The sequence below is a fragment of the Drosophila hydei genome, unplaced genomic scaffold (assembly GCF_003285905.1).
Source record: "Drosophila hydei strain 15085-1641.00,03,60 unplaced genomic scaffold, DhydRS2 tig00000290-arrow-arrow-pilon, whole genome shotgun sequence".
NCBI lineage: Eukaryota > Metazoa > Arthropoda > Insecta > Diptera > Drosophilidae > Drosophila > Drosophila hydei.
Window position 1 is genome coordinate 1491403 of NW_022045704.1, and position 223952 is coordinate 1715354.

At 37.6% G+C, this 223952-nt stretch overlaps 2 protein-coding genes across 4 annotated transcripts; both read left to right on the plus strand.

Moving 5' to 3' along the window:
* The first annotated feature begins 47598 nt into the window (after positions 1-47598).
* On the plus strand, positions 47599-197507 carry LOC111593236 (lachesin). Of its 2 annotated transcripts, XM_030223802.1 has the most exons (13): positions 47599-47644; positions 82057-82119; positions 107310-107942; positions 152614-152727; positions 161628-161828; positions 169998-170138; positions 170431-170562; positions 170922-171019; positions 182362-182591; positions 185268-185633; positions 186775-186833; positions 195869-195913; positions 196657-197507. In XM_030223802.1, the coding sequence occupies exons 3-13, from the start codon at positions 107810-107812 to the stop codon at positions 196773-196775; spliced, it is 1638 nt and encodes a 545-aa protein (XP_030079662.1). In that variant the 5' UTR covers positions 47599-47644; positions 82057-82119; positions 107310-107809; the 3' UTR covers positions 196776-197507. The 2 variants fall into 2 exon arrangements, with proteins under 2 accessions (XP_030079662.1, XP_030079661.1); XM_030223801.1 differs by lacking the exon at positions 195869-195913.
* LOC111594969 lies at positions 56083-57756 on the plus strand. 2 transcript variants are annotated; one of them, XM_023308469.2, is made up of 5 exons: positions 56083-56792; positions 56902-57081; positions 57145-57338; positions 57406-57460; positions 57521-57756. In XM_023308469.2, exons 1-4 carry the CDS (start codon positions 56751-56753, stop codon positions 57419-57421), a joined length of 432 nt encoding a protein of 143 aa, XP_023164237.1. In that variant the 5' UTR covers positions 56083-56750; the 3' UTR covers positions 57422-57460; positions 57521-57756. The 2 variants fall into 2 exon arrangements, with proteins under 2 accessions (XP_023164237.1, XP_023164238.1); XM_023308470.2 differs by lacking the exons at positions 57406-57460; positions 57521-57756 and having other exon boundaries at positions 56902-57085; positions 57145-57225.
* Positions 197508-223952: the final 26445 nt, after the last annotated feature.

Consider the following 223952-nt stretch of genomic DNA (forward strand, 5'->3'; position numbering starts at 1 on the left):
TGAGTTGATCATTCTGCTGATGCTCACTGTACACTGAGTGCCAATAATATATATACACCTCTTAAAAGTTGGAACAGCTGCTCAGCATAAAAATCATATAAATTTTATTAGCTCGAAAATGTCCATATTTGCATGAACTGAGGTGTTTGTAATACATTTATTCAGTTAGAGTGAATTTACAGCATTAATCAAACTCACTTAATTTTAAATACATTTTTATGTATCAAGATTGTAGTGGCTTTAAATTTAAATTGTTTTTAGATCAGTATTAAATTATTTTTATTTATTTTTTTTTTTTTGTTTATTTAAAATAGTTAAAATTAAGATTTTTTTGATTTGGCATCTGCTTAAAAATGAGCTAAGAACTGCAGCAAAAAATATATAAGAAATTTTAGTTGTAAAACTAGATATCAATTTTGAGATAAATCCACAAGGCTTATAGCAGTATATTAGATATTTAAACAATTTCTGCTTAATATCTAATCTTAATATTCTTCGACTTACGATTGATTTTGCAACCAGCTTTTCTAGGCATATCTCGGCAAGTATAAGAGCAGTTCTCGAGCATCAATGTAAACTAAATTACTTTTTGAATAAACATTTATCTGTCACATAAATTAGATTAGATTAGATTAGAAAAGCTCTTGAAACTTTTCAAGTTCATTTGATATACGTTTTACTGTAGAATATTATATAATATATGATCTTTCGTTCGTTTGTTCTAATGCCAAAAGCTCTTGAAAGTTCAATTGATTAAGCTAGAGTATTTAAATGTTAATGTACTATATATACATATATATATACATATACCTAAATGTCAACATTAAGCTAATTAGCTCTAGTACTACAACTAGTCTATGCCATAGCCCAAGTTGACCTTGTTTCCAAAAGTAATTATTGTGTATATTAAAAACAGTCAAGAAACCCTTTATATATATTTTTTTTCTTTTTCGTTTTCGTATTTTCCAGCGTATATTTTAGCGCCTATTAAAATGCTGGCCATGTTTATTGGCAATTTAACGCACATTTAATTTTTGGCTCATTTTTTTTTTGTTAAACTTTTCATTTTGCATGCAATTAAGTGTTGTCTTCCCTTCTTTTTAGGGGGCGGGGCGTGTCCTTTGTTGTATGCAAATCACGTGCTGTTGTTCAAGGGTTCTGTAGCTGGTTCCATTTACGAGTTTGTTAAATGAGCCGCACAGCACAAGTTGCAAGTCGACTGTCGGCAGTCGACAGTCGACAGTCGACAGTCGGCGGTTGCCTCATGAGGCAAGTTTAATAATGTGACAGGCTTAGCGCCATATGTCAGGGCCAGCAAAAAGTTTTCGAACCGCTTTGGCAAATATTTCAAAAAAATATGTAAGAGTTAATTACAATTGGCTGACTGAGAGATACCCTGTAACGGAAATAATAAAATACTGAGAGGGGAAGGAGACAGAGAGAGAGACGCAGGGAAGAGAGAAAGAGAGGCAGAGAAACAGAGAGAGTGAGAAAGAGCAAAACAGAGAGAAATTAAGCGAGAGAATCACAGGAGAAAGAAGGAAAGAGTGAGAGAGAGCGAGAGGAGAGGCAGCGATAGAGCGAGAAAGGAACAGGAAGATATCCCTAAAGCTATGAAAAGAGAGATGAAGAGAGTAAGAGTGTGAGAGAGAAAAACAGAGAGAATGAAACAGATAGAGATGGCAAGAGATGGGTATTAAAAGAATGAAGAAATAAAAATAGTGAGAGCAGATCAAAAGAAAGAAAGAATAGAAGATGTATAAAAGAGACAGAGAAAGAGAGAGAGCTAGAGAGTCGTAGAGGTTGAGCTTATGAAAGACAGAGATCAAGATAGAAAGGCAAAGAGAAGTTCCTCCAGCATTAGAGATAGATAGGTAGGGACACTGACAAAGAGAGAGATATAGACAGATTAATTTACTATTTTATATACTATATAAGTTCCGTTATGTACACATTACCCATAGCGCTGCCACCCGCCTTTGCTCATCCATTGCGTGCAGGGTATTAAAAATTAAATTATGAGTGGGCACCGCACTGGACACAAAAAGTGTAAACAAATTTGGCCAAGCGGAAACCGAGACAAGCACGCACACACAGGCTCCGGGTGTGTGTGTGCGTGGGTGTTTGAGTGTTTGCCAACAAATACATGTGAAATAACATGTACGCATGTCCAGCGCCTTGGCGCGGTCAGCTGAGACTGGACGAGCGCTTCGTCGCATTTGATATAATTTAATATAAATATATATATATATATATATATATATATATATATATGTGTGTATGTGTGTTTTCACTTTCTTCTTCTTCTTTAGCTAAATACCTTGGGGAAATTAAAAAAGAAATCATTAGGCAAACACAATGCTAAGTTTTGACATGAAAGATGACGCCACAGCCAGAGAAGCATTTTGTGAAGCATTTCAATTAACATTCCGGGCACTCAATTAGCAGGTGCATGAAGTGCAAGCCACATTGACATCCTCATAGTTAAAATTTAATTAAAACACTAAAAATTAGAAGCGACTTAGAGTGTGAAAGGGGGGGGGAGATAGAGTGAATAACCGGAGATAGAGCATCGAACCCTGGAGCAACAGTTATTTGGGGATTAGTACTGGATGCTGGGAAAGTGCATGTCTGCAGAAAATCGAATCAGCCAAGATGGGTGTGGGTGGTACAGGAGGGCGTGGCTGTGCCAAAAATGTGCAACAAAAGCGTAAGACGTAGTGCAGCATTTGATGATGAAACGACGTGTTAATTAAGGTCATAATAATTCAACCTAAATTGAAAACTTGCCCCGGCTGCTGCCAGCCTCTCCCTCCCGCTCTCACTCTGCGTGTCGGTGCTTGTGTGTGTGCCATGCCCAGTGGCAGTGCTGACTGCTACCTGCAGCAGTTGGCCCAGCTTTCAGTTAAGCTGATTGCAACAAATTATTTTGCACCTTGGCTGAACTTTGCTTGCGCTGGCGTTGATAAACGAATTTTGTTTAGTTTACTTTGCTTATTTTAATGCTGAGCAGGGGCCACACTTCGCATGGCAGCCACACAGTCAGCCTTCCTCTCGTCTGATGTGGTCCAGCGGCAACAGCAGCAGCAGTAGCATCCGCATCATCATCTCTGCCGCCCTGTCTTGCTGTCCATCTGGGGCTTTGTTCCATTTGGGTTTTGCATATTCGTGGCTCGTAGACTAAGCGTATCTTACAATTTGCAGCTGTTGTCTTTAAGGCCAGCAGACAGAGAGAGAGAGAGAGAGAGAGAGTGAGAACGTGAGTGCGCTCTATCTCTTTCTAATTAAGCTATTGTGCTTCTAAGCTTTGCTTACATAATTATGCTATAGGGTGCATTTTCTTTATACTTAATTGGTTCGACTTATTTATTTCTCTAAGCAGTGCATAAGACACAGTTTTATTGACAGCTAAAAAGTCAAGTGGTTCGAACTACGCACTATTTTCCTTTTATTTTATTGTGGATTTTAAATAAATCTTAATCAACTTTAAGTGTTTAAAAATAAAAGAAGATATTTAAATAGATATTTAATAATATTTAATAATAATAATAATAATAATAATATTATTTAATATTAACATCTGTAAAATTTCAGCTATATATTTTTTATTTATTTTTTTTTAATCTATATTTTATCTATTATAATTTTAATAAAATGTAATTATTAGAATTGAATTACAATATAATTATTAAAGGTTTTTGTGCTAAATATGATTATTTTCCTTTATTTTTATTTTTTATTTTAATATTGGAAACTTATAAGAAAATGTTTTTTTTTTTTATTTTTAGGCTCGTATTTTGTAAAATCACAAATAAAAATTAAATTTTTGTATTGTAAAAATTAAATTTTTGTATATATATTGTAAAATCACAAATAAAAATTAAATTTTTTTTTAGATTTTTATATATATTTTTTTTAATTAATCACATATTTCTGTAATTGAATAAGCATATATAATTATTATTATAAGTAATATTTTTATATGATTTTATTTTAGTAAAATGCGAGTAATTTTTTTGGTAAATTATGATTTATAAATTTTTATATTAAAGTTACATTCTTATGGTATACTCCATAGGACGATTTATAAAACATTTTATTATATATTTGTTATTTCTTTTATAGAAATAGGCTATGAAAATACTTCTTTGATAATATTTAATGTATTTTTAATATTGTTAATGTTGTAGAAACAATTTTTTTTACCTATTTTAAGCGCTAATAAAATATTTTTGTTCAAAATATTTTATATTTCTTTTTATTTATTTTGAAATATATTTTAGTATAGCTTTATTTTTATTTTTACTTAGTTTTTCAAAATTTAATTATGATCATTATACTAAGCTGATCGTATAACTATATCCACATATATAGAAGATATAAAATATATCTTTAACTTCATAACTCTAACTCTTTAATAATGATAGAGATTTACTGCATACCTCAGGCAGTTCAGTTCCTCAACTAATTATTAAAATTTATATTTATTATTATAATTATATTTACTATATTATTATTATTAATTTATAATTATAATTATTATAATTATATATATTATATTATTATATCCAAAACAGTGTGAAGTTATCACGCTGTATTTATAAAAGAAAAACTTACAAGTCCTATAAAGAGATTAGAGTATTGGAGTATCTGCTTGAGATCGCATTTAAATAGAGCTTTCTTTGCGTTAATCCACATTTTTTTTATGGTGGGCTGTCAGTTGGTTCGCTAGTTGAAACTTGGTTAAAGTGGCAAATTGTGTTGACCATTAAATGTTATTAGTTAGCAAAAGCGCAATTTGGTGTAGTGCTTAAAAACTTGCATAATATTATTATCCTTGACTCATTTGCATAAGAATTGGCTTAGATGGTCATTGCTCAAAATAGACGAAGAGAGAGATAGAGGGTGAGTGAGTGAGAGTGAGGGAGACGGATAGATTTGATGAAGTTCTTTTAAAAACTTCATTTCACATAGCTCACACATAATTATAGAGCCTTCTCTCCCCCTCTCACCCTGTATACATTTACCTGGTATTCTAATTCAAACGTTACACAGACAGAGATAGAGAGATGTGGGGAGGGTGAGTGGCCGCATTATCCTTGGCTGCCGCAGGTTAGTTTCCTTGCCACATGCGAAAATGCGCTACATGAAAACTTTTTACTAATTTACATTCATTACACACATTTGCAATAAAACTAGCAGCCCAACTCGACTCAATACTGACACACACACACACACACACACACATGGAAACTGAAGTGCTACATACAACTACATTGACATTTTACATGCTTCATTAGCGTGTAAGCGCGGTAATAATGAAATTTCCTTATGGCTGCATTTGCCAACTTCATATGTGGGCGGCGTTGAATTCGGTTTTTCGGGTTCTGCTTCTGGTTCTGGTTCGGGTTCGGTTCGGGCTTTGGTTTCGGTTTCGCAGCTCTTGAGGTCTTTGCTGATATTGCTGCATAGTTTTTGCGCCACTTGCAAAACTTGAGGCGTTGTTTCACCTACCTAACCACAATTTATGTTGCTTGTGGCAAAGCAAATACTTAAATCGCAGCAGAGTGATTAACGAGCAGATACCCTGTATGTTGGCAAAGCACTGACGCTGTCTTGTGTTAGTTCTTAAATAAAAGAGTATTATGTAATTTGAGTAGATATTCTGACATGCATAGTTTGAAGATTCATAATATTTGCGTATAACTACAAATCGATATTTATCGATAATCATAATATAAATCAAGAAGTAATTGACTTTGAGATGATTATACTATGTGCTGCCACATAAAAATATGTTTTCTGCTTATTTATATTTATACTAGAAATTTAGAAGTTATCGTTATCGTTTTAACAAATCGTGAAATAATATCGCTAATTATTTTTGATTTTAAATATTATATATAATTAATGCTTATTACACATATGTTAATGTATGTGATTAGACATATGTCACAAATGCTACAAAATTGAGTGAGAATCGATATTTATCGATTAGAGAAAATATGATATTTGATTATTCTAACAACTTTGTCGATATACACCAAAAATCGAGGCTTTAAATCGATAATTGGGTGTTAGATAAATATGGAATTGTACTATCGATATTTGTCAGCGACGATCAATCGATAGACAAGTGACAAACAAGACAACATTGACTCGATTATACCTCTGAGCTGTTCTGCTGTGCCTTGCCAAACCCTCGCATTAGTTCATAATGCGCGCAGTTGTCAAACACTTTTAATGGGTACAGGGTATAAGAACAACAAATTCGAAGTGCTACAACTGCCACAGCAGCTGCTGCTGCTGCTTCTGTTGCTGCTCGATTCAAGGTGCATCTGGTTGGAATTTCCGCCAGGAGCTGATTGGAACTGATCAACTTCAAAGGCGGCGCTGACAATCGAAACGCGCGACATGACAATCAAATGGGGGCAAACAAAGCGATATACACACACACACTAACGCACTAACATACACACACACACACACACAGTCAGTCAAAAAAATGAGCAGCGGAAATGATGGCGCAGCTAGCGGAAACGAAGCGAAGCAGGCAACAAGCAAAAAGGAAGATGGCGAAAGGCGGCTTCAGTTGTCGCCTGCTGTGCTAGAAGAAATTAAAATTGCATTACGAAACGAGGCGAAGGCGGATCTGCAGTCTGTCTATATACATAACTCTATACATACATACATATATATATATATATATATATATATCTGTATATGTGTGTGCGATGCTTCTGCTTGTATTTGTGGCATAAATATTTCAATATTTTGTGCAAATTTTGAAGCTGCTTAGCAAGGCAGCCCCATGCTGATGGCATGCTGTCGTCCAGCCAGGAAATAGTTTAATTAAAATACCTTAGCATAGCCATTAAGAACATTACATTTAACGTAGCTGGTATTCAGAATGGGGCATAACGGCTTGCCCAGCTGCCTATGTTGACCATTTTCATTGTTTCCACATGCAAATTTTTTTGTTGCTTTTTTCCTGCGAAACAATAGAAGCGCATTACAGAGCACGTGAGTGCGTTATGAATTGGGAGAGTTGAGCCAGGCAATACCCTGTAAGCTGCACGCAGCTGACTTCTTAATTGTGCTCTAGTTTTTGCAGGTGTTCAAATGGATAGACATAGGTAGAGTCGTATAGAGGGACAGATGGGTAAGTGTAGATTCAGAAGGAGAGGCGGATGGACGAAAACACAGGCGAGATAGAAGGACGGATGGATGGACAGCCGGCGACACAGACGGACGGACGGACGGATTCAGTATACGGACACAGGGAGGGACGCACAGACGGCTGGAGAGACAGATGAACGGACAGGCCGACTTATTGACAGACAGACAGACGGAGAGGCAAATATTCGGAAGAGACAGGCAGCTAAATAAACAGATAGATTGAGATGCTAACGTAGGGGCGGATAGGGAGGCAGACGGTGGGAGAGAAATGGCTATCCGGAGGAACAGAGGGAGGGAGGGACAGGATAGGTAAAAGACGGACGTATAGAAATATATATATATATATATATACAAAGGACAAATTATCAGACTAATATAAGCAGAAGTCGATGGGCAAGCAGACAGACAGATAGACGTACATAATGAGAGAGAGAGAGAGAGAGATAAAGCGACGAAAGAATATGCCAACTGATCTGAATAAATTTGTCTATATGAAGCTTGGCATCACACACAATTGTGTGTATGTATACAACCAATATACCCGCTTAACCCATTTACGAAGGGGTTCTGGGTAGCAAAGAAGCTCTCGCAAATGGCAGCAAAAGTTAAAGAGCGACTCAGCGTTGAGCCTTTAAAAGGAGGCCACATAACAACAACAACAAAAAAAGCTACAACAACAGCAACAACAACAACAAAAGCTACAACAACAGCAACAACAACAACAAAAGCTACAACAACAACATGTCCACATAAAACATGCAAATATCCGAAGCACGCCCCATGGATGATGTTGTTAAGCGTTCGTCCTTTGCCAAATAAAAGAAAATCAAAAAAAAAAAAAAAATAAATAAATAAAGCAAAAAAAAAAATAACAACAAGCACATAAAAAGTAAATGCAAATAACCGTTCGCTATTTCAAATACAAAACAATAGAAAAAAGTCGCAATTCATCTTTGAAGTGCCGAACTTTTAATATACTATAAAATAAAATATATTTTCCAATATAAAATTCGATTGATTCGATTGATAATCATAGTGAATTCGATTTGATAAATGATATAATGATAAATATGGTGCCATATGATATTACAGTTGAAAAATTTTGATATTTAAATTCTGAGTTTTTACATTCCAATATAATATACTCGAAGATAGACTCCATATAGCAAACATCAGCTCGTCTGTGGTATAAATCGATACTTATCGATAAGTTTAGTTATGTGTACTACTCTGATATGCCGTTTCATTTTCTGATAATACAAATGGCATTTGTTTCTCAGAGAACTCTTTATAATAAACTGAAAGATCAAGATTACTGATCGATAATTAACGATTGTTGTACTCATATGGAATACGTGTTGCTATCATCGATTCTATTAACCAAACTGTCTTCTTTTTATTATTAAAAAGATTCATTTTAAAGTTAACAGATAAAGTGGTAGCGCTTTTATATAACGATATTTATCGATAGTTTTAGACTATATGGTAAACAAGGAGATTATCGATTTTTTTATCACAAATCTTTCAGATGGTATGTATCGCAGAACAGTTGAAAGATTAAGAAACATAGATGTCATACATCGATAATTATCGATAATTATCTTTGTTACATTTCCATTTGCTTTTTGAATGTTTCCATATTTAAATTTTTAATGATCAATTCAGCTATAAATTTAATCAATACTTATCGACTCCACTTTCTTATTGATCGATATGTATCGCTTATGCTACTTATGAAGTATTGATATCTTAGATTTAAATAATACAAATATTATTTTGTAATCTAATTCAGCTCCCTGATAAATAGATAATTATTGAATATTGCTTGGATCGATAATTATCGATTACATGTTGCTTTTGGTACTTACGATATTGCACCTTGCACACCAAATTGAAAATACCCGCAGCAAGGGTATTAAAAAACACAAAACCAAAGGAGACAAACAGAGAGAAAGCAAAAAAGAAAAAAAAAAACAAAACAAGTTGAACAATAAGATTAACATGAAAACAATCATGACAATCAGTAACCGCAAATGTCAAATTAAATTATCAATAAATTTACACGAAGACAACAGAGGAACACACGCCACGCCCCCTACGCTTCCACACGGCACCAACCCACCGCTCAACAACTGTCCGCACGGACGCAAATTTGTCGCTTGGCGGTGATGGCAACAAGCAATATCAAGTATACGAACCGTGAGTCCACGAATGGGGCATGGCGTCTGCAGCACATAATGAAATCATTTGCAAAATGAAAACAACAACAAGCATCAGAACCAGCAGCAGCAGCATCCATACACACAAACACACACACATATATACAGCAACACACATACTTAAAATGTTTTTGCTCCACTTGAGGACATTGTCCATCAGTGAAACTTTGCACACCATTGAATTGAAGAAGAAAGAAGAATGGAAGACAGCCACAGAGCAAGGCAAGTGAGAGCGAGAGAGACAGAGGGAGAGTGGTCGCTAGCGAAGGGCACACTTGCAAATCATAAAACAACAGAGGCGAAGAAAATGTTTTTTAAATCTTCATAAATATTCATTATGAGCGTGAAAGAGAGAGATAGAGGGAGGGCGAGCAGGAGTGGTAAAGAGGCTGAGTAAATAGTTTGAGGGCAGCTGCGAATATTCCAATGGACTGTGGACACTCTCTCTCTCTCTCTTTCTCTCTGTGTGTGTGGGCAGCCGCTAAATTTAATTTTACAGATGGCTCTCTACATGAAGTTGCCAGCAAAACAAAATAACAATAAAGTGGCCCGCAACAAAAACAAACGAAAAAAGAAATGGATAAAAAAACATGCAAATACTTGGTCATAAAGAGACCGAGACAGAGACAGAGAGGGAGAGAGAGGGATATGGCCTTGAAGCTGTGGCCGCTGTCACCATGTTCAATGATCTGCTTCGACTATATGCGCGCACTAAGAGAAAATTACCCTTAATTTGAGGGGTAGCTTAAGCGTGCAAACGCATGCTCTTAAGCTGGGAAATTTAAGCAGCAGGGGTTCAGTTAAAAGTAACGGTAACTGCAGTAACCATACTGGTAAATTGTTAAGAAAGAGGGGAAAGTTGTGCTATTTCGTTGAAATTTTATGAATTTTATTTTTAGTTTTTATGACTATATAAATACTTAAATATAAGCATAATTCATAAAGACATTGCAGATTAACATACATACCTATTATTATAATATAAGTAACCAAATGAAATTTAAACAATTTAACAAGTAAATTAAAAAAATTAATTAATTTACAAGAATATTTACTATTATGATTTTAATTTTAATTATACCCCACAAATATTTTATATAATTTTTAATAGATTTACGTTGCCTATGCCATGCCCCTATGAACATATTCCACACGTTCCACATACAAATATCCCCAGGCTCAAAGGGATATTCTCTCTTCGCGTTACGCACTCGTTTCCAACGGAATGCCAAACGAAAAGAGCAAACGAAATGGCAGCAGCATCGTAATGGCAATTACATTGGGTTAGTCTCACAGACTTCGCGGTTCGTGTTAACAAACCTCGCCAACTCTCACCCACCCCGCACTCAAACGGTATCAGGCACACTGAGCTTCGTGTGTTTGCGCTTCGTGTTAACTGTTGAATCAACGAGTGGTTGCCGAAGCCATTTGGTCCGTTCGTACGCAACAACGATGCGACCCAACGCAGTCTTCAACCAAACGCGCAACGAGACGGTACGCTGCAACGCCACTTTCAATTGTAACGGCACAATTTACAATTCATTTTCGCAAGCAAAAGCAACAACAAATTTGTACGTACTAAAAAAACCGAGCAGTTTTATGTGAACAAGTGAGACACACAGTGAAGTTATCTTTGAGTGTGCCACATTTTGTGGGCAGAGATTAAATATTGTAATTAATCAAAAATTCAAATAAGCAAACGTTTTGTGCGTGAATGCCACTTGCTGCTTTGGCCCCATTTTCGTTCATTTCGGCTGACTCGCAAAAATCTGCCTCTCGCGCTGCCTCTCACAGCTGCTCTCGGCAATCAGCTACGTCGCCAGCTTACGGCATCAGCGCCTCCAGCTTCAGCTACAGCTACAGCAACCCGGCTCCAACTAAGGCGAGCTCAGGAATTTGTGACATATAAATTGTTGGTGAAAACAATTGCAACAAAAATATACTAGAAAGGAATTTAAAAAAATTAAAAAAATTAAAAAATTTTTTGCAAATACAACAAAATTTTGTGTATTCGTGTGTGTGCGTGCGTGCTATGTGTGTTTGCAAGTACTTTGCTAAGGTTTAGTGTTTTTTAGCTTGGCGCCAAAGCAAAGCTATTTCCATAAATATTATATAAATATATAAAGCGGAAGTTTGCAACAGTTGAAAACTTTGCTTAAAGCAACAATAACAAACAAATAAACAAAAACAAAAACAACGCGCGTGTGCGTGTGTGCGTGCTTTAGTATAGGTAAGTGTGCCAGTCAGTCACCTGTTGAAGGGTTTCTCACTCGATGTATTTGCTGAAAAAATGAAAGAATTTTACACTTTTCTGTATTTGGTATACGTTTCATTTATATTAAGGCTTGTCACATTTAAAAGTTTATGTTGTGACATGGTTCGCAGTTTGAACCAGTGCATTCTGTTTGTGAATCTGTTCTTTTTTAATATTCTTAAGAACAAGTTTGAAAGCTTAGCTAACTTTAAATAAAAACGATAAAATTTTTAACATATTTTTGAAAAATTTTAAAAATTATTCAAAAAATTTTAAATACTTAAAAAAAAAAGATTCTAAAAATTTTTAAATTGGTTTCAGTTTTAATAAATGATTGCTTTCACTTAACAATGTATATATTTTATGATGCTTATGTATGAAGTCATAAATAAATTTGAATACTAATTATATTTTTATTATTATTTATTATTTACTTACTTTGTTTATACAGCGTGGTTTTATTAAGTTTTTTTATTGAGTAAAATAAATATCTTTATATAAATTCTCAGCATTAAGCTATTATTTTCTCTTTTGTTCGTTTTGTTTTGATTGTTAACTTTTTATAACATTTAAATATTTAATATCTTTTTATTAGTATTCTTTGATATTTTTTATTTTTATATTTCTATTGATTTATATTCATATGTATTTATATATATATATATAAACCCAAATAAAAAGTCACATCAAAAAATGTCAAATTGTTCTGGGAAAAAAAATTCAATTTTCTTGAGAAATTCTAGCTTAAATAGGAGGTCCGTCTGTGCACCACCTAAGCCAACTGACTTTGTGAGGTTTTCGCTATGAATTCGCTTGAAATTAAATTGTATTGTAATTGCCTTTAAAAATTTTACTTTATATAAAAATAATATGTTTATATATATTTAATCAAAAAAATATTATATTAAAAATATTGATGAAATTAATTACAGTAGATGCTAATAATATATATTAATAAAATCTGAACGACATTACATTAGTTACTTTTATTAATTTAGCTATATTTTTGTTATACCTTATTTAAATTTAAAATTGAAAAGGACTTTTAATTTATTTTATAGAAATATACATAAAAATTAGACCAATTTTATATATTTCATTTTTTTATATTTAAAACAATAAAAAAGTGTTTGCTATAAAAAGCAGTTTTAGTATAAAATGCAGTTTTTGTATTTCTATTTTCAATTAAATTGAAGTTTTATATGCATAAAAAATCAAAATCTAAAGATATTTTTAAACAATATTTTTCTATATATACTTAAGCTTGGACTATAGAGTAAGAAAGCAAAACTTCTAGTTAAATTTCAAATTTGTATATGTAAATAAGATGCGTAAATTGATCAATTAGGTCATTCGATTGTCGGTGCATTTAACACTCGATTGTTTTTTTTTTTGCTTGAATTCACTTCGCATTTTCATTATATTTTTTTATATTGTTTTTTTTTATCCATGAATGAATTGCTTTCGTTCAGCTGCGCAATTAATATGAATTAAGACTCACAGATTTTTAAAATCATTTCAGCTCAGTTTTTTATGCATTGTTATATATATATATTACTTATTTTTTTGCTCAGCAATTAATTATAAATATATATGAATTTTCCGCATCATTTTAACATTTTTTTTGTTGCCAATTTATTGAACAGATTTTCCGGTAAATAAAAAAACATTTTATTATTTATTTACATATATACATCTATATGTATATATATATATATATTATATTTTAATAGTTATATAAAGAGTGTTAAGCCAACAAATCCGCATAAATGTTCTCTGTGTTTAAGTATTTCATTCTAGCCCGCATTCGCCCGGGCTCAATGTCAACAGACATATGAATATTGGAAAAACATTTTTGAATTTTCAAAGTGCTTCAAATTGTAATTAAATTCATTTGACATTCTTGCTTTTTTTGTTAATACTCGCTCGGGTAGTCAATGGAGTTTATAGACTTTTGTGAAAGTCGAAATATATATTATTATAGCTAGAGTCTGACAATTTGATAACATTCGAGTTGTCATAATGTTCATGTTCATGGCCCAACATCAGCTTCTAACTCTAGAACTCTCGATAATAGATTCTCTAGCACCATAAAAAATGCTTTTATTTATACCAGATAAAGTACTTAGTGATTTGTGAAGCTTCTTGGGAACATTTTAACACTTGAAAGCTTCAATGGCAGACAAACTGACGGACAGCAGGCCAGATATTGCGTGAGCCCAATAAACTCTTTTCGGCTCATGCAAGTAAATACAGCGAAAAGTTGAGCTGAAAGTGAAAAATTTCCATTTCCTAATGAACGAGTATTATGCAGTCGATAAGCGATGACTGAAACATTCTTATTTGATTTTAATGATTGCACTTTTATGATGTATTAAATTTTATTGGCCGCAGGCCACGAGCAATCAATCAAAAACACAAATATGCAAAATAAAGTGAAACTTTTGTAATAATGTAAAGCTTTATTAAGCTGGAATTTGCCACAATGGATAAACTTAAAGAGATTTTGCTTCTGCTGGAATTTATGTTGATCTGCTTAGGTTTTGTGGAGCTGTAAGAAATCAATATAAACTTTCAATATTCAGGATTATTTTATTTAAAACAATCGCTTAAGCAAGTACAATTCAAATTTTATTTAAATGAGCAAGGAACGGTGTTGTAGTCGGCAGTGCTCGACTAGGATATGTCCTAAATAGCTTTCATTGCTTAGTTTTGTATAAGTTTAGTTTACGATAAGTACTTGATTATGATGCTAATTGCTCTTATCTTTAATTTAAATTATTTTTAATTTTTGCAAATTCCATTTGCCAGTTCAATTTCATCAACTCAATTGGGAAACTGTTTAAGATTTAGCATTCCGAATAATTAAAGCAACTTCTCCATAGCCTGCTTAATGAGTCTCATTTATTTGCATCAATTGTTGTTTCATATAATAATTGAGTTGCACATGACCAATTGCAGTAGCCGAGCTGATGAGTCCAAGGTTGGCCTTTGGAGTCTTCAATTAATTTGTGCTTGGGAAAACATTTCATTCGGTTCAAGTTTCCGCTTTGTTTTCTTCTCCTCTAGCACACTTTCATTCTTATTTCTTTTTCATTATCGTTCAAAATTGCTTCTTCTTAAATAGTAAATAAAAGTATAGCGGAAAAAAAGTAAAAAAAATGCAGGAAGTGCAACAAATTTTGAAGGTAATAAAAGGTGAAGCAAAGCAAGAAATTAATATCAAAGAGAATGAAGCATAAAAAAGACGTTAAAGGATGGCAATTTAAAACAATAGATTTATGGATATACAGCGAAGCATGAAAGCAATATGTAAAAGTATAGATTATAAGATCTCTAAAGATTAAAGTATGAAAAGAGAAAACTATGCAAAGTCAAAAAATAAGCTTTGGGTTGGTGAATTAAGTTAGTGCAAGTTACAAATGAACTATTTAAATGCAAGCAAAATGCTTACATGCATAAGACTACGATAAATATATTACAAAAATATAAAGCAAATCCAAATTTTAGATGTAGATACAAAATACAAATTAAACTCAAGTTATTTATTCAATTTTGTTGTATTTAAATTCACTTCAGCGCATAGTAATCTTTAATATTATTTAATATTAATTAATATAATATTGTTATATTTAAAATTCATTTTTAATCTCATCAGTTGCTGCTTTATTTGTTAACTAAATTTTCAGTCGAAATCTATTTGCATTTTCTTAACTCATATAATTTATGTACAAATAAAATCATTTAAATTATAATCTTCTTTTGAAGCTTTACAGTACTTTAAATACCAAAAAATATGAACAGATATCTTAAAGGTTTTTAATTTGTTTAAGCTTTAGGGCGTATAATAAAAAAATGGGAAATAAATCTGTTTGCGAGTAATAATATACACGTAAATCAAAGACAGAAATGCGCAGTCCGAAAATGATCATGGCTTGCTGTCTCTCTCTCCCACTCTCGCTCTCTCTCTCTCTCTTACTGTCTGCTTGTGATATTATAAATGCTTATGCAGCCTTTAATTTCCGCTGAACTGCTGCGGTCGCATTCGCTTTTAAATGAAAGTCAAAGCACAATAAATAAATATTGCCGACGTGGGCGTGGCATGTTTATACTCATGCACATACACGCACACATACACACACATGTATATATAAATATATAAGTATATGTAGTTTGCCATCATTTATATTTTATTGAACCAAATAGCTCTTGGCCAACAGAGCGGAGCCTTCATTAGTTGGCCAAAAGTCAATATCAGCTCGACATACACTTTAATGTACTAGTATGTGTGTTTATGTGTGTGTGTGTGTGTGTGTGTGGGCGTATGCGACTGCGGCTAATTGTTTTAAAGCATTCAAACATGAATTTTGCTAATTAAACATGCCCACAAATAATTTGGTTGCAAAATAATGACAAAATGTAAATAATTGCAGCCAAATGGCAACTGTGGCCGGCGACCAATTGGCCAACAAATAACCCAAAATACGAGGCAAGCACACACACACACACACAGCCAGAGCACTTGCTTTGCCTATTACAATCAATGATAATTGTACAATTAATGACATCTATGTGAAATGAACGGCCAAGAGTTACCCTGTAACAGTTAAATTGTATAAAAGTTATAGACATAGATACAGATATAGATGTAGAAATAGATATAGATATAGATAAAGATATATAGATACATTTGCTATATCAATAAAGATAAGTATTTAAGTGAGAGCTAAAGAATAAGGATGCCCAGGAGTAGTAGTATCCAAAAATACTAGAATACTAGAATACTAGAATACTAGAATACTAGAATACTAGAATACTAGAATACTAGAATACTAGAATACTAGAATACTAGAATACTAGAATACTAGAATACTAGAATACTAGAATACTAGAATACTAGAATACTAGAATACTAGAATACTAGAATACTAGAATACTAGAATACTAGAATACTAGAATACTAGAATACTAGAATACTAGAATACTAGAATACTAGAATACTAGAATACTAGAATACTAGAATACTAGAATACTAGAATACTAGAATACTAGAATACTAGAATACTAGAATACTAGAATACTAGAATACTAGAATACTAGAATACTAGAATACTAGAATACTAGAATACTAGAATACTAGAATACTAGAATACTAGAATACTAGAATACTAGAATACTAGAATACTAGAATACTAGAATACTAGAATACTAGAATACTAGAATACTAGAATACTAGAATACTAGAATACTAGAATACTAGAATACTAGAATACTAGAATACTAGAATACTAGAATAGAATACTAGAATACTAGAATACTAGAATACTAGAATACTAGAATACTAGAATACTAGAATACTAGAATACTAGAATACTAGAATACTAGAATACTAGAATACTAGAATACTAGAATACTAGAATACTAGAATACTAGAATACTAGAATACTAGAATACTAGAATACTAGAATACTAGAATACTAGAATACTAGAATACTAGAATACTAGAATACTAGAATACTAGAATACTAGAATACTAGAATACTAGAATACTAGAATACTAGAATACTAGAATACTAGAATACTAGAATACTAGAATACTAGAATACTAGAATACTAGAATACTAGAATACTAGAATACTAGAATACTAGAATACTAGAATACTAGAATACTAGAATACTAGAATACTAGAATACTAGAATACTAGAATACTAGAATACTAGAATACTAGAATACTAGAATACTAGAATACTAGAATACTAGAATACTAGAATACTAGAATACTAGAATACTAGAATACTAGAATACTAGAATACTAGAATACTGGAATACTAGAATACTAGAATACTAGAATACTAGAATACTAGAATACTAGAATACTAGAATACTAGAATACTAGAATACTAGAATACTAGAATACTAGAATACTAGAATACTAGAATACTAGAATACTAGAATACTAGAATACTAGGTATTTAGGCATATCTTCAATCTAACTAATATTTTTATTTATATATTTTTGACATAAAACAAGCCATTAATCCATGAAAATTTATAAATGTATATAATTTACCTATATAATATAATAACCGTCTATCAATCACTTAAGCCAACTGGAGCTCTTTCTTTTTAAACCATTTTTCCATGTGTCAAATATATAAATGGGAATTCTCTAAGTTAATTAACGATTTATACAGCCTAACAAAATATATGACAGTTGTGATATTTAGGGAATATATGTTTTATAGATCTTTTACTAAGGTCATACTTTTATTTATTTAATTTAGACTTAATTTTTAAATAGCTCAAATAGCCTATAGCTGAATATTATCAATAATTTTTTGTAAAACAAAATTAAAACATATGTAATTTTCACATTAAAAAAAATTAAATATTTTTTTAATTTAATAAAAAATTGTTATGCAACTCTTAGCTATTCAAATAGCAAACCATAAGATTCAATTCGAAATATCAAATATTTTTTATTATTATCCTAAGACAAAGACAATTAAGACTCAGCTGTCCCAGGCTTAGACTCATTGACTTAAAAGTCCACCTAATCACAGGGTATTTAGCGTTAGTCATATATTAACCTGATTTACGCAAATTGTTGGACCAACTTTTTGGCCATTGGCAATTGTGAAAATTGGTGCATTATGTGAAATGCGTTGCCAGGCAATTAATAAGCGATTGGCATAACAAAGGCCGAGTGGACGCAATGGTTAATTGCGATTTAACATTCGGCGTTAATAATAAATAATTCATCAAACACGTAATGCGAGCTAGCCGAATACGTAACGGCGGCAACAGTGGCAGCTGGCGCGTTTTCCATAAAGTCCATTTAAGCCATTTTATTTGACTAACTGTGAGTGCGAGTGGGAGTGTGAGTGTGAGTGTACTTTTGTAAGTGACTGTTGGCCAATGCCATTGCCATAGCAATTCATTTAGACGCGTGCACTTTTCACTTCCGCAGCTCATTTTCATTTCAGCCCAACTCTGTCTCCCTCCCTCTCTCTCTCTGTCTCTGTCTCCCTCTGTCTTTCCAACTACTTGGCAGTTTCTTATCGGCGCTTTTCTTTTCGGCTATTGACTAATTAAAAAACCAGCAAGAACCCCGTTGGCTAGATGGCATAATAAGCAACTGCTGCTTCAGTTTTTCTTTATTTTCATTTTTTTTGCTACAGTTTCATATATATATATATATGTATATATATATAAAGGAAAACATAGCAAAAGCCAGAGAGCCGGACCGCCGGAGAGCTCAAGTAGATTTCTACTCGTATTTTCCAAATGACCCAATAAATTTGCACTCATTATGACGCTGAGCCACGAACGTTTTGTTTGCGGCCAGCTGAATAAAGCAAGGAGGACCTGCTCCAGCAGCAAGAAAGTAAAATAAATGTTTCTCAAATCGTAGCACAAATAAAAACCTAAGCAGCTCCCTTCTCTTACCTTCATCCTGTATTCTGTATCCGGCTCCTGCTCCTGCTCTACTAACTGCCAGGTAATTGCGCTAAGCGCCATTGAGAGCTGGCCAGCGCATAATGAGCGTGAAAATACTTATGTAGTGCAAATATGAAAACCTCCTACAGAAAAAACCTGAGGAAAAACACAGTGCAGAAAGAAAAAGCAAACGAAAAGAAAATGGAAAAAGGAAAAATATGAAATCTTGATTTGCGCCCCGTTGGCTTTCTTTAACTAAATATAGTTACACGACTTCAGCTGAATTCGCATTACAATTTTCTAATGAGCACGAGCATTGTTGATTCAGCAATTGATGCCATATTTCTGAGAACCACTTTCGATTATGTATGTGCTTTAGGTCTTGAATATGTATAACAGAATATAATGCAGGACAAAAGAGATCAAAGATTTGGTATAACTAAATAGATCTATTACTCAGCTTAAGCTTTGCTTCACTCTCGAACTCAATCGCTAAAAAATGTTTATACAATTTATTTTCAGCTCATTGCTTCAAAATATATTACAAAAATAAGTAAATTGAATTATAGCCCAGAAGCTTTTTTCGGCATAATTGTAAAAAAATATTTGAAGGAAATCGTTCAGGCTTTGTGGCCATATTTGTATTGTACATGAAAAGAAATGCTGCGTCTCTTGAGTCGACTCAAGAATCTACCCAATTTATGCTTAAGATATTAAGTGCAGTTCGCCCAAATCAAGAGGCCTTGACAGAAAGAAACGAGAGCCGAATGGCCATGGCAATGTCGGCTGAATGGGCCAAATCGAGTAGGCCATCTGCTTCCTGCACGACATTTGTAGCATATGACAGAGCGTTATGGCACAGGCAATATATGTCTCTTATTATTACTATATATTTTTATTAATTATTATTGTTATTATTATGGCTAGCTTTTTCTGTGCCTAACTCTTAGTGCTACAAATTTATTTATTTATTTTTGTTTTTTATAGGAACACACACAATAGTCGATTCTATAGAGCTTCTATATGCTAAGAGTGTTTTATTTAGAAAATAAAATAGGAATATAAAATAAAATATATACAATTTATTAATTTTATTTATTTTGTGAAATCAAATATTATCACCTATCGTGTTGCATTTTTGGTGCTTGAAATACCCATAAGGTCATTGCTTTAACTAGTGTATTGGACTGCATTAAAAGTTCTCCTCTTTCATGGGTTGCCTTCCAACCTGAAACCTGCCTTAGCCTTTAAGGTGCAGCTCTGCTATGTGCTTTAGCTGAGCACTGTCATCCATGCTACTGCAACGAGCTCCCACTTATTGGCAAACTTTTGTTGTAAGTCACAGATTTTTTTGCAAATATCGTTGCTATTGGATTCGCTTTACTATAGTGTATAAATATATATATATATATATATATATATATTTCTATATATATAAACCATAGTGCATAGTTACACTTTGACTTCTTGAGCTTGACACTGCCAAATTTAATATATCTCACTGGGTTATATTTTTTATTTATTTTATTTTTATTTATTTATTTATTTCGCTATAGCTTTTCAAATTAGTTCAAATTATATCTACTTCAATAGCTGTGCCCTCACTTTTGGCATACTTAAGCTGTTTTTGGCAGTGCTTCATATATGTTTATGGCATATTTTATATTCCTTGTGCCAGTCAAATTTGCTACTATCTATGCTGTGGCTCGAGTCCCATTCGTGGCACACTGAAGTGAATGCAAATCTAACCAACATTTTCAGTTCCGAAATCTATGCTTAGCCGTTTAATTATGCCTAATTAGGCGTACCAGTTGCAGTTGCACACGCACACACAGAGATAGCACGTACGTGCTGCTCTCCTCTACCTCTTCCGCTCTCTTTCACACTCCCTCCCCCTCTCGCGCTCTCTGTCTCTCTATTTGCATTTGCCTTTCTCATTCAAGTGCCGCACATTTTGAATAATTAATTTGTGCCCTGCTAATTTACACGCTGTTTCCACTGGCTTTCTGGTTAGAGTTTCGGCCGAGAGGCTTTCACTGGCAATTGGATCTATTGCAGTTGCAGCTGCTGCTGCTGCTGTTGCTTCTTTAGCCACGCCTCCTCTCAACCTACCTATGCCCACGCCTCTGCCAGCTGCGCCTACTGCGCCCTGCAGTTTCCTTTAGCTGCATGTTATTTGATTATTTTGTCGTTGCAATTCTCGCTCTGCGTATCTGTATGAGTGCGTGTGTGCGTGTGTGCTTGTGGTATGGTCTGGCATATTTATGACACTCGTAATTAAATTTAATTGTTGCACTTTTGGAACACGAGCGCTTCGTTAGGCTGTGGCTGCGGCTGGGGTGCTAAAACCTCAGTCAACCCAGCTCTCTGCCTCACAGCCTCCTCTGCTGCATAAACTGTTGTTGCTGTTAATACTCTGTAAAAGACAAAGTACTTGATTTTACTTTATAAAATGAAAAAGAAAATATATTATGATTATTTTTTCAATTTTGATGAAAGTTTACAGTCTTGGAAGAGTTTATTAATCAGTAGATTATAATTAAGATTTTATAGATTATAGATTGTAAAGATATATGTATATATAGTGATTTATAAGATATATTTAATATTATTTAAATCATTGTTAGACATACATTTACACAATTTACAGCGTATCTCCTAGCCTTAGTCTTAGTTTGGTTTTTGTCATATTGCTTTTAATACCCTGTAAGTGGCAACTGCACAATCAGCTGCAGCATAATTCAGCTTTAAAGTTAGTTAAAAATATTGTTTTATTTATTTTATTTTACAGCAAGCTTTTATTTAATTTTATAAAATTATGCTAATAGAAAATATATATAATTAGATTAATATTTACTGCTTTATAAAATGTTCATAAATGTAAATATTTTATTAGTATTTAACTATTTGCAGAGCATCCACTACTCGCCATTAGTGCCAGTTGGTTTATACCTTTTTAGTTAGCTTTTCATCGTTTTTGTCGCCATTCATATGTATGGCTTACTTCACTGGCTGGTTGCGTGCTGCTCTTGATATGATAAGCCTTTTGCTTTAGCCAAATACCCTGTAGCACTCGCCCGTGCCCACACGCAGAGCCCCTTTAATTGCGTTGCTAAACGCTAAATCAGAGCCTCACGTGTACCACGTAATTAGCTTAAGTTGTAAGCTCCTGTTATAGAATTTCATTCGTCTCATTACGATGGTGTCCATGGCTAATGACCACACATACATACACAATAACACTCACACACACACGTATCATTCGCTCTCTCTCTTTGTGTGTAAATATTTAGTTTAGGTTTCACGTGTCGAGAGCTATTTGCAGCCTTTTTATTAACTCTCAGAGAAGTTTTTATAAATAAATATATATTTTAGCATATTGTCAGATTAAATATCAAATATTTGTCTGCATTAAATGTTTGTTCAGCTGTTCACATAAAAGTTTTATATTTAAATCGCGTTTATTTCAAATGTGCAAAATCAAACTCAAATCTCTCATTAGTTTAAGCTTCATTATGAGTTTGAATTTAAATTAGGATAATAGTTAGCTTATTTAATAAAATATATATGTTGAATATAGAACATAATATCTATTATTAATAATTAGTAAATTGGGATAAACACCTCAACCTCAAAGTCTGTTGATGTATTAAACGAAAATTCTCGCTTGATTTAATGTCTATAAATGTCGATAATTTAATAAAAATACACACTATATAATACGTAAGTTGTCCTAAACAAAAGTATGACTTTGTATAGTGCCCAATGACTAATTCAGTAAAGCTATCTTAACTTATACGCATTTTTGCATTTGCATGCCTTGAATATCGAATTGGATTGATAACCTAGATCCCAACTTATTCGAAACACAATTTCTCTATATGAGTCTTTATCTCTTTTTTTATTCTTCAGTCTCTCGCTCTCTCTCAGTATCGCCTTGTCTCCATATATCTCTATTTATTACTTTCTATCTCATTCTTTCCTACTTTCCTTCTCTCTCCATTTTATTCTCTAAATTTCTTAATTTTTCTGGAGAAACTTTCTCTGACTCTATCTCTCGCTCTCTCTGTCTCTCTCTCTCTCTCTGTTATTCTCAAGCTCTCTCCATACCTTTTTGTTTCTAACTATGTCTAAGTCTAACCCTTTATTTTTCTTTTACCCTTTATTTTTCTTTTTATTACTTTCTTTCTCTGATTCTGATTTTTCCCTCCGTCTCCCTCTCTCTCTGACAGCGTTGGTAGAAGAAAAAAAAAACATAAATCGATTTGTTGTGAAAATATATCAAAATATTAAAACGCTGCAGCGACTAATTAGATATTTGTATTTGCTGAAAACTATTTTGCAAATTAATTTTGTGCTTTTCCGCATGAGAGCTTGTCAAAAGGCAAAATAAATACGAGCAAATTTATGAATAATTTTATTGGATTTGCATATGAATTATTGAGCGAATGATATGGCTCTTTAAATATTCAATGAAACTGGCTATTAGTTAGCAGTATTTGAATGCATATTGAGAAATGCTGTTTCAATTTCACATTTGATATAGCTGTGTATAAATTTATACATATTTGGTTATATATCATTTAAAACGCTCAATTATTTTTGTTCATTTGTCAGCGGAGCTGGTTATTTGCTTAGGCTCGGCAATTGTGGCCGGCACTTAAAATGGGTTTATTAATTTCAATAAATTTATATCAAATATACGAATTTATGGCATTTAATATTTAATAATGTAAACAAAAAAATAATGAAATGAAACCAAAAGCAACAAATTAATGTGGCAACACTTTCACCTGTTTCACCTGCTGCCAAAATCAACCAAAAATTACGGAAAAAGTGAAATGAAAAGTGAGAGCAAGTGGCAGCACGGCGTCTTTTGATGGCGTATCCTTGACTTTTCTTACTTTTTCACTTCATGTTTTAAAGACAGACTTGGTAATGAAAAAGGCGTCCTTTGTGCGCGCTCTCTCTCTCACTAATGGGTCAAAATGAGCGCGGGCGTTGCGCCCAAAATGTTTGTCATGCCATCGTATCACGGTATACCAAGGTACTGGCTGCCTTTGTTGCTATTCGCATACCCTGTAGTCCTGCAAACTGGGTCAATGTAATACCATAAACTATTATAATGTATACGAAATTCCTTGCTCTTTTATGGCACAAATTTGTAGTTGTTGCTGCTGGCTTTGAGTGGGGCTTTAGAGCTAGAGACAATGACTTCTCTTTGGAGTCATTTAGCTTGAATTGCTGTATGTAACTAAATAATGTATATATATAGTTTGCAACTATAGCAGCATGCCTTGTGTTAGTATTTCTTACCTGGAAACTTCTCTATATAAACTTGATTTTGAATTCAGTTTATTCTTTGCAAGATTTGCTTTTAGATTTTGTTTTCGTTGTTTCATCTTAATCAGTATCAACTACTTTTGCTTAGTTTTCACAGAACAGTCTCCAGCTATTTTTGGTTCAAACGTCGGTTCATAAAAGTAGTGCTGGTTCGATTAACAGCTATATTTGTATATTCGTTTCAGAGAAACTTACAGTATTTGACAAAAATTTGCGCTATTTTTATTCAAAATATTTTCTTAGAATTTATACCTTAAAAAGAATATCTAAAAAATATTCTGAGAAATTATTTTATAGTAAACAATGAGTTTCGATTTTTTTAAATTTAATTTTAAAATTTTTTTGCAAACAAATTTATATAAAATTTTTTTATAAAATGAATTTTATATGTTATTTTCTTACAGTTTACATTGGAAGCAAATACAAAAATAATTAAGTTATAAATTGAGATGCTTAAATATAATTTTTTTTTATTGAGATATTTTATATATTTTAAAATTAATAATTTTTAAATTTTTTTTATTAAATTAAATTGTATTTAATTAAATGTACAGGGTACCTGTTAGTCCTGAATACATTTCATAAATTGCGTTTATTTTTTAGCTTTTGTTGTTATTGTTGTTGGCGGTGTTGCTGCCTTCTATTTTGCGTCGACAAACTTTTTGAGTAAATGTCTTTGTCAGCAGGTGTAGTCCATGCAGGTGGCAGTTGCTAGCACCCACACAGCCACAGCTCTCTCGCACTCTCTGTCAGTCGCCTCCCACGCTGTTTGCTGCTTGCCTGCCTTCCGGTTTTTTATATACATTTTTTTTTGCCAGTTTGCTGTCCTTGCTTGCCTTTTTGCAGTTTCATTACCCTGAAAAGAGATTTTTATTTAAAGTTGTTTGTGAACAAAAAAAAAAACAGAATAAAAAATAAAGAAATGCCATGTAGCATTTATGCGGTCTTTTGCTTTGTTGTTGTTGTTGTTGTTGTTGTTGCGGCTGGTTTTAATGCTAAAAGTTTTACGCCCCTTTGGCTGGATGACCTGGGCGAGCGCAAACACTCGAATTATTTAAGTAGGCTCTCTTTACTCTATATATACATAATTTCTTTTTGTTGTTTGCCGAATTATTCCATGCATTCGTAAAATACGCTGTTTAGACACATTTTGTGTGCCTGCCAGGACATTGATGTCCTTTGTCTTTGCCCGAAAGCTCACTTTTCTGCCGACACAGCGCAAAATTTAGCACTCAATTACGACGCGCAGATAACTTGAAGTGGGGCCAAGGCCAAAAAGCCAACACCGAACAGCGCACACCAAACAGCTGAAACATTAATGAAATGAGCCTCATTAAAATGCAACGAAATGTCACTTATCTCAAATTGAAATTGAGGCACAAAACAATCTCAAAACGCACTGCCAGTTGCCAATTATAGCTCTGCCCCGATGCGACGCGGCGTAAATACACTGATAGACATCACTGTATATAGCTGCAACAACAACGTGTTATATTAGAGTGCAAGCTTGTTAACGGCCACAGATAGCTCAAACAAAGATCTGACGCCCATCAGTTCGTGTGTGTATACATACATCAAATATATATATATATATAAATATAAATATATATATACATATGTATGTGGGTCAGCTGTGCTTGCATTATGTAACTAAGGCAGGCCTTGGTGCGGGTGTTCTGTAGGTGAGTTTTTGGCGCTTGGAGCTGTGTTCGTGTCGTGTTCCCTTAACACGAGTTGTTCGTGTTATGAAAGCAAACTGCTCCACATAGATGGGAATCAGTGCAGTTGGAGGTGCTACTATATAGGCCTTAAAGTTAAGTTTTTCTTTGCAAATAACCGAGACAAGCCCATGACTTAACAGAATGTTGTCAGGCGCTTAACGACTTGACAATTCGATTAACACCAATGAAATCTGCGCTGCCTAATTGATTAATGATGCAACACATCTTACTCACATCTGATATAACGCGACTTAACACAATTTAATTCTACTAATGGTAGCTTAAGACTTTTTTCTTGTAAATGAGATAATGGCTACAAAATATCTACGAGGAAAGACGATGAATGCATGAATGCATAGGTAAGGCTTTATCACGGCTTAAGACGTTGTTGTAAGAAGCTAACGTAACATAACAGTGTCTAGACACGACTTAACAGGACTTAACACGACTTCTAACGCCTTTAAAAGATTTAGCATCTAACTTGATATGATTAAACGTGCTTTATTATGATCTTTTGCCTGTAGAAGTAGCTAAGCTAATTACATTTTGAAAGCCTTTTGTGCTCTAACACGATTAACAAGACTTTACAGGCCTTAACAAGTCTAGACTCTACTAACATAATGTCTTAGAACAAGTTATGACGATTTATAACGAGCTGACACGAGTTAACATCGTTTAGCATTAGATTTAATAGACATTTAGAGCACGTAATATAAAATAACTTAACATAGCACATTACACATACTCAGCACGACTCCTTCATGCCAAGACACGATGCAACACGAGTTAGCTTTAATTTGAGTTAAACTAAATGTTTTCGAACACGTTAAGCACGACTTTATTTATGAGTAAACACGACTAGGCACGACTTTATATAGATCATCCTCAGTTCAAGCTTATAGATTATTGAACATGACTTAACGCGACCTAGACGAAGTGAACAAAACACGACTAAGCACAGCTGAATAGGAATAGGAAAAGCTAACACGACTTGACATATGAAGAAGCACGACTCAGCACGACTTTATATAGCTTGGCATAACTCAATTCAAGCTAATATAAGATGAATATAATTTAAGCAAACTAAACACGAAAAAAGCTTAAGTTAAACTAAATATAAATATAAATTTTAAAATAATATTAAATATACCTAAAGCATTTATACATATAAACACGTGTCGTGTTGCTAATTAGAAAGCGTGCACGTTTCGTGCCTGCTGCTGACACATGGCCATCTTTAAATATGGCTGGGCAAGTAAAGCCATATTAAATGGCCAGCATGCAAGCAGAGGGCCAAGCGATACAAGTAATGGCAATGGGAATACTTCTGGTGCCGAAAAAGCAGAGCTGAAGCTGGAGGAATGAGTATTGGGAGCAGAAGTAGCACTGAGAAGCAGCAGGCACTTCAGGCTGACTGCCTGGCTGCCTGCCTTGGCATCAACTTTTGGTTAACTGCAAAACATAAGCCGGTCACAGCACAGCATTCATGAAAAGCGATAAAAATGGGTCCGGGCATTGTGCGTTGTGCTGCTGTAGCCTTCAGTGCCATATTGTCCAGAGTCGCATCCTGTTGCCACCTAGCACCGCCTGCACCCACCCTCCAGCTGGTCCTTTTGTCTGGCTGCTGCTGCTACTGCTACTGCTACTGCTACTGCTGTGTACGCAAAGTGAGGAAAAATTGTGGGAAATTACATTTCGAGCTATGCGTCTAGGCTTAAGGCTGGAGCAGCGTAGTGGAGTGGGTGCTGTGCTGAAATCCAGACTTAGCCTTTTAGCATTCATATTAAAACGAAAGTGGAGCCATATTGCGTATACGTACAAAGTACGTACAATGTGGCGTATACGCAATGCCATTCAAAGGCTGCGTGTGTGTGTGCCCCGCCGCGTCTCGTCTCTGGCAAACAATTCGCCTCCACTTCTTTTTTTGTTAGTATGCCATTGCCAGCACTTGGGCAGATTTAAGGATTAACGTGCACGGCCCAATAACGAGCGCCAACAACAACAACAACAACTACAGCAACAACAACAAATGCCATAAGTCCTGGCTACTTTTTGATTTGGCTGGACCATTGCTTGAAGCTTGTGTTTCGCTGCGGGAGCGTTCGGGCAGGGGCTTGCCAGTTAATTCCTTTTTGAGTAATACGCGTGTCCTTGCTCGAGACAGGACAAAATTGCATTCGCTGCGTCATTTCCTTTTATTTTTATACGCTTCTCCCATCGCCCATTAAATCTACGCTCACTCCCTGCCCCAGGGCTTAGCGGTCATGTTTATTAAAAGCCATAACTTGCTGCGCGACCCACAAATTAATTAGATGCCCGGATATGCAAAGACTTTATAGATATATACATATAATATTACACGTATTCTGAATTCACAAAAGAGATGTCGCATTGTCAATCGAGCATGCAAACATTGTAGCTAAACGGGGCGTGGTTAGCTTTCATTTTTTTTCCTCTCGGGTTACTTGTTTGAAGCATTAACAAACAAGCCGCAAAATAGACGAGCAAAAAAATGGAAAAATGAGAAAATTAGCCAAAGGCGAGCGGGCATTGGGCTCTGTGTGTAAACTGCGCAACGCTTGTCTTTTAATCGATTGTATGAAAGCGCACGCTAATGTCCAGCAAGCACAGGTAACAGGCAGTGCGGGTTCTTAGCTGGCAGAGCGCTCAACTACTAGATGCTCTGTGGCTGGAATCTAGTGGAATATTCGTTAGCTGCGTACACAGCTAAGAGTAATCAATGAGAAATTGCGACTATCGATCTTTATTGATATCTTTTCAGTCAAGCAATATCGATAATTTTTAACAAACTTGAACTGTCAATGGGATACTACACGATAGATTTCAGCATGTGTTATGCGTTGGATAATGGTAAATAGTTATCGATAGTTATCGATTCTTGCGAGAATTAATGATAACTGTCCATTGGGTATTTCATTTAAGCCAGTTTTTGCAGTTTGATAATGATTCTATCATAAATCTCAAATAACAGCTTGCAAGAGGTAGATTTTGATTCTTATCGAAAAAATGATCGATTATACAAAATGTATTCCGATCCAATTTGCAGTATCAGCTATGCAGAAAGCATGCAACACCAAGACTTTAAATAGATTTTAAGCTAAATTTTGTAAAACGATACAAGTTATCGATAAATTGATAAATGATAGGTGAGAGCTTCCCATGCCATTCAGTCAAATCTGACGCCTATGGCAAAATCGAAATCGAAATGGAACTTTATGACTTTTGTCTATTGCATAGCTCCGCTCCGCTTCAGTATACCCCATTCTTAGGCAATTTCAATGAGTGTAGGGTACAAACAATGCGCTCTCATTCGGTCGCTTGCCCTGTTGTTGTTTGCGTGTTTCGTAGGTGTTGGCGTTTATGTGGCTTTGTCAATGCCACTGCCGCCGCAGCATGTAATGCCGCACAGATCCCCGGGCACTTAAGGGCACTTTAGACGTGTGCTAAACACACACACACACACACGCACACCCAGGCGTAGACAAGCGCTGGCAAAGACAGGCCTTGGTCAGCTCTGACGGGTCCGCTGCTCCATACGGCATGCTTATCTGTGCGGTTCACGTTGTTGCTGTTGGTGTTAGGGGCGTAACTAAATAATGCGCTTAATAGTGCAGCCCACCTACAGCAGCAACAACAACGAGAACAATGACAACAACATTTCGAGCGCGTTTTTGCCATTTACTGTGCTTTGTCTTGGCCATTAGGCAAAAAGGCAGCAGCAGCAGCGGCAGCAGCAGCAGCAGCAGTCACATGTTGCCACGGCTGTTGGACATGGCCTGGCCAACACGTTGCTCGATTAGCATATCAATACAAACACACACACGAGCGTGTGTCACTTCATTATGCTGCGCATCGTGCGACACATTGCGCATACGCCATGTTGCATGCCAGCGTCAAGTGCTGTGCGTAACTTAATGAAATGAGCGGATTGAATAGTTTGCCTTTGTCTGCTCAATACACACAACAGCAAATAAGCACACACACACACACACACACGCACACTTGGGTTTTTATTATATTAGAAGTTGCTTTTGCATTTTATGCCATTGTTATGCGCGCCATCAAGCAGCACATGCCGCCATTTGCAGCGGCAAAATATCAAATTACAGCGATGTGCGAGAGTTTGTGTGTGCGTGTGTGTGTGTGTGTGTATGTGTGTGTGGCACACTTTTATTGCTCCACTTGCTGCGGCACACCTTGTCTGCTTGTATCTCTCTCCCACTTCCTATCTCTCTCTCTTTCTCTTTCTCTGTGTGTAAACTACTTAATGGTGTGTAAATTTGCCACGCGCTTGGCGTTCGGTTTCAATTTTGCGGCTAAGAGAAAAAAATTAAAATTTTTATTGTTGTTGTTGTTGTTCGCCTTATTTTTTGCAGCTACAATTTCATTTGCAAACAATGCAAAACGCTCCACAGAGCGTATACGTAATGGCTGTGCGCAATTATACAGAAAACAAGGAGCGCACACAAATTTAATAAACCAAAAACCCTATATACAGGCGGCAGTCAAACACCAGCAACAACAACAACAACGAAAACAAAACAACAGTTAACAACTGTCTGCTGCAGCTGCTTTGCTCCGCAGCGAGATGGTATTTCGTTGGGCGGAGAGGGAGAGAGGGAGGGAGCTCGGTCGGCTGTTTAGTTGGTTAGTTCAATGTGAAGTGAATGAGTATTTTTAGCTTTGGCAGCATGCTTCATTACACTGATCAACACAATTGCTGTGCGCCAATCAAATATTGACTATTTAAGCACATGAAATACAGACGCAATTGTAGAACAACCTTTTGGCCTCAAGCATTGGGCAGGAATGTCGTTGCTCAGTTAGTTCTCTGTCGTTCGAGCTGACATTTTGTGAAGGGGAACATGAAATTACAGTATAAGTAAACTGATGTATACAAAACTATTATGTATTTTACAGTCAGAAAAAATATCAATCTTAAGGCAAAGATAAAAGCTAAAGTATTATAAAAATATACTATAAAAAAATTAAATATGCAAAATATTTTACAACAAATATTTAAAAAAAAAAAATAAAATAATATAGAAAAATAAGAAAAATATTTTAAAAACAATTTCACTTAAAAATATTATTTAAAAAATATAATATATAAATATATACATTATATAAACGAAAATATAAAATATTATATAAACAGTAATTTATAAAAAATATTATATAATTTATTATATGTACGCTTTCAATGATATCCATCAATATGTAATTTTTTTTTTAATTAATTGAAGATTTCAGTTTTAGGTTTCATTCTCGTCTCATCTCATTCTCTGGATTTTACAAAATATTTTCGCACACTCAATTTGAGGCAGAACTTGTTAAACAGTGTTTTAAGCTCACTCTCGATTGTATAAATGGAAATTTGGTTAAATTGGTAAATGGACGAAATTGAATTCTGTGCTCTGCATAACTTGGCCTAACTGGAGCCAACTATGTTGCATCTATCTGCCAGGGGCTAGAAAACAATGCGAGAGATGCTCGAATCCGCAACTGAGGCCAAATCAATGTCGTAACTGAAACCCCTAATCGAAATGATATCTCAAAATAGGGTGGCAAATAAATTTGACATTTGCCGAGTGGGGGCGAAGTGCGGACACCTTTTTTTGGGCTAGGCGTCACATAAACAATGCAATGCTGCCAGTTAGCCGAGTTAGCAGCTGAGTGACAGTCAAGCCTGTTGGCAAAATTGTTACCAGAGTAACAAGAATTTACGATGCGAGCACACACACTCACCGAGATAATAAAATTGCACCTGCAACTGCATCTGGTTGCAGCACATCCAATTGCAATGGATTAAGATTGGCTAGAGGCGGCGGTGTATGGCAAGAGGAAAATTGAATGCCGAATGTTGACTGTCGACTGCCGACTGCCGACTACAGCATGGCTGTACAGCTGGCTTCTTGTATTGACTATAAATTTTCACTTACAACTGCGAAATCTTGGCATTGTCAATATACTGGCGCACTCGACGTATACGTAATATATATAAATATATGCACATGTGTGCGTGCGTATGTGCCTCCGTGTGTACAAATAAAAGGCGAAAGGGGTTAAGAGCCAACGGAGCATTGCCTGCCGGGGCCACATTTTAAATGCCAACATAAATTTCAGCCTGTGTGTATGGACCATCTCTCACTCTCTCTCTCGCTTTCTCTTCCTTTTCTCTTCTCTTGCGCTCTGTGTGTGTGCCAGCACACTGCAGACAATCGTTTATAATCAGAAAACCAGAAAATTTCATGTAGCTGACTGGCCTCAAAAAAAAAAAGTAATACAGTTGCTAGCTAGAAGTGCTCGCTTGGGCGATGCCCTGTGTCCAGCATCCAGCTGCTAGAAATGCAAATATTAGAGAAATTAGTTATGCCTTTAAGACCATATATCAGGTTGCATGCATATTACTCATAGACATCTAATAGGTTTAGAATAGTACGCCTTAAAAGTGCACTTATGAAGAAGTGATGAGATGAAGTGCACTAATTATTAATAAAGATTATATATAATAATCGTTTATAAACGAATATTCTAAAAAGATGTAATTAATACGTGTGCTTACTATATTGGAGTCTATATACCAAATTTTGTTGCTTCCAACTCTGAAAGTCTTTGAGTAATGCTTGAAAAACGAATATTTAAGATCGATTTTTATCGATTAAGTTGGTTTTCTTTGCTTGTTTGACAAGTTCTGTATATTTTCGAGCAGAATATGCGTAGGCTGATCAAGTATATACCTCTCTTATATACCCCTTTCTTTGTCCGAAATGTTTGGCTCTTTGTGTTATAGCATTATTCGTCGTATATCCATTTGCAAAGGATTCTTGGTATAGAAAGTAGCCAAGGCTTTACATGTAGCTTACACCCAATGCTGCTCATTCGCTCTATGCTTTCTCCCTTTCTCTTTTTCATTCTCTTTATCTCTCTCTTCTTCGTTTTTTTGTGTGTTTCAACTGAAAATCTTTGAACTATGAAAAATTGATATTAGCTAAAAATACTTTTAGTCCTTGAGCTCATGCTATGTGTGTGTGTGTGTGTGTGGCATATGTACCTACGCCCGTCTCGCCCCCACGCCTGCTTCCTTTTGTGTCCTGTTCGTCCCTGTTCCGTTCTGTTTGTCCGGTGCTTGGGCGCCGCAGTTGGAGTGTGTGCACAATGATTAGGACTGAATGCCTCTGACCATAGTGACATCGCACACATTGTACAATTTACTTGGACTGTGATTCTCCTTATATATTTTTTTCTCTATTTTATTTTTGTGTTCTGTTGCTGTTGTTGCTGGCGTCCGCCTGGGGACTGTTTCATTGGTTGTGTCCTTTTGGGCATATTCCATGCTTTGCTTTGGCTGCCTTTTATTTAATAAAGCAATTTACGCTTGACTAACATAAGTTATTGTCCAAACGCACTTATTTTTTCCAAAACAGAGCCCCCAACTGGCCAGCACAGATAATTTGTGGTGTTTGCTGGTGCACAACCATCCAGCCATCCAACCACTCCCAGCCACTCATAGCCAATTGTGTGGCTAGTTGTACGGACGTCCATATGTGTTTGCTTTGCCCACTTGTTACAAATTGTTGAAATTAATTTACATAATAAAAAATGAATTAGCTGGCAGCAGTCGTAGTTCCTCCACTCGGCCGCATCGTGATAAAGTCATCGCACTCTGCCAGCCATTTCTCATGTGGGGCAGCTTATAAGCTGTCACACTGACCATGATTAATTGAGATAAATTGAAGGCCAGTTGACACATTCGATGTCACATGCTTATCCAAGTAGGTTAAACAAATATTTACTTACGGATATATGGCAGGCATATGTTAATTCCCTAAAAGGCTAACGGGTTTACCTTGTTGAATTTGAACGGAATTCGCTGAGTCCTTTTACTGGCAGGAATGTGCAGATGGATACAGAGAGTCAGTTCAAGATAATTTCGCTTACTTCAACTGGAGATCAGCTTCTGTTTTCTCATATTCTAATAAGAAATTTATTGAACAGAAAAGATATTTATGGAACATGGCTTTTATTGTATTTCTCCATCTCAGTCTCAGTCTCTCTCTATCTCTCTCTCTCTTTTACTCTCTCAATTATTCTATCTTTAGTTCACTCTTTGCTTCACTCACCCTCTTACTCAGTTTCTCTTCTTCATTTTCACATTCGGTCTATCCTCTCTGAATCTCTTTCACGCTCTGAATTTCTTTCACTTTCCCATTCTTTTTGGATCCCTTACACTCTTTGCTTTTTTGTCTCTTTATTCCCTTCTCTTCTCTTTCTTATTAACACTATTTCTTCTTCTTTCTTCTGTATCTCTGTTATTCACTCTCAACTTTCTTCGTTCTTCAGCTTTCCTGCTGACTATTTCTCCCCTCACTTTTTCTTCTTTTCTGTCCCAAAGTCTTTCTCGTTCTCTCCTGATCTTTCACCTCTCTCTATCTTTCTCTGCTGTCTGCTTTTCTCTTTACTTCTTCTGCCTGTCTCTCTATCTCTCTCTCCCTCTTGCTCTCTCTCACTATCTTTCTCATCTCTCATTCTTTCTCCCTTACTCTCGTCAATTTCTTCTCCTCTCTGCTTCTACAATCTCCACTCTCACTGTTTGTTATTTCTTTCATTTTCACTTTCGCTTAATATTCGTAAATGTTTCACTGGCAATTTGAAGTTTTCTTAGCAAAAACGTGCTCAATGTTCCACTCTTTTAGCTTCGCATTGCTGATAGTGTTTAAAAATCACGGCCGAGCCAATCATGCCAATTAGTTTCGTGCCTCGAACTCGTCGATGGCATAGTTAGGGGCCACGCTATCAGCCGGAGCTGCCAAACTGCTCAGGATTCGGATGTCCCGGTGTCGGCTGTGCCACCAACAGCAGAGGCAGCCCCAGCCCAGCCCGTGCCTTAGCTGCACTGCCTGCACTGTCAGCACCGCAGGCAACGCTTGCACCTCTCTGCATTACAAATGAACGTTGCAAGCAATTTTTTTGCTCGCTTAGCGCTGCGGCACATTTTCTGTGCCCTTTGCGGCAAGCGGTTTTTTTTTAGTTTTTCTACCATTCGCTGTTTTTACTTTTTTTTCGAGCTGAAGCACACATCCGCAACAGTAACGCCTGCGGCTCTACACGGCTGAGCTGCTGTCTGCTGATGTACCTCTTCCTGATGCTCAACTCTTCCTGCCGCTGCGCGCCCCATGCGCCTGTTTTATGCGTTTTGCCAAACTGTCAATCAATAGAATTGTGTGTGTGTGTGTGTGCGGTTTTTTTTGCTGGCGATGCGTGGCACAGGTATACGCGCGGGGCGTGGCGCATGTGGGCGGATGTGGTTTGGATGGGAGAGTGGGCGTGGCCACGTGCAACGTCAAAGTTAACGTGCATCACGTGGCGTGCGCCTAAAGTGCTGCAATGTTATTTTTCGCTTTGTGACTGCGGTTTGGCGTGGTAACATTTGCATGGCGCAACGGAAAAACTAGCTGAAAAAAGAAATGGAAGTGATTTGCTAGGGCAATGCTCGACTAGCAAATGCCCTGACCTAGGATAAGCTTATATAAATATAGAAGGTAATGAGTGAAGGTTGTTCTATAGCAACTGTCCGGCCAAAGTATACCCTGCGTGGCGCAATTCTTTGTATTCCTATATTACATCAACAATAACTCATTAAAGATATAGATGCGTATTACAAAACATACCTCGGCTCACATCTGTTATACCCTGCAGCTAATCATTAACTGTTTACAGGGTATTCTGAGCCAAAAAGGTAGCAAACTGCGTTGCCAACAAGTGTCGTTGATGCATGGTTACGTCGGTTGGCTCTACATTGAAGTCGGCGCAAAATATTTTGGCAATAATTTAAAACGTTGCGCTTTCGCTCCGACGCAACCTTCCAAATGGGCCCAATTGTGGTCAACAGCCGACGAAAAGCCAGGCAACGTGAAAATGTTGCCTCTGTTGTCGCCTTTCCTTTTCCTTTACATTTCGTCTTTGTGCGTTTCTTTTGCTCGTTAGCGCAGAGCCCAGAAACATTCCAAAAAGGCAACAGAAGCGAAAAAAAATACCTCAAGTGGATGCGTTTTGCATGTGCCTCCGATTTAGCTTGTGTCCTGCGCTTCATTGTCGTCCTTGACGTGGTCTGAGCTGGAGTAGGTGTACAGGGAAGCGGGGGTAGACGAAATCAATACATCTATCCTCGACTTGGATAGCAGGCGACTGCCGGAAGTTGACTGTCTGCTTGCTTAGGCATGCGATGCACAGACATCCATGTGTGTCCGTGTGTGTGTGTGCGTGTGTGTGTGAAAGTCATGATTATGTCTAATAGATGTCCAAGTCAATCGATGTTCAAACACTTGACACTCAAGCTCTTGCCTCTGGACGTGCCAAAGTCAAGCGATTTTTTCTTCTCACTTATATCGCACAGCTTGTGCCCAAATTGCATTTTGAGTAGCTTTAAAGCAGGTCGAACTAAACGAACCTTATCAATTTGCTGGAAAATTCTTTATGTACTCGCCCAACAAATGGGTGCGACAATATTTCGACTTAATTATATATATTTAGCAAATTGTATAAATTAATGAGCTGAAACAGTTTTGCCAAAAAGAGCGAACCACAAAAAAACGAACTAAAAAACGCCATTTGCGACAATCAAAATGATTAAGTGCCTCCGATACGGAGCAAAAATAAAAATAAAACAAAAACATAACAAAACATAAAATAAAGCAGAGCAGAATAGTTATTTTCTTTCGCTTGTAGAAGCTTTAATACCCTTGAGAAGAGATTGAGAGAATGTTTGTAGTATCTTAAGTCCATCTATTTAAAATATAGTATATTTTCATATATTTATTTATTTATATAGTAAATATTTATTTATTTATATATTTATTTATTTATATATTTATTTATTTATATATTTATTTATTTATATATTTATATATTTATATATTTATATATTTATATATTTATATATTTATATATTTATATATTTATATATTTATATATTTACATATTATTTACATATATATTTCACATTTTTTACTTGAAATTAATTTTATTCGATGAAAACATTATTTAAAATTTGATATTCTTTTTAGCTTAAAATAGCTTACATTAAATTTTAAAATAGTAACATATTTCATAAAATAAAAAGTAATATTTATAATTTAAGTATAAATAAATATATAATAAAATAATATATTACTATAAGCATATACTAAATAAGTATTAAAATTAAAATTAAATAAATATAAATCATAAAAATAATTTGGTAAAGAAATTAATCAATTATTAAACTGAACTCTTTAAAAAATGTTCCAAACTTGAGTAGTATATAAAAAAGGGGAAGAAATACGAAGGCAAAGTTAAATATAAAGATAAAGATAATTGGAAAAACAAATAGTTTCCATAGCAGTTATATATTGGTTCATGGCTTGATCTAGAAGTCATATGAATATTCAACGATCTCAGTAAAACGCGAAACTAGTTACTTTTAAGACTGAGAAACTGTATCTTTCGACCGTGCTATCGATACATGTCACTTATTTATATCAAAACCTATCACACTTGAGTAAAAATTTGCAATACCCTATGCAAGGGTAGATATAGACAGCGACGGGTAGCGCGAGTGAGAGAGATGGCAAACATTGCGTATACGCAACGTGGCGTGGCCTTGCGCAATAAACACACAAAATGCTGGACGCGGCTGGCTAAGAAATATGACCGTTGCGACGCTTAAAACAATTTAAACTGAACAAGTGTGTGTGTGTGTAAGCAGATTTTTTGGTGTTCATCTTAAAAATACGTTTTAACTGTTCGCCCGTCGTGCCACGCCCACCGCCCGACCGCCCCACCGACTCGACTTGCCTGCAGCAACAATAACAATAACGCCCCGGGGAGTGATTAAAATATAATAAATTTAAGTTGAAAAACGAAGAAAGGCAGCGGGCACAGACCGTAAGAGATTAAGTGCTACCCACAGCATAAAACCGCACATGCAAACGCCGCCCAGCCAACCAACCACCCAAGCCACCCAAACAGTGAACCACCTAACCGACCAGCCACATGGTGCGGCTCTGCTTTGGTCTGGTCCGGCTGTGGCCCAAAAAGTGTGAACATAATTTAACATGCTGCCGCTTGGCTCAAGCTTTTTAGACAGCGTTCAAGTGCTTTGGCCAAATGGGTGAGACAGAGAGAGGGAGAGGCCGTGAGAAAGATAGAGAGAGAGCATATGAGTGTTTTTTATTTTTAAGTCGAATCCGAATTTGATTTGCGGCTTTTTAATTTATAAACTGCTTTCGCTGTGTAGGCGGCACATCAACATGTCCCGTTAGACAGTCAGGCAAAGCTTGAGTCGCAGCTGTCGGAGTTGCTTTGCCGTTGAATGCCAAATCAAGCAGCTGCTCCACCTTCAATTTGCATACTCGCTTTGGCGCGTGCAAAAAGCAGGTATATTAGCTTGCGCTGAAAGACTTGAATGTATTTGGCTAAAATAGTGGGACAGTGAAAGTCTTACAAAAATTAGCTTTAGAACAATTATAAGCTAGAACATGATATTATTTCTCATATAATAAATTTCATATATATTCCTAACTTTTTAATGAGTATGACACAGTCAGCACTACCCGATAGACTCGTTTTTTTTTGACTTTCCTGTATTTTTATTTTTGTTTTTTCTTCTTTTTTTTTTTAACTGTTTTTTTTGTGGCAGGTTTGAGCCTCGGCCTTTAAGTTGGGCTGCTCGAGCTTTTTTCTTGGCTGAGCTCGGAGTTTTCTTTACTTTGGTTTATCTGTATCTATGCGCAGCTCATACGTGTGGGTGGGCGTGTGCTCGGTTTATCAACGGCATGGCATAAATCTTTTATCTACCAGTCACAGCTGGGGTCTCCAGGAGTTTGCTGTATTCCTTGCCTAATGAATACGCAGACAGTTGGTAATGAAGCAACCAGTCGATGTGTCGGGGCCATAGAAACCCATACGTATTTATGGCTCGGCATATGAATACATAAGATACACACACACACATGCCTGCACGTACAGAGCGAAACTGCATAACTGTTTGGCTTATGTGTATGCATAAGCGACAGATTGAATAATTACACCCACGGGAGGGAGACATTGTACTTGCCAGAAAAGATTGCAATGAACAAGGCCAAATGAGGTTCGACTGAGGCATGAGCATAATCTAAATATAAATGGGATGTAATGGGTAAGAACATTATTTCTGATGAAGGTCTGAAGGTGATATAAGCATGATTTAAGTTCACATGTGTTAAGATAATAACGCTGTAGAAGTTGGTAGACGAGCAAAGGGTTTATTTTATTCATAGTATGCGCATGGATCTATCAAATCTTTTACTCATTAAACTTAGCTCGTAGGCCCACAATGATTTTTTGATATTAATCAATCAATAAGCTTCAATCTTGCATCTTTGATCTCTTCATGAAATCGTTATTTGAAATTGAAATTGAAGCCAAATATTTGGCATGCATTATTCATCAACTTAAGTTCATTATTCACTCATCAATCACAAATACATTAAGCAATTTTAGCATCATTATCATTGCAAATTTGTTTATTGAATTTTAGATTTAAGTATTTGAGATAATATTGATGAGCTTAGAAAACATCAATTATATATACCTAAAATACCTTCAGGCATTGATTTATTACTGCCTCAGTCAACAGTTAATCAATCTGTTCTAACAGCAATGCAATTATAAATTGTTTGGTGTTTTCATAAATAATACTTGATGATTAATGATTGACAATTCGTGATTGATAATTGATGAATTATGATTAAAGCTGATCATAAGAGCTGATCATTAAACCTAAAAATTAATACTCTAACCTATCAACTCTACCAACGATATCCACATGTATTGACTTATCAATCCATCAATCACTTAGCTTTCAATCAGTACTAAGAGTACTTTCTTCTTTATTAGATTCATATGATTGATAAATAATTAATAATAATTAATGATTGATAATTGATGTTTGATGACTGCTTTAATATAAGAGCGGACTCAATACAAACGTCTAAATAATTTAAAAAATAAAGAGTTTGATCCAATGACTGGCAAAGTTAAGAGCTCTTGCCAAACTTTGAACTTAATTAAGAACTATGCGGCTTGAAAAGTTGCGGCTTATGCAAGCAACTCAATTTCAATTGTTTGGGGTAGGTAAATTGATTTTGATCCGTTCTCTTTTTTTCGGCTCTGAAGCGTTGCACTTAATGCGACCAGAAGGTAGTCCAAAAAAGAAGCAGAAGAAGAAGACGAAGTCCCACTTGGTTCGAATGCTTATGGCGGGGCTAACGTTGCCGACGGGTGGGATTTGAAGGGCTGAACCAGGGCAAATGGTAAATAACGATAAATAGGAAAAAGTTGGTTTGAAAATTGCTTGGCCAAAGGCAAAGTCAATGATGTTTGGACCACTTCACTGCAGTACTGCCAGCAGCAACAACAACAACAACAACAACAGCAACAATGAGCACAAGAGTCAAGTCTCGTGGCAGTTGCGTGCTTAAAGCGTAAAATTGTTTGTTATAAAATTCAATTGCTTCTGTGTTAGTTGTTGCTGTTGTAGTTGGCTTAATGCGCCAGTGCAATGGTCTAGAAAGCAAAAAAAATAGGAAGAAAAGCAGGAGCAGCAGTAAGTAAAGGCAAAAAATCGGGAAAATGCCAAGAAAGTTTAGCTTCAAAGTTGAGTAGGTTCTTTTGTCTTACGCCGAGATTGTGCACTGCAACGAGCTGTGCTATCAGTTTCGTGAGTTGCTTAGCTGAAGGGGCAACACCACCCGGGCACCACATTGCACCACTACATGCAAATTAGCATGGGGCATGTTGAACTCGAACTGACATGATTTAAGCTCGACATGAAAGGATATAGCTTAAATACATTCATAGAAAACAGAATTGAGAAAGGAAACTAATAATGAAGATGAGGATTAGTAAGATGATGAGTGATGAATAATCAATGATAATGATGTATATTAATAATGATGAATGCTGAAAAATGAATTATGAATGATGGAAAAGGTATGCTGATGTATGATGAATTGGAAGATGAAGAAGAAAATGATGAATGATGAAAAATGAATTATGAAAGATGAAAAATATATGGTGATGTATGATGAACTGGAAGGGGAAGAAGAAAATGATAATGATGAATGTAGAATTATGAATTATGTAGTATGAATTATGTAGATGTAGATGATAAGGATGAATGATGATAGAAGTGTTGTAAATTATGAATGACGAATGATGAATGATAAATGTTGTAATGATGAATCGATAGATGAAAACGATAAAGATGAATGTTGGATGATGTATCGTTATATGAGGATCATAATGAATGATGAATCAATGAGTGACAATGATAATGATAATAATACATGATGAATGATGAACGAAAACTTGTTAGATGATAATGATACTGATAAATGATGAATCGATATATGACGATGATAATGATCATGATGAACAATGACTTATGAATGATACATCGAAAGATAATTATGATAATGATGAATGATAAATCAATATATTAGAATAGTAGTAATTATAATGAATGATGGATCGATAGATGAAGATGAAATTCATAATGATGACTGATGAATCGATAGATTGGGGTGATAATGACAATCGATATATTACGATAATAATGACTAATGCCAAAAATCTATTATTGATATAAGTATGAGAGTGACAATTATATATAATTACAATAATAAATGGAAATATATATGTTTATATAATTATTTATTATATAAGTATTAGAAGTAATTGAAAATTAATACAGATCATTTCACTTTGCTTACAATTCCTATTTCATAATCAAGCAATCCAATACGCTTTCAGTCTTCAGCGACGCCTTCTGATAGGCACACCGCTGTGCTCCAGCTTCGAAGGCGTTGAGATGTGCTCCCATATATAAGCAGCTGCGTATGTGTTGGAGTATATGTGAACACGAATTCGCTAGTTAGTGAGAATACGAATGGTATGCATTACCTGGCCATTATTTTATATAAGCAGCGAGTGCCGTAACGTGGCCCAGTTGTCAGGTGAACTCGTTTTGCGTGTTATGAAGCGCCATCTATTCCATCTTTATCATCCGTTGTCCTGGCAGCGAGCAGCAGGCGTCGAGGAATGTGCGTATGGGCGGATAGGCAACCTGTTGCCGGGCCACATTTATAGATCGTGCTTGACGTCGTTTGACAACAAATTGCGCATATCAAATTTACGAAAATGTCTGTGTGAAGGCTTGACAAACTAATAGAATTTGTTGCCTGACTGCCTGACTGCCTGTCGCTGTGTCTCGCGGATGTGTTGCGCGCAAAGTGTTTGGTAATGGCCACCCACTCCTGCCTTGTGCCTCAGCAAATTGTAGGCGTTGTCAAAGGACTCCATGCCAAACTCAACTTGCTAAGTTAGCTGCCAGCTGGGCTCTAATGCCGCAATTTCGCGCTTCATACGCGGTTTGCGTGTCACACACTCAGCCTAATACGCATGGCAACCCATCAAAGTGTCTGTGTGTGAGTGCGTGCGTAAGTGTGTGTAAGCATGTGCCTGCATCGTGTAAGTGTGTGTGCGTGTGTCCGTTTATTTGTCTGTCTGGCAGTCTACACTTAGAGAAACAAAACACTGTCATTGGGTCCATTATAAACGTGTGTTTGAGCGCCTTCTAGATGGCATTTTGTACGCATAGAAAAATCTTATATAAATTTTATAAGTCTTTATGAAAATATTGAAAGCTTAAGAGATTAAGATTTTCTTTGATATAAAGTAAAAATAAACTAAAAAGTTTTCCCAATAAATGCTTCTAATATTCCGTTGATGAGCTTAGAAAACAAAGTTGACTTTGTAGCTTAATCATTTTTTTTTGCAGTTTTAAAGCGCTAAGACGGGTTAAAAGGAGTTTGTTTTTATGTGAAATCTAAAAGCTCAATTTGAGATTAAGTTATTTAGCTCAAATACCTGTTAAATTCAAATGTTAAAGCTTCAAATTCAGCTAAAAAATATTTATTAACAGGCCAGCTCAACTTTATTTGTTAACTAAGCCAATACACAGCACAGTTCTGTCTCTGCTCGACTTGGCTGCTATACATTTTCGCTCAGTGTACTTGGCATAAACAAGACAATGCCCAAAAATTTGCATATTTGTTGCTTTATAGCGTCTATATTAATGATTTTTATAGTATAATAATGCGTTATCACGCCGTAGTTTATTCACTCATGAGCTTAGATATGGCTAATTCATTTGTTTTACTCCCTCCCACGCTCTCCATCATGCTCTCTTTCCAATTTGTCACTGCTGTCGTCTCTTTCGAGGCCAGACTGTGTCATTTGCATACGTATTTTGAATTTTGATTGAGTCGTTGCACATAATTTATGGACATGGCTGCAGAGTCCAGTGAAGCATTTTGTTTTCTGGCTTTTTTGGTATTTTGTTATAGATTTTCATTAGAGTTGGCATTAATAAACATTTTGTGCGCCCTGATTTATTGTGCTGCATTATGCAAATTAGTGTCGCGCATAAATTCCTAAAATTATTATCCCGTCTGCTTCCCTAATTAAATGACACAACATACCAAACAAATTAAAGCCAACTGAAGCAAACAAAAAAATTGGGAAATAAAAGTAAAAATTTTGCTTTTTCGTGGCATTTTTTGGCCATAAACAGAATTAATAACCTGCCACTAATTTGTTAGCCAAATGAGTTTGTCAGCAAAAAGGAATTTGTAACAACAAAAAGAAGAAAACAAAACAAATAAAAAATGAAAAATAATCAATAGATTTACATAATTTTATTACGCCACAAATTTGTGAATTTTACACAGTTTTTGTTTCATTTCATTTTAGTTCTTTTGTAATTAGAACGAAAAATATTTTTGTGGTCGCAATTGTTACAGCTTTTATATAACTCTTAATTTGCCTAAAGTTCAATAGACTTAAAGTCTGTTCTGATAAAGGTTTCGAATATGATATGGATATATAATCTGAATGCTATTTACATTTGAAATAGAAATTACTATTTCCTATTCGATTTTTATTAATATTCGATTTTATTCATTTCTCTGTCAACCCAGTAATATATGTAGTTTCCACAAGGTTTTTTTTTAGATCATATAACTCTCTCATAGTAAATAGTTGAACAAGTATTGATCCCATATGCGTGTCTTCCACGCCTACTTCTGCCAAAACCATTATACTCTAATGTCCCACTTTAAATGTCTTCACTGTGTAAAAACACATTTGATTCACACATACATATATAAAGTATATATGTATAGCATAAATATTCATAAATATTCTGCGTGTATATAGTTAGATTTGTCTGTTCGCTTTTCCTTCTACTTTTAACTCAATTTACAAGAAGTGTAAATTCTCACTCAAAAAGGGCTCTGGAGTCTGTTTGAGTTGCCGTTTGAGTGACTTTCAGGTATAAAAGGGCGCAGCAGCAGCTGTGGACGATCAGTCAAGCTCATGACCTGGACTAGGTCAGTCATCGTGTTGTGCAGTGCAAATGGTGAATAAATTTAAATATTTTTTTGTTAAATTGTTTAAGTTTAAATAATAATAACTATAGTATTTGTTTAAATATATATGTATTTTTAAGTTTTTTTGTATGTAGATATATTTTTTAGTTTTTCTTGATTTTGTTAAATTAATATTTAAAATGCTAAAAATATATCATTTTTAGTATTTCGGTTACTATTAATTATTATTAATAAACACTTATTGTTATTAAAATAATGATGTTTGTCATAATGATCATTGGCAGCAATGATCTTTAAGAATAATGATTGTTTATGTACATGATTATTATGGTAATTAGCATTAACGATATGATCATTAGCATTATTACTTGATCATAATGATTTTCCTAATGCTAATTAAGAAAGGTTTCTCTTTAAAAATGTTAATTACTATTTTTATATATATGTATATATGTATTTATATATATTTAAAATATTTAAAAATAATAATATATATATATAATATAATGTACACGTTATATAGCTACACAGCCATTGCCACTGAGATGCTGATCAGCTGCTTTAAACTCTTTAAGAATTGGCTCTTCACTCTAACGTATGCCTTTTTTTTTGACATGTCTCTGTCTACATACCACAATTTGGTAATTTAAATGTTTTAATTGTGAGAAATTTGTTTCTAGTCTGCTAGAGGCTTTAAAATGTACCCGACTCTTTTTTTCACTTTTGTTCAAGTCTATTTTCGTATTACATTCAGCCTCAACACGTCAATATTGAATAGAAAAGTTTGTAATTAGTCAAATCACATGAATTGAAGGCTTGCCATTGCCTGACAGCTTAGCCAAGCTAATTGGTATCATTCTTAGCCCCGATTTAGGCCGAGGGTTTGTGAGTGAGTGAAAGAATGTTTTGCGTGCGGCAAAGCGGCTCCAATTAGGTTAAACAACTGCATTAGACAAAAAGACAGACAACGAGAGTTAGGGATAGGGAGGGATAGTGTATACCAAGCCTATTGAAACTGAATTTTCTTTTATGTTCATAATTGCTCTCAACGAAGCCATTTCGTCTATGGAGCTAACATTTGATAATTTGCATTCAGCATTTAGTGGCGCAGGTCGACAGAATTTTCATTTAATTTTGGGCATACTGAAAACATTTGGGACAGCAAAAAGAAGATTATATTTGAATGATATTAAGCTGTGGGTAAGTGTGTAAGAGGGTAGCTGAAAATATCTACTTTAAAATGGAGGTGTCTCGTTGCCTGAGTTTTTCGTGATGCATAATATATGCTGATCAAATAAGCTTGAAGCTTATGGCAGAGTAAGCTAAACATCTGTTAGTTTCAGTTAGTATATTCATGTAAGAGAATATGTGCTTATTGGGCTTTCAAAACAATCTTTAAGTCTGCTGTCTTCTTTATGCCAACGTTTTTCTTAACATCTTAAATCTCTGCTTCAAATTCTGTTAAACAACTTTTATGTATATCAGCTTAGTTCAACGTTTATTATACAATTTGCAGACAGGATATTTTCTAGTTGTAGCGCAGCCAGAACATCCTCTTCACTTCAGTTTGATTTACACTTTATTTACCTATTTAGCCGAGCATGATTATTACATAGCACTTTGTGCTTTTAATCAAAATCTGAGCGCCGCGATGATAAATGTTTTGCCTGTCTGCCCAGCCCAACTGCTCCGGCTACCACTCCGGCAACGCCACTGGCCCTGCTCCGGCTTGGGCGCAAATATTCATAATTCAATGTTTAAACCGCAATTCATGTTCGTCTTTTCTATATACATTCTCTGCTATTTTTTTTACGTTTTTGGTTGAGTTTGGTAACTGCTGACAGTTTTGCTTTTTGGCGCTTGCTGCTATTCATATTAAAATTGGTTGCAGCAGCGGCTGCGGGCTGCAGCAGCTTACCTGGGGTAAACCTGAAAAACGCTTTTGCATTTTCATAAATTTTTCGGCTTTGCCCACTGAAATCGACCCACACACAAACACGGAGCTTGCCCCCATTTTGTCGGACTACATAATTTAGCCTCTGTTGTACTCGAGCCGTGCCTTGAGTTTTATTTTATACACAGACTCATGACCCGTGCCCCATGCGCCATGCCACTGGCCACAGCCGTGCGCTGTTCGTGCAATAAAATTGAAATTAATTTTTAGTGATTGCGGATGCGGTTCAATCTTCCTGCCACGCCCATTCCCCCCCGTTAACCGAACGCATAATTTTTGAACCGTTTGGTCATTGGCGTGGGCGTCGGCGGCGGCGGCGGTTTGACACCGCATATGGTTAAGACCACAATTGAATTGTAAATTCTTACGGCCAGCATATGGTTAAAAATACTCGAATTTGCATGCATTGAGAGAAAAAAGTTGATATTTTATAGTGAAAACTTTGGATAAGCGTGAACAATCTATGATTTAGGAAAGAACTATTTGAGCAAATGTTTGCTTTTATATGTATAATTATTGTTGTTTATTTATTATATTCAATTATGACAAATTTTTTTATTATTATTATATTTAATTTTGTTAAAATTTTTTCAAATATTATTATCAACGTATTATATTTTGCAACATTTTTCTTATTATAATTAAGTCAGCATATTTATTTTTTTTATTATATTTTAAATATTTTTATTTATTTATTATTAATTATGTTAGAAAAAATATTAAATATTCTTAAAAAATATAAGAAAAGGCAGAAAAAATATTTATAGAAAGAAAAAAATTTTTAACTTATGAACCAAAAATTAAAATTCAAGTTCTTAATACATTTTCATTCCAGCAATTTTGTTCTCACTTTCCACGTTTTTTCGTGTATGAATTAAGAAAATTTTTCTGAGTGTAGGCAAGCATGTTAATAGCTTTTAATTAAAGATATTCAGAGATGCAATTAATGATGAATTATTAATTTGTTTTGTTCTCTGTTCTTTTTAGGCTGCAGCACATCAAATGCTCTTCAGGTGGATGCCACTTGATTAAAGGACAGGTAATTAAATTATATCTTAATAGTCATTGTCATCGATCGGGGCCAAAAGTCGACACACATCATACATATGTCATACGTGTATAAAACATTTATATCATCTGAGAGCAGTATTAATTACAATTCTGTGTCATGAAGTGGTTGATTAAAGTGACAGCTGACACTGAAGGATATTCGTAAATGCAAATCTGTGTGTGTCCTCAAGTGTCCTTCGGCATGTCGACATCCTTTTCAGCTCACATATCGCTCATCCTTTCGATGACAGCTTACAAGAAAATATCATTTAGAGCACTGATTGACTGATTAATTGACTTTAGTGGAAATTGCCCGAAATGTAGTGAATCATATAAATATTTTATTGAGTTGAGTTTTTGATTTGATGACGTAATTGAGAGTGTGTAATTGGCTAACTGTGCAATTGATTGCGCGAATAAGTTAACGTTGTACTAGAAAATTAGTTAGAGTAGATACAACCATATGTGAAATATACATATAAATATATGAAATAAACTTATGTAATAACAAGTAAATTTGGTTAAGGCATTTCAGGACTTGTGAGAGTTTAAAAATCATAGAAAATTTAATTAAACGAACTTAAATATAGTTTCAATGTAGTTTCTTTTATACAAAGTCTGTATAATATTTCGCTCAAAATGAATCTCTCTAAACACCCTCTTAACTAACTTTAAAGCTATAGGGTAGCTTCACTTCAAGTCACTTGAATTAAAATTAGAAATTTGGCCAAAATATCAATTCTCCTCAAACTCAGCTTTTGGCTATCGTTATCGTAATCGTTATCTTCATCCCGCTGCTAATCGTTATCGTCCATCAGCTTAGCCTCAATCATTTGGCAATTAACTCAATTAGTTAGCCACAAAAGTTGGCCACAAACGTCTTTTTTTGGCGAAAGTCGGCCAAAGTGTTCTGGTCTAAGCCATGTTTACGTTGAGGCCAATGGAGGCAATGCCATTGCCAATGGATAGGTGCTGCCTGCCTGACAAAGGGTTACTTTTCAACCAGATCAAATAAAATTTGAACAAAAGTGTCCTTTGGACAGTGCCGGACTTGGGCAGAGGGGACGCATTTAATTAGTCGCAGCTGCTGTTGCCTGGCAATGCTTGAACTTTGACCAAAGGCAAATCAAATCAAATGAAACTAAGACGAAGCCAGCGCTTGGCTGCTCTTGTCATCTCGGCTAATTGAAACGTTTATAATAAAACTTTATTGTCAGCCTTCTGTCGGTTGAGTTCGGTTTGTCTTTTGTTTCTGTTTGCTATGAAAGATGTTCTTCTTCTTCTACTTCAATCGCCCTTTATTTTAGTTAAATTTTAAGCATTTTGTCACGTACATTGATTTTGCATTGTTGACAATTGAAAAAATAAAATAAAATTGACTAAGGCAAATATTTGATTAGCCAAATGCACTTGATTCAATCTCAATATTTAATATTTCGAGTGCCTTGACACTCATTTAATATAAATTTACGTGTGCTCCAATCTATTAGAACAATCCAGTCATCAATCAATATTAACAATAATTTGTCAAAGCAATCAATAAGTAATTAAAATGAGTTCCAAGTGCAGCCTGTAAACAATAAAGTAATTGTCTTACAGATGCTTAAGAGATATGAGTAGCGTGACTTTATTGATTAAGAAAGTGCTTGAACAAGACATGCAAACAGCTTTTATTATTCGTATGTTTATCCTTATATTGGCTAATGAGATATCTGCATCTACATTGAATACAAATAAATATTTATTCACCTATATAAGGGTACGTTGGTGTTAGCAAAATATTTTACATTAGTGAACACATCAGCTAGCTTAGAGCCATAACAGCTTTATTTAAGTTGAATTTTAAGTTTATAATGACCCTGTGTATTATGAGAAATCGAAAATATAAAAGTTATTTACTATCATGCTAGTCAAAATACTTAGAGAAATGGAGGCCAATCTTAATTAACTTAGCAATTGTGGTTTCGAAAAATAAACTCTAAAAGTTTGTTATTTTCCTTGAAAATGAACTTCTCATACATAATATTATTTATATTGAAACAACAATATATGTTTTGTATAATTATAAATAGGGTTTTTTATATAATAGTATAAATATTTACGAAAAGGCCTTCTTAAATAAAAAATATATTTTTATAGGCAATGAACTAAAATTAATTTAAATAATGTTTTTTAAATTTTAAAATAATTTTTTTACTTTCGTAGAAAGTGCCTTAAATGAAGAATAACTATTTTGTAAGAAAATTTACAATTTCTTTATTTTTATTAATTATATAAAGCTAATGAAAAACATTTCTACTTTGAAAATATTATCTGTTGAATTAATTCTTAAGAAACTTATAGCAAGCTATAAAAATATATATATAAAATATATTTTTATGAATTTTTATGCATAATAATATGAATTATATTTATTTTGAATTTATATTTACATATAAATGATTTTTTTAGGAAAGCAATAAAAAATTAAAAATAACAATTTAAAATGTATAATATATTTAATAATATTTTTGTAAAATTATTTTCTTATTAAAAACTTTAATGCCTATCATATATATATATTTATTAATATTTTTAAGTATTTTTATTATATATTTATTAATATTTGTATGCCAAATAACAAAGTCTATAGAATAAATTTAAATATTTTTGTAAAATTATTTTCTTATTAAAAACTTTAATGCCTATCATATATATATATATTTATTAATATTTTTAAGTATTTTTATTATGTATTTATTAATATTTGTATATTTGACATACAAAATCTATAGTATATATTTAAATCATATATATAATTTTTCCATAGATATATATTGCTTTATAACTCTTTCCAAATCACATCAAAATTCTTAATGTTAACATTCTTTTAATTGTTTGCGGCAAATCGCCATTTGTCAGCTTTTCATGGCTTTTGCTATTCACTTGTTTCTACTTGCTACTTCCTGCTTCCTCCTTGCTCCCTCCTGCATGCACACTGCCTACACAATAAATGCAGTTGTATTTATTCTCTTACCTCATTTTATACATATTTTTTACTCATGTTTTTTCGCTTTTGCTCTCAACTGTTTTTCTTCGTGTTGCCTTTTGTAGTTTTTCACTTGATTTACTCGACTGCTGCAATGTTTTTATTAGTTGTAAAATATTTGCAGGATTCGCTGCCTTACAGGATTCTTCTCTGTTGCTTTTTGCCATTTTGCTGCTGTTGTTGTTGTTGCTGTTTGCTTTGTTTCCATTTACTCTGTCACACCGCCTCCTTTTGCCTGCTGCCGCTGCGCTGTTTCCATTTCATTGGCAATTTTCATTTGCTCGTTTGGCGCGCAATTAGCTCTTAAATATATTTTTACGCTCTGCCAGTCGGGTATGACGCTTTAGTCATCAATTTGGCAAACGAGCCTGTTTGGCCTTAGCATTACATATATATAAATATATATATGCTTGATCAAGCAGCAATTAGATATTTTTCCCCAACAGCATATTTATTCTTCGTCATCTTAAAGATAACAGATCTTTGTTATTTTTCCTTTGTGTATTTGTTTAATGTGTCTTATTTATTCTTTCGGGGCAGTTGGTTCCTCCGGTTTATTTGTTATTTGCGTCTGTTCCTGCTTTGCTAATTAAGCACAACATTTTCCCATTAATCAAATTACATTTTGCACACTGTTTGTGGCCGTTTAGCAAGAAGCTCGCTTAAACGCTCTATGTACTTAGAGAGATATACTCTGTTCCTGTTGCATATCCCTCATAATTTTTACTGTCTCCTGCTCTGCTCCTCCTAACAGCTTTTTTTTTTGGGCACTTAATTAAAAGATTACTTCTGGAAACTTTGGGTCTGAGAACTTAACGTCAACAGCTAACAGCTAACAGAGCGCTGAGCGCACTGTTTGCCCAAAAACTTAAAACAAATAAGAGGAAATTGCAAAAGTAAACACATTTAGACACAAACACACACAAACAAGCACACACACAAACACACCCGCACACTTGTTAAAAAGTGTTTGTATAGACAATTTTGAAAAAAAGTAAAAATAAAATAGATGAAAAATGTGAAACTTTAATTTAGCTGTACTTGTACTCCATTTCAACAAGGTTGCACTTTAAAGCTGACACTAAGCCCCCCACAAGACTCGGCCATACTACTATTCTACACTCTGCTACATAGTTGAGCATTCCATATAGTACGTGTTACGCATACGTTTCAACTTTTGCCCACTTGACAAATAGCTGCAGCAGCAGCAGAAAAAAATGGAGGCAAAAAGTTGCATCATCGGAAAGTTGCATAGGTAGAGTTGTAGCCGATGCCCCGATGCCCCGCTGCCCATGCCACACATAACATACTTTATTATATATGTTTGAGCTTTTTGCGAGGGTAGCCTATTATGCTATTGAAATAGCTCTTTGAAGTCTGGTTGCCTTCAGGTTCTATATTTGTGAGTATTTGCGTGGGAAGCTTCTAATATTTTCAAAAGTCTATTTGACTTGATTCTGGTTTTTGTTGACATATTTAAGAAGGTAGCTTCTAGTGTTTTTCCTATTTAGTTATTTGTTTAATATTTTATTGACTTGAGTTTGCTCTTATTTTGATTAAACTATTGTAGTTTTTCTTGTTTTTCTTAGCAACTTTTCTGAAAAACAGAACATATCGCTGGTTATTCTTAAGAAAGTGACTTTGTCAAGAGTTAATACTTTTCATGATCTATTATCATTATTAGAATTCTGCTATAAACTCTCCTGCTTGATTTTACAATTAAATTTATATCATGACTGCGATATACTTTAAATAAATTTCTTTACAAAATTTATTATAAATTTCGCTTGAGTTATACGAGTGAAACGTTTAGCCTTTGGCAACCCTCGCATCATGTGCTAATTTTCCGCTCATATGAAAATGCTTTCAAATGTCACCTTCTGTTAATTCTATTTTTAAGCTTCCTGCAGAGTATTTTTTTTGCCATGTCTGGCGGCGTTGGCAAACAAATTTGCAAAGTTTAATTTCACGTTAATAATGTTATTTGTTGCTTGTAATTTTTATTTTTATTTTTTTATTATTAATTTCTTTTGCTCTATGCGACAAAGTTAGAAGGCGGTCGTTGCACCTACACATATATGTATATATTTATAAAGTATATATTTATTTTTATTAAAAATTGTTTTATTTTTGTTTATTTTTTTTTTAAAAGTTGTTTGACGCGTTTGACGGTATTTGTTGCTCTGTAGACGCGAAACTTTTTGTGATCAAAGGCTCGCACACACACGTGTGTTTTTTTCATTACCAAGTTGTGTGTCTCTCTGTGTGTATGTGTGTGTGTATGTGCGTGTGTGTTCTAGAGATTTAATTGGTTTTGTGAAAAAGTTCAACAAGCCATGCTAATTAGTTGCATGTAGCTTTGGCTTCACTCAGCGCTGCTGCTGCTGCCTTTGATTGTGCAGCAAAGCTGATACGCAGCTGCTCACAGGTTTAAATATATATTCGTTTATGGAGTTTTATTTTTGTAAATTAATTACTTAATCCTTAGCAACTTTTTAATCATATAAACAATTGAACTAAATTTCAGCAAAACAAAATAAATAAAAGCAAATGCGTTTTGGAATTGTTTTTTGTTTGACAAAAGTTATTTGGCTTGTTGATTGCACACCAGAAACAAAAAAATGCCCTGTTTATTTGCTGAGCTATAGAGTATATTGGTTTTGCAGAATATTGAATATATCTGGCTATCGAAATGCTATGAGTTGAGCCACAGTTTACAAGCTTGCTTGCTGTTAGATGAGTAAGAAAATTTTAATAATTTCAGGGTATCAGCAGTGTGGTTTCTGAGTTCTATTATCAATTAAGCCTCACATAAAATTAATATCAAATATTTGGGTTTATAAATCGCGCAAGTTTATCAACTTGCAGCTCAAGCTAAAGCCTTAAATCGTTTTGCCCAACAAACATTTCAAGCAGAGTATGCTCTAGTCTGTTATACCCAACTACTCTGGCTTCACTTCGTTTACTTATTTACGACTTTGACTTTGTATAAAGTAAGCGCAGCGTGTGACTGAAATAAATGCCAGGGAAATCACATGCAAATGCTGCTATTTGGCAGCTCTTACTATTGAGGGCGTGTGTGCGTACGTATGTGTGCTTGAGCTAGAGGGGGCATGGTCTTTGTGCATATCTGTTGGCAGCTATTGTGTATTACATATATTGTGTTTAATGTGCAAAAAATTGGGCCCAAGTTCCAGCTGAAACTGCAAAATAATTAAATTCCAGCTGCAAAGTTTATGCCAAGGCAAATGTCTTAGTAATTTCTTGACTGTATTCGACTGTGTGTGTGTGTGTGTGTGGTGGGTGGGTTGGGTGTATGTGTGTGTGTATGCTATAGAAAGTTATGCCCTTAGCTTATTGCTGCTGTTCCCGCTGTGCATTTTGTTGTTGTTTTTTGTTTGCTTTCATCTGTTGTTGTTTGCTTTCTTACGGCCTGTCAGTGGCTCAGCGGCTCAGCGGCTCAGCGGCTCAGTGGTGCAGTGGTGCAGTGCTGGGAATTATATCGTTTGCCTTGTAGTTTGTTGTTGTCATTGGCTTTGTTGCACTTTTCTTGCACATACCGGAAGGAAATGAGCAAAAATGACAAAGTTAACGGATGCGCACAAAACACAGTGCACACAGAAACCAAACACACACACACACTCACACACACACATAGACATGTAGAAAGTGAGCGCAGCTAGCATGATGTCCTGCGTGTATGGCCAATGCCCTGGCGCAGGATATGTGTGCGGAAAGCACAAAATTTTACATGTATTTGATTTATGTGCGCTCTCAACTCTCAAGCAACACCAATGTAAGCTGTCATTGTGTGTGCGGCGGTCATGAAGTTCCAATACAAATACACACACACACACGCACACAAACACACACAGAGACACACATTGTTGTTCGTGCATATTTCAGCACTTTTACAGAGCAAATGTCCTGGCAAGTAAGCAAATCATAGCCTACATTTCCGTTGTTGTTTTAACAAGGCAAATGCGTCTACTTTCCTTTTTGCCAAGCGCTTGCACTGGGGCATGATCGATTTGTCATCGAATATGATACGATAAGAGGTGGAGCTATTACTGAGATATATATGGGCTTTATTGATGAGGTGTGCTTATATAGAGAGTATATACTTTGCCAATCACATTTTATAGATGGCTGCTCAAGTTGAAATATCGCTTTGAGCCTGATCGAATTACTATATCATCTAGCCAGATATTTTAAATCATGATCTTTATTCTTTTTTTCTTTGATTAACGTTAATCACTTCATCAAATCTTGTCTCAACTTGTCTCTAATCAATCGTTCCGAATAAATATATTTTTAAAAGCGTATTCACGCTTCGACGAGTTATAACTTGACGTATTTTCTTGGTATTTTTCTTCAGTTTTTCTAGTTCTTTTTAGTTGCAGTCTCTTTTATTCCACTTTGGATGCGCCTGGGATTGCACATACTTTTCCTTGAGCTCTCCAGGCGTATATACATAAGCCTGTAAAAGTTGCTGCTTCAAAATTTGCCCATAAATTTGCACAAGTCTCTTACAATATACTGGCGCACTAGTTTCGACTGCCCTGCGGCGCAATCTGCAATTGTCGTGGCTTTAAATTTTCTAGGCCACTGTAGAATATTTTGTTTTTAAATAAAAATCGATACGAAATTGGCTACTTAATGAGCCAAGTGTCGGGCTGTCATCGAAGCGTACCAAAACTAAAGACACATTCTATATATATATTGAATGACAGAGATGGAGAAAGAGAGAAAGAGAGAGAGAGGTGCAGGTGTAGCAACAGCAGCTAGTGGGGATGGGCCTCGGGTGGGCGTTATGGGGTAGAATTGGTCTTGTAGTTGAGTCAAGTTATGTTTTGGCCACTTTGCCTTTCATTGTTATACATTGAGAGCATAGGCATAAGGGGTATAATGGTCTTGGATAAGGTGTAGGTAACATGCAATGCCAGTATGGCTATTACGCTATTGTCTAGTTAACTCGAAAACTATGAATGAAAAATATATCAAATTTAGGAATTATCCTCTTTTTGCTGGCTCAACCCGTTAAGCTCATATCAATAAAATCCACACAAAGATCTGATTTTTCGAAAATTTCTGGAGAACTATGTAGTATAATTCTCTTATATATCATGTAAATCAGATATTATTTTATATTCTAAATATGTTAATTAATTTGTCAAATATTTTTAAAATATTTTTGCTTTTGAGCATAGCTCGAGAACTCTAAGACTTACAGTTTATTCGGTATAAAATACACTAAGACCTAGTTACAGTTTTCTTAATCTTTTAATAATTCTCGATATTAGCTTAAAGATCGTTGTAAATAAATTTCCGAAAAGATGCTTAATATTGCTCGAGAACTATTTGAGTTAGAGACATGAAATTTATTGTCTTAGTTGTTTTATAGCACTTTCAGTTAAAAAATAAGTCATTTCATAACAAAACTTTCATGTTAAAAATATTGAAATTGTAATGCTTAAAGCGGCAGTTTTGTCGCTTGGCACAGGGCATCTTCTAGTCCCATATGCCCAGCTAGAACACTTTTCATTGGTTTGTTTTGGCTTCGTTTTGAAATTTCATTTATCAGGGCCATAAAACGTTACTTACCACGGCACCTCCCACCTGACCCGTCTGCTAACTGGACCCCATTGCCATCCCGTGTCAACAGGCAATTATTATAAAAGCCTGAGGGCTGAGTGCGCAGGACTGGGCTCGGCCGGGTCTCGGGACCAGGTATGGTCCGCGTCTACAATTACGAGTATGCTAAATGCCAGGCGACTGAAAAATGTGGCTTTAAATTGCATGAAATCATCGCATCGCATTCCGCAACTAATGAAATTAGCGATACGACTTGCCCCCAGCCAAACGGGGTCAGTCCTGGGGCAATGGCAGCGTCAGCAATGGAACCCTTTTCTTTTCGTTTCGTTTCGTTCGTTTGGTTTTGTTTGTGTTTCTATTTTTGATAATATTTTTAACCAGGATCAGAAGGGGACTTGTCCTTGTCGACGCTAGTGTTTTAGGCGGTAGCAACTGATTTGCTTATTTTGTCAACGATTACAAAATTCTCAGTATGTTTCGTATCACAAATTGGGTATTAACAATCATCTCGGCGGTAAGTTTGGCAGCACTAGCAAAACTATAACCGAGAATCGAAAAAAGCCAACTTCATTAATTGAAGCAAAGCATACAGCTGCATGATAATCTATCCATCAATCAAACAGGTTTTCGAAGTGATTGCAATCGGTTTTATTGTCGAACTGTTTAACTCGCATTGTGTTCGGGGAGGCGAGTACGGCGTATCGATATGGTTCTACATCTTTTTTTTACCGGTTATTACCGTCCATACGATATTCTTGGCGATATATCGAATATTTTGTGGCACTGTCGGCCTGGATCCAATTGTGCGTGAGTATTGCTGAATATTTAATTCACATCCTTTAAAGGCAATATTGTGTTCCTTACAGTCAATTATATTCAACCTAACTAGCGGGATTATATTAGTTATTGCCACAATCATTGTGCTCGTCGCCATGGTGAGTCATTGTGGCAATGAATATGCCAAGTTTTTCTATTTGGCAGCGGTCTTTGGATTACTGTCGGGCCTCATGCATTTATGTAACGGTATTATGTGTCTAGTATATCTGCCTAAGTCCGAGTTGTACGTATACCAAACGATATCCAAAATACAATTTGCACTCGCACTTCAATCACGTTCTTCTCCTCAGTTATTTGACATGGTAATGAACAGAAATTTAACTAACTTGCGCCGAGTAAAGTAATGTAAATATTCCAGATTATACGTTTTTTGTCACTTCACTAGATTAGAATAACCTTTTGTAGTTTTTTTTATTGTACATGAAAGAATGTTTTTCATTGACTACAAATGCAATAGGGAGACAAATATATACGGATATATGAATGCTTGATTATTAAAAAAGTGCTCTGGTTCCGAGGCATGACTTGAATATACCCGGAATTTTGCGCATTCCACGAAATTTGTATGCCAGTATTGGATGATCAGTATGTATTTGATGATGTATGAGATTTCCACACGTTGGGCCTGAATATGGAACTCAATTGAATGTGTGTATCAAAGTCTAAGAATACTAATCGAAATTAGTTTATTTGCTTTCTTGACTTCTGATAAATCTAAATTAATAAATCAATTTTATGTGTATGAGTAAGAGTATAAAAGAATATATATTTAAAATATATATATAGATCTTTTTTATTGCTGAAATCGACGGAGAGAGAGAGAGACGGGTAGATAGCTAGATGGATAAAAACAGAGACAGACGAGCAGACGAGCAGACGCACAGACAAGAGGCAGATACGCAAATCTATCTTAACTTAGCTCAACAATCTGATCAAGAATATGTACAGCATGTTCCCATTTTCCCATTATATATAGAACTTATCTGCATGTTAAATTTAACATGCATATTAAATTTATTTGTAATGTTCTTTTCCCTCCTTTCACCATCTGACAATAATGAAAAGAAAAGTGCTTACAATGAGGTTTTCAATGCTCATGTTAAACTTTGCCAGCAACTTGCTTTTGATGCTGCCAAGTCAAAGAATAACTTTGCTTTCATTTGATACTTGCTTCACTTAAACTGATTAAACTAGAGTTGAGCGATTTGATTAAATTTCGTTAGTTTATGTTTTTTGTTTTCATTTATTTTATTCATGAGCGAACAGAAATACATTTTCTAGTTTCTATTGGTTCGGCTTAGCCGGCAGCTTATCAATTTCACTTGAACCCTTTCGCTGTTCCACTTTATTGAACTGTTGGGAAAGCGGGCCAAGCCCAACTATTTGTGCGGGCCGCTCCGTTGTTGTTATTCTTATTGTTGTTTGTTATTATTATTGCTCGAGCGTCTAGCCAGGGGCAATAATCAATATTTTGTATTTTGGCGACCTTTGCGTGTTGCCTAATCGCTCGAATGCCAAAAAAAGAAGTAAAAATGGGAGCCCACAAAATATTGTCGACAGCTCAGCTGAATGGAACCGAACTTAACTAAGCTCAAGTGTTGTGGAAAGCTCTAATCGTGTATTATTTACTCAGCTGCCAATCAATAAATTGCTTTTCGACAATCATCATTGAGTGAAGCGGGACTTACGAACTTAACCCCGTGTGCGTCATAATTGTTTGGCATTTTCATTAAATTGTCAGTGGGCATTAGAGCTGCAGCAGCGAGGTAGGTACAGTGGGGCTAGGTAATTTGAAATTCAAGCAATATATTCTAGATAAAATAAATTTGATTTAGAAAGGGTCTCAAAAAGAAAGATAGAAACGGGAGTAAGTATATTCTAGCTGTATGACCATAGTTACTGACTTGCCAACTTCTGAGAATTTGGCTAAAAAACACTTGAATATTCCATTATTTGTCTATATGTTGGTAGGCCCCATTTGTCTCGCCTACAGTGACCGTGTTGAAAAAGCCGAGTGGAACGTTGGTAACCATATATACCATAGACTATTGAATCTATACTATACTATATAAACATATATAAACGATAGTATATTTATGGCAGACTACAAGATTAATTTGATGAGCTTTAAAATAGACGGAGCGAGAAGCAGCCAGATGTACACGGCACAAAATCACTTTGGGAACGAATCTTATAACTTTAAATGAAGAAGAAAACAAAATTTATATATTTTTATGCATATATATTTAAATAAAAAAAATAATTAAAATAAATTGATTTTTATATTTGAAATTTAAGTTCTTTATATCTTAATCAAACCAGACTAAATCATTTATTTATAGACCTATTTTAATGCGACTTATTGATTCGTTCATTATAATTTAATTTCATGGGTAATTCAATTAAGTAACTTTCTGTTACTTAATTATTGTTCACAGCAAGTGTGCGGAATTGATATACGCATTAGATATGCATTCTTCTTCTAGTTGTCAGGCTCGGAAAAGACAGCCGTTCAATCAAATGCGCAAGATTGACAATCATGCGATTCAATTCTAAATGGCTTTGCATATTCATAAGCATAAAGGACTTGCTAAAGAGCGCAGCTCAGAATAGCTGACAATCAAACAGACAATCGACTGACTTACTGACTCACTGATTCACTGACTGATTGACTGATTGACTGACTGACTGACAGTCGTATATAGACAGACAGACAGCGCTGGTTGCTAATGTATGCAATCTGATGCGAGCGCCTGAAATGAATGCGAATGAGTTCATGTAAATCTGTTGCTGTTGCTGCTGCTGCTGCTGCAGCTGCAGCTGCAATTGTTGCTGCTGTCAGTCAATTGCCGTTGCTGATGATGAATGCAAACAGACAGCACATATACTTTTCCTAGGCCAGTTCAACTAGTGCCAGTATTTTAGATTTTAGTTTCTGTTTTTCTCCCGCTCTCTCTCTCTCTCTATTTGCCTCTTTGGCTTTTCTACATTTCTCAATTTGATGACTTGACATGCGATGCCAACAAAGCGCATAAATATTAAATTGAGGCGCTCACCCAACGCTGCTCAATATCTACAGAAACAGCTGAATAGAGCTGTGTGCTTAGCGTGACATGAAAATATCGCATCCTGCTTTCGAGCAGAGTTCAAATTTATAATATTTGTATAATTTCATTATGACCTTTGATTCTTGACATATACTTAAGCAGTTTTTTTTTGGTATCTTCTGCAATCTTTTTTTTTTTATTTAATATATATATTTATTTAAAAAAAAATTGTATATAATAATAATTAATATTTTAATTTTTTGTTTAATATTTATTTTTTAATATTGTTTTTTATATAACACTTTTTTTTATTTTTATATTTTTGTAATTTTGTGCAATTTATTTTTTAGTTTTAATTTTTTTAATTTATAATTTTATTTACTATAATTTATATTTTTTTTATTTTTTATATTATATTATATTTAATACAAACCTTAGCTCTATTGTGAACGTTTAAGCATTTAACAATACTAAAATTATGTTTATTTTTCTTTTTTATCAAACTTAAACACGCGCTCCTCTCTAGGAATGTTGTTAATGAGAAAGTTGCTTGTGTGTGTGGGCAGTTTTTTGGACACTTAATTAAATACTTGTACGCTTGATTAACTGGACGATTTCTGATTTGGGCACTTGGTCTAATTAGTGCCAGTGCCATGTCATAAATTTGATAGCAGGCAGTTGCCACAAGGCAGGCAGCAAGCAGAAAGCTGAAAGCTGAAAGCTGAAAGCTGAAAGCAGAAAGCAACATGCGTCATTTGTCAAAATGTGTGCACTGCATGCAAATGGCAATAGCAGCAGCAGCAGCAGCAGCAGCAGCAGCAGCAGCAGCAGCAGCGGCAGCAGCAGCAGCAACTGCCATAGCAACAGCAATGCCAGTAAACAAATGTAAAAATATTTGGCACTTAAAGTGCTGCCAGACAAATACGACAAACGTTGAAGAGTCATTTACAAGAAGTGCAACAGCAATTGCAACAACAACAACAACAACAACGACAACAGCAGCAGCAACTGTTGTTAAGGGGTCTTGGCAAAGTCAAGTGAAAGGACAAAAAAAATGGCATATAATGCTCGCAAACAGAGCAGACAGCGTACGTCAGCGGTGCAAACAAAGCGCACGATGATCACAATGTGGATGCTGATGATACTGCGAGGGCGTTGGAGCTGTGGGAGTGGCAGCAGTGAAAGAGATAAATACAGACGGCGGAGGCGGTGGCGACGACTGCAGCTGCCTGTCAGTCAGTCAGAGTCAAAGTCAGTGGGAGAGAGAGCGAGGCACAGTGAGTGCAGTCAGTTGGACAACAGAGAAGCTGAGTAGAAGCGCGTTGGCGTTGACGACAATTGCACAATTCATAATAGGCAACATGACACTAACACACACACACACACACGCACGCACTTAGCGAGTGTTAACTATTTATGGTGTGTGTGTGTGCGAAGACTGCTGCATACTTAACGCAGGCCGGAGCATCCTGCTGCTACTCTTTGACTAACTGTCTGCCTGCCTGTCTGTCACTCACACAAAGTTCACTTTGTTTATTTTCCAACACTGGCTCTAATGTGCATTTGCTGCTGCTGCTGCTGCTGTTGCTGATTGCAAATTGCATGCAACAAAATGAAAGAGCAGCTGCCCAGCTGCTTGCAACGCCTTTGCCTGTTTGGTCGAGGATAATAAGCATTATGCACAGTCTGTGCCATCAGTTTGCGGCCAACGTTCAGTGTCAAATTAGTTTGGCGCTTTTGACCCACTGCCCCACAGCAAACTTTAGTTCAGTTCCTTTGACCCTTTTTGGTTGTTTTTTTTTTTGGTTAACTTTGATGCCAAAGCATTTGATTAAAATGCCAAGTTTTTGCCCTAAAATAGGGATTTAGCTTTAAGAGTATGCTATTTGATAGTATACCCTGTAAAAAATTACAATAAAATATTTAACGAATGCTTTTAAATTTTTGCTTTAAGAATTTTAACAAATTTTTGACTCAGTTGAAAGTTTCTCTTTTTATGTTGAAGCATGTTTTCTATAACTAGAAGCTATACCCTGTAACTTCATTGCAAGTATGCCTGCAGTTAACTGTAGACTAACAGAGTTGTAGAGACTAGAAATTGCCCTTTTTTACTTCAGAATGCTATGGGCAACTAGAACACAAACAAATATCTATATAAAATATACACGTATTAATAAATATAGTATAGATTAAATATTTGAACTAAAGCATGCCATAGGCCTATTATGCTCACCTTGCTAATGCCCAACAGGGTATTCAAATGTCAAGAAGTTGTCAACTTTCGATTGAAATAACTTAACATAACATTTGAAAGACTTTCGCTTTGATGTGTGCATTAATAACTTTTAAGCTAAGCAAAATCAATGAGAAAGAAAAAAAGAGCAACAAAAACAAAAACAAGAAGAAGATAAAGCAATATAACAAATAAAGCAAAGGGCACAAAGCAAGCGGCCAAGTGTGACTAATGCACAAAAGTGACTCAAGGAGTTAATATAAGCAGCAAGCAAGCTGCGTGTGTGTGTGTGTGTGAGTGTGTGTGTGTACCCTGTCTGTGTGTGTTTGCCTGTCAATACACATAAAGTAATTTAGGCGCGTCGTCAGCCCCCACCCTCACCCTCGCCCTGGGCCCCTAAAATTATGCTGTACAAAATAATTAAAATAGCGGCATTGCGTATACGCCGCGTGCTTTAATGGCTGAAAATTAGTGCAGTAAACTAAACACGAAATTGGTAACTCGAAAGAGCCAACAATTGCCAAGGCAGGGGCGGAGTTGTAGTTGTGTTTACTTTTCGGCTGTAGTTCTACAAGTGACCAGCCGCTGTTCGGCATTAAAAAAGGCAATAAAAACGCTCGTAAAAGCCATACAGAAAAAGCATTAAAACAGACGATGAGCAGCAACAGCAACAACAACAACTCAAATATTAGCTTAAATGCAATGGACATTAAATTACTTGTGCCAACAACAATAAAGTAGAACGAATAAAACAGATTTTCTGCTAGTAAAGCTATAAAAAAAATCGAATCGACTGGCCGTAGCTGGATTTTAACTGGATCACAGGAACTCGGCACAACGACAATTTCCACCTAAGCCAAATTGAAGCAGAATGAGTTTTTAATTTGATTTAAGCAAAAGGAAATTTCTTGTTGGACGCCTCTTAAACAAAATGTCAAGCTAACATTTTCAACTGCGTTCTGCAATATGAGCTCAGCTGATGCTGATGCTGAAAATAAGACAAACAAAAAATGGATATTTGAACCGTCGAGTGGCAGTCACGAAAAAGTTCTCTCTCACACACACACACACACGCACACACACATAGAGAGTTCAGTTTTCAGTTTTCAGTTTTGGTTCGTTCGCTGTTTGAGTTCTTGAGCTTATCAGCTGAATGCCGAATGCCAAAGCCAAAACGTTGCCCAAAAACAAAAAAAAAACGACCAAATATGAAATTCAATTTTAGCCCAGAGTAAATTTTCAAAATGACGAGCAGCACAAGAGCTGGATGAAAGGTAATGACTGTGGCATACGCTGTAAAATTAAATTTAGTTTTAACAGCTTTAACTTATATGCTTTAAAATCAGAGTTCGAATCACAAGTTATATATATTATATTATTTTGCTACTCTAAGGTTAAGACTCTAACTTAACTATCTATAAACAAATTGTAATTAGAGCAAACCTTTAACGATTAAATTTCATCTCACTTGCCCTGACATCAAAGTGGCATTCGAACCTTGATCACTAACTAAACTTTTTTAATTTCCATATTACAAATGCCTCAAGCATCCTGTGTCAGGTGTCACGTCGTATATGCCCCATTTGCTTATCGAAGAGGAGTGCATTATAAAGGACTGATGCGACGACAGGCAAAATGAGCTCTGAAGCTAATAAGAGGGGTAGCAGCGTTTTTTAGAGGGTGCTGAATTGGGGTTGTGGACTACAGACTTTTGTTGTTGTTTATTTTTTCGGCAACAGCATCGCGTGAGTCGCTGCTTGTTTATGCCACAAGTGCCACTTATTGTGGCTTGGTTCGTCAAGCCGAAGAAGAAGTTTTCGTGCCTGGTCTATGGTCTATCATCCTGTATATCCTGAGTATCCTTGTGTCTCCCTGTGTATGCGTAAAAAGTTTAGTTTACAAAATGTTGTTGCTGCCGTTGCTGGAAAATGAGGCGGCGTCAGTCGTGACGTTAATGTTGTTCGTGATGTGGCGCAGAATGGCGCGTGTTGAAGATAATGATAATGGCAACAAGGCTGATGACAATGATGATGATGATGATGATGTTGCCGCTGAGTTTGAGACGTGTGCGTGGACAGTCTGAAGTTTGTTTTGTGGCCCAACATGAAATATGAGTGGGTCGCTTAATTAAATTTAAGTTCATTTATAAAACAGGTTTCGAGACATAACAAAATATTTAATGTCTCCCAGTTAGGGATGGCCACGTGATGTATGCGATAAATATCGTATGTGGTTTATGATATGAAATTGCTTTTAAAAATAGTTTAAATTTCTTTAACGAATTTGGCTGAATTTAGCTATGCTTACACTTTCAGCGTTGCCACATAGTCAAAAATCTTAATTTTTTATTTTTTATATTCTCTTTTTATAATATTGTATCGTATTTAGTGCTGCTTGAGATGTCATTTACCTATATTTTGTTGTTTCCTTTAAAACATTCTCTTAAGCGTTGCCACCTAGGCACATAACTACGCCCCTTTGTTCATTGTGCAGTTTATAAGCGAATTGTTAGACGAACTCTGTGTCTCAATGCATCAAATTTTCACTTTTTGTTTCTCTTTACCAATCAATCTGCTTTTCTTTCCTTTTTCACATTTCCACAGAGGTTACCACCTCGGCAAGCAGCTCTCTATGTCTCTCAAAATTTCTCAGTGCAATCTAGTTCCTAACTTGTATCTCTCTTTATCTATCTCTACAAGCCTTTTACCTTCCCACACCACATTTCCAGTAGCATCGCCACCTAGGCAAAGACCTGAACTCCACATATAGGCACATTCACTTTCTGCATTATATGCTCTAGAATATTTTTCATTCTCTCAAGATTATCTTACTTTTAAATTCTGTTTTCCCTCGTTACCTAACGTCCATCTCTTCTTCTTGCTGAAAGACCATCTTTTAAGCGTTGCCACTTTGTCAATGTGGCCCACTCGCTTATGCTCGCTCTCATGTGCTCCACTCTAATGGAAGCAGCGCTGCCACTGGCCCACACTTTTAATTCTGTGTGCGGCTTGTGCCTGAAACTTGTTGCAGGCTCGTAACCTAGTCAGAGCCCATTGGTCGCACATGTGTTGTAAAGTGTCCTTTGTTGGGCTGAAGTCTTGTCGTGCAGTCAACAAGGATATGCGGGCGCCAGGATGCTCTGCGCCTGATTGCAGCCGATAAAGTTTTGTAATTGTTTCATTTCCGGGATTTAAATTGCAAATATGAGTCGCAACTAAATTATGCCAAATGGGCGAACGTCCCATAAACACACACACCCACCCACACACACAGCGTACCTACAAGAAGTTGGGTTATGCATCCTTTTTTGTGTGCGACACAGTAGATTTAACCTAATTAAGAATGTTCAGCAGGACACAATGTTTCGAATACAAATGAAATGCCAGGGCGTGGCCAGGGCGAGGGTGACAGTGGCGGCAGCAACAGCAGCATCCTGACTGTCAGCTAGCACAAAATGAATGAGCTGCCAAGCAAATCTGCTGTCATGTTTTTGTTGCTGCAAAGCAAACGGTTCACAGGACTCGCTCGCTGCGGGGTTACACGAGCTCCCAGTTGTGTTGCCGCTGCTGCTGGCAAGACGAATGTTACTTCTATTTAAACAAGCACACGCACACACACACACACACCTACAGATGGTTAAATACACTTCAAGAAAAGTTAAGCTATGTCAATTAAGAATATGATTCGCATATATGCTGACGCTCAAATTATGAAACTTTTTATATTTAAATATTTAACAAAATTTTAATTTGTAAATTTTGTTTTTAATTTTAAAGAGATTGTTGATAGATTAAAATGGTTGTAAATGCAAGATTTTGTTATTTAAGTGTTTTAAACATTTATTTTTAATGAACTAACGCACTTGTTAGTTAGAGCCAAAAAAGATGTTTGAAATATGCATTTCAAGCTTAAAGAGAAATTTTCCTACATACTTAAAACGTTTTATAATCACAATATTAAAATATATATATTGTACTAAATTTTCCAGAATAAATAATAATAAATAAAATAATATAAAGCTTATATAATTAATTATTAAATGCTTTTAGGCAGAGTAAAAATGAATTTATCAAATATTTAATTAAATGCTATATTAAAAAAATGTAAAATTTTTCCAGGAAATTTCTTGCATATAGATAATTTGTATATATAACTATCATAGATACATAATAATATATAGACGTATTTACTAGCATATGTAAATCTTAAATACATATATAAAATAAATTATGAAATATATAATATAATAAAATGAATGAAACTAAAATAAATAAATAAAATATATATTTTATATACAAATTTAAAAGCCAAAGTCAAAATGATCCCCAAAAACTTTATATTTTTTAATATATAAATTTCTGTTTAAAATTTTCAACAAGATATTTTATTTTCTAGTTGAAATAAGTATTTCTTGTGAAGCTCAGGCAATTTTCTGCTTAATAAAAGGGATGTATTCTTTGTTCTTTTCACTCTGCCTCAAACTTCGAGGTTATTTGTTCATTCTAAGAAAAAGAGCTTAGCTGAAATTCCATTATTAGGTTAAGGCTGCTTCCAAGTATTTTCGCTGAGTGTAGATACGACAGCAAGCTGCTGCCTTTTCGGGTTTCAAAGTCACAAAGATTGTCAACGTTTTCATTTTAATTCAAACAAATGTTACTAATGTTTTTCATTGTTGTTGTTGTTGTTGTTGTAGCTGCTGCTTGTTGAATATTTTATCGTTTGACTTGGCGCCTGGGCAACATTTGGCAGCGTAATTTGCACCGAAAATCCTTTTTCATCATTTGCCTCGTGTAGCAGGTACAGTTGTTGCTCATTAAAATTATGGAAAATGACTGTAGATAGTGGGAAATTCATGCGAATGCAATTTATTTGTAATATTGTAATGTTGTTGATGCAATTGCCACCGTATTTTCTTTCGCTTTTGTTTTTGTATTGCGCGAGTTCATTCATTAACCGAAAGACAACAACTGCGTCCACTCTAAATATTATCTTTATTGTTTTTGCTATTTAAATGTTTTGTTTTTGTTTTTCTTATTACCTTTTTTTGCTGTTGTCGCACCTGTGCAAAAGTTTTACTTTTCCACAATTGTTGTCTCATTTCCATTTATTTTCCACCTGCTTCTTTTTTTTTGAGATTATTTTGCATTTTATTTTCCTCACAATATTTGCTTAAACAGCGCAGACAATTTGCACACTATTGTCGCCGTTTATTGGGTATGCTGGCCCCACATCGCCCCCTTCGACACACAGATAAAAGTATCTTCTATCTGCAGCTGTATGAATTTAAATGGTTTTACGACACCGTCGAGTGCGAATTGTGCTCGTCTTGTGGCCCGATAACCCACTCGAATATGGCTCGCATTGTATTGTTCTGTTCTGTTGCGTCCAATGGAAAATTAAGGCAGGGCTGCAAAGAAACACTTTAAGTATTTAACAAAAATTCTCAAAAAATTGCAAAAGATGAGCAAAGAAATTTGTATGAAGAAAAAAAATAAGTTAAATGAATATGAATATGTGAGAAGTTTTTATGCATTGATATAAGTTAAAGATATCTTTGATTATATTATTTCTCCATTTAATTGTGCTTTGCCAAATATACATATCTAGATGCCATTAGGCAACATGTCTGATATGTATTCATAAAGAAAGCATAGAGTGATAGGAATAGCAGCTCTCAGCAGTGTTCCGAGTATCTACTAGTCAGGCACTCCCGACTAGAACACACTAACTTGGTTTCCAGATACAACCATAGAGTGATAGGAATAGCAGCTCTTAGCAGTGCTCCTGGTATCCACTAGTGAGGCACTCTCGCTTAGACTACTTTAACTTGCTCAGGTAAGAAGCATAGAGTGATGGGAATAGCAGCTCCAAGAAGCATTCCAGGTAGCCCCTCGTCGGCACGGCTCAGTTATAATATATTTTCAAATGTCTTTGAAGTTTTCGTAAGTCTTTAAGTCTTGCTTTAATTGCTCATTTAAGAATAATTATTACTCAATGTATTTATAGCTCTGTGAGCTACGTAGCAGCTTTTCTTATTTTATTTTAAGCACATTCTATATTTATTTCTTTGAAAATTGTATAAAACGATGTGCTGATTGCCTTAGCCCCTTGGCGCTACAATCTCTGCCACATGAGTGCCTGCTCCATGTATATATATATTTATATATATATATATATCGTTAGATATATAGCAGAACAAAACTCAGCCTGCGGCTCAATGGAATCCAATTAGCTTTTTGTGCGCTTATCAACGCGTTTACAGTTGCAAAGGGCTTGGGAAGCGGCTCGAACAACAAGCTGAATTGCCGAAATGCTAGCTGACATTTGATTGTCTTGCTGCAAAAGCGATTTATTCCCATTGTTTATACTTTTTTCATTTTACTTCTTGCCAACTGTCCAACACGTGATGAACTGGGCTAAAAAAAAAACGAAGTTCGTGTCGAGTTCGAGAGGCCACTCGAAATGTAAACGTGTCTGTCAGAGCTCAATGGCAAAACACAAAAAAAAAAAGCAAAATTGGAAAGGGAAAAACTTGTGGTATCATGCTCCGTTTACAGACGAGTGTGTTTACTGTGTGTTTTTTGTTATGTTCATTGTTTATATGCTGGCATATCAGTGTGACCGTATCTGTAACTGCATGCGACTGACTGACTGCGTGGCTGGCAGGCTGCGCGTGTGGCCAGCTCAGTCAGCATCCTGCATCCTGTTGCATATCTCTTTCGCTTCGTTTATTTAATTTTGCGCATATTTTTTGTACGCACGCCCAGTTTTTTATGCTCCACGGCTTGTTGTGCTTTGCAATCCGCTTTCCACGTTGTTATTGCTGTTGCTGTTTGTGGGGCAACTGCGAAAAGCTTCGAACAATTTGATTAACCAGCCGAGCAGCTGGCACCAGCGAAATGCTTGAAAATTATTTGAAAGCAAATTTTAATTAATGCGACCGCTACGCCTCAGTCGTGGCCAACAGACAGCGCGAACATTTGGTCAGAGGACCGCGAACACGCTGTAAATCCCTTTATCAAATTAATGAGCTCATTAAAATTCGTTTAGCAATTACAGTTTTAACAATTTCCGCCCGAGTCCAGCCAAAACATGCTGAGCCAGCAGCGCCTGGCGCCGCGCACACAGGTGTTTGACGACTTGTGCGCGACTTCAGCTGCGGTTAAGGCTGCCACCAGCACGTGCCACTGCCACCTGCCAGCCGGGTGTCGTCTCTATGTAATATTCATAAAAATCATAACAGAATAAAAAAGCAAGAGCGGGCAGAGAGAAATGCAAAGCTTAGCGAAGGCACTCGCTCTTGCTGGATTGCCGGGCTTGTTAATAGCAAAATCGTGTGGCCGGGAAATAAGTGCGCATATAAAAGGCGCCGAAAGAGAAATGCTTTAAAAGTAATAATAATTGCGTTTAGGCTCGTTTGGCCCAAGCATTCGCTCCTGCCCTCCGTCCTGCTCAATCGTGGGTGAAACAATAAAAAAAGAAAATATATATATGTAAGGAAAGGGGCCAAAACCCAAATAGCAATCTTATAATTTATGATGGCATCCATTAAAGGAGCCCAAATGGAAACTTCTGCCATTCGAAGGAAAGTATTGAAAGCTCGACGCGTACACCTCACATTTGATGTGGAGTGCAATAAAAATGTTATTATTTCATTTTATTTATTGCGCTTTTACCGAAATTTATGATGTGCGCACATTTTGTTACATTTTTAAATGTAATGGCCGTCAATGCCGTTGGCAATGCCTTCCTTGGCTGCGCTTCCATTTTAATTTTCATAAAACACAATGAAACTGATTAATATGTGTCCAAAAAATGCGCTTTGTCATAAGCTTTTGATGAGGGTATATTGATTTAGTAGCAACTCTGAGCAGAGACAGCGCGAGCAGAGGAAACATATGACATTCCATTATTTTGTGGCGTCTGCTTGAATATATCAAGGCAAACCTAAATTCTCAATACCAATTTCCATATTAAAGCCTCTTTAATCATAAGCAAAATTTGGAATTAGTGTAAAGTGCAAAAGTTACAGAGAGAGTCAGTCAATCAATCTGTAAGACAGTGAGTCAGCTTTAAAGCCGTTCAATCAGTCAGCCAATCAATCAAAAACTCATTCACTGACTTATGTAATGTTGCCTTTTGCTTATAAGCCAAAATCAAGTTTAAATTATAACTCAAACGTAAGTCTTAAGAATGCCTTATGTTAAAATTAAAAGCAATTTTAAAAGCACGCTTCAGTCAGTCAATCAGGCAGCTTATCTATCATTCAGTCATTCAATCATTGTTGCTGTCAGCTAAGCTTAAGCCAGAGACAAGCTAACTTTCAGTTTTATATGAATGAGTTTGCAAATCAGGCACTTCAGGCCAGTCAGTTCGTCAATCTGTCAATCAATCAATCAGTCAATCGTAAAATTGGTTTTCTTAAGGCAAGCTTCAGAGTCTTACGCTACATTTCTCATATACGCTATATAAAAGTCAATCATTCCACTATTCTATCATTCTATAGCTCTGTCAATCAGTCAATCAAGCCAGATTTATTTTATTTTTTAGATATTGAAAGCTAGAACTAATTATAAATAAAATATGTGTTGATAAAATATTTAGCATCAATCATTTTCTTTCAAGTCTTCAATCATATCTCAGTCCGAAATTATCTTTATGAAATGTTTGATGCTATTTAAAGTGAAGTTATTGCTGCAGATCAGCTGACTAGGACTGCTTGCTGGCATGGCATTGAGTCGCAGGTTGTTTTTGAACACACACAATCACGTATATAACACAATCAAGCACACACACACACACAGATGCGCCCACGCACACAAGCAAACACAGCTGAGGCTGTGTAGAAGCCATAACTGACAAATTTATATTTTATTTGACATCCGGCTTAATGTCGAAATATTTCGCTTTACACTTTATAAGGAGCAGCTTCATTGTGTATATGTGTCTATGTGTGTGTGTGTGTGTGTGTGTAAGGATATGCTTTTCATTGTGCTGCTCGCCTTTTGGCTTGAATGCTATTGATTTCTTTTGCCATTGTCCTTTGGCTGCCTTTAGATTCCTTTTTCAGGTCTTTAACTGCGTGCGCGCGTTCGCTCGGCTTTCCTTTTGTATTATTTTGCCATTTATTGTACATTATGCAGGCGACTAATATTGACATTATCTGCCGCTTCCCTGCTTCAGACATGGCGTAAATCCTTTTTAACGTTCACTCGCCGAATCGTTAAATCTGGCCCGAATGTCGTTGCGTGTCTTCATATTCAAATTGCTGGAAGCAAAAGCGCAGCAAATACTTTCTTAGATTTTTGTGTTCGATTTCGGCGATACCCTGTATTTGCATGGCATGGAGCAGAGGTGGCGCCTGTCGCCGTTCTCATCATTTGACCGGCTGCAATTTATGTTATTTGCGTCCCTGCGCTGACATATGGCCAGGTGTTTTGTATGCTCATTTTTCTAGCCAAGGCCCCAACTGTTTGACCTGGCCCATACATCAGTCGCCAGCTGGACGAGCTCTCTTAGCATATGCGTACCTCTCTCTCTCTCTTTCGCGATGGGTGTGTGTGTGTGTCTACGCAGATTACAGTCTGGACATGGCGTTGATGTCAAAAATACTGCGTTATTTGTTTAGCTGCCCGCCGGCTCAGCTTAGACCCAACAACACTGTGAGAAATAAGCATAGAATATTGCAATTAAATTAGAATGAAGACTGGGTTTGGTCAAAGATAAAATTTGTAGGAATATGAAACCAATTCTGTTGTTTATAATTTAAGTTTCTACAGATTAAACTTTAAATAGATGTTTCGAATATATTTTAAAATTTTAGTTATTTAAAATATTTTAAGACAAAATCTTTTCTAAAGAAAATTTTTAAAATTTCCCAAAAAAAAAAACAAGAATTTTTTTTAATTTTTACAGCTAAAAACGGATTGATATATTTTATTTAATAAAGTGTATTTTCAGTACTTGTAAGAATAATTTTTTTTTAAATTTTGTATTAAAATATTTTTGAATCTTAATACTTATTTTAAAGGAAAAATATATTTAGCAAAGCCAAACTTTCGCACTGAAAACAGCAATTGAAGTCGATTTAAATATTTTCGAAGTTAACATTATTTTCTCCAAGTGTAACATTTGGCTTTCGGGTTGTTGTTAACTGGATTCTGTATGCTGTTTGTTGGGACTCATCCTGTTTGGATGACTATGCATTTCATTTGATATGACGGCGCACACACACGCACACACACTCGCTTACAATGATGTATGAGAGTGGCCCAAAAGGTGACTTTCATTTTATTTGCCGCTGCAGTTTGCCATGTGTCAGACTTATCTATGCAGAAAATTGAATGCCATATATAGAGGTGCGATATCCTGTAGTGTGCACAGTGCCTCCATTGTCAGCATAGGCAATAATAATGCGTTGTCACGTGCCTCTGCCCTGGCCCAGCTGCCCACGCTTCGACTACGCCCCTGTTCCGTGACTCACAAATTGATTGTATAGATTTGATATTAAGGATTAGAAATCAAGACAGCTGCGCATCTTTATTCGTCCCTTCATTCACTTTTGTGTGGGCGTGCAGCAAGGGGCGTGGCAGGATGTGTGCGTGAGTTATGCCTTAAATATTGCCGAGCTAAAGTCAGAAATTGTCTTCGCGCAATTTTCTTGGCCTTAAAGACTCTGCACTTAGGCTCCATCATGCAATTCAATTGGTACAGATAGAGTATATATTGAATAGCTGGAAAGAGTATATATATACTATATATATTTGTATATATAGTAAATATTTTCTTGGCTTTATTTTTGTTTTATGTCGTGTCTCTTGAACCCTTTACAAGCAAACGGGCCGCACGACAAGCGTTGCAAAAAGGCAATTTTCGTAGTTGCATCTTCCATATTAGACAACTCACACACACATAGACATATATGTGTGTATATATATACTCACATTCAACCGCTTCGATGTTGAACAAAATTGAATTTTTAAAAATTGTCCTAGCTCAGGAGGCAGCCGGAAATATGAAAGCTCCTGCAGTGGGGCGCCCAACCTCTTTGCAGTACGGCAATACGCTCCACTACGTTCTGCTGCAATATAAACACATTCACTTACACACACACACACATCGACACATTTACAGTTTCTTTGGCTAGAGCACATCATCAACAACATCTTCGTTTCGGCACTGTACAAAATCGATGCACATTGCGAGTGTCCTTGCCGCATACCCTGCAAAGCGCAGTAACTCAGGAATTTTTCGCTGCCTGAATGTGTCTATTGCTTACAGCTCGTTTGTAATTAAAGTTTACAGTTTAAGTCTGTAACATTTTGCATTTAATTAACAACGAAACTTTAAACTTTGTGCGAAATATCTTGCCAAAGTTTTAGTTTAAGAATCTGTTAACTTGTTGAGAAGCAAACTAATTGAAGTATTGGCAATCGTGCAGGATAGCTTAATAATTTGAATAAAGTAAAAACTATCTGTACAGTGGGAAGTAGTGAATCCATTAATCATTTTACTAATTCAGATTAGTGCTGCAGCCAGTTCTCTATGTAGCTCAATCAACTTGTAGTTGCAGCAAAATATATTTTGAAATTTAACTATTTTATAGCTAAATTATCATGACTTTTATTTGAAATAACTCAAGAACTGTAAGAGATTTAAATTTTCAATTTGTTCTATAGCTTTAGCTATAGTTAAAATATATTATTACATTTTTCCTTTTTTAGAAAACTTCAGTGAAATTTTAAAGAAAATCATATTCAACTCCATACTCCTTCGACTTACAGGATATCTACCAGAGCAGCGTAGCCTTAAACTTGTTTTGCTTCAGCTTGATTTTCTATCTTTTGTTGGGTTTAGTTGCACTTCATTGCTTTTGCAGTAAGCACAGTGGCTGACATATGTATATACATATATATAAACATATGTATTTGTGTGCATGTGTGAGTGTGCGTGTGTGTGTGAATTTTGTTTAATTCGTTGTCAGAAATACGCGGCCATTGTCTGGCTGTCTCTGTCTGTCTGACTGCTTCGCACGCCCCTCTCTCTATGCGTCTCTCTCCCTATCTCTTTCTCGCTCTAGCCGCTTCATTTTCGCACAGTCTATGTCTCTCTCTGTCTCCGTAGCTGTTGCATTAGACTTCGCTTCTAATATCTGTTGCAATTTGTTAACCGAGTATATTTTGCAATATTCTCTTTTCTTTTTAAATATATTGTTTTCGTAAGGGCGAACAAAATTTTTTTTCAATTTATTTTCATGTTTTACGCTGTTTTTGTTGCATATTTCATTTTGCGCCTTTTAGTTATTGCCATTGTTGCCGCTGCTGCTGTTACAATTGTTTTTGGCACTCTGTAAAATATGCAACATATTTTGCATGCTGATTTTGTTTGCTTTTTGCGTGGAAAAGCGGCAACAAAAGCGCTAATAAAAAATAAATTGCACATGCGGGCGAGCATAGCACAAATACACACACACATAAACACACACACACCCATCAAGCACAACAAAGCAGCTGGAAAAGAGAAATAAATAAAAAATGCAATAACAGTTGCTGACACTGTTTTAAGCATGCGGCATTTAAGAGTGTTTTTTGCTAGATATTAAAAATATATCTATATATGACACTGTTACTCAAAAACAATCTCTACATCTAGCTATTATAATCTGCCACATAGATATTTCAAATTGGATAAACTAAAACTCTGCAGTCAAATATTTCAGCTTAAAGCATGAAATATTTACCAACAAATTAGTGGATTGTGGTGTATCACATACGATTTAGAGAACACGGGATACGAGGTTAGGTATACGACATACAATTTACGATATACGATATACAATAGACAAGAGACGATCTACTATATACGATATACGATATACGATATACGATATACGATATACGATATACGATATACGATATACGATATACGATATACGATATACGATATACGATATACGATATACGATATACGATATACGATATACGATATACGTTATACGTTATACGTTATACGTTATACGATATACGATATACGATATACGATATACGATATACGATATACGATATACGATATACGATATACGTTATACGTTATACGATATACGATGTACAATATACGATATACGATATACGATATACGATATACGATATACGATATAGGATATAGAATATACGATATACGATATACGATAAATGATATACAATATACGATATACGATATATGATATACGGTATACGACACACGATATACGATATACGATATATGATATACGATGTGCGATAAACGTTACACTATAAACGATATACAATATACAATAAACAATAAATAATAGACGATATACGATATACGATATACAATATATGATATACGATATACGATATAAGATATACAATATATGATATACATACCGTACACCCATAAGACACTGGGTAGCAAACCAATATACTCTTTTCACCTTATCGATAAGTATATATAATGAAAATTCTTTTGTTTTTCTATATCATAAATTTCGAACTTTCGCAACTGAGGATGACTAAGGTGAAGTTACTTGAGTGGAAAATGACTGGAGAAAAGTTTTTCTCCTTCATTGAATTCTCACGAATTTCTCTGATTTGGTAGAGGAATTCAACAAAGAGAAATGTGAGATTCTCTGTCAGGTTCAGCAAATATGTGGACTTCACAGCTATTTATAATGAAATATAATTTGTGTTTGTCAGTTTTTAAAGTACAAACGACTGGAGAGTAAAGAAAAACTATTATGAAGGGGAGCTACGAGTATGTCGAAGTTACATATTTTAATTAAAATCTTTTGCGAAACTAAAGCTAGCAGCATTTAAGCTTTAGCTAAGGTTTTCTTTGGCAGCATTAACTCAATTATGCAATAGGTTCCGTTTCATTAAATCTGCTTTGCCGCACATGCAACGGACACCGCAATACCCACACATACACACACATATGCTCACATACGGCCCCAGGCCAAGGCACTTAATCGCTTAAAGTTGTTCAACAAAAGCAGCAGGCAAAGCTCAACTCGAGCCTGGTAGCCGCCGGGCAACAACAACTGCTTGTTAAGTGCTAGTCGGCCTCTAAGTGCACACACATATGCATATATATATAAATATATACATATATATATATATGTGTGTGTGTGTGTGTAAATGCAAATGGGCGTAAAATTTTAATTGAGCTTGTGCCCTCAAAAGTAGGCAATGCTTTTTGTTGTTGTTTTGTACTTTGCTGCAGCAGCAGCAACAACCTTGAAATTGCTGTTGCCGCAGACTCAAAAGCAAGCGAGCAGCAGCAGCAAAAAAAGTGCAAATCAATCAATTTGTGGTTGCACACACACACACACACAGGCAAAGATCTGCATATAGAGTGTGACTGTTATTGTCACACTTTATTGTTGTTATTCCTGATGCTGCTCTTATTGCTGCCGCTGCCGCCGCCGCTGCTGCTGCAATTACTTCAGCTAGTGCGCATCACTTATTTATATTCAATTTGTTGTTTTCGCTTAGAACACTCACATTTGGCATTCATAAACAGAAGAGTGCCCGCTAGAGCTGGAAATGAATCAATGATTCAATGAATGAATGAATAGCAGAATGAATGGCTGGCATTGAGTGTACGCTCTCGCTGTTGTCGCCAGGCAATTAATTGCCGCAGTTCAACAAAAAAATATTTACATCAGCCATAAAAAAGGAGGCAGCATCGACAGAGTTGTTCAGTTTCTGCATGAAGAGCTGTCGCCTTTTACAATATTTTACATATTTGTAAGCTCGTGTGTGTGTGTGAGTGAGTGTCCTTTGTCCTTGTTGCTGCCAAAGCCTTGTCAGCTTCACGCGTGAGCAGCTACTTGTGTGTTGGCAAGATATTGCAACAGCAGCTACCTCGCTCTCTCTCTCTCTCTCTCTCTCTCTTTTTCTCTCTCTTTTTCTCTCTCTTTTGCATAATCGCTGCGAAATTGCATTTTGCGGTTAAAGCGTCGCTTGATATGCAATCATAGCAGCATATATTTATAATATATTATATATATATTATATATATAAATATATATGCATGTGACTTGCTTTGGTGTTAAAATACAAAAGCTCTCTTTCATCAGAGCTTATGTACTTTGATAGATATTCAACTTTAAAATGAGTTTTATAGCCAGCTTCTCGAACGATTATAGTTAAAGCAGCTCATTTGATTGATAAACACAGCAGGCATATTGAGAAGAATGAGTTATGAGAAGTGCTCAGCTCTGTCAGCCCAAAGGGGCAATAAATAGAATTCGCAAGTCTCTGTCAAGCGCGAACTAAATTTGGTTTGCTCAGAACCTTCAAGCAAAACGTTAGCAAATTAAATTAAACTAAATTATATTTGAAAGAAATTTATAAATTTTTAAAATATTTAAACAACGTTGGCTATTAGCGGATGGGTCGCTAAACAGAAATCTTATAAAAAAATCATGAATTTGCAACTAAAAATACTTTTCATTGTATCTGATCAGCTGTCGCACCTGGTTCACCTTGCTCAAGTTTCTTCTACACTTCAGACAAAAACAAAAGACTTATAAATTATTTACGTTCTATAAGACACTGTAATCTTATATATATATATATGTATACAGATATATATATATATAAGCAAAGTTAGAAATGGAAAGAAGCTCAGATGAGTTAAAAAGTTTTGCTCAAACAACAAACGAAGTAAAAATAGAAATAAAATAATAAATGTGAATGTATCTACTGCCATATAATATACATAAACATATTTCTGTATCTATATGTTTTCAAAAATACTTGTGCTTATATATTTAACTGGAAAATCTCAAATTCCTGCGCCTAATCACAGCTCTGTGGGGTCTGAAACCAAAGGCGATCGGCGTGGCTTGATTGCAGTTACCTTGGGCATATATCCGTGTGCCTTGTGCTGGAGTCTGCTGTTGGTTGCTGCTACTGCTGCTGCTATCTTAAGACCTGTCTCGGCATTGCATTCAATTTGGTTCTGGTATTAAGTTTTCAAGCTGCAGCTTGAAACTTGATAAATAAATTACTTGCCAGCCTGACAGACAGACGGGCAGACGGGCAAACGGGCAGATGGTGGCGGTAGCAGGCAGGAGGCTTCACTGTGCTCACTGGCGGACAGTCGAAACGGACGGCAGCAGCAGCCTTCGCACTTGCACTTTACACTATTCTTAGAATTATTGCAGTCAATTGAAGCTCTGGACGAGCTGTGCAAGGACGAGCTGAGATGGCTCGAAGTAGTAGAAAAACTAGTCGAAGGCTGAGTAGGTTGGGGGGTAGACTAGGTTAGCTGCTGGATAAAAATTGCTATTTGTAGTTTTCATACACTCAAAAAAAGGTTGCTGCACTATTTGATGTAGAGTGACGCCTAAGAGATGTTTGGAGTTAATTTGAAATGTTTTTCATTGGAGAAATAAATTGTTAAAGAATTAGTTTTTGTTCGAAAAGTTTTATTTAATGAGATTTGTTAGTGAAAATTAAATGTTATAATGGGAGTTTTATATAAAGATAAAAAGCGTCAGTTGGATACAAGCTCTGAATTTTAAATTCGCTTGTTGAGTTTAGATAGGGTTAGCTGCTTGAAAAGTAAGGATGATTCTTGCTATTACAAATTACAATAATTATATAAAAATTATTTCATAATACCATCTAGAGTTAGCGCATCAAATCTTCGTCTATTGAAAGTTGACTTTCCTTCCATTCCATTTTCTCTTTTTGCAATTTGCCTCGGGGCTGTGGAAAATATTTGTATTTCTTAGCAAGCGGCGTAAATATCGAGTCGAGTTGAGTTCAAGTCCGAAAGTCGTTTGTGCAAATGGAAGCATGGTTGAGGTAGGCAACGGATTCAGTATCCATTTGATACGGTTCTTGGACCTCCAGCTCTGCGTGTGTGTGTGGGTATGTGTGTGGGCTGTGAATTGAGCCGCTTTTGGAGGGTTTAAGTACAGGTCGCTGGCATTAGCATGGCGCCGCGTTCAACCGATTGCCTGACTTTGACTAATGCCCGGCCCAGGCTCAGTCCCAGAGCCCGGCCATGTTCGTGCAACAGTTTTATTGATTTTGTGCTTGAAATTGATTTGGTGCCATAATTCAAGGCGGACGCGTTTTGGGCTAAAATGTGCGAACTGACTTTCAATCAATTTAACGCATAATTCCTGATGGATTTAATCGTAATTGATGATTGATTACGGCTACACAACTTTTGCGCGCGGCTCTCTTGAGAATCACGAAACAACTTAGTGACTGTGTGTGTGTGAACGAGTGTATATGCCTGTGCGTGTGTGTATGTGTGGGTGTGCGCTTCTCCCCCTTGCAGCAATTTGTGGCGCGCACACTTTTGGCCGGCATTTAGCCGTAATATTGTGTAATTTATATTCGCTTAGCTTAATCGAACTTAACTCTGAGCAACGCTGTTACCTGGCAGTTGCCTGATACGCCACGCCACGCCTATACCCCCGCCTGTCGCCGGCCTCTCTTTCATTATGGCGGCGACATAAATCAATGTCGGATTCGCGGTAGCCGAGCGGCTCTGTCGAATTTATATCTATCTATCTGCATTCACTGCTCAGATTGTGGACAGCGGTTGACATCAAAGCTGCACTCGATTTTAATTAAATGTATGACATGCCACGCCCCCCGTCCCCCCTCTCACAGCTTTGCTTGTAGCCGCTTTTCAATTGCTATGCAATTCCTTAATGCTTCCTCCTTTTTATTTTCATTTTTTTGTCGCTTAGATTCGTTGTGCCCGCCATGTAAATAAAATGCAAAGCTCTGCCATTTGCGCTGAATGCAAAAAGCATTTTATGTAACTTACCAAGTAATTTCGGCCTTTGAAGCGAGCTTCTTTTTTTTTTTGATAAAGTGAAGTCCATTAGGATTTTGGTGCAAGTTGTCAGGGATATGCATATTTGAATATTGATGAAATTATCTTAAAATTCATAAAATTTTTAGTGCATTTTTATTTGAATGAATGAAATATGGTGAAGAACTGTTGGGAAATGTGTGATATTTTTATATAATTAGAAACGATTAAAATTAAAGAAAAATTAATATAAATATTCAAAATACTAAAAAATTTCGAAAAATTTTAAAATATGTTTTCACATTATTTATTATATATAATTTATTAAACCTATTTTAAATTATATTTATGCTTATATTTACTTCTATTTTAATTTTAATTTTAATTTATTCCTTTTATTGCATTAATAATTTATCTATATTCTGTTATGTTTGTGTCTTTCATAAATTCATTATTTATTTATTTAGTGTACATCTACTTTATTTGGTAATAAATTTATAATTGTTTTATATTTAATAAAATTATTCTTTGCTTAATTATTTTAATTTCTTTAATTAAATATTGATAAAAATAATTAAAATTTTTTAATTTGTATTTGCATTTAATGTTTGTTTGAATTTTGAATATTCATTATGCAGAATATTTTTAGGGAGTGTATTAAGCTGGCGTCCTGCTATCTTAAATACTTTCTGTTGGCTCTTGTGTTTGTTTGTTTACTCTTTTTTTAGCTTCCTTTATAATTTTAAGCTTTTTTCCGGAACAGTTTTTATGCGCATTTTTCTACAGACTCTGCTGAAATCAATGTGAGCTGCGTTGAGTCGCTAGCCTTAACTACCCCCAGAAACAAACCCCAAACCAAGCCATTTGTACCCTTGCTCTTACTCTGCTGCCCAGCTGCTGTCTGTGATTTCGCAAAGTGCGGTGATGTCCTGTTCGTTCCGTTTGGTGCAAGAACATTTTATTTAAACACATGTTCGTAAATAAATACACGCACACATACATCCTTATATTTATATATGTGTGTATATATGGCTGGTGTCAGGTAAACCGAAACGCTTTAAATCTCCTTGTCCAAGCTACCTGCCCTAGTCTCTTTGGCTTGCTATTTGCCTGTGCCAGCCTGCGCAGATAGCTTACATTTGGCATAAAAAGGACTCGCAACGTATATATATTTATACAAACAAAAAAATAAAAGAAAACACCAACAACAACAACAGCAACAGCAAACAGCATGTTAAAAACAGTTTTATGCACTGCCAGTACGAAACTGAAATAAAATAAATGTGCTAGCTGTCCGTCTGTCCGTCTGTTCGTTCAGCTGTCTGTCTGTCCAACTGGTTGGTCGCTTGGTTTGCTTGGCTGAATGGCCCACGCCTCAATGCCTGGCCATGTCGTTGCTAGTTTGCCCAAAAAATGACTGAGTCAGAGAGAGAGAATCTGCTTTAAAAAGTGATTTTAACACGCGCGTACACATCAAAATAAACGGACAGAAAAGCGTCGACACTTTCACAAGAGAGAGAAAGAGAGATAGACAGAAGGAGAGAGAGTATTATAGAGCTCCTAACTCGTAGCGGAGATCGTAAAGTACGCACAAAGCAGAGCAGAGCAAAACAATTTTTATGCCTCGATAGAAAAGCGTTTGGCTGTCAGCTTTTACCTTTCAGTTCGATATATGTACAGCTTTTCAATTTAGGAATACACTGCCAGAAATAACAGTTGAGAAATTCTCAGAAAATGGAGAAATTCACAGAAAAAAAATTGATTTAAATATGGTTCCTAGAACAAACCGAATTGGCTAAAGAAAATACATTCGCATTCCTTTAATTACATACAATTTAATTTTTTCATTTCAGCCTTAATTTGTTCACCTATTTCTACACTGAAAAAGAAGTTACATGCAGTATATATTTTATTGAGTAAGTGTTATTTAAAAGGCAAAATCATTTCTGTTAGTAAAAAATTAATGTTATAAATTGAAAATTTAATGCTATTGGTAAAAAAAGACAAAAAATGAATATTTTTTTATCACATTATATTTTTTTTATTTTATTAACAATAGCTTGCAACAAAATGTTATAAATAAAATAATTAATTTTTTGTTTTTTTTTTATAAATATGCTTAATTTATTTATTTATTTGTAATTAATTAAGTTATATATTTATTAATTATAATTATAGCAAAAAATTTTAATGCACTTAATTACATTTTATTTTTAATTGATTCACTTATTTATTTTTTATTGCCAATTTACCTTTTTTATTATTTATGGTTATTATTTATTATTTACATTTAATTTTAAGTAATTTTACTTAAATACTTATTTATCAATAATATATTTGTTTTCTTTTTATTTCATTTATTTTTTCATTTATTTTATATTTTTTTTTTTCCAGTTTTTACATGAGAAATCGAGGCACCTGAATCCACTACTATACTAATATACTGGTAAAAGATTAAAAACGCCCGACATATACCTAAATATAAGAAGTAAATTATAGAATTTAATCGATTTAATAGAAACGGAAAAACTCCTGATTATTTAGAATGACATTGATGGCAATGCGTCTCTCGCCCTTATAGGATTCCATGTTAATAAACGAACTTATTTATATTTTATCGTTTGAAATATTTGGCTTAAGCTTAACGAATCAGTTTTGTGTATCTCATTTCATACTACATAAAATGTATACTCTAGCACTCTATGACCTTTCTTACAGTGTAACAGCTATGGTTCTGCAGGCTTTACAATTTTCAGCTTTGGAAAAACGTTTGAGTTAATGAATTGAAGCTGTTTGTCCTGGCTTAGCCATACCCTTTAGCACATTTTTTGCTCTCGAGTTTATCTTTATGTTAGCTAACTGCCTGCAATTGAAGTTGATTGCATTTTTTTTATTGATTAATTGATTGATGGAGTTCAAGTGTGCATAGGCATGTGCTGTGTGTGTGTGGGTTCGGGCGTTGCTGCAGGCCAAAATGTTAAAAACTAATCAAAATGCAGCGCAACTTAATTGAAAGCGGCAGCAGAGGCAAATATTGCTGTGGTTAGGCCTACAAAAATACTAAAAAAAGAAGAGAAAAGTAAACGCGTTTCGATGCGCGCTACCTGTGGGAATTTTAGCAATTACGCTAAAAGCAATTGAGAAAATAAAATAAAGTCGAGGAAACAGGCCACCAACCGCAAAAAAAAAGGAAGCACTGAGTCAGACTGTCTTCGCTTTCACACAAAGAGCTGCCGGAACAGTCAGCCAAATATACACACACACAAACACGGATACTTAACCAAACAAAGGGTATTTTTTCCGCGTAAGTCCCCAAAGAAATATATATGCATTTAGTACAAGCCGTAAGAGCTTTGAGGTTAGTCATGAAATGCCATTTTGTGGCTTTCACTTTGTTACAATTTGGTGGATTATATTGCAAATAATATATCTGGCTGTTTACAGGGTATTATAATGGGCTAAATCAAATGGAATCTTTAAATCGAAAGAAAGTCAGCGTGAATAAAGCTATTTACAGGGTATTTTCATAATATTTAAATTTTATTATTATTATTACTAATGCTTGCAACACATTTTACAGTTTCCTTAGCTGTCCATGTTTTAGCCTGCAATAAAATATATATATTGAGTATAGAATATCTCCTAGCCGTTGAGAATCTATTTTTTTTTGTTTTCTTTTAAAAATATAATATATTGTATGCAACAAAAAGCTTTAACATCAACTAATATTAAAGTAATGGACATAAATCTGTTTAGTCGAGTTTAGAAAAATGTTCGATAAGCTTACTATAAGTGCGGGATTAATATATTGTGCCTAGGGTATCTCAAAGTCGTTCAATCCCATTTTTATTGTGCTTATTCTGAGTTCAACTTTAAGTTTTGTTCTAATAAAGGTAGTTTACTCAACATAAAAAATAATGGGTACCTCTGAGTCGTTCATATGGTGCAACATAACATGAATATATATTTATTTATATATATTATATTTGATATAGTATGTAATATTTAGATCAGTTTCATTAAACTTATCAAATTTATCTATAGGGTATCTCATAGTTGTGCATTTGGGTATTATTCTCGATTTTTTCACATTTTTTATCGGGCCTTGCTGACTGTTCTACAATCAACTTAAACTTAGATTACACGAGCGCCGACGCTAAGCTCTGAAAAATGTGTGCCAGAGCCGCGCAAAGGTGCTAGCCGCAGCCTCCATGCCACGCCCCTTAACCGCAGAGCATTCGAAAGGCGTTGCTTGGGCAGTGGGTGGTTGGGTGATGGTGTTCTCTTTGCTATTAGTATTTAAAATGGGATTTACCTGGGGTTTTCACGCCTCGCACTCTCAGCACTTAGCACACTTTTAATTTGATTTAATGTGTCTACGCGTCGCGGATCACCATCTACTATTTGGCATCTCACTCGCACACCTCTCGCCGCATCTCTTTCCGCTCATGTCTCTGTGTCTGCCTGGATTGTTGCGTAAATGTAACAAACGTGTTAGTTGGGTTTCCTTCTGTTCCTCTCATTTTTGTTTCCATTTGCGTGAATTAAATTCTGCAGCGCTCAAAAGTAGGCAACACTTTTCCCTGGCGACAACTTGTGGCTGGAACTGGAAAGTCGTTTTAGTTTTTTCGTTTTTAAGTGTAACCCAACTGTGGTCTTCCTGCTTACTTGGCCAAGAATTTTAAATAATTTCTTGTCAACTAATACTCTGTGTTGTAAAGGAGCGGGTATGCTGATACCGCGCTGCCCGAAGTAACTCTGTGTACATAAATAATGGATGGAAGCATATATTATTTATGTACGAATTTAGAATATATATGTATAAAGAATAAAGCTTTTCTGATACAGAAGTTTGACATTTTTACAGGTTATTTAATAATCAAGCATATATGTAAGTCTAAACTTATTTGAAATAAAATATTTATAATATAAAAGAAAATTTTAATGATATTGAAATTGTATGCAGGGTATCTGCTAGTCCGGCACATGCATAATAAATTCTTGTTACAAAAACTTGAACACTAGTCGCTAGTCAAGCAAATATATGAGACCTAGTTAATATTATCCGATTTGCTTTATAATCAATCATAGTTAATATCATGTTGAGTTGGTAATGACTTTATTAAACTGTTTACAGAGTATCTATAAGTTGAGCATTTCATGTTCACGATGCTTACTTATTAGCTGTTGCTGCTGCCTTGGCTTGTATTTAATGCTAATTTTATTCAGACTCTATTTGGGGTCCTTGCCTGCTTTGCTGCCGCGCCTCGCCTGGCGAACGGGCCAGATCAAAGCTGAGGCAAAATTTGAGCCGGCGGCAGATGCTTTGAACTTGCGCCTTCTTGTCTGGGTCTTGTCTTTGCTCTGGGCTTAACCGCAATTAAAACAGATTTCTTGTTGATGTTGATGTTGTCTTTCGTAAATTTGTGTAAATCAATTGTATGCGTAGTTTAAGCAATTAATTTATCCGCATTTAAATTGGATTCCCGTTACGATGCTCAGACATTTGTGACTTTCTACAGGTGAATAAGTTGCCAGAAATTGATTAAGTCTTTCAATCAAGTGCTAAGGAAAGAAAGAAAAAATAAGAGAACTTTTCTAGTTATTAACTAAGGTGAAAGCTGAGAACAGCACTTAGTTATTTGATGAAGTTTTCTGTAGAGAAACTTAGATAATAAGAGAGATAAGAGATAAAATATATTTTGGCCATATTTTATTTATAGAAAATAATCAAAAATGCTTAAGTCAAGCGTAACCAACTGCAGAATACCCGTTCACAACAGCACTAACTTTCCATGTTTAGGCACAAGTTAGAAGAAGAAGAAGTCCTCTTTTATTCTGGCTAAATTGGGTATCTATATGACCCCAGTTTTCAAACCTCTCTATACTTACCAATATACCCTTTTCCCATAGTAAATCAGAAATTTCAATTTGGCTTTGATTTATATTATTTGCTTGACCTTTATGCGTCATGTTTATATTTATATATCCTGTTATACATATTTAATGCATTCTATTGGCATATTTAAGGACATCTATTATAATATATAAAATTTATGAGCCAGCCAACACGCTGGCAGCTCATTTGATATTGGTAACTCGGGGAATTCGAGCTGAGCTGTGTAAGTGTTGGCTGTTAAATAATAAAAATTGAATTAATAATGAAATGTCAACATATAATTACTGGATATTGATAGAAGTTATGAAGGGAACAATTATTGTGATAGACATGAAACGTGTTATACCCTGAACAACTTGGAAAAAAGGAATGCAATTTATTTTGGTTATGATTTTTGAAAAAGGCATTGAAGGCCCTATAAGCAGCCCAAGCGCAGCAGCTGCGTAAGGTGTATTTCCTAGTCGGGCATAGCCGATCATATCACTTAAGGCTAGAGCTCTTTAGTCTAATTACCATATAGCAGAAATTTCATTTCTCGACTTCATTCAATTTTAATAATAATCATATATCATTGAAACGACTTGATGATATAGTATTTAATCGATTCGGAGGCACATTGCGCTCATGAATTTCTAGCTTCGAAATTTGTTCAGCTTCTCATTAGCTAGGGAGCACATGTTGTCGCTGCTCCAATAAGTAGGCAATTGTTCTACACACTCGTAAATGCAGCATGATTAATATGCTTGCGCAGCAACTACTACAGTGTGTCCTTGTGTGTGTGTGCGTGTGTGTGTGCACCCTATGCAGACATTGCGAGTCTGTCTGCTAGTTAATTTATAGACTTATCAACACTTAATCACCGGAAAAATGGCCTGGCGCCTGTGTGTAAAATTGCAGAGAGAGTATTACAAGCCATATACCAAAGGCCAGTGCCACGCATGTTGATTACAGTGACAGAGATGGGTAGCGTAGCGCGTGCGTGCGTGCGAGAGAGAGAGGGGCAAGGCGTGTGTGTTTGCCAGAGGCTTAATAGTTGTTAGTTAGTTGTGCGTGTGGCTTTGCAACTTCTTTTGCTGCTTGTGTCTTTTCTCTGCTGTGCTGCGACGTAACATATTTGCCGTAATTTATACTTTATAGCCTACCAAGATATGAAAAGTCACACAGTAAATATACACACGCACACCCACTCACTCACACACACACACACACACACACATGCAGTCGTATTATAGCTGGGCTATATTTTTTCCAGCGAACGTTCAACATGTTGACTTTTATGCCATTTGCTGCGGTTACGAAGCTAACTGTGGTCAGACATGTTGTTGTTGCTGCTGCTGCTGCTGCTGCTGTTGATATTTATGCGTGCGTATAAATAACATGGCCTCTGCATGCGGGTTTATATTATTAGATTTACGTTGATGCTGCCCTATAAACATGCTGCCACATGTCGAAATATTTAAATAACCAGCCACAAAGAGTTGACTGGATAATTGAAGTCGACGCTCGGACGCATCGCCTACGACCTTCAATCATGATTGCCATCAAGCAGCAAAACACAAAAAGTTCACAGCACGCGCCCGTCATAAAGTGGGCAACAGTGGCCCCAGCTCTAACAATTGTCCGGGACAATTGCTGCCGATTTGCTAGCCGCATCAATTTCGTTTTGCCTTTGCCCTCTATCCATGGCCAGCTATGTACGTATACGTATATAGACACATATATTTAGACACCACAGTCCATGTCTGCCAATTGCACGCGCGCTCAATCTGTGGCAGATGTACGAGCATCAGAATTGTATTTGATGATTCCAAACACACACACACACACGCACATCAAGACTTTCGCTGTGCCTATCTGTTTGCCTTTCTTTCTTTGCCTAATGATTGCAACAACGTGACGCATGAGCATTTGTATACCCTGTATATAGATGGGTAGAATCAAGAGGTTGTAACTTAACTCGCTGAACAAAAGATCAAATATATAAAATTGTATATGCTGAAGATCGAGGTTCCAGCTAGTCGCTCAATCAATCAGATATGAAATCAATCTGTTAATTAGTGAGTCAGACAACCACTCAATCAGCTATTTAGTTAGTCAATCAATTAGTCTGTCAGTCAGTCAGTCAGTTATTAAATCAATCAATCAATCATTCAGTCAATCAGTCAATTAATCTATCAATCAGACAGATAACTAGTCAGTCAATCAGTGAGTCAGTCAGTCGATTCGTCCATCAATCAACCAATCAATCAGTAATTTAGTTAGTCAATCAGTCAATCAGTCTGCTAGTCAGTCAGTCTGTCAATTAGTGCTTTGGTCAGTCAGTCAATCACTGAATCAGTCATTCAATCACTCATTCAATCAGTCATTCAATCAGTCATTCAATCAGTCAGTCAATCACATAAATAGTTAAAGCTTATAAATTGATCAGCTTATCATTTAGTCAGTCCAGCAGTCAGTTTGTCAGTCAATCAATCAGTCAGGCACTCCTCAAATCAAGTCTAGTTTGCTTTCAGGTCAGTCAAGCAAGACTCTCAATAAGCAGCAGAAATATATAAATATATAAGGATGTTTGACAGGGTATGCCCAAGTCTAGTCAACTCATAAATTTGGCGAGCGATTTGTTCTGCTCTTGGCTTCTTTTTTTGGATAGACCCGAAATTGTTTTTGGGTATTGCATTTGTGCTGATCTTTATTGTTGGCCGTTTGGCAAACATGTGCATTGCGCCGATGTGTGTATCTGTGTGTGTGCGTGGGTGTGCGCATTTTTGTGCGCTATGGCAGCTTGATGAAGTATTGTTTATGAATCATAAACTGATTTGCTTAGCCGTAAAGGCGCGTCTGGCACTTGCCAATTGTGTTGACGTGTTTTGCATGCAAGTCGACGCGTTCGGTTATTGAATTTTGGACCGTCGACTCGTCGGTCGCCTTATTGAATTTTCGGTCCACCGACAACGGCACGCAACATTTTGACGCCAACTAATTTGTGCGCTAATTGCTTTAAGCCCCCCAAAACAAAGCCAAATAACCGAGGCTGAATAGAAAAAACCAAAATAAATATAAATACAAATAGCCCACGCATGAGGCAGTTCTGCGGGCTTCGCGGCTCTCGCCAGCGCCATTAAAAATTGATTTATTTTTAATTATCTGTGACGTGCCGCAAAATAATAAATATACGTGGAAATTTATTGCAACGTCAACGAGCGACAACCAGAAATGGGCCCAAGCACTCGTGTCCAGGCGCAAAAATTCCTCTTGATTGCGTGCGTGGGCGCCCCTATGTGCTGCCTGTTTAGTAACTAGCAATACACTCGAAAAAATAATTGCATAGAAAATCACTATCACTATTTCGTGTCTAACGTAAGTAAAAAAGGGTTTAGTTAAATCATTTTTGTTTAAGATTTGTTAAGCTTTTGATGGGCCTCTTTAAGAAAACTGATTTAATTTATTTTAAACGGGGACTTGCATTAAAATGTATATAGCTTACTTTTATTACTACATTGCTTGAAATAAGAATTTATATATATCGCAAAATTATTATGAATTTTGGTGCAGAACAAAAAAAATGTTCTCTTATTTTATTATATGTATTTTTTTTTATGATGATCTTCAACATATTCTTAAGAGTTTTTGATCGAGCAGTTTTTAAGTTTTAGTCATATTGGAAACTATGTGTCGGCTCATTCAACTCATTTTGCTATTAAAAATGTAGAAATTTAGAATTTTTTAGAATTGATATTTTATAAATTTTGCATTAAAAAAATATAAAGTAATTTTTTGTAGAGGTTTTTTTTGTCAAAGGATTATGAGTGAAGTTCACAAATGACTTTTTCGCACAGTGTATGAGTATGTATGCTCTTATGCTCAAACAAAAAGGCATAAACATATATAATATAAATATATATATACATAGTTTATATATATAGTATATATATATAGTATATCTGTATATATATATATATGTATGCACACATTGTGCCTGCATGTAGCGCCTCATGCAAAATATTTAGAATGAAACCCATAACCATATACACTTAGGCACACACACACTTGCAGACACACACCCATACACACTGGCACACTCGCTTACATTTTGGCGGCATATTTAACAAATGCTTTTGGTAATTTTAAGGGGTCTATAACATAATTTTGTTGTCAGTGCAGTTGTTTGGGGCTGGCTTGTTGGTTGGTTGTTTCAGCTGTCGCTGGCAGCCGCCAAAAGTGGTGCAGTGAAATGCATTCGAAAATTATAATATTATGGTTGTTGTCACGTCGGCCTGTTGCCTGACTCTATCACGGCCCATCGGCACGTAATTTTACTAATTTATTAACTAACTAAACCAAACAATGCGAGCGCACACGAGCACAAATATTTGATCAGCTCTAGTAAAGTATACAAATCAGATCAAAATGTGCCCAAAAAATTAGTTTGTGGATGTGTGTGTGTGTATAGGTGTGTGTGTGCTCCATAAAATGCTTTCCTTCTAATTATGTTGAAAAAGCCATTGGTAAATATTAACTAAAATTTTGTGGAAATGTAATTTCTAACTTGACATGCTGCACTCACACACTACACACACATACACACACACTGTTGCTACACCTGCTCTTAATTTTTTTTCTGGTGTGGCTGGACGCATTTAATGAATTTTTCATGTCCCCGTCATTTGGATCCGGAACTGTTTTCGGCTGCAGTTTTAAATAATTGAATTCCCAACTTTGCTCACCGCATTTCCATTCAAATCAATTTTTGATTTGCCCGATATAAATATAATTTTTTTTGAACGTTTTTATTCCATTTGATGAATGCCATTGCTGAGTAGTAGCGCAAAAATTGCTGAAATGTTTGTGTAGCATTTAATTTTTGCTTTTGATTTCGCTCGAAATATGTGGAATAATAATTTATTTACATGCTTTTCCCAGCATGCGGCTAAATGGCGTCGTAATTGATACGCTAAACTGCATAACGCTGATTATTTCATTTATTTGGATGCAAAAAAGCATTTCAGACAACCTGATAGCAAGTTGAATCCGAATGATGAGCTACAAAATACGCTGTAACAAAAGTTAACCAACATGAATCAATGAGTTTTGGTATAAATGTAGAGCCAAGCTGTGTGGGTGCATGGTGATTGATAGACTAGAATATACTCTGTAAAAGCTGTAAGTGCACATAAATCAATTGTTAGTATAGATAAATGAAGAAACTCTGAGATGTTAAGAGTAGTTGAATAGGGCAAATGGAAATTGATCGAACTGATGTACTTGAAGATACCCTGTATTTTATTGTATTGTATTAAAAAGTAGCTTGTTGCTGGACATTGCCTCGTGGCTTTCAAAGTTTTTTTGAACATATAACTACCCCATTTGAAGACTCCAAATGCTTACAGGGTATTTGCATTTGTATGCTAAATAATTTGTGCATTCAAAGCAAATTGCATTCTATAGGTATATAGGTATTATGCTACATATATCCATTCATTCACTTTTATGAACAATTCAATTAATTATTAACAATATGCGCTAATTTTTGATGGATTTATTTGATTTTATTATTAAATTTGTATTTTTTTATTTACGAGCGAAAAGTTGAATTGCGCCTGAAAACTTCGCCAATGGAATTTAAATTCTTGTATTTCTGTTTTTGTACCTTTTTGAAAAATTTATGAATTTATGTTCGCACAAAAGAACGAGGGGAAAAATGGTAATTAGAATTCATGACACGTGCTATGAAATATCACACATACGCAGCGTGTTAAATAGCGAGCATAAGGCTGGCACAAACTCACAGCTAGCTAAATGTGTGCCAGGTTGATTTACGATTTCCAGATCGCATGTATATACGTATGTGTGTATATATGCAGCTGGTAATTTATGACAATGTGCAAGCCGCAAAAACTTGGTTGCTGCAATCAAAGCTAAGGCCATAGCCAAAGCCAAAGCCAAAGAAAATCCCATATAAGTGTCAGGAATCTAACGATAGATGCCTCGAGCAGCGGTAGTTGCATTAGTTCTGCAGCAGCTCTCAAGATGCCAGCAGCAGCAGCAGTTGCTGTTGCATTAGCAATTGTTGCTGCTAAACAAGCCGCAGCTCCAATGAGCCAGCGAGCAAAGAGTGTCGCAGTTTCCCCTGCTGTTGTTGTGTTGAAAAATTTATGCAACTTTTTTCAGTCACCCTCTCTGCCACTGTGTGTGTGTGTGTGTGTTGGTTGTGCTTTGGCTTTTAATGGCGTGAAGTCAACGGCGCGTAAAACAGTCATGAGGCATCTTAATAAATTACTTTGGGGATTTTGGTGCACAATTTTTAATATTGCTGCAAACGGAACACGGCAAAACGAGCCACGCCAATGTTTACAGCCCAGACGACGTCATGGCTGCTGATGTAAAGCCATACACACAAAGAGTGTAACTAAGAGAGAGCGAGACAGAGATAGTTAGATAGATAGAGAGAAAATATGCATATAGTGCATTGGTTGCCGTTGCAGGTCGCGGGCGCACGACAGTTGCTTGACATTTCGAATTTAATGAAATTTATGCAATTTTTCTTATTTGCCAAATGCACTTCAGTCGACGTCGACGTTGGCGTCAGCAGCGATGCGGCAAAGTGCAAAGCAATGCATCAAACGGGTGGCACTTGCTTTATATCTATGTTTGTGTGTGTGTGCGTGTGTGTGTCTATCTGAGTGCTTAAATGTAGACAGACAGGACAGCTATATATAAATGTATATATAAGTTAACTTATAACACTTAGTTAGCTTATAACACTTAATGTTAGGTATTATTCAACACTTATTATCGGGTGCTAGACAAGTTAAGGAACAGCCCTGGCAAGGGCAACTCTACTTACGCCGGTGAGGCTATGATTTGTAAAAATATAGATCAGTCTCGTGTTTTAACTCGTACTGATAGGACATGCTAAAAATTGGTGTCATATAAGTAAAACTAAAAATAGTGAATATAATAAGAAAAACCAATAAAATTAACTGTTTCGATTATTCAAAAAAGAACAATTAAAAGCAGGGTTAAAAAGCGTTCTTCCAGTAAACCGCTTAAATAAATATTCACTCCGTCATTTGCTCGTTAAATGGCTTATTTCATTGTCTGAGCCCGAGGCCAGCAATAAGAGGCACAGTCGCCTCTCAACCTAACTTTCAGTCACCACAGGACTGGAAAACATATAATTGGCGCCCAACTAGTGGTCGGACTCCACAACCAACAACAATTAAGACAGCAGCGCGGGAGCTGCAATTGACAGATCTTATAAAGGGATTTTTTTTTTTGTTTTGTGTTAGTTGAATCTTGTAAGTGGATACTCTAGCCAAAATTTTTCTTCAAACACAAAAAGTGTTAAAATTTATTTTATAAAAAAATACCTAGGACTAGCGAGTATTTTATATTGCAATTGCATGTAAAAAAAAAAAAAAAAAAAAATTAATGATCAGAACCAAGTGAGAGTGACTACTTTGGGAATTTTAGTGGCAGCAATTGATCATTCAGATCGTCAATAAAATTACATTGTGTTACTTTCTGTGTGTCTGAAGTTGTGCATGCAGTTCTCGTAGTTCAGAGCTGTGACGTAATTCGACCCATCTTCTGACGGTCCGTTTTATTTTTCGCGACCACTGACCTGCGCATGTCTCGGTTCAACCAATAGAGAAACCCTCGCAGGCAGTCTAGCGACTCAGATTCCGACTGTGCAGTTCTCCCACCATCAGGTAGAATGGATGTAGATCAGCTTACGGAAGTAATAAGGACGGCTATCAGCAAAGCTTTAGCCGAACAGGCTGCTGTAAACCAGCAGAGGGAGCATGCATGGACTCAAAAAATTAATGAGTTAGCTGAACAAATAGCAGATGCATCCCCATTAGTTAGAAGTTCTTTTTTGAAAATGCTGAAGACCAGACAAAAGGCCTTTGCAGACCCAGACGAGACGTTGCCGTATAACACATCAGTCGTGGCTACCATTAGGACCATAGATGAGCAACCGATCTATACCAAGCTTTACCCATATCCAATGGGAGCGGCTGATTTCGTTAATAAAGAAATCAAAGATCTACTAAAGAATGATATAATTCAAAAGTCCGTCTCTCCCTACAATAACCCAATATGGGTAGTAGACAAGAAGGGCACTGATGAAGCGGGCAATAGGAAAATGAGGTTGGTAATGGACTTTCGTAAACTTAACGAAAAAACCGTGCCGGACAAATACCCTATGCCAAATATATCAATGATATTGGGGAATTTGGGGAGAGCCAAATTCTTTTCAACATTAGACCTCAAGTCTGGTTATCACCAGATCATACTCGCTGAACGCGACCGTGAAAAAACCTCTTTCTCTGTAAACGGGGGGAAATACGAGTTCAAAAGACTCCCCTTTGGATTAAAGAATGCAGCAAGCATCTTTCAAAGAACCATCGACGACATACTGCGAGAGCAGATTGGCAAATTTTGCTATGTTGATGTCAATGACGTAATCATCTTTTCAGAAGATGAGGAATCCCACATTAAACACGTGGATAGGGTCCTAAAAAGCTTACACAAAGCAAACATGAGGGTCTCCGTCAAAAAGTCACGTTTTTTTAAGAAAAGCGTGAACTTTCTTGGTTTCGTAGTCACCAGCACTGGCACCACGACGGATCCTGAAAAGGTTAGGGCAATACAGGAGTATCCAGAACCAAAAACGCTGTTCGAGGTTAGATCATTTCTAGGCCTCGCAAGTTATTACAGATGTTTCATTAGGGACTTCGCCGCAATAGCAAGACCCATCTCGAATATCCTGAAGGGTGAAAATGGAACAGTCAGTAAGCATAGGTCCAGAAATATAAAGGTTCAATTCTCTGAAGTGCAGCAGAGGGCATTTCAGAAGTTGCGCGATATTTTGTCATCCGAGAATGTAATGCTCAGGTACCCCGATTTTAAGAAGCCATTCGATCTAACGACCGACGCTTCGGCTCACGGCATAGGTGCAGTTTTGTCTCAAGAGGGTCGTCCTATAACAATGATTTCAAGAACATTGAAGGACAGTGAGGTTAACTATGCAACCAATGAGAGAGAGTTATTGGCCATTGTATGGTCACTTGCCAAATTAAGGCACTATTTGTATGGGGTGAAAGACATTAATATCTTCACTGACCATCAACCCTTGACCTTCGCAGTTTCGGAATCTAATCCAAATGCGAAAATCAAAAGGTGGAAAGCGCGCATTGACGAGTCTAATGCACGTATCTTCTATAAACCTGGCAAGGACAATCTGGTTGCGGATGCCTTGTCAAGACAGCAGCTCAACGCTATAAATGAGCAAGAAATTGAGTCCTGCGCAGCAACGATCCACAGTGAGGTATCTCTCACCAACACCATTGAGACGACAGACAAACCCTTGAACTGTTTTCAAAACCAGATAGTGCTAGAAGAGGCGCGTTTCCCCTTAAAACGAAGTTTTATTCTTTTTGGAAATAAGAAACGCTACTTGATCAGCTATACATGCGTCGAATCGCTGCTAGACGAGCTCGAAGATGTAGTCTCACCCAAATGCGTAAATGCTCTCCACTGTAATTTACACACGCTTGCAATGATACAAGATGCATTGGTGCGAAGATACCCAGCCACAAAGTTCTGGCATTGCAAAAATCGCGTAGTGGACATATTTGCGGTTGGAGAAAGAAGGGAAATCCTCACAGTCGAGCATAATAGGGCCCATAGGTCTGCACAGGAAAATGTTAAGCAGGTACTCTCGGAGTACTACTTTCCACGGATGGCAAAAATTGCCAAGGAAATAGTACAAAACTGCAAAACATGTGCTAGGGCTAAGTATGATAGACACCCCAAAAAGCAAGAGCCACAAGAAAAGATAGAAGAAAAGATCAGAAACGCTCAGACGACGCTCAGAGCTAGGGAGAACGCAAAGCGGCAGAATAGAGTCTTCGATGTTGGTGACAAGGTTTTGGTCAAGTCCAACCGACGGCTCGGAAACAAACTCACACCTTTATGTGTCGAGAAGGCCGTGGAAGCAGACCTGGGGACCGAGGTCCTCATTAAAGGAAGGGTGGTCCACAAGGACAACCTAAGATAACTCCCTTGTTTTTTTTATTACACCTTTTATTATAAGCCGCTAGGCAATTTAGAATAAGTTAGATATAGTTTTTCAATTTACCTTTAGCCACTTGGCATAATTTTTATAAAACATTTTGGTGGCGGGTACACCCGATGCCGGTCATTTAGAGTAGATTAGGTCCACTGAAATGCGACTAATGAATGCCAACAGTAGACGGATAGAAGTAAACACTGAGGTTCAAGACCAGCTTAACCAGTTAACATTTGCTGTCAATGGAGTTCTCGGGATAGCCAAAACTCACAAATTGATTTATTTATTTGAAACACTGAAACACTGTCCAGAAACAGAATGCGGACGATCGAGTTGCAAAGTTTAATGCTTGCTATTACTCTCGCGAAGGCTCATTGTTAGCCCAAACATTTTGGACTCCTCAGATTTAAAATCAATTTGGCTAGAGGAATCCATCAACACTATACATTTTATAACCAAATTCCCAAAAATTAAAAAAGCCTGCAGAAAAATTACGATTTATCCTGTCGTCCACAAGAACCAGCAACAGCTCTATTCGCCCCATAGTTGGATGCTAAGCCAGAACCACAGCATGCAAATCTACAAGCGGAATCGTTGAGGAAACCCCCTTGTTCACGGCACCACCACCAACAGTAGAAGCTCATCAGCCAGCAACAACTAACGAACTCTTCGCGGCGGCAGAGCCAAGCGACTCTTCATCCATACTAGAACCAAGTTGCTCCAACCGCTGCCCATCTCTGTCGACACCTGCCACGGCTGCCGGCTCATCCTCATCCTCATCGGCAGCGGCGTCACGTCAACTGCAGCTGCCGGCATTGTCGGCAGTTGCCGCACGGCAACAGCAGCTACTGCTGAACGGCTCTCTGAAGAGCAAGACGAAGACATTTCCTGCGTATCGAGCATCGGTGCGCAGCGAGAGCGACGACAAGGAGTACAGGGCGGCTAGCAGCAGCAGCAACACGATACCGACGACGGGCAAAAGTCGGCCAAGATCAGCGGCAAGAACTGTAACAATCTGCTGCACAACGCCGGCAATAAGCTAAGCGTGAGCAGCAACTCCTTCGGCCTATACGCAGCATCTGGCATCATCGCCCAAGAGCCCTGTCTCCAGCAACGGCCATCTGAACAAATACTGCCTGACGGACTTGACGCGCCGCAAGGCCGAATTCAATCGCCAGCTGAGCGCGCCGACAGACTACACACATCACTCGTCCAGTAACGGCTCATAGCATCGCTGGAGTGGTGGGACACAGTCATCACGGCCATCACGGGCACGTGCACGGCCAGTCATCGACGGCGCCAGCCACACTCAAGTCGCTGCAGCTGCACAACTTTGGTGTGCATCATCCGATGCCAAGGCCCACGTCCACGTTGTGCACCAACAGCTTCAACAGACGCCACATACGTAGGCGCAAGAGCAAGCTTAGTAAGCGCCTGCTGAACGGCGATAGCGAAGAATCAGTACGCTGCTCATACTGCTCCGTATTGAATGTGAATGAGAACGACTTGCGGATTTCATTCGAGAACACCTGCACCGACTCGCTGGTCACCGCTGCTAATATGCGACCAAGGAACCGAAATGGTGCACTTTGATGATGTGTCGTTGTACGGCACTCCGAAAGAGGAGCCATATGCTGTGCTTTAATCTGCATTGGCCTCACTCTTTGGTGGATCATCGACGCAAAGAAGTCCGCGAAGCACTTGCGAGGAGTCGTCGCTGGAATTGGGTCGGTCGAGGACGACCTTACACTTGAGGGGGGGGTAGTTAACTTATAACACTTAGTTAGCTTATAACACTTAATGTTAGGTATTATTCAACACTTATTATCGGGTGCTAGACAAGTTAAGGAACAGCCCTGGCAAGGGCAACTCTACTTACGCCGGTGAGGCTATGATTTGTAAAAATATAGATCAGTCTCGTGTTTTAACTCGTACTGATAGGACATGCTAAAAATTGGTGTCATATAAGTAAAACTAAAAATAGTGAATATAATAAGAAAAACCAATAAAATTAACTGTTTCGATTATTCAAAAAAGAACAATTAAAAGCAGGGTTAAAAAGCGTTCTTCCAGTAAACCGCTTAAATAAATATTCACTCCGTCATTTGCTCGTTAAATGGCTTATTTCATTGTCTGAGCCCGAGGCCAGCAATAAGAGGCACAGTCGCCTCTCAACCTAACTTTCAGTCACCACAGGACTGGAAAACATATAATTTATATATATATATATATGACAACCATAAAATTCCATGCATAAAAGTCAAGCAAGCGACAGCTAATCAGCAACAAAAGCAGAGAGAGAGGGTGAGCAAAGCCTTTTTATCCTGAGGCTAGAGTAGGTGTTGCCATCAATTGTTATTTATTTTGTTAACCAATTATAGTAGTTTAAACAAATGTGTATATATTCAAATAAGACAAGACAACACATGAAAATGTCTGTCGAAATTTGAGATGCTCGCTCAATAAGTGAATTAGGTATATGTGTTTGGTATCGAAATTCAGTTGAAATTAAGGCGATGAATGAGCTCGAACTAGACATTTGTTTTCCTACTGACAAATTAGAAGCGTGGCTGTTGGCTAGAATCGATAACTCTGAAAGAAAGTTAGCTTGAAATACAAATTCTTTATTAAAATATACAATAAATATTTTGGTATGCTGAGGGAGTATTTTATACTAATCCCAAGAAAGTTGTTCAGTCAAAAATTAGATTTTCTCTTTAAGCTTCACTAAAATGAAGTTGAATGTTAGGCGAGTATTCTAGCAGCTAGTTAAGCTCTACTGTTCAGTTTTTATATAACTCTATTCCAAAAATTGCTGTTACATTTTTAGTATTATTATTCAGCGAGTATTATGGCAGTCGACCACACCCGACTGTGCCATTCTTTTGTGCTAAGTTTTCGTTTTCTTATTAGAGTGAAAAGCTAAAATTGTAATAAATTCAGATAGCAAAGGTCGAATTTACTTTGTAGTTAATCCAAAAAAAACTATGCAAAATATTTGTAAATAAACACGAAAAGCAACGAAAGAAATTTCAGCTTCTCTTTCAATATTGCATTTTCTTACAGATTGAATTTAAAGCTGTTGCATGAAATATATGAAAATCTAAAAGAAAAGGAAATAATTTATTTTTTGCAATATTTGACAATAAAAATGGGAAGGCAGGGCACAATGGCTTTGTATGATTATATGTATTAGGTAGAAGGAGGCGTGGCAGGCAACATAAATTTTAGACATATATTTATTATTGATAAGAGTAAAGAGGCAAGTCTATGTAGGTGTTCGCCTCTGCGCCTGTTCGGCTTGAGGTATAAAAGCTGAGGAGCTAAAATTTTAAATACATATATTACTGTCGTTTCCGATAACTCATATCATTTTCTTATTATCGATTATAAACGCTGCTTGGATTGGGTTTTCCATTTGCAACTTGTATATACAAATGCGAAATACTTTAAATTTGCTGCGTAAAGATAAGGATTATTTAAGATTTTTCTGCCACCATTTCGTACATATTTTTTCACTCTTCTTGAAAGTTTATTTAACAAGTTTGTTGAGTGTTTGTTTGAGCCAAAAAAAAAAAAATAAGACAAACTTTTGCGACTGTTTGATAGAGTCTGTGCAGAGAAACGGCCGACACTAGACAGGCTGAAAACAAAAAGTAGCAAATATTAACTAAACATAATTCGAGACACAAAGTGAGAAAGAAAGAGAGAGAGATAGACCAGTAGCAATTTCGCTCTTTCTCTCACTCATTCGTTCTCTCACTGTGCCTTGCCTTGCCGAAGCCAGGCGCTCGACTAATTCACGACTAATGATGATTATTTCTAGTCTATTCCCATTAGGAGCTACTCCTTTGTTTTTGAGCATGCCACGCCCTCAATCGACCATCACAGCTAGGGACAACATTACATTTTCATTGTTGGCCAGCCAAGCGAAATGGCGCTGACTTTGGCTGTGACTCGCTAGCTTTGGCTGTGGCTGAGTTCGACTTTGCTCTTAGCTGCTGGTTTTCAATATTTCCGTCTATAAAATGTCGTCCAGTTGTCGTTTGGCCATCGACACATGGAAAAGAAATGCAGCTCAGTTTGGCGCAAGTGAAAGGCCAGAAACAAGCCACGAGTACAACGATGTTTTGGACGCTACTGATGCAAGCTTCCCAGCCAAATTAATCGTGACCAATAAATTAATTTTAATGACTGCACACGCACACACAGGCACAGGGGACACTCGTACACTTTATCTCTGAATACACTGAGAAAAAAAGTTGACAACACTTTCGTAAGCTTGCTTAAAGAAAGTCTAAAAAATCTTTAAAAAATCCTGAATTTATTTCGCGCTTAGCTCAGCTTTCAAGCTGAAGTGTCTCAGGATTTTCTCTCAGTGCATGACTAGGTAAGCTTTGTAAGGCGTGCACTTTGCGCTGCGTCAGCGAGTGTCCTTTTTTGTCTTTTCTCCTGTCGTCAGTCCTTTTTGGAGCAGAGGCGTGGCACTTGCCATAAGTAATTGACAAAAATCTTAATTAGTGCTTGGCATGTCCATTGAATGGCTTCCCGTTAGTTGTTGAGCTTAATTAGCTGGCGTCGTGGCAGCTGCTGTTTGAGTTTAATCAAATTAAAAATGCCCAAAAGCTTCCTCTCATGGCTTTCTTTTCCTCTTCTCTGCTCGAAATAAATTGTACAAAAATTCAAGGACATTATGCACTTAAATTAAATCAAACAGGACAATTAAGCTGACTCGCTCTCTCTCTCTCTCTCTCACTCACTCACTCTCTACACATAGCTCTCTCTCTCTCTTTGTGCCTGCCTATAGATGAGTGTCAGTGTCAACTTAATCAATTGTGCTCGATGCAAGCAACTATGTTGTGTGTGTGTGTGAGTGTGTAGAGGTGTCTATGTGTGTGTGTGTGTGCTTGCATAGAAAACAAACTGCTTGCTATGGAATTTTCCACTCGGCACTTGCCAACTGCCACTTAAAGCTATAAACTGTGAAGTGCTCTTCCGGCTGCAGTCAGCTACGTCTGAGGCAGCTGCCCCATTGAGTGTCCTTGAAATTGACTACAGCTGCTATTCCTACCTCTGCCTCTTCTCCTCTCTCTCTCTCTGTGTGTGGGTGTGTGTCCACAGCGTTTATCCACTTCAGCCAGCTGCTGCTGCCTGCCTGCTATTTCTTTGCAGCTTGTGAATAATTCAACTCAAACCAAACTATGGACATTTATTGGTTTATCTTAAATTCAATGCAATATGCATAGATTTTAATTAGTTGCACTCAACAGACCCGAAACAGCAGCTTTTAATCATTAAATTAAACTGCGTTCATTGTTCCATGAAAAGCAGAATTTTAAACACTTTCACGTGCATCAAGAAATTTCCCTAAAGCTTTGTTAGAGAGAGATTTTTCAATGAGATTTATAAATTGAAATAAATAATTAGTTTAGCGTTGGAGTAGGAGTACTTCAAATGCATAGTAAAAGTGCTATAAGTACTGTCGATAAATACCGAAGCTTACGCTGTGGTTGAGTTAAGATCTTAAGATTTCGATTTGAAGATTTGTGAAGTTGTGTAAAAATTCTTAAAAGCTTGTGTACTTTAGGCTAATCTTTTAATCAAATTTGATAGCTGCGGCTTAGAAAAGAAATTAAAATAAATAAATAAAAAATAATTAAAATTCGCTATCGATTTATATCGATTGCATGAAAATTGACAAATAAACCGATAATTGTAAATTTCAAAAGGGGAAAGATTTCTGCGACAATTAAAGAGAAGTCAGAAAGCAATTGCAAGTCATTTTCAATTCTCAAGCTCTCATACTTTTCGAGCATACAGACGGATGGCTAGATAAGCAGAAAGCCGTATATGAGTAAAGCTACGCCTTCCACTGCCTGTTATAGATATTTGAACGGAAACATTCTTAACTCAACTTCAATTTTCAATAGCAGCAGAGTTTAAAAACAGAAAATCTAGCTAACTTATAGAGTTTCTTAATAGTAGTTACTTCATACAGTTTCAAATTTATCGATTATTCCATATGACAGAAATACAAACAAAAAATAATATTAAGAACTACATTTTAGACAATTTTCGATCAGTTAATTAAATATATATTTTATATTATATTTATATTTTATATTATATATATTTTTTATATTATATTTATATTTTATATTATTTTTATATTTTATATTATATTTGTATTTTATATTATTTTTATATATTCTACATTTACATTCGCCTTTTGGCAATATGTAGATACCTTCGCTTAGAAACTAAACGTGCCACGACTAGTCTCAACTCAACATTGCGTTTGTTAAATGAATCCTGTTGAGCCATTTCGTAGCATATCCTTGCGGCCTTTAAGTTCGCTGTTGTCAAAGTGTCAAAGTGTAAGCCTGCCGGGAGCAAAGGGCTTAAATTAAATTAATTGGCGAACACTTGTAAAGTAAATTAAAATTGCCCGACTGATTGACCGACTCAGTGACGAGCGGACGCACTGACGGATGGACGGACTGTGCTGCTGTTGGCGTCATTAAAGAGATTACAAAAGGTCAAAGGGTTAGCTGCGATTGCTCATAATAGCTGTGCCCCGGCGCCTGCGGCCTGACCAAAAGTATTTCCCTTTCCATTAATGCTCATATACTGGTTCACCAGTCGAAAGCGAGTATATTCGTTTGACTATTTCTGTATGTGTCTATATGAATGCAGACTGAATAAAACTGTAGACTTGAAATTTAGCTAAGTTTCTTACTTTCTACAAATGGCGACATTTATCCTTTGTTACACTTATACGCCTACTCCTGAGGCGTGGCAAATTGACAAAAATAGGGCCGTGGGGCCGCATCAAGCTTATAAATATCGCTTCTTGAATTTTCATCTTCGCAGTTTTTGAGCGAGTATTAAGCAGTCGAGTCGCACTGCAACATTCTTACTTTTTTCTGAGTATGTGTGTGTGATTGTTCTCAAGTGTGTGTGTGTGTGTGTGTGTGTGTCTGCGCTATACAAACAGCACACGCCCAGTTGACATTTGCTTGTCAAACTAATTAAATTTTTGCTGGCCAGCAGCAAAGAGCCAAATTGGCGCCTCAAATTGGTAATTACCAAGGGCCGAAGTGCAACTCAAACACGTAAAAGAAAACGAGCAACGCAGCAACTGCAACAGCATCAACTGCTGCTGCTGCTGCTGCTGCAATTAGCTGAACAGTCGCACTGACAATCAACCAAAAGGCAAGCGACTGACGACGCGTGCATGTGTCCTTTGTGTCCTTTGGCTATAGACAGAGTAGCGGGAGCTGCGAGAGGCAGTGGTGGTGGCGAGGGAGGGGCGAGGAGTGCTGCCTAATTACTTGTAAGTTTGGCGAATTTGTGGCAAGGCGCTTCTGCTGCAGTCAAACCAAATTCAATTTGATCCCACACTATGGTCGGTCAGTTGCCGTGGCACACCCACTTGCATGTCTGCCGGATGCTGACATCGTTCGCGCACATGCACATCCGTATCCGGTTTCCGGTAGCGACAACGATAACGACGCCTCCTTGATTGCCAGCGCGTAATTATTTTTTAAGCACTTTGTCTCCCAGCAAAATTAGACTTAACAGAGCCAATTCCATTTCTCCGTTTTTTTTCGGGGCGTTCCATTTTCATTTTCAGTTTTTTTTTTTCTTTGAATACCCTGTGTAGGGCGGAATGGTGAGAGGGTAGCATACTCAAGTTATTCAGATATTGGTACACATCTGTTTAAGCTGAATTGTTGTGTGAGTGCTCTTAGATTTGGTTTTGAATAAACTCAGTCTATGCTTAGAACATGTGCCCTGGTACTGCCTGATTTGAGAAGAAAATTTATATATATAAATATATATATACATATAATGTATATATAAATATTAATATATATAAATATATATGTAAATTTTAATATATATATTCAAATTTTTAAGTCTTAATTTAAATCTAGCTTTGGCTGTCTTTTTGTCTTATTATATATCTACGATAATTTTAAAGGTAATAAAATATTGTCAAAACTATTTAGAGTTTTTCTAAATATTTTAAAAATATTTTAAAAAAATTTGGAAGCCTTAAAAATTTAATTAAAAAAATTGTTATTGTATTTTATTTAATATCAGAGTGACGAAAACTCAATAATATTAAATGTTAGTATAGTAATATCAAAATTACTGCGAGATTTTATAAAATATGTTTCATATGTGTTTATATTATATTTAATATATGCATTTAATATATAGTATTAAAGTTTTGAATCTAAAGATGTCTAAATTGATTTGCTAGATCTAGAAATCTTAAGATTATTTTGCTTTCAGAACTATCTAATCTATATATCTTCAAAAAAAGATTGATGAGAGTTTCAGAACAGCTAAGAGTCATGAAAATTAGACTTAATTTTTATAGGTTGAGTCTCCCTCTAAAAATGCTATATTGGAAGGAATAAATATTAATAATGCCGAAAAATATAAGCGAAAGAGGAGACTTAGAAAAAACTAAGTGAAATCATTTAAATAAATATTTTAACTTTTTACAAAGTGAAGCAATCAGAGACTACTAAAAAAATTGGTCTAGGACCAAATCAGTTCAATGATAATGCTTTATTAATATATTTATTTTAATTCAATTGATAATATATATAGCTTGAGGTTATTTTCAAGTTTTTAGTAGAGCCTCGCATAACATATTGAATAGACATTCTCTGACCATGCCTGCCATAGCTATGTCTTAAGTCCAGCTAACTATATTCATGGCTGCGCATGAGATTTTACTACAGGGTATCTGCTAGTTCAGTGGGTCGCATTATGCTCGCTACTGACTGCTTATGCTGTGTGTGGGAACTTGTGGACTCTGTTGAAATTTGACTAGCAGTTAGCCAATGCTTAGTCGTGGGTCACACTCAGCACACACACACACACACACACACAGACACTCGCCTGTTGTTGTTGTTTCTCTTGGTTTTCACTTTTCTTCTTGCTTTTGTTTGGTTTTTCTTTCTTTCATTCGTTCTTTCATTCTTTTTTCGGCTGCTTTGTCCAATTAGTAACAGTTTGGGTTACGATTTCATTTCTTTTATTGTGGCTCGTTATCCTTTTTATTTTGGCCCGCTCCGCCTGTTGGCAGTGCGCAAATTTGATATCCTTGTTATGGCAAATTGTTGTATGTACTCGTACAATTATTTTCGCTGCTTGACGACGCGACGGCCTCGCTGTGGCATTGCGTGCTCTCTTCTGCCCCATCCTCTCGCCCGCTCCCCCCCTCTCTTTCTCTCTCTCTCTCTCTCGCTTTCTGTATGAAATTTTTCGCTCTCTTCTTCGCTCGGTGTATCTGTCCCTGTCGGCAATCGAATTGTATTTATGTTTATTTATGCTGTTGGGTAAAAGCCGTCAGTGCACTCGACGCTGCTTTGCTGCATGGATCTGTATCCTTGGCGTCCTCGTTCATTGTCCCGGCCTGGTTCAATATTGTCGCCCCTTCGATTATTTATGATGCTCGCTTGCAGCCGCTCGTGCCGCACGTCCCAACGGGCCTGTGGCCAAGTTTTAGTAGTCATCGTTTGCCCAGTAATAAATTTATGCTTTTTTATTTCCTCCTGTCATAATTTTACCCTCAAATACACACACACACACACACACACACACACATGCGCTTATATAAAGTGCTTGGGCATTTTTCTTCGCCTCGTGCAGCATTTTCTTCTCAGTTGATTGTTGGGTTCTCTCTCCTGCTAAGCTCCGAGTCCTGTCTAAAAATTTTTCCAATTGATAAATTATTTTATGGCAAATACACAAATTTTCCCATACGCATGGCCAACACACATGCGTGTGTGTGGCTTTTGCTTGTTGTTGTGGTTTGGTTTTCGATTTTCCTTTTGGTTTAGCCGTGCGCTGCCCGCGTCCCTTTGCTCTTTGCTCCTTGCTTATTTCCCTGCTCATAAAAAACTCTGCATGGGTTTATGTGAGCGCGCGTGTGTGTGTGTGTGTGCGTGTGTGTGTGTGCATAAGTAATATTCCTGTGTATTCTTGCATATTTCCGTCTATATCCTTTAGGCCTGCCTTGTCATTGGCACGGCCGTCGTCGCCCACTTTTCGCACAGCTCAAACACATAAAATCAATCATATTTGCTGGGCATATTTGCACCTCTCTCTCTCTACCCTTCTCTAACAATCTTTATATATATATATATCTCTCTCTCTCTCTTCACGCTTTGTCTTTTGTTTGCTTGTGCCCCAATTTGTTGCTTCGCTTCAGTTGGCTTTGCTTTCAGTTGGTGCTGCTACCTCTGAGATTTATGTTTGCTTATTATAGGGTATCCAGACAGCCGTATATGCCCAGTGTAGGTAGCTGCTAACAAATTCGCAACAATTTGTTAAGCATTTAAGTTTGTTTCGGACTGCGTTGCCCTTAAAAATATGCAACATTAATTTTAATAGAATTGTTTATGGGGCGGGCATATGGAAGAGTGGGCGTGGCGGGGCTATAGCAAATGATGCGCAGTTAGTTTATGTTTTCTGTTCCCTCTCCCTCTCGCACTCGCTGGCTGTTTTGTGTGTGTCATGCCATGTCATATTAAATGTAGATGCTGCGCCGGAAAAAAGTGGAAAAAGCGGCGAAAAACGAAGGAAAATGCAGAGCAAATACCGTTGGAAAAGCCGCGCCAAATCAAAGCCAACAATATTTTTCAGGATTATTTCAGTTGGCTTGCTGTTGAGTGCACAGAGCGAAAGAGAGATAGTCTAAGTGGGAGCGAGACAGAGGCTTTGGTGACACAGACAACAGCAGAAAAAATTTAGTTTCCAAAAAATGTCTGTTAATTTGGCAGCGTGCGCTGGGTTTTTGCCAGCGTTTAGATTTTTTTGCACGCTTCAGTTTGTACAAGAACCGAAATGATAAACTGGTATAAACTGCAGTGGCGCCCCTCGCACACTTGTCCCTTCGCATAGATATGCAAAATGCAGCGAATGCACATAAATTTCAGGGTTTTGCTCGACGCTTATTTGCATAGGAATTATGTATTTGGGCACAACGACTTAGCAGCATTAAACAACACACACGCACACACATGCAGATGCACACGGCTGTGGGCATATTGTGGTTCTATATATATAGTATATATAAATTGTTTTTTGTTTCTATTTTGCAGCTATAAATTTTGGAAAACGGGCAACAGGAAAATGCATTGCAGCAGAACAAGCAATTAAAACAGTGAACGCAACTGAAACGTAAGCTCAGGCTGAGGCAGAGACTGAGCAGCAGAAGGAGACAGAGACAGAGACGGAGATAGAGACAGCGACAGAGACAGAGATTGAGTGCACTGGGCAAGTGTCGACTGCTTGGACTGTCCCTGAACGCTGTGTGCTAAAAACCTATTTTGAATAATTAAAATTGTGTAAGTGTTGCTGCTGCTGTTGCAACTTTGGCAACAACATCAACAACAACAACAACAATGATATAATTAATTCAATGCACCTGAATACGGCAGCTTACAAACGAAACTCTTTCAAATCCAATTGAGTGCAACAGCCGCAAGAGCAGCAACCAACAACCACAAACAAAACAGCAACCAGAAGACGAAGAAGAAGAAGAAGAGGAATATCAACAACAACAACAACAACAGCAACAGCAACTTGAGACAGCTATAAAATGGCAGCAATTAGCCAATGCAAAGACAAGCGAAGACATATCCGCAACAGGACACATCTGAGCGATGTCCTGCGCCGCACTCTGCCCATTGGCATCATCGTCGCGCTGCTGCTAACACAGCACTGGGAGAGCGGTAAGTAGCTTGTTGTGGCCTGGTTGCGGTCGTAGTCCGCAAGTAGCCCAGTCCAGCTCAGATTGTAATGCAATCTGCCCGCTGCTCTCTGGGAGCAGCTGTCAACGAGCCCCGGCAAAGCCGCGCGCACAGCTTGCAGCCGCGGGCGTGAGGCGTGACAGGTTCGAGTTGGGAATTCAATTTGTGAAAGGTGAAGCTGAGTACTGTAGCTTAGAAATCTGCATATCTATTTGAACTGATTGATGACTGACTGATTGACTCACTGATTGATGATCATAGGTCGAAGTGGAGCTAAGTTTTGGGAGAGATGAATTATTTATTCAATGCGAGCGTAAGGAAATAAATAGATGACTAACTGATTGATTGATTGACCGATTGATTGATTGATAAGACGTAAATATATGAAATACCTTGAAGAAAATGAAACAAAGCAAATATTCATATAAAAACTGATTGACTCATTGATTGACTGAAGATCGAGCAACAGATTAAGAAAGCAAAGTAAAAATTCATGTAAAGACTGATTGACTGATTGATGGACTGATGATCGCGCAACAAGATGTGTGAAATACCAAAAACAGATAAAGAAACCAAAGCTAATATTCATGTAGACTGATTGACTGATTGATGCTCTGAGTTAAGTTTTTGAGAGTTAACGCAAATAATACAAATATTTATATGAATGATTGACTGACTGATTGAGTAAAGGAAGTGTCAAATATTAAAGAAAGCTATGCGAAATTCAGGAATTATATAGTTTAATATATATGATGCAAAAGAAAGGATATATTCGCCTATAAACTAAGGATTTAACTGACTGTTTGAGTCCATCAATCAATGCCCAGTTCAAACTAGAATTCAATTTGTGAGAGGTGATCGAAAAGAATGCATTTAATTCATCACCTGACAGGCTAAAGCTCCAGGCAAATACTTAGTTAGACGACTAACTGGCTGTTGGTTTGAGGCAAAGCAAATTAAAATCAATAATTTAATTTATATTATTTAATTGGTTGTTAGTTCGTTGTTAAAGCCTGCACCCATTGGAAATCATAATTACAGGTAAAATAGTATAATCTGTCCAACAGACAGAGGAAGGCATGACAGACCCCATGAGGTACGGATATGCTTGAACAGAACTATCAGCTGAGTCCAACAAGCAACGCTGTGCAGGGCACGAGGTGTTTCCAAGTCGGACACTCCCGATGCAAGAACTTTTATAAATTCTATTATGTAACACATAAACTGTAACAGATTTTAAACTGCGTAAAGCCTGATTTAAATCAGATAATAATTGATATTCGATCTATTATTAAAATTTCTCTTTGAATATTTGCGATGGCATCAAATCCAGTTGCCCTGAATTTACAAAGCGTAAATAAAAGCAAAATTTATTAGTAAATTATTGGGCAAAAACTTTTGAATGAAATATAGATTTCGGTTTTTATTTATTCAATTTAAATATAATTGAAGAGAAAGTTTTATTTTGTAAAAGTTTTGTACTACAAAATCTTTTCATAAAGCACAGAAAAATATGAAATTTATTGTCAAAAAACTGGGAGAATATAAGAAAAATGCAATTAAATTATATTGTTTTCTATAACTTGATTGAAAAGGCTTCACTTGGTCGAGCTGTAGAGCTGCAGAGACTGCTTTGGAGTCAATCAACAAAGAGTTGCATTGAAATGGGCAAGAACTGCTAAGCTGCTGCGGTTCGATTGGCAGAACTCGACAAATTGTGGTTGGGCAATATCCTTGTTGAATTAATGTCAGTCGAGCAGATAAATATTTCAAAGGGCGAAACTTAAGCAATTAATTTCGCTAATTGCTTTTCTTCGCAACGTTTTTGTTTCGAGTTGCGGACGGGCGCTTGGACTTGGACAACGAGGCAACGAGGCAACGAGGCAACGAGTCTGCCAGGCAGCGAGGCAGCGAGGCGACTGGCTGCATTGAGTTTTGCATTCAAATGCATTTCAAGGACTCAACTTTGGCGCCGCACAAAACTCAATCTGACATTTATGCGAATGTCCACGGTATCAAATAAGAGTAATGACATTGCCTGCTGCCTGCGAACGACCCCAATGCGAGCCAAAGGACAAGAATCACATCGCAACGAAAGGCAAGGCAAGGAAGCAGCGTCTTGGGACGCTCACACAGACAGTGCAATGTCCTTTGGCTACTCAAACATTCCAGTGGCTATTAGTATTCATATCTTGACTGAACTTAACTGAAAGCTTAAACTGCTGCCAGTCGGGGCGCAATCGGGCGACCGGGACGCAGGGAGCCGGTTTTAAGACCTCTCGCTCTGTGAGCGTTTTGCATGCATTTTCATTTCGTGCTGGAATTGCTGAAAAAGATGCAATTAAATTTTAGGACAAGGGGTGTCAAGCTGCGCATAGAATATTCGAGTGCAGCTACTATCTCTCTCTCTCTTTGTCTATCTTTCGCTCTTCCTTTCTCCTTCGCCTTGTGGTTGCAGCTGCTGTCAGTGGCAAGAACGCATTATTAATTTATTTTTCCAACTTGCAAGATGAATAAGCAAAGAGCAAAAATGTACCACGACTGACTACGCTTTCCTCTCGACTTCAGTCGACCAAAAATTTTCTATTTAAATGTCGCTGCGCTTGCCTTAAGAGTGCCGCCCATTCCGACGCCACCCTGGGAGCAGTCAAATCATTTTGCATGCAATTGCGATTTTGGCCAAGTTAACAAACGTTGACGTGCTTCGACGTCAGTTCGCAACGCTGCCTCAATCTGCTGTCCATCAGGTTGGGCTTCGATCGTGTTGCTGCCAGCAAGAAAATAAAATCCAAAAGTGAATAATGAACCGCAAATAACTTTACTTTGTGCTGCCAAGTTTGCACAGCACCACCCAGCACCACTCATCAGCCAGGAGCCAGTTGCCGTCATTCGCCATTTGGATTGCATCCGTTTCTAACCAAATCCAACATGCCGCCATTCACGCTGTTGTTTCAATTGCTGCGGGACGTTTGTCTGCGCTATCAGCCAGCAGCAACAGCAACTCGCAGCAGCAACTCGCAACAGCAACTCGCAACGGCAACTGCTACTGCTGCAGAAGTTGTGTCAGTGTCGGTAACAATTATTTCGGTTTGTAGTTAGTTGAGCTGAGTTAAATTTGGTTTGGTTTTGGTTAGGTTTCCTCCTCTTCCTTTTTTATTCTTGGTGTCGTTTACTCTAGCCGCGGGTTGACTCATTTTCTTAGACAGCTTGTAACAAGTTGTGGCAGTGCATTGGGAATACATATGCTCAGCTTAATGCAATGATAAGCAGCAACTTTATTGCTTAGCTTGCGAATGTAATGATGTAGCTTAGAAATAATTTTTCAGCAATTTCAATTCAGAGAAAATCATTAACAATTTAATAAATTTATTTTTAATATTTATTATATAAAAATATCTCTACTTGAAACAAGAGATTTTATACTGATTTGGCTGGCATAGCAAATAGCGCTTGAAACTGAAATTCTTATATGAAGAGCTGTTTTATCTATAAAGAAATTGAGCAAAATGTATTAATATATATAGGAATTAAATATTTGTAAACACGTAAATATATAAATAAATAATGATATAGAAATAATATATCCTCTAATTACACTTTGCTGAACTTTAAGTTTTCTGGCATAGAGCTAAGTTTTGTCTAAAGAAACTTTTTTATTCTTAAGAAGTAAGAATTTGACTAGTTAAATCTCAGCGTGTTGCCACTGAAAAATATATCTGCTGCTAAAAATACAATTAGATATCTCGGCTTAAACTTCCATTGGTTAATTAAAAAAGTACTAAAAAGATTTTCTATATAAATGTCTTCTATAGCCAACGGCTCTTAGCGAGTTATGTTGCGTAAAGAAATATGATTGAAGTCTCAACGATATGGCATGAAGAGCTTAAATAGGTTTTTAAAACTGTCATCAAGTTCTAAGGGCATAGAAATAGTGGCTTCTATGGGCCAATGATGTGCCTTGAGTAGCTTAAGCTCAAGCAACTCCGAAACATCTGCCTTCAAGTGCCATCGACATAGGTAAGCTCAATTCTCTACAAACGCTCAAAAGCTGGGAATATAGCTTTTAACTAAAGTGTATTTCAGCTTTCGCATTTATGAATTGTACCAATTTTAGCTGAACTCTTTAGCTTTCTGCTGTGGCTTTAAAAATTTGCATTTGCGGCTGCTACCCGCCCAGCCACACCCAAACAACCCCAGCCCCAACCTCACACAGAGCCAACAATTCAAGCTTATCATTTTGGCCTGCTGATGAAGTGCAAATCGTTTTATGAATGCCAACTGATAGTGGAAGCTGCAAAGCGCATGTATTTCATTTCATTTGGAATATTTGTCTCAAAAAATCACACGCTGTGGTTTATCTACCGTACCCATGAAGTGGGGTTGGGAGGTGGGATTGGGCTTGGGATTCGGGCTTAGTGGTTCAAACCCCCAACTAATCAAATTGACATAGGTTTACCTGCGAGCTAACTTGCTCAAACTTTGCCACAAACTTTCGATTTTCGTAAACTTTGCGTTGCTGTCCCAGATAAGAGTTCAATGTAACTGAAATTTATTAACTCTTCGCAAGCACATGCAAATAAATCAGCAACAAAACAAAAAATCTATATGTGTATATATATATATATATATATGTAGATGTGAATATAGATAAAAAATGATAAACTCGAAACTTTGCGCAGGGCGTTCCTGAGTTGGGACTGCGATAAGCCAAGTCAAGCATTTAAGTTACGCCCACAATAAACCTCAAAGAGGATATTGACATATGACTAAAATGCCAGCAAATGTAAATGCAAAAAGCTCTCGAACACATGAGGTGTGGGGTGGGGTGTGGCGTGGCGGGGCGGGGTAACCTCCACTCCTTGTCACACTCTTTAATTTACAGGGTATTGCGAGTAGTTGTAGACATATCATATCACAGCTAACTCAGTTTTTAGTGAGAATTTACTAATTAATATGTTCTTTAATTATTACAGGGTATTTTTGAAAATATGCAGCTTTTCATGCCTAGTTGAGTGCTTGACTTATTTAAACATATTTCCAGGGTATCTTCTGGTCTATAACACACTAAGTTTTGTTTGTTTATTCACTGTCTTCAAATCATGTTCAGCCTAAAACACTTTAAATATGTTAAAAACAGTTCTTAAAGTATTTACAGGGTATTCTCAGGTCTAATATAGATGAGGAAGTATCTGTAAAATAGAAAAACTACTCGTAAAACAGTTTAACTTTTCCATCTCTCAATTGACCCAGCTAAATGCCTCTATGTTGCCTTATCAGTACTTACAGGGTATCTTGTAGTCTAGTTAAAATGTTAATAAACTGCAACTTAACATAAAAGAAGACTTCATGTAGTAAATATGCAAAATTTTTAATTGCTACTGTAAAAATTTGTAAAAAACACTGCCTACAGGGTATTTTGAAGTCGATCAACTTTACATATAGCAGAATTTAAAGCTTTCCAACTATTTGCTGACTTTCGTAGCAAATGTAATGCTTTGATCGAGCTCAAACTAAGCTTAGCTTATGTTTGGCTTATTTGCAGGGTATCTTTGAGCTTATCATTGGTTCAGCTAATGCCGTCACTTGTTGTAGGTGCGGCTGTGTCAAGTATTTGCACTTGCGCTAAGCAAAATTTACGCGCATTTGTTTGTACGACTCCAGAGAATTGCTTGACGGCGTTTCGCGTTCAAGTGAAAATCGATGAGGTGTGTGTACGAGTGTTGCACATGTGTGTGTGTGTGCGTGTGCGTGAAGTGTGCGTTACGCTGTTGGCATTGTTGTTTGGCCACAATGTTTTCTTTTTTCCGCTTCGCATGGCTTTTTATTGCTTTTCTCTGGCATTTTTTTGCTGCTGCTGCCGGTTGCTGGTGTCATGAGCAAACGAGCAGCATTTGAGCAAATAAACTAGACCTGCCAACACACACACACACACACACGCGCACACACACACAAACACACACGGGTGCACAACAATGGATATAGGAAAATCTTAAGCCCTTGGCATCCTGCGGTTTGCCTTCAACGTTGCCATCAAAACTCTCAACATCGTTGGCAGTGCCATGCTCAGCGTCAACAACTCAACGACATCAACTCCTGATGCTCCACTTCCACAACTACCTAATACCTACTAGCTGCTGCTGCGGCTGCTGGAGGGACTACTAGGCGACTTCTAGGACTTCAATCATTATGGGCTGCCGTCTGCCACTTCACAGAGAAAACTCTGCACACAAAAATCTTCAACTTTATCTCGTCAATAACTTGAAGAGCGGCCCTTCAGACCCAGAGGCAACAGAGGCAACGGCTTGTGAGCTGCTGCTGTCACGCCTCCCGCCTCCCGCCTCCGCCCCCGCAGCTTATCTATCGCTTATTGATAAAAAATTTGCCATGGTATTTTGTGTTTTGGCACGTGCTGCGGTTGCATGTGATGATTATTTTATTGACAATTAAAAGATGAGCATAAAATAAAGCCACACGCAAATCTACTGTGCGAGGACTTCGGAGGGGCGCAGACAATTCGACACGCTGTAAGAAGTAAAATTTTTATTGCTATGAATGTAAAGACTTGACATTAACTCGGCAGCTCTGACTGCCTCTCTGACTCTCTGACTGTCTAACTCGATGCCTGCTTCCTGAATTCTGTCAGCAATTCAAGTTTATAGCCGCACTTGGCACCAGACAATGCTGTGGCTCATATACCCACTCCACTCTCTCTCTCTCTCTTTCTTTCTCTTTGCTTATTGGCCTTGCACTGGCACAGTAAAATAGGGGAAAGAAGTAAGCTCATGCGTTATTTGCAACTTGATGAAAGCTGCTTTGCGGCTGCCTGGCAACGCCAGACTCGTGCTAAGTAGTCCTTTTTGGTGCTTGGTGCTGACCACAGCTTTGATGTGTCCACTCTAGTTGCTTGCCCAGCCTCCTGCCTGCAGCCAATTCTCTTTCATCCCTTTCTTCCATGTCAGTGGCAAATCCATTCAGCCTTAATGACGAGCCATGTCCATCAAGTTCGTTGATTAGATTGATGGACACTTCAATTCATAGAGCACCGTTTCGTTTCTTTGTGTGCCCAGTCAGTTCCCATTGATCATTTGATGAGTATAAAAACTTCATTTTGATCGATAACAATCGTTGCCAGATTGATCGACAATTTTGATTATTCTGAAGATTTTGTCCAACTGTTTGCCAGCGCCTTTCCTTTCCTTTTTCACTTTTCTTTTACATTTTGAAATCATTTTAAATCATACGACTAAACTTTACTCAAGAATCTATGTTACCTTTTGCCTAGATTTTTTTATAATACATTTTATATTTCGGGCGCCAACCCAAGTTATTTTCTTTAAAAATTGTATTTTCTTTCTCAAGATTTTGTTGTTCAAAGTGACAAACATTAAGCTTATTAAGCAACCTAACTACATCATATTGTTCCCAAAGGAACAATCCGCCAAAAAAGAAAGTTTTTGTATGCAAAACTTTTTCTGTTTTTATTTTTTTGTGCAACAATCGGGGCAAACTTTTAGTTTGTGAATAAAAATGTTGCAAAAAAAGTATTAGATACTCAAAAGCTAACTTTGAGCTGTCGCTACAAATGTTCTGCTTCATTCATCGATAAACTGTCAAACAGACGGATTGACAGTTAGACATAGAACATGGCATATATCTGCGTTACACTTGCTTTAAGGGTATTTTTATTTTATTTATTTATTCATTAAAGGGTTTCTATCTACACTTATGTGAATAGAACCCTATAGTGCCCTAAGCCTTTTTTCGGCTTGACTTTATATATTGTATTATATATAATAATATATTTTGCAATTTTTTGTTTAATATTTTATATAAATGAATGAAGAGCTCTAATCGATAGTACTCGACTGGGATATACCCTGCATCTAACTTCCTGTTGCTGAACTTAAAGAGTGTAAGTTAGTCAAAGCACATGCAAGAAGTTTCCAAAATTTGAAGCGTTCTGTAGTTTGATATTCCTTAGGAGAAAATTATAGTTGATGACTCTTTTTAGCTTAGATGTAGGCAGAGGAAAGGCAGCTCTCAGGCAGCATATGTATGTGTAGTTATCCAGCTATATCTTTTCGTCTCTCCAGATTACATTAAGCATAGCATATCTACATTTCAGATAACATATATAGTATAAATTTTGCCATATCCGCGCATCTATTCCCCCCCCCCCTGAGCACAGAACTGCATTAGAAAACTCCAAATAAATATTTTTATTTTTATGTGTTTACTTTAAGCTCTTCTCAAATGAAATCTGCAAATTTCAGATAGCAGTTATATTTCATACAGAATATTCTCTTACTTTGAGCAATTGTGAGTTTCAGCTTTTGCTACTTCCATCTGTTATCTAGATTTATCCGCCTCATTTGAAGAGCTCACTCTAGCAGAAATGCATGTAAAACGCTGCGTAAGCTTAACATTTCTTTTCGCTTTGCTTACACAAATCATAGATAGAGTAAATGGAATTGGGCTTAGTTCAATGCGCCGTTGATTGCATAATTTAGGGCCACAAAACGGGCAAATTGTGTTAGTCCGATTAACGTGGGCTAAGGGCTAAGGGCTACGGCAATGCTCTGGCTGTTAACTGGGCTAATTGAATTTGCAGTCATCAGTCAGTCAGCAGCTGCAGCCGAATGCAAAAGAGAAGCCACCATATTTAGTTTTCGTGCACAAAAGGCTGCACAAACAAGTTTGGTAATAAAATAAAGTGACTCTCAGACCCATTTAGATGTCTGGCTGACAGACACACAGACAGACAGACAGACTGCACTTCATTAGAATTTTTGTGCGTCGAGGCACTTTCATTTTGTTTGTGAGTAGGGGCAGGGGAGGGGTGGTGGGTGGGGCTCCATTCTGAAAAAGCCATTTCATTAGGAGCCGTTGCTTTTGGCTTACGGCTGCTCGGCTTTCGGGTTTCGGCTTCAATGCGGCCCTAACTAAGTAACTCAAATGACTCTTAATGCCTGGCCAAAGGCATCGTAATTTTCATTTGCAGCGTATTAGCATTGGGATTTGTCAGCTCTTCACTGCCTCAAGTGCGTCCGTCCACAAGCTCAGTCTCAAATTGACAACAGCAACAGCAACAGCACCGGAAGACAGCAAACTGGAAACAACAACTGCAGCAATTTTGCGGCTAATTTTTATGCATTGCGTGAGTTCAAAAATGATTGCAAATTGGGGTAGATTAGTGTGAAGTAGGCGCATGTAACATGGCAGCCGAAGTAAAGGCATGGAAGGAATTGATAGAAAAATTTAGTTGGAAAATCATTAAAAAGATTTTGATTGAAATGAATAATGTGAAGTTGAATTTTTGGTAAGACTCTAGATATATATATATGGAACGAAATATATATATGGAACCACAATTAAATATCAATTTATATTTATAGTGGACTGCTAGAGTTGACTTGGACACAGCTTGAAGTCACAAATTTCATAGATATTAGCATTAGGAATATAATAAAAATTGAATTTATCCTAACAACAGCTCTCCTTGCCTCTTCTTCTCCTCTCTTCTTCTTTCTCCGTCTCCCTCCCTGCCTTGCTTCAGACTACATCAAATACTTTTATAAGCTTGCCCATAAAAAATTTCGCCTAGTTTCCGTGAGAATTTTGTCACGTGCTTAAAATCCAAATCTACGCTTAGATATAAAAAGATTATTAAATATATAAAAAATTATAGCTAATTTAAAAGCATGAAACTATTAGAATATTATATTTAATGCTTGAAAGATTTATTTAAGGACTAAGCAAAAATATAGAAACTTTGAAAACTTGCAGTTTTTGAGCTGGAAAAGTAATTGAGTTCACATAAAGTATAGCAATCACATGATAGCTAGGGTATCTTTCTGTCAGCCTGTACTTTGCCTGCTGTCTTTATGCCTTTTTTGCTAGCATTTTGCAGTGAGCTCTCCGTTTCGTACATAAAATATGAAAATTTCTCACACAAAAGACTTTGTTTAGTGCAGGTCGAGCTGCGGCTGCCAGAGCCACTTACCGATGGGACGCACTGCATCTGTGCTGGGGCTGGTGCTGGTGCTAGGATTGAATGTGGGTTGTAGATGTGGGCGATATGCCGGCATGTTGCCAAAGGATGTTAAAATATTTTTGCAGCTTTATCTTTGGACAAGGTGAGATGAGCTCGGTGAGTCCGGTGAGTCAGAGCTGTGCGGGCGAAGGGCGAACGGATTGGGTTTTGTCGTAAAGCAGCCTCGGGACTTAACTGACATTGAGAGCTGGTCGGCGGGTGAAGCTGGGGCGAAGCCGGTCTCGGGCCCACTGGGCAGCCAAATAGATTACCTTCATTTTTGCAACCTGGACTCGAGAGTGCAGCCCCTGGGATGTGGCCATTTTGCGGGCAACCCCAAAGTTTGCAGTTGAAAGCAGCCGAAGGGAGACAATGCACACAGATACCATAGCTACTTGATCAGCCAGAGCTCGGTTTGTGCCCCCAGGCAGCAGGCAGCAGGCAGACATACAGCACACAAAATGCTGCAAATTAATTTTACCGCATGTGGCATTGTTTTCCTTTTTATTTTGTCGAGTGGCAGCAGCAGCAAACAGAACGTAAATCAAGGCACAAATTGTTCAGCTGCTTATCGGCGTTTAATCTCTTTATGATAAAATGTTTATTCGGGCCGCCTGTTTGTGGCTGCAATATAAATTGCCAATAGCCAAGTATTGCGTGCCCACTAACACTTGCCACATGCCAGAAGCCCCGCGTGCCGCTTGCCGCTTGCCGCTTGCCACTTGCCACTTGCCACTCAGAGGTTGTCGCTTTGCCATATGAAAGATAAATTCTCGCCGATAACAACTTTTCTGTTTCTTTTTTTTTGGCTCAGGCCCTGAAAAGCGGATTGAGTGTACAGGCTAATTTAAGTTCAACGCCAGCTGTCGCACAATGGGCGAGGTAACGGCGGGTGGGTGGTGGGCGTGGCCAGCAGCCAATGAAGTCGCTGGCTCACAGCTGCTGCTGTTAAGGCGCGGCGACTTTATTATTATTATCCTCGGCGCAAAAGTGCCAATGGACCAAGGACCATGGAACACGCACCGAAAGAGAGACAGAGAGAGAGAGAGACAGAGAGTGTGTGGGAGGGCAGCTTCAACATTTGTCCAGCTGCTTCATTTCATATTCAGCAGTTGCCGATTTTTTTTCTTGCGCCGTGAAACTCCATGAAAAAGCGAGAAATCATTTAAGTATTCTTTTCATATTTATGGATAGATTTGTTTGCAGATTTGTAAACTGTTGGGCAGTTCCTGAGCTGAAAGAAGTCTAAAAGCACACGAAATAATGAGGATTTATTTACATCAAGCACTTAATGCGCTGGCTTAAGGCTAAGCGGGCTTTGAACCATGAATTTGTCTTTTTGCTAGATGAAGCATTGATTGGGCTCAATGTAGATACAGAAATTTACACTAAGCAGCAAAGATTGCTCTTGTGATTCAGACAAATTTCTGTACAGCCTGTAATTTGCTTTTAAAATCGAGGGTATATAAGACAAGCTTCAAACCTTGTTCAATTATATTAGATATATTTAATTATAGGGTAAAATATAGGGTATCTGCGAGTTGATCATTTTACATTTAAAGTCTACGGATTTTATTAGACTAGCAATTAATAATTCTTGTAAACCTGTTATTTTTTCATTGCCAAAATAATTTTTATTTCTAAAATACAGGGTATGCACTACTCGATCAGTTTAAATTTAAAGTCTTTTTGAGGAATTCAAACTAAATAAATTTTATTTGCGAAACATATCTTAGTTCTACCTAAAGCGTATTTTTTAGATATACCGGGTATCTTTTAGTTGTTCAGTTTTAATTTCCGCTTCTTCGATTAATTATCGGTTTTTCAAGAATTCGTCCCAAACAAAAGCCAAGTTCAAACTTTTCTGTTCACTTATGTTGCTACCTCTGCCTCCTGCCACGCCCCAATCGCCTGCTGCCTCCTGCTACTCAACGGACGGGCTCATCAGTAGCTCATCAACGCAGGCGTCTAAAATTGCTGCCTTTTTCTTTCTGCCGTCTCATATTTTGCGCGTTTCGTTTTATTTTTTGTTTTTATCATATTTCTTGCATGAATTTTGTCACCATAAATGACTTTAAAAATGCCTAACAAAGTTTTTAAATTACTTCTTGAGTGGGCAAAAGCGTCGAAAATGAAATTACTTACAAAAGGGATTTTGAGCTGCGTCCAACCCCAAGCTCGACTCGACTCGTCTTGACTCGCCGCGACTTGCCGCGACTCGACTGCAGCTGTTGTCAGCGCCTGGAAGTTTCACCCTCGGCTTATTAACATTGAAAGCTCATTATTAGTTTTTTCCGGGCGCCTGGCGCTGCCTTCCTGCTAACTTGTCTTTAACTCGTTCACAAAAGTTTCGCTCAAAAATTTTCCATTGCATTAAGACGATGCGCAGGTGTCCATTTTCCGAGTTGTCCTAATGAAGTGAAGAGCGTGTCGCCTGTTGCAAGTTTAATGAGACATCTTGGGGCAGTTCGCGGTCAGCTCGAGCTCGGGGGCCATTCTGCAGCTGGCGATGTATTTGAATTGAAAAAGTAGCTAGAAATATAATATTTTATATATACCAAGACCATGTTGAGATAGCCAATAGATAAGCTGCTCAGTTTTATCATTATAGAACTGAGAAGCTCATCTATTAGCTTACCCAATAAGCTCTTGACGCTCGCATCAACTGACTTTCTTAATTGATGCATATTCTCATATTCTCAACAATATTTAAGACATCTGTACACAAAATAAACTATTTTTGAGTAATATTTATTGGCTTCAAATATGTGCAAACACACAAAAAAAAGCTAAAGCTAGCTTGAGATGCCTAAACAAATATTCGACTATGTACAAAGGTTTCCGAGCCAACATGGAAATACTATAGAAGGCTTCTACTTAATTATGGAAGTTTATAGCTTCATAGTTCCAGTTAATAGCTAAGCTTATGAATTGTTAAACAATTGAACAATTGCTACGGTTTCTAAAACAAATAATCAAATTTTTATTCTTTCAAAACTAATTAATTATTTATCTAATATTTTCTATGCTGCCTATATGAACAACAAAACAAAGATTTATCAGTGGAACAATGAAATTCAACAATGTATTCATTGATTAAATAATAAATAAAATTTTGACCATTGTGCGAACATTTAATTTAATTCCATTTAACGATTCAACGATATAATTTTATTAATAAGTCTTACAATCTTGCTTGATTAGCTTAGTTTAATTTCATGAATCGTAAAACAAAGGTGTGATAACACCATCTAAGCCACTGATACTGTTTACTGTTTATTTAGTATAAAAGTTTAAATACTTTTAACATAACTTAGGCTTCATAGTTTCGTGCAATGAAATTTAAAATTTTTTAATTAATTAATTTATTATTGAAAAACTAAATTAGTGTATATATATTTTTTTAATTATTATTAAGAGTATGAATTTATGGCTTCAAAAATTGTTTCGTCATGGCTTAAAATCTATTAAAAATATTTTTAAAAAAATTTAATTTCATTACAAATCCCTCAGCCTTACTTAGTTAACTACAAGTTGATGTCAAATCTGTTAAGCAATGTTTCTTCAAGCAAAGCCAAAGTTCCCAGCTGCAGCCTGACAGCCGTAGGCTTTGGATGTAGGTTGACAGATATCGTGATTTATTTATTTATGCTATGTGCTGGCTGTCTGTCGCGCGCTAAGCCCTCGAGCACCCTCTCACCTCTCAAGCCGTGTTTGGCTAAACAATTTGTTGCAGCAAATATTGGCCAAGTGTCACAGCGTGCAGCATTTGGTGACAATTGCAGTTGGTTCGAGTGGTTGGGTCAGCCTGCCATATGCCATATGAGCGCACACTTAATGATATTGACATTAAGTGCCGTTGCTGCAGCAGCAACCCCTAAGCCGAAATCTACCCTCTGTGTGTAGGTGAACCCTGAGCCGTGAGCTGTGAGCCATGATATGTTACGCATTGATTGTAAACTCGGCTAAACGTTGTTGTTGTAGCTATAGCAGTTCTGTAAGCAGCCTCGCACTCGTTGGGCCTAATGAACCATAACGCTTTATCGCCGTTTTGCCGTTGCCCAAGTACCCTAGCCTATGTCTGTCTAAGTGTGCGATTGGGATTTAATTTGATTGCTTCAATGCCTGCCAAAGTGAGTGTGTGTGTGTGTGTGCGAGTGTGGCATTAGCTTGTGATTTACTGTATTATTTAGTCTTACTTTGTTTTACCGCTTATTACTTTACGTCGCGTTCTATCTCTCTCTCTCTTGGTGTGTGTGTGCTTAGTCATCGTACACCTCCCTCCTCCTGAGTCAGCCCGCCGCACTTACTCGGGCGTTGACATAAAGGCAAACTCATGCGAAATCCTTTCTGCATTGATTGATAAAGTGCCTTATGCGAGGATTAAGGCGACATTGATTTACTATGCTTTGAGGATTTACTTTTACTTTGCTGCTTTTCTAATTTTTTCCCCATATTTATTTTGTGTTGTGCGTGTCTTGTGCAGCTGCAGTTGATACTGCTGCCGTGCCAAACTAATTGCTGGTTCAAAGTTCACAGCATGAGCTCCTCGAATTGGGGTAACTCTTGGAGAGTGCAACTTAGAGCTTCGTGTGGTAGAGGTTAGCTAAGGTCATGTATGCAGGAATTCAGCAACAGAAAATCAGTTTTGGCATTTCACATTTTGATAAAGTTTCTTGATAAAAATCAAATATTTTAATTTGTAATACAAACTTTAAACTTTATTGATCTTACTTGAAATACGTATAAATGTTATCAAAATGTCAAAAATTAAAAAATAGATTTTATATTAAATAGATTAAGTCTTCTTGAAATGATCGTAGTTTATTCTAAGACTGCATTTCTGATACTTTTTTCAGCTTCATAATTCTTATCATCATCTCTCAAACTGTATTCAAATATTTTAGATAAAATTTCAACTATTACTATGATTGATCGATAGATCCTCTCAAATGAATCAAACTGTTTAACAATTTGATATGACAATATATAGCCAGATCTATACTTAGAGCCGAATCATTAGCTCATCTCACTGCCATTGATTTTGTGCAAGGACGCGCGTTCAGCTCTAATTGTCAGCTATTCGAAGTTCAGAGAGTTTCGTGGCTTCTGAGAAGTGTTTAAAAAGTGAGTGGAAAAGCAACCTTCAGGGTCGAAAGGTGTTGAATAACATTCGAAAACTTTGTTGTTCAGGTTGAGAACAAAAAGATGAAAAAAGTGTTGCCAGCATTTCGTGTAGCCAATTGTGTAACCAACTTTGGTTTGGTTTGGTTTGTTGTTGACCTTGTTGTGCTTGGCTGGGCTGCTGCTGCTGCTGTTGTTGGTGTAGCTCTGGTTTATGTCAATTAACGCCCAAGTTGTAAACAAATTCTGCCGAGTTGCCGCCGCGTTGCGCACTGCACTCATAAATTGCACTTAGTCAAAGTTTCCCTTCGCTAGGCAAACTGGAAATGCTATTAGCGGGCGTTGGCTCTAAACAGGCAGCTGCTGTTTACTTAACGCACTGTGATTAATTGGCCAAGGGGAATCGTTCAAGAGTTCATAATAAAGAGGCAACTCTGTCTCTTGAACAATGAATTATGAAGATGCAATCAGCGCTTGAGCAGGGCTTAGCAGAATGGCGTCGGGTAGATGTGCTCTAAGGCACTTTGGCCACAATTCTATGCGCTTGCCAATATCCTGTGCCAATGGCATCAGGCAAAAAAGCTTTGACACGATTTCAACTTTTGCAGCGGATTTTAAAATCGTTAAGAGCGACTCCAAATAAGAGGGGGGCAGCTAGATTATGTTGCAAATAATACTTATGAACTTATTATCTTGTTTGTGTAGCCAGCTCCGCCCCTGCACCTCTCTCTCTTTCTCTATCTGCCTACCTCTCTGACCTCTGCGCAGCTGCTGCTTAGCATGCACAGCACGCGGCATGTGGCACGGGGCAACTTTCCATGCACTGGGAATAGAAATTTAGTAGCACAACTTGGCGCAATGTTTTGGCTCGATATTGGTCTTGGCTTTGGCTCTCAATTTTGTTGCCCCTGCTGTTGTTGCTGGTTGTTGCCACATGCCACTTGCCGCCTGCCGCTTGCCGGTTGCCAACTTCAATGTTGATTCTGTGTGGCATAAACTCTGTAAATAAATTTCAACAAAATTGTGTAACAATACGCCAAAACAGGCCTCAGGGGTAAATGCGACCGTTTTATATTCCTTTCTCTACACTTTCTTTTTTTTGCCAATGGACCCAAGCAGCTGAAAAACAAATAGTACTCGCAACTTGACATGGTCATAACAATACCAAAGCGTAGGGGAATATTTATGTGCAGAGAGTATCGCAGCGTGAAATACCCTAGCGAACTGGCATCCAGAAGCTGCAGAGTGGCTGATTTTGGTGGAGACATGTTTGAAAAATATAAAATAAATGCAATGAAACATAAAATGAAAATTAAAAACATTAATATATGTGCCGACTCTTCTGAAAATATATAAAATTAAATTTAAATAATAAAAAATATTAAAAAAAATATTATAGGTGACATATAAAAAATTTTATTTTGAATAAAAAAAATTATATATCGAATGGTGTTTTTATATTTAAGGAATATAATTCTAAATAAATGTATTTCATTTTTTATATGTGGGACATACAAATTAAAATAAATATTATAATAAATAACATACATAACGTATACAAACATAATATAATATAAAATATAACATACTAAATAACATTCATATAAATTGATAGCGAAATATATGAACTAAATATAGAATATATAAAATAAAATATATTTATTAAAAATATAAAACAAAATAAATTAACTGAAAATAGAATAAATAATAATAAAATGAGATATTCATTAAACATATTTTTAACTAATTTTCTATATATCTTTTTATATAAATATATATATAAAATATATAGTGTATAAAAATATATATATATATTATGAACTAAAATCATATAATTATATATATATATATATATGTATATAAATGTGCAGATTTTTCTAGTAATTTTTAAAATAAATATTTAAAATCTCAAATATAAATAAAAATATATGAATATATATTTTACATAAGTGTATATATGAATTAATAAAATTATACAAAACATGCTTGCTATAAGAGAGTTAAATAAATGGGCATGTATAACTGTGTGTATGTATTTAAGACCATAAGCATTTGTGACTATGAAGGTCTGATATATGAGTCAAATTACCATATGAATTGAATGATTTGTCGATGGAAATTGAACTGAAAATGCTAAACTTAGACTAGCTGGGGAAGGCTTCAACTATAGTCATGGTCCAAAGCCTTGTCTTGATATTCTTTGATCTTAACCATATATAATCCAACTTTCGGCCCAAAATTAAGAGTTGAATATTGTGACTCTATGACCGACTAAACTCTATTTACTCTTACATACCTGTTGGGTATTTCAGAGTTGGCCTTTATGACATATTTGAAATACCTTTTGCCAGGGTATGACAAACCACCAATTGCAAAAGAAAATGGGGAAACCGGAAAGTTGAGCTGGGCAAATATTTGAGCAAAAAAAAAAAGAAAGTTGAAGCGGTCTTCAGCTTTAAAGACATTTGCTGATGGTTTGCTGAGGCCCCGCAGGCCGCTTGCTAAAGAAATTATAAAAGAGCCGCTGGTAATTGTGCGTTGAAAGATCTGAAACGCTGCAGACCCCTCTCTCTACCTCCCTTCTCTACACGGTCTTTGTAGCCTTTACCTAATCCAATAAGCCAACAACAGTTTTCTTAAGTAATTTGCTACCCCTTTTTGAAGCCAGTTCGTTGCCTGCTGTTGCTCAGCTTTGTTATGGCGTTTAGTCTGGCAAATGGCAAACAATGTTGCCCCACTGGCAGCATGAGCGGCAGGTGCACGAGGAGGAGGAGGTCTACTAAATGGGCGTGGCTCGCAGCAAAATGCTCGGGATAGTTGCGTCAAGTATTTTGTAGCTTTTGTTTGTAGCTTTTGTTTAGCCTGGCGGCGGCGGCGTCGGCGCTGCCTTTATCCTGCCTGTCCATTGTCTCTCACTCTCTCTGTGTGTGTGCCATGCCACGCCCCTCACTTAACCGCAACTCGTACGCCCACACGACGCGTTTGTGCGTTTAATTTTGAAGTGAATCAATCAAACGTCTGCTGCAATATCAAAACATTTTTTAATTAAGCCAACCAAGAGGGAGAGCAGCAACTACACGAAGTTTTTACGCCATTAGCAAAATAATTTTCTTAATTTTCATTTACTTATTCTTTGTTTTTATTTTGCTGTTTTCAATTTCAAATAGGAAAAGCACATAAAAGTTAAGTGTTTCAGCCAGGACTACAAATTGTTTTCAGTTATCTCAAGGACTCCAGGGTGCTGGGCGGGAAGGCGTTCGGCTCGGCACTGGCTCGACTTTGGCTTTTATTATTGCTTTTTTATTGCGTATTAATTTTGCGTGCTTAATTTGCCAGCTCTCTCTGGCTCTGTCTGTGTGGGTGTGTGTGTGCGTGTGTCTGGCCGGTGGGCGATTGGGGGGTGTGGCCATGCCCCATTTGCCGCATGGCATGGCAAGTTGCTGGTTTCCGGCGCGAAGGGTTTTTGCGCTTGTAATTGACGCTGTTGTTGCTGCCGCCGTCGTCGCCACCGTCGCTGCTGCTGCTCATTTTAATGGCAAGAAATTGAATTTTAATTAGTAACGAGGAATCTGTTACGCATCAGTTTGTATTTAATTTAATTTCTTAATTAAAATGCGCGGGCATGTCGGCATAAAATCCAACGACTGGCCAAGCCCAGCCCAGCCCAGCCAAGCCAAGCCAACCAAACCAAACAGCTTGCTTCTTTTAACATCATCAAAGGCGCAGAAGGCAGCGAAAAAAACACAACAAAAATCGTGGAAAATATGAAATGAAAATTAACAGAAAAAATAACAACAATTAACAGAGTCAAATGAACGGCTGAATAGCCTGGGCTGTGCATACATATTTATGTATATATAATATAAAAAATATTTTTTATACATTTTTTTTAATCTAAGCATCTTTCAGTTGAGCTGCCTATGCATATCAAAACAATTTAATGCATAGCAAGTAAATAGATTTCTTTTAAGACATACAGATTAGCATAAGGCCAGATTCAAAAGTTGAAATCTTAGTTTAAGTTCTAGACAAACAAATAATTTAAATAAATAGAACAAAATTGTAAACTAAAATCGAATTATATTTAGAGCAATTTCTACCTCTGCTCATCAGATATGTTCTGCAAATAATTGCAATCTAGCAGTTTCCACTTTTAAAGCCAGCAACTTTTTGCAGCTAATTTTTTAATAATAATAGTAATATATCAGCTTGCGATAAAAGCTTAAAAAACGTTGTAAATATTTATTGGCAATATTTTTATTATCTATAATTTGAATAAACTGTATTGGTGATTAGCATTGAAAATGACAAGATAAATTAGGCTGCTCGTATAGTCGATTTTTTAGAAGAATTTTAATGAGAGAATTTCCATTTAGAAATTCTATAAAAAATTAATAAAATATAAAGAAAATATTATAATTTCTTAAATTATATTTTATAATAATGTATATGTGTTTATATCTTATGTAATGAGGCTTAAAGCACAGTTGAGCTGCATTTAGTTCTTGATTTAGTTCTGCTTTCATTTTAGTTTGGCACAAAGTCAAATTTCGATTGTATTGTTGCCTCTGAAAAGGTAAGATCATGCGAGATGTTTGCTAAGAAAACTTCCATTTCTCCTTCAAATATAAGCTATAACACCTTCATACTCAGCACCTGACTATTATAAGTCTCCAACTCATCATCAGTTCACATAATTTTAATCGGGTCTGCCCTGATTAAATAAAATTCCGCTTATAATTTTCGTGGTATTTCGTTTTTTGTCTGGCTGCCCTAAGCTTGTAGCAGCTGTGCCATGACCTTTGACTTTCTGACCATGCGACAGCTCAAGTTGTTGTTGTTGATTGAATTGTCGCAAGTATAAATGAGGATAAGCAGCACACGTGTCGGCACTCGAATGATGCTCTACAAGCAACAACATGATGAGGTGAAGTTGCCTAACATTTCGGTTGCTCTGGTTGCGCTGCGGTTCAAACTTGTCGCTTGGCAACAATTTTTGGTCTTTAAGTTTTTTTGGGGAGCCCGGAGGTTGGGGTAGCGATTTCTTTTATGGCAGAGAGCAAAAGTGCAGCCATATCACAGTCAGGCTCGAGTATCTGTGCCAGCGAGTCCTTGGCGCATCCTGTGCACAGCAGCTGGGGCCACGGGTAGAAGCAGCGACATGCATAATACAAGTGCCTTAGTGTCTGGCTACAGCACATTTCTTTATGCGCTGCACATAAATTGCATTATTTATACAACGTTTATGTGGCAGCCCTCAACCCCCAATACCCAGCCCTTAGCCAGCCTCCGCTCCACACCCTCAGCCAACTGTCTGTGACAGCTGAACACACATTTTTGGCCAATTCAGCGGTTGAATTTTTCAGAAAAACTTAGCGCAAGTTGTCTACGCAAATGCAGTTTAATTAAGTCGGCTAGTCGAAATCGGGTTTACTTAACTTTACTCAACGTGTCTGTGTGTGTGTGTGTCACGGCTGTTGCACTGTGGAAAACTTAAACTGTTTTGTGGGGCAAAAGCATGGCACCTTGAAAGTGAGCTTCACAGTTGATCAAACTGAGGCAGCATTGCTGACATGAGCTGAGTTAACAGCTGTAAACCTGAACTGTAAACTTTCTTATGTTAATGGAACTGCAGCTGTATATCTTACAGCTGTCATAACTTAATCAAAGTGCTGTAAAATATAGACTCAAAGCTAACAGCTGTTAAGCTTTCTTATGTTTTCCCAAGTTGTGTAAGCTTCAGCCATAAATTCTAGCAGATGCCTTTGGATATTATATTAACTTCAGCTGTTACATTAATGAGTTTTAAAGAAGTAAAGCTAACATAAGTTAAGTTAATCGAATAGCTGTTAAGTGTAGCTTTAAAGCTAACATCCGATGTAAAGCCAACAAATTTACAGCTGGAATATATTAAATTCATGCTGACAGATGTAAAGCTAACAGCTGTTAAGCTTATAAATATTCCTATAACTTGTGTTTAGCTGTTAATTTTGTCTTTGGATATTCACTTTAACTGTTAATTTCTGTTAACTTCAGCTGTTACGTAAATTGTTATCAGCTTTCAAATTATACACATGCTGTTAGACTTACATCTAAAAGCTTGCCTGAATCTCCTTGCTGTTAAGTTAACATATGTTAAGCAAACAGATGTTAAGTTAAAGCAAATCTTTAGTTTTACCTACAAAGCAAGTTGTGTCCAAGATCTCAAACAAAACTTCCACTTTCCACTTAAGCATTGAATAAGTGTCGCTGAAAGTGTTGTGAACGCTCCACAGTGACGCGCTGTAGAGTAGGCCAGACTAATTTTTTGGGTCGAGCCTGTGATGCCGCAGCGTGCTGCAGTTACAGTTTTGTGACGCCAACTTTGTTTGCCAAACTTTTTATTGGCACATATCCTGCAGCCCTGCTGCTGCTGCTGCTGCTGCTGCTGCTGGTGTTGCCTGTTTGTGTTGCCTGTTGGCTGGTGCCGTGTTTAGAGGCAACAAACTAGGCTAAAATTAAAATGTGCATTGTTTTGCGCCCAGAGTTTGGAAAACAGCATTTGCATATTTTGAGTGAGTGTGTGTGTGTGTGTGGTGTGTGTGTGTGTGTGTGCTTGTTTAAAGCCTTTTGAGCACTTTATGCAACCACTTGCTGTCAACGAGCCAGCCCTGAGCTAGTGGCTGCTCCTGCTGGCATCCTCTGCACGCATCAAAGGTCAGAGAGACGGATCGATATGCCAGCGACGCGTCGCTGCTGGCCCAGCTTTTGTGGCAATTTGTGCGCACATTAGTCGCGTTCTGTGTGCTGTGCTCGAAATTATACTCTTGAGCATCATTTAACAGAGAAAACAATAAATTAAATTATCCGGACCTACAACAAATTTGGCCTTTCCTTTGGCCACGACGCGTCGACGTCGACGTCGGCTTTGGCTTTGGCTTTGGCCTTCTTGCTTTCCGGCTTTTTGGCCTGGCCGTTAAACTCATAAGTAAGATCTACACACTTGATAAGCGTTTGAACTTCACATCCGAGTCGAATTTCTAAAACACTAACTCACAAATAGACACGTACACGCACACACAGACAGCCTGAGAAAGTGGGGCAGAGAGTGGGGTGAGGTAGAGAGTGGCACACGTACACACATCCGGCAGCATATCCGCTTTATTTGGGCTGGCAACGTATTCCAATTCATTTGTTTTCGATGTGCCTTTTAACCCACACACACACCCGCACACACACTCACTCACTTGGCCAGCCACTTGGCATGTGTAGGACTTCGCCTCGCTCCTTCTGGTATCAAAAATTTATAACATCGATTATTTCCTTTTCCACACTAAATACTAATAAATTAAATTGTTTTTTATTTCTCAATAAATTTTTATTATTCTGCTACTTTTATACATCATTTGGCATTTGCTATCGCACTAGGTGTCGATTTAATGGGCTCTGCCCCCAGCTGCCTACCTCCCACTCTCACTTGGTGTTTCTGTCTCTATCTGCCTCGCTCTATTCATCTCTATTTCTCCTTCTGCTCCGCTTCGCTCACACACTTCAGCTCTACGCTGCTCTTTCAGCTTTGGGTCAATTTTTGATTTCCGCTTTCGAATTGCTCAACGCACACGCATCCGTTTCCGCTAGCCTGTATACCTCTCGCCCTCTTGCCCCCCCTCTCTCTCTCTCTCTCTCTCTTTCTCTGTGTGTGTGTGTATCTGTGCGCTGCCATTTTGATTTGTTTTTCGTGCTTCATTTGATTCGAGTTCGAGTTTTGGTGTAGTTTGAGTTAGTCGTTTAATGAGTTGACGCTTTGAATATGAAAAGTTTTTGCTTTTGCCTCGATTTATAGCAGCCGATCGTCTCCCTCGCACACACACCCTCTACCTTCTGGCGGCTATGTGCCCCGCAGTTTTAGTGTGATTGCTAATTTGTAATTTACGCAGTCGACCCACGGGCGCTTTTTCCGGTTTTACTACTCCGAACGCATTGCCAGTGCTTTTTCAGCCAGCTGCCGTTGTTGTTGCTGGCAAATGGCCGTAAGTGATTCATTTTGCTGCTTGGCCACTATTTAGACGCTCGTTGAGCGTTGTTTCTTCTGCTTCTTCCACTTCTTCCACTTCTTTTTTTTGCTTTGGGTGGCCCTTTCGCACGTAGGTCATCAGCAAATAATAAACATAAACAGTTTATTGTCGGGCACTGCTAATAAAAGCGAAAAGCGCCTCATAAAATTACGCACTCAAGTGCAAAGCATAAAATACACATTCTTTTAGCCGCCACGCCCCCAATACCCGCGCCCTGAGCTGCACAGGTCGCCAGCCGAGCTGAAATCGGCGTTATAGTTTGACCGTTGCTCAACTTTGAATTGCTGACCAATTGACACCAGTTTGGCTGCAATTGCAGGGTATATACCTTCGGCTCCATCGGGCGATTAGCATAAATTGTTGTGCCAGCGAGTCGCTGGGCTTTTATATGCGCTTGGTGACAACATTTTACGCTATTTACACAGCGAAGTGTGCATTAAATTGACGCTTATGCACAACTTGTCAGGCGGCCTCTGGCCACGCCTCTGGCGGCGGACCTGGCTTAAAAAGTCGTAAACATGCACAACTAACAGATTTATTTATATGCGGCATAAAAATGCACAGCAGCAGCACCAGCTACAACAACAATAGCAACAATATCAACAAAAGGCAACGAAACGCGCGCGTATAATAAAATTGGCTGTGAAAGTGTTTCCAGGACACAAGGATAAAAACGTAATCCGCGCTCTGCTACCCAAATGACTAAGAGGAACGAACGAGCAGTTGCCGAGCAGCAGCAACAGCAGCAGCCGTGGCAGGAGGTGAAGCTGTAGCTGGAGCAGGAGCAGCAGCAGCAGGAGTAGCAGTAGCTGCTGCCGTTTGAGGGTTTGGCAAGACATGTGCAGCCAATACAACATGGAACAAGCATGAAAAGAAAATAAACTGTTTGCTATGCCGAACCTTAAATACTCTTGCAGCTATATTTAGCAGATATAAGATTTTATTTTTATATTAATTCAGCTTTGAGCTAATTCAAGCTAAGGCAGGAAGAGACAATTTTACTGCAGCTGCATTGACTATTAATCCAGCTCTTTTTAGGGATATGCAAACAGACACCAATCCACACTAATCCCTCATAAGTCACAGCTGCAGCATTTTCGCAAGACGTGTCGAAACCTTTTCAAGACGAAGTTAGCTTGTTAGGGATCTCTAAAATACGTAACAACTTTGTTGGTTACATAATGTAGCACATATTTATATTAGCTCAGCGTTAAGTGTATAAAGTTTGCGTTCGTTGTCGTTTGCTGTCAAAATCTTAAACTGACTTAAAAAGCATAAAAGCCAGCGACAACGAACGATGTGAAACCGCTTGGCAGCAGTTTAAAGCCAGCTAAAAATTGCCAGCAACACACACACAAACACTCACACACATACATACAGCTTACACCCCTAGCTGCTTAGCTTAATGGTGACAAGTGTCAAAACAGCGTTCCCCACTCCAAAAGGCCCTTCCCTCTCTACCCCCGATAGCAGCAACCCTTGTTTTCAATTCTCATGCGACGAGAGCAGCGCTGACTTTCCCCTAGTTGGCAGCCTTGTTGGCACATTGGGTAAATCGCTTCAAATCGCACATTTCAATCTTTTTAACGAACTTTATCGATATTCCCAAATAGGCGTCCGCCACGCAATATGCTAATGAGACAATGTCCTGGAACAGCTCGAGCCCCAAATTCCTATCCCTGCACTCCGTATCGTGTTATTGTTAATGGCTTTTTGCATGTGCTGAAATACAAGTACCGCAAATATATATAAATACATATGTATATATACCATATATAGCATACTATATATATTTGTATGATAGATCATCTCGGCGCGCGCATAAACTATGAAATATCATGAAATTTATATGTCGCATGTTGATTTTCCATGTTGCTCCTGTAAACACGCACACATGTCCTTGCGCAACTAAATTTTTTTACTAGCACAAATTTACGGCTCTGCCAGCCAAACAATTCGCTAAATGAAATTTCCAAAAAAACAAAATAAAAAATCAAAAAAGAAGCTGAAAAAATACTAATAAAATACCAGCTGAAAAACAGAATAAGAAAATAATACGTAAACCACATGCTGCATGCATTCATAAACAAACAAAAGAAATTGTTGTCGTGTATTGAGTATGCGAGACTTTTGATATCCTGTAAAGAGAGTGAACATTAATTTATTTAAATATTTATAAATATATTATAACATTTATTAAGATTATTATTATTAATTTAAATATTTGTTTTTCATATTTTTGGGACTTACAAAAAGTGCACAAAATTTAGTTGTTCATAAAAATAGTAGTGGCTATTAAAAAAGCCAGATAAACTTCACATAAACTACATATATTATGTTTAACATTTATTTTTTGTTCTAATATTTAGCTCTCTATTATTTTTTATCGCGGTTGACAGGTGCATGGCAGAGAATTCTAGCACCGCTTCAATGGAATTTGTATGAGTTGTAAATAGTTAACATAACAGTTATCAAAATACAGTTTAGACTTTATGCAGCATACAGAAATATGTGTAAGGGGCAGCAGCAGGCGTGGCCTACCCATGCTTCGCAAGCGGATCTTTCCTTGCCTGACTCTAGGCAGACGCTGTTGACAGTTATATTATAGCTAAAAGATTTAAATATAGAATTTTTTTCTCTTTTTTTATATGTATTTCAAGATTTTACATTTCCCTATACTTTATACTACTATATAACTTATTATAATTATCTTCAGTCTCTCATAGTACCGTCTCTTCTTGCTTTTTAGCTCTTAAAACATTTTCATAAGGTCACTCTCATAAATCTAATTTTGCTAACATTTATCTGCCTGTTTATTTAAAGCGAAACTATTTTTATATATTCAACTAAATAAACATGTTTTTTTTAAATTTATTTTCAACATGTGTATCACAGTAGACATTTTTTATTATTTTCCCACCCACTAACTTACACATAGCCTCCTTCCTCTATTAATGGCATACCCAATTGGTGCTAATTTGATGCCTGCAGGGTATTCATATTCCGCCAGCTGTTGTTGTAATTTATGCATACATACATTTTTTTATTTTATAAATTATTCTTTGGGGCTCGCTAGAAATTGAAGCGAAATGATTTTCGCGGAGAATGGAAGCCCCATCATATAAAAAAGAAAAAGAAAATACTCTATATATCTATATATATGACACATAATATTTGCTTTTAAAACGATTCTGTTGCGGCAAATGAAAATATTGAAACTTCATGGCTAAAATAGCACATGCCGCAAATTGATTGAACGGCGGTTGGGCAGTGGGGCAGGCAGTGTGAGGCATATGGCCGTTGCAGTATTCCATTAGCTGCAGCTGCAAGGTAGAGCACAGCCTGCCATCCATTAAGCTGATGCTGGCCATCATCTTGGCCATAATACTAAGCGTCATTACCATTGACGCCGAGCCAAGCGTATCCATATCCATATACGATTCAGAGCAGCCCCATGAGGCCGGGCCGCCTTTGGGCGCTGCGCTCTCGTCATTCGTTTTGGCGAACAACTAATGAGACTTTGCTGTTACGGCGCGTGCACACACAGAGACGCTTTTAGGTTTGGGGGCGTGGCGTAAGTTTCGTTGTAATTGCCACATGTGGTAATGGCCGTAATTGGTTTTCCTTTTTGAGATTTAGTGACTTTCGCATTGGCTGCTGTTGCACATGCCACGAGCAGTTGCTCAAAATCTTGGACAACGACTTGAATGTCATTTTACAGCAAACAGCAAATACGTTTTAGGCATTAGCTAACAGGCAAACAGGCAAGCAGGCGCTAACAAGCGCCAAAGTCGCAAATTCTAACACGTGACTTCGTGTCATTTACAGCATTTAACATGGCACCGCCAGTGTTGTACAATGCCAGCAGCCATTGAACCTCTGAAACAAAAAACTCACAAAAAATGTATATATATAGACGGGGACAGAGACGGAGACGGAGACGGAGACGGAGACAGAGAGATGTAATGTGAAGCAGCTTAACAGCTTAACAGCTTAAACAGCTTTAATTAGACAAAAAAGTGAGCAAGTTTAAGCAGTGCAAACAATAATTTTAATTAATTAGATTATGTAATATAATAATTTTTATTCATTGCGCATCAGGCGTGTTCTATATCATTAAGAGGATTAGCTAACATTTAATATGCCGACAGTTTATGCAATATATTTCAATTGTCAACTAGCTGCACACACACACAGACTACTAATTCGCTCGTGACGCCTTCGAGCGGAAGCGGAAGTGGAAGTATTTGCATGCGCCCTAAAAAGTATGCAACAAAAAGTGACGCGAAAAAAAACGAAATAAAACCACAAACGTTAACCGCTTTTTGCCCAAATTGTTGAAGCGGCATTTTGTTGTGTTGTTTTGTCGCTTTCACAAAAATTTAAATTTGAAAATGTTGCTTATTGAGCGTCAGGATTATATTAATTGGCCAGCAGCAGCAGCGGCAGAAAATATATATATCGTAACTGCATAACAAAGGCACAACTTTTTAGTTGGCAAATTAGATTATTATCAAAGCGTAGAGCTGGCTAAAACTTTAGTGCCAAAAATATGTTGAAAATTTGCGCAAATTTGTGCGTCCTTGTCGCCGTCACCGTCGTCGTTGCCTAATAAAATCCTTGAGCATTAATTTCATTTTCAATTTTGCCTTCTATTTTTTTGGCCAGCCAAAGTCAAGTGCACGACTACGTGCTTTCATAAAAGTATTTTTCGTCTTGACTCTTAAAGCAATACAGAGCCACACGACGAGTGGGCAGATATGTTTATATATACATAAATATTCTAAAGGGAATTTCCATGAACTCAAGCCGAAATTTTGAATACTTTGACAATTAAATGCAAATTTAATTTAAATTAAAAATTATAAAAATTAAATTTTAAAATATTAAAAAATGTATAAAAATATAATTCAAATAATTCAGCATATCAGAAAAATTGTAAAATATGTATTTCTTATATGTTAAATTTACTATTAAATAATAATATTAAATAATAATAATAAACTTTTACTTTGTCTCAGAGCACTTAAAGTGAATGTAAAAATCATATTATATTTAAATTAAATATTATTAAATCTAGTTAAAAAGTTATTTAAAAAATATTGGAATTCATTGAGTTATTCAGGTATTTAATGAAATAATCAATTTTAAAATTTTTATTTCTTTTATATTATTATTATTTTATTATTAGTTGCGCTAAGAAGTGAACCTCAATGTGAACATTTTTGGCATTAATAACTGGTACAAATTTTGGCAAATTTGCGCTGCTTTTGATCCTTTGCCACATTTCAAATTAAATTATGTCTTTTACTTTAGTTTGGCAAACTATCTGCAAAACTGATGGAAGCTATAAGAATTCAGTATGTAACTTTAATTGGCTGCATCTGCAGCCTTGACAAACGTTCCACTCAAACTGTGAGGCCTTCGCTAGCTAGAGTATAGCCGCAACTTGGTGAATAATTTGCTGTGGCACACAAAAAGCTTCAGGCGTTTGGCGAAACAGAGGCATGCATAGATAATACATACATATGTATGCAATCTACCCAACCATAGACACATGTGTCTGTGTGAGTGGGTGTAGATAAAAGCGTTGTTGTCGTTGCTTTGGTCGATGCTAGCTGTACGTCTGGTTGGGTTTTTGGTTATGGGGTTTGCTGTGTGTCTGTGCGGGGCGAAGCATGAAAGCAAATTGAAAATTTAACCTCAGGTTAAAAGCGTTAGCGACAGTTGAGTTAAACAGCATTAAGGCCGTGTTAAGCTGTCTGTGACACACACACATGCAAACACACATACATGTGGCACAGAGTGTCACGCCCACATTGAATAACAAACGCCCACATGCGATTTGGTTTTTCCCGCTCGCCCCGCAGCTATGTTTTTTGTTTAGCTTTATGCTAGGCTCAGCCAGCCACCAGCTTAAATGTTAAAATCGTGTAGTTCATTATACAAAAAATACAAAAGACAAAGAGACAAGGAGACGAAGAGACAGGCAACGTGGGTGCTGCTGCGAGGACATGAGACAAAATGCGCTATAAATTTTGAACAGCCATCAAGATGATTACTTCCTGCCATGTAGCGCAAACATAAAAATAAGTTGCAGCTCCGAAAAGACGCACGCAAAATAAACAGCAACAAAAGCAGCAGCAGCAACAACAACAACAACAACAACAGCAATCACTACGAAGTATGGCTGTAAAAGTGGCTCATATCCTGCACGCATCCGGCAGCCCAGAACGCATATGAGTCGAAGAGACTCCAACTGAAATTATCACATAAATCAGGCAACAACAACAACAGCAACAAAGGCAACGGCAACATCGAGCGGCAACAGGCAAAAGCTAAAGAAAAACAATGAGCTGTCAGGGCCAGAGCCATGGACAGAGCGTGGAGTATGCCTCTGTGTGTGTGTGTGTGTGGGCGGCAAGGCCAAAAACTTACAAAAGAACAGCATTAAAAGTTTTACAATCGCGTAATGAGAATCTGCTTTAAAAACTTGCGACAGCGACAGACGCCAGCACCAACAACAGCAGCAGCAAAGCAATAGCAAAGACTTCAGCAAAACTAAAACAACAAGAACTTAGAGTAGGGAATGAACTACGCGCAGATACTCTGAGCAGTCGCCCAGCCATGTTTTAGGATTACGAGCTGCTTTGTATAAAGACGCCCATACCAATACGAATCAATCATTCACGTGCATACATTAGGAACTAAAGAGACTGAGAGTGTGGTGTATGGAACGGAAAATAGGCGCGTGCTAGGAAAAGCTAATGAATTTGAAAGGAGAAGTGGCTAGAGCTCAATGAAATGTAAGCCATTAGAAATCTATGCCTAATTTGAGAGATTTATACCATGGTGATTGGTGATTGAAAAAAACTATAATATCGACTAAATTGGGAAATCGATTATGAACATCGATAATATCGATAAATATTGATAAATATGAAATTATGATAATACTTTGGTAGACTCTATACATCAAATTGTGAAGTTTTTTGTGTAATCGATTAAGAAAATCGATAACAAATATTGATAAATTTATTATAATGCTCCGGTAGATTATATCATTTTGTGACATCTTTGTCTATAAGTGTTTTCCAGTCCAAGAACAACGGTAAATATATACATAGAAACACTATAGCTAACTAAAGGGAAGATAATCTCATTAATACTTGCAGTCCTTAGGCCATTGACTTGCATCTGCACAACGGCATAGCTTTCCGCTATTAATACAGGGTATTCAAATTTTGCAGAACTTTATTATCTGAGAGCTGCAACTAAATGGACGCCAACAAATATATATATATAAATATATATAATACATACACGCTGTAGGTTGCAATTAAGTTTGTCGTGCCGCCTTGCTGGCACCTGCCACACGGCAGCCACGCCCAGCGGGCCGGCTTGGCTGCGCCTGCTTAGATGCGATAATTGAATGCAAAATATTTGATATTATTTTGCAGGCTTATGCAAATACAGACTGCTTAAGCCTGTCCCAGTTTCCAGCTAAAAGATAATGAAAAGTGCAGACGGCTCTCCTAATGTATTTGCATACATTTGCCTAGGGGCACAGCACAAGAAAGTTGCACAGCTTTTAGCAGTTAAACAGTTGATAAAAAGTATTTGTAAGTAGCTAAAGCTGAGCAAAAGGCAGTAGCCAGTAACCAGTGGCAGGTCTGCCGGCAACAGTCCTAAAAACAAAACTGAAGCATCAATAAAAATCACACTCTTCTCGTGCAGATCGGGCTATAAATTCAAAGTGCCAATTCGATGCTGCTTTAATCCCAGGAACATACTCGTAATGTCTGCCTGATGACGACGTGATTTCATGCAAAGCATGTACCCAATGTCCCATCAAGCCCAAGAGCTGTAAACAATTGCCTGGGTCATCTACATTCGCACGCAGAGCTGGCTGAAAAAAGGGCCAACAGCAGCCAAATATCAGGTCAAACTGTTTATAGTTCAGCTAGCTTAACTGATAGATACCTCTTTAAAAGCATTTCAATGACTAAATATTTTCGATTCCGGATCAAGTTTGATTAGTTGCATTAAAGTCTCATTTGCTTAACTAATATAAGCTTAAAGATATTTTACAATTCATGGTATTATTTTCATAAGTAGCTAGTTCAAGTAGTTAGTTTAGAGAGTTTATTTTGTAATATTAACTAGGAAATTGCTGGAGTTTTCCATATTTTAAAAGTTATTATTCTCTTTAGTTGCTCCGGTCAGCTGGCAGCTATATTTTTTTTAATTTTAGTATAGCTATTTGCATATATAAATGTATGTAATTTTAACATCCATATTTGCTTTCATTTTATATCAATAAAAATTCAGAACAAAAGCTCTGTTTGCTTGTTGGCTTAAAATCTTTGATGAGTATTTGATTAACGGTTCTGAGCTGCGAAAGTTTTTTAGAATAAAAAATCTTTTATATTTAGAAACTTTTATGACTGCTCCCAAACTAAGCAACTTTTTTGAATACATAAATGAATGCCAAAAAATATATAATGTAAAAGAAAGTTTGAAAGAAACTTGGCTTATACCAAAAAATAATTGAAAACTTTCAAATATGATCAATAAATGATGTTTGCTCATACAAATTTGTTGAATAAAAATATTATAGGTCTGAAAGTATTACCAAACTAGTATTGCTAGTTTGTTGATCTGTACTATACCAACAACTATATGCCTCAGGCTCTGATCTAATCGAGTCAAGTTTCTTGCGCTTACTCAGTTCTCTGTCAGCTTCACCCTTTACAAACTTTAGAACACCCTTTGCTCGGCCATAAAACAGGGCATTAAAAAGAGAAAGAGAAGAGGAAGAAATGGCTAGGCCTAAAGCTGAAACAAAAAATGTGGCTCAATAAAATCAAACAGCAAACGTGATGCGAACATTGCTGAGTGTTGCCTTTGCTGAGGGCGGCCCGACATAAAGTCAAGATATAGCTCGCAAGGGGCGGAATCAATTGTGTGTTGACATTTTTATCAGTTGTGTGTTCTTGGCCCAGTGTGGGGGTTCCGTTACACGCATTGGCATGTCGATGTCGTAAGCTAAAATTTTAATAGAAAGAAATCAGTGCCGAGGCGGTCATCACAGCAAGTTGACCCTTTTTTTTTGAGAATCTGGGTTCAAGGTGTGTCGTCCCAAAAATTAAATATGTAAACAGCGACTGTTGCAGCCGTGGCCGTGCGTGTCGTGTGCCGGCATGTTAATGTGCGGCACACGCGGCGTATGCTTACTTTTTTTGTTTATTTTCTGGCGCGTGCCTTAAAGCTCGCTTTTCACATTGCATTTAATTAAGCAGTCAACGAGCCTGCTGACATTAATTTCAGCCAGCGACTGTCTGTCAAAGTGTGTGCGTGGGGCTTCTGCTGGCGTTTACTTATGCCATGCACTGTGAACACTATCAATTAAAATCGACCAATAAACCGAGGCAAAGTCAAATACCTGAGCCAGCGTATTGCCATGGCAACTATAATGAGATGCGTGAGTGTATGTTTGTGTGTGTGTGTATGAGTTAAGGGTATTAGTGTCAAAGGCAAAGGCAAAGGCTGTGAAAGGTCTTTCGCAAGCATTTTCAGCGAGCTCTTGCTGCTGCTGTGGCTGCGGCTGAGTTAAGCTTAGTCGATTGTTGCCGCGGCTGTGGCTGCCGTTAACTTAATAGTAAACAATTACACACACACACAGGCACAGGCAGACACGCCCGCACACACATGCAGGCAGAGCTAGTGACAGAGAGTGGAAAATGCGACAGCCGCAGGGTTTTGCGGCTTCCGTCGCAGACATTACCATTTCCACTCTACTGTATATGCGTGTGTGTTACTGTATATGTGTGTGTGTGTGTGTATTTGTTGTCCTTGTAACACTTAAAATTTAACACCAAGGCTGTTTGTTTGCTTATCTCATTTTGCATCTCATCTCATCGCCCACAGCTGAGTTGAGCAAAACGCAAAAACATTTTTAGTTTCACACACACATGATCTGCCTTCCTCCCGCTCTCTCTCTCTCTCTCTCCCTCTTTCGCCAGTTCTTTCCTTTTTCTATGCCCTGTCGCATTACAAGGTTAATTTCAGCTTAATGTCAGCAGGTGCCTCAGTTATGTGGGCACTTGTATAGCCGTCTAGGCATTACACTTTCAGAATGTGTTTTTTCATTCAGCTTCTCTCCCTTTTTTTCTCTCTCTCTCTCTGTTTCTCTGCATTTTTTATGCCTTTGCCATTTTTTCTCTAGAGTGAGCATTCGTTTAAGCATTTAATTGTTTGTCCCACTACCATGCAAAATGCAACGTAGCACCCATGTCCTGTGCGAGCGTCCTTCAAGTGAAAGACTTGAATATCGATTTAAATTTTGTTTTCGCTATTTACCCATATCCTTTGATAATGTATGGAAGGAATTCCGTATATTGCGCTGAAAAAGTCTTAATTGAACATTTCCATTGTGGGTACTGAGGTTATATGATGACAACATAAGTTTTTAATTCAAAATGATATTAATATTTATAGAAAAACCTAAGAATATAAAATTAAAAAGATATTAACAAATGACAAATATTATTTACAAAATATTATTTATATAACATAAAACAAATAATTTCGAAAGTAAATACATTTAAAAAACTGACAAAAAAGTATTTCAAAGCTAAAAAAAATTATTTTAAAGAAAATAAAAAATTTGGAAAGGCTAAAAATATAAAATAAGTCATTTTGAAAAAAAAATATATTAAATAATTTAAAAAAATTAAATAAATAATGTTAAAAGTTAAGCAAAATAATTTTAATTATTTATTAAAATAATTTTGAAATCTAATGAAATTAGCTCTCAAAGTCTCTTGGCTATCAAAATGTGTTTGAAGCAATTGATTTGCATTAATTGAACTTAGCAAAACTGTAAACGAGCCAACTTTTCACTCATTGATTTAATTACTTAATTGGCATTTATTTAGATTTTTGGTCGCCTGCTGATAAATAACTAAAAAGCAGTTTTCGACAAACGATCTTTGCCTTTGCTGCAATTCATAATTGAATTGTGTTTCTGGCTAAAGCCAAAGCAAACGGACATATTTCATATTAATTTTGTATGGCGCTGCAAGTGATATCAATGCAATTTGTAATTATAATAAACAACTAATTGACAACAGAAGATAGCAATGCGAACTATTCAATTATGCGCGTGTGTGTGTGTGTTTGTGGCATGCGGCTCGAATGTTGTGCAACATGTAAAACATTTTGTGTGCAGTTTCGATTTTGTTAATCGGATTTATTTGCCTTTTGTGCCTGATTCCAACAACAACATTTCACACTTGATGCATGCAACTTTTAGAGACATATGTGAGCGAGAGAGGGAGAGAGAGAGAGAGAGAGCGGCGTGCGTGCGTGGCCTCATATGTAGGTTAGACGCAGCCGCAAGAGGCATTCAACTGCACACAAAGCCGCCTAATTAACATGCCACATAACGCACTGCTGCTGGCATTGCCTTTATCTGTACTCCATTTCACAGTTCTCCCTTCTTCATTCGGCCCCTCTCGAAAAACGACACTTGCGTGTGTGTATCTGTCATTCGTAAGGCTTGGCTGGCTGGCCTTTGGCCCCCAGTCAAACATGTTTTGGACACTGCAGACATTCCGCTCGAAAACTGGGCCAACCAACCGTTCGCCTTCCGCTCCGCCCCTCTTTTTTTTGTGCAGCTACCTCAGGACTGCTTGGAAATTTGCATGCACGCATTTTCCGGTTCGCAGTGGGAACTGCGCCGGAAAATTGTGTGCCAGGGAGTCCGAGTTGCAGCATTTATGCAGCGGCTGCCAACCAGTTTTTTCTACATTTTTTCTACAACATTTATTTTGCAATGCCCTAGACGAAAGCACGAATAGAGAGAGAGAGCGTGCGAGAGAGAGTGAGAGCGAGAGGAGAGAGTGGAAAATGTAAGGAAATTTTGCTTGGCCTCGCAAATTAGTTTGTAGCTGAATTTTTTAACCTGATTTTCCGTTTGACACTCGGAGCTGGCGCAAATAACATTTGACGCTAGCAAAAAAAAAGAAGAAAAATTTCATTTCAAACGCACAAATATTTTATTCACACACAGGAAGAGAGTGGGAGAGAGGGAATCAGAGACAGTGCTGTAAAGAGCAGAATTTTATTTTTATTTATTTATTTAAAATTTTTTTCTGGCTGTTTGTGCTGCGTCGTCTGCCTTTGCATAAATTATTAAGGGGATTTTTATCATTTTGTTAGACGAATTCAATTTCGCTTTTTTTATCGCATGCAATTTACATGCTGCTGTCCATTCTGACATCATGATTGATGCCGCATGCTGGCGACACTCAATTATCGTCAATCACTGGACAGCATTTTGTTGTAGCTCACGCTCTTGCACGGCCACCCCTCCTACCTCTCTCTCTTCTGCTGCTTCTTTGCCTTTGCCTCTGCTGACTTGCATAAATTGCTGTCACAAATATCAAACGTGCGCGCATTACTCATACGCACCGTCACACGTAGCCTAGCCAAAAAGTTGAGCGCTTAATAATGCAGCGAAACTAAATAACCCCAAGTCCAAAACATATTTTGCTCACTTTTTATGACTCAATTGCTCAAAAACATTATAAATAAAAGATGTCATCTGTAGTTGAGCGTGTGACGACTGCGCTATACTCTGCCTGAGCAGCGGCTAGTGGTTAATAAAATTTTTGTTTTATTTTTAGTTGACTTGTTGTTTGTAAGAAACTTTCACAGAATGCATGATTGAGCGTGTGAAATAGAGAATGAGAGACATTTAAAGAGAGAGAGAGAGAATTTTACTTCAAAGAAACTATAAACTGGCTAGAGTATAAATCTGGCCTAACTTTTCAGACCTTTGAGTACTCTGCACTATCTGTCAAGAGAACACATATAGAGTTATCTTCATCTTCACATCTTTCTTATGCAGAGTATCAAAAAAGAAAACAGAAGAGTGTCATCTACTCTTCTCTTCTCTATTTTGCTGTCTACAGCTTTAAAGGAAAGAGTTAAGCCAGCTACTGTTCCTTCATTTGTTGGCGAATATATTCCTCTATTCACCCACCCAGCTGACTTCTAAAGGTGATAAAGCCCATCTTCAGTCATTGCTTTGCCAACACAAAATCTTCTATGCTCCACTTGTCAATATAGTCTCACAATAAGAAGTGTAAGCAGCCAAAGTTCTGTGCCAATATACTTCACTTTTCACTTACCGTATAGAGCATCAAGTAAGTTTGAAAGGCCAAAATGCGCCACTGCCAATTTTTGGGCCCGCCTTTTGTTTGGCCTGCGCCTCTTAACGTGTTTGTTTTGCTTTTATCGGCAAATTGAAATCATTGCCGTCATTTGGTAGCCATTACATATGATATATGCGCTAATCTGATATGCAGACTCACACAGCCATGTATGCCCGAGTGTATAAAAATGTCACCAGAAAGCAGCAGCAACAATCAAAATACAAAAATACAAAAAGAAAGTACAATTTATACACAAGGCGCTGCACAAAAGGCTGGCAAAAAGGAAACTAAAAACGCTGCCTAAAAGCACTTGAGGCACACACACCACACACAGTGCAAAAAGGCACACTCGAGCGGTTGCCGCGCCGTGTTGTATGCAACACATACGCTAAGTAGCTGGCGGGTGGCTTGGCGGCTGGCCTGGCTGATGGCGGGCGCCGTGGCGCGTGATCCCGTGCAAAAAGGTTGCCAGGCAATTGAGTGTGAAAAATGTTGGTAGGCGTGCGCGGGTGAGGCAGGAAGTCGCGTTCGCGTTCATAAGTATCGCGCCTAAAGTCAGCCGACATAACCTTTGGCTAATGCACGAGCAGGCAGTCAAACGGTGTGGCCACACGGGCTGCCTGCCTGCCTGGGTGGGTGGGTGGTTGGTTGGCTTTGAGTGGTGCTGCGAACAGTTGTCCTGATGGCATATGAGTCGGGTCAAAGGGCAGAGCAAAAGGCGACGACAAGTCAATAAATATGCTACTCTAAGATATTCATGTGCTCTGGCAGCTCTCTCTGTGGGCAGCGAGGTGTGGGCGTGGCCTTGGGACAGTTGTCCAAAAAAAAATACAAAAACAGCAAAACATAAATTCACATGGCGACAGTTAAAGGCCACTCCCGGCGACAGGCAGGCAGGTTCATGGCCATTGATTTGTTTGGCACGTTCCTAGGCGAAAACAACAAAGCGAATTGAGAAAGAAATCTTGCGTCTCACTTATTGGGGGCTGACTGTACGTAATACGCTTTTGATTTGCACCAAATTCCATTTTTCACAATTTAATGCGCATCTCGCTACGTGTTGTCGACGCTTGGAGTCCACGCTGTAGCTGAAACGTGCTTGTTGCCCAGGCACAAGCTGCCACACAGGACGCACACGCACACACACACACACACAGTCGTACATCTATCATTACATTTGTCACGTGAGGGACAACGTGATTTCATTTTCCTGTCGCCATAAAGGTGACACATTGCATACGTGTGTGTGTGTGTGTGTGTGTGGGTGTGTGTGCCTGGACATTTCCTCGTTTACTATATGTGTGTGTGACGCTTGTTTGGCCTGCTCATCAGTGCGTATGCGTAACATGTTAAACGCTAGTCACGCAACAAACAAAAGAAATGAACAAAATAAATTCCCATTTTCAATGGGTTCAGCTTATAAATAGACTTACATATGTTGGCATATTAAATTATAAATATACAAATTTGTTACTTTGTAAATTATGTATAAATATAGAATTTTTGATTAATTACGCAACACAATTTTATTGGGCAGCAAGAATATAATTATTTTAGCTTAAAATAATTTTGCTAGAGCTAATCATGTCTCATAATTGAAGACAGCACGTCGAAAATCTTGAAAAAAGTTTAAATTCAATGAAAATCTTATGCTCTGTAATAGATAAGAGTCTTCCAAAAATATGTTCACATTTGAGGAATTCCGTAATTGAAATATTTTCATTATTTTATATACATAAAATCCAAGTCCTATGCCTCCTTTGAGAATCTGAAGTATGCTTTATCATCAGCCATTCGCACTTTACACTCGTGTTTCAGTTAGCCGCTTGCTGCAGCTAAGAAGCAACATTTCTAAAGCTTCGAGTTATGTTTGTTAGATAAGGCTTCCAATAATCTTATCGAATTCTATATGCAGCTTTTCTTTATGTCAAGCACTCAGGCTTAAACATGCTTAAGCAAAGCTTAAAGAAAAGTTTTTTGAATGAAATATAAACTAAAACTCAGGTTTGCGTCTAATGCATCTTGAAAAACATTTTTCAGAGTATACAAAAAATGTTCACGCAAAAAAACTTTGGAAACAAATCCAAAGGCAAGAATACTGAAAGATATTTAGAAGCTTCAGTTTTCTTCTAACACTTGCAAGTGAACTTACTTTCAAGATAACAAATTGGCTAACTAATAATAAATGCATGCTCTTAGTTTCTTTGGCTTTGGCTGGGCATTTATCAGGCGTCAATCTGTCAGTCGCACAGTCAATCAAACTGCGTATCAATTAGTCAGTCAGTCGGGCAGAACTTGAAGCTCGACTCTTTCGCTGCTCAAGCAAAAACCTGCAAATTCTTTTTTCTTCTTCGATTTTCACTTGTGCGGATTTTCGCCATTTTCCACATTTTGCAGGCGCGGGCAGCAGCAAAAACCGCGGCCAAAAACGCAGCTTGCAAACAAATTTCCGACAGCTGCTGGGCAACAATTTTCGACATAACTTTAGATTTTATGGGCCACATGTGGGCCTCGTGCTACACAATTCAGTTTACTATCAATTTAGGTTTGTTGCTTTTCTTGTTGTTGCTGGGCGAGCGTTAAAATTAGCGATTCGCCGGTTAGAAGCAGCAAGCACTGCCGGCTAGCGGCTGGCCCTAGCCCAGTGCTTGCCACGTTCCAGCTGACTTTAGTTAGCGGACGAAATCACCTTTGAGTTGGCCATTGTTGTTGCTTTTGTTATTGCAGTTACATTGGCATTGTCTACGGCTTGGCAAGTTGCAAGTTGCAAGTTGCGAGTTGCAAGTTGCGAGTCTGAAGCACTACTACACCTCATGAATATTTCACTAGCAATCACATTGTTTTTCCCGCTAACTTTTAAGATTGTTTTAGCATGTGGCGGAAATGGGCGTGTGGGCGTATGGGCGTATGAGCGTGGCAAAGTTGTCGGTTTTGCGGCCGGCGCTGCAGCTGCCACACGTAAACTTGCAGCCAGCAACTTTTGGCTTTCACTCAATTTCGCTGGCCGGAAAAAGCAAATTTGAAAGCAGGCGAACAGCTGTGTGTGTGCGAGTGAGAGAGAGACACTATGTGTGTGTGTGTGTGTGTGTGTAAACTATAGGTAATCCTTGATTCCGCTGCATTTGGTGGCTCATTTTGCTGTCGTTCAGCACGCTTCCATTGCCTGCTTTAGTTTCGACTGCCCAAGTTATGGGAGATTTATGCAGCCAACTAGTCAAGAACTATGCAATGAGAGTGAGTGAGAGAAGCCGAGAGAGTGAGAGAGAGTGAGAGAGAGAGAGCGCGAGATAAGTGGCCACTCAAAGGAAATTACGTGTTGGTTTTGAAAGTGGCATGAGATAAACTTACAGCTGCGCTCAGCCCCTCTCCCTCGCTCTGCCTCTCTTTGCATCGCTCACTCTCTCAATTTTCTTTATTTGCTTTTTTCATAGCATGCTTTTTCGGGCCGTTACTTGAGGTCGCCTCGAGCGCGTCTTTTGCAAATGTGCGTGCATTAAAGTTTGCCATGCATTTAGTTAGCTCTGCTTCTTCTGCTCAACTCCTTTTTTCTCTCTGTCTCTCTCTCCCTCTGAACTCTGTGCGGTGTTTAATGAAATTTTTTCTGCTGTTGCCTTGCAGCGCCTCAAAGCAAGCACAAAAAAAATATTAAGAGAGCTTCACTTGCATTGCGCTGTGAGGCGAATGTTCAGCCAGCTGAGCTTCACTGTAGTTGTTTGCTCTGCTCGTTTTATGGCGCTGGCAGGTGGCAACGACGAGCCGAAGTTGCAGCTGCAACTGCAATTGCAACCATTTTCATATTTTATGTACTTTGCGTGCTTAAAAATGTTTCAATTTTCCTACAATTCACTCGTGGCCAAAAAACGCTCCTCTGCCATCCAAATTGCTATTTCAGTCGAAGGTCAGAAAAACAAAAAAACGTAAAAACTTGTTTGATAATTTTCTACTCAAATTGAATATTTGCAAATGTGTGTATTAGTATTCGTGTGTCTCTCTCTCTCTTTGTGTGAGAGTGTGTGTGTGTGTGTGTGTGTAAGTGAGCCAAACTTTTCTTATTCTCTGCGAATAACTTTAATGGAAAAACTTTGAATATCAAACCGCAAAAAACCTTGCCCAGGTCCAGTCCGAGTTGCTGCCAGGCACTCGAATTGAAAATTAAAATTGAATAGTTGCTTCAAACAGTGACACAGACACACACACACACACACACATAGCCTTGCGGCTGCTCTACAAAGGGCAAAACAGTTTGGAATTATAAAATCAACTTAATCTGTGAATTTTCTATATATATTTATATATATATATATAAATATATATATATATAAATATATATATTTATATATTCTACAATTTCTTTACATCTTTTATCCTATCAGAAAAACAGGCTAATGCGAACGTGACTCAGCTTCAAGAGTGAAGATAATTCTGGCTTAAGTAGAGGCTATTTAGATGCATATACGTATTATAGCAATTGAAAAGACCTGAGCTGTATTTCAGAATAAATTCCAGCTTAAAAAATATATTTTGATACGAGCCAACAAGTTAAGGGACCACATAAAAAAGGATAACTAAGGAGAAAGGATATCTCCTGACTTAATAACCAAATTTAAAATATTTGCAAAGTATAAAAGCTCTGAAATAACAACTGAAAACATGCACAATTCACTTCAGAGTTAAGCTGAATTTAATTAGAAGTCAGTGGGATGGATGGGTTCAAGAATTTGCCCACACACAATTGGGAATAAAAAATATTAAATTCCACTCAACTGCTTATATTTTCGCTTCTCTCCTTCATATCGGTTAGCTCATTTGAATGTTATATGGTTATAGGTAAGTCTGAGTAATAATTTTGTAAGAGCAGCATTGGAAGCTGAAGTTGTAAGAGCGGGAATATCTCCCTACCTGTGCTCGCTCTCCCTATAAACTCAAGGCGGTTGTTTGGATATTTATAAATCACTATTTTAGAGGTAGAAAGCGGCAAATTGCTTTTATATCTTTACGAGATCTGTGCGATGGCATTCATAATATAATTTGCGCTCATCTAAATTGGTTTGATAATTTCAGACTTTATCTATGATCGAATGCATAGTTTTTGCTTCGATTTTCAACAATTTCATCATAAAGTTCTCTCACTCTCGTGTTTTGTTTTTCATAAATTGAATCTTAAAGTCTAAAAAATATATTTTATATAAGCTTCAAGCAAATTGAGCATGAAGTTCAGTTTGCTTTGTTCCAAGTTAGTTGAAGAACTTTAAATAGAATTTCCAACAAAATCAAACAATTTAGCGTAATGACTGCTTTGGCTACTTTGAATAGATCAATATACTTATATATGTATTCCAGTTAGGGTGCAGCTGCCTTTTGCTTAACTGACTCTATTATGCGAAAAGAATAGAAAGAGCGAAGCAGAAGTCCTTGTGCAGCTGTGTCCAATTAGCGAGTCGCTGTTGTCGCTGGACACGTTCCCCTGTTGCTGCGGAGATCCGTGGCTTGTTTCGGTGCCCAAGTGACAGAAAGTCATTTGGGTTATTAGCAGGCTGGCTGGGTGTCCGGAAACCCTTCTAAGACGAAACTTCAAAAGGAAAATGCCATAAGAAATAAGTTTCTACTGCTGACATTATTTCGTTATTATCCGCATCAAGGATTCGATTGACAGCAGACAGCAGAGCAGCAGGCACAGACACGGGCACAGGCACGTGCTGCCGACGCCTTTATCCTTGCGAAAATATTGCCGGAATACACAGCAGCGACGGGACAACGACTGACAACAGCCCCACCGAGCCGCTGCAGATACAAAAGAAATTATATTTGCTTCTGGAAGTGGGGCGCGGGGCGTGGGGCAAAGCGAACGAAAACAAAACATACACAAAAAATAGGCAAAAAATATGAAGGTGGGGCAAGTGGGGCACGACTGGGCGAAATCAAATAAAATGCCGGAAACATGGCATCGAGGGCCCAAGTGCTGCCAACTCATGTCAGGGGCCCAATACCATTGAGCCTTGGCGACTTTTGCTTACCTATTTGTTCACTCTCGCTGCTCGTTGCTCGTTTGCTTCTTCGGCTGCTTTTTTCTTGCTTGCTTTGTGTGGGCACGCACTCGGTCAATGTATAGAGAGTGTTCACAGTATTCACGAATGTTTTCGCAGCAGATAAATACAGCATTTGACACTTCATTATTGTGCCCGCAGCGTAATCGAATCAATTCCAGCGCCAGCGCCAGCCCCTCGCCCACGCCTTGTCCTGATGTCAAAAGTGCTTGGCCATTCGTCGTCCTTGATGCCTGGGTTCGTGGCCCAAGGCTCAAGCCAGCTTGGCCTGTTGACACATTCGCTTAAACGTATTAAATTGTTTGCCAACGCTTTTGTTGCCGCTGCTGCTGCTGCTGCTCCTGGCCGGGCCAAGCAAAGTCCAGCATTTTGTTTATACGCATTATTGTTGTCCTCGCTGCTGTCTGCTACTCGAGAACCTGATGCCGCCTGATGGTTGATGGCTTTTCTTCCTCTTTTTTTTCTGTTTGTGCATTTGTTTGCGTGCGGAAGTGCGACCAGTTCGCTTTTTTGTACTTTTTTATTTATTTATTTTGTTCGTTTTTATTCTTTTTTTTATATATTTTTTTGCACTGTCACACTTAAAGTAATCGATTACGGCATGGGGCCTGTAACCGGATATGTACGCTTCCGTTTGACATTTGACGCCACAAACGTTGCAAGCGCCACATAATTGTCACGCCAGCGGCCGGCTGCCCTTCTCGTTGTTAGTAATTGTGGCCTAATTACAAAATGAAATGACAGCGCAGGTAAGCAGGCATGAGGCGACGGACAGCAAGGACTATGCAATGAGTGGGAAGTTAGCGCTGCTCAGCAACTTTTTGTTTATTAAACTGATTAGCTTGATATTTGTGCCTGCTAAAGCAGCTTGTAATGGAAGCCATCTTTAAGGCAGAAGAGGAAGAAACTTTTTAAGTTTTGCTTCAATTAAGTTTGAAGCAAATCCTTTATTTATTTATAAGATTTTTCATCGTGAAAAGCTTAACTATAACTACCTCAGCCAGTCGGCTAAAGTTTTATTCATAATAATCAAAAGGCAGAAACTCTTAAGCTGTAGAGTCAGAAATGAATTGATGTATTGAAAAATTGTAAAAAAAATTAGCTGAGACTTATAATTCAGTAAGAAATAAAAAACAAATAAATTAAGAAATTTAAAGAATCGTTGAACCATTAAAAAAATATAAAGATTTAACAAATAGAGTAATAAAAATATGTCACCAATACAAAACTGGGTGCTGCTGCTATTTCAATTTTTTTCAATTTTAAAAATTATTTGAGCAAATAAATAATAGCACTAACATGCTTGGTGGTGCTATTATTTTTTCTGCAATTATACAACAATAAGATAAGTACAAGAACAATCAAACTGAACGTGAATATCTGAACAAATGTAGTGCGTTTGGTATTATTATGTATAGTATATATCATATAATTATATTTTCTTTATGGCAAACTATTCAGAAGTTCGCTCAAAAACTAATAATCATTGGCGCCTCAGAGTTTTGCATATTTTATGAATCACGAACGAAAGTAGGCAAAACTTTATATATATCTAGTTATATGTGTGAGTATGTCTGGGTGTATGTGTATTTAATCCCATAAAACTAAGCAATTGAATTAATGCAAATTCCGATGGAGAGCACGATGACAAAGTTTTAATATTTAAGTGCATTTTAACACTTTGCAAAGCTCAAGTATTTCACACACACATGTGCACATGTGCACACATGCTCATGCACATGCATATTGACATTTAAAATTGATTGGCAAATCAACAGCAAAAGCACTAAATTATTTCTTAAGCTGTATGTGTGTGTGTGTGTGCCAGGACGTGCATAAGGATATGCGAGCTCTCATCCAGCAGCTCGTCCGTCAGCTGTCTGAAAGCAATTTGACAACTTTCATTAGCCTGGGCATAATAAAATGCACTTTATGAACTTTGCGACATTTGACAAATTTTCTACAAAATGGCCTAAACCAATTAGCCACACAAGCACAGACACACACGACGATGGCATCTACTGCGTGACGTGCGTTCGTTAGGCTAATAATATTTACTGTAATTTAGTTGATATCTTAGACCGAAGTATGCACACATATAAACACTTACATACATAGATATATAAATATATACATATGATATTTAATATTTGAATTGTTTTCGTCCTTTTGCAGCCAGCGCCCAGGGTCTGATGGCCAAGCATGAGCCGATGTTCATATCACGTTCCGAGACATTCAAATTCATTGCCGGAGATATAATAGTTTTGCCCTGCGAGGTGGCCAATACGGGTGAGTATACGAACGTGTGTGAGTGTTAGTGTGAGTGCGAGTGTGTGTGTGTGAGTATTCTTAACTCAGTTGTCATTCAAATGTTGTGGTCTGCAGATGCAGGACATATGTGCATAATTAACCCTACACCATGTGATGCCTGCCAGTTGACCGCAACTATGCATTAATCCAAGGCACCAGCACCACAAAGGATGAGCACTTGACGAGCGTCTGTCCCAAGATTCAGCCATTGGGTGTGGCCAAACACGTTTTTGTTTTCGGTTTACGGTTTCAGTTTCGGTTTCGGTTTCAGTTTCGGTTTCAGTTTCGGTTTCAGACCCATTCAAATGGTGATGGTCGCACCGCTGGCATGTGCCATGTACGTTTTTCAATTTAAATGCGGTCGTGTGTGCGAGATTATTTGTACATAACAAGGATTTAGCGTAAGCAGCAGCGGTCACTCCAAGTGTGAGTAGACAACTGCCCGACACATCTATTCATTCACATATACATGCTCACATTCAGTAAGGTTAAGGCCGGGAGCTGTTCGTCGTCGTCCTCGGCCTCATACTTCGCCTCCGCTGGTCAAGTTTGTATACAAAATGCTACATAAAAAACTTGGACCCAAACACTTGGCATACATTATACGTATGTGAGGACTTATGTAGGCAACTGTCATGGTCTCTACCGAGATATCTACACTCAGCGAAATTGAGAGCGTCATGCACATAGATAAATGCTTAGATTGAGGTGAATACTTTAGAGTGAAACATTTCCTTGTGAAGAAACTGTTTGATAATCACAGCTCCTTGGTCATTATCATTATCATTGTCATTATTTATTTTTCATTATTCATTGTTCAATAGTCATCATTCTATAGTCATTATTCATTATTCATTATTCATTATTCATTACTCATTATCCTCATTCTTTATTCATTATTCATTATTCATTATTCATTATTCATTATTCATTATTCATTATTCATTATTCATTATTCATTATTCATTATTCATTATTCATATTCATTATTCATTATTCATTATTCATTATTCATTATTAATTATTCATTATTCATTATTCATTATTCATTATTCATTATTCATTATTCATTATTCATTATTCATTATTCATTATTCATTATTCATATTCATTATTCATTATTCATTATTCATTATTCATTATTCATTATTCATTATTCATTATTCATTATTCATTATTCATTATTCATTATTCATTATTCATTATTCATTATTCATTATTCATTATTATTCATTATTCATTATTCATTATTCATTATTCATTATTCATTATTCATTATTCATTATTCATTATTCATTATTCATTATTCATTATTCATTATTCATTATTCATTATTCATTATTCATTATTCATTATTCATTATTCATTATTCATTATTCATTATTCATTATTCATTATTCATTATTCATTATTCATTATTCATTATTCATTATTCATTATTCATTATTCATTATTCATTATTCATTATTCATTATTCATTATTCATTATTCATTATTCATTATTCATTATTCATTATTCATTATTCATTATTCATTATTCATTATTCATTATTCATTATTCATTATTCATTATTCATTATTCATTATTCATTATTCATTATTCATTATTCATTATTCATTATTCATTATTCATTATTCATTATTCATTATTCATTATTCATTATTCATTATTCATTATTCATTATTCATTATTCATTATTCATTATTCATTATTCATTATTCATTATTCATTATTCATTATTCATTATTCATTATTCATTATTCATTATTCATTATTCATTATTCATTATTCATTATTCATTATTCATTATTCATTATTCATTATTCATTATTCATTATTCATTATTCATTATTCATTATTCATTATTCATTATTCATTATTCATTATTCATTATTCATTATTCATTATTCATTATTCATTATTCATTATTCATTATTCATTATTCATTATTCATTGCTCCATTCATTATACATTATTTATTGTTTAATTTGAATTCTTCATTCTCATTACTAAAACTATCCATGGAACAACCTCAACTATGGATAATATTTTCAAGTTTCTTCAAGTGTATATCTTATATATAAATATATCTCCATCTGAGAGTGTGTGTGAGTGAGTTGTTGTGGTCATATCAACCGTTTATTAGAACCAGCATACAGAACAAAGGAACATGGCATTTTCTTTTGGCATTTCTCATGCACTTCATTGCCCCAACGAACCAAAATGAAGAAGTAGTAGAAAACAGAGAAAAACTAAAAGAAGCGGAAGCAAGACAATCACAATAACAACAAAACCAGCAACAAGAGCAACGACTTGGACGATACATAGAGCAGTCTTGCCGAGCAGAGTCTTATAGCCACAAGCATTTGGGGTAATAATAAAAAGGAAGCTAAAGGAAAGCTTAAAAAGAAAAAACGATGGCCCAAGCAGCCCAAGCAAAATAAAGGAAAATTATAGATCCAATGCGTCCAGAGTTTTTCTCTTTCCTTCCCGTTTGCTGGGCGCAGAGTCTATGCTAATAAAGTGCTCCTCCCATACGACAGTTTAATTAGAAACATTTCTCAGCCGTGGCAGGCTTTGGCGTGGCTCAGCTTTAGGATCCCAAATGCAATAATCAAAATCAAAGCTCGTGACGTCTTTGGGCCGTGTTCATAATGCGCACTTTATGGATATTTGGAAAAATATGTTAAGACCGGCAGATGGCAGCTGGCTTGTTCGTTTCTTCTCCTCTTTTTATTTTTATGTGTTAGCCATAAAGTTAAAAATGTAATTGATAGAATTTTTAAAACGCCACACTTAACAAAAGGCAATGAATGAATCCACCGTGAAGCCCGTTGCCAGGCGCACAAATTTAAAATTTATGCACATTTTCATTTTATTTTATGACGAACGCCCATAAAATTCGAAAGAAAATCACATGAAAATGAGCCCAAATGATGAGCTTGTCTCTCACTTACTCTGCTCTCCCTCTCTCTCTCTCTCTCGCTCTGTGTGGCATTGCTCATTTGCATATTATATGAAAATTCCTTTAAATACTTATTGCGGTGCTTCGCACTTTTACAAAAGTAATCTTATGTCTTGGCAAATAAGAAATATAAGCACATCTTAACACACTCAAAAACGAACACACACACGCACACACAGATGTACACACGCTCACACACATATGTTGAGCACTCGAGTGCGCGCCAGAGTTTGTCTAAATCAACATTGAAGCATTTCATCATTATCATTTTATTATGTTATTTGAATTTTTTGTTCCCCTTTTGGCATATGTGCAAGGCTCTACAACGCCAGCTCCTGTAACCTCAGTGCTCTGCCCCGCCCACCCCTCACCCCTCTGTCTATCGCTGCTGCCTTTGTTTATATACTAGTCGGCACTTGCGCCTGCGGCTATGCAACATAAAAGTAATTCCGCCAACACAAACACAAGCAATGCCGTTAGAGTTAAGTACGTTCATAGAGCAGCACTTGAGATACTCTGTACGTTGGCAACGGATGAGTACATTCTATCATACATATCCTTGAATTTTCATTCAAAATTATTGGCAAATTGTCAGTGTGAACAAGTGGAACTGTTATGAGTTGAAACTTTTCAGGTTTTTTCTGTTTTTTTCTTTAAACAAAAACTTTTTATATTCAAGGAAATTAAACTTACGTTAAAAAGAATTATTTTTAAATTATAAGAACTTATTTGCATAAATAAATCATATTTTTCTTTGGCTATTTTATGGACATAATTCCAATTAATTTAAGCATCATTTTTTTTCTGTAAGAACTTTCTGTTTTTCATTTAAATATATCCAAATTTATTTGAAAAATTGTTAAGCAATAAAAGAAAGCGAAATCTGTTGCCAAAAAGTTCAGTTGACTCAAGCTCGTGCTTACTTAGTGTTCTTTAATGTATTTATAAAGCTTCCAGTATTTAAGTTGCTTAAACAACTCTTCCCTAATTGCTTCATCAAATTTTGTGAAACTCTTGAATCACTCAAAAATGATGAAACTCAGCTGTGGCTTTGACATTTGCTTAGGCAAATTTCTTCTTGTTGTTGTTTTCTTTAATTATTATTTTTGTAATGAATTTATAAAATACTCGTACGTTTACTGAAAGACTTTTAATCAACTTGTACTGCGTTTGATTCCATACACAAACACACCCAAGCACACACACGCAATTCCTGAGGCATATTTGAATATTTGCGCACTCATCAAATTTTATCAAATATAAATGGAGAGTGCTGCTCTTGAAAGACTTGACAAGTGCTTAATGATGGCTCTGTGTGTAATATATTATGAATACCCTAGAATTGTGAAGTGTGTAAGAGGGGTATGCAAGAAAACTAGCTTAGAGAACTAAGCTTAATGTAAAAATATTGGAAAATTAATTTTGGAGAAGATTTTTGAATTGAAATTTAAGACTCTAAAGACTTTAACATAAGTATTCAGTTAAATATTTTTTTAAATATGTTTATAGCTCAACAACTTAACAAATCCGAAATCTCTTTTCGCTATGCTTAACATTTTCTTGTTGAAGTTTTAACGAACAAAATATTTAAAGCCTTAGCAAATGTCAAAAATGCTGCAACTCAAAATGTAAATTTCAATTAGTAATGAATATGTAAATTTATATAAATATGAAATAAATAAATATATATATATATATATATATATATATATATATATATATATATATATATTTATATTTATATATATACGTAATGCTTATGAAATCGGTTTATTGTGCGTAATGCATTGAATTGGTTTCGGTTTAATTTTCATTTGTTTTGTTGTTGCCTTGCCAAATGGATTCAAATAATTAATTGTTGCTGTTGCTGTTGCCGTTTGGTATTGCGGTAACTGAGGCCGGTGCTTAACTTGTCAGCACGCATAAGACCTTTTCCTGTTGATGGTTTTTAGCCGCAGCACAATGGCAAAACAAAGTGTGGCTGCAACAAAAACTGGCAACTGGCAACTGGCAACTGGCAAACTCCAAATGCAATAAAATGCAAAAAGGCGCAACAACAACTGCAAAAACCTCAGCTACGGCGGCCACAGAGAAAACGCTCATTACGCTTTGATGGAGCGCCATAGTCGCAGCTAGAGTCAGAGTCGAAGATGGGGCTGGGGCTATAGCGCTTGAAACTATTACAGAGTAACGGAAATGGAATCGTGTTGCAAAAGTTGAAGTTGTGCAAACAGCAGGACAGCTAAGCACAGCGTGAGGCCAGGGCCTGCGGCAGGGACGCGGCTTGTGGCAGCGGCAACAAAGTTTCAATATTAATGCCATTTACAGTTCTAATTTCGCTTTTTACGTACGCGCACAACACTTAACACACACACACACACTCAGAGAGAGGCAGAGAGCGAGAAAACTTGTGCAAGAAGTTGCAGAATAATGCCATATGGAGGCAGCTTGCCTGCCACGCCCAACGCCCACTGGCTGTGTGTGTGTGTGTTTGGGCTTAGCCGCAACATCGTTTATCTTCGGGGGTCATCATCTTATAATATTGGCCTTTCCGACATGCAATAAATTGCGCTCTGGCAAACAACATGTCGGTCGCTCTAACGGTCTAACGGTCTAACGGCCAGCAGCTCCTTGTTGCAAGTGGCATGCCTTGGCTTAACGGCAAATTGCGCATACGCACCGTGTGGCCAGTGCAAACAAACAGAGCTCGACAACAAAAGCGAATGTCGGCCATATTTGAATAGCCTCTGTGTGCGAGCCTCAGTCTGTCTGTCTGCTCTGGTCTGAAGTGTAGAAAACTAAAATTTAGCTCGAGCTCTAAATAAGGCACACACACATACACACAGACAGACACACAGGCACAACATGTGGCTGGCCATGGCCAACAATTTGTCCAGTTCCAGCAGGAGGCTAAACGCAAGGCAATGTTCATGTGAAGCTGACATACAAAAGCCGAAATGCTTTTACTCTGTTTCCGCCCTAACAGATAGCTTCTCTTTGTGTGTGTGTGTATGTGAGTGTGCGTGTGTGTGAGCGTGTTTCTATTTAGTTTAGAACTAAACCGGAAATTGAGGCGTTTTGTGTTTTGCTTGTTTTTGTTAGATTGTTGTTATTTTAGTTAACAATTTATTTAGTTACAGCGCAATCACACACAGACGCACACACACACACACACACACACATACACACTGTAACAATTTATATGATCTTGTGAATTATTTGTGTTGCATGTTGCATTGTTCAAGTGGATGGCCACACTTTAAGCGCAATTGCAGCCAGGGCATACATAGAATACCTTTAGCAACGCCTCCCCAGCTCAGCTGCTGCTGTTGCTCTCCTCCACTACAAAGCCTTATTAATTTCCTGCTTTGAGTCTGAAATCTTTTAGCCAAGAGCATCATTTTCATGTGGTTTCATGTGGTTAGCTATTATAATATAAACACTTTCTAAGCGCTACCACGCCTCAAAGCTTCAGCTCTGTGGCTACGCCTCTCATGTTGTATCATCATTTGGGGTTTTCAGCTAGACCAAATGTGTGGGTTGTTCTACTTGATAATATGGTTAACTGAGCTTCAATATTGATAGATAAATATCGATTACTTATCGTAATGTTGGCTAAGTTAATAAATATGGGTTTGAGTTGTAGTTAAATTAAGGGAAATGTAGTCAAATGACTTGATATATTTTTAGTATATAAAAAATTCTTTTAAATTTTTAAGTCACATTAAAATATTTTTTCTATCATAAGAATACAATTAAAGTTACTAATATTTAATTTTAATATTTTAATTTATATCCTAAACTAAAAAAAAATATAAATAATATTTATTCAAAATTAATTTTAATATTCAAATATTTTTTATGGGATAAAAATTCTAAATAATGTTTAAAAAATATGCAAAAGCTAAATTATTATAGGGAATATAATGGACTTATATAATATAAATCTTCAACAAAGATAAGTAAAGGCATAATGAATTGACTTCTTGGCATTTGAATGGTTCAAGCTGGTTTAACAATTTGGCTAATTTGAATAGTCAATAATAATAATAAATATGCAGCTGCAGCTACAAATAGAAAACCAAAATGCAGGCTGCCTTTAAGTAACTGGCAGACCGAAAGAAGCCAAGCTGCACATAACTCGCTCGCACACACACACACATGCACAGTCAAACACACACACAGACCACGAATTATGTTTTCCGTTTCTTTGCTTCGCTGCTACGCTTCGTAGTGCACGCTAAGGCCAGCAGGTGGCGTTAGTTTATTTATATGCCTTGGCGAATGTGAATGTGATTCTGATTGTATGTGTCTGAGTGTGTGTGTGTGTGAGTCAGAACGTGTGTGTTGCATAACACACTCGGCTTTGCCTGCTGCGTCGTCTGCCACTGCCACAGTGCTTTTCACTGCTGCTTGGCGTGTTGATGTTGTTGAACTCATTGCAAATAAATACGCTTTTTGAATGCGCATGTAAATGACTTCATAAGCATTTTATTACCACTAAGTTTCAGCGAGTGTCTGCACACACACACACTTACAATAAGAGTGAGAGAGAGGGAGAAAGAGTCTTGTGTGTGTATTGAAATCAATTTCTCTTACATCTCTCAGCCTCACGCTTTGCCCTGGCATAGGCCATCAATAATGAGCGCCGTTGCCTTCATTTTCAGCACGCTTTTTGCTCTTGACTAAAATACTCGATACCCGCATATCGAAATTGTTGTTTTAATTTTTAATGAGCGCCATTCGCGGAAGTCATACATCATTAGTAGCAAATCCGGACAACTTCAATTTCAATTTCAATATTCGAACCTCCCTGCCACACACACACACAAAGCGAGAAAGAGACAGAGAAACCATGTTGCAGTGGCACGTGATGCTTGACGTGGCCCGCGCAGACACAACACACAAAATACATAAATTTGAAAAAGTTAGAGCTGCTCTAGGCACACCTGATCGACTAGCAGTTATGCTGCAAATAAATGGAGTAACTTAAAAATTTAATCTACATTTTTTTAAATAACTATTTTTATATTTTTTATATTTGCTGAGATTTTTTATTATTTTTTTTTTTCGTTTTCTTGTATTATTTGAATTTTGTATTTCTTTATTCTATGTAACTTAAAAATAACTTAGTTGAAGAATGAAATTTAATGGTTAAGTTCGATGCCTATCGATTTCATGCAAATTAAAAATTAAAATTCTAGAGGCATATGGAATAAGTTTTTGTTAAAATTTTTAAAAAATATTTAGTATATATTATTATGAAAATGGATAAACATGTGAACCATCCAAGTCGAGGCCTTACATATAGAGTTTACTCAATTTGGTTTTCCATTCACAAAAGTCTAGCATGCTGTTTTGGTCACATTCAATGTGCACAGGGTATAAAAAGGAATCACAATTAATGAGTTCGATGAATGCGCTCGGCTGTCTGTCAGTCTGTATATCTGGCTGCCTCTCAGTTCTTCCTGCCTCGCTGACTGCTGAAAGCCGCTTTTCATGCCCTTTTCCCTTTTAGCTTTTTCCGTTTTCCGTTCTGGCATATCGAGTGCCTGGCATATGATTGCAAATGCCGCACATTAGCGGATATCAAGTGGGTGTTACCGAGTGTATGTGTCGCCGCACAGCACACGCTGGTTGTTGTTGTGTCTGATGTGCGCGCTGTGCGCGAGTCCATGCCAAATTGAATTTCTAGCCTTTTAGATCTTTTCAAATGCCTTGTAATTGAGTCATTTGAATTCTGACTTTTCAATTTATACAGCAAAATTGTACTTCTGTGCATGTGTGTGCGTGTGTGTGTGAGTGATTCAATCTTTTCAACTTAATTTAAGTGATTGCCCCAGCCGCATTTACCAATTAAGTCGTCAGATGCGATTATTATGCACAATCGAAACTGATTTCCTTGTATTGCAGAGCCGTACGTGGTGGCCTGGAAGCGTGGCATTGCCATCTTGACTGCTGGATCTGTTAAAGTGACGCCCGATCCGCGCGTTCGTCTCGTCAGCGGCTTCAACCTGCAGATACGCGACGCCGTGCCCCAGGATGCCGGCGATTATATTTGCCAAATTGCAACGATGGAGCCACGCGAAATTACGCACACCGTCGAAATATTGGGTAAGTGCAGCCAATCAACCCACATTTTCGCAGCTCATATTTTAAAGCTCTCCTTTGTTATTCTCATGCAAAGTAGCTGAGAGGAATGGAGGGAGAGACGCAGAGAGTTTTTGAATTTTTGGGATAGTTCTATATTTTTATAGCCAAATTTATGCGGCTCACAAATCACTTGGGTCCATTGTGCACATCATTTGGACACCTCTGCTCAGTGTGTGTGTGTGTGGCTGGCTCAAATTAACATATCCTTAGATCCTGCGCCTGGCCCACTCAAATATGCTAAGTAGCTGAGCTGCAATTTGGCGGCTTTATGGCCACAGATTCAATAGGGCCTTCGTCTAAGGGCCGAAGCAAAAAAATCAAAACTAATCTGCCATTTGCTCCCATTCCGCTGCAGTTTCAACAGATTCCCTTTTTCTGGCAGCGGATGCAAATTTCACCCACACTCAAAAATATCCCTCAAGCTGGCTCTCCCCAAGGCTCTTAACTACTTCCGGGCCCGACTACGCATTGTGCCTAACAAGTTCGCCCCACTCCGCACTCCGTCGCACTCGTCGTCCGTATCTCGTCTCCTGCCTTTGTCTACTTCCTGGTCCTTGTTGCCTGCTTTTTGCTGCGGCGTCTTCTGATCAGCAATGATGAATAATTTGCATATATTTCGGCTCCATACAATTACAATGTTGCCTTTTTATTTGCATACGCTTGGCCACGCCTTCCCCACACACACAGAGGCAGCTGGCTGTGTTAACACTTTTGGCAACTTTGGGCGTGTGTGCGGCGCATGCAAATTGCGATACAATTCCCAAAATCTCCAAAGTGTAGAGCCACGATTCGGGCATAGCTGCGTGGCTAGCTCGTGTCAGTAGTTGGCTGCAGTTGTCCTTAAAGATGTCCTTTAAAAAAAACATTACACTCCACTTTTGCTGGCCTATAAAAAATGCGTATTTATTTGAGGCAGCGCCGCAGCCAACTTTTTTCATTTGTCATTGAAACTTGGTCCTGGCTCTGATCCTGCTGCCTGCCGCCTGGCATCGCCACAAACAAACATTAAACAAGCACCACGAGCAGGCGGCCGGGGCTAGCTGGTTTCTCGACGAGCAAAAAAAAGTCGATTATTGAAAAGTTTTGTTTATTTTATGTGTTTATTATGCGCTCCGTTTGCCAAATAATGATCATGGCCAGAAATATTTCGTTTATTGAACTTTGGCAGCGCACGTAAATTGTGACCCCCTCCCACCTCCCACCTCCCCCTCCTTAGTTTTACTCGCTTTCAAAAGGAAGCGGCTCCTACCCACCCCCTGCCAATTGCCGCATTGTTGTCAAAGGAGAAACAAGCAAAAATAATGCCCTGGCGAAGTTTTTATAGGCTCAGCAGCAGACACCCCTAAAACCAGGAGCAGCATCCGCTCGCCAGCCGCCACCCGCCACCCGCCATTCTCCATCCTCAATATGTGCGCGAATATAAATTTCATAAAGTTTGCCTCGCTCTGGCATTTTGGCTCGCCAGCTTTTACGAGCGTAAATTACTTTCGGCTTGGCCTCCGCACTAAAGATGAAAAAATAATGTGCGCCTGCCAAACTTTTGCACTTGTCCTGCCTGCCCGACAGCGACGCCAGCAGCGGCAGCAGCAGCGGCAGCGACTGCGGCGTCAACGTCAGCGCACTTACAAAGACATTAGCCCAAGAGAATGGCCAGCCTGGCCAAGCTGAACTGGACCTCAATAAACAGCACTGCAAACTTTGCCAGTTGACAAATCTTGTAAGACAGAAAAACACAAAAACATATCCTGAATATATTTCGTCTGTCACATATTTATTTACACAGTGCCACATGTGGCAGTTGTTGTTGTTGCTGTTGCATGTGTGGCAAGCAGGCATGCCACAAACAAGATGAAGAAGCTATTTAAATTACTTATTCATTATATTAACTATGTTGAGAGGCAGAGAAGAGCCTAATGGATGGAGCTGGAAAAACACAGTTGATTGATAAAAACTATCTTAGTTCATAAATCAAGATGTGACTGTCTTTTGATACCCTGAGCTAACTAAAATGGGACATGATAGATCTCTAGTAGTAAACAAGCGCTGAGTCGATCTAGACATATGCAACTGCTCGTCCGTATGAACGCAGAGTTCGCGGTATCTTCTAGTCGGGCACTTCCCACTAGAGCACTGTTTCTTACTTGCTTTAAAGGCGATGTAAGGAGCGTGTATAACATTGGATATGATTATTGACTTATGTAAATGCAATGTAAATACTGAGCATACAGAAGAAGGAAGATGATGAAAATAATATAAATTTGGTTCTGTATTAAGCAAGTCTTAAAAGTTTAAGATAAAGAAGTGGAGCTTAAATCTGAATTTCCCTCATTTTTATATTTTCAATGAAAGCAAAAATTTAGAAAATTCACTAAAATATTGTGGGAAGCTACGTTTCATAATTTTTGATATTCGATGTTAAATTTAAAGACGTAAATTAATATAAAAAAATATAGAAAAATATTTGAAAATCTGAATAATGCTTGAATCAATCTAGAAAAGGAATCTTCATAAATTGATGCACATTCTGCACAAGCAAACCTAATGTGTTCGCTGTGGCTTCTCTCTGGGAGACGCCCAATTGCAAAGTGCAAGCACCTGTTATTTTTTGTGGCATAAATGGAAGATGAGTATGCAGACCGGGCTTGCTCTTAAACTTTACTCAAATACAAATGCCGCTCTTAGTGATCTTATTTATTTACTCAAATGCCTTAACTCATTCGATTTTTTTTAGCAAAATTATGTAAGATTAAAGCCATATTCTGCTTCGACAACTTACTCTTTTTAACAAGTCTCTGCCAATACAAATTGTCGACTATAAGCTCCGTTTACTTGCGTAACCAATTGCATAAAGTTATTAACGCCTTTGTGTGTAGACCGAGTGTGTTGCAGCTTGCTTTACAAATCGGTTGCATTTTGTGGCTTTAAGCTGTCGACTTTCTGAGTTTAATGTGCGTTTGCTGTTGACATTATTTCAATTACGGATTGCGTGTAATAAAACCAATTTGACATCTGTCAGCCGAATGTCCATTAGCTCGACTGCGCCACGTCCCGCTCCTCGAGCTCAACCACAAACGTGCCGCAGAACATTAAGTTATGTGGTTGGCATGTGGGCAGCTATTGCGGTCATTCATACAGCTCGTCAGCTACTCAATTTTATTGTTGTCATTGATGTAATATATTGATGTAGCCGGCTAGTGACGTCATTCGCATCATTCGAATGCCACCTCAATTTACAGCTGACAGCGGTGGGCGTAAGCCGCTTAAAGCCATTGACATGCGCCTAATTAGGAGCTCGATCGGCGGCCCAATCGATTGGAAAGCCTAATTACTATTAGCAAGCGAGCTGCCCAGCTAGCACTGCCTCCAAAATAAAACCACACAATTGTAAATTATAAGGCCGCTATGCCAAAAACAATTGTGTGGAAATTCACAAACGCCGACACGAGAGAGGCTCTGTTGGCGTGGGGAGTCGAGTATCTGCAGGCCTTAATTATGTGCAGCAGCATAAATAATAACAGCAACAGAAATAATAATAATAATAATAATAATAATTGTGCAATACAATAACAATAGAGACAAAGACAAAGAGCAGTAGACGGAAAGGGGCAGCTGGCATGCAATATGCACAATAAACAAGAGACGTAGGTAGTTGGCCCAAGTTGCCTTGGATACTTGAGACAAATTACCAACACAATGGGCAAGCAAATTGCAAGGATATGCCAAAAGAGATATGCCAGGATATGCCAGGATGTGCCTGGATGAGCCAGGATGTGCCGGCATACCAACAATTAAACGACCAAGCAAAACACACTTCGCAAGCACTTGGGATGCCGTTTAAGTTTTAGCACTCAACTTTGCCAGCTAACTATGGATTTAAATTACTTAGCAGCTGGCTAAGCCAACTATCTCATCCCAGTCTCTCCCCTCCCTATGCCAAAGGGCTGGCATAAAAAGTTGGCTTGTTGCATGCGCCCAGTCCCAATCGAACTATGCAAGTTTTGCAAGCCGCAAAAACCTAAAAGCTGAAGTTGCAGCTATGTGAAATAAGGCATAAAATCAATACAAAATACACTTGGAGAAATAGTTAACTGAATTTGATTGCAAATTGAGTTTAAATGTAATTAAAATTGTTGAGATTTTATAGAAAGGTTGACACGGTTTTTATATAAAAAAAAGCCTAAATATACTGAACGAATTTCGAATGAGTTTTGACTCACATTCAAACATTACGATTAATTACAATCAATTACAATTGATTACAAATGAATTTATATATATCTTTTTAAAGTTTCATCTAACGAGATGCATTTTCTTTAAGCAAAAAATACGATTTCATTTATTTGCCCGCCTCTACTGACTGCATTAGCGCAAGCTGTTCGCTCAGTTTATTGTCAATATTAACTGTCAAATGTAGCAAATTTGTTTAACAATTTCAACATAATTAACTAGAGCTAGCTTAGAAATTTCTTTTACAATTCTCATCCAAAATTATTGTTGAATTGAAATCTATAAAATAGAAAAATTGCCATTGGCAGTTGTGTATATCTGTTGCCATTTGAATATGTTCTTCTTCGATTTACCCAACTTAAATAATTTCAATTCATAAAACAGTTCATAGTTAAATCAAGTCGGCAATTGTAGCAATAGGCAATACAAAAAATATAAATGAAAATAAAACAAATCCTTACCAAGCCCGCGCAAACTTCCACATTAAGCTTCATGTTAAGTCATGTGAATTTTACGAATTACGTAAAAGTTTTCAACACACAGCATCATTTGCCTATTGTGCTTGCTGTAATCACAATCCATATATATCTGTCATACACATTCTCTAACAAAAACATTTCACTATATCAATATGTTGTGCCTTAATTTATTATTTCCTATCTCTGGAGTAAAAACTGATGAAAATCTTAAAAAATGCCAACATACAATAAAATTATAACATTATTAAATGACTCCATCAGCAGCCACTACAAGATAAGGTACGAAAGCACAAATTAAAAGCCTTCTTAGGCCTAGTTGGCTCTGCGCTCTACTTACAAAGTTTATTTGTTTTTTTTTTATTTGTTAAAAATAAATAACTAAATTTATTAATTTATAAAAAGCTGTCAAAGTCCTTCTCAGCTTAAAATCTACTGCCAAACTGTCTTATTACTTTACCTATTTTATATTTATATTTGCCTATTTGCTTCGAATGCAGATTTTAAGAAATTCTTTGAGCTATCAAAAATTGTGTATTTGATGCAATTTTAGCATGGCTTAAATATAAAGATATTAAAGATATTTTTTATCGTTATTTATTTAAATTCGATTTCTCTTCAAATACTTATACATTTTTTAAATGAAATTTAGCTGTGTTCTTTCAAACTTAAATGTGAAATTTCCATTTATTTGTTCTCAATGCGAAATTCAGGTCAGTTTAAAGCAGCTTCAATTTGCTGAAAATTCTAAATATTTGGCAACACCAACATAATATATGTGAGCTATATATAAATATATATCTCTTGAATATTCCTAAGGCTTTTTGAAATTTTGCAAGGAAAATTAGATGAAAATGTAATAAAATTCTACTTCGTCTTTGATTTTCGCTGTGTGTATAGCAAACAAATGTATACGTATATATGAATGCGTATATATATATATATATATATATATATATATATATATATATATATATATATATGATATAAGTGTGTGAGCATGTATCGGTGAGCTTGTAAATGGCCGCAAGTTCCTTCAAAAGCTGCCGCTGCTGCTGCTGCTGCTGCTGCGGATATTGTGGCTACTGCGGCGTCGTTTGCCATGAAAGAGCTCGCTTATTAAAATTGTCGACAGCTAGCCCCAGTCTCTATTCGAATCCCATGCCCATGCCCATGCCCATTCCCATTCCCATTTTCAGTTGTCAGTTACCAGTTCGAGTTCCAGTGGCAGGCAGCCGCAAGCCTCTGCAGCATAGGGTGAGACAGCGATTGGCATCGCATTAGTCGTCATCTGCATGACATTACATGCCGCAATCCACGTATTACAAGCCACACACACACGCGCACACACTGAAAATGAACTGCTCTATAAGTCGTCAACTGCCTTACAGTTATGACCATGGTAGCCGGGTACTCAAGCGAGCGCTCGTATTTATTGAATTCAATATGCGCTGACGGCTGTCGGGCATAAAGTCTCACCAAAGCATGAAATTATTGAATATATATATATACGTACATATATATAGCAGAGGCAGCAGCTAAGGGCCACACACATACATATAGTTGTAGATACAGATACGAATGCAGATAGAGATATAGATATAGATACAGGCAGAGCTAGAGTTAGACGGCGCGTCCTTTGCTGAGCAAACAGACAACGACTTCATTGTGAGCACTCGGTCCCAGGGCATGTCCTTTTCTATATTTTTGCATTTCCTTCTGCTCGCTCGCCTCGCTCTATTCTCGTTTCTCTCTGTTTTTTGTGGTTTAGTTTTGGCTGTGCGCCACAGTGCCATGATTTATTAGAGTCTCATGCAGATTCGCCAGCACATCATATATATATCTAAATATATCTCTATATAGCTCTCTTTGTGATCAATTGTAATTTTCTTTCATATGCAAATACTTTGCTTTGTCTCCTGCATATTTCTATTTGTTTTTTTTTTTTTTTTTTGGCCAACAATAAATTGCATCGCATCGCATCACATCGCATCGCATCGCATCGTATTGCTTCGCATCGCTCTCTGTTATATTTTGCAAATTCGATACTATTTCAGCCACAAATTGCATCAATCAAATGCATTTTGTGACCAAATTCAGTTGGCATTTCATCTACCCCGCTTTTAATTCAGACATATGTAATGCAATTCCAATGAGAAATGAATTTTCCAACTAAGTTCAGTTTGTGTGTGTGAGTAAATAATACCCTGTAATTGCGTGAAATTGTTTGGCAAACATATATTTTGAATAAGTGAATTGACGAGAAGTCGAGCGTGAGAAGAAGCTACCCTGGAAAATATAATCTAAACCTAATTGCTGCATATTTATAACGTTAATAATATTTGTTTTCGATTCACTTTCATAAAATTTTTTATCTTAGAAATTCAACAAAAATTCATTAACATGAAAAAATATTTTTATTTTCAAAAATATTACAAATTATATTTTTTAAAATAATAAATATATATTAAATAATATTTTTCAAAAGTATATAAATATATTTAAACATTTCTTACTCGTATAAAAAATGTAATATAAATTGAGTAATATTTATAGAGATTCTTTTCAATTTTTTTTTAAGTTTTTGATTCAATTTATCATTCAATTTTCAATCGAGAAATTTAAGAAAAACACAAATTGTACAAATGTTACATATACACCTGTATTTATACACCCCATTTGCGCATGTACACATCTACAGGGTATTGAACTGAAATACACCAAAAACTGAAAATCAAATAAAATCCATGCATAAACCAAGCTTAACTGTGACCCCTCAGTTGCCCACTTTAAATACATTTTTATTTGCATGCCTATATCCCTCCCCAAGAGAGGAGGCGTGGCACTTGTCGAATGTCCTTGAATGCGACAGCAGACCAAAGCAGACATAGTCATAATTTTTACGTTTTTTTTTGGCTTGTTTTTGGCTTTTTTCTGTGAAAACAGCTGTAAAATAATTTGGCCACAAAAATATAAATAAATGCGAGGCTCAAATTAAATAAAATGGCCCCAAAGCTGTACAGGCCAAAGCCAAACAATTGGCAGCTGGCTATATCTGCGTCTTATTCTCATGGTCAGTCACATTTGAGGCAATGGGGGTGGAGATGGGGATGGAATGGTGGCTTGGGGGGGCTCGCTCCACATGCGTAACCGCCATTTTGCACTCATTCAATTTGCATTTGTGCGCATATTTATTCAAATTGTTTGGCGTCCGTTTTTGGTCCTTGATCCTTGGCCAGGGCAGCTGGGCTTTGCATACATTTGCCATACAGCCGGACGCTGGGCAGTCATTGTTTTCTAGCCCAACAGAAAAGAAACAACTACCAACCAGATACTACTGCCCGTTTCTAATGTGTTTTTCTCTGCTTTCCACTTTCCACTTTCCATTTTCCATTTTCTGTTTCTGTTTATTTTGGTCTGTGTGCAGTGCCACCGAGGATTCATCACATTAGCACCGGCGGACATTTGCAAGTCAAAAAAGGTTCATCAGTGCGCATTGAGTGCTCGGCCTCTGGTAATCCAACGCCAAATGTGACTTGGAGCCGCAAAAATAATATTTTGCCCAATGGTAAGATTTTTGCATAAGTAGGCCAAAAGGATCCAAGCCAACCAGCCAGCCAGCCAGGACAACGGTGCAAATTAATAGCATCAAGTTTAACAGAAAAAAGTGCAAAAGTAAATGAATATAAAGAACTTGAACAATTTCCATAAAAATGAAAAGTCAGAAGACGGCAGAAGTGTCGCTCTCTCTGTTTCTGCTGGTTGGCCCGGCTGGTCCGAAGGTCCTTGGGTCCTTGTAATTGCCTCGTGTCATTTTACATCGATGTGCGCATTTGTTTTATCGACTTCGTATTTTGCAGGCGAGGAGAAGCTACACTCGCACGTCCTGTCCATCGAGAATGTGGATCGTCATAAGGGCGGCGTCTACATATGCACCGCCAACAATGGCGTTGGCCAGCCCGCATCCAGCCAGGTCGTCCTGCACGTCCTCTGTAAGTACCTGCACAACAAATTAATTTCAGCTCCAATTGCTAGACACTTCAATTTATTTGTGAACTGATTTCAAATGGCCAAACGTGGCCAAACTACGACTGCGACTTGCCAATTATGGAAGTGCCCGACTGTCCGACTGACATTTACTTAAAAATTTATATGCAATTTGCGCTGAAAGTCGAACCGCAAAGGTTATTCGCACAGCAGCTAATTATATGAAGACACGCGCCAAGTGCCCTCATTTCGATTTCTATTTTTATTTTCATTTTCATTTCATTTTTCGTTCATGTTGTTTACTAATTTTCTTATAATAAATAAACAGACATATATATATATATATAAATGTATACATTCGCAGATCCGCCAGAAATCTCCGTGGAGCGTCCCGTTGTCTTCTCGGGCGAGGGACACGAGGCGATGCTGGTCTGCATCGTGCATGGCGAAACACAGCCTGAGGTATGTTTTAATTAAATTTGCCGCATAAATTTTCATTTACGCGCTGGCGCTCACTTGGACATAAAACAGCACAATTTACCACAAAACCCATTAATATATATATGTATATATATACACACCCACACGCGCGTACATATACTAATTTGCAGCACTATGTTGCCTGAACACAGCTGAACAATCGAAGCATGCCACAAAATTGAAAAATATTCTATTGTAGCATGCTTTTTGGGGCAGCTGTCTTATAAATTTAATCTTTAAGCGTCGCAGCAATTGCATCCCAATTCTCAGCTTTTGAAATGGAAAACTGGCAACAACAGCAACAACGGAAACATTAATTAAAAGTCTGCAAAAGGCAAATTGAAGCGTCGCACAAAGCATAATTTTAATCAAACATGGAACGCACACACCTCACCACACACAATAGCCACAAAAAGTGACAGAGGAAAAAAAAACAAAACAGAAAGAGGAAAAGTAAACAATTCTCAAATTGTGTTGAAATGTGAAAGTCGAAATACTCTTTAGCCGAGAAATATATTTGATGAAACGTAGTTTAAAAAGAAAGTTAAACTTAAAGAGCTTAAACGGAGCTTTGATATGAAAGAAAAGGCGTTAGAAGTAATTAACTATTTTATTATAAGCTTAATTTTGCATAACTGAAGATCAGTTTTTTGCAACAGCAATACGAATTATTAGTCTGGCGAAAATTGGAATTTTATTTTATTTTGTTTAAGACCTATCCGGCGTATATCTGTCGCTTGTCTGCCTATCTGTCTGTCTGTCAGCCAAGCTTTCATCAGTTAAGCTGCCATCTATCGTCTATCAACTATCAATTATGGTCTATGGTCTATCGTGTATCGTGTATCGTCAATCGGCAATCGTCTATCCTATAACCTCTTTCCTATATCCTCTTTGCTCTTTCTTCTTTTCTCTTTTCTCTATCGTCTATCGTCTGTTTAGCTGTCTATCTCGCTGTCTAGTTTTCGCTATGTATTGATGCTTCGAACTCAAATAGTAAAAGACCAAAAGAGTTGGTTCAGCTGCACATAGAGTTTAAGAAAACTTGTCTTTGCAGGAGAGATTTGAGTTGATGCATTGAACATATTTTAAAAATTCGTTGTGAATTGTTTCACACAACAGAAAAACCATTTGCTGTTTCAAAAAGAAAACACATTGAAAATGTTCTTCATCGTTATAAAAACTGCATAGGTATATACAGAATGGCTAAAAAAGCCTCTATAAGAACTCAAAGACATCTGAAACAGTTCACACATATACACTTTATGGCATGCTCGAAATGCCCCCTTTTTTAATCTGTGGCACATTTTGTCAAAGGGAATTATAATACCCTCTAAAAGGGTATTATAAAGCAACAGAAATGTGCTCGTTTGGACAAACACACATACGTCTACACATGTGTGTATGTATGTATACAGAATATTTTCGCTGCCGGCCAATTCCTTTTTTTTTATAGAGAAGTATTTATATTTTTTGTGCTGTTCGCCTTTGCCGACATTTAAATTAATGCGCTTGGCTATAATTCAAAGTAAAATTGCGGAAGTTGCCAAAGCGGAAGTGTGAAGGGAAAAAATGCCAGCAAGCAGAAGTAGAAGAAAAAAAATACCAAGCTGAGCATGTAAAAAAAAGCTATCAAAATGCTGAGGAACAGAGAGAGAGAGATGGCGAGAGAGGGAGAGCAGAAGCGAGCGAGCTATATAATGACTGGAGACCGCAAATGTCAATGCTTAAAATTATACAGCCTCGGTTCGCCTCACTTTGCTTCGTCTCTGAGTGAGTGACTGACCAAGCACTACCCAGCTGCCCAGTCTATGTGGCCAGCGCCAGCGCCTGCCTTCATCCGGCAGTTGTTCTAGGAATTTTGGGGGCGTTGCATTACGTTTTTATGCTATTTAATTTTTCACAATTTTTCTGTGTTTTTTTTTATTTGTGTAGCCACAAAAGAGTTGATTTCGCGCTTTCCCAGTAAAAGCGCCAACTACTTATTTACTTTTCCCTCTCGCTCTCGCTCTATAACTCTCTCTCCTTCTCTCTCTGTATCTCTCTTTTTTGTTCTCTTTCTGGCATTGCTTTGTTTGTGCTGCTGGACACATTTCATTATACGACAAGTTGCCTGCCGTCCGGCTCGATTTGCAGATGGACATGGCATTTGTAGTCTTTGAGAATGGCATTTCCGCATGCAATTTTTACTAGCTGCCACGCCCCCTCTCTGTGCCCTCCGCCTCTCTTTGTTTGGCTGTTTCATGACTCCGGCTGAATGTATAGAATTTAACGCTTCGCTCACGCTGCCGGCGCCTGTTCATGCCACACGCTAACGAGCCCCGTTCCAACTAGCAACTGGCAACTTGCAACTTGCAACTTACAACTTGCCGCAGCTCACAGCGTGTGTCTGCATTTCAAAATTGTACGCAGCCTTTGTATGCCGCAATGCCGGCTACCCGAGCAGCCTCTGTTGCTTAACTCGACTACAAGCCTGCCTCGCAGCTATACAGGGCGCATCAAAAAGTTCTTAAATTAGCAGTCAGCTGAGGCCAGATATGTGCATTGCTATGAAAGTGAATAAAAATTAATTAACCTTTCAGTCATAGCTTGTATATCACCTTTTTCGGCAAACTGTTTGCGGTACTTAAAGTGGAAAAAGAAAGCAGATCTCTTTAATATAGCTGAGTTATGAACTTACTTCAGTCTTCTTTGGAAACTGTGAAAGGTTTATCATACCTAAAAGACTTTTACTATTAATGCAACTGTTTTTTGTTTATAATACTTATGTAATTAGAACACTAGCCACTAACCACAGTTACTATTGATTGAACTATTTTGCTTTGCTGAACTTGAATCTGAATGTCATAGAGACAGCTATATTGCACCCGTTGTTTGCTGTCACATTTGAGTTCGTTTAATATAAATGTAGTTAGTTTATTATAAAGAAATAATTAAAATAAAAACATTTAAAAAGAAAATGTTTGTTGAATTGATCTGATAATCTGCTATGATCTGATCGGATGTGAACTGATTTGCTTTACTCATTCTTTCTGCTCTCGCATTTATCCTACACTAATGTCTCCCTCAACAGACAAAATGTATATTTCTATCTTATTCAAATTAGACTGTAATGAAATAAAAAATCTTATACATTTAAATGCCTCCTCCTTTAATAAACAATCTAAAATTAGCATTAAAAAATAGATTTCTTGCACTTTTACTAATGTATACTCTATAGTAATATCTCTAAATAAAACTATTTCCCGCACATTTTCATAGTCTAATTCTTGATTACTAAATTTGATCAAATTTTGTTGGTCTGTGTAAACAAGAAGCAAATAGTAGAGACGTTTAATAGCACAAGGAAAAGCTGCAATAATATAATAAATAATCTGTGTTAGACTTAACCGAACGGAAAAGGAGCTTAAGCTATAGTGTCCACATGAGTGTGTGTGTGAGCATGTGTGTGTCTGCATACATAGGAGATATTTGGGTATATGTAAATAGATCAAAGAGAAGGCACAGCTAGAAAATTGTTTTCGAAATAAATAGACTACAAATTGCAAATATCTGCAGGGTATATTCCGCTCTGTTGCAGCTCAGTAGAGCTATAGATAGAGAGACTTAATTTAGATGCAAAGTGTGGGCCACAAAGTGAAATCTAATTTATATTTCAATCATGTGTCATGTGTTTCATTTTTAATTAATGCGAAATACTTGCATAAGAACGATATTTGTGGCTCATGAAGGAGTCGCCTCTAATGCTTCAGCTGATTGAATCTGATATTAATTACAAAGAGTGCAGCTAGGCGAGTGTGTGTTGGAATGCTTGATGAATTGATAAATAGCTGCATTGTGGGGCGGACGAGTATGCCTTGATTGATATTGATTGATGCTGCCTGGCGCATTTTTAATTATGCTTTTGACAATGGCTCGCCGCAACAATAAGCCAAATGCGGCAAAGTTGCAGAGATGCTGCATACATGCTAATGCTGATGCCATTGAGGGCTATTAATTATTAAGCTTTAAAGGACACACACACCTGCATAATGTGTGTATGAATGGGAGAGAGAGTGGCACTTACATGTGTGCATATTTGCATATTAATTAGGAATTGCGGCACGGGCTGTGGCAGATTCATAATCCATTGATATATATATTGTTGATTTGTTGCATAATGAATACCATAAACACGCATGCAACACGCATCGCGCCGCCCCCAGCCCTCTCTTGAGTGGCGGCTGGCGAGGCAACATTGTCATTAGAGCAATTGTCATTAACATGATGAGCGACAGCAATGAGACAACATCATTATCATTGAGAGGCAGGCGCATTGCTGTTGTCATCGATGTCATTGATGTCGTTGGCAGGCGCATTAAACATGCAGCCGCATTTGACACAGCTATCAACAGCTAACAACCATTAATGGGTGTTGCCTGTACAGGCTAACCCCCAGCACACCGCGCCACACTGCTCCAATCACTAGCTTCAGGGTGCCATGCAGCTTAATGCGCCCTGTCATCACTGGGTCCCGGCCATGGTCGTTGTCATTGCTTTTAATTATTTTCCAAATTAATTTTCAAATTGGTAATTTTCTTCACATTTGCGCACACGGATAGAGCTCTCCTCTCTGCCTCTCTCTCTCCTTTCAGGCCTAATGAGTTTTTATCCTGTGTGTGTGTGTGTGTGTGTCTGACACAGTAATTGACTGCAAGTTTTGCCTAGTTGCAAAACAGTTACGCCCTTGGCGTAAGCTCACTCACATATTGTCATCCGAAATTGGGCGTATTTAGAGTGCCGACGTCGAGCACTTAATTATCCTGATTTTATTAGGTTTAACTATGCATTTGATTGCGCTCAATTTGAAATCAATTTCAAATTTGAATTAGTCCATGCTAACAATGATTGAGGACTATTTGCAAAGCTTGTGTTTGTCAAAGTGCAATCATAAATAGTATTGAGGGTAATCACAGTTCAAGAAATAGTTTACATTAGCAGCCTTTAGCTTGTACTGAACATTTTTGTAAATATAGTTCAATATTTCAGTGAGTATTGTGAACTACTTTAACTATAACAAATATGTTTCTAAATGGCAAATATTGTTTACTTCTTGTCATTAAGTCTGTCAGTCTATCAATCTGTAAGAGAATTAATAAATGGATCAATCAATCAAGAATAGTGTACTCCAGTCAGTCAATCATGTAGATCAATCATATAAGCTTCTATCAGTCAGTCAGTCATTCAATAATAATATTATAGCAGAGCACAACAATATTAATCAATTAATATGTCAACCAAGATCAATCAACTTTTGAAGTTTCCAACAGTCAATCATTCCATTTATCAAGCAGCTAGTATTACAGTGTGTTGATCAGCACGTCAGTCAGTATGTATTCAGTCAATCCATTAGGCGTGCATTCAGACATTCAACGAGCTAGCCAGTAATTTATGCAGTCAATCAAAATAGATGACAGATACCAAACAATCAATCAATTACTCAATCAAGCAGTCAGTCCATTATCTAATAAGATAATCAAAGCCTCATACTCAAGCTTCAATCATTCAGCTATTCTCTAGTAGATCAATCAATCACTCAATCAATCAATTGGCCAACCAATTAATTAGATTGACAGTGCTTACTAACTAGATCAATCAAGCAGTCAGTTCAACACTTCTGTAAGATAATCATTCGCCTTCTTGTCCATCACTCACTTGCCATCAATCATATGGTCTAAAATTTAATTAGTATTACATTGCTTTGATAATCAATCAGTAATTAAGTCGATCTGCCAGAGATCAGTTACTAAGTCAGTCAATCAATCAATTAGTTCTTGAATCAGTATGCCATAGCTGTGATAATCAATCAATTTTCAGTGCAGCTGCTCATAAGTCAATCCCTCAAATAGTTTATCCGTCAATCCCAGAGTCAATCAGTCAATCAATCAATCACTGATTCAATCAGTTTGCAATACCTCTCATAATCAATCAACAAGTCAATCGCTACTTAGAAGCCAATATTGTTACATAATCAATAAGTCAGTGAGTCATTCAATCGCTCGCATTAGCCAAAACTTATCCTGCAATCATGGCATCATTAAGCATTTAACTTGAAATTTATTCATCTAAAAATCATTTCACAATTAAATTAAACTTAAAATTAACTTTGCCCGAAGCTATTGACATAAATATTGAATTTGATTCAACTTCAGCTGCACATTTAATGATTCGCATTATATTTTATTGACTATGCTGTGAAAATATGCCCATTAATACGGCATTATTAATGCTTTATTATCGCAGTGCTCGACAATGATGTTGACGCTACGCATTAATCCGAATCTGAAGAGTCGCTTTTGAAGTTAAATGAAGCGAATGCTTCACTCGCTGCGCTCATTTGATTTTTAATTAGAGCCTTGACACTTTGGACTATTTGTTTGTGCAGTGCGGAAATTAACAGACATTCCGTAATGATTTGAGTACAATTGTAAATTGCTGACGTGTAATTAATTACGACAAATTATTTATTAACCGATTTCTATGAGAGTTTGCTAACTGATTGGGACGGAGATAGAGGCAGAGCGGGAGGAAGAGAGGGAGTATGGGCTGTTTGGGTGGCAATCAGGCAGCTTAAGTCAATTGTTAGCTATTAAAGGCGACACTAGCAAAGCGAAGAAAGAAAACAGAGCTGCAGAGGGAGAGAGATTGGGAGAGGCACACTGTTGTATGCGTGTTTGGCGTTCTACGTTGCGTATGCGTAATTATTTGCTTTGTGCCTGACGGACAGGCTGAGACTCAAACTGAAGCAGCACTCGACACGCAGCTGTTACACACATACACACACACACACACCTAACAACACTTTTCCGTTAGCAATTTCCGCTTTGGCACCCAAGTGGGAATTGCAGCATTGAGCGCCAAGTCAAAGGCAAAAGCAAAGTCGCAGCTGAGGCGAAGCTTCCATTCGTGTTGCTGATTAGTGTTGATTGGCATTTCTCGCTTTGCTGCTCATCAATGCTAATTTTTTTTCTTCTTCTGCTTTTCTTTTCTTTTCTTTTCTTTTCGGTTTTGCCCTTGCCACGCATTTTGTTGTGTCGTGGCCTCGTTGCTGCTGCAACAAAAGCAGTTTGCAAATGTAGCGCAGGATGCCAAAGATTGATTGACGCAACATTTTGTGCTGATGTTGATATTGATGAAGTGCCCAATCAATTGGCTGTCCAAAGGACTTCCTCACAACTACACATATTAGAATCAATGCGCACAATTTAATATACCAAGAGTAATTAATGCATTTAGCCACACAACCACACAGCGTTAGGGAAAAATATGAAATTTGGAACTGCTTAGTGCCGTGTCAACACTTACGGCTCGTTACGCACGGCTGAGCGACAGGGCTGCTGCTGATGATGTTGGCCATGGCTGATGAACGTGGCTTAAATAAAGGCAAAAGCGTAAAATCAACAACAGGCAACGGCAATAGCAACAGCTACAACGACGCCAACAAAAGGCATGGAAAACGCAAACATCAACATTTTCCACAAATAATAACAAACATTTATGGCATGATGGCATAACTGTAACTACACACACGTACGGCAGTATCTAGATGTGTGTCTATGAGAGAGTGTGTCAGTGTGAGTGTGTGTATGTGCCTGATATATATGACAACACATGTGCAACGTTGACAGCCATTTTAATGGAATATGCGCCAAAACAGCGCCAAAGCCCGGAATGGTCAAAGCGACAAGCAGCAAATGTGTTTGCCACATGGTTGGACAGCAAATATATAATGCCCCAATGACAAAACAAAATTACAAGTATACATATGGGCAACAGTTATGGCTATTTATAGCACAAGAAATGTGCCTAAAGTACAATTGCAAATATTTTATATAATACTATTGTCAAGAGCTTTAGTGTCACAAAAGTTTGGTCGAGGCGTTGCTTAGGATGCATTTGGAATTTGCTTTGCACTTAAATAACACTTTCTTCATTCAATTCATTTTCTATCATTTTACTGCATTTTTTTTTTTAAATAAATATTATAAATATTTTTCCCAAATATTAATATTTTTCTTATAGTCGATACTTCAATAAATATTTTATATTTGTTGAGATATTTTTATTTCTTTTACGCCTCAATGCAAATTCTGCTTAAGCTTATATAAAATTAAATATATATTAGAAATGTTATTTTTAAATTATATAACAGTCTACCTTAAAACAACATAAAACAAGTAAGAAAGCTCTAGTCGGGGTGCCCGACTAGGAGATACCCTGATCCCAGTCCTTTGAGTTTTTTAATATTTTCCGTAGTTTGTATCGAGTATTAAAAAAAAAGAAAACAAATAAAAATCGACATTGTGAGACCAGGTTTCGAACCCGGATTATTTGCGCAACGTGCACAAACTCTACCAACACCGCCACTTCATAACTAAAAAAAAAATAGAACAATAAAAAACATTTCATCTTCACTGGTCTCGAACCCGGACCAAGCTGCATACGAGCGGAGCCTCTACCAACGCAGCCACTGCCCTTCTTATTCGAGACGTTGCAAATTTGAACATAAGTAGCAGCTAATAATTCAGCACAATTCAATCGGAATTTCAATTCTTGGAATAGAAAAGAATAGGAAAAATGCGTGCGCGTGGCGCTGCTGACATGTGCTTTTGCAAATTGGCCAAACGTTTTGTTTAATAACTTCTGTTTTACTTAATGGATTTTAATGAAATTTTCAGCATATGATCTATATATCCTATTGGATTGGTTGAGATGCAAACGTCTTGACATAATGGCCCTAGTTCCAACTAAACTTAAATTCTAAGAATTTGGGGGAATTTGGAGCCGGTATCCAAAATCCAACAAAAATCAAAATTGCATAAAATATACATAAGACTAAATACAAAATTTGGAAGCTCTAGCTCTCAAGACGTTCGAGATATAATTTATTTACTGCATTTCAATAATGTTTTTATTCGATAACAATTAAATGCGAATAGTTATCGAATATTTGAAACAAACTTGACCTGCGCGTGCTATACACGGACCTACAAAAAAAATTTCAAGTCTCTAGCTCTTATAGATGCTGAGATCCACGCGTTCACACATACGGACAGACGGACAGACGGACAGACAGACAGACGGACAGGGCTCAATCGACTCGGCTTGTCGTCCTGATCAAGAATATATATACTTTATGGGGTCTGCCACGCCTCCTTCTGCCTGTTACATACATTTGCACAAAACCATTATACCCTGATTTCCCATTTTTAATGGGATCAGGGTATAAAAAAATAAATTATTAACCTTATTTATATATTAATAAAAAATTTATTTAAGGCCAAGCTAGTTGCCCTCAGTTTATTTTTTTAGGCATTCAGCCCAAGCTCAATTTAACTTGGCATAATAAATACCTTTCCGTGCTTATCAAATAAATTTTCAAAAAAATAGTTGAAAATTAATTTTAAAATTGTGTACATACTTTTAAAAGTTCAATAAGTTTTTAAGTATTCTTAAAAGCAGTTTCAAGCAGAGTTTTTCTTTAAGACATGCAATATTTTTCATTATAATTCCGCCAAGCTTTTCTAACCCACTGTGCAATATGCACGTTCGCCCTTGTCGATTTTTTTCTATATTTGTTTTGCTCTTATTTGTTTTCTATACGTATATAAATTTCTATGTATAAATAGATATATGTTTATACTCAGTTAGAAACGTACTTTCTGGTGAAGGTTTTCGTTTTTGGTTCTCTTTTTGTTTTGTTTGCTGGCTTTTTTGGCGGGGACCTTCTTGTTGGCATGTGAGTCATGCGTGGAGCACCTGCTGCCTACCCGGTTTCTGTGTTAATTCGTGCGTTGTGCCCCAAAACGCGAAGCAACTACCCAGCGCTGGCCTGTCTGAGCCCTGTCAAAGCGGCCATGTATATCGCACACATGTGAACAAACAGCAACCAGCAGAGTCGGCAGATTTCCAGGGCCTAAAGCACGATTCGTTGCCAAAACACGCACAAGGATCCCCCCGTTGTGGTGCCTATCTGCTGCCACGCTATCTGCTGTCTGCCCGCCTGTACTAGTTAGTGCCGTGCTGCGGCTCTGTGTTTGCTCAGGATATGCGCGCACTTGACATACGAAACAGGCTCGTGAAATATGTATGCACACATATGTATATATATATATATATACATAAACTTCAGTTGTCAAAATATTCACAAAAATTAAGAGGCTAGCGCAAGGGAAGCTGCGCATTTACACATCACTCATTTCAGCCCGACAGCCACTGTTTAAGATTTATGGGAATTTATTACCAGAAGCAAAATTGATATGCGAAATAATTAACTCTTTCAAATGCAGGTGACAAGTGAGCTGAGAATAATTATGATTATATATATTAAGTGGGAAGCCAAAGCAAAGATACGAGACACATAATTAACAATATTGAACCAGTTATAAATGGGTATGAAATATGTATAATAAGCTTAACTACATTTAAGCAGGCTTTCAATTGGAAATATTAAATTTTTATTGTAGTTATGGCAGAAGAAGCCTTCTCAAATTAATTGTAACTTGGGCGCGACTAAATAGCAAGTTGAAGGAGAGACTCAACTTGGTGTAGTCTTATATTTCTTATAGTTATATCAAATATTATTTTAGAGTTACACAAGTTTAAATCATAATAAAACAAATGAATAAATTTGCGATATCAATGAAATGACCTTTGTTGAGTAGAACATTGTATGGCATTCGTTTATGAATATGTCTAAGACCAAGTCTGGAGCATTTTTCATAATCAACAATATGATGATCATCTACGAAGATATATGATCAATGACTCCCACATTCTTCTATGCTTAAGCATATCATTTATAAATAATATTCATAAAATTAAAAAAATAAATATATGTAAAAAAAAGGCATAGCAAAATTTCAAATTAAATCATAAAGTTGATTTTCTGACTCAATTGCTTGCAGCCCATTCACATGCTTTAAGAAGCCATCAGGAAAGGGCATGTGATCTATTGCCACTTGAAATTAATGATGTCGACTGCATAATCAGGCAAATCCCTATTTAAGCGAATCTAATTCAATGCTCGACAGCTTGAATGGCAGCGAAGCCTTTGCAATTGGCTGTAACGCGATAGACGTGAAAGCATTTGCAGCAAATCACTTGAACTTTCTCACACCTTGTCGCGCACAGCTCATCACACACACATACATACACACACACACACACAGCATTTACAGCTACTGAATGAGCTTCTATTTCAATGTGGAGAGTTAACGCTCTTTGAATTTCGTTTCGTGTTCGAGTTACGTTACGTTACGATTGACCAAGTTTTCAATTATTTACAGGTAATTTGGTTCAAAGACACCATGCAATTGGACACCACCGAGCGGCACATCATGGAGAATCGCGGCTCACGTCACACGCTGATTATACGCAAAGTGCATCCGCAGGACTTTGGCAACTATTCCTGCGTGGCCGAGAATCAGCTTGGCAAGTCACGCAAAACTTTGCAGCTGAGCGGAAAACCGAATGTTGCCGTTTTTAATTCACCGGCAATCAGTCAGTACAAGGACAGGTAAGAATCCACCATGTCAGACAGAGAGAAAGACAGAGAGAGAGAGAGACGTCCAGACACGTGCGCGTTCACGTGGCTACGTGCCACACACACAGACTGAGACACAGACACACATACACTGTCAGATAAGTGCTTGACTTCAGTTGAGCTAAGTTAACTTCAGTTGAATTGAGATAGCCTAATTAGCGCAGCTCAGATTTATATATACGTATATATACGTAACATGAAATGACGTATACGCACATTTGACAAACAAAAAAAGAATGCAAAAAATGATATTAGAAATGTCAGTTTTTCGGACAGTGTATATTGAGACGGCGGCTTTATTAGTTTCATTCTGCTGAATGACACACCATGGACTGTGGGGACGGTCGGCCAACTGGTCGTATACGTAACAAATAAAACTTTTAATTGGATTAGCTGTCATCAGACAGCCACACACACACACACACACATACACATACAGAAAGAGACAATCAGACAGACAGAGAGACCCACACATGGCTGAGAGGACAAGCAGCCAAGCGACAAACAAGCTCACATCTCACTGTCATACACACACAGAGTGTGAGAGAGAGCAAGAGTGAGGGCAGAGAAGCAGAGAGAGTGTGAGGTAGACAGACAACGACATAGCTATAGACCTAACAAGCTGCCAGCGTGTGGCATTGGCACCTTTCAATAATTCAACTTGAATTAAGTTCAATAAACTAGAAAAAACTGAACAGAGAAACATATAGAAATTGCCATTTGAAATGTGCAAAATTGAAAATGCGTAGCGAAAAAGGTCGAACATATCAAATAACTCAGATATTAAATGAAATTCCAAAACCAATTTACTCAACTACAGTTATTGCTGCTTGACACATGAGCCAAGATATTTTCCCAAAAATGAACACAGAATTATTAATAATTTATATTTATTTTGAAAAGCTTAGATAAATAGTACTCAAATTTAAAAATTATTTAATACCATTTTATATTTAAGTGAAATATTTGCTGAAATCATAAACTTGAAGTAAATAGATATTTTAAAATAAATGAGAGAACGGTTTTTCATTCATTCATTTTGAAAAATAATATTTAAATTTAAATTTATTTTATATTTATTTTTATATTACAATTTTGCTGCATTTTCTCAAATTTATTTTAATAATTAATTCAGAAACTTTTAATAAATAAATATTTAAAATATAACGAAATATTTTTCTTGTATAAAAATATTGATTTTCGCTTATTTATTTATGTAAAATAGATTTTAATTTAATTTTTGTGAACATATTAATTAATAATGAATTCATAATTAAAATACAGTGTTATGCCAGTTACGAGCGACTGCTGTTAGCATGTTTGCGTATACGCACCGCGTAACAAAGTTTCTCTAGACGAACACGAACATTGGGCAGGGGCAATGGGCAATGAGTCCGTCTCTCTCTCTCATTTTCTCTTTCTCTTTTTCTCTCTCTGTGGGGCAGCAGAAATGTTTTTTTTTTTTTTGTTGGTTGATGCTGAACGAGATTCGGGTTTTGTCAACGCAACGCTGATTTCATTTGCTGCCTGGCCCGGAAACTGCTGCCGGCAATTAAGGCTGCCAAATTGGTGGCCCATGGAGCCATAGATATGGGGAGGCCACAGGCTGGCGCCAGTCGTTGAGTCTTCAATTGTTCATAATCATTTTTATTGCCAGCCTTACTTTGATGCTATATGCGAAAAGTTGGCCCTGATTGGCGTTTTATGTTTTTATTGTGCGCAGGACTTCAGGTTATTAGTTCATATGGCTCAATAAGCATGCAAAACAAAACCAACAAGAAAAATATAAAAAAATTGGAATGGAATGAAATTACGCACATTGAAACCGAAAATAAATGCCAAACACAAGCAGCAGCGGCACAGATCCTTTGCCATTTGTATAAGTTGGCTTGTTTATGGCCTTTGGACCGCGCTACTCCCCTTGCTGGGCGCTCTCTCTTAGCTGATTAGCATTCAAATTGTGTGCCGAGTTTATCGCAAAGCAATGAACTAGCGCCTTTGTAATGCGAATGCGAACTCTGAGTGGAAATAGGAGTGGGAGTGAGGCTAGGAGTGGGAAGAGGCAGAAGGACAACAAGGACACACAAGCGCTTTGCTTGTAATTAGTTGTTTACTTGAACGCTGCTTGAATAGTTTCGACTCTCTCTCGATTACCGTCATAAATACTGCCAAATCTGTTGGCAACTGTTGTGTGGCTTAAAGTGAGTCTTTAAGACTGAGGCCAATGGCCAAAATGCAGCTGGGCGTGGCCTGCTGTTAGTCTTTCGGTTGAATGAACGAAACGCATTGTGCGCACAACGAAGGACAAACAAAGGGCCAATAACAAAGACGGAGAACAGCAGCAAAGCAGTAGCAGCAGCAGCAGCAGCAGCAGCAGTAACAGGGACAACAACAGCAATTGCTTTATGTGCGATATCTTAACCCCAGCCATTGTCAGCATTGATTATGTTGCTGTTGACGCAGCAACAACAATTGCTGCTGTTGCGTGCTGACTGCAGCAACATGGCTTTATATCAAATTTAACAATTACATATTGATTGAGTTCGTCTTAAAAATAAATCTGGCGCCAACTGTTGCACGCAACCAACTAACTCTGTCGCTCTCTCTATCTCTCTCTCTCTCTCTCTGTCGCCCTCTCTCTTTGTGTAGATACAACATTTCGTGGGCAGTCGACTCTCACACACCCATCGAGGAGTACAAGTTGTCCTTCCGCAAGCTGCCACAAGGACATGAGGTCGTTGACAATGCCATTGACTCGCAATCCTCATCGTCATCGTCCTCCTCCTCCTCGATGTCTTCGTCCTCGTCTTACGGCACCAGCAGCCACAATCATCGCATCGGCAACAACTTGGCCAACTATGGCGGCTATGGCAATCTGATGCGCTGGGGCCACAACGATTGGCGCGATGTGGTGCTGCCCGCCTTCCCCCTATCGCACCACTACGCCCAAGGCATGAGCTATATGGTGCGCGGCCTGGATCCCGATCAGCAATACGAGGCCACAGTGCAGTCCCGGTAAGTAAAAGCTAAGCTCAACTATGCAGTGCTGGCTCACACTTAACAAGAAATTGAAAGGCAAAATAAGTAGAAAATGGTTTTAGGGCACTTGGACATTTTGATTAAAATTTATATACATTATATATATAAAATAATCTGCAATTTGTTGAATGCAACTTAGAAAGATTTCTTGCCTCAAAGCATCTTTCGTATACGTGCAGCATAAACTGCAGTAAGACGTATGGAATTTCAAATTTCTTTAGTTTTAATGAACATTTTATTAAATTTAGTTAGGCATAGGCTGATATATGTCATTCATATGAACACTTCTGAAAGTTTCTTAAACATTCTTGACTTTGCTCTCTGAGTCTCAGAAATAGCATTTTATAGTCGAGATTTATATCAGTCAAATAACGCCTAGATTATTGAATTAATTAGTTATAAAACTCTAATTGATCTAGTGCTTATCATTGAACAGTCTACTTCCAAAAATATGCACATTCTATAACTAAATAAAATAATTTATTTAGTTGGAACTAAATATATCCATTATGCCAAGTCTGCTAGCCTACCTTAAGTTGCAGCAAAGCCAACAAATTCTTTTTACTGTTGAATGCAGTTAATGCAAAACTGGAAAACAAAGAAAATTGCTAAAAAATAAAGCTAACTTTTAAATTTCTTCAGCTATACGAAAAATTGTCCTGATGATGCTATTATTTATTTCCTTCTTATATATGCACATATAGAGCACTCAGCTTCATGCGTGGCCTATTAGTACACTTAAAACCTTTAGTTTTGATATCTTTGACAGATATTTTAGTCACAAAGTGTTTAGTAAAAATATTAAACAACAATTTAGACGCTGCAATCTCAGTTAGAGTACGTGAAACGTGTTAGCAGAGCAAATTCCCAAGTTAATTTAATAAATTGTTATGTTATATGTATGGGGCAAAGACTCAGTTTTCAATACGTTACGTTGCAGCTGGCTCAGTTCAGTTGAAGCTGTGCAACAATCAGACAATCAGTCAATCAGTCAGATAGGCAGCTAATAAGGATAAGCTCTCTCTGCTAATAGTGTTCAGGAATATGTATATATTTAAAACAGATTTCAATAATTGTTGCAACAAGTGCTTTAATATGTGCCACAAATTATTCACAGGAATCGCTATGGCTGGAGTGACTTGACCAACAGCTTCTTCTTCTCCACATCATCAAATGGTGAGTTGAGCCAGCGCTTGAGGGTTTATATATATATATATATAAATATATTTATATATATATATATATTATATGCCTCTCTCTCTCCCACACTCTATCTATCTCTATCTACATATAGCATATAAATATCGCATAAATGTGTATAAATAGCATATCATATTTTAAGCCAGGCGTATGACATGCTCTCAAATCGGTGTCTCTATGTGTGTGTGTGAGCAGATTATAGCACACACCCACACATAGGGAGGGAGCGAGTGAGGGACATGCGCCTGGCGCTTATGTAACACTTTATTTTATTAAATTTTCAAGCTTCAGTTGGTATTTTTGTATTTCTTCTTTTTTTTTTTTTTTGTTATTTTGTTGCTGTCCGCATGCATAATAATTTGGTATTAAGCGCTACTTGCGCTGATAATCCTGAAAAATCACAGTGCAGCATCATGAAAATCGCTTTACATGCCACATGCCACATGCCGCAGTGCAAATACTGCAAATTGTTGCAGTTTAATGCGTTTCGATAAAACCACAGCAAATAAATATTCAAGAAAATAAGTGAAACTACGCATACGCCGCGTAGTCCCTTCGATACTTGTGCAACTAATTGCTGCTAGCTTGAGCTTAGCATAATGAGCGTGAAGAATCAAATAAGTGTGCACACAGTGCACTAATTGCATGTACCCACACACACACACACACACACACACACACACACACGCACACCCGCACACACATTTTTCTTAAGAGTTGTCGCTGCGGTTATAAATAAACAAAGATGCGGGGCGTCGATTGGGTTTTGCGTTTGGGCTGCAGGTGGATCGCATTTAAATGCGCAAACGAAAACCATTTATATGCAAAACTATTGTTGCATTGCATACTGAATGAATGCCGCAGTGGCAAGGCACCATGGCAGCCAGGCAGCCAGGCAGGTAGTCAGGCAACGCGCTGTATGTGGCAGCCGCATAAAATGTAACGCGCGCGCTTGGCTAACCGTTTTAACCCATGCAAATGACGCATATTTGCCACAGCTACCCGCAAGCCTCAACTCTGTCTCACTCTTTCTCTCTGCTTCCATCTCCCTCAAGATCTTTCGACTGCGAAATGCATGCAAATGCGAACGCAGCGAACGGCATTGAATGCCGACGACTCGGCAAACAAACGAATAAATATGCAGACAGGCCAAGAGAAATGCGCAATAAACACGCACACACAGCGTGTGAGAGGGAGAGAGACAGCGCTAGTTAGCGCAACAGAGATAGCTATAGACTCTGCACAAAGCGATACGACGAAATTAAATCAAGTAAAACGTGCATGCCACACTCGCACACACACACACACACAGCTGCAGTATCGATGTCACTTGTGCAAGGCGTCTTTCAGCTTTGACAGGTGCACACACACACACACACACACACACACACACACACACACGCACACACAGACAGTCAGACACACTCGCTGATACACGCCTCGGCAAACGACTTCATTAAGCGCCATTGTAAGGCGCATAGTTCTTGCAACTGCTGCATTGCAACGTTTGCAGCGTTTTGTGGCAAGTCATTGGCGTGCATTGTGCTAATGGAAATGACTTCATTATATTTTCGAAACATAAACAATTTACGCAATTAGCGGCAGGACATGCAACAGCAATGGCAGCAGCAGCAATGGCTATGGCTACGGCAATGCTTCCATCGTGGCAATCGTGGCAAGCGCCAACTAATGAGCCTAGAGTGTCATAACTACAGCAACAAGAGTAACAAGAACAGCCAGCCAGAACGGTTATAACCACAATGTCAACAACAATGGCAGCCATTGCTGACAGCAGCAGCAGCAGCAGCAACAGCGACAACACCTAAGCACAACAAGCACACTCGAGCCAAACTGTAGCAAGGACTTGCACGCGCGCACAACCAACACACACACACTCACACACACACTCCAACAGATATTAGCAGTTCATTTACCTGGACGACGTGCTCTGCAAGTCGACGAAGCTTGGACAACAGCTGCAATTGCTGGCGCTTCAATTGCTGCTGCTGCTGCTGCCCCAACTCATGCCACTTCAGCTGGCCATGCCACTAAAAGAAAACGCCAATTGAGTGTCGTCGCACACACAAACACACAAACACACAAAAACCAACAACAAGCAGCTCACATATGCGCTCGAGTGAAGTCAAACACACTTATTTACATAGTATCTAAGCGAGAGTGAGCAGGTGAGCAGGTGAGCAGGCGAGCTACCTTTCGGGCATGTAGCAATTACGAATTACATTTTTCGCAATCCCAAATAGAGTTGCGGCGCAGCACAGTTCAACATTTTGGCCAAAGCAAATTAGCTGCAAAAAAGAAGCCAACGCAACGAGAGTTTTTGGGGCATAAAATGTTTGAGGCAATAAAATAGGGCTTTGGTCTGGGTATATAAAAAGTATTCTTAAAACAGAAGTCAGCCAGTTCAAGTTGAAGCTGCGCGAATACATTCACAATTATATATATTAAATATGCACAATATGCGATGGCATTCAAAAATCATTATAGAAACTTGTAAAGCTCTTTTTGTTGCCTCTAATCTTCAATGTTCTCAAGCTATGCTCAGTAATAGCATCGATTGTTATCGCTCATAAATGGAAAATGGCTGGAGTTTTTAAATAAAATAAGATTAGATTGTGCTGTGAGTAATATATATGAATATATGTATGCAATTTACAAGTCTTTAGCTATTGTTTATACAGGCAACTGAATGCACAGATAAAGAATGGGATCTCGGCCTGGCCTATATATATGCCTGAGTAACCATTGTCAGCAAGACATATTAAATTAAATCAGTCTCTGTCTCTTCACGTGATCTGGCAGCAACATCAGAGCCACATTTGATTTTAGTGTTCACTAACATTCCACACAAATAAAATTATACAACACTATCTTAAACTTCTAACTATCTCTATCCCAATAATAATCATATTTCCGACATATATTTAAAAGCAGCGTATAATGATTCGAATATTAGCTCCTCTGTTCAGCGTATCCCTTATTCTTCCTTCATTATTCTTTACTGATAATATATAATATAATAATAAATGATAATAGTACTAATTATATAAGCAAATAATGTTAATTAGTTCATCCAACTTAATTCTATGGATTTCTCGTAATATTGTGCCTAATTAAAGCCCAACTAAATACACATAATTTCCAAGATATGGACATAGCATATACATATATATTGTATAGTATATATATATATATATATATATATAAACTTTATATGCTTTTCAGGCCAATTCCCAGTCGCACACATTCGTCTAGCTCTCGCTCCACTCACACTCGCTGTTCGTCCGCTTAAATCTCTCGAGTATTTTTTATAGTGCGCTCGCACATTTAATGGATATAACTGTAGTTTATTTTATAGTTCAGATATCTGGCTATATATCTTGTAGTTATAGTTTACTGTATGGATTCGCAAGTATTTCTTAATGTGCGTCAAGCGTATTGGTTTCAGAAATAATTGTACAAAGCAGCAGAAACTTATATGTACACATATATATATATAAAATAGAGTGCGTGTGTGTGTGTATGTGTGTCCTGTAATACGAGCTCCCTTAGGGCATATTCACTTCGATTTGCCGCAGACACCGTTGGCACGCCCTTTAAGGGCATTTAATTTTTATGACACTTTTTTAATGTACGCGCAGAGAACTGAACTATTTTCATGGCAATAACTGTACGCTGTTGCTGTAGTTGTTGTTGTTGTTGCTGTTGTCATTTGGCTGCGTATAAAAGAGACAACAATTGAGTCAACTGAGGTATGCAACTATTTACATCACACACACACACACGCACAGAGGTATAGAGGCAAGTAGTTAACGTTAGACACTCACGCTTAGTATGGCTTAGCTGTAGCTCTGTGTATATATGTGTGTATGTGTGTGTGTGATGGGGTCAGAGTGTTGGGCTGAGGGGTCAACACTCTGCACAGCACATGGAGACATAAAAAATAATGCATTTTGTGCACGCGAAAAAATACTCGACATAAAGCAAAAAAAAAAAGAAAAGTTGAAGCAGTAAAAGAAAAAGCGAAGTTAAATAAAATTACAACATAAAGTAGAGAGTGTGTGTGTGTGTTTGTGTTGTTGTGTGCGGCAAGCAGCTAGCGAATGCTAGAAGAAATATCCAAAAATGAAAGACTCGTTGAAAGTTGCGTAAAAAACTTGCTGAAACTGCCAACTGAGGACCAGTCAGCAATGGCAATAGCAATGGCAATAGCAATACCCAAAACAACAACAACAACAAATAAGAAAAAGAAGAAGCAGCAGAGGCAGTAGTGGTAGCTGTAGAAGGCGACACATTCAAAAGGATGACAAAGTGGACCCTTACACTGGCAGCAGGACGCGACTGTCGTCTGCTCAGCGCAGCTCAAATTTTCAATTTACTTGTCCAATGTCTGACTATCTCTGTCTCACACAAACACTAGCGCCCCTCTCTCTCTCTCTCTCTCTCTCTGTCTTGCTTTTGTGTTGCCGCGGGGAATGCTTTAGCAAAGGCTCCAAACAAACTGCAGCAGCAGCGGCAACAACTTTCATTCCTTTTTCTTTCGCTGTTGCATGTAAGTTGCAAAAAGTTTGCCACACACAACTATATAAAAATATATACTATATATACTTATGCTATATATATATATATGTGTGTGCTAGCTAGATGTGTAATGCGAATTCTCGACGTGAATGTTATGTTTATGTAAAGTGCTGCTGGCTCGAGGGGGCCGAGAAGCTGTTGCTGAAGTTTGCCGCAAGTGCTGCTCGCATAACACAAAAGAGATCAGACTGCATTATAATAAGTACACCACACACACACACACACACGCATACGTACGCATACGCAGCTGTGGCTGCTTTAAGCTCAACTTTAACTTTGGTCAGCCGGTCATTGCCTCGGGCCATTTGCTAGCCAAGTTAACTACAATTTGGCTAGAAGAGCATAAAAGAAAGGCCTACAACAACAATTGCCAACAATTCAGTGCAAATCCGCAATTTAGCAGCGCAGCCAAAAACGCGCAAAATCCTGAACCACAGCAATGCCGTGCACCGCCGCACCACAGAAATTTCAACAACTTTTCAAACCCAATCGGAATACGCTCCGTGTCCCAACTCGGCCTGCTCATGTGCTCTGTATTTATTGCTCAAAATCCAGCCAAAAATCTAACGGAAATACACTGAGAAAAACTGAAAGAGAATACTACAAAATAAAATTACTTAGATCGATATATGAAATCTTTTGTTTATATAAGACATAGATATAGACATTTCTCTATGTTTTTGTAATATATAAAATATATCGGAAACCCTTGAAAGTCTTTATATAGATATATATAGATATATACTACTGTGTGTGTATTATAATATGCATAGATATATATATATATATATATATATTTGTATATCTCAAACAGAGATGCTTAAACAAAACAAATACCCGGAAATCTAAGCAGACCTATTATACCAATTGGATATGCCAAGATTAACTCAAGTCGTAATACAGAATATATGTATATGTATATATATATGTATATATGTATATATTCAATCCATGTAATGAGAACAGAGATACACTCAGATAAGTGAAATACAGCGATCGATGCTGCATTTCGAAACTGTAAGCCGAACTCTCCCATGTTTATTTTTAAATTCAAATACATTAGCTTATTTCTATTGCCATGATTTCCCACGGCGTGTAATTTGTGCATAGGGCAGAAGTATTTTTCTGGACGCTGGGGATGCTCGTAAATTCCAATACTCACTCGCAGTGCACGTAAAGGCGTCAGGAGGTGGCCGTCAAATGGATGCCTGAACATGGGATCAGCCACGCCTTCCACTGCCTGCCATATGCATTTTCACAAAACAAGCTTGAATGCTTATTTTCAATGGTTTCAGTGTATAAAAATAAAGATTTCGATTAATTTAATTATATTTTTAATTTTCATAAAAATAAAGATTTCGATTAATTTAATTATATTTTTAATATTCAGTTTTCACAAAATTCTTTTATATAAATAAATTCATATTAAATTTTTTTTTAATTTTTTACTGTTTTTAATTGAGCTCTTTTTTTAATTTATTTATTAATTCACAACAATTAACAAATAGCAAACTTTTTAAGGTGACATTAAACTCACTTAGAACATAGAAAATAATATTTAATTAACTAATTAATTGTACACCTAACTTGTTCTCAAAATTAACAGTTAAGCGAAACTTATTTCCAAACTGCTATCTTCTCTATAAAGCAATCTCTCTATATCAAGCTCACTTCACCAACTAAACCTTATTTTAATTTAAATTATTGAATATATTTATTATCTCACTAGATCGACAGTTAAAAACTATATTAAAAATATCTACAAAATACATTTGGCAATACATTTTCCAATACACGACACTAGTTTCTCTCAGTGCAGCCGGATATCCGGAGTGACTGATGTGCACAGCCTTCGGCCAGCGCTTGGCCAAAGCTGAACACCTACTGTATTCAGACAGTGCGTGTTGCTAGCTACTCGTTGTTGCTGCTGCTGTTGTTGTTATTGTTGCAAATGCAAATGCGTGGCACCTCTGTCAGTCACCTGCCTGCCCCAAGCCTCCATAGGCGGCTCGACCCACTCGCAAAAAAACAGAAACAAATCGCGAAGCAGCAAAAAAAATATTTGTGCTCCAAAATGTAGCGCTTAAAAATCGGATTTAGCTGATGCACCTATCAGCACACAACTGTAAACTCTGTGTGTGTGTGAGTGTGTGGGTGTGTGTGAGTGTATGTGTATTTGTCGCCAGACCGCAATGCTATTACGTGAATAGCGCGCTCGTCCGCTTGAGCACAAAAACCTATTTGAGGACCCCCAGCCGTAGCAAATGCTGGGGCAGGTGCTGAAATGCGGCCGCTGTGGTAAATGCAACGTGGGGTTGTTGCTTGTTTAGCGCAACGCGAAACCTGCATCATGCAGCGTGCAGCGTGCAACGTGCAACGGGCAACGTGCAACGCACCAAATCACAAGTGACGTTATGGTTTGTGCCACCAAACCGCAGGCAATAAAAGACGCAATGACAGTCGATGCCAATGACATCCAGCCAGTGCGACAGCTACAACATTAGCCCCACTGGACGCACACTCACACACACACCTACACACACCAGCACACACTCTGCCACCTGCGTCTGTTTTCATTAGAAAATTTGTTGGCATTTGGCTGGCGCCACAATTGACAATTTGGCTGTAGTTTATGCGTGGAGCACGTAAATTTATATGGTAATTCGATGCGTTTGACGGGTTTTTCTTTTTTCAGGCTTCCCTGGTAGCAGTAAGTGGCAGGGGCTGTGGCAGCAAGTAGGCTGCGTTGAATTTATAGTTCTGTTGCAACAGCATTTCTAAATTGAACGTGTCATGTTTTGAGGCGCCGGCAGCAGGCAGCAGGCAGCAGCACAGATGCCTCAATAGATTAGCTGTCCTGTTAGCAAGCACCATGCTGCAACATGCAACATGCGGCACACACAAACACACACACACACATCCGCTTGTCCGGCTGCCTGTCCGTGTTGTTGTCTGTCTATTAAAAGTGTCAGCAAATGACTTGAACATGTGCGCCGCAGCAAATGAGAACACGTCAAGGATGTCAGTGGCTGCCGGTGCTAAGGACTGCCAGCTGCCGGCTGCCTGCTGCCTGCTGCCTGCTAGCTGAATGCAGGGATGCTGCCTGGCTGACAGCGCCACATTCAATGAGATTTGTATGTTTTAGATAATGTCGAACCAGTCGGTCTCCAACTCACGCTGGGGCTCATTGAAAAGCGAGCCACATCAAATATGAATAAGTTTTGAACGCTCATCGCACACTATCTCTCATTGACAGCTGTCGTGTAACAGTTTTGCAATAAGCACACCCACACACACAACGGCTGTGCACAGTGGGGCAAATTGCACAGATGGAGCTGTAAAGTGATGCAGCTTAAACAGGCATTGCCAACTAAGTTAGGAATTCTAAAGTCGCTTAAAGTTCTCTTCGAGTTATCTAGAGACTTTCGAGCTGGAAAAATGGCAATTGCCTAGCCTCTACACCTTCAGCTCAAACCAAAAGCTCTTTGATAACCTTTGACTAAGGCAAACCTTATTGGCATATTCTTAAAGAAGTATCTTTATTTTGAAGCATCCTCTTTATATTAATCTTCACATATCAGCTTCAAGTTATTCGTTTCAAAATGTGAGCCGAATATCTTCAAATTATCATACAACTTTAATTTGCAGTTGGCAGCCAAAAGCTGAACTCAGAAATATGCAAATACAGCTTAAGAAATCTATTTTCATTATTATCTTTCTGGCTTGCTGTAGCTCAAGTCAAGCCATTGCTTCTTTTTCTGTCACAAACAGTTTAGAAGTGAGCCATGGTACTGTTGTTGCTGCCAATTGGAGCTGAACCGGCTTGGAGTTTCATTAAAAGCCAGCTGTTGGCTCAGGACGCTGTTGGGCAACGTTGCCTTGGCTATTGAGCGCATGCATTTAACCTGGCCAGGTTCAGAGCCAGCCAACTGTGGCCCTGCTCTGCCCGCGCTCGGCTTTAGCGCTTGGTTTCTTTCACTTCTGCCCGGCTGAGCAGCCAATTGCAATTGCAATTGGCAACGATGTCGCCAAGCGGCTGCGGCACTGCACGTTCTTCGAGGCTTTAATGGCAAAATGTTCATTTGTCATTATTGACAGATGTCGCACGTTTGCCATTTTAATTGGCGGCTTAAACAAAATGAGCTGCAGGCAGCCAGACAGCTGTCCAGTCAGGCCATCCATTGCAGTCACTCAGCGCTGCCAATGTCCCGATGTCTTACTTGGCCAAATTGTGCAGCGCAGCGGAAGCGTGTTAATGATTTATTTTGCGGTCAAATATTTGACTCGAACGTCAGTTAGCTTTTAGCTTTATTTTATTAATTGCACCTGCCTAGAACTATCGTCTACTATCGCAACTATCGCCATCTACTTTTCCTATGACTGATCCACATACACACACGTATCAATTGCAGATGTGCTTGTCGATTTGTCCACATTCTTAAATCACGGTCAGTCAGGTCAGTCTCTCTCTCTCTCTCTCTTTCACTCTTTCACTCTGGCTCTCTCTTCTTCTCTCTCTTTTTTATTTGCCTGTTTATATTTGCATGGTCTATAGTTTTTGGTTTTCATATGCATGCGCTACACACAAAAAACTCAATATTTGCGATACGCTCACAGCTTCTCCTAAAAAAGGACTAAATAAATAAATAAAAATCTCAATAAAAAGCAAATACATATATGTACATATGTCTATCTCTCTCTCTATCTTTCTATGTGTGTGTGTGTGTGTGAATTTGCAGTTTACCAAGCATTTTGTGGCTACAATTTATTTCCTTTTTCTGTTCAATTTGCATTGCTTCCACAATACAAAAAAATATATATATAAAATCTGATAAAAATAGAAAAAAGCTAAAAGCGTTTTAAATGGATAACAAGAATATATATATATTTAAATGTATATATATATATATGTTTGTGTGTGTGCGTGTGTATTATTTTTAAAAACCCATTGGCAACATTTGAAACGCTGCAACCTGCATGAGTCATGCCATTGCTTTTATGAGCACAATATTGAAAAAATACACACACGCACACACACGCTCACACACACACAGAAAATGCAATATAGATAACTGCATATATGAACTAATGATTGAATTTGCTTTGAAATATATTTATCTATATCCTCTTGTTTTTTATTCAAGCTATGTCTCTGCGTGGCGCAGCAATTAAATATTTCGAATTTTTTCCCATTTTGCAGATAACGAGATGCGAGACCTGAGCGTGACTTTCTATGGCAGCGGTGCGGTGAATCGGCAGAAGTTGAGTCTGGTCACACTGAGCGGCGTTACGCTAATGCTGAAACTGATTCTCGCCTAGATCGCTGAGCAATTAGTTCTAGCATTTGGATTTAAGTAACGAATTTCACCGCCAATAGCATTACAACATGGAACGGGTTCTCTTCATTTGGTTCGTATATGGAAGGGGGCGGGCAGTGGGCGTGCCCCTGCCAAAATAAGTTAAACAAAACAAACCGAAAAGGAAATAGCAACAGAAAGAAAAAACAACTGCTCTAGTTGTAACGTAGCTTAAGACAAGGTAAAATAAAACATTTTTCTCAAAACTCCAACTCAAAACTCAAAAATCTCAATTTTTGCAATTTCTCAGAACATTTCAAACATTAAGCGAAAAACAAAATGAAAACCAAAGAAACAAAATGGAACCATATATAGATATATATATATACGATACAATCAATGTCATAGCATAAGCAACTGTGCATACTAACACACACACCCACACCCACACACACACACACTCATACATATATCTAAAACATTGTCGCACTCGAGATTCCAGTGTAAATAGATTTTATTGCATACTTTTAGGCGTAGGTAAACCAAACACTGCACCAAAAGAAGTTGAGAACGCATTATAAACTTGATGAATTATGAATATAAAAGAGACGCACATACACACACAGCCATACACACACATATGCGAATACCCTTGCTTGAGTGTGTGCGTAACTAGCATATTGAGTATATCTATCTAGCGTCTAGGCAACTAAATAGTATCTTGTATGTGTTAATGAAATTAACATGCCAGTGCATAGCCAATTACTTGTAATCAACATTTATTTGCGCATAAATATATATACACATATATATATATATATATATATTTAGTTGGAATACCCATAATGCTAAATGCGTATCGCAGTTGCCGTCGCAGTTTTTTCTAGCTTTTTGCTATTTTGGATGTCTGTAGTAGTAAGTAGCCTAAAAGCCATAAGCTGTTTGATTTCTACATGTAAATTACATAAATACACACCCACACACACACACCAACACACACACACGTACACATATACAATAAGCTTTGTATGACATAAGTGTAAATAAAGTAGAAAACTAAATTTGGAGCTGCGCCGCCAAGGCCAGTAGCAAATCCAAAATGAATACATTCACATATATATTATATAAAATAAATATATATATATATTAGCAAATTTATGACTCAACTTGTAATGCAAACAGGGTGCGTCCAGTTTGTTTCCTTTGAACTCTTCCAGCATTAACTTTTCCGTTTTGTACATAAAAATGCACCGAAGTTAAATACAATTATCTAGAGATATATACATATATATATCTAAATATATATATAAATCGTAAAACAAGTAAAAGATGTTGCATAGGCACCCGTTTTGGTTGATCATTTCTGTGGCGAGCACCCTGTATTTTAATTTTTAGCAAATTTCTCAAAGCTAGGCAAAATATTTAATATATAGTCAAATCATGAGAATACAAACGATAAATGATAAATTTAAAGCAGCTGTTGCTTAAAATAAATATTAAAATAAAAACAAAAACAAAACAAAAAATTAAGTGTAAACACGCAAATTGATTTACAAATAAGAAAATAAATAAACAATTTACTCAAAACACAGCTTATAAAACATTTCATTAATAAAACTCATTCGCCTGGACGAAGCCAACACAAAAATAAAAATTAAAAAATAATAAAAAAAAAAATTGTATGTTTAATTCAAACTCATGGCCAAAATGCAGCAAAAAGGCAAGGCAAACGTATTTATAATTATATGAAAATAAAGCGTCACACAAGCATTTTCATATATATATAAACATTTATATATATATATACACATATATATATATTTGCAAGTTTTTGTTCGAGTCTAAAATTGTCCCATATCCCGCCCTGGTTCCCACCCAAAACTCCGTTTTTGCTTAGTGCCCTCAATGAGTATATACATACATATATATATGCTATAATGATGTTCTCTGTATATGTATGTGTGCGTTTGTATGTGTAATTTAATATATATATATATACATTTAGTTATATAATTGTATTTTTAGTTAATGCTAAAAATGAAAAACAAAAGAAGACAATTAATGTGTACAATTCGAAAAATACTTTTCCGATCAGCAGATTTTCAGATCCACAGATCCAATTATAATCCACGACAACAACAACAACAACAAGAACAAGAGCAACAAATTGAAACATTTTCTGCATTCAATGTATATGTGACTAGATACGTACTCCTATGTATATGTAATATGTATATTTGATTATTTTGTAAACATTTTTCAAACAACAACTACATATAAATAAAGTCTATATTAACATATAAATGTATACAAATAATGTCTTTTAATGTGAACTTAACTGTGATACTTCGCAAATGTGTGTGGAATATATTTGGTGTGACTTAAGTAAATATATAGTCATGTATATTAGATTAAATTTTTATTTGAAAAACACTTTCACTTTGATGTGCAGTTAAATATTTTCATATTCAATTATTTTCGATTTGTATAAACAAAATCAAAGATCTTATAAGGAATATCTCACCTACCACTGAGATGGCAATAATCTTTTAAATATTTTTATTTGGCAGTCTTTATATACTCTTATACTTTATACTCTAAACTTACTGATTATTGATATATAGCAGATAGTAGAAGGCGTTGACAGCTCCATAAATTACATTCCTTCAGGAACAGCAGCCAACTCAATGCTGCGCTCATCTATCTGCCTATTCGTAAGAAGCCACCTGCTTGTCTATCTGAATGATGTAAATGTTGTTTTTTCTACAGATACAACGAATAGTTTATTTAATCGATAACTTTAATAATCATTATAATCTCACCTATTCGATAACATTTTAATCTTCATGAAATCGATTAACAGAGATAACCAGCTTCAATTATATGTAAACAGCTCGTACGTCTTATGAGATGGAATGTCAACTTTAGCATATAGATTCTGGCTAATTTTATTTTATTTATAAGGAATACTCCATAGTTTTGGATTCGTTTTACAATTCACTAGAGTTGCAAGAGCTTAAATATTTTATTTTTGTTTCATAAACATGGTTCAAAAAAATTACCAAAGCTATTTAATCACACATGTGCAAGAGCTGCCTCTGAGTACGAGGTATTTTCTAGTTGGGCATTGCCGAATATTACACTGTTAACCATTTTCAGCTTTGAGGCAGTGTTATAGAGTAGAAAGGTTTATTTAATATGCTGTCTCAATTTTAATCAATTTGTAGTCAATGAAGGAAACTTCAATGCTCTTATATTTTTTGTATTTTATATTTTTTATTAATAAGTGTAGAGCCTGTACAATCAAATGCTCTGATCAAATATAATATAATTAATTATAATATAGAACCTAAAGAGAGAGCTCACATATGAAAGCGAAGGCTTTTGCATAACTAACGAAGCCAGATATCTTTTTGCATTGAGCATTTAAATATCTTATCATAAGAGCTTAAAGTGAGCAAAGCTTTTCTCCGAATGCAGTTGACATTGTCATCAACTAATAAAGTCGTTTAGATAGTATAGTATTCTTATACTATATTACGTTATGTAACAAGTTCATGAGCTCTTATAAAGCCAGCTCCAATAGTCTCGCCCAGACACGGATTTGATTGAATACTTTGCAGCAAGTGCAAATAAACTAGGTTTATTCCCGCACTTATTTTCATAGTGGCATTCGCTTGCAGCAACTCAGCCCGCGCAGAGCTACCTCTGAAGTGGCTCATCTTAAAAATTACAATTTTTTCACTCTTATTTATTTGATGCAGCTCAGCTGCTGAGAGCTGCACTGATTCATGCTTCTCGTTGCGATTTCTATGGCATTCGTGTTGAGAAGCCGAGATGAAAACTTACCTTTCTTTATTTACACAAACTCTTTAGTAGCTAACTCACCTTTATTCTCCATGCGTGTGTGTGAGACGCAGCAGACGTGTAGCCATGCACGAGGAGTGGGACCTGGCGACATGAAAATGGGAAATGGAAAAGTTTTGCATGCTGAAAACAGCTAGGCAAGGAACGGCATGGAGTGGGCGTGGCAAAACTTTAAATGGAAAATTTGACAGGCGAATATAACGTTTATTTAAATAGGAGCACATAAATGTATGGGCAGGTGGGCCGTAGCTGCTTGTACAAGCTGTTGACAATGGCCAGGCCAGGCCAGGCTAGACAGCCAGGCAGGTGTAATATATGCATAACAAACACACACACACACACACACACACACACACACACTCTCGCGCACACCTGCACACTCATTCACTCACTAAATACAGCTGCTGGTTGAAATTGAAAAGTTGCTCGAACAAGTTGCAAACATCAATATAAAACCCACACGGCATAAAACCAACAAAATGGCCTCAGCAAATTCTGTTGGCATAATATTATTGCCAGGCTAATTTGAGTCGAACGGGCTGACGGGTTGGCTAACGGCTTCGCCTCGTTTCGCCTCGTTTCGCCACGTTGTGCAAGGTGCAAATGGCATAAAATAACTGCGCCAAAAACTAAGCAACACAAAGCGGACAACAAGTTGCACCTGAACCCAAATATGCCTACGTGCCACAGCGCGTATTGAAAGCGAATGCGCACGAGAATGCGAATGCGAGGCGAGCATGGAATGCAAAAACAAGCCAACATCATGTTGATGTGTGTGTGTGTGTGTGCAGGTGTGTGCGTGCGTGTGTGCAGCTCATTTCCGGGCATTGTTTTTTGCCAACAACAGCAGCAGCAGCAACAACAGCAGCTGTGCTGTTTTTACGTTATGAGCTACTTGTTGTCCCCACACGCACACACACATCTACACGGCTGCAGCTTGTGTGTAGGGCATAATGCATTATGGCAACACGAACAACACTCGACAGCTGTGTGCGTGTGTGTGCCAGTGATATTACACACACAACGACCACTACATAAATATTTGCATATGAAATTTATTATGCTAAAAATAAGCCAAGATTTAAAAGCGAGAGCGAAATAAGGCCAACTTTGGTGCGCCGGGCCAAAGGCAGGCTGCATAATGAAGCCAGACGCGAGCTGCGGCAGCAACAAATGTCATGACATCTTCCTAGCACCGCCTCTCAGCGACTCATATCAGCCGCATTCACACCTCGTCAACTGAAGCCTATTTATGTGGCATGGCAAGCGACTCGGTCGTCGTCGTCTTCCTTGCAATTTGAGACCCTTTTGTGCGGCCGGAAGTGGGTCACATATGCAGGCAACAGCAGCAGCAGCAGCAGCAGCTGCAGCTGCAGTTGAACTGCAGGCCAAGACAAAGCACAAGCTTGCCTGTAATTAAGACCGCGACCATAACTTCCCCTGCCTTTCGCTTAACAAATTGGCACAGCATTTGTGCTACTCGAGTGCCGCCACTCGACTGACTCGTGTATTTGTGCTCATATTTCTGTGGCCCCAGCGCGATTTCTGTATAAATTAACTTAAACTTTAAGCGGCTTTCGAGGCAGCCAGCGCGCTCCGGCCAGCTGCCAACTTGTTAAGTGTTTGGCTTAGACGCTCGTAATGCGTTTATCGAAGGCTCAAAACATTTGCATGCTTTTAGGCGCAGCCCCAGCCCAGATACAAATCTTAGAATACTGCAAATCCCAGGAATAAGCTGGGGGCTGCGAAAAACAAGCTGTATTATATAAGTTTATACGTGTACACAGTTTTTGGATAACTTAAGAGAAAACTCTCGAAAAAAAATATGTGAATAAGACTGATGGGGAGAGAGAAAAACAGAATATGTCTGATAAGTGGCTACAAAGCAATTATTCAGACTTGCAGCTATTTAATTTTTGAGTAAGAACTGTTGAGATATTTATTATATTTTTATATAATTATATAATATACTCAAATAAGAGTATTCAGAAAAGTTGATAAAAAGGTAAGATGAAAGCTAAAGTCGGAAAAACCCAACACTGTTGAGTGAGCAAATCTTTTGCCCCTTAGGATATTCAGCACAATTTTTTATAATTAATTTTCATGCAGATATTTTTGTTTAAAATATGAAATGCATAAATATAGTTCTACACTTAATAATAAAAACAAAAAAAAATAAATAAATAAGTAGATATTGTTTATTATAAGGCTTCAGCTGCCTTGTAGGAAACTTAATCTTAGCAGAAATTTATTAATTTACTTTCTTTTGGCTATGATCAATATGAATACATTGCTGGGGCAGCAAGAAGTTATGTGGTGCAACTGCAGTGAAGACTTAAGGAGCTATTTGGTATATTTTAAATCAAGACCTGGTCAGAGTAATTTCATCTGAAACTCCCAAATGTCTGTGGCTGGCAGATCTGTGAGCTTCAGTACCTTGATGACTCTCAGGTTGTTTGGGATAGAATATAGACTCTCTAGGTATTTCTTGAGCAGCTCTTTGATTCTGATTCTTATTCATAGTTGAGTTGTGACTAGCTTGGGCTGCGCTGCCAGTCTAACTGCATAGCTGAAGCTATGTTTCTGTCTAACCAACAACAAACATGTTCTTTCTTAACTCAGTTTTATAATCTGTCAAATCAGCAATTGTCAGTTATCAAGTTTACTAGAGTGAATGTCAAACTCTGAACTGAAACTCTAAAATATCCAAAGAATTGTTTTTCAGTGCCATGATCTAAGCTGTTGCTTAAGAATTTCTTAAGTTAAGATTTTCGCCTTTGCGAATTAAGCTAACAATCGACTCAAGCTAAGGGCACATAAGAGCTGCATGGCTTTCCACTTTGCTTTCCTTTCGTTTCATTTCCTTTTAGTACGCGCGTCATCTTAATCCGTTTCACAAGAGAGCAAGAGCAGAACAGAAAATCGCTCAACGGGTGGGCGCTGAACGCCACGAGTGACTGGCACTTCCGCTTGCCACGCCCCCCGGCAGCCCTTCGTGCAACAAGCAAATGCGCGTAACAAGTGCCACTCAAGCTGTGCCCCAGGACGAGACGGCGAAAGCCATTTAATGGGCTGCCACAGCGTCGGCCATTTATACTCATATGTCGCAAACATCCTTTGTGCTACATCTCCCCTGTCGCTTGCCGTAGCCAAGCATCTATTTTAATTCATAATGCATGCGTGACTGCAGTTGCTTGGCAACTGTGTGCCAACTGATAAGGCCAGCTCAATGTCCAAATCATCCATCAATAGTGACTCTAACATGAGGGCTTCCACTTCAGCTATTTAAATTTTCGCCCTAGTCTTTAAAACAGTCGCATGTTGAAGAATGTTAATTAAGATAACTAATTAAGCTGATTAACCAAGGCACAAAGTGAATGGCGCAGGGCCATCAAAAGCATACTCTATTCCCAGCGGAGCTAGTCGGGGTGTTTGTGCTATGACAGTTGCTACGCACGCCAACTATTGAAGCATGTGAGCCCTCAAAATCTCCTGAGGCACAAGTGTGAAAACGTCAACGACCACGCCTACTGCACTCATGGGTTGACGGGCAAAGTTGATAATTTAATTTAAAAAGCTCCAGGCTGGGCTCATTATAAGTGCCTTGCCCACTTCTATGTGCTCCATTGTATTGCTCTTTTATTTGGCTTACTCTATAGGCAGGGTATTTGACAGTCGAGTGAATTTCATTAAAATGCTTTAAGCTAGTTCATATATTAGAGCAGCTGCCTGTGGTGAATATTTAACTGAATGAAGATATATTAAATATGAAGGCAAATGCATATATTACTATATAATGAGGCAATAATTAATAGCACCACTATGCAAATATATTAAATTAAATTCATTCATATATTACAAACATTTTTGTAATTAAAATAATGAATCCGAATTCTTTGCAAGGTAATGTTTGTGGTGCTATTTTATTTTATTTTTCGCATCTATATATGCTTATATATTTTGATAAATCTATTCGTGATATTTATTCTTGTTCTATATGTGTGCTTCCTCTTTACTTAGAAATGGATCAAGTATAATTTTTTTATATCTTATTATATCTGTTTTATCAAATCGATAAATATCGATTTTCTTAACTCTTGATTTGTACATTTTTGTATCGATATTAACACTTGCTATTTAATATATATTAGATTACAAATCAAGAATACCTAACAATCAATTAATAAGCAAACGCCTGATTTCCAGGGTATCTCTGCAACGTCATTGCTTTTTCATTTCATTCACAACTGCAAAGGGCGAACGGCAGCAAATGACGTTGCCAATTATTTATAATGCTGCATTTGTTGTTGCCTTGGCTTAGGCAAGTGGCATGTGGTCTCGTTTCATCTATTGTTTGCCTTTAAAATTGGAACAACGTTACGTATACGTAATAACATTTATAAATACGCCTAACAACCTGCACCCACACAAGCCCATTCACTGGTATTGATGTGCAGCTAATGCGACCCCTGAGAATGACCAGGCAGCAGTCAATGCAATGGCACCAGCAGCAGCAACAGCAACAGCAGCAGCAGGATGCCAGCCAGCAGCCAACAGCCAGCGGCGCTAACGAGCGATGCCTTGGAGAGGCCGTCGCTGGGCTGCAATTGTTGGCAAAGCTGAATGCCAAAGCAAATAGCAGCATAGGGAAATGGCTGCAGGGGCGCAGTGTGGCAAGGATCTGGCCAGCAGAAACTAAATGGAAATGCACCAAAAAAAACTCTACAAAAAAGTTCGTTACAACAACAACAACAACAGCAACAATAACAATAACAAACAGCAGCCAAATCAGAAAATCCGATTTGCATGGATTTGTTGGTTTTCTTTTGTTGTCGCTGGATCCTTGCGCGCTGCCGCCGCCAATGTTGTTGCTATTATCCTGCAAACTATTGAAATTGTTGTCCTCCTCGTTGTTGTGGCTGTTGTTGTTGTTGTTGCTGCTGCTGCTGTTGCTGTTGACTTTGTTATTTTTTCTTAATGTCAGCTCAATAAAAAGTGTTGCCATCGTTTTCTATTCTGCGCTTTGGCTTGTTTCTTGTTGCATGCCCCCTCCATATTTATATACCCTGTAAGCTGTGACTGCATAGGGCATAAGCAACCATTGTAGAACATAAATGCACACATATATTATCGCTAAGGACAACAAAATCTATCACAGCTCTTTGTGAGGCTAAAATCTGTGATTGTCTCTAACTATGTCAGTTCTTCAATTTATCGATAATTATCGATTTTGATAAAATAATAGATACATTCACTTATTTGTTGCTTACCTTTGCTTGGTCTGACTTTTGTTTCACATATTCAAAAGAGAAAAAATCCGTGAGCAAATCGCCTCGATTTACAGCGTATCATTCAGTCAGTCAAAGTCCAATGCTTGTGCCTTGCACCCTGGTTTTTTAGTATTACTCTTATTTTGCATTTGTTTGTGTATTGTTGTTTCTGGTAAATTGTGTTTTCCCTGTTCATTCATTCGTTGGTTAGATTTTGCACCTCACACTCGGCTCTGCCTAAACTTCCGCTCTCCAGTTCCACTTTGCCCAGACTCCGGACTCATTGCAAATGGCCCCGCCGGGCGCTGCATTTGCTAGCAACAGAATTTTTCAGTGATTTTACATGTAAGCATCCTTCTGAGCTGTGGCATGTCCGCAATTGAAGCAGCTCCCGCTGTCAGGCTCGTGTCCTTGTGCAGGTCCTTCATGACCGTTGTTTTTGCCCTCGTCGTGTTTTTCCTTTGCTCCTTTTCTCTATATGTTTTTCCAGTTTGATTTTTTATATCGTTGGTCTGTCTGCTGACCCCAAGCTGACTGTTGCCAGCGTCAACGAAGTTGTCATTTTCGAATGCTACATGCCACATGCCACATGCCACACGGCAGAAATCGCCCACTCTGCACTTCAGTTGCCAATTGTTCGATTTCATTGCACATTGTTGCGCATTTTTCGCTAAACTCTCTAGTGTTTTACATCTGTCTCTGTGTGTGTGTGTGTGTGTGTGTTGGTGCCTTACAGTAGTTTCTCTTGTTCAATTACGTAATCTACATAATTCTTCTTTTTCAGTTTGATTTTGTCTCATGTACCTCATGTCAACATTTCCCACAACGCTTATGCTGCCCGATGCTTGTGGCCAGCTCTTGAATTGATACGCCTCGCTCTCTCAACTCAGCTCAGCTCTGCCCACCACCAGCACCAGCCAGCCCCGCCCACATTCGGACTACCCCTTTTCGCATTTGTTATTGTGCTTGTGCTCTGCCCGAGAGTTGCTTACTTCACTTGTTGCTTGTTATCATTGCCGCCAAGTGCTGGCAGCCGCAGCATAACCACAGCTTGTGCCACTCCCACACACACACACACACTTACATCCACATCCAAAAACATTTAAGCATTTTAAGAGTGCTTTAGTTAAGAACACCCGAAAAGCGCATACCCTGTAACGAGCTAACCGCAGAGAGATTAACTCAGCAACATAACTTTTTGATAATTGCGAAAACTTATATAACTTTAATCTGATCAATCTGAATGGATTATATTAAGTTACTTATTAGCTCTAAATTTCCACAGCTTTACGTATGAGAGAAACGTTGTCAGCTCTTTAAATTTTAAGACATACCACAAATGCTAGGCCTACGTCGCTCTATCGATTTCTTTTGAGTTCATTAATAGCTCGATATTCAATAATCGATATTTGATTAATCTTATTACATGTTACTCCTAAATTTTAATACATATAGATGGTTGTAGGTAGTGAAATTAAAGAGGCTAAGAACGAAGACATAAACGAGCCATCGAAAATCAGTCAAGCAGAGATATGAGAAAGAGCTGAAGAATAATTCATATAACAATAAAGAAATTGATAAATATCAGTTCAATCGATAAATATCAATTTTAAATCGATAAGTAGCAATATAAATTTGCAGAAATCTGTAAGTGTTAATTAAAAGAAATCGATAAATTTCAAGTTTTTATAAAATCGATAAAAATAATTTGATAAAATCGATAAATAAAAATTTAAAAAAATCATTTAATGTCAAATTTAATAAATCAATAAATCAAAATTTGAAAAAACAAAATTTCTCAACATAAAAGAATCGATAAATATCGATTTGAAGAAAGCAAGCAATATAAAGAATACTCAAATCACTTCAGACTCAGATATGGCTAAAGTACTTATGCCGTCCAACTATAATATCTATATGAGCTTATGTATATTAATAGAGTACGACAGTTACAACTTAAGAGCTGACAGACAGATAGAAGGCCACAAGAATCCGGTTTGTATTCAAGCCGATCAAGACCTTATCTACAATTACACAGCACTGCCGTATGAGCCCATTAGGAATATGTGAATGGCGCCTGCATTTAACGCATTCCCTTATACAATCTTCAGTTCACAATTACCTACAGGGTATGCATACAAGCGAAAAGAGTCCGGTACGCATTTAGCTTGGCAAGTGTTTGCCTTCCGGCTGCAGGCAGCTTGAGCTCGAGCTCGAGCTCTGCTCACTGCTGGACTGCCGACTTTCCCCATTTTCAATGAGTTAATGCGTGTGTTTTGATTGCGGCAGCTGCTTTGTGTTACCGGCAATGGCGCCACGTTCTGGTCATGATCCCGGAGACCAGGGAGTCGCCTTCATGCTGTGCAGGCATTGTCAGCTGGCAATCGCATTATTATGCGCATTGCTCGCATTATGGCCAACACAGAAGTGCGTCCAGCGATGGCTAACAATGCCCACAGTTAGCAGCAGCAGCAGCAACAGGACCAACACGATAACGTTACCATAATCCATCATAAGTTGAGTCAGCTCTCTCTCTCTCTCTCCCTCTCTCTCTCTCTCTTTCTCTTGTGCTCATTTGCGCCTTGTGGCTGCTACGACTGGGCTTTTGTTTCCAGCTCAATCAGTGTGTGTTGTGTGTGTGTGCGAGTCTGTAAGCCAATTGTTGAATGAAAATCCATTTCATTTTAACATGTTGGCCACAATTAGTGCACATCCAGCAGCGCTTACTTAATCCCCTCGCCCACACAGGTCATGCAGCCTTCTCGCCGGACAGGACATGCATGCAAGAACTTTGTTGTGCTGTTTGGCCGTATCTGAGCGCTGTCAGGCAGCTGCCAGCTGAAGTGGCATTAAGATCCCTTTGCCTCGCTGCCGGACTTCGTTTGCTCTAGATTATTTGTGTTTTTATTTGCGTTTTCGTTTTTATTTTCTTCGGCCGGATTCGCCCATCGTTAAGCGCGCTTGGCTTTAATTTGCCTGAGGCGAGCCAGAAGTTTTGCCCGCAAAATGGCTCAATTTAGCGGCTTTCAAAAAATTGCAGTCTTATGCCAAATAAATATAAACAAAGTGCAACAATTTTCTAATTACAAAGTCTGTGCGTCTGTGTGTGTGTGTATATCTGTGTGTGTGTGTGCATGTTACTCGGCACGCAAGCAAGCAAACTGCTTCGCCGCTCGTTGGCCCTCTGGCGCATTAAATTAATTAAAAAATAAATAAAGAAAATCCGAAGAGTTTATAAAAGTGTAAAGGAAACTTCGAGCGGGTATACGCGACTAACCAATGCTCTACATACTGACAACAGCTGCATGAAGGCAATGAAAGAGCTCGCAAAGTAAATGGTCGAGCCTAAAATACCCCACAGCTGTAATTTCTGCACAAATCGGGTATGCACGACTACACATACTTCTATACTTCCTTTAAGTAACGACTTTCTCTGCTTCACATGTAAGTCCACAGACGTACAGCTTGACAGGTTGACAGCCCGCCGTATCTACCTCCGTTTGCCTCTGTTGAGCAGTGTAATAAAGTACTTGGTGCTGGGGCCAGCAGGGGCGTGGCGTGGCCAAAAACTGCAAATTAAGAAAATGCAGCACACGACAAAATCGAATAAACAGCAAACCCCAGCGATGGGGGTCGGGGTGGGGTGGCAAGTGCAAGTGCATGCAACTGCAAATTGAAACGATGTCAGAGCGTGCCACGCCAGGCGGCAAGACCGTGCCCCGTGCCCCGTGCCCCGTGCCCCATGCCCCTAGCCAGCAGCGCCACTCCAAGCCGCGGCAGGCACGTGAGGTCAGGTCGCTCGTTCATTAATCAAAACAATTAACGAGGCCGCATTTGGGCGACGTTTCCGTTTTTTGTGAAGTGCCCGCACGTAAAAGCCGACGGATGCAAACAAAAAAAATATGAAATTACAAAAAAATAATATCAGAAATAATGAGGCGACTTATTAAGCCTTGCCATGCCCCTAATGCGCCAGGGCAAAGGCTGCAGCTGGAATGGAGCGACGGCAGCTGGGCGCCTGAGCAATGGTAGCTGGCAGCTAGCTGCTGTGATATATCAGTCGAGTGCCATAACAATAAGCAATTTGTCAGGCGCATTGACCACAGCCAGTCGAGGCTGGGAGCGGATGGGGCGATGCGTCGCCACGCGGTGCCACTTATGGCAGGAAAACATAAATTTAACGCCAAGAAAAGCGAGCGGGCAGCCGCAAGGGGCGTGACAAGTGAAGCACATTGAGCGCTCTGTCCTTGCTCCCCCCACCCATCCGTCTCCCAGCCCACCCGCGGCGCCTGGCTGACTGCGCATGAGTAATGGCCAGCTGTCAAGCTTGCATTTATTCAGGATATTGCTGCCGCCTGAATTGTAAGCTCTCCAAAAGATGACGCAAACAATGAACTGCTTTGATTTGACGCACAAAAGCCGAATGGCTTTATATTAGCCCCGCCCCATCCCACTGCTGCAGCTCACGTATGCAGTGCATCGATCAAAGTGCATATTGAATGCTGCCTAGGCAACTCGGCAACTCGGCAACCAGGCAACTAGGCAACATATTGGAATATACCTACTAAGCGCAACCAGCTCCATTACCTTGACCACCCGCTGGCTCCGCACACAGCTGCCGATGTCACCCAAACGCGAAATCTATTCAAACTGTCAACCAACTCATGTGTGGCATGCGTGGTCCAACTTTACATTGCCAGAGAAGAGAGATTTTTACAATTCTTTACATAGATTTAAGATATAAGAGCTTAGAGATACTTTCACATTTTCAGCTGGATTTTCACCTTTTAGCTGAATGAATCAATGTTTTTATTAGGCATAGAGCTTTGTTCATTAAAATAGTAGTGCAACTAAGCACTAAATGCTGAACATGACACGTATAAGCATATATACTCTAACTACACTATTAAACTACATATAAAAACATTTTTTTTTATGAAATAATTCATAATTTACCCTGGATTTTAATATGATATCAATGCAAACATATTTTTTGAATTTTATATTATTTTAAATAAAATTTTTTCCTTTTGTTTCTCAATTGTTCAGCTACTATCATATTCAAATATAAATATAAATAAGGCTTTATTCATCGTGAATTCTTAAAGTAAAATCATTAACTTAAATTACATTTTTGTTGAGTTTTATACATTTTGAGTAAGCTATTCTGTATTTTATAGATATGTTGAAGACTTCATTAGTTTCTGCTTAATTTTTTTCTTATTATTAAGTGTAGAAACTGTACAATCAAATTTAGTACCTTAACAACACATATATATATATGGAATTAGAGCCAAACCACAGTCACATTATGAGGAATTAAAAGTCGATAGTTCACTGCATTCCCATCGTTTTGGCAAAGCCTTGCCAAAGTGAAGTTGTCTTAGGAGTCTGGCAGGGTTTAGACCTCTTGCAAGTAGGCTTCGGTGTCGTTGCAATCTATCCGTGTATTTGCTTGTATGTCTTCCAATCTGCTCTTCGACAGTAAACAAGTTTCTGCTTAATATTATTATTTTCTTTTTAAAACAATTTTATATAGCATACATAATTGGGTTTTCTTTTCACTTCAACTATTTCTTTTGATGCAGCTTTTTGCCTTATTGCTTTAATGTTTCACTAGTTATTGAGACTGTAAGCCAGTCTATTAAATCTGACATTTTTTTTTTTCGGGGTACTACGATTCAGATGGTGGATGCTTTTCGGATGAGATACAAGTTGGTTTGGATGCGCTGCCCGTCTATCAGTCTAACTCTTTGCCCTATATGCAACGGAATTCCTCTCGAACCAGTCGGCTTCCGTTCAGTGCATAATTTGATTATTACTAGTCAACAAACTCTATATAGCTATGCAGCTATGTCTCTATAGCTATGCAGCTAACTTGGGTTTCGACTGCCTCTTCGACTGCCTTTCGCTTTGCTACCTTTGCAGATGTCACCATTTGAGAATTGTATGACAGCTGCAGTTGTAAAGAGAGCAAAAGTGTGTGAAGACTAGAGAGAGCAGCCTAAAGGTCTTGTACACAGACAGAAATTGTTCATTTGCTATTTAGTAATAATCAACAAATAGTCTACACACTTAAAGATATAGAAAGGTATATCACATAATTCCTGAGTCCATCTTCTAAGTTTGAGCCTGAGACATGTATTCTTCTAAACTGTCAAGCACAGAGAATAGATTTTCTATGTCATTTGAATTTATTATATATAATATATTTAAGTACTATCTGCTGTAAAGGTATAGCAAGAGTTTCGTAAATTGATTTCGCAAACTTTTGTTGAACTTAAAAAACCAGAATTTGATATGTGACGCATTTCCGAATCTGATGCCATGGCTGTCCCTTTACTGGTGCCTCGCGCTGATTTCCACTGATAATGAAAGGGAGCAGACGGCGCAGCTGCTGCATTGTTGTCTTTGCCGTTGTCCTTTCGACGTCCGCTTCGCTTATGCAACAATTAAAATTCGCAATGAGCGTGATTGTAAATTAAAAAGATTAAAAGAAATATATACATACGAGAGATGTGTGTGCGGTGTATTTGTATGTTTCCCTTTTGCCTGCAACGGGCTATCAAATGACCAGGTGTCGGAGTATGCCAGACTATGGAATACCCATGCCAAAGTTAAAAAGGGAAAAACAATATTAACAGCAATAGCATTCTTATTATTTTTCGATTATCTATTTGTTAATAAAGCATTTGTTTTTCTGAGTGAAAAGAGTGAGAAGAGAGACTTTGCTGAACTGGACTGGAAATACCCAGCAGTGTGATCATACAGAATTGCCTATAGATTAACACAGGCACGAACTGTAGTTCAATCCATTATAGTTGACAATACTGTACATCGAAGTATCACTGTAGTTTCCAATCTTGTATGTACCACACATTGAATTACTGTTACGTACTTTCTATACCTTCAATATACCCCATAGTGCCGCCTGCAATGGCAGCTCATAAAATATGCAGCGAATTTTATTTATGATTTCCGTTGATAAATGTGCACAGCCCCAACTCACAGCACATTTATAAAAGAAAAATATAAAAAACACATGTAAATACAGTAGCAAGTCAATGCGCGGCTAGAAGATACCCTGTAAGCCAACAGCCAGGATATGCAGCCAAAGAGAACTCTTTGCTCTCAGCTTTGGCATAGCTCTCTAGCAGCACCCGAATGCTTATAGGGTATGGGGGAAGAGAAAAAAGCGAAATCTTATCGAAAATATGCAACGCGATGGCCAGCGCTTCCGCTGGGCCAATATGCATAGCCGAATTGGCCCCGCAGCAGCTGTTGCTGCTGTGCATGTTGCTGCTGTTGCAGCCTTGACACCTGCCGCTAAGAGCAAACTTTGCAATTAACTGCAGCAATGCAGCTGGCAACTTTGTCCACAAAGGGCACTTAGACGAAGGCCAAGCCCGCAGCTCCTCCATCGGTGGTGCGTCTTGCTGCTGCTGCTGCTGCTGCAGGCTTCTTTAACTTTAATTATTTTTCAAAAATGCGAAATACGAAAATTGCATTTGCCGTCTCCTATTTTATTTACACAGCGCCATCCAATCTCAGCCAGCTGCCTTGTAAATCAGTCAGTCCAAAGTGAAGTGCCATGTGCACCGTTTGCAGCAGCGCTAGAGGAGGGGCAAGAGGGGCAAGCGGCAGCTCTGGGTCGCGTGGCTGGCAAGGTAAGCTGTCCCGGCTATCCCTCTTGTCTACCGCGCATCCCCTGTCTTTCCCTTCGGCTCTGGCTTGCATATTTGTTTTGTTGTAAATCACCAGCAAGAAACGTAAATGTTGCAGAGCACCGCTGCACCACTGCACCGCTGCACCACTACACATGCCACTTTACACCCGGCGCAAACACGATTTTCATTTGTATTGCATAGCAGAGGGGGACACAGTGGAGGGCAGCACTGTGAGGTAGTAGGGGCTAAAGCGCCCGCTCGCGTTATTTATGCACGCCCAGGCATGCCCACATCGACCGCCTTCTTCAGCTGCTGCTGCTGTTGTTGCTGTTGCTGTTGTCGCGGATTGCTTATGCTTTGCGTTTCCCTTTTTATACTCCGTAAGCATGGTTATGGGTATAATGGCTCTGAAGATAGAAGAGGCTAACAAAGAGTAAGAACTAATTGAACTAAGCCAGAATCAATATATATCGATAAATATCGATTTGTGCTTACAGATGTTAGTTAAAATCTCGAACTCAACAAGCGTTTGATCTTTAAAAACTTAGCTTTTATAAATAGATTTCAAATTATTTCTAGCTCTAGAATAAAAAAATCGATAAATATCGTTTAGTAGACGTGGTTTTAAGAGCAACACTCGAAATCAATAAGCATTTGAGCTTGAAAATTGTAGCATGGGAATTCATTCAAAAATATTTAGAGACTAAAATTGACTTTACATACACCGAATTGACAAAATCGATAAATATCGAAATAAACTTTTTGCTTTAAGTCTCTTCAAATTGTCGATTAACATATAGGCGCTTTTAATATTTATCTTTAAGCCTAGAGGCATATTCACATATTTGAATAGCTACTGACAATCCACCAAGATCAAGACCATGAAACAGAAATGGTTTAAGATTCAAGTCTAACTCAACTGAGAACAGTTACTAGCATAGTTAAGTCGATTGAATCTGCGCTCAATAACTCCCATTTCCTTTACAGAGCACCTCCAAGTCGTGCAGACTCGTTCTGTGCTGCCTCTCAGTAGTTTTCTTCTGCTGTTGCCATATTTTTTTCTGTATATTTTCTTTTTGGCTGCTGTTGCTGTTTAACAAAGCGCATAAATTCGCTTGCAACTGGGTCCTCGGGGGCTGCACACTGACCCGCCGCCGCCAGTCCCTGGCCCCTGGCCCCTGGCCCCTGCCCATGCCCTCTGGTCCCTGGTCCCCCTTTGCACCCCTATCAAAGTGTTCGTTTCGGCTTGCTGCGCTTCGCTCATCTGCCTTTCGACTGTTCCCTTTCCGTTTCGTGCCGCTCTTCGCCCCGATTTTCCACAATTTTCTTTGCATTTATGTTTTTTTGTTTGTTTGCCTTGCGCGCTGGTCAAAACGATTTTTCCTTGACTCCCCCGCTGATACACCCGGCTGTAAGCATATGCAAAATGTTATATTTTGCGCCCTTATCTGGGCAGCTAGCGACAAGGCATCCACGCCCCATGCCCCACGCCCCACGCCCCACGCCCCACGCTCTGTGCCCCTGCCACTGCCGCTGTTGCCGCGGTAAATATAATAAAAAGTAACGCTTGCAACTTAATCTCTGACAGCTCGTTACCCGTTTGCATGAGCACAATATTCATGAGCTGCTAAGCTCAAGTTACACTCACTTGGTTGCCCCCTCCCACCCTTGACCCTTGACCCCGCTCAGTCACAGTTTTCCATTGCGATTGTTTCACCTGGCGCTTTAAAAATTTATTTTATTTATTTATGCATTGCCACAACTTTGCAGCTTTTGTTCGATTGAATTACGAGTTGCCTCAAAACGTCAATCTGTGTGTGTGTTGTGTGTATGTGTGTTGTGTGTGTATTGTGTGTGTGTTTCATATTATATAATTACGAATGCTGACCGCGCCAGGGGCTCAAATGTGGCCGATAAGCGAACTTTCAGTTAAGTCCTGACGCGGCGCACACACAGCGCTGATAAGCAGCTGCCACACACGCACAACACACACACACATGCACTCGTACAATTAGCAGCAGCTAATGCCCATAGCACTCGCTGCCTGTGTGTGAGTGTGTGTGGCACATATTAAGCATTCATTGGTCAGCTGGGACCACTCGCATTGTTGTTATGCGGCGAGGCAGCTGCGTGCTGCCAAAACCAAATGAGCAATTGACTTGACTGCCACGCCCCGCGGTCCACGCGGCACGCCCACCCACCCACACACGCACACACACTTTACATTATCTTTGCGTTTTAATGTGTCGGTTTACAAATAAATTGCGTTTGCCCATAAATTATGCATTTTAATTTACATTTATTTACACACAACTTTCAAGTCGATACGCAGCGCAGCGCAGCTCATTTTCCATTTTCCATTTTCCATTTGCCATTTTCCATTTTGCTCCCAATTGATTTATTGCCTTACTGCCGGCCGCCCACTCGTGCCCAACCATTAAATAATTGTCCATTTATATGATTTAATTTGTGGCCAAGGGCAGCCAGGCGGCAAAACTGTGCCACGAGCATTGACTAATTGCGAAATACTTGGCCGACAGGAGAACGCATCCTGCCACGCCTCCAACGGCTGCTCCTTCGCCGGCGTGCTGCCATGCCCAGATCATATTGAGGTTAGTAGGCTACCAGCGGTTCCAGCCGGAAGCCAGCCAAAGCCAGGGACGCATACACTCACGCAGTCGCAGCTCTCGCTGGGTCAACCAACATGCAACAAGGACGAAGGATGCTGCCCAAGGAGGGGGATTTGTCATATGGCTATATAAATAGATGATGAATGTGTGAGACCGCACTGGCATATCCGTAGCTCTTACTGTTTGTATATTTATACAGTTCGCCCGACACGTCCGTCGGTGTGAGAGCATGTGTGAGTGTGAGAGTGTGTGTGTGGGTGTGTGTGTGTGTGTGTGAGTCTGCATGTTGGTTAAACGCTATAAATTATGTCAAATTTAATTTTGAAATCTTGTTGAAATTGTCACATATTTCGGTTTCAATTTAACCCAAGATGAGTAGATACCCGTTGCGTATACTTGATATGACCAAGACTCGCAGTGTTTGCTAATAAATTTATTTCCAATTTATTTGCCACAAACTTGTGTTCTTCACACTCATGCCTGCCACGAGTTGCTACTTCTCTGATAAGAAGTTCACACGTGGCATGAGATAATTATACTTGTTCAACAAGTTCCAAGAGTATATTGATTTATCTCTCTCTTCTCTCTCTCTCTCTCTCTCTCTCTCGTGGTACAAATGTGAGTTATTCCATGCTATTGAAGCTAGATACAAGAAAGGTTGGTTAGCTGAGTCATACAAGAGATGACCCGATCGTAGTGATATTATTTTTGCTACTACTGCTACTATAAATACTACAATTTCTACTACTATTTCTCGTACTATTGTTAATACTACAACTTCTACGACGACTACGATTACATCTGCAGCTACTACTACTATTACTACTAATACTTCTATTACTACCAATATTTCTACTACTTCTATTACTACAACTACTTCTACTATTACTACTTTTACTACTACTACTTCTATTACTATTATTACTTCTACTACTACTATTACTACACCTACTAATACTACTACTATTACTACTACTACTATTTCTACTACTACTACTATTTCTACTACTACTACTATTTCTTCTACTACTACTATTTCTACTACTACTACTATTCTACTACTACTACTATTTCTACTACTACTACTATTTCTACTACTACTACTATTTCTACTACTACTACTATTACTACTACTACTATTTCTACTACTACTACTATTACAACTACTACTATTTCTACTACTACTGTTTCTACTACTACTACTATTGCTACTACTCGACTACGACTACTACTACTATTACTCCTTCAACTTCTACTACTTCTGCAGCAACTACTACTGAATGCTTCTCCACTTCTCCACTTCTTTAAGTAAGTAAGTAATTCTGCATTACAGAGTATTAGAGAGTCGTGTATGCTCTGCAATCTGCATTCGTGCTCGTTCTGCCCGTGTAATTGTTTGTCAGCGTAGTCCTGGTTGCAGCAAAGCATTTAAGAAGCGTTTAGCATGGGATCTTGGATGAGAGTGCAACTTATTCCAGCTTTCAATGGAGCATCAATGTGTGGCAGAGTGTCTGAGAGATGAGAGCGGAGTGAGGAGAGGCGGGCTGCAGAAATTGATGCTGAAATGAAGCGAACTCAAGTGCGTCGCCTACTGGCGAAAGGCGATCCAAGTTGATGTCCAGCGAAGACTGCAAAATTACTTACGAGCACAAGTCGAAAGTTGTACAAGTTTTTGCTCTTTCATGATGCTCTTTCCCTTCGCCTTGCTCCTATTTTCTATATTATTTTTTATTTTATTTTGTCTGGGATTTTTTCTTCATTTTTTTGCTGCGGCTGCTGAACATGTTAGACATTTTGAGCTATGACAGCAGAGGCAAAAGTCGTTAAAACTTTATGAAAGTCAAACAGAAGAGCGTGCAAGGACAAAATATAATAAAAAAATGAAACTTATATATATATATATAAATATATGTAAAGAAAAATATTAAACAAAAAAAATGATGATGAAAATAACTCTGGGCAACGAAACGTGGCGGCTGAACCGGCGGATGCGCTGGTCAACTGCCATAACTAGCATCCACTTGCAACTTCTCCAACTATCCACTCTGATTATGTTTCTATACCCTAACAGCGAGAGCGAAAAACGAAGCGTATAACCATGTTGTCTTGACATATGTCAGGTTCTTGATCTCTTTCATAATAATATATGATCTTACCACTTGACTTGATTGACTATCTGATGAACTGATTGATCAATCAGCAGTTGAATAATTACTTTTGGACTGATTGAATGATATATAATGTGTCTGAAAGACTGACTAACTGACAATCAATCAATTTAATTATTAGTCAGACTAACTCACTGATTGATCAATACACTGATTAACCAATCACTAGCTAAGCAATTATTTTTTGACTGATTGATTGATATATTATATGATTGATCAATCAGATTAACTTCCAGTCTAATTGACTACCTGATTGATCAATCTATTTTCTATGACTAACTAAGGCATTGATTCACAGCATGCTGAACAACATACTGATTGGCTGATTGGCACAGTGATTGATCATTCAACAAACCAAACTAGCAAAGAAAACATTTGAGTAGCCATATAAGCTACAATTTTCGATAACTTATCTGAATTTAGTATTAAATTCAATCTGTGTTTGACTATCTGATTGATTGATAAGCTGTTTAAGTAATGAATAAAAAAAGCTAAAGATAATTAAATATACAAAGAAAATAAACAAGAACAGATTGCTTGATTGATTTACCCACCGAAGGATCTATCAATAGTGTAAAATGGCATTTGGGACTAATCCTTAATAAATTTACTTTTGTGTTTGACGCACAGCATGATTGACTGAAATGATTGATCAACTTCAAATGAGTGTATGCATTTTTTGCGCCTGTTTTCCATGCATTCTCTGCCCGCTTAGGGTAATGAGTATTCGACATTGCTTGGGCAATTACTTTTTCCAGCGTTTTCTTTTTTTGCGTTTTGCTTTTAGCCCGCAGTTTTTTGTTGTGCTGTGTGTCTTTGGTTGCTTTTGTTTGTTGTGCATTATTTGGTTTTTGCTTTTGCATTCTGCAATCTTTTTTTACATAGCGCCATAAATGCTGCCAATGGCGGGCAGCCGACCGTTCCTCGGCTCCGGCCCGCATCCATAGCTCCATCTTGGAGCTGGGCATGCCTGTCAAGCACTTTTTCCGCCTGCAAAATGATTTGATGGCAGCGCATCCGTTCAGCTGAGCTGCGGCAGACGGGGGCAGCTGGTTCCGCGCTGTTTGCGCTGTTTCTTGACGCCAGCCCTGCATAACATAATCTTTCATATTGTGCGCCCGATGCCATGTCATTTTTTGCATTATGCGACAGTTGCGAAGCCAAGGATAAGACGGGGGCAGCTCCGCGTTCCAGGTCCCAGTTCTCCCTAAGCACAGGCGCTGGCAAAAATCTTATCAATTTGCGCTGTAAAGTTTGTATTTAAGTTAGGCATCAGCCACTTTCCACTTGCCACTTTCCACTTTCCACTTGCCACTTTCTACCTTCCACTTTTCTTCTCTTTCGTTTTTTTTTTTTGCAGCAGCCGCTCTGGTCATCTGCAGCCGGCCCCGCCCCATTTTTTAATTTTAACTGTCAAAGCCGAGCGTTGAAATCATAAATTTTATTAAGCGCAACCAGGCGGCCATTTTGGAAATTGACCCAACTTCGAGACCTCTCCGCACTCGGTTCTATTAGCGCAGTTTAATAAAAAAGTTTCAGACGTCGCTTAAGTGCGTCCTGCGCTCAAGTGGGCGAGCGAGAGCGGCACACAAATAGACAGAGAGAGCGAGAGAGAGAAAGAGACAGAGTGAGGCCAAGCTTAGCGCTGAGTGACTGCGGTTAAGCATCTAATATAGATGTATTCATATACATACTTACATACATATTTATATATATATGCATATATATATATATATTTAGGTGCGTATAAATATGCTTGCTAAACTTTTTTAATGCTCTGCAAGGGCAGCAGCATTTTTATGATGTGCTTTCTTCTCAGTTTTGTTCTTTGTTCGAAGCTCAATTTGAGTGTTTTATTATTTTGTCATGGCATTTGTAACGCATTGCCAAAAAGTCGATGCCATAAAACTTGATAAGGTCTATGCTATAATAGCAAATTATAAGCAGCATTCAAGAGGCGAGTCTGTGGACGCAGATGCGTCTACTCAAAGCCTAAGTCGATTGGCACTCCATGAAATCTTTGTAAATATTATTAACCTTTGTTAGACTAGCTGATATTTGAATCTATTTAGCTGTGCAATATATGCTGAATTATATTCTAAACTTAGCTCAGCCATAAGTGAAAGAAAGTGACAATCAAAAGCAACAGTTATTAACTTTATTATTCACTTAATATATTAAAATCTTGCTATAAACATATTTATAAAAATTTGTGTGTGCTTTGAATAAATCTCTGCTATAACAAGCTTTGCTTAACTTTCAGCTCAGATTTTACAGTCAATCTATAATATTTTTTGGCAAAACTTTCATCAAAAAACTTAGCATTTTCTAGTTCATACTAGATTTTCATCATAGCTCAAGCCTGTGCCGAGGCTTACTATATAAAATCATACTACTTTAATATAGAGCTTCTATTTATCTTTGCACTTGCTCAAGAGTATTTAAACTTCCACATGTAAGAGTTCTAAAATTTGCTTCCTGATCTCCATTTCCACGTCTTTTTTATTATTTTTTTGGCTTTGGTTTTTGGGGTTTTTTTTCAGGGCTGAAGTTTTGCTGAGGCCGGGGTTGCTGCTGCCGCTGCTGCTACTGGCCCTAATAAAGTCATCATAATAACTTCATCATTATTGGCGCATAAAACAAAATTTATTTATGTTTGGCTTTTATGCATTAGGCACAAGGCAAAGTACAAAGTGAAAGACAAAATAAATGCTTTTATGTGCCGCAGCCAGAGCTTCTACACTACCTTGTCAAAGTCTACTCAAGAGAGAGACAGAGACAAAGAGAGAGAAAGTGTGTGGGTGGGCATTTTTTATGCGTTTACGCATTTAATGAACTATGATGAGGGTTCGAGCATCAGAAATCGAACGTTCCCCTGACGGCGCCAATCAGCACCCTTTTTTCGCTCAATTTTTATTGAACTTTTTGCTTTTTATTAACTTGCGCAATTTATTATCATTTGATTGGGGGTGGGGCTGGGGCTGGTGCTGGGCCTGAGTCTGGCACTGCCGCTCATAATTCTTAAATATATTTCTAAATATTTCAACAGCTTTTCGTTTCCTATTTTTATTTATGCATATTTTGTTAAACGAGCACATGTGGCCAGGCAGTTGGGTGGGTGGCTGCACAGGTGTGTCTCTCTGCTGCCAACTAAATTGCGAAACGAGATTCCAACAACAACAACAACAGCAGCAGCAGCAGCAGCTGTGCAAAAACCTTGCCCCGCCCCAGCCCGCAACAAGACAAACTTAACTAACTGTAAAATTTCTTATTGTGATTGCGTTTGTCATTGCATTAGTTTACAACACTGCACACAGGTACACACTGGCACGCCCACACACACACACACATATGTCAGCAGAACTTTGGTCGCATTGTTCGGAGCGCGCGAACATCTGAAAATCTGTAAATCTAAGTTATGAAAATCTGTGCGAAAATGCTTGCAGTTTTTCCTCTGCCTCTACCTCTCTCTTTGTCTCTATCTATATTATCCTCCTCTCTCTCTCTCTCTGTGTGTGTCTCTCTGCACCGCTAAAGCGCATTGAACTGTGCAAATTGCGAGCAATTTAATTTTTACTCCCCTTTCTATAGTTATTTTGCTTTTTCTATTCTTTTTTCTCGTTCTCGTATTTCATTTAAGGCAGCTGCCACGCCCCCTTTGGCGCGCCCCCCATTTGGCTGGTGCGCGCGTGAAACTTTGCGTAATACCAAAAAGTGCTCACAGCACATTTCCGAGCGCAAACTTTATATTAGAGTTGAAGTGCCACAAGCACACACACCCAACACACACTCGCACACACACACTCGCACACACACACACGCACACCCGCAGATAGTAAGTAGAAAAGTGTAAGTACGTGGCTTGGCGCCCCTTTTCGGTCCGCAGCTCAGTTGCATTGGCCTCAGTCGCGTTATTTATGAGTTGCTTATGTTATAAGGAACTGCAGCTAGCAGCTAGCAGCAGCAGTCGCAGTCGCAGCAGCAGTCGCAGCGGCAGCAGCAAAGCATTGACAATGCTTAAAACTACGCAAAGTCCTGCTCGATTCGTTGCGAAGCCAGCGTGTCGTCGTCCTTTGGGCAAAGTTCGTGCAACTCTCAACTCGCCAGCGTGCGTGCCCCAGAACTCCTCTCCACTTTCCCCCTCTCTCGCTACACATCTTGCAGCTACCTCCCTCAGCTGCGATTTTTGCGTATTTTCATGTTATTTGAGAAATATCTCGTAAGCAGTTGCAGCTCCCAAGCGCACGCAACGCATTACAAAAATAACTGCGACAATTGGTTGCTTTGACTCGCGCCCCACTTCAACCTCGCCTGATACCCTTTATTCTTTGCTCCACCTCCCCCTCGCAGGCAAATACACATGTATTTCGCTGTAGCCACTTTTACCAGCGAAACTTTTATTTGCAGCTTCAACTTCCTTTTTGGCATAGCTCATTGTGTCTATATGCCAAGCATCTAATCAAAAGGTATTAGTAAATATGGTATGTATAAGGGGTCTTTAGAGTCACAGAAACTATGAGAAAGATGATATATAAAGAAAGATGAGCAAAAATTTAACTTAAATCGATATTTATCGATTTTAAGCACATTTCGCCATAAAGCTTCTATTTAAATAAATATTTCGAGCCTAAAGTATTAGAGAATACCAACATTAAAAGATAACTATCATATATGTTACTGCAACCTGAATTTTACCCTAACCGATATATATCGATTTTAAGCATAACGCTTGTTTATCAATTTATAAAGCTATGAAAAGTAAAATAAATAAGAATTAGTGATTTTATTCGGTTTACACTTATATTAAGAAAAAATCGATAAATATCGATTAATAAAATTTAATTAAAATTAAATATACTCAAGTTTAAAGCACACAATTCTGTTTATACTTGATCACATTTCAGGCCACCAGCAGGTCAGAGCTTAAATAAAATAGATACCGATCAATTCTGAGCATTTACAGAGTATCTCGCCATCGCTCACACTCGATTGATGCTCTTCAAGTTATTTATGCTGCAGCTGTGCTCCCACGCATCTGTGCGTTGTGCGTTCAAATTAATACACATGCCACTTGCCACTTGCCACTTGCCAGTTGCCACTTGCCACTTGCCAGTTGCCACGAAATAGATGCCAACTTTTTTCCAACTGTGCCCCAAACACTTTTCTGTAGTTGCAACTTCTTTAATTTTGTTTGCGCTTGCCCGCAGGATGCGCCAATTTAATTGCATAATTTCAGATTTATTATTAATGCAACTGGTATCCAGTTAAAAGTTGCTGTTGTTCTTGTTGTTGTTGCATGCCCCATTAATGGGACGAGCGCAAATCTCTCTTTGGGCCAACTGCGCGCTGCGAACAAGTCAATAAAAATAATCATAAAAAATAATTTTGCAAATTGCGCTCACTTAATGAGTTTCATATGTGTGCGTTTATATTTTTTTTAATTAATGCCAAAGCCCACCTTCTGCCCCACCCACAGCACACGCACGCACACACCTGTCGTTAGCGCTCAAATTAAAAATGATAATTCTCTATTTTCATAAATCTGAATTTAAGAAAATTTAAGAAAATTTCAGTCTTAAAGTGAGAGAGGCAGAGAA

Coding starts and splice junctions, on each gene's coding strand:
- LOC111593236 (XM_030223802.1), top strand. CDS start 107,810: ATGGCAGCAATTAGCCAATGCAAAGACAAGCGAAGACATATCCGCAAC. Junction 170,563..170,921: donor GGTCGTCCTGCACGTCCTCT/GTAAGTACCTGC, acceptor ATACATTCGCAG/ATCCGCCAGAAATCTCCGTG. Junction 185,634..186,774: donor GAGGCCACAGTGCAGTCCCG/GTAAGTAAAAGC, acceptor AATTATTCACAG/GAATCGCTATGGCTGGAGTG.
- LOC111594969 (XM_023308469.2), top strand. CDS start 56,751: ATGTTTCGTATCACAAATTGGGTATTAACAATCATCTCGGCG. Junction 56,793..56,901: donor TATTAACAATCATCTCGGCG/GTAAGTTTGGCA, acceptor TCAATCAAACAG/GTTTTCGAAGTGATTGCAAT. Junction 57,082..57,144: donor CTGTCGGCCTGGATCCAATT/GTGCGTGAGTAT, acceptor TGTTCCTTACAG/TCAATTATATTCAACCTAAC.